This window comes from Cololabis saira, chromosome 18 (genome assembly GCF_033807715.1).
Source record: "Cololabis saira isolate AMF1-May2022 chromosome 18, fColSai1.1, whole genome shotgun sequence".
NCBI classification, from domain to species: Eukaryota; Metazoa; Chordata; class Actinopteri; order Beloniformes; family Belonidae; genus Cololabis; species Cololabis saira.
The window spans coordinates 41,479,246-41,726,745 of NC_084604.1; the positions used below are offsets into that span (position 1 = coordinate 41,479,246).

A 247,500-nucleotide genomic window follows, 5' to 3' on the forward strand; every position below is an offset into this window, starting at 1 on the left:
GCCACGGTGACGTAAAACTTTAGGGTGGCTTAAGTCGAAGGCCTGAAATCGGACCTGGTAGCCTGGTCAAAGCCTGACTGCCATGAGTCCATAATCACACATGACTTCATAATCCCATAGGCGGTAGCCCAACAACAATAAAGTAGAAAGATGGATTTTCTGACCCATTGTTCAGGTCAGTCATCGTGGATATTATATGTGAGATGTTTATGAGAGAAGGATGGAACAAAAAATTAAATTGTGATTACTTGACCAATCAGAAGAAAATGTGTCTATTTCAGGCTGTTTTTGGTGTGATGTGTCTCTTATGGGGTTACTGGTTAAGTTCCCGGTTCCTGGTTCCTGCCTTGTTCCTACAATGTGTTTTGTACAGAAGGAGTCAGTTGTTGATCATTGACTGATGAGATGTGAAGATCAGGATGCTTGTGTTTTTCAGAAGAGGAGTGAATTCTGCAGCTTCCAGGTGTCAGTCTGCGAAGAGTGACGTCTCCAAAGATCTACCTGAAAACTTCAACAATGAACCTGCTCCGATGAAGTAAGAAAAGCATTTCCTCTGGAAGAAAAAAAAAACAAAACAAATACCATGAGAACTTGTTTGTGTTTGATTTTGCTCGTAAACCTGGAAACATCCAATAAACCCTGTGTGGACGCTTGTTCTGCAGACGGAGCTCAGACCAGTCGACTTCACCGGAATATCTGGGATCCAAAGCAAGCTCTCCACAAGGTGAGACCGTCCATCCGTCTGAAGAGTCGGCGTGTCGATGCATCAGAGGTTTTTAAAACCTCTTATACATCGATGTACCCCCGTTTTTTTGTGTCTAGTTGTTCAAACATGGACGGTTGTGGTAGCCTATATGTTTTTATGTAAGGGTCTTGCTGTGGGGTTTCTATAGGTTGCTATATATGCATCATGTCAGGAGATGGAGCTGTTGGCAGGTGCCTATGGTCTTTTATGGCCAGGTTGAAAAGGCTCACTTCCTCTTCCTGCCAGCAGTGTTAGAGTATTGCGGCCATCTTGAATGTCCACATGTTTTCTGTACTGTTTGTTACTGCAAGTTTTTTTAGATAAAGCATCAAAATATGACGACTGAGTTTTGGTCCTTTTTCATGTGAAGTTACCACAACCGTCATCATCCTTTGTGGTTCCGGACGTACGCCGGTTTATGGCGTCCTCAGCTCTGAGGCTGGGCAGCTTGTGGACGTCTGCGTCTCTCCAGTTACTCATCTTTCAAATATAAATCCTACATGTGACGTCCTGCTGCTGCTGTTAAGCTCATCAGCTGTTTCCTTGTTTTATGGAATAATAATGGAACTGCAGGTCTGGATCTGGACCCTAGTGGTCTGTAGAGGACCTGCAGGTCTGGATCTGGACCCTAGTGGTCTGTAGAGGACCTGCAGGTCTGGATCTGGACCCTAGTGGTCTGTAGAGGACCTGCAGGTCTGGATCTGGACCCTAGTGGTCTGTAGAGGACCTGCAGGTCTGGATCTGGACCCTAGTGGTCTGTAGAGGACCTGCAGGTCTGGATCTGGACCTCCCTCTCAACTCTTCATTGTGTTTTTCAGCAGATGCTGGTCTGCAGCAGGTCCTAGATGAACATAAGACCAGTCTGAGGAGCAGATGTGAACATGTGACTGAAGGAACTGATGAACCAGGAAGTAGAACCCTCCTCAACAGGATCTACACGGAGCTCTTCATCACAGAGGGACTGAGTGAAGAGGTTGATACCCAACATGAGGTGAGGCAGCTGGAGACAGCTTCCAGGAGGAAGAGCCTCCATGACGATCCAATCAGGTGCCAGGACATCTTTAAAGCCTTACCTGGCCAATGTGGAGCCATCAGAGTGGTTCTGACCAACGGCGTCGCTGGCGCTGGGAAAACCTTCTCGGTTCAGAAGTTCTCTCTGGACTGGGCCGAGGGCTCGGAGAACCAAGACGTCACCGTGGTGATTCTGCTCTCGTTCAGGGAGCTGCACCTGATCGGAGATGAGCAGCTCAGTCTTCTCAGGCTGATCCGGGTTTTCCATCCATCGTTCCAGAAGCTCACAGCAGAGCAGCTGGCTGCCGGGAAACCGTTGTTCATCTTTGACGGCCTGGATGAAAGCAGACGTTCCCTGGACTTCTACAACGGTCCGGTGGTGTCTGACGTCACACAGAGCTCATCGGTCAACGTGCTGCTGACCAACCTCATCCAGGGGAACCTGCTTCCCTCAGCTCTCATCTGGATCACTTCCAGACCTGCAGCAGCCAATCAGATCCCTCACAAACACGTGGACAGGCTGACAGAAGTACGAGGCTTCACCGACGGCCAGAAGGAGGAATACTTCAGGAGGAGGTTCAGGGATGAAGAGCGGTCCAGCAGCATCGTCTCCCACATGAAGACATCCAGAACCCTCCACATCATGTGTCAACTCCCGGTCTTCTGCTGGATCACTGCTACAGTTCTGGACCACATGTTGACCACAGAGCAGAGAGGAGAGCTGCCCAAGACCCTGACTGACATGTTCTCCCACTTCCTGCTGGTCCAGACCAAGAGGAAGAGGAGCAAGTACCAGGAGGGACATGAGACGAGTCCACAGGAGCTGACGGAGGCTGACAGGGACCTTCTCCTGAAGCTGGGGAGGCTGGCGTTTGAACATCTGGAGAAAGGAAACATCATGTTCTACCAAGAAGACCTGGAGCAGTGTGGTCTTGATGTCCCAGAGGCCTCGGTGTACTCAGGAGTTTGTACCCAGATCTTCAGGAGAGAGTGTGAGGTCTTCCAGAAACCCGTCTACTGCTTTGTTCATCTGAGCATCCAGGAGTTCCTGGCTGCAGTCTACGTGCTCCACTGTTACTCCACCTGGAACACAGATGTGCTGGAGAACTTCCTGGGAGGAAACTACAAATACTATTCTCTGGTTGACTTCCTGGGGAGAGTCATGGAGATATCCCTGGAGAGTGAAAATGGCCACCTGGACCTGTTTGTCCGTTTCCTTCATGGTCTTTGTGTGGAGTCCAACCAGAGACTGTTAGGAGTTCTGCTGAATCAGACGGAGAACCGTCCAGAAACCATCCAGAGAGTCATCAACAACCTGAAGAAGATGAACACTGACAGAATCTCTCCTGACAGAAGCATCAACATGTTCCAGTGTCTGGTGGAGATGAACGACCTCTCAGTTCATCAGCAGATCCAAGAGTTCCTGAAGTCAGAGAACAGATCAGAGCAGGAACTCTCTGAGATCCAGTGTTCAGCTCTGGCCTACATGCTGCTGATGTCGGAGGAGGTTCTGGATGAGTTGGACCTGGACAAGTACAAGACAACACCACCATGGGGGGGTGGACAGAGACTGATTCCAGCTGTGAGGAACTGCAGAAAGGCTCGGTGAGTCCAGATGGATCAATAACAACATCAGTTAGTGTAAATTAGCAGTTTAGTTCTTTAAATTTTGTTTTGATCTTCAAATGAAATCTTTTGAAATCCGATGATTTTGTTTTATTCATGGCATTTTTGAGCAGAAATGGCCAAGAACAAAAAAAATGTCAAGGTGTATCAGTGTCGAAGGGGTGAAACTATGAAACTATGGAACCGCCTGGATGAGGAACTAAAAAAAAGTAGCTCAATTTACAAATTAAAAAAAAATTATAAATCTAAAATAATAGATAAATATAGAACACTAATATAAATGATCTTCGTATTAAACTGTCTAAATTATGCAACTTTCCTCCTGCAGCTGTCCTCAATCGTGAGTGACCATGTGGAGTGTGACCAGAGTAGATGGATGGAAGACTCAGAAGTAATGCTAAAATGTTCAAGAGTGATTTTATTTTTTCCCAAAAAACACTTAAAGTAAAGCAACATGTGCCCACGGCTGCACACTGGTCTCTCTCCTTTCCCGGCAGCAGACAGCAGCCGGTTAAGTAGGCCCTTCCATCAGGCTGTACCACTCCAAGGTGACTCCACTCGCTTCCTTGGAATCAACTGAGCAATCAATAGTTCGCCTTCAACTACAGTCACTATCAAACACACAATAGCTCTGGCTATGGTAACCGATACCTTTTCAACCATGCCAAAAATAATCAAAATCAATAAGAAAACAAATCCCAAAATGTACCTCCCCCCGTACATGGTTCCACCCAGTATAAATACAGGAAGTGTTTGCACGTTTCCCTCCTTTTGACACTGGAACCTGGTGGGTATGGTAAGTAACATAATCAACCTCATGATAAATGACAAAACTGAACAAATAAACTACTTTAAACTTAACAATACTTGTCTATTATTTTAAGTGCAATAATTGAGAACACAAACAAACCCATGGTACTATGTGCCTGCATGGCATGAAAGAATGATAAACCTATAACCAAAACAAACAAGCATGGTTGAATTTGGATGGACTAAGATAGTAGACTGAAATGGTGACACATGGTGTGCTCTCACCCACTTTGTCACAGACCACATTTATTTTCTTCTCTTCTTTGTCCATTTTCTTTGTTTTGTTCGTTCGTTTCGTTTTCTTCTTAGTATCTTTTTTTTCTGTAGTTCTGCCTTTTGTTGAAAAGGAGAGGCAAAATAAGCCATGAGGCTTCAGCCTATACCTTTTTTGGTAAAAAAAAAAAAATAAGGAAATGTGCGTGTGCGTGTGCGTGCGTGTGTGTGCAAACGTCTTAAATTGTAAATGACCAAAACAAACTAAACTTTTTTTTTCTGGGTCACCTCAAATCACGTCAACCAGAGGTTCATGTTTCAAACACTTGATCTAGTTGATGTTTCTGCTGCTCAGAGATGAATCTATGTAACGGAGAAAGATGAAACATCAGAACCACTGGGGGGTTTTGTGGACATGTGTACTTGGTAAGTGTTAGGGTTAGGGTTAGTGATCTCCTGCACCGTCCTGTAACTCCGGTGGGGGGTTACTTTCCTCACACTTTAAGAGGAGAGCAGTTGGACTTGTTATTGGTTCCTGAAGACTTTTCTCCCTCATCCAAGAGGCGTCGACACGGATATGAAGTCTTGAAATCCCATGATCCTCCATAAACTGCTGGTCGTACCAGACCCAGACTCTAGATGGAAAAGCTCTGAATGTGACGAGTGCAGCTTCATTGATTATGAATGAAAGTTTGTCTGAGACAGAAGGGGACAGGTGTTTGTGTTGTTGCTGTAGAGGAGAGCAGCATGAAGACGTTTACAGCTTCATACGAGAACTGACGTCTGGATATCAGAGCAGAACAGCACAATTCAGTCTCCTTAATCAATCTCTGATCAATGCTGAAGTCTCTGTGAGAGCAAAGTCTACTTTAACAGACCTGAACACAAAATAGAAAAAAAACTCATCCAGGAGTCAGAAAAACACTAAATACAGCTTAAAAGCTTGAATATCTTTTATCTGGATACTTGATAAAAGTTCAGCTCCACACTGGTTCACTTTCACTCAAGATGTTCAGAGTGAAAAATATCCAAGAATAAATGGGTTTATGTCCTAAATCCGATGTTTTCAGATGACTCTGACAGACGTAGACGTGAACGAAGCCGGTTCCCTCCTTCATCTGCAGATCCAGACAAAGTCTGCAGATGTTAACAGATGTTCAGTCTGGCTTTAACTCAGACTTTATTACAACTGACATCATGTTTTCTCTCATCACAGATTTGTTGATTGTGGACTCTCAGAGACTCACTATGAAGTTGTCGCGTCCGCTCTGAAGTCCAACCCCTCCCATCTGACACAACTGGACCTGAGTGGGAACTACCTGCAGGATTCAGGAGTGAAGGTTCTGTCTGGTGGACTGGAGAGTCCAAACTGTAGACTGGAGACTCTGAGGTCAGTCCACTGGAGATGTTTCCACATTTATACACTTATCATCCTCCAAACGTGACAAAACTACTTTAATTCAAAACATATTCATGAAATATTTAATATCTGATATGAAGAAATGTTTTTTTTTAGGAAGGTTCTGTGTCTATAAAAGTCTGAAGATTGTTATATAATAATATTTTAGATTTAAACAGGATAAAAACGAGTTTAGATGTAAACAGGAGAGAAATCAGTTTAGTAGAAAAGAAAGAAAAACCTTGAAAAAGTTTAAGGACACTACGACAGGAACTGGGACAGAGCGGGATTCAAACCGCCAACCTTCCGATCATTGGACGACCCGCTCTACCACCTGAGCTACTGCCGCCCTGAATACTAGAGGACGGTGGTGCTCGGGTTGGGTCTGGTTACAGGTGGAAACCACGCAGGTGCAAGTTTCATCAACCAGTACTAACAATAATATCCTAATTAAAATAAATGAGACCCATAGACAATTTAACATTTTGCCAAAATGTAAGTAAACGCCTTATTTATTAACTTACATAATCATTTGTTAAATGAAATCAATGCAGCCTATTTGTTTTTTTAAATGAACCCTCAGATTTAACAGCAATTATTCCCTTTTTTGTTTAATTTAATTCCTTTTCATCTTTTACGGAAACGACTAAATATTTTTTTTTTACTCTATTCACAACGAATCCCTTTCAGATAAAATCAAGACATTCCCTCCCATGTAGCTCTTACTCAAACACTGCACTGGCGACGTACGCGACTCAGTACGCTGAAATGTTCCGTCCCGATCCTGGTTAGGATGTGGTGGTCGGGACGGCAGCTCCGCCGCTCTCAGGCCCCTCCTGTCTCGCTCTGGTCGGGTTACAAAAATGACGGCGACGCCGTTGCAAGGCAACCCTTTGTCTTGGTTGGAGATAAAGTTGATGTAAAATTGCAGACCTCCGAGCACTCCTTCTCCTCTGCTCCTCCACATAACACAGCAGTTGTGAATGCAAATGCAAACAGATGAAAAGTGTTTGCACAAACGTAAAACCAGCACTACTTTAACAGCATCCATCATGATCACAGCGGCCAAACAAACCGTAAACACATGACGCTGGTGACGTTTCTGTCTCATAATGTGACGTTCTGAAGCCTAAATGTCCGTTTCTCTCCGTTTACAAGCAAATCTCCACTTTGGCCGGAGTTTTCAGGAATTATGGTTTTTGGAGACTTTGAACTTCGTTTTGGTGTAAACGAACGGCTAAAACTCATGAAAACAGCAGCGTTGTTGCTGCGTGTAAACGAGGCCTCAGACCTGGGCAGGTTGGACTGACGGCTACAGGTGGAGCGTCAAAGTGATCGTCCTGACAGGAAGTGTCTTAGATCCTCCCGTGGGGGTTTAATTCAGAAATGTCCTTTAATCAAGCAGATCATTAGTTGTTCAAGCAAAGACTTTTCAAGTGCAATCGATACAGAACCTGATGTTTAGTTTCACACACACTTCAGAATCTGGTGAATTAGTCTGATAAATATACAGAATTCAATCATTCTTATCTTTAACTAAAAGTAAGATATTAACTGATAAACTCAGTTTTAACAGAATTATTAGGCGTTTGCAATTAATTCAAATTATAAATGACACATTACTAAAAGTAAAGTATTTTAATATCTTCTGCTCTCAGAAAACATCATTTTAACTCTTTATAACATACAAGGATCATTATGATAAAAAGCTCAGGAATCCTGCATAAATGATATAAAACTGGACACATGATATAAAGTCCAGCAGTTCTCAACAGATCCATTCTGGTGTTAATAATTGTTGCTAGATCAGCTTCTGATCTCTAAACTGCTGCTTTGAACAATATTTGAACATCAACACTAATCAAAAGGATTGGTGTGTATGTTGGTGTTTTCATCTTAATCTAGTGTCAGACTTGGACCAGAAAAGCTCAGGATGTTCAGTAAAGGTGAACATGTCAGAGGAACAACCAGGAAGCGACATCATGGATGTAACAAAACTGTAAAACCTGTTTTATAAAGTCCAGATACGGTGGTGACCCACATGGACCTGATGACAAAGTTGATATTTGAAGAAACTCTTCTCTGATGAGACTGGAACATGTTTTATTTTTTGTTCAGGATGGTGGACTGCATTTTGTCAGAGATCAGCTGTTCTTCTCTGGTCTCAGCTCTGAAGTCCAACCCCTCCCATCTGAAACATCTGGACCTGAGTGAGAACAACCTGCAGGATTCAGGAGTGAAACATCTGAGTGGATTTCTGGAGAGTCCAGACTGCAGACTGGAGACTCTGGGGTCAGACATGTTTTAGTTGTGTGTTCAGATGAATCTGATGTGAAAGTTGTGTTGACACTAACCTGCAGACATCAGGCTGATCTTCTACTGATCCACACTGACCATCTGACTGCTCTCAGTTCTTCTTCTCTGATTAAGTTTCATCTTAAACTTCCTCTTCTGATTCATTACATAAAACTAAACATGTGAATGTGTCAGACAGGAACAAATGAAGAACCAGAGATGTGTCTGAACCTGGAATAAAACATCTGAACAAACATGAATTAAGTGGCAAATTAGAAAAATGCACTTGATCCAACATTTAAATATTGTAGGAAATACCAGAAATGTGATATTTATCATTTGTATTCTATTCAGAAAAATGTCAATTATATCTTGATCTTAAGTTCTTTTAATAAACCAACTGAATATAAAGTTCCCAGATTGATCCAGGATTAAATATTGTATTCCAGATTTCATCTCCAGCTGCTTTTCTCTGCTGCTTTTTCAAATGTTTTCCAGGGTTGGATTAGTTTCATGGTTGATCATCTTGATGTAGTTTTTCTGGGACAGTTGGGAGGTTTGTTGCATGAAAGTAGAAAGATGAAGTCCAGGATGTGTGAGAAAGGCTTGACATCTCCTCCTGAGTTCATCCTGGATGATTCCGCTGCAGGAAGACGATCCAGGATGAGGAGGTGCAGCTATGTGAAGCCAGGTTGAACTAATCCTGGTACGTGCACGTTGACGTCTGTCTTAAGCCGACCGTGAGGTCGGTCCCAGATGTCCTGGTTCACAAATGGAGGACAAGTGTTGCTGATGTTTCACCGAGTGAACAACAACTTCTAATGGAAACGTACGAGGAGCTTAAACAGCTGATACGTTCAGAAATGTCCTCCAGACGCTGTTAATAAACTCAGAGAGTCTGACAGACAACAGTGGACAGACTGAATGTGTAGTCGTCCAACATATGAGCTGTAGAGCTCATTTACTGAATAACTTCTTACTGTGGCTGAAACCAGTCAAACCAACGTTGGCCTCCTTTGACTAATGTTGAATTTCATTTGACAAATACAAGTTTACCAGATATAAAACTCTGAACATGGAAAACATCTCTTTCTAGGTTTTTAATATAATGTCTTAATAAGTCTGTTAAGATCATTTCATCCAGGTGACAGCAAGACATAAGGTGCAACAAATAATGTCTTTTTATGGTTTTCAGAGCGTAAAAATAAATATAAATACATGTGTGTTGAAGTTAGAAAAAGTGAAATAGAAATAAAGCTGCCATCAACTTTCTAATTCACTTCTATGTAGAGCCTGTAAGATGATGAAGATGATGCTGAATTGTAATTAATCTGTAATTGATGATGAAGAAAATGAGGAGACAAACACACAGAAATTATGGATTATGGAAGTGTTGATTAAATGAATGATTGATCAGAGTGACAGCTGACTGATCAGACGGAGCAGCAGGATGAAGAAGTCCTGCTTGTTATTCTGGTCCAGACCAGGTTAGCTGCAGACCAGAAATCTTCATGGTAACGAGTCCAGCCCTGCTTCTGTGCAAACACTAAGGCTACGTTCACACTGCAGTTCCCAAGTGACCCAAATCCGATTTTTTGCTCATATGTGACTCAGATCTGATTTGTTTATGACAGTGTGAACAGCACAAGTCACATGGAATCTGATCTTTTCAAATCAGATTCAGGTCGCTTCCATATGTGGTTCTAAATCGGATACAGGTCTGATGTTTTGCAATGCGACCTCAGTGTGAACAGCCAGGTCGGAATTAATGCGACTTTGACGTCACACGCAGCACCCCGAGCCACGGGGGAGAGACACGGGAGACGGCGGGGGAGAGACACGGGAGACGGCGGGGGTCCCTCCGGGCCGCCTCCTCCTCCCCCCCCACCGCTCACCTCTTTTTCGCCTACGACCTCAGATCAGATGAGACAACCTGCTGAATTTAAGCATTACTAGATAAAGAAGCTAAGGATTCAAATCAGCGAAGCGGTCGTGGTCGCATAACCTGCCCGTTTTACAGCGAGCTGGACCGTGTAGGTGATAAACCCAGCTGAACGCCGGAGCAGAGCTGACACTCCGGGGAGCGGAGCTAGAGCCCTGCTATAGCGGGACTGTTTTCTTCATCCCGCTCCCGCTGCATTTCTGACCATTACCGCCCGCACCTGCAACGTGTGTGTTCCACTCCCGCCCGCGCCCGCAGTGTTTACATCCACTCCCGCAAAACTCTGAGAATTCATGCCCGCATAATGATAGAGATGCAAGAGAAACGTCCTTGACAAATCTATCTGATTTAATGTTAACATGATAATTGTGGAGCTTGATGGATAATTGGCAGTTCATGCACCTGTTGGATGCAAATCCATCATTGTCATCATCACACGCCTCTGCGCATGCGGGTCAGTTCAGGGCCGCGATGCGTTCACACTCGAGTCGGATATAGGACACATTTTAAAAGATAATGTGAACAGCCACACAAAAAAATCGGAATTGGGAAAAAATCGGAATTGAGCATTAAGGCCTGCAGTGTGAACGTAGCCTTAGATTCTAACGTTGGGACTGACTGAGATATTCAAACACAACATGTTACAAAAACAAGTTGTCATCTTGTTGAACACTTGAAACTAGTATTACTATATGAAATATTATACATCAGTTCTTCATGTTTTTGTGTCTCTGACATTCAAACAAATGCTTAATTTTCTCTTCATTCAAATTAATGAGGTGACATTTGTCCCAGAATTCCTCCTGACATGTTTGTTTGTGTGGAAACTTGAATCATTTGGCTGCACAACATGCGTTTGTATGGATGGATCCACTGGTGGAGCTGCAGAGTTGAAGAGCTGAAGTCACTACGTCTTTATTGGAGCAGCAGCATGATGTCATGAATATTGAGGATTTTTTCACTGGTTCTGTTGGACTGTTGGAACCTGCACCCTGGTGGTTCAGCTCAAATCTTTCATTCTTTATTCAGGTTGGAGAAATGCAGTCTGTCAGGAATCAGCTGTTCTTCTCTGGTCTCAGCTCTGAAGTCCAACCCCTCCCATCTGAAACTTCTGGACCTGAGCTGGAACGGCCTGCAGGCTGCAGATATGAAGCAGCTTTCTGATCTGGTGGACAGTCCAGACTACAAGCTGCAGACTCTCAGGTCAGTGGAGGTTGGACTCGGTTCTGCTGCTTCCAGCAGTTTTCTACTAAAACCAGTTGGTATCAAAGATCAGTGTTTCCAGTAAAGCTGCAGCTTCTCAGCAGCTGCTTTCCTCATGAAGCTGTGAGAGGAGGATGAAGACAGGCTGCAGGATTGGACAGAAACACAGAGACAACAGTCGGCCAATCAGATGGTCCAGATGTTTGTTGTAGACCAGTGTTGTGCTGGTGTTCACGTGTCCAGAAATAAAGGTGTATTCCAGCTGACGGCCTTCCAGGATGTTCAGACACACAGCTGCTCCACTGCAGCTCTGAACTCTGAAGTCCTGGATGTGCTGATGGAGGGATCTCTGCAAACACTCCTTTATCTGCTCTCTTCTTTCTTCTTCCTCTACAGCTGATGGAGGGATCTCTGCAAACATTCATTTATCTGCTCTCTTCCTTCTTCTTCCCTCTACAGCTGATGGAGGGATCTCTGCAAACACTCCTTTATCTGCTCTCTTCTTTCTTCTTCCCTCTACAGCTGATGGAGGGATCTCTGCAAACACTCCTTTATCTGCTCTCTTCTTTCTTCTTCCTCTACAGCTGATGGAGGGATCTCTGCAAACACTCCTTTATCTGCTATATTATTTCTTCTTCCTCTACAGCTGATGGAGGGATCTCTGCAAAAACTCCTTTATTTGATCTCTTCTTTCTTTTTCCCTCTACAGCTGATGGAGGGATCTCTGCAAACACTCCTTTATCTGCTCTCTTCTTTCTTCTTCCCTCTGATGGAGGGATCTCTGCAAACACTCCTTTATCTGCTCTCTTCTTTCTTCTTCCCTCTATAGCGGATGGAGGGATCTCTGCAAACACTCCTTTATCTGCTCTCTTCTTTCTTCTTCCCTCTACAGCTGATGGAGGGATCTCTGCAAACACTCCTTTATCTGCTCCCTTCTTTCTTCCCTCTACAGCAGATGGAGGGATCTCTGCAAACACTCCTTTATCTGCTCTCTTCTTTCTTCTTGATCTACAGCTGATGGAGGGATCTCTGCAAACACTCCTTTATCTGCTCTCTTCTTTCTTCTTCCCTCTGATGGAGGGATTTCTGCAAACACTCCTTTATCTCCTCTCTTCTTTCTTCTTCCCTTTACAGCTGAAGGAGGGATCTCTGCAAACACTCCTTTATCTGCTCTCTTCTTTCTTCTTCCCTCTGATGAAGGGATCTCTGCAAACACTCCTTTATCTGATCTCTTCTTTCTTTTTCCCTCTACAGCTGATGGAGGGATCTCTGCAAACACTCCTTTATCTGCTCTCTTCTTTCTTCGTCCCTCTGATGGAGGGATCTCTGCTAACACTCCTTTATCTGCTCTCTTCTTTCTTCTTCCCTTTACAGCTGAATGAGGGATCTCTGCAAACACTCCTTTATCTGCTCTCTTCTTTCTTTTTCCCTCTACAGCTGATGGAGGGATCTCTGCAAACACTCCTTTATCTGCTCTCTTCTTTCTTCTTCCCTCTGATGGAGGGATCTCTGCAAACACTCCTTTATCTGCTTTCTTCTTTCTTCTTCCCTCTACAGCTGATGAAGGGATCTCTGCTAACACTCCTTTATCTGCTCTCTTCTTTCTTCTTCCTCTTCAGCTGATGGAGGGATCTCTGCAAACATTCCTTTATCTGCTTTCTTCGTTCTTCTTCCCTCTACAGCTGATGGAGGGATCTCTGCAAACACTCCTTTATCTGCTCTCTTCTTTCTTCTTCCTCTACAGCTGATGGAGGGATCTCTGCAAACACTCCTTTATCTGCTCTCTTCTTTCTTCTTCCTCTACAGCTGATGGATGGAACTCTGCAAACACTCTCTTATCTGATCTCTTCTTTCTTCGTCCCTCTGATGGAGGGATCTCTGCTAACACTCCCTTATCTGCTCTCTTCTTTCTTCTTCCTCTACAGCTGATGGAGGGATCTCTGCAAACACTCCTTTATCTGCTCTCTTCTTTCTTCTTCCCTCTGATGGAGGGATCTCTGCAAACACTCCTTTATCTGCTCTCTTCTTTCTTCTTCCCTCTATAGCAGATGGAGGGATCTCTGCAAACACTCCTTTATCTCATTTATTCTTTCTTCTTCCCTCTACAGCTGATGGAGGGATCTCTGCAAACACTCCTTTATCTGCTCTCTTCTTTCTTCTTCCTCTACAGCTGATGGAGGGATCTCTGCAAACATTCCTTTATCTGCTCTCTTCTTTCTTCTTCCCTCTACAGCTGATGGAGGGATCTCTGCTAACACTCCCTTATCTTCTCTCTTCTTTCTTCTTCCTCTACAGCTGATGGAGGGATCTCTGCAAACACTCCTTTATCTGCTCTCTTCTTTCTTCTTCCTCTACAGCTGATGGAGGGATCTCTGCAAACACTCCTTTATCTGCTATATTCTTTCTTCTTCCTCTACAGCTGATGGAGGGATCTCTGCAAAAACTCCTTTATCTGATCTCTTCTTTCTTTTTCCCTCTACAGCTGATGGAGGGATCTCTGCAAACACTCCTTTATCTGCTCTCTTCTTTCTTCTTCCCTCTGATGGAGGGATCTCTGCAAACACTCCTTTATCTGCTCTCTTCTTTCTTCTTCCCTCTATAGCGGATGGAGGGATCTCTGCAAACACTCCTTTATCTGCTCTCTTCTTTCTTCTTCCCTCTACAGCTGATGGAGGGATCTCTGCAAACACTCCTTTATCTGCTCCCTTCTTTCTTCCCTCTACAGCAGATGGAGGGATCTCTGCAAACACTCCTTTATCTGCTCTCTTCTTTCTTCTTGATCTACAGCTGATGGAGGGATCTCTGCAAACACTCCTTTATCTCCTCTCTTCTTTCTTCTTCCCTTTACAGCTGAAGGAGGGATCTCTGCAAACACTCCTTTATCTGCTCTCTTCTTTCTTCTTCCCTCTGATGAAGGGATCTCTGCAAACACTCCTTTATCTGATCTCTTCTTTCTTTTTCCCTCTACAGCTGATGGAGGGATCTCTGCAAACACTCCTTTATCTGCTCTCTTCTTTCTTCTTCCTCTACAGCTGATGGAGGGATCTCTGCAAACACTCCTTTATCTGCTCTCTTCTTTCTTCTTCCTCTACAGATGATGGATGGAACTCTGCAAACACTCCCTTATCTGCTCTCTTCTTTCTTCTTCCTCTACAGCTGATGGAGGGATCTCTGCAAACACTCCTTTATCTGATCTCTTCTTTCTTCGTCCCTCTGATGGAGGGATCTCTGCTAACACTCCCTTATCTGCTCTCTTCTTTCTTCTTCCTCTACAGCTGATGGAGGGATCTCTGCAAACACTCCTTTATCTGCTCTCTTCTTTCTTCTTCCCTCTGATGGAGGGATCTCTGCAAACACTCCTTTATCTGCTCTCTTCTTTCTTCTTCCCTCTATAGCAGATGGAGGGATCTCTGCAAACACTCCTTTATCTCATTTATTCTTTCTTCTTCCCTCTACAGCTGATGGAGGGATCTCTGCAAACACTCCTTTATCTGCTCTCTTCTTTCTTCTTCCTCTACAGCTGATGGAGGGATCTCTGCAAACATTCCTTTATCTGCTCTCTTCTTTCTTCTTCCCTCTACAGCTGATGGAGGGATCTCTGCTAACACTCCCTTATCTTCTCTCTTCTTTCTTCTTCCTCTACAGCTGATGGAGGGATCTCTGCAAACACTCCTTTATCTGCTCTCTTCTTTCTTCTTCCCTCTGATGGAGGGATCTCTGCAAACACTCCTTTATCTGCTCTCTTCTTTCTTCTTCCCTCTACAGCTGATGGAGGGAACTCTGCAAACACTCCTCTATTTGCTCTCTTCTTTCTTCTTCCCTCTACATCTGAAGGAGGGATCTCTGCAAACACTCCTTTATCTGCTCTCTTCTTTCTTCTTCCTCTACAGCTGATGGAGGGATCTCTGCAAACATTCCTTTATCTGCTCTCTTCTTTCTTCTTCCCTCTACAGCTGATGGAGGGAACTCTGCAAACACTCCTTTATCTCCTCTCTCCTTTCGTCTTCCCTCTACAGCTGATGGAGGGATCTCTGCAAACACTCCTTTATCTGCTCTCTTCTTTCTTCTTCCCTCTACAGCTGATGGAGGGATCTCTGCAAACACTCCTTTATCTGCTCTCTTCTTTCTTCTTCCCTCTACAGCTGATGGAGTGATCTCTGCAAACACTCCTTTATCTGCTTTCTTCTTCCTCTACAGCTGATGAAGGGATCTCTGCTAACACTCCTTTATCTGCTCTCTTCTTTCTTCTTCCTCTTCAGCTGATGGAGGGATCTCTGCAAACATTCCTTTATCTGCTTTCTTCGTTCTTCTTCCCTCTACAGCTGATGGAGGGATCTCTGCAAACACTCCTTAATCTGCTCTCTTCTTTCTTCTTCCTCTACAGCTAATGGAGGGATATCTGCAAACACTCCTCTATCTGCTCTCTTCTTTCTTCTTCCTCTACAGCTGATGGAGGGATCTCTGCAAACACTCCTTTATCTGCTCTCTTCTTTCTTCTTCCTCTACAGCTGATGGAGGGATCTCTGCAAACACTCATTTATCTGCTCTCTTCTTTCTTCTTCCTCAACAGCTGATGGAGGGATCTCCGCAAACACTCCTTTATCTGCTCTCTTCTTTCTTCTCCCCTCTACAGCTGATGGAGGGATCTCTGCAAACACTCCTTTATCTGCTCTCTTCTTTCTTCTCCCCTCTACAGCTGATGGAGGGATCACTGCAAACACTCATTCATCTGCTCTCTTCTTTCTTCTCCCCTCTACAGCTGATGGAGGGATCTCTGCAAACACTCCTTTATCTGCTCTCTTCTTTCTTCTCCCCTCTACAGCTGATGGAGGGATCACTGCAAACACTCATTTATCTGCTCTCTTCTTTCTTCTTCCTCTACAGCTGATGGAGGGATCTCTGCAAACACTCCTTTATCTGCTCTCTTCTTTCTTCTTCCCTCTGATGGAGGGATCACTGCAAACACTCATTTATCTGCTCTCTTCTTTCTTCTTCCTCTACAGCTGATGGAGGGATCTCTGCAAACATTCCTTTATCTGCTTTCTTCGTTCTTCTTCCCTCTACAGCTGATGGAGGGATCTCTGCAAACACTCCTTAATCTGCTCTCTTCTTTCTTCTTCCTCTACAGCTAATGGAGGGATATCTGCAAACACTCCTCTATCTGCTCTCTTCTTTCTTCTTCCTCTACAGCTGATGGAGGGATCTCTGCAAACACTCCTTTATCTGCTCTCTTCTTTCTTCTTCCTCTACAGCTGATGGATGGATCTCTGCAAACACTCCTTCATCTTCACTCTTCTTTCTTCTTCCCTCTAGAGCGGATGGAGGGATCTCTGCAAACACTCCTTTATCTGCTCTTTTCTTTCTTCTTCCCTCTGATGGAGGGATCTCTGCAAACACTCCTTTATCTGCTCTCTTCTTTCTTCTTCCTCAACAGCTGATGGAGGGATCTCCGCAAACACTCCTTTATCTGCTCTCTTCTTTCTTCTCCCCTCTACAGCTGATGGAGGGATCTCTGCAAACACTCCTTTATCTGCTCTCTTCTTTCTTCTTCCCTCTACAGCTGATGGAGGGATCACTGCAAACACTCCTTTATCTGCTCTCTTCTTTCTTCTTCCTCTACAGCTGATGGAGGGATCTCTGCAAACACTCCTTTATCTGATCTCTTCTTTCTTCTTCCCTCTACAGCTGATGGAGGGATCTCTGCAAACACTCCTTTATCTGCTCTCTTCTTTCTTCTTCCCTCTGATGGAGGGATCTCTTCTAACACTCCTTTATCTGCTCTCTTCTTTCCTCTTCCCTCTACAGCTGATGGAGGGATCTCTGCAAACACTCCTTTATCTGCTCTCTTCTTTCTTCTTCCTCTACAGCTGATGGATGGATCTCTGCAAACACTCCTTCATCTTCACTCTTCTTTCTTCTTCCCTCTAGAGCTGATGGAGGGATCTCTGCAAACACTCCTTTATCTGCTCTTTTCTTTCTTCTTCCCTCTGATGGAGGGATCTCTGCAAACACTCCTTTATCTGCTCTCTTCTTTCTTCTTCCTCAACAGCTGATGGAGGGATCTCCGCAAACACTCCTTTATCTGCTCTCTTCTTTCTTCTCCCCTCTACAGCTGATGGAGGGATCTCTGCAAACACTCCTTTATCTGCTCTCTTCTTTCTTCTTCCCTCTACAGCTGATGGAGGGATCACTGCAAACACTACTTTATCTGCTCTCTTCTTTCTTCTTCCTCTACAGCTGATGGAGGGATCTCTGCAAACACTCCTTTATCTGATCTCTTCTTTCTTCTTCCCTCTACAGCTGATGGAGGGATCTCTGCAAACACTCCTTTATCTGCTCTCTTCTTTCTTCTTCCCTCTGATGGAGGGATCTCTTCTAACACTCCTTTATCTGCTCTCTTCTTTCCTCTTCCCTCTACAGCTGATGGAGGGATCTCTGCAAACACTCCTTTATCTGCTCTCTTCTTTCTTCTTCCCTCTACAGCTGATGGAGGGATATCTGCAAACACTTATTTATCTGCTCTCTTCTTTCTTCTTCCTCTACAGCTAATGGAGGGATCTGTGTAAACACTCCTTTATCTGCTCTCTTCTTTCTTCTTCCTCTACAGCTGATGGAGGGATCTCTGTAAACACTCCTTTATCTGCTCTCTTCTTTCTTATTCCTCTACAGCTGATGGGGGGGATCTCTGCTAACACTCCTTTATCTGCTCTCTTCTTTCTTCTTCCCTCTACAGCTGATGGAGGGATCTCTGCTAACACTCCTTTATCTGCTCTCTTCTTTCTTCTTCCCTCTACAGCTGAGGGATGGATCTCTGCAAACACTCCTTTATCTGCTCTCTCCTTTCTTCTTCCCTCTACAGGTGGAGAGATGATGAGAGTGTCCAGGACGGATGAGTCGTGTCCTGATCGTCCTCAGAGTTGAAGCAGAACCAGTTTGTGTGGACAGACTCTGACTGGACCGTGATGATAAAGATGTACATAGTTTCTGAATTCCATAGTTTTACGAACTTCTCATATGTTCATTTATTTCATGTTAAGTCAAAAAGTCTTGTTATTATATTATTGTTTTAAAAAACAGTATATCAAATTGTAGCCTTTAATTTGAGCTTAAGTTTTGTTCGACATTGTTCTTCAAGCACTTTGTCTAAAGTCTGGATGAGTTCTAGTTTTGAGGTTTCTACTACCAATGTACTGATGGATAAATGTCTGCACTGCCGCAGCGGAGCTGCTCAGCACAGCAGCCGTCTCCCCCACTGAGTCACTTGACTCCCCCGGTGTTTTCTTTTTAATTAAATGTTTCCGTTTCATTCCAAGTTTTCCTTTTGTTTTTGTTGTTGTCGTGTTTTCAGCTTCATCAGGTTTTTAAAGTTCCTCTCCACGTCACTGATGAAGAGAGAAAGTGAAGAGATCCATGGAAATAGCAGCGTTTGTTCATGAAACATGAAACACAAATGAACTGGACTTCAATGAATGGCAGGAGGGTCCCCCCTTATGAGCCTGGTCCTGGTCCAGGTTTCTTCCCTTCTAAAGGGGAGTTTTTCTTGCCACTGTTTGGTTTAAGGTTTTTCTCCCACTATGGGAGTTTTTACCTGCCATTGTTTTTTTTTTGTTTTTTTTTTTGTGGGGGGGGTTGGGGGTGGGTGGTGGTTAGTGGGGGGTGGGGGGGTGACATCCACTGCCAATCCAGGAAGCAGGAACACACGGAGGCACATGTCAAGCACTGGAAATCTGCAACAAAAACCACAAACAAAACACAAAACCGACAAAACCAATATGGAGCCAACCGAAACACAAGCAGCAATCAACCCACATCACAGTCTGAGCTAAGCTACTGCTAACTAACTCCAAAAACTACAGAGCGAGCATGCAGTGGAACAAGCCAGTATGTGTGTCTGTGTGTGTGTGTGTGTGTGTGTGTGTGTGTGTGTGTGTGTGTGTGTGTGTGTGTGTGTGTGTGTGTGTGTGTGTGTGTGTGTGTGCGTGTGTGTATATGATCATGCGTGTGTGTGTGTGTGTGTGTGTGTGTACATGTTTTTGTGGCTATGGGGGGGGGCAACCCGCGAGACCAGGGGCCGACCAGGAAGAACCCGGAACACAGGCCACCAGCAACCCCACAGAGGGGAGAAGTAGGAGGGAGGCAACCCACCGCCAGCGAGGAGGAGGCAGGACCAGCAGAAAAGACGCCTACGCTCCCCCACCGGCCATCCGGTTGACGGGGGCCGACCCTCCGAGCCGGGCCAGGGCCCCACCGTACCTCCACGGGCGCCCCCGGCGTTTATTGGCTATGAAGTAATACTGGAAATTAGGTAACTCTAAACCTCCACATTCTTTGGATTTTTGCAATGTCTTTAAACTAATACGTGGTGTTTTATTTTTCCACAGAAATTTTGATACATATGAGTCCAATGATTTAAACCAGGAAAGAGGGAGTTTGGATGGTATCATTGAGAAAAAATTATTTACTTTTGGTAAAACCATCATTTTAATGGTGGCAATTCTTCCCATGAGTGAAATGACGGCTCCCTGTTACCGTTTCCTCACCTGGATCCTCTGTGCCTAGCCATGTCTGCACCGTGTGTGTCTGTGTGTATAACCTAGGTCAATTGTAGTGTGCTTGTGTCTGCGGGGAGGGGGGAGGGGGGCAGGGCATTAATAAGTTTTATGTTTATTTGTTTTATGTTAAGCACTTTGTGTTGCATTATTTGTATGAGAAGTGCTATATAAATACATTTTGATTTGATTTGAAATGGGGAGAGAGCTCCATCTGGAAAGATCATCCTCTATTTTCTTTAAAAGCTGAACATAATTTAATTTTATTAACTCTGATAGCCTAGGGGAGATGTTTATACCTAAATATCTAATGTTCCCTGATTGTAATTGGTTATATTCCTAAAATTGCAGTTAACACACAAAACAGTGGATACAATAACCAATGAGACGGCTGGAAAGTTGACGCACGTTGTACCCCCGAAATAAACCCAGAGAGCGTGTTAAATTCTTTGGAAAAATTACATTATCTCATGCTGTGCAACTTCTGAAATATTAAAAAACCTTCTACAAATGGGCTTGTTGGTCTTTGCTTATGTGCAAATGTAACACCTGTAATGATCAGTGTTGTGCATGAACGAGTTCATGAAAAAACTGCTTTACTGAATGAACCTCAGCAGCTGAAATACTTTACTTACTATGCCTGTTGTTTCTATTGGCAAACGAATTTGAAACCTTGGGCCTTTTATATCTTTAATTTATTTGATGAATGGTCTCTATCTAGGTCATGGTCTCTGCAGGGTCTCATACGTAGAGTTCTTTATGATTGTTCAGATGTCACTGAGGTAAGTTTGCAAAGTCTCCCAAACCAAGTAGAGACCTCTTTTTGTCACTGACTGTCAGACACACCACGTAAAGAAATACACATTTGGTCAAGAAGAAGGGGAGGATCTGGCCAGAATAACGTGATCCTTCCACGCGCTACGTCCGGCCGGAGAAACCCCACCCTGCCTGGTGAAACGAAGCTGCTCACTCCTCAGGTTAAGGAGGAGACCTGAGCTCAGTGCAGGAACTCCCGGGGTTGGTAGAGGGAGCAATGCCCAGGGGCCTGGGAGTGCGTAGCATTCATACTAAAAGTGCACGTACACCCAAAAGCCGAAAATGGCGGGCGCAAAAAAAAATCCGGATCTATAAAACCGCGTGCACGCACACTTGCACGTAATGTTCTCTTTATAAATCCCAGTCCAGCTGGAAGGTTGCGCAGGTGAATCCACCTCATATCCCTCCCTCTACACGCCCACTTCATACCATAAATGGTATTTTTTTGCATATGAATGAGCTGCTGAGCATGTGCAGCGGCTTCCTGCAGCCTGTTTGGCGTCAGGATGAATGAACGTGTCGAGCCACCGTGACACTGACTTTCACTGAGATCTGAGATCTAGATGTTGTGGATGAGCTGGACAAAGCTGATTTATGGTCCCGCGTCACATCAACGCAGAGCCTACGGCGTAGGGTACGCGGCGACGCGGCAATTGTTATATAGTCCAACTTTCCTTATTTTAATCAGAACACTTTCTTTTTTCTTCTTCGGCGTGGAGTAGTGGGCTCGGGGCGGCAGCCACACGGCCTCCCCACGTAAAAGGGGGATAAGGCAAACTGGACTTGAGTGATGAGGTGTAAAGGAGAACACGCAGAGTGTGGAATGCCACAAAAAAAGGGCTTTTTATTTTATGCAAAAAAGCACAAAGACATACAAAGGGAGGGCAAAAAGCAGAATTCAAAAATGGCACAGTGAGCAAAGCCTCAGAGCAAGCTACCTCCACTCAGCACCGAAAAGGGCTGAATGCGGCTTCTTTAAGTACTGTACAGCCTGCCAAAATTAATTGGAGCAAACCATTACTTGAGGGGAACACCAACAACATAACATTCCCCAATTGCTGTACAACCTCACCCAAAATATGATATAATCATCAATAATAATTATACTTTAAACACTTATTTATATAATGCCCTCACATCAAATACAATTTAATATAATTATGAGTACAAACAAACATACAAAAATAACCAACCACCCCTGGGCAACCATGGGGTATGCCCACCCAGGCCCTGGCTCGATAAAGCCCGGCCCTGCAGCGGCGCACGCTTCCACTGCAGAGCAGGGGGAGACTGTGGTGTAGGTGAATGTGTGTATGAGAGTGAATGTTTGAGAGTCCGTGTGCTATACTAGCGTTGTCAACTGTGGATGGATGAAAATGAGACGGGCAGTGGGCACCTCACTACCCGCCAGGATGAATGTGTGGAGAGAACTGCTTCAGGTGAGTTGTAGGTGTGGTGAAAGTGAAGCCTGACGGCGTCAGCGACGGCATCATGGCGTCAGCGACGGCGTCAGCGACGGCGTCAGCGACGGCGTCAGCAACGGCGTCGGCGTCAGTGACGGCGTCAGCGACGGCGTCAGCGACGGCGTCAGCGACGGCGTCAGCGACGGCATCAGCGTCAGTGACGGCGTCAGTGACGGCGACTTATTTCTAGTTAAAATGTCTCATTTTTTGTCAAAAAACAGGACTCATCACAAGAAAAATCTGCCAGTGGAACAAGATTTATCTTCTTATTACAAGCAAAAAAGTCTTGTTCTACTGTCAGATTTTCTACTTATTTTAAGTTAAAATCTACTTGAAACAGGTGAAAATTTTTGTTTTTCCAGTGCTGAGTCTTGTTTTAAGTCGAATGAGATTTTTTTTTTTTTACTAAAAATGAGACATTTTAACTAGAAATGAGACAAATATTCTTGTTAATATTTTGAGGTTTTGCAGTGCTGAGTTAGGAGTAATTGCTGGTTCTAATTAGTTCACACACACACACACACACACACACACACACACACACACACACACACACACACACACACACACACACACACACACACACACACACCTCTCTGGGGATTCTGGGTAATCAGGGATCTGGAGTCACGTGGTTCCAGTCCAGAGGTCGGTGTGGGATGAGTCTCTCTACTGAGCATGCTCAGTTCCTCCAGAGGTTGTGTGGGAGGAGTCTGTCTACTGAGCATGCTCAGTTCCGCCCCGCTGATGGGAGTGAAGTCCAATCCTTCAGGAGCTGCTGGTTCTGCAGAATGGTGAGTTCCCAGAACTTTAGCTCCAGAACTTTAGCTCCAGAACTTTAGCTCCAGAACTTTAGCTCCAGAACTTTAGCTCCAGAACTTTAGCTCCAGAACTTTAGCTCCAGAACTTTAGCTCCAGAACTTTCCCCCCACTTCCTCACCTGCGTTGAATGTTTCAGATCTTTCTAACTGCTGAACTTTGAACTCTTTATAAATGATTTATAACCAGCAGCAGCAGCTCTGTCTCTAAGACCCGTTTCCACGGAGCAAAAACGCTGGTGTTTTCATGCGTTTTGTTCGTTCGTTTACACGAAAACGAAGCTCAAAGTCTCCAAAAACCATCATTTCTGAAAACTCCGGAACTCCAAAGTGTAGATTTTCAAAACCTCCGTCTTCTCGTTTGCTTGTAAACGGAGAGAAACGGACATTTAGGCTTCAGAACGTCACATTATACGACAGAAACGTCACCAGCGTCATGAGTGACACCTGTGGTTACAATTAGTTTGTAATCGTCAATATTTTCTTGTATTTTACCTGTTTTATATTCTAAAGTCACACTTAAAAGTAACTCCACTTCTCTGTCACTCCAAACCAAAGACTCTGGTTCATCTTGGAAGTAACTGGAAGTTACTCGTGTTATTTGTTGATGTTTTTTTCCAGGATTCTGATTGGCTAGCATGACTTTATCTTCTCGTTACACTGCCCCCTGTAGGTTTGGCTGCTCATAGCACCTTAACAGATATTTATGCAGGTTCCTGGAAATGATGGGATTTTTATAAACGTAGAGGGGAAATATCCGTTTTTGTAAATACCAGCTCTGTGGAAACGTGGCCTAAGTCGGCTGCTGATGTCTTGTCCTCTCCTGCAGGACTCGTCCCCCCTGCAGGACCCGTCCCCCCAGAGTTCTGGAGGACCGTCCCCCCTGCAGGTCCACGTGGTCCGGCTCGGTCCGGGTCAGGAGCTGCTCGGGTCCCTGCAGGCCTTCGTGGAGGAGAGACGTCTGAGGGCCCCGTTCATCCTCACCTGCGTGGGCAGTGTTACCGCGGCAACGCTGAGGCTGGCCAACGCCACGGCGACCAACACCAACGAGGTAGGAGGGGGGGGGTCTTGAGATGTCTTCAGGGCTCCCTGTCCACAGACAGGTCTATAGGGGGACAGAGAGGCCTAGTCCAGGGCCCTCAGAGGGGCCAGGTCAACAATCTAGTCCAATATCATAAACAACACCCCTGGAAACTCAAAGCTACTCTGCCAGGAACATAAGGCACTATCAGGTCTTGTAAATAATGCGGAGCTAAGCCGTTTTGGGCTTTATATGCAAGTAATAAAATTTTAAATTGGATTCTGAATTTTACGGGTAACCAATGGAGCGACGCTAACACTGGAGAGACGTGGTCTCTCCTGCTAATTCCTGTCAGTACTCGTGCTGCTGCATTCTGGATCAGCTGGAGCCTATTCAGCAAATTACTTGGACATCCTGCTAACAACACATTACAGTAATCCAGTCTAGAAGATACAAACGCATGAACTAGTTTTTCTGCATCACTCTGTGAGAGGATCTTTGTGATGTTACGGAGATGGAGAAAGGCTATTTTACGAACCTGATTAACATATGGTTACGACAAATCCTGATCGAAAACAACACCAAGGTTTCTCACAGTTGCACTGGAAGTCATCGCAACACCATCTAATCCCTTCCTAAGATACTCTGGACCAAGAATGATAACCTCTGTTTTATCTGAATTTAGAAGCAAGAAATTTCTGGACATCCAGTCCTTGATGTCCCTAAGACATGCCTGAAGTTTTACTAACGATTCTGTTTCATCCGGCTTCATAGACAAATAGAGCTGCGTATCATCAGCATAACAATGAAAGTGTATGCCGTGATTCTGGATTATAGATCAGGTCTCCCCAGGTCTGCCCAGGTCTGCCCTATCCCCCTCCTCAGATTTTTCTACTTATTTTAAGTGAAAATCTACTTGAAACAGGTGAAAATTGTGATGAGTCTTGTTTTAAGTACAATGAGATTTTTTTTTGACTAAAAATTAGACATTTTAACTAGAAATAAGACAAATATTCTTGTTAGGATTTTGAGTTTTTGCAGTGTAGAGAGTTGTGGGTGGTGTCATCGGAATCGGTTTTGAGTGCTTGACCATAATTGGTGCAAATTAGCCCCGCCCCTTCTTCTGATTGGTTGTCCCTATTTTCTGCCATAACTTTTGAATGGTTTGACATAAAGAGTCATGTTGGTGTCATCGGACCCTGTCTTGAGTCCTTCACCTTTATTGGTGTAAATTGCACCGCGATGGCCGGTTCGTGGCTGCTGCTTCCACCTGCCCGTTCATCGCTGCTGCTTCCACCTGCCCGTTCATCGCTGCTGCTTCCACCTGCTCATTCATCGCTGCTGCTTCCAGCTGCCCGTTCATCGCTGCTGCTTCCACCTGCCCATTCATGGCTGCTGCTTCCACCTGCCCGTTCATCGCTGCTGCTTCCACCTGCCCGTTCATGGCTGCTGCTTCCACCTGCCCGTTCATCGCTGCTGCAGCTTTAATTGTAACTGTTTTTTCTTGGTTTTCCAGGTCCTGCACCTCAGCGGCCGGTTCGAGATCGTGTCCCTGGTGGGGACCCTCAACGCCCCCGCCCACCTGCACATCAGCCTGGCGGACGGCCTGGGCCGGACCGTGGGGGGCCACGTCCTGGGGGGGCTGCAGGTCTTCACCACGGCCGAGGTGGTGCTGGGGGAGGCGGGGGGGCTGGTGCTGGACCGGGACCTGGACCCACGGACCGGGTTCCCCGAGCTGGTGGTCCGGCCGAGGTAGACCCGGGTCCAGGGGGGGCCCTGGAACCTGGACCCGGGTCCTGGAACCGGGACCTGGACCCCCGGACCGGGTTCCCCGAGCTGCTGGTCCGGCCACGCTAGAACCGGGTTCTTCATATTATTAAAATACTGAGTTTTACACAATCTGCTTCTGCTTCTCTATCATGTAGTCGTGTTTGTACATGTATGTATGTGTATATGTCTGTGTGTATATGATATGATATGATAGACTTTATTAATAGACTCAGGGTCCATTTAAAAAAGACAGTCATGCCAGTGTTTCCACATTGCTGGTTGATTCTCACAGCACTCAGTCCAGGATTGGTCAACAGCATTAAAACAGAGTTTTGTGTGTCATTCAGTCGACAAATGAATCTATACGTCAATTTTCTCAACAGAGCATGAAAAGTGTTTATACGCATTTGACAGAATAACTCACTCGCATTATAATACGTAGGCAATCATTATAATAAAGGAATAATAAAGGAATATCTTATCTTATCTTATAGACGAATCCGGCGACCGGTTTGTGTGCGCCGCCATCTTGCGGCGGCGCCATCGCTGCGGTGGCAGGTGTCAATCTGCCACCGCAGCGCTGTTATTGTAACCTGACGCTCTACAGCATCATTATAGCTGGATTGATGATGTTAGACAGTGGCCTTCCATAAATAATGAAGGTATCTTAAATTAATGCTGATGTTAATTTATAAATAATGATTTGTTTGAGCGATAAGCAGGAAAGAATAGAGGAATAGGGAGATAAGGGAGTGTATGATTAAACACTGTAATATAGCTCTCTCCACCTCCTCTCCTTACGAGGCATGTCTGCACAATTAAATATTACCTGTGTATGTTTTGTTTAATTTTAGGTATCCAATAATATTTTATTGATCGCCTGGCGTCCGATGACGAAAAAAAACGCAATTACAGGTCTCTAATTGAAGGGCAGAACTATCTCAGCTCCGGATGATACAGAATACATACATACATAACCCCAATCTGCAGATAAAACTAGTTTGTTGAGGAAAAAATATTAACTCTATTTGTAGCTGCAGAAGAAAAAAATAATCTCACGAGGAAAACAAAAATATTGCTCATGTCTCGGAGCCTCTTCAGCATAAAAAAAAAGAAAAGAGAAGTAAGAGTAATAAAAAAGATGTACTGTATGTTGTACTATTATACTAATTTATTGAAACACATGGCGAGTCAAACATCTACCAAAGCAGCTGCCAAACACTAAACAAGGTAGTAAGACGTGGGTTGTGCAGAACTGCGGCAGTAAATCCTCATCGGAGCTCCACTAGCAGTGATTTCATATGGATCAAACCGTTAATAATCATTATTTTCTCCATATACCGCTCCCTGGCTTCCTTGTTTAAGGTATCCAGGTAAATTCCAGTTCCTTTCCAGCAGTTTAACATCTTTTTTTTGCGTTCCGTCTGTTCACTTGGTGAAACAGAAAAGTGGTTTTGACAGTCCGTCCCGTCTTCATTCACTATCAAAAAAACAAATGCACGTGACGGGACAGGAGTTTTCCGATGATACAAATACATTAAGAGAGCCTGGCAGGGAGCGGAGTAATAGATCCATACGTATATATGTCTATGGGCTGGAGCGGAGGAGCGGAGCCGCCACCGCAGTAATGGCGGCCGCTCGACTTCCGGGTTTCGCCGGATTCGTCTATAGGCAACCTGCAGTTTGCGGATGCTTGCCTTTTTGAACTTCACCCACAAGGGGGCAGTGTAGAGTGGGGTACAGTTTGCTCTGAAGAGATTCATTTTAACTTCATCAGAACACCAGGAAAATTCACGCTTCAGCACATTTGCTTGTGTATATAAAACACGCCGTTGCCTATACATATCCTCATCATCAGAAAACTCATCAGTGATGATGTGGCTCAAATACTTAGCAGTGTGACAAAAAGGTAACACATTCCTTGACAAATAAAATGATGGGAACACCAGTTCCTTATCACCATTAGTTCTACAAATCATAACAGAGCTCTTTTTAGCATTATAGCTAACATTGAATTCCACCCCATATTCAGAACATGTTGATCAGCTCCTGAAACCCTCACTAGAGATTCAGAACATGTTGATCAGCTCCTGAAACCCTCACTAGAGATTCAGAACATGTTGATCAGCTCCTGAAACCCAGCACTAGAGATTCAGAACATGTTGATCAGCTCCTGAAACCCTCACTAGAGATTCAGAACATGTTGATCAGCTCCTGAAACCCTCACTAGAGATTCAGAACATGTTGATCAGCTCCTGAAACCCTCACTAGAGATTCAGAACATGTTGATCAGCTCCTGAAACCCTCACTAGAGATTCAGATCATGTTGATCAGCTCCTGAAACCCTCACTAGAGATTCAGAACATGTTGATCAGCTCCTGAAACCCTCACTAGAGACTCAGAACATGTTGATCAGCTCCTGAAACCCAGCACTAGAGATTGATCAGCTCCTGAAACCCTCACTAGAGATTCAGAACATGTTGATCAGCTCCTGAAACCCAGCACTAGAGATTCAGAACATGTTGATCAGCTCCTGAAACCCTCACTAGAGATTCAGAACATGTTGATCAGCTCCTGAAACCCTCACTAGAGATTCAGAACATGTTGATCAGCTCCTGAAACCCTCACTAGAGATTCAGAACATGTTGATCAGCTCCTGAAACCCAGCACTAGAGGGAGAAATGATTGCCAGATCATCCGCATACATAAGATGATTAACAATAGTATTTCCTATCACACAACCTGTTTTACAGCTTCTCAACCGGTCTGATAGAGCATCCATATACACATTAAATAGGCCGCCCTGACGGACTCCATTACTCACCCCAAATGGAGCAGAGACTACATTCCCCCATTTTATTTGCATTTACTGATTGGCATACCAAAAAACCTGAATCCTTAAGATACTGTCAGGCACGCCACCGGCCCGGTACAGAACCACCGACCCGGCCCCTCTGACTCAATTTTAAAAACAGTTTATGATGGTTTATGCGATCAAATGCTTTGGATGCGTCTATAAACCCAATTAAAACAAAAGAATTATGTCTTTTATATCTATCAGCAATCTCTTTTAAAGCATAAATACAAAGATCAGTACCATGTTTAGCCTTAAATCCAAACTGGTTATCAGAAGTGTGTACATAAGCAGACACTCTGTTTAATAAGATACTCTCTAAAACTTTGGACAGCACACTGGCTAAAGCAATTGGTCGGTAGTTGTCCATGCTGCCCACTTGGCCAGCTTTATTCTTTATGACAGAGACCAAAGTTACAGATAACATAGAGTCTGGTAGCAATGGTCATGAAACTAGTAAAACAGATTGCTGCTCTTGGGCTCGCATATTTAAGATGTTCTGCTGAAATTTTATCTGAGCCACATGGCTTGTTGTCAGTTAACTGTGCAATAGCTAGTAGCACTTCTTTGGCTGTGATTTGCACATTATCACCACTGGGAATCTTACCTAAGATGTAGGGGTCACTTTTAACACAATTAAACAGCTCAGAATAGTGCTGCCTCCACAGTTCAGCTATATTGTCACAACCGGAAACCCCCTCTATGGTACAAGGTAGTGATGTATTGTCCCTGTTAATAGCTTTCACCCCTTTCCAGAACCCAGTGACATCGTTACCAAGGAGCTTTTCGGCCATGGAATCTGCTCTCATCAATTGCTCATTTCTATTAACATAACGAACTGCATATTTATATCTAGCAGTAGTGGCTTTTTTGTAATCAAGAACAGATCCTTCTCTTGGTCTGCCTGCCTGGACCCGAGCCCTACATGCCCGCTTGGCTTCTGCATGATGGTGAGACACATGTTTGTTCCACCCTGGCTTAATAGTGTGTCTTCTCTCAGAGTTGGTACAGTACGTTTTACTGGCCTCATATACAGACCCCACAATACCATCATATAAGGCACAGAGATCCTCACAATGACATTTCAGGTTACAATTTACATCAGTGCACAGGACAGCATCTTTGGGCAGACAGAGACTACTCAAGAGGTCATCAGTGTTTCCATTGTATACAAGCTTATCCTCATATGTGAGTTTAGACCAGTCAATTTTATATGCTAAGTGCTGTCCCATTCTTATTTCTACCATTTGGAGCCCTCACTAGGGTTTCCACCTTTCAGAAATAGAAATAAGGAACGCCCTGATTTCAGCAGCGCAGGAGCCAAAAAAAAAGCCCAAAAACTTCTAAACTGAATAAAAATGTGTTTATTTTATATGAAAAAACAAAATGCTTTGATTTAAAGTTTAAAGTGCTTTAATAGCATTGAACTTGCATGACTGTACAGACAGACAACCATACTAGCAGCTGAAATATCCTCCTATGCTACGTATGTAACATCAGCCCAGATGTAGAATATAGCCTACAGGTGAAGAATATGGTGTAAAAGTTAATTTATTTCAATAATTCAACTAGAATATGGTGTAAAAGTTAATTTATTTCAATAATTCAACTAGAATATGGTGTAAAAGTTAATTTATTTCAATAATTCAACTAGAATATGGTGTAAAAGTTAACTTATTTCAATAATTCAACTAGAATATGGTGTAAAAGTTAATTTATTTCAATAATTCAACTAGAATATGGTGTAAAAGTTAACTTATTTCAATAATTCAACTAGAATATGGTGTAAAAGTTAATTTATTTCAATAATTCAACTAGAACATGGTGTAAAGGTTAATTTATTTCAATAATTCAACTAGAATATGGTGTAAAAGTTAACTTATTTCAATAATTCAACTAGAATATGGTGTAAAAGTTAACTTATTTCAATAATTCAACTAGAATATGGTGTAAAAGTTAATTTATTTCAATAATTCAACTAGAATATGGTGTAAAAGTTAATTTATTTCAATAATTCAACTAGAATATGGTGTAAAAGTTAATTTATTTCAATAATTCAACTAGAATATGGTGTAAAAGTTAATTTATTTCAATAATTCAACTAGAATATGGTGTAAAAGTTAACTTATTTCAATAATTCAACTAGAATATGGTGTAAAAGTTAATTTATTTCAATAATTCAACTAGAATATGGTGTAAGAGTTAATTTATTTCAATAATTCAACTAGAATATGGTGTAAAAGTTAATTTATTTCAATAATTCAACTAGAATATGGTGTAAAAGTTAATGAAAATACGGTACAAATCGTGTCCCGTATTAGTTCAATACGGGACGCAACATTTTTTTCTCAAATAAAGGACAATTCCGTATTTTAGGGGACGGGTGGCGACCCTAACCTTCACACCCTCGCACACTTGATCACGTGACGCTGATGTCACTGAAAGTCTGTGAGGGCTCAGGGCTTGAGGGTTTAGGGCGGAGTTTGGGATTGGGGGTGGGATTCAGCTGTAGACGCCGCATCGAGTGGTTTTCCCACTGCTGCGATACGTCAACGTCGCCGCCATATTGGATGTTCAAGACTGTAAACTAATACAAGTAAATGGACTTATTTTCATAAAGCGCCTTTCTACAAAGAAATGTACGTTTTACGTCTCATTTATTCATTCACACACGCACTAATAAGTTTACACTTCTTCCTACTCCTTTTTTGGCACATGTAAATTAAGATAGCAAGTGTTAAAGGAAGAAATTCTTTGTTTTGTTGTTTTGTTTTTCTTAAACTTCTCATGAAGTGTTTTTTTTACATGTACAAAAATAAAATAAATCAAATCAAATATGTTTCTCTATTTTTCTTATTTTTGTGAGGGGTATATATATTGTTTTGTTCTCTATAGCTGATATAACATGAATTACTCCTATGTGGGATCAATAAAGTTCTTATTTTTGCCATCTGAGAAAATTCAATATATTATATTTGGTCCCTAACTGTTTCCAAGTATATTAGTGCGTGTGTGAATGAATAAATGAGACGTAAAACGTACATTTCTTTGTAGAAAGACGCTTTATGAAAATAATTCCATTTACTTGTATTAGTTTACAGTCTTGAACATCCAATATGGCGGCGACGTTGACGTATCAGCAGCAGCTCGGTGGGAGGAGGAGGAGGATGGATATGGAGAGAGAGCCAAGATGGCTGCCGAGTGAGCTCCTGCACAAAAAAGTTTTAACCGGTAAAAAACGAAGATTTTCTTATATGAACAACATTCACAACAATTGGACTAACTTCTTTGACAACTGAAGACAACCTAATGTCGAGTCGAGACAGGAAAAGGATGCAAAAAAGTAAAACCCTCACACCTGAAGCCAACGCAGGTAATGCGCTGATATCCTCGTGTCATGACTATGTCAACCCTGCACCTCCGGTGCCTGTGTCGGTCACAATGACGGAAGATTTCCCCTCGCTACCCGTGACTCCATGTGAATCTCCAATAGCAAAAAAGGGTCTTTTTGAAACAGAACGTGGGCACAAGTCACAAGACAATGCCGTCATATCCACTCTCTCCAAACTCATTAACGAGCGGTCCGACGCCATTGAAAGGCTGGTGAGTGAAAACTCCAAGAAAATTGACCAAAACACTTTGAAGATAGAGGGGATGAAAAAATCATTGGACTTTGCGTGCAGTGAAATAAAAGACACACAGAAAATTGAAGAAAGAAAATTGCGAATGTGGATACTCGTCTCAAGGAAGAAGAGCGTAAAGCTGCCACCCTCCAGACTAGTGTTGCAAAATTCCGGGAATTTTCAAAGTTGGAAACTTTCCATGGGAATTAACGGGAATATATGGGAATTAACGGGAATATATGGGAATTAACGGGAATATATGGGAATTAACGGGAATTAACGGGAATAAATAAGAAATTTACAGAATTGAAGGTTGGCCCTTAACAGGGAACTTAAACATAGTTGGGGGAAATATATTGTAGCATAGTCTTGGCTAAAACAACCAGATTTAATGCAAGTACACTCCTCAATCACATGCACACAGCACATTGCTTACTGCAGGGCTATTGAGGCCACGCCCCCTACATGCACTGTGCATTCCTCCATCACATGCACAGGTGAATTTCTTGAAGCCTGGAGGCCACACATTTGAGCTCAAAGCACAAGACTATTGGGGTGAGTTAGTATTTACTCAACATTCATGTTTTTGTTGTTCATTAAAATAATTGTTCATACGAGAATAAAAACTAAAGTTCTACTCAAATAAATCTGTTGAAATGTCATGTTTTTGTATTATCTTGCATGGATATCTGCTTATGACAAAATAAATATTTACATTTATGTTTGGATATGATACAGTTTGTTTAAATTACCCCCAATTTCAAGTTAATTCCCATAAATTCCCATAAATTCCCAATAATTCCCATAAATCCCCATAATTCCCATGGAAAGTTTCCAATTTGGAATATTTCCAAAATTCCCCAGCTTAACTTCCCATGGAAAGTTTCCGGAAAGTTTCCGGAAATTTACCGGAAATTTACCGGAAATTTTCCACCCCTTTGCAACCCTACTCCAGACACATATGTGCGAGCTGGAGTCCTACTCGAGAAGGTGGAACCTAAAGCTTTATGGCATCGCCGAAAGCTCATCCGAAAATGTGAAGGAAAAAGCCATCGAGGTTTGCCAGAACATCCTGCCCGGAGGGAAGGATAAGCTAGCAGATGCTATCGACGTTGCACATCAGCTCGGGAAACCAGCACATAACAGCCCCAATCCAAGAGCCATCATCATCCGATTCGCTCTGAGGTCCTACAGAGATGCTGTATGGAAGTCTGCCAAAAATCATCCCTACATGCATGATATAGGGTTTCCACCTTTCAGAAATAGAAATAAGGGACGCCCCGATTTCAGCAGCGCAGGAGCCAAAAAAAAAGCCCCAAAACTTCTAAACTGAATAAAAATGTGTTTATTTTATATGAAAAAACAAAATGCTTTGATTTCAAGTTTAAAGTGCTTTAATAGCATTGAATTGCATAACTGTACAGACAGACAACCATACTAGCAGCTGAAATATCCTCCTATGCTACGTATGTAACATCAGCCCAGATGTAATATAGCCTACAGGTGAAGAATATGGTGTAAAAGTTAATTTATTTCAATAATTCAACTAGAATATGGTGTAAAAGTTAATTTATTTCAATAATTCAACTAGAATATGGTGTAAAAGTTAATTTATTTCAATAATTCAACTAGAATATGGTGTAAAAGTTAATTTATTTCAATAATTCAACTAGAATATGGTGTAAAAGTTAACTTATTTCAATAATTCAACTAGAATATGGTGTAAAAGTTAATTTATTTCAATAATTCAACTAGAATATGGTGTAAAAGTTAACTTATTTCAATAATTCAACTAGAATATGGTGTAAAAGTTAATTTATTTCAATAATTCAACTAGAATATGGTGTAAAAGTTAACTTATTTCAATAATTCAACTAGAATATGGTGTAAAAGTTAATTTATTTCAATAATTCAACTAGAATATGGTGTAAAAGTTAATGAAAATACGGTACAAATCGTGTCCCGTATTAGTTCAATACGGGACGCAACATTTTTTTCTCAAATAAAGGACAATTCCGTATTTTAGGGGACGGGTGGCGACCCTAACCTTCACACCCTCGCACACTTGATCACGTGACGCTGATGTCACTGAAAGTCTGTGAGGGCTCAGGGCTTGAGGGTTTAGGGTGGAGTTTGGGATTGGGGGTGGGATTCAGCTGTAGACGCCGCATCGAGTGGTTTTCCCGCTGCTGCGATACGTCAACGTCGCCGCCATATTGGATGTTCAAGACTGTAAACTAATACAAGTGAATGGACTTATTTTCATAAAGCGCCTTTCTACAAAGAAATGTACGTTTTACGTCTCATTTATTCATTCACACACGCACTAATAAGTTTACACTTCTTCCTACTCCTTTTTTGGCACATGTAAATTAAGATAGCAAGTGTTAAAGGAAGAAATTCTTTGTTTTGTTGTTTTGTTTTTCTTAAACTTCTCATGAAGTGTTTTTTTTACATGAACAAAAATAAAATAAATCAAATCAAATATGTTTCTCTATTTTTCTTATTTTTGTGAGGGGGATATATATAGTTTTGTTCTCTATAGCTGATATAACATGAATTACTCCTATGTGGGATCAATAAAGTTCTTATTTTTGCCATCTGAGAAAATTAAATATATTATATTTGGTGCCTAACTGTTTCCCAAGTATATTAGTGCGTGTGTGAATGAATAAATGAGACGTAAAACGTACATTTCTTTGTAGAAAGACGCTTTATGAAAATAATTCCATTTACTTGTATTAGTTTACAGTCTTGAACATCCAATATGGCGGCGACGTTGACGTATCAGCAGCAGCTCGGTGGGAGGAGGAGGAGGATGGATATGGAGAGAGAGCCAAGATGGCTGCCGAGTGAGCTCCTGCACAAAAAAGTTTTAACCGGTAAAAAACGAAGATTTTCTTATATGAACAACATTCACAACAATTGGACTAACTTCTTTGACAACTGAAGACAACCTAATGTCGAGTCGAGACAGGAAAAGGATGCAAAAAAGTAAAACCCTCACACCTGAAGCCAACGCAGGTAATGCGCTGATATCCTCGTGTCATGACTATGTCAACCCTGCACCTCCGGTGCCTGTGTCGGTCACAATGACGGAAGATTTCCCCTCGCTACCCGTGACTCCATGTGAATCTCCAATAGCAAAAAAGGGTCTTTTTGAAACAGAACGTGGGCACAAGTCACAAGACAATGCCGTCATATCCACTCTCTCCAAACTCATTAACGAGCGGTCCGACGCCATTGAAAGGCTGGTGAGTGAAAACTCCAAGAAAATTGACCAAAACACTTTGAAGATAGAGGGGATGAAAAAATCATTGGACTTTGCGTGCAGTGAAATAAAAGACACACAGAAAATTGAAGAAAGAAAATTGCGAATGTGGATACTCGTCTCAAGGAAGAAGAGCGTAAAGCTGCCACCCTCCAGACTAGTGTTGCAAAATTCCGGGAATTTTCAAAGTTGGAAACTTTCCATGGGAATTAACGGGAATATATGGGAATTAACGGGAATATATGGGAATTAACGGGAATATATGGGAATTAACGGGAATTAACGGGAATAAATAAGAAATTTACAGAATTGAAGGTTGGCCCTTAACAGGGAACTTAAACATAGTTGGGGGAAATATATTGTAGCATAGTCTTGGCTAAAACAACCAGATTTAATGCAAGTACACTCCTCAATCACATGCACACAGCACATTGCTTACTGCAGGGCTATTGAGGCCACGCCCCCTACATGCACTGTGCATTCCTCCATCACATGCACAGGTGAATTTCTTGAAGCCTGGAGGCCACACATTTGAGCTCAAAGCACAAGACTATTGGGGTGAGTTAGTATTTACTCAACATTCATGTTTTTGTTGTTCATTAAAATAATTGTTCATACGAGAATAAAAACTAAAGTTCTACTCAAATAAATCTGTTGAAATGTCATGTTTTTGTATTATCTTGCATGGATATCTGCTTATGACAAAATAAATATTTACATTTATGTTTGGATATGATACAGTTTGTTTAAATTACCCCCAATTTCAAGTTAATTCCCATAAATTCCCATAAATTCCCAATAATTCCCATAAATCCCCATAATTCCCATGGAAAGTTTCCAATTTGGAATATTTCCAAAATTCCCCAGCTTAACTTCCCATGGAAAGTTTCCGGAAAGTTTCCGGAAATTTACCGGAAATTTACCGGAAATTTTCCACCCCTTTGCAACCCTACTCCAGACACATATGTGCGAGCTGGAGTCCTACTCGAGAAGGTGGAACCTAAAGCTTTATGGCGTCGCCGAAAGCTCATCCGAAAATGTGAAGGAAAAAGCCATCGAGGTTTGCCAGCAGATAAGCTAGCAGATGCTATCGACGTTGCACATCAGCTCGGGAAACCAGCACATAACAGCCCCAATCCAAGAGCCATCATCATCCGATTCGCTCTGAGGTCCTACAGAGATGCTGTATGGAAGTCTGCCAAAAATCATCCCTACATGCATGATAACAAGCTCCGCTTTGCTGAGGATCTCTCTCCACTCGCCAGGGAGGCCAGGTTGAAAACGTGGCCCATGGTTAGGGTCGCCACCCGTCCCGTAAAATACGGAATTGTCCTTTATTTGAGAAAAAAATGTTGCGTCCCGTATTGAACTAATACGGGACGCGATTTTTACCGTATTTTCATTAACTTTTACACCATATTCTAGTTGAATTATTGAAATAAATTAACTTTTACACCATATTCTAGTTGAATTATTGAAATAAATTAACCTTTACACCATATTCTAGTTGAATTATTGAAATAAATTAACTTTTACACCATATTCTAGTTGAATTATTGAAATAAATGAACTTTTACACCATATTCTAGTTGAATTATTGAAATAAATTAACTTTTACACCATATTCTAGTTGAATTATTGAAATAAATTAACTTTTACACCATATTCTAGTTGAATTATTGAAATAAATTAACTTTTACACCATATTCTAGTTGAATTATTGAAATAAATTAACTTTTACACCATATTCTAGTTGAATTATTGAAATAGATTAACTTTTACACCATATTCTAGTTGAATTATTGAAATAAATGAACTTTTACATCATATTCTAGTTGAATTATTGAAATAAGTTAACTTTTACACCATATTCTTCACCTGTAGGCTATATTATACACCTTGGCTGATGTGGACATACATATAGGAGGATATTTCAGCTGCTATATGGTTGTCTGTCTGTACAGTCATGCAAGTTCAATGCTATTAAAGCTCCTGCGCTGCTGAAATCAGGGCGTCCCTTATTTCTATTTCTGAAAGGTGGAAACCCTACCCATGGTGAAGAAGGCGCGCGGTGAAGGTAAACCTGCAGACTACATTGGTGCACGGGCCTTCATCCACGGACAAGAAACTACCTGAGGTAAATGTGATTTAGAAACTTTACTGATCCTCTTTAAGTCCTGGATCATTATCCATACTCAGTCCCCTGGCCTACTTGAACTGGTTTATAAATAAAGACTACATCGCAAGGAGACTTGAGTTCACTCCAACTTGTGGGAGTATTTTTTCTTTTCTTCTTATTGGGCCATTTCATTTCACAAGAAGACATTTCGTTAGGAAAATAATTGATCTTAAAGGGAACCCTGGCCATTAAGACATGTAGGTCTTAAAAGGTAAATGTTGGTATCAATTATAACAATGTGATATAAAAAACCTTTTTGATGTCTTCGTTTTTATAAAATTTGAAAATATAATTTAACTCGTAGGTCGCCATTGTTGTTTACACCGCAATGCATTCTGGGTAGTGACGTCACACGGTTGCACCTGCTGGCCCCTGTACACTGTTGTGACTGTTCAACCAGATAATCCAGAGGATAAACATGTCATCTGTTCAGCCATTTCAATTTGAACCCGAGCACAAGGTCAAGGAGGAAGACAACACTGAAAACATATCTCAAAACGAGCCAAATGAAGACCAAGAAAGACGGGATGAGGCGAGAGTGGGACAAAATCCCAGCAACTGCGTCTCGATGCAAACAGAGGAGGAGAGCGTTTGCTGTCAAGAGCTCGTGTTTTTGTCAGCAGCTGTTCACTTTAAGCTATTGTGTGTAGTGCGCCGTGCGCACTTTATCCAATTTGTCACTGCAAAGTTTTGTTTGAGGAAAAAAGATCTTTGAAATACTTATTGAACTCTGAATAGCCAACCAACCTATCCTCTCCCTAATGGATAGTGTAATATTCAGGCCGAGTGAGACTCTGAAATAGAGCAGTGGACGGACTGTTTCTGTGTCTATTAGGAAATTGAATCCTGGCGGCGGTGGATGCTAATAATCCCCAAAATTATTGATATTGGAATACGTTTTATCACATAATAGCTTAAAGTGAACAGCTGCTGACAAAAACACGAGCTCTTGACAGCAAACGCTCTCCTCCTCTGTTTGCATTGAGACGCAGTTGCTGGGATTTTGTCCCACTCTCGCCTCATCCCGTCTTTCTTGGTCTTCATTTGGCTCGTTTTGAGATATGTTTTCAGTGTTGTCTTCCTCATTGACCTTGTGCTCGGGTTCAAATTGAAACGGCTGAACAGATGACATGTTTATCCTCTGGATTATCTCGTTGAACAGTCAAAACAGTGTACAGGGGCCAGCAGGTGCAACCGTGTGACGTCACTACCCAGAATGCATTGCGGTGTAAACAACAATGGCGACCTACGAGTTAAATTATATTTTCAAATTTTATAAAAACGAAGACATCAAAAAGGTTTTTTATATCACATTGTTATAATTGATACCAACATTTACCTTTTAAGACCTACATGTCTTAATACGCAGGGTTCCCTTTAAGAACTATATTTCCAAGTTCAGGCACATATTGGAACTTTATTTTGCTACATTCTATTTTTTACATGACTCTTCATTAACGTTTAAAATTTGTCAGCGACTATGTTGACTGTTTAAGGTGCAGATAATGCTCAGCATGATAGTAGTGTGTAACTACTTGTTCGTTATATTTCATAAGTCCTTCTTGTATTCTAAAAGATTTCATTGTCTATAGTTTCCCTAAACGCCAGGAGGTTAAGAAACATTACAAAACGTAAAGCTTTATTTTTGTTTACTAAACAGCTTAATACAGACTTTTGTTTTTGTCAAGAATCTCATTCAGTTTCAAGTGATGTGAGTTTTTGGAGAACCCAATGGGGTAACGATTTATGGTTTTCTCATGGTACAGAAAGATCAGCTGGTGTGATAACCATGAAAAATAGATACAATGGTGACATTTTGAACACAGACACAGACCCAAAAGGACACTTCATCTGTCATATTGTCAGCTATAATAAGATTATTCTGATTATTTTTAATGTGTACGGATACAACTCTAACCTAGAAAACATTCAATTATTTGCAGACATAGAGAGTAGACTTAAACATTGGTTAACCCAATTTCCAAGTTCACTAATTATAATTGGAGGAGATATTAATGTAACCTTGAATCCACTGATTGACAGATGGCCACCTGCACAAGATAATAACAGAATTACTTTCATTAAACTCTTTATCTCTATATAGTACACATATGGAGAATCAAGTTTCCAGATGTAGCAACGTTCACTTGGAGTAACAAAGATAACACGAGGCTTTCCCGCATAGACTTCTGGTTGATTTCCAAACAATTTAATGAACAAGATGTTACAGTTAACATTACTCCTTGCCCTTTAAGTGATCACAAAGCTATCTTCATCTCAATTAAACTGCTTCCCTCTGATTCCCTCCCTCTAGCGCCACCCTTCACCACGACGGCCGTTGGGGGTACTGCAGCCAACAGTGAAGCCGGCACGGGAGAACGGGGAGAACATGCATGCAGAGGGGGAAAGGAAAAAAGAGGAAAAAAAGGAAAAAATAGGAAAAAATAGGAAAAAACGAGGAAAAAAATAGAAAAAAAGAGGAAAAAATAGGAAAAAATAGGAAAAAGAGAAAAAAAGAGGAAAAAATAGGAAAAAAGATAAAAGAAGAGGAAAAAAGGAAAAAAAGTGGGGAAAAGAGAAAAAAAGAGGAAAAAAAATAAGGGAAAAAAAGGAAGAAAGAGGAAAAAGAGGAAAAAGAGGAAAAAAGGAAAAAAAGAGAAAAAAAGAGGAAAAAAAGGAAAAAAGAGGAAAAAAGAGGAGAAAAAGGAAAAAAATAGGAAAAAAGAGGAAAAAAGAGGAAGAAAAGGAAAAAATAGGAAAAAAAGCAAAAAAAGGCGAGAAAAAAATTGAAAAAGTAGGAAAAAAAGGAAAAAAGAGGAAAAAGAAGAGAAAAAAGAGGAAAAAGGAGGAAAATAAGAGAGAAAAAGAGGAAAAAATAGGAAAAAAACAGAAAAAATGAAAAAAGAGGAAAAAAGAGAAAAAAAGAGGAAAAAATAGGAAAAAATAGGAAAAAAAGAGAAAAAAAGAGGAAAAAATAGGAAAAAAGATAAAAGAAGAGGAAAAAAATAAGGGAAAAAAAGGAAAAAAGAGGAAAAAGAGGAAAAAAGGAAAAAAAGAGAAAAAAAGAGGAAAAAAATAAGGGAAAAAAAGGAAAAAAGAGGAAAAAGAGGAAAAAAGGAAAAAAAGAGAAAAAAAGAGGAAAAAAAGGAAAAAAGAGGAAAAAAGGAAAAAATAGGAAAAAAAGCGAAAAAAGGCGAAAAAATTTTGAAAAAGTAGGAAAAAAAGGAAAAAAGAGGAAAAAGAAGAGAAAAAAGAGGAAAAAAGAGGAAAATAAGAGAGAAAACGAGGAAAAAATAGGAAAAAAACAGAAAAAATGAAAAAAGAGGAAAAAAGAGAAAAAAAGAGGAAAAAATAGGAAAAAAGAGACATGACACTGCAGCCAACAGTGAAGCCGGCACGGGAGAACGGGGAGAACGTGCATGCAGCGTCATGTGACGTCACATCCACAGGACAGCGCGGGAAATTCTGGACCGAATTGCAGCACATTTTGCAGAACACAGCCTGTTCAAGGCAAAGGAGAGATACACTAGAGGATCATTCTTTTGGGTTTGGAACGCTTCATCTGACATTATTACTAGAGACTTAAAATGTATATGGAGTTTTTTCATAAATCCTGCCACAATCCTGCCTCAAGCTCCTTTAAATATGAGGACGTTAAAACAAAAATTTCACAACTGATATCTTTCTATTTTAATAAGGCGAAAATAGATAATTCATTTTGTTCAAATTGGGAGCTATTTAAATACGAGTCAGCGAAATACCTGAGAACATATGGAAGTGATCTTGCTAAAATTAAAAAATTGGAGGAACAAGACATTATCGAAGGCATATCTTTTTTTTCTCAAACTTCGCCAGACTCATTAACAGAAGAAGACAAAATTAAAATGTATGATTTACAAGAGAAACTTGATGCAATCTATAAAAGAAGGGCCGAAGGAGCATTTATCAGATCCCGGAAACAATGGTTGGAAAAGGGAGAACAGAACTCTGTAAAAATATCATGCAAAAATCAATACCATTGATGAACTAACAATTAATAACAATACAACTGACGACCCAAAACTTATATCTAATTTCTGTTCTGCTTTTTACAAAAACGTATACACATCAGAGTACTCTGAAAAAGACACTCTATCATTCTTAAATTCACTACAGAACACCCCTCGACTCGCTGACTCAGACAAAGATCTTTGTGATCATCCCTTATCCCAAACACAAGTCGGTAATTGCATTGACCTTTTAAAAGATAACAAATCCCCTGGAACAGACGGTTTATTATCTGAATTTCATTAGCTCTTTTCCCAGCAGATGGCGCCATTTCTCTTAGATGTATATAATCTTCTTCTTCTTTCGTGTGAGGCAGCTAGGCAATGTCGCTCAGCCGCTGCAGCCAGCTCACTGTGTCGGGACTAGGGTCATTCAGGTCAAGGTCATTGGGTGGGGGGAAGGTGGGGCACTCGTGGATGATGTGGTGGGCGGTAGGGCTGTTCGATTTTGCCCAAAAATAAAATCTCGATTTTTTTCTCTCAAAATCCGATTTTCGATTACGATTATTTTGTGAATTGACAAAAGGCAAAGAAATGATTTCAAATATGCTGTTTTTTTATTGAACATTTGCCCCATTGGGCTTTAAGTGCAAACTTTGCTCTTCTTAAACCAAAAATGAATGAATAAAGTGCAAAACTCTGTAAAATAAGTTGAAAAAAAGTTTTAAAAAATATAATAAAATATAAAGTTTTATCTCTGAAAAAAAAATCTGCAAATCAGCACTTGCAAACATACAGTAAGTTATATTTCCAATTAAATAAAACAAGACATTTTCTAATTAAACTAAACTGGGTCTTTGCATGCTAAATAATAATCAACCCATGAAGGAGGTAGAGGTGTGGAATGTCAGTCATTACATTTGCTGTTCACATTTAAAAGTTTTTTGCAAGGAACACGAGCCGGTCTAGCGGTGGCATGTTAGTTTATCACCATGGTTACAACACCCCCTCCTACACTAAAGAGCCGCTCCGATGGGGCACTTGTCACAGGTATTGAGAGGTATTTCCATCAATCATTAATATGGTATCAATCATTAATATATGTGCAGACAAGGTTTAAAAAAAAAAAAAAAAAAAAAAAAAATCTTTTTTTTTAAAAAAAAATCGATTTTACGATTTTCACATTTTAACATCGTTCTAATTACATAATCGCGATTACGATTTAAAATCGATTAATCGAACAGCCCTAGAGGGCGGTCTGCTCCTCGGCTCCGCATGGGCAGGCTGCTGATGGGCGCAGGCCCCAGCCGTGCATGGTGGCGTTGAAACGGCCCACACCCGTCCGTAGCCGGTCTAGTGTTGACCAGTCCTTGCGAGGAAGGTCAGCGCCCGGTGGTAAACTCGTGTCTGGGTTGACTGAGAGTTGAGGGGCTCGGGGGGTCTCCTGCCAGCTGGTTCTCCATACTTCGAGTGTGTTGAAGGGGGGTCCACCAGAAATTGCTGGGTGGCGAGAGAACGGGCGCCGGGAAGGTAGACGCTGGCGACCAGGGTCTTGGGAGTCTGCCACGACTTTGTGCAGGAGATGTGTTGGATCCTGCGAGGCCTTGCTCACAAGTCTGTGTGTGTTGTTTTCCCTGCGTGGAGCGGCTGGTGCGATGCCAGATAGTACCGGGAGGAACTCCGTTGGGGTGGGTTTCAAGCAGCCGGTGACAATCCTCATGGTCTCGTTGAGGGTGGTGTCCAGTTTCTTGGCATGCGCACTACAAACTTTAATTCTTTAATGGTTTAAAATTAACAAGTTATCTCTGAATATAAAAAAATCTAATTTTATTATCTTTAGTGGCAAAAAATCATACAACAAGGATTTATCTAAAATTACAATTGAGTCTACAGAGATGCCCCAAGTATCATCTACAAGATTTCTAGGAATAATTACTGATGAGCGTTTGTGTTAGAGAGAACAGGTTTTTTGTGTGAGTAAGAAAATAAACAAATCTATTGGCATAATAAGGAAAGTTAGACACTTTGTCTCTAAGCAGTGTCTACTTACTCTTTATTACAGTTTAATCTATCCTCACCTTTCATATTGCAATATTGTTTGGGGGAGAACATTTACAACTACTCTCCATAAAATCTTAATTCTCCAGAACCGTTTTGTAAAACTTGCATCTGGATCTGTCTGGGATGCTGCTCCCTTATTTAAAAATCTACAGATCCTTACTATTTATGACATCAACAGTTACCAAATATGCATTTTTATTTACAAAATATTTTCCTCAGAAGGAAATGTTCCTGAGCACTTTAGTTCATACTTTGCCACTAACTCTCAAATCCATTCCTACTCAACTCTGCAGGCCCTCGCCCTGATTCTACATCCGCCTAAATGTCTGGAATCAAGAACCATTTCTGTTTAGGTTTAGAGGAGTCAAAGTCTGGAATAGTTGGTACCAGATTGCAAAACATTGTAGGTCCCTATCCACTTTCAAAAGTCACTCAAGAGAGAATTTAATTCAAAAATGTAGTAAAGAAAGCTCTTAATGTTCTTTTGCACTTCATATTCTGTGTTGCCATTTGTTCAGCTTAATACTTGTATTTTCATGATCATGTGTACAGTAATTTTTTTTATCTTTTTTTATTATTATTTTTTTTTTTAATTATTTTATTTTCATTGATGTTCTACATGCAATTTTTATGATTTATTTTTATTTTTATGATTTTATATCCTCATAAGGATTTTGTTAAATGTTATTAGGTGGGGTCAACTGGCTCGCTCCTCCCTGCACAGTTTCTTTTAACTGAACTTACTTGTGTAATGTTTTTTTTTTGTTATGTGCTAAATAAACTAAACTAAACTAAACTAAAGCACTGCGACTCCATGCAGGGGAGGCGTATTCTGCCGCGCTGTATACCAGGGCAAGGGCGCCGGTTCTTAAGGTAGAGGCACTTGCTCCCCAAGACGACCCTGCTAGTCGGCGTAGGAGGTTGTTCCTGGAGGAGACTTTGGCACGCAACGATTCAAGATGTTGTTTGTACGTTAGCTGCCTGTCCAGTTTCACTCCAAGGTTTAGTTTAGTTTAGTTTATTGTTTTGCACAGTTTTTAAAAAAAAATATACAGGAAATATCAATGATAAACACTATAGGTGCAGGAAGAGGAAAAAAACCCAATGGGCTTATTTGAAGCCTCCACTGAAGTTATTAAAATTTCATGTCAAGATTAACATACAAAAAACAGAAAGTATAACTACACAAAAGTGATGGAAAACTAATAATGCAATATATAAATAATAAAGAATAAAGACAAAAAATAAGTGTGTGTGAGTGTGCATGGGATATTGTTTTTACAACTTATATTATATATATGTCACTATGAGTGAAACACAAAAAAAACAAAAAGACAAAAAGAACATGGATACATAAACAACATTACATTGGGAAAACAGTTACAAAACAGCAGTCAGGTGGTCCTTTAAACGTCTTTTGTAACATTTCAAAGAGGAAGAGTCTTTGCCAGGTGGGAAAAATCATTCCACAATTTAGTCCCTAAATCTCATGGAACATTGACGTCTGCAAGTGAAAAATTTAGGAGGATGAAGATCTGAGGATCGTCCAGGTGAATAAGAATGAATCTCTGAATTTAATTTAAAGTAAATCTTGAACTGTCCAGGAATATTACCTTCACTTGAATTTAGCTTATAAATAAAAACGCATATCTGAAAAATATTGATGTCATAAATAGTAAGAATCTGGAGTTTTTGAAATAAAGGAGTAGATGAAGCGAGTGACTCTGATCCAGTTGCAATCCCAACAAAACGTTTCTGTAGGACCAGAATTTTGTGAAGATTTGTAGGAAAAGTATTTGCCCAAACTATATTACAATATGAGAGATATGAGAAGGTATGTGGGGGTTGGGTTGTGCGGCAGGGGTGACCCATTGACGTTAACTGTGAGTTGGCGGAGAGCCTCCTTGGTGTTGAGATGGAAGGCTGTGGAGGATGTTTTTGCGACACTCAGCTTCAGTCTCCACGTTTTCAGGTGTTATTTGTGACATGTCTGAGGTTAGGGTCTCCTCTACTGTTGTCCAGTTACTGTCGGAGTGTAGGAGGGCCAGGTCGTCCGCGTATCCGTACTGCCTTGATGTTGTGTATGTATATAATGAAAGTCTATCATACAGTGCTTTACCTACAAGTATGACTCAAGGACCGATCACACTAATCCCCAAACCTCGGAAAGATCCTCTCTATATTGACAATTGGCGGCCAATCTGTCTCTTGAATAACGACTATAAAATTCTAATCCTTGCTAGAAGAATAAAAAAAGTGCTAGATTCAATAATTGATGAAGCACAATCAGGATTTATGCCCAATAGACATATTACCAACAATATCAGACTAGTTTTAGATTTACTTGACTACTCACACTTGATTTCTGACGATAGCTTTCTACTTTTTTTAAACTTCTTTAAAGCTTTCAATACTGTTGAACACGACTTCCTTTTTCATTCCCTAAAAAAGTTTGGTTTTGGAGACTTCTTTTGCAATGCAATTAAGACTCTTTACAACAATGCCAACTGTTCAGTTAAAGTGGAAATGAAGCAGTCAGTCAAGTATACATTATTTGCTAAATGGATATCCACTCTATTCACCAATTATGTAATAAACATGAAAAACGTAATACAATAAAAAATAAAAAGAACTCCCGTTATAGCTTTCATAGCACGGACGCCGCCATCTTGGCCGTGACGTCACAGGGTTGGTTAGCTTCACGGGAGTCCACAGGCAGAGGTAGAGGTAGAGGTAGTGAGAGACAGAGACAGAGACAGAGGAAGATAGAGACAGAAAAAGATCCAGATAGAGAAAGATAGACATTTATAGATAGAGATAGTGACATATAAAGACGGTTATATATAAAGACAGTGATCTATATTAGTGATCAATAGAGTAAAAGAGGTAGCCTAGATAATTTGACAGACAGTCAAAGACGGAGACAGTTTTCACAGACAGACAAGATGGAGACTGAGGAAGAGCCACGACAGGACAGAAGAAGACAAGTCGGAGGTCATTATTGCATTGCTCCTGGGTGTAATAATGAATTTTACCGGGTTAAGGGAAGGGACAAAGCAGTCCATTTCCATAAACTGCCACTACCAATAAGTATTTCAAAAATCTTTTTTCCTCAAACAAAACTTTGCAGTGACAAATTGGATAACGTGCGCACGGCGCACTCCAGATATGGTGACATTATTATGCGCACCTCCACACAGATGCAAACATAAACATTAAGGTGTCAACGCATCAGAAACAGATGAAAACACAACTAAATATTAAAGCTGACGGCGCACCCAGAAACAGATGAAAACACAGCTAAACAGGTGGCAGCGCAACAGAAACCCAGATGAAAATGCAGCTAAAAACATTAAGGTGACGGCGCACCTACAAAAAAGTTAAAAAAAAAAAAAAAAAAAAGATCAAAGTCGTGCGCATATTACCAGTGCATTAAACTGTATATAATGCAGCGGCGCAGCAGCCGGAATCCCGTACGCACTGTGCATTCCCTTTTTTTGAAGGATTTATTTTTACGTGCTGGGTTTGATGACAGACCAGAGGCTGAGGGGACTGAACCGGGACTTTGACGAAACGGGAAGCGCAGACTCAAATAGGCAAGAACATCTTTATTTAATTTAATGACGCCAGATCTTGCTGGGGTTTATATTGTAGCATCGGCTATATCTGCTAGTTGAAACGTGTGGTCTGTTAGTCTATCTGAGTTTTATGGTGTTTTTATAGTTCATGCTTTATGGTTCTGTACTTTTTTTTGTTTTTTTTTACTTTTTTGTAAAGTTTCATCTGGGTTTCTGTTGCGCCGCCACCTGTTTAGCTGTGTTTTCATCTGTTTCTGGGTGCGCCGTGAGCTTTAATATTTAGTTGTGTTTTCATCTGTTTCTGATGCGTTGACATCATTGACAGCAGATACACTCCGGCACGGTGGGCATCAGCGTGCATAAACCACACCTACACCAGGTAGTGTTGCCGACCCGCTCCTCACCCAAAACACCCGGCTCCTCCACGACTTCTTCCTCCCTAACCATCACCACCGCTCGGTTCCCTCGTCTCATAGGCTCAAAAGCATAAGCCATAGGGTTGCTGACCTCCACAGTCCTCTCAATCTCGTCCTCATCCATGATCTTTCGCAAAAACCACTTGCTGTCCTGTCTTGCCAATAGAGCGTTCAAAGCACCAACCAACCCCGTGACGTAAGCACCGACGTCACTTCAAGATGGCGGCTCGCTAGCCAGAGAACTAGATAGAAACTACGAAAATAAATGTGTTATTTCTATGGGTTTCACAATTTAAAAAAATCTGATTTTAGACAAAGTCGTTTTTTAAATATATTTGACCACTACCAGTGCCAAAACATGCACGTTTCATTTCCACTTTAAACTGAAATATGGATCATCATCAGGATTTGAAGTGAAGCGCGGTGTTCGGCAAGGATGCCCAATATCTCCCTATCTGTTTTTACTCGCTGCCCAACTTTTATGTGAACGCATTAGCAATCTACAAGGTATCTCTATTGCTGATAGAACCATTATAATCAGTCAGCTGGCTGATGACACCACCTTGTTTCTTAAAGACAGCTCTCAAGTGCCTATAGCCATTAATATCATAGAACACTTTACTAAAGCCTCTGGTCTTCGCCTAAACCTTAAAAAATGTGAATTACTAGCTATAAAAGATTGTTGTCTTGACTCAATTTCCAATATTCAAATTAAAAAATCGGTCACCTACTTGGGTATCAGCATAGAAAAAAATGAGTCCCAGAGATGTTCTAATAACTTCAATCCAATAATAGAAAAAACAAAAAAGAAGTTTAATCTATGGCTTTTACGTGACTTATCTTTAAAAGGCAGGATCCTTCTCTCAAAGGCTGAAGGAATATCTAGATTAACTTATGCTGCACTGTCTTTAGGTGTAGATAATCCTGTGTGTAAAACGATAGACTAAATATTATTGGATTTTGTTTGGAAAAACCGTACGCATTATTTGAAAAAATCTGTTTTAATGAATGAGTACAGTAAAGGTGGTCTTCATTTTTTAGATTTCACCACACTAAACCACACCTTTAAAATGAATTGGATTAGACGCTACCTCAAATGTCCAACCTCCCTGTGGAATTTCATTCCTCATTATATCTTCTCTGCAATCGGTGGTCTTAACTTTCTATTGCTCTGCTCTTACAATGTGGACAAAATTCCTCTCAAACTCTCTTCATTTCATAAGCAAATGTTACTGGCTTGGTGTCTAATCTACAAGCATCATTTCTCGCCTCACACATTTTTTATCTGGAACAATAGATATATAGTGCTGGGCGGTATGACCAAAAATTTATATCACGGTATTTTTCAAAATTATATCGGTTTCACGGTATATCACGGTATTTTTTTTTTCATGCACAACTGGGTGTTAACCACATTTTCTAATGATTTGGAAAGGAATTGCTGCAGTAAATTGTCTTAGAATGGCCTATTTTACTGTCATGAGGAGGATGCATGAATCAAATAAATGTGATTTAGGCTTTTCAAAGAAAAAAATCTTTTACAAAATTACAAGGTAGAAAATATTTATTGAACATAAAAAACTGAACATGTTTTAATTTCCAGCATTATGTTGTTTTGGTTCCACCTCCTGGTGAATGTTGGTAAAATTCTTATGTGGTTCCTTTTGGTTGGCCAACGATTTATGTTTGTGGTGCAACAGTTACGGAGCGGCCAGTCTATTTCCTTATTTTACAACGCCGTTATTAATTGTTCGGTTTTTTCCCACTTATTCCACCGTTTTTTGCCATTTTCGGCCGAACAGTTTCTGTTACTGAACAATCGGTGCATCACTGCTGCTAAACAGTCCCCTCACAAACAGTGTCCAGCGGCGCTAGCGTAGCGGCGCTAGCGTAGCGGCGCTAGCGTAGCGCTACGTTCCCAACGTTGTGTAGCTACTGTACAAACTTACCGGTATTACGGTATATGAAACATTCATATCATAAGAAAAATAAACACCAGTATTCGGTATTGACCGGTATACCGCCCACCACTAATATATTCTATATAAAAACAAGTCTATTTTTCCTCAAACAGTGGTTAGATAATAATATTTTGCTTTTGAGTCAATTGTTTAATCAACATGTGCATCTCTATAATTCTGTTGAATTCATTCAACATTATGGAATCCCTGTTCCACCCAAGGACTTCTCTGTTGTTTTTGATGCCGTCCCCTCAGGGGTTATTTCACTTTTTAAAGATCTCAAACTAAATAACAACTGCCCTGTATTACGATATGATGATATGAATGAAGTTTATTCAGTCATTGCAACACAAAAACAACACAAAAAAAAACATTGTACACAGCATTAACTATTAAACCAAAAAAAAATGTGTTGAACAATAACTGAAAAGGCATAGGTAGAAGCAAAATGCTTATAAAAGCCTATCCTATAGTAACAACTTTCTATTTTTGGCTACCGACCTCCAGAAAACCAAAAAGAGAATAGAAAAGCAAAGAAACAACAAAAGGCAAAGAAACAATAGAAAAGCAAAGAAACATTTACAGATGGTCAATTGCACTTATAAGCTTCAAAAATAGCTTTACAAACCATTTTCTTAAATACAACAAAAGAATGACATGTTTTTAAATGTATGTTTGTATCATTCCAGAATTTAACTCCAACGATGGAGACTCGTCTCCTTTTCATACCTTTTTTAGCCATTTGTACTGTGAAATTACAGACACCTCTAAGATAATAACGAGTCTCCTGAATTGAAAAGAACCTCTGTATTGGGTCAGGGAGCATTTTTGATTTTGCTTTAAACATAATTTGCATGATTTTAGAATAAAACAAATCATAAAATGTAATAACATGAGAATTTAGAAAAAGTGTCTCTGTGTGAGCGAATAGTAATCAGCCTTATTGATGATACGTATGACTCGTTTTTGAAGTTTTATTATTGAATTTAAGGTGGTTTTAAAGGTGGATCCCCACAATTCCACACAGTAAGATAAATAGGGAACAATCAATGAGTAAATCAAATGCAAGGCCTTGGAATTCAGTATATTTCTAGATTTATACAGGATTGCGAGTGATTTTGAAATTTTCCCTTTAATTTATTCAATGTGTTGTTTCCATGTTAGCTTTTGGTCGATGACAACCCCAAGGAATTTAGTCTCAAAAACCCTTTCAATATCAACATTACAGATTTTTAATTTAATATTACCATCACTTTCATTTTGATTCCCAAAAACCATGAATTTTGTTTTCTTAATATTTAGAGATAATTTATTGACATCAAACCAAGTCTTGAGATTTTGCAGCTCCCTTTCTACACAACACAAAAGTTCCCTTAAATTCGTACCAGAGCAAAACAAATTGGTATCATCGGCAAATAAAACATATCTAAAAAAATCAGTTACATTGCAGATGTCATTAATATAAAGAATAAACAGTATTGGACCAATCACTGATCCTTGAGGTAAAACCACAAGTAATCTTTCTAAAGGCGGACATAGTATCATTAATTTGTACACACTGTTGTCTATTATCTAAATAACTTATTTAGATAAAAAAAAGATACAATTACTGAATGTAATTGAAACTACTGTTGGAAAAATGTGTTTTTCTTGGAACACTAAGAACAAAAACAATATTATTCGTAAGCATTTTCAACAAGACATCATCAGCACCTTCTTCACTATCTTACTGCTCTTCTTTGGTTGGAAACATTCATTGGGAGAAAGTCTGGCTATTACCACAGAAGTTTTTCCTAACTAATAAAGTCAGAGAGATTTCCTTTAAAATGCTACACAGATTCTCTCCTACCAATCATTATTTACAGAGACTTAAGAAAGACATTGATGTGAGTTGTACTTTTTGTGGTTTTTCCGATGAAACACTGATTCATTTATTTTGGTCTTGCCTGTACACAAAAAAACTGTGGAGTAAATTGTCCCGCTTTATTGCAGATCACATCTACCCCCAATTTAATTTGTGCTGGAAAAATGTATTGTTTGGATATATTGAATTTGACAGGAATCTCAACTGTAAATTTTATTTGATCAATTTGCTCGTTATTTTAACTAAATTCTATATCCACAGATCCAAATTTTTAAATAAAAAGCAGAATTTTCCGGAGCTGTCTGCATATATCAAACAATACATATTCTCCATATCTGATTCTGTAAATAAAAAAGCTGTTAAAACGTATGACCTTTGTAAGCTATATAAGATATTTGTTTAATTTTTTTTTCTTTGTCAATGACTAATTCCCTTGGCGTATTTGTGACTGTATAATTGTGTAGTTTATGTTGTATACACATATGTCTGATGTTGCTCTCAATTCTGTGTATACTTATGTCTTTTGCTTCAATAAAGTTGAAAAAAAAAAGGATGGATATGACCTGCAGTTCCACCTGTAGCCGGCGGCGGCGCTGTGTTCCCTCTGCGGCGCCTCCACCGTCCCGGAAGTGACGTCCCCATGACCCGGTAAAAGTCCCGACCGTCGCGGATAAACAGCATGTAACAAACATCCATGCTGTAACCGCGTCTGTTTCTGTTACCTGCGTGTTTTTATCCCGGTCTTTTTACCCGTCCAGCCCCGGCTACAGCCCCGGAACCAGCCCCGGAACCAGCCCCGGTTCCAGCCCCGGTTCCAGCCCCGGAACCAGCCCCGGAACCAGCCCCGGAACCAGCCCCGGTTCCAGTCCCGGAACCAGCCCCAGCTCCAGGCCCAGCTCCAGCCCCGGCCTCACCTACACCACCGCCCGCACCAGGAGATGGGAGTCCCGGCGTTTTTCCGCTGGCTGAGCCGGAAGTACGCTTCTATCATCGTGCACTGCGTGGAGGAGAAGGTTAGCAGCTAACGGCTAACGGCTGGAATAACAACATTACTATAATAACTGTAATAATAACAAATATAATAACAAAAACTACAATAATAACTATAATAATAATAACTGTAATGTGGAGGAGAAGGTTAGCGGCTAACGGCTGGAATAACAACAACACAATACTATAAGAACTATAATTTTCTGTACAACAATAATAATGATCTGCTGTTGATTTGATTAGATTTTCTTTTATTTGATTGATTACATGTAAAAAAAAAACAACAATTCACGAGAAAATAAGAAAACAAAACAAAGAATTTCATACTTTAACCGTTGATATCTTAATTTACACATGCAAAAAGGAGCAGGAAGACGTGTAAACTTATTTAATCCTACCGCCATTCACTCATAATAACTCATAATAATAATACAAATAATAATGCTTTTGATTTGATTTGATCTTTATTCATCTTGAACAAAACGATAAAAAAAAACACACCATAAATCAACAACAATAATAAAGCACAACCAGTTTTGTTCAAGAAGGGACAGGAATAAGCAAATGCTTATCTAGTCCGGCCCCTTCTTGCAATATAAGAGTATCCGATATATAAAAGAATAATAGTAGCAATAATAATAATAATAATAATAATAATAATAATAACAACAATAATAATACATATATACAGTATATACCCTTCTTCTTGACATATAAAAGTATGTCAATATAAAAGTAATTAAAAGACAAGTGAGTCAAAAAGTAGCTAAAACGAAAGGCATCAAGCACAGTAGAGAAAAACAAAAACAATCACCATAATAAAAGTAGCTAAAAAAGAGAGAAAAGCATCATGCACAGAAGAAAAAAAAGACAATGAAAAAATAATAAAATAAAAAATCCTGGTCATTATAACATCAAATGTTGGTAGTTCAGTATGAGAATCTGCTTCTAGCAGCGTTTGAATAGCCTGATGTTCTTGCAGACCTTCACACTTTCATCAAGGTTGTTCCAGAGTGTTATTATTATTAGTATTATTAGTATTATTAGTATTATTATTATTAGTATTATTATTATTATTATTATTATACCATACACTGAAATGCACATCTTTTTCAATGTAGTATGAGCCATTGTCTGTTTAAAAGTGTGTTTATTCCGTAAATCATGAATACCATCTGTTTTCCTAAATAACGTTTGGATGTTTCCAGGTAAACTATTATTCCAGGCTTTAAACATGGTCTGTGTCGTTTAAATAAGAATTTAAAAACAAATTATTCGTATGATCTAGGTATCCCGCTCCGTTTATTAACCTCACTGCTCGTTTTTGTAATGCTCATAATAACAACAACACAATACAATAACAGTAATCTGCTTTTGATTGGATTTGATTTTGTACGTGTAAAAAAACAACAATTCAAGAGAAGATAAGACGACAAAACAAATAATTTCTTACTTTAACCGTTGATATCTTAATTTACATGTGCAAAAAGGAGTAGGAAAAAGTGTAAACTTATTTAATTCTACAGAGTTCCTACAGCGCTAGAAATCCTTGAAAGTGCTTGAATTTCAATAATGTATTTTCAAGACCTGAAAAGTGCTTGAAATTATAATTGTGTCTTTCACCAAATGGGGATCAGACTGTATAATTTAGTTATTACAAGGAGAAATAAAACCAGTAAGCTGAAACAAAGTTCCTCCTGGGGGGGTTGTATTTATTTTTATTTTTTTATTTCATTCATTGATAAAATAAAACCACAACAAACAATTGAATATAAACACAAACGTTCCTAAATTGTGAATGAAAGGGGGCAGAAAGAAGAAGAATCTTATTTAATCTGCCCCTTTTTCCCAAGAAATCAATTTACAAAGAACGTAAATTAAAAAACAACAATTTCCTTAACATTCTGGCTCTAATTGTTCTTTTGAATGTAATGTTTGATTTGGATTCTTTAGTTTCTTTATTCAGATTGTTCCATAAACTGATTCCTTTCACAGAAACACAACGTTCCATCAATTTAGTCCTGAATCTTTGGATGTTTTTTAAACATATCTGTTCCTTTTAACTTATACTTGCTTTCTCTTTTTTCAAATCTTTTCTGAATGTTGATTGGTAAAGTTTTCTTATGAGCTTTAAACATAATTTGCAGAATACTATAGTCTACTAATTCATGAAATTTTAACAATTTAAACTATTCTAGATAAGAAAAAACAACCAAACAAAGAATTTCATACTTTAACACTTGATATCTTAATGTGATATCTTATGTGCAAAGAGGAGTAGGAAGAAGTGTAAACGTATTTAATCCTACCATCATTCACTCATAATAACTCATAATTATAATGCTCATAATAATAACAACAATACAATAACAATAATCTGCTTTTGATTGGATTTGATTTTGTACGTGTAAAAAAAAAAAAAAAAAACACAACAATTAAAGAGAAGATAAGAAAACAAAACCAAGAATTTCATACTTTAAAACTTGATATCTTAATTTACATGTGCAAAAAGGAGCAGGAAAAAGTGTAAACTTATTTAATCCTACCATCATTCACTCATAATAACTCATAATAATAATAATAATAATAATAATAATAATAATGCTCATAATAACAACAAGAAACTACCGTTTGTTTTTGTGTAAAACCAATAACTGACCCAGAACCAGCAGAACTGAGCTGGTGGGGCAGAATTCCCAAACACAGAGACGGCGTTTCCAGCATCAATAACCTGAAGTTTGACTGCATGTAAACGTAGTCGGAGACGGAGGAAATCGCTTTCCGTTTGAATTTTTTCCATTTTCGGTCTATTTTGGTTTTTAATTTTGGAGAATTTGGTTTTTAGCATTTTATGCAAATGTAACTCCAAGAAAGTATATGAATAAAGTCTCTGTTTCAGGGGAAGGAATGTAACGGCGTCTGTGTTTCTGTTGTTTCCAGGGGAAGGAATGTAACGGCGTCCGTATTCCCGTGGACACCACCAAGCCCAACCCCAACGAGGTGGAGTTTGACAACCTTTACCTGGACATGAACGGCATCATCCACCCCTGCACTCACCCGGAGGACAAGTAAGAACCGGTTCCTGCTCTGGTTCGGGTTCCACGGGTCCTTAAAAAGTTTTAAATCCCATTTCTGCTAAAATAAGGCCTTTAAATGTGTTAATTTGTTTTAAATCTCCATCCAAGGGTCTTCATTTTTGAAGGAATTTTATCCAGTCATCATTAAAAAGTTTCATCGTTTTGAAGAGAAAATCTAAATCTGTGTTGCCAGGTTGGGCTGCTTTTCCTGGTTTTTACTAAATATTTAGGAGACATTATCAACAAAAAAGTTTCCATTACGACAGAGAAAAGTAGAATCCTATACAATAAACTCAACGATATTATATTTGATTTAAAGCAGCACAACGTAACTTTCAGCTTTTGTTGAGTTTGGCGGCTCCTTTGGACAAAAGCGGTAGTGTTTTACCAGAAAGAACACTACGTTTCCCATGAGCACCAGCGCGTACTGCCGGAAAACTCCTGTCCCGTCGCGTGCATTTGTTTTGATGAGAGAAGACCGTTTTATAATAGATCCATGGAGGAGACGGGACACTTTTCTGTTTCACCAAGTGAACAGACAGAACGCAAACAAAAAAGATGTTAAACTGCTGGAAAGGAACTGGAATTTACCAGATACCTTAAACAAGGAAGCCAGGGAGCGGAATATGGAGAAAATAATGATTATTAACGGTTTGGATCCATATGAAATCCCTACTAAAGAGTGGAACTCTGACGAGGACTTACTGCCGCAGTTCTGCACAACCACCGTCTTACTACCTTGTTTAGGAGTGTTTGGCAGCTGCTTTGGTAAATGTTTGACTCGCCATGTGTTTCAATAAATTAGTATAATATAACAACATACAGTACATGTTTTGTATTACTCTTACTTTTTTCATTTCTTTTTTGACCGCTATATTATGTGGAAGAGGCTCCGAGGCGTGAGCAATATTTTTGTTTTGCTCGTGGGATTATTTTTTACTCTGCAGCTACAAATAGAGTTAATATTTTTTCCTCAACAAACTAGTTTTATCAGCAGATTGGGGTTAATTGCACCGCAGAGAGCTGGCCAGCAACTGCGTTTAGCTGGAGAAGTGGGAATAAAACCCGTGTTTTGATCCGACCCCGGTCTGTGTTAGTGTTTGTTTGTGGTTTACTGTGGAAGGTTATGTTTGCTCATCTTACAGCCGCGATCCAAGCGAACCGTTGACTCTTTTACTCCGTTATCTCAGATACTTCGTTATCTCAGATACTCGGCCTCTGTGGTTCTGCCTCCGAGCAGGAAACCGTTGAAAAGTTAAACCATTAGGATCTTTTCCCCACGTCTGTTATGTGGAGCTGCTGCAGCCACAACGCAGTAACGGGTTACCAGCTTCTGCTGAGCTCTCGCTCCAAGCCCCGCCCAGCTTTGGTCTGGACTACGAATCGGGAAGGAGGGGGAAGTGACGTATGCCGTAAAGCAGTCAAAGTCGTAACGATTTGTAGTTTTTTAGTGTTTAGGGTTCCTACCATGCTCCTCAAAGTTACATAGTGCCAGTGAAGGAGATACAGACCCCTCAGACCATGACAGAGGTTCATTAAACCTGTTGGAAGTTGATGTTCCATCACAATGATGATGATGATGAAATATTAGATTAAGGTGAAAAAGTTACATAATGCTGCTTTAATCTACTCAATTTAATTGTAGTCTTTGTTTGGAGCCTGAACCTTTTGGGGCTGTTTAGTGGTGATGTGAAGCTTGAAATGTATTATGCATTTAATAATGTATGTGTAGCAAGGCTAGTGCTACGGGGGTCACCACAGGACAGAGGACACAGGGTTAAGTGCAGGAAACGTTTATTTACGTGCAGCTTCCTCCCAGCAGAGCCCTCTTGCTGGTGTGCAGCTGTTCTTTATGTAGCCAGGCAGGTGGAGAGGCTGATTGGGCACAGGTGTGCCCAATCAGCCTCTCCACCTGCCACAGTATGGTTTTAACGTAGAGAAAGTGTATAATTTGGGTTGGTTTTTCATTATTTCGGCGGGTTTTACGTCACGTTTGGGCTGGAACTTCTGGTAGATCTGGCAACCTGGACCTCAGCGCTGGATTATGTCTTTTTGGTCTTAAATTTAGTTTGAAAATGGTGTTAAAAAGTCTTAAATGTACCTCTCCCCCCTCTCTTCTTCTTCTTCCTCCTCTTCCTCCTCCTCCTCCTCAGACCGGCCCCCAAGAACGAGGATGAGATGATGGTGGCCATCTTTGAATACATCGACCGTCTCTTCAACATCGTTCGTCCCAGGAGAGTTCTGTACATGGCCATTGACGGGGTGGTGAGTAACAAACATGTCGGAGCAGCCGCCTCAGAAACCAGCAGGAAATACGGAACGACCAGTTCCCTCCGTACAGAGCAGCTTCTCCAGGACTGTTGTGGTGACACCTGAAAAACCCCTGATGCTTCATGGCAGCTGTGTCTGGTGACAGAACAAATCAGACAAGATAAAATGATTTGTTTACTGCATGAGCTGTTAAAATGTCTTTCTTTTTTGCACTTTAAATGGATATTGAAAGGCCTATTTGAGTTATTGTTTTCTTAGTTATTTCAGAATAACTATTGTGAAATTATTATTATTTCACTAGTTATTTTACAGTTGTATAATTCATGCAACAGCTCAAAAAACGGTTTTAATAACACACCCGTCCCCAGGCTCCGCGGGCCAAGATGAACCAGCAGCGTTCCAGAAGGTTCCGAGCCTCCAAGGAGGGAGTGGAGCTGGTGGAGGAGAAGACCCGGATACGGGAGGAGATCCTGCAGAAAGGTGGGATTAGATTATTAACTCTAATCAGGAGGAGATCCTGCAGAAAGGTGGGATTAGATTATTAACCTTTAATCAGGAGGAGATCCTGCAGAAAGGTGGGATTAGATTAGATAATTAACTCTAATCAGGAGGAGATCCTGCAGAAAGGTGGGATTAGATTAGATTATTAACCTTTTAATCAGGAGGAGATCCTGCAGAAAGGTGGGATTAGATTAGATTATTAACCTTTTAATCAGGGAGGAGATCCTGCAGAAAGGTGGGATTAGATTAGATTATTAACCTTTTAATCAGGGAGGAGATCCTGCAGAAAGGTGGGATTAGATTAGATTATTAACCTTTTAATCAGGGAGGAGATCCTGCAGAAAGGTGGGATTAGATTAGATTATTAACCTTTTAATCAGGGAGGAGATCCTGCAGAAAGGTGGGATTAGATTAGATTATTAACCTTTAATCAGGGAGGAGATCCTGCAGAAAGGTGGGATTAGATTAGATTATTACCCTTTAATCAGGGAGGAGATCCTGCAGAAAGGTGGGATTAGATTAGATTATTACCCTTTAATCAGGAGGAGATCCTGCAGAAAGGTGGGATTAGATTAGATTATTAACTCTAATCAGGAGGAGATCCTGCAGAAAGGTGGGATTAGATTAGATTATTAACCTTTAATCAGGGAGGAGATCCTGCAGAAAGGTGGGATTAGATTAGATTATTAACTCTAATCAGGAGGAGATCCTGCAGAAAGGTGGGATTAGATTAGATTATTAACCTTTAATCAGGGAGGAGATCCTGCAGAAAGGTGGGATTAGATTATTAACCTTTAATCAGGGAGGAGATCCTGCAGAAAGGTGGGATTAGATTAGATTATTAACCTTTAATCAGGAGGAGATCCTGCAGAAAGGTGGGATTAGATTAGATTATTAACCTTTTAATCAGGAGGAGATCCTGCAGAAAGGTGGGATTAGATTAGATTATTAACCTTTTAATCAGGGAGGAGATCCTGCAGAAAGGTGGGATTAGATTAGATTATTAACCTTTTAATCAGGGAGGAGATCCTGCAGAAAGGTGGGATTAGATTAGATTATTAACCTTTTAATCAGGGAGGAGATCCTGCAGAAAGGTGGGATTAGATTAGATTATTAACCTTTAATCAGGGAGGAGATCCTGCAGAAAGGTGGGATTAGATTAGATTATTACCCTTTAATCAGGGAGGAGATCCTGCAGAAAGGTGGGATTAGATTAGATTATTACCCTTTAATCAGGAGGAGATCCTGCAGAAAGGTGGGATTAGATTAGATTATTAACCTTTAATCAGGAGAATATCCTGCAGAAAGGTGGGATTAGATTAGATTATTAACCTTTAATCAGGAGGAGATCCTGCAGAAAGGTGGGATTAGATTATATTATTAACCTTTTAATCAGGAGGAGATCCTGCAGAAAGGTGGGATTAGATTAGATTATTAACTCTAATCAGGGAGGAGATCCTGCAGAAAGGTGGGATTAGATTAGATTATTAACTCTAATCAGGGAGGAGATCCTGCAGAAAGGTGGGATTAGATTAGATTATTAACCTTTTAATCAGGGAGGAGATCCTGCAGAAAGGTGGGATTAGATTAGATTATTACCCTTTAATCAGGAGGAGATCCTGCAGAAAGGTGGGATTAGATTAGATTATTACCCTTTAATCAGGAGGAGATCCTGCAGAAAGGTGGGATTATTAACTCTAATCCAGATTATTAACCTCTAATAATCCAGATTATTAACCTCTAATAATCCAGATTATTATTTAACCTCTAATAATCCAGATTATTATTTAACCTCTAATAATCCAGATTATTACCCTCTAATAATCCAGATTATTACCCTCTAATAATCCAGATTATTAACTCTAATAATCCAGATTATTATTAACTCTAATAATCCAGATTATTATTTAACCTCTAATAATCCAGATTATTATTTAACCTCTAATAATCCAGATTATTATTTAACCTCTAATAATCCAGATTATTATTTAACCTCTAATAATCCAGATTATTATTTAACCTCTAATAATCCAGATTATTATTTAACCTCTAATAATCCAGATTATTAACTCTAATAATCCAGATTATTAACTCTAATAATCCAGATTATTATTAACCTCTAATAATCCAGATTATTATTAACCTCTAATAATCCAGATTATTATTATCCTCTAATAATCCACATTATTATTATTATCCTCTAATAATCCACATTATTATTATTATCCTCTAATAATCCACATTATTATTATTAACCTCTAATAATCCACATTATTATTATTAACCTCTAATAATCCACATTATTATTATTAACCTCTAATAATCCACATTATTATTATTAACCTCTAATAATCCACATTATGATTTAACTCTAATCATGATAAAGAGTCTGTAGAGACGAGTCTGGACTGTAAATGTAATTATAATAACGTTTAGAGACGAGTCTGGACTGTAAATGTAATTATAATAACGTTTAAAGACGAGTCTGGACTGTAAATGTAATTATAATAACGTAGAGATGAGTCTGGACTGTAAATGTAATTATAATAACGTCTGGACTGTAAATGTAATTATAATAACGTAGAGACGAGTCTGGACTGTAATCGTCCCTCCGTTTGTCTCCAGGAGGATATCTGCCCCCCGAGGAGATCAAGGAGAGGTTTGACAGCAACTGTATCACCCCGGTAAGTTCTGAGTCCAGGATAGTAGAAGTTCTGAGTCCAGGATAGTAGAAGTTCTGAGTCCAGGATAGAAGTTCTGAGTCCAGGATAGAAGTTCTGAGTCCAGGATAGAAGTTCTGAGTCCAGGATAGAAGTTCTGAGTCCAGGATAGAAGTTCAGAGTCCAGGATAGAAGTTCAGAGTCCAGGATAGAAGTTCAGAGTCCAGGATAGAAGTTCTGAGTCCAGGATAGTAGAAGTTCTGAGTCCAGGATAGAAGTTCTGAGTCCAGGATAGAAGTTCTGAGTCCAGGATAGAAGTTCTGAGTCCAGGATAGAAGTTCTGAGTCCAGGATAGAAGTTCTGAGTCCAGGATAGAAGTTCTGAGTCCAGGATAGAAGTTCTGAGTCCAGGATAGAAGTTCTGAGTCCAGGATAGTAGAAGTTCTGAGTCCAGGATAGTAGAAGTTCTGAGTCCAGGATAGAAGTTCTGAGTCCAGGATAGAAGAAGTTCTGAGTCCAGGATAGAAGAAGTTCTGAGTCCAGGATAGAAGAAGTTCTGAGTCCAGGATAGAAGAAGTTCTGAGTCCAGGATAGAAGAAGTTCTGAGTCCAGGATAGTAGAAGTTCTGAGTCCAGGATAGTAGAAGTTCTGAGTCCAGGATAGAAGAAGAAGAAGAGAGGTGGAGGTCTCTGGTCTCTGATGGTCCAGAGGTCTCTGGTCTCTGATGGTCCAGAGGTCTCTGGTCTCTGATGGACCAGAGGTCTCTGGTCTCTAACGGTCCAGAGGTCTCTGGTCTCTAACGGTCCAGAGGTCTCTGGTCTCTGATGGTCCAGAGGTCTCTGGTCTCTAACGGTCCAGAGGTCTCTGGTCTCTGATGGTCCAGAGGTCTCTGGTCTCTAACGGTCCAGAGGTCTCTGGTCTCTGACGGTCCAGAGGTCTCTGGTCTCTAACGGTCCAGAGGTCTCTGGTCTCTGATGGTCCAGAGGTCTCTGGTCTCTGATGGTCCAGAGGTCTCTGGTCTCTGATGGTCCAGAGGTCTCTGACGGTCCAGAGGTCTCTGGTCTCTGATGGTCCAGAGGTCTCTGGTCTCTGATGGTCCAGAGGTCTCTGATGGTCCAGAGGTCTCTGGTCTCTGACGGTCCAGAGGTCTCTGACGGTCCAGAGGTCTCTGATGGTCCAGAGGTCTCTGGTCTCTGATGGACCAGAGGTCTCTGGTCTCTAACGGTCCAGAGGTCTCTGGTCTCTGATGGTCCAGAGGTCTCTGGTCTCTGATGGTCCAGAGGTCTCTGATGGTCCAGAGGTCTCTGGTCTCTGATGGTCCAGAGGTCTCTGGTCTCTGATGGTCCAGAGGTCTCTGGTCTCTAACGGTCCAGAGGTCTCTGGTCTCTGATGGTCCAGAGGTCTCTGGTCTCTGATGGTCCAGAGGTCTCTGGTCTCTGACGGTCCAGAGGTCTCTGGTCTCTAACGGTCCAGAGGTCTCTGGTCTCTAACGGTCCGTGTCTCTTTAGGGGACGGAGTTCATGGACAACCTGGCCCAGTGTCTCCGTTACTACGTAGCAGAGAGGCTGAGCAACGACCCGGGCTGGAGGAACGTGGTGGTGAGTCTGATGTAGAACTAGAAACCTCTGGAGGAACGTGGTGGTGAGTCTGATGTAGAACTAGAAACCTCTGGAGGAACGTGGTGGTGAGTCTGGTGTAGAACTAGAAACCTCTGGAGGAACGTGGTGGTGAGTCTGGAGAACCGGGTTAATGAGTCTGGAGAACCGTTAACGGCAGGAACCAGGAGTCCTGGAGGAACCAGAACCAGAACTCCTGGTCCTGGTCCTGACCGAGTCTCACCTGTTCCAGGTTTACCTGTCTGACGCCAGCGTCCCCGGAGAAGGAGAACACAAGATCATGGACTTCATCAGGAGACAGAGAGGTACGGCCCCGCGGTAACGTGGCGGCCCCGCGGTCACGTAACGGCCCCGCGGTCACGTAACGGCCCCGCGGTCGCGTGGCGGCCCCGCGGTCACGTAACGGCCCCGCGGTCACGTAACGGCCCCGCGGTCACGTAACGGCCCCGCGGTCACGTAACGGCCCCGTGTTAACGGCCCCGCGGTCACGTAACGGCCCCGCGGTCGCGTGACGGCCCCGCGGTCACGTAACGGCCCCGCGGTCACGTAACGGCCCCGCGGTCACGTAACGGCCCCGTGTTAACGGCCCCGCGGTCACGTAACGGCCCCGCGGTCACGTAACGGCCCCGCGGTCACGGCCCCGCGGTCACGTAACGGCCCCGCGGTCACGTAACGGCCCCGCGGTCACGGCCCCGCGGTCACGGCCCCGCGGTCACGTAACGGCCCCGCGGTCGCGTGACGGCCCCGCGGTGACGGCCCTGCGGTCGCGTAACGGCCCCGCCGGTACATTCTGAAGTAACAGTACTTTTACTTGAGTACAATTTTTGGCTCCTCTACCAGCTCTGGAAACAACATAAACAATGAAATAGAATTTAAAAAACAGGCTAAATGAAATGATGTTACACACTTTGTACAGTAGGTGGCGGTAGCTCCTTAAAGTTGGTTACGATCCGCCAATAAAACAGAGGAAAAGAAGAAGAACATAAACAATCCCATTCTTACAGTCTGGTTATATAGAGCGCCGTTTCAGACAAGATAGTGACATTAATGCAGCAGGACGTCAGCAGGGTGGACATGTTTCAGAATAAGAGACGACGACAGAAGCAAGACAGACTGAGGGCTGTCGGCGCGGCTAACGGCTAACGGCTAACCGGAATGTAACAATGGGATTGTTTATGTCGTACTGTGAGTTACGTGGAGTGTTTAATAAAGTTCCCTGTGTGTAAGGGTAATACTCCGAGGTTAATAACCGTCCAGTTTGTATAATTAAGGGAGATAGAATTTACTGAATTTACCGGGCTGCCAGGCCCGGTGAGCCGCTCGGCGGCTCACCGTCTCCCCCTAGCGGCGCTAACCCGTAACTACAAGTATCGGTGCGTGGTATCGGAGGATTTTTGCGAGTACGAGTATACGAGGGCAGTATCAGCCCCGATACCAGTATCGGTATCAGGGCATCCCTACTTGGAGTAACTTCACATTTACATAATAAAGAATATTTAAAACAGTTTGAAAAAATGTAAGATAGGAGCACTTCACTGGGACAAATATTACCGTATAATCCCGGATATAAGACGGTGTTTCTGCAGGTAAATCAGACTGAAAAAGTGTTGGTCGTCTTCCATTCAGGTCTAGACGTTACACCTTCTCACCACTAGAGGGAGCCAGAGATCTGTAAATGCTGAACTGAATCCCCAAGACAAAATAACCCCCGTCACCAAGAACAACAATAAAAATAGTTGTAAGAAAATAAGAGAAAATGTAGAAATGTAGTTTCTCCAATCTGGAGAAAAGTGGGTGGAAGATCAGCAGGTTAACGGCAGCTGAGGAGAAGTTTTTCTTTCCAATATATTCTTATAATCGTTTGTTTCAGATGTACTGTCATTATTTTCTGTGTAAAAATTTAATTTGGTGTTCAAAAAGTCTTTTTTCAAACTTGAATCTTGAAAAGGAGAGTCGTCTTATATTCGGGACAATACGGTACAAATATTTTAAAACCATGATTTTTGTGTAACCGTGGTTGTTCTGTCATTTAAAGTTGTTGTTTGTTTGGGTCTAAGAGCTGAACATGTTGGTATAATCTGTGGTTATTAGTTGGTCTCTGAGGTTGCAGGTTCAGTTCTGCTCAGCTTCTCCCCACTGACCTTGCTGCAGCGGTCAAGGTCACTGGGGAGAACCACAACTGTTCTGATTCTGGTTCTGGTTCTCCCCTCAGCCCAGCCGCACCACGACCCCAACACCCACCACTGCCTGTGTGGAGCCGACGGTAAGACCTCTGACCCCTGACCCCTGACCCCCCCAGGTCCCTCGACCCCCGACCTCTGACCCCTCACCCCCCCAGGTCCACAGACCTCTGACCCCCGACCTCTGACCCGTGACCCCCCCAGGTCCACAGACCTGCCCCCCGTCAGCCAGGCCTGTTGAAAAGAATCCATCTATATGTCTAAAGATCCATTTATTTTATCATAATTTTTTTTTAATTATTATTCAAAATGTACCCCCCCCCCCAGCATTTCAGTAACTGGAATATTAACAATAACCCCAATTTTCACTGAAATAAATAAAAGCTGAAATGTCGAGAAAAAAGTGGAATTGTATTTCAACTTTATTCTTGAAATTTCAACTTTATTCACGAAATTTCAACTTTATTCACGAAATTTAGATTTTATTTCGACTTCATTCTCGAAATTTCGACTTTATTCTCGAAATTTCAACTTTATTCACGAAATTTAGATTTTATTTCGACTTCATTCTCGAAATTTCGACTTTATTCACGAAATTTCAACTTTATTCACGAAATTTAGATTTTATTTCGACTTCATTCTCGAAATTTCGACTTTATTCTCGAAATTTCGACTTTATTCACGAAATTTCGACTTTATTCACGAAATTTCGACTTTATTTCGACTTCATTCTCGAAATTTCGACTTTATTTCGACTTTATTCTCGAAATTTCGACTTTATTCACGAAATTTCGACTTTATTTCGACTTTATTCTTGAAATTTCGACTTTATTTCGACTTTATTCACGAAATTTCGACTTTATTTCGACTTTATTCTCGAAATTTCGACTTTATTCTCGAAATTTCGACTTTATTCACGAAATTTCGACTTTATTCACGAAATTTCGACTTTATTTCGACTTCATTCTCGAAATTTCGACTTTATTTCGACTTTATTCTCGAAATTTCGACTTTATTCTCGAAATTTCGACTTTATTCACGAAATTTCGACTTTATTCTCGAAATTTCGACTTCATTCTCGAAATTTCGACTTTATTTCGACTTTATTCTCGAAATTTCGACTTTATTTCGACTTTATTCTCGAAATTTCGACTTTATTCTCGAAATTTCGACTTTATTTCGACTTTATTCTTGAAATTTCGACTTTATTTCGACTTTATTCACGAAATTTCGACTTTATTCTTGAAATTTCGACTTTATTTCGACTTCATTCACGAAATTTAGACTTTATTCTTGAAATTTCGACTTTATTTCGACTTTATTCTTGAAATTTCGACTTTATTTCGACTTTATTCACGAAATTTCGACTTTATTTCGACTTTATTCTCGAAATTTCGACTTTATTCTCGAAATTTCGACTTTATTCACGAAATTTCGACTTTATTCTTGAAATTTCGACTTTATTTCGACTTCATTCTCGAAATTTCGACTTTATTCTCGAAATTTCGACTTTATTCTCGAAATTTCGACTTTATTCTCGAAATTTCGACTTTATTCTCGAAATTTCGACTTTATTCACGAAATTTCGACTTTATTCACGAAATTTCGACTTTATTCACGAAATTTCGACTTTATTCACGAAATTTCGACTTTATTTCGACTTTATTCACGAACTTTCGACTTTATTTCGACTTTATTCACGAAATTTCGACTTTATTTCGACTTTATTCTTGAAATTTCGACTTTATTTCGACTTTATTCACGAAATTTCGACTTTATTCTTGAAATTTCGACTTTATTTCGACTTCATTCACGAAATTTAGACTTTATTCTTGAAATTTCGACTTTATTTCGACTTTATTCTTGAAATTTCGACTTTATTTCGACTTTATTCACGAAATTTCGACTTTATTTCGACTTTATTCTCGAAATTTCGACTTTATTCTCGAAATTTCGACTTTATTCACGAAATTTCGACTTTATTCTTGAAATTTCGACTTTATTTCGACTTCATTCTCGAAATTTCGACTTTATTCTCGAAATTTCGACTTTATTCTCGAAATTTCGACTTTATTCACGAAATTTCGACTTTATTCACGAAATTTCGACTTTATTTCGACTTTATTCTCGAAATTTCGACTTTATTTCGACTTTATTCACGAAATTTCGACTTTATTTCGACTTTATTCACGAACTTTCGACTTTATTTCGACTTTATTCACGAAATTTCGACTTTATTTCTACTTTATTCTCGAAATTTCGACTTTATTCTCGAAATTTCGACTTTATTCACGAAATTTCGACTTTATTTCGACTTTATTCTTGAAATTTCGACTTTATTTCGACTTTATTCACGAAATTTCGACTTTATTTCGACTTTATTCTCGAAATTTCGACTTTATTCTCGAAATTTCGACTTTATTCACGAAATTTCGACTTTATTCACGAAATTTCGACTTTATTTCGACTTCATTCTCGAAATTTCGACTTTATTTCGACTTTATTCTCGAAATTTCGACTTTATTCTCGAAATTTCGACTTTATTCACGAAATTTCGACTTTATTCTCGAAATTTCGACTTCATTCTCGAAATTTCGACTTTATTTCGACTTTATTCTCGAAATTTCGACTTTATTTCGACTTTATTCTCGAAATTTCGACTTTATTCTCGAAATTTCGACTTTATTTCGACTTTATTCACGAAATTTCAACTTTATTTCGACTTTATTCTTGAAATTTCGACTTTATTTCGACTTTATTCACGAAATTTCGACTTTATTCTTGAAATTTCGACTTTATTTCGACTTCATTCACGAAATTTAGACTTTATTCTTGAAATTTCGACTTTATTTCGACTTTATTCTTGAAATTTCGACTTTATTTCGACTTTATTCACGAAATTTCGACTTTATTTCGACTTTATTCTCGAAATTTCGACTTTATTCTCGAAATTTCGACTTTATTCACGAAATTTCGACTTTATTCTTGAAATTTCGACTTTATTTCGACTTCATTCTCGAAATTTCGACTTTATTCTCGAAATTTCGACTTTATTCACGAAATTTCGACTTTATTCACGAAATTTCGACTTTATTTCGACTTTATTCTCGAAATTTCGACTTTATTTCGACTTTATTCACGAAATTTCGACTTTATTTCGACTTTATTCACGAACTTTCGACTTTATTTCGACTTTATTCACGAACTTTCGACTTTATTTCGACTTTATTCTCGAAATTTCGACTTTATTCTCGAAATTTCGACTTTATTCTCGAAATTTCGACTTTATTCTCGAAATTTCGACTATTTCGACTTTATTCTCAAAATTTCAACTTTATTCACGAAATTTCAACTTTATTCACGAAATTTAGATTTTATTTCGACTTTATTCACGAAATTTCGACTTTATTTCGACTTTATTCTCGAAATTTCGACTTTATTCTCGAAATTTCGACTTTATTCTCGAAATTTCGACTATTTCGACTTTATTTCGACTTTCTCGATATTTTGACTTTTTTCTTGATATCTGACTTTTGTCTTATTCCCCCCCAGCCGACCTGATCATGCTGGTTCTAACCCCCCACCCCCCTCTAACTCTGTTTTTATTCCCCCCCCCTCTAACTCTGTTTTTTATCCCCCCCAGCCGACCTGATCATGCTGGGTCTGCCCCCCCCCCCCCCCCCCCCCCAACTCTGTTTTTTATTTCCCCCCCCCTCTAACTCTGTTTTTATTTCCCCCCCCCTCTAACTCTGTTTTTCTGCCCCCCCCCCTCTAACTCTGGTTTTATTGTTTTTCTGCCCCCCCCCCAGCTGATCTGATCATGCTGGGTCTGCCCCCCCCCTCTAACTCTGTTTTTATTCCCCCCCAGCTGATCTGATCATGCTGGGACTCGCCACCCATGAGCCGAACTTCACCATCATCAGGGAGGAGTTCAAGCCCAACAAGCCCCGGCCCTGCGCGCTCTGTAGCCAGATGGGCCACGACATCAAGGAGTGCCAGGGCGTGGCCCGGGAGAAGCAGGGACAGGTAAAAATAAAAACCCTACCTGGGTTTCTAACACCGTGTCAGTATTGCACGGGATGCATGATCGAAATTTTGAGAAAAAGTCGAAATTTTGAGAAAAAAGTCAAGAAAAAAGTTGAAATTTTTGAGAAAAAAGTTGAAATTTTTGAGAAAAAAGTTGAAATTTTTGAGAAAAAAGTTGAAATTTTTGAGAAAAAAGTCGAAATGTCGAGAAAAAAGTCAAACTGTCGAGAAAAAAGTCAAGAAAAAAGTCGACATTTGAGAAAAAGTCAAAATCTTTGAGAAAAAAGTCGAAATTTTTGAGAAAAAAGTCGAAATGTCGAGAAAAAAGACAAAATGTCGAGAAAAAAGTCGACATTTGAGAAAAAGTCGAAATTTTTGAGAAAAAGTCGAAATTTTGAGAAAAAAGTCGAAATTTCAAGAAAAATGACAATGTCGAGAAAAAAGACATAATGTTGAGAAAAAAGTCAATTTTTTTTGAAAAAAGTCAAGAAAAAAGTCTAAATTTTTTAGGAAAAAGTCTAAATTTTTGAGAAAAAAGTCTAAATTTTTGAGAAAAAAGTCTAAATTTTTGAGAAAAAAGACGAAATTTTTGAGAAAAAAGTCGAAATGTCGAGAAAAAAGACAAAATGTCGAGAAAAAAGTCATTTTTTTTGAAAAAAGTCAAGAAAAAAGTCGACATTTGAGAAAAAGTCAAAATCTTTGAGAAAAAAGTGGAAATGTCGAGAAAAAAGACAAAATGTCGAGAAAAAAGACAAAATGTCGAGAAAAGTCAAATTCTTTGAAAAAAGTCAAATTTTTTGAAAAAAGTCAAGAAAAAAGTCGAAATTTTTGAGAAAAAGTCAAAAATTTTGAGGAAAAAGTCGAAATTTCAAGAAAAAAGACAATGTCGAGAAAAAAGACAAAATGTTGAGAAAAATTTTTTTTTTTTGAAAAAAGTCAAGAAAAAAGTCCAATTTTTGAGGAAAGAGTCAAATTTTTTAGAAAAAAGTCAAATATTTATAGAAAAAAGTAAAAGATTTTATGAAAAGAGTCGACATTTGAGAAAAAGTCAAAATCTTTGAGAAAAAAGTCGAAATTTTTGAGAAAAAAGTCGAAATGTCGAGAAAAAAGACAAAATGTCGAGAAAAAAGTCGACATTTGAGAAAAAGTCGAAATTTTTGAGAAAAAGTCGAAATTTTGAGAAAAAAGTCGAAATTTCAAGAAAAATGACAATGTCGAGAAAAAAGACAAAATGTTGAGAAAAAAGTCAATTTTTTTTGAAAAAAGTCAAGAAAAAAGTCTAAATTTTTTAGGAAAAAGTCTAAATTTTTGAGAAAAAAGTCTAAATTTTTGAGAAAAAAGACGAAATTTTTGAGAAAAAAGTCGAAATGTCGAGAAAAAAGACAAAATGTCGAGAAAAAAGTCAATTTTTTTGAAAAAAGTCAAGAAAAAAGTCGACATTTGAGAAAAAGTCAAAATCTTTGAGAAAAAAGTGGAAATGTCGAGAAAAAAGACAAAATGTCGAGAAAAAAGACAAAATGTCGAGAAAAGTCAAATTCTTTGAAAAAAGTCAAATTTTTTGAAAAAAGTCAAGAAAAAAGTCGAAATTTTTGAGAAAAAGTCAAAAATTTTGAGAAAAAGTCGAAATTTCAAGAAAAAAGACAATGTCGAGAAAAAAGACAAAATGTTGAGAAAAAATTTTTTTTTTTGAAAAAAGTCAAGAAAAAAGTCCAATTTTTGAGGAAAGAGTCAAATTTTTTAGAAAAAAGTCAAATATTTATAGAAAAAAGTAAAAGATTTTATGAAAAGAGTCGAAATTTTGAGAAAAATTCAAAATGTTGAAGTAACTCCACTTCTGTGACTCCAAACCAAAGACTCTCGTTCATCTTGGAAGTAACTGGCGACAGCGACAAATTCACTTCAATGTCTTTATCAGGCCCAAGCTCTGACGGTGCTAGGGCCCGAGCTCTGACGGCGCTAGGGCCCTAATGTATCTGTAGGAATTATCCTCGTTTTTATTTTTACGACTAAATGAGGGTCTTTTTCCCCCTAAACTTTCCCCAAAAGCCACCAAATTTTGACGCAAGTCAGGCCTGGTGATAAATGTGATATTTAATGGTTTACATTAATGGGCGTGGCCTAACGGCTCAACAGCGCCCCCTAGAAAACTTTGTGCCTCAAGCCCATGGATGTATTATAAAACTGGATGGGACGTCAAAAATGGCCGCCCATTCATTTCAATGCATTCTGCTCACTCAGCGCATACGCTGAAAAAATCTCTACTTCCGCATACACGGGCCCATAGAGCATGCTCAGTTGAGTCTCCTCCCATGATGCTCTGGGGCCTCCCATCATGCCCCGGGGCAATGACGCGAGTATTAATATAATATGTATTAATATAATATCTTAATTAATGTATATTATTACATGTATAGTATTACATATATGATTAATGTATTAATATAATAGAATTACATAATATATATTAATATAAAACATCCGTGGAATGCACGGACACGGCTGTGACGTCATCCGTGACGTCACGCCCAGAAAGAGACTTTTCTTTGACTTTTCTGGCCGTTATAAAACATTTTTGACAGATATAAAGTCCATGACTTAAAAATATAGAATACAAAGATTAGTAATTGCCGGTGATTACAGCTGGAGGTGTCCTGTGAACACTTTTAGAGGCTTCTCTTTTACTATGGGTCTATGGGAAAAAAGCTTTCAGGGCCCCATGGGATTTTCTGTTGCAGTACCGCGGCTGGACACTAGGGGAAATCGGCGTGCCTTCTGAGTGCCAGACCCGGGGGCTGCTCAAGCCCCACAATACGGTTTGACGTACATGCAGGTAAATCGCTACACACCTGTATCATGGCCCAACTTAAAGAAAAGTCTCTTGGAGCCATGGCCCAAACAGAACAGGATGTCGGCCATTTTGAATTGTGTAATTTTGGCGAAATTTATGCCATTCCTTCAGCAGTTAATTCAGCCCGAATCGTAACGTGCACCCAGGTGTGTTATACATCAAAATGTGCGTCTCCATTCTGCGAAGACACGCATTACTTTTCTCTTTCAAAAGTGTTAACGTGGCGACGCTAGACGCCAAAAAGCGCGCCCACCCTTCATCTGGTTGGTCCATGTTTGATAGTTCCTACTTTCTGCTATAACTTTATAATGGCTTGACATAAAGAGTCATGGTGGAGTCATCGGATTCAGTTTTGAGTCCTTGACCTTTATTGGAGAAATTGCACGCGCGAGGGCCCGTTCATCCGTTCATCCGTTCATCCGTTCATCCGTTCATCGCTGCTGCAGCTTTAATTATTGTTGTTTTTATCGACATTCTTTTGTCTGTTTCTGTTGTAATGCTGTAATTTAGTTTGTTTTATGTATTTGAGAACATTGAGTCCATGCTCGTCGTGTGAAATGTACTTTATAAATAAATGTGCCTTGTCTCTGACCCCTGACCTTTAACCTCTGACCTCTGCTCTTCTTGCAGCACGATGAGTTTGCAGACTCCATGCCGGCGTCTGAGCAGGAGTTCATCTTCATCAGGCTGTGTGTGCTGAGAGAGGTGGGTGTTGCTCCTGTTCACATGTTTACTGCATTTTAGGGACTATTTTATAATAATAATAATAATACATTTTAATTTTAAAGGCCCCCTTCTTCTAGAATATCTCCTTAAGTTAATCTCTAGAATATCTCCTTAAGTTATGTTGATTTTTTTTTTAGAAAAAAGTCAAATCTTTGAGAAAAAAGTCAAAAATTCGAGAAAAAAGTCGAGAAAAAGTCGAAATTTTGAGAAAAAAGTCGAAATTTCAAGAAAAAAGACGAAATGTATGCATTTCAGGGACTATTTTATAATAATAATAATACATTTTAATTTTAAAGGCCCCTTCTAGAATATCTCCCGTTACCAAGGAAACTGAGTTATTATGGCTTGTTAAAAAACGTAACTTAGCAGGTTCCAACGGCTGCAGACGAGAGGTTAAATAGCCGCTCAGCTGTGGCTTGTTGTAAAACTAATGATTTACACTGAAAACACATTAAAGCAGGAATAACTGATTTAATATTTATGTTTTTGGTAAGTGACTGCGGTATAAGTGGATAATGCTCTTCCAGGTGACGTTAACATGAATATATGGACGACGCGGAGGTGTGAACGGTTCACACCCCCGACATCTTTATGATAAAGGACACCTTTACATATATATATGTGTGTATATATTCATGTTTATGTGTGTGTGTAGTACCTGTCCCAGGAACTCACCATGGCCAGTGTGTATTTATATATATATTTTATATACTTGTGTGTAGTACCTGTCCCAGGAACTCACCATGGCCAGTGTGTGTATTTATATATATATTTTATATACTTGTGTGTAGTACTTGGCCCAGGAACTCACCATGGCCAGTGTGTATTTTTATATATATATATATATATATATATATATATATATATATATATTTTATATACTTGTGTGTAGTACTTGTCCCAGGAACTCACCATGGCCAGTGTGTATTTATATATATATTTTATATACTTGTGTGTAGTACTTGGCCCAGGAACTCACCATGGCCAGTGTGTGTATTTATATATATATATATATATATATATATTTTATATACTTGTGTGTAGTACTTGGCCCAGGAACTCACCATGGCCAGTGTGTATTTATATATATATTTTATATACTTGTGTGTAGTACCTGTCCCAGGAACTCACCATGGCCAGTGTGTATTTATATATATATTTTATATACTTGTGTGTAGTACCTGTCCCAGGAACTCACCATGGCCAGTGTGTATTTATATATATATTTTATATACTTGTGTGTAGTACTTGGCCCAGGAACTCACCATGGCCAGTGTGTATTTATATATATATATTTTATATACTTGTGTGTAGTACTTGGCCCAGGAACTCACCATGGCCAGTCTTCCCTTCACCTTTGACTTTGAGCGAAGCATCGACGACTGGGTCTTCATGTGCTTCTTCGTGGGAAACGACTTCCTGCCTCACCTGCCGTCCCTGGAGATCAGGTGAGTCCTGGGGGGGTCAGGGGTCACCCTGAACCTGGGGGGGGGGTTAGGGGTCAGAGGTCAAAGAGAGGTCAGAGTTCACCTGCCGTCCCTGGAGATCAGGTGAGTCCTGGGGGGGTCAGAGGTCAGAGGTCAAAGAGAGGTCAGAGTTCACCTGCCGTCCCTGGAGATCAGGTGAGGGATCGGGAACCATGGGGGGGTCAGAGGTCACCCTGAACCTGCTGGGGGGGTTAGCGTAGATATGGCCTTTTATTAATATCTCTATTTTTAGGCCATGTCACGATACACGATATATATCCATATTTTTAGGGCATGTCACGATACACGATATATATCGATATTTTTAGGGCATGTCACGATACGCGATATGTATCGATATTTTTAGGGCATGTCACGATACGCGATATGTATCGATATTTTTAGGGCATGTCACGATATATATATATATATATATATATATATATATATATATATATATCGATATTTTTAGGTCATGTCACGATACACGATATATATCGATATTTTTAGGCCATGTCACGATACGCGATATATATCGATATTTTTAGGCCATGTCACGATACGCGATATATATCGATATTTTTAGGCCATGTCACGCTACGCGATATATATCGATATTTTTAGGCCACTTCACGATACACGATATCACACGATGTGTGACAATGTTACTCAAATATTCCCGATAGTCATTTTGTACATCGCACGAGTAGAAGCCGAAATACATCGAGTATACTTGATATATCGCCCAGGTCAGAGGTCAGAGTTCACCCTCATCTCTGTGTTCCAGGGAGGAGGGGTTAGCATAGCGTAGCGTAGCGGTGAGAGGTCAGAGTTCACCCTCATCTCTGTGTTCCAGGGAGGGGGTGGTTAGGGTTAGCGTAGCGTAGCGGTGAGAGGTCAGAGTTCACCCTCGTCTGTGTTCCAGGGAGGGGGGTTAGCATAGCGTAGCGTAGCGGTGAGAGGTCAGAGTTCACCCTCGTCTGTGTTCCAGGGAGGGGGGTTAGCATAGCGTAGCGTAGCGGTGACAGGTCAGAGTTCACCCTCATCTCTGTGTTCCAGGGAGGGGGTGGTTAGGGTTAGCGTAGCGTAGCGGTGAGAGGTCAGATTTCACCCTCGTCTCTGTGTTCCAGGGAGGGGGGGTTAGGGTTAGCGTAGCGTAGCGGTGAGAGGTCAGATTTCACCCTCGTCTCTGTGTTCCAGGGAGGGGGGGTTAGGGTTAGCGTAGCGTAGCGGTGAGAGGTCAGAGTTCACCCTCATCTCTGTGTTCCAGGGAGGGGGGGTTAGCATAGCGTAGCGTAGCGGTGAGAGGTCAGAGTTCACCCTCGTCTGTGTTCCAGGGAGGGGGGGTTAGGGTTAGCGTAGCGTAGCGGTGAGAGGTCAGATTTCACCCTCGTCTCTGTGTTCCAGGGAGGGGGGGTTAGGGTTAGCGTAGCGTAGCGGTGAGAGGTCAGAGTTCACCCTCGTCTCTGTGTTCCAGGGAGGGGGGGTTAGGGTTAGCGTAGCGTAGCGGTGAGAGGTCAGAGTTCACCCTCATCTCTGTGTTCCAGGGAGGGGGGGTTAGGGTTAGCGTAGCGTAGCGGTGAGAGGTCAGAGTTCACCCTCATCTCTGTGTTCCAGGGAGGGAGCCATCGACCGGCTGGTCGGCATCTACAAGGACGTGGTTCACAAGACGGGGGTGAGTATCATCATGGTCCTGGTGCTGGTCCTGGTTCAGGTCCTGGTTCAGGTCCCGGTCCAGGTCCCCCCCCCTGGTTCTCCTGGTTCTGGTTCTAAGGGGTCCCCTCTCCCCCCCAGGGCTACGTGACGGAGCACGGCTACGTGAACCTGGAGAGGGTGGAGATGATCATGCAGGCCGTCGGCGTAGCGGAGGATAATATCTTCAAGAAGCGCAAGGAGGACGACGTACGACTCTTCTCTTTTCCTCTCTTTCCTCTTCCTCTCTTTCCTCTCCTCTCTTAATTCCTCTCCTCCTCCTCCTCCTCCTCACACGTCTGTTGTTCTTCCATCAGGAGGGCTTCCGGAGGAGGAACAAGGAGAAACGGAAGAGGATGAAGGTGAGAACCGGTGATGCTGATGTGGTTACCGTGGTAACCGTGGTAACCTGATCCCTGATGTATCTGGTAACCGTGGTAACCTGGTCCCTGATGTATCTGGTAACCGTGGTAACCTGGTCCCTGATGTATCTGGTTACCGTGGTAACCTGGTCCCTGATGTATCTGGTTACCGTGGTAACCTGGTCCCTGATGTATCTGGTAACCGTGGTAACCTGGTCCCTGATGTATCTGGTTACCGTGGTAACCTGGTCCCTGATGTATCTGTATCCCTCCTTCCCTCATGTATTACTGTGGTAACCATGGTAACCTGTTCTCCCCCCAGACGGAGCACCAGAGACCCTCCTTCCCTCATGTATTACTGTGGTAACCATGGTAACCTGTTCTCCCCCCAGACGGAGCACCAGAGACCCTCCTTCCCTCATGTATTACTGTGGTAACCATGGTAACCTGTTCTCCCCCCAGACGGAGCACCAGAGACCCTCCTTCCCTCATGTATTACTGTGGTAACCGTGGTAACCATATCTCCCCCCAGACGGAGCACCAGAGACCCTCCTTCTTGCCCTCGGGCCAGTTCGCCCCCCAGGCCCTGGGGAGGAGAGACGGACCAGAACCGGTCCAGAACCCCCGGAACCAGGCCTTCAGCATGAGGATGCAGGCGGAGCAGACCAACAAGGTACTGGAGACCAGAACCCCCCAGAACCCCCCAGAACCCCCCAGAACCCCCCACACACACACACACACCCCTACACACAGCTAGACCCCCCCAGAGAACCTGGACCAGAACCAGGTCTACAAGGTACCGGACCCCCCAGGACCCCCCAGACCCCCCCCTAGCAGACCAACAAGGTACCGGACCCCCCAGAACCCCCCAGACCCCCCCCCCACACACACACCCCTACACACACCTAGACCCCCCCCAGAGAACCAGGTCCAGAACCGGTCCAGAACCCCCGGAATCCGGCCTTCAGCATTTTTTATTTGTAACTCGAACTCACGGCCAAACCGTAAAAGCTAGAAAGATAATTTTTGGTCAGAATATAGACATAGGTGTTGTGATTCATAAAATGTGACTTTGACAGGCGTGGTGTGCACAAAATTAGAACGGGGGGGCCAACAGACACGCCAATTCCTGCCTCGCTCTCCATTGACTCTAATGTTAAAAAAAGTTTTCTTCAAAAAAATCTCATTTTTTTTTTAAAAATCTGGGGTTTTCTCACAGTCAGTCCGGAACTTTCCGGAACCTTCCTCATTTCGAGGTTGTTGTTGCCCGGCAACCAGAGCTCAGCTGTTGACTGATTAGGCTGACCCAGAACTGGTCACATGACCCAGTCAGTACAGACTTCATATAGTATAACCTGGAAAATGGAGAAATCTGAACCCAAGGTACTGGACCCCCCAGGACCCCCCAGAACCCCCCAGAACCCACAAGACCAACAGGGTACCAGACCCCCCCCAGAGACCCTGGGTCCCCCTGCCCCCCCAGAGACCCTGGGCCCCCCTGGCCCCCCAGGACTGGGACCAGCAACCGTCCTCACCACCTCTTCTCTGTTTCCATCCAGGATGCTGCTCAGTCCCTGAAGGCCACGCTGAGGAACGGAGGCAACGTAAGTCCACCTTAAATATTACCTTAAACCACCTTAAATATCACCTTAAAGTCCACATTAAATCACCTTAAAGTCCACCTTAAATCACCTTAAATATCACCTTAAAGGCCACATTAAATCACCTTAAATATCACCTTAAAGTCCACATTAAACCACCTTAAAGTCCACCTTAAATATCACCTTAAAGTCCACCTTAAATCACCTTAAATATCACCTTACATTTCACCTTAAACTCATGCAATCTCAATTCATAAAGTACATTTAAAAAAATTATATTACAAGTTCTGTCATCTGCATAGTCAGACAAAAAGCATTGGTCCCAGTAGAGAGCCCTGTGGAACACCACAAAGCATTGGTCCCAGTAGAGAGCCCTGTGGAACACCACAAAGCATTGTTCCCAGTAGAGAGCCCTGTGGAACACCACAAAGCATTGGTCCCAGTACAGAGCCCTGTGGAACACCACAAAGCATTGGTCCCAGTAGAGAGCCCTGTGGAACACCACAAAGCATTGGTCCCAGTAGAGAGCCCTGTGGAACACCACAAAGCATTGGTCCCAGTACAGAGCCCTGTGGAACACCACAAAGCATTGGTCCCAGTAATGAGCCCTGTGGAACACCACAAAGCATTGGTCCCAGTAGAGAGCCCTGTGGAACACCACAAAGCATTGGTCCCAGTAGAGAGCCCTGTGGAACACCACAAAGCATTGGTCCCAGTAGAGCCCTGTGGAACACCACAAAGCATTGGTCCCAGTAATGAGCCCTGTGGAACACCACAAAGCATTGGTCCCAGTAGAGAGCCCTGTGGAACACCACAAAGCATTGGTCCCAGTAGAGAGCCCTGTGGAACACCACAAAGCATTGGTCCCAGTAGAGCCCTGTGGAACACCACAAAGCATTGGTCCCAGTACAGAGCCCTGTGGAACACCACAAAGCATTGGTCCCAGTAATGAGCCCTGTGGAACACCACAAAGCATTGGTCCCAGTAGAGAGCCCTGTGGAACACCACAAAGCATTGGTCCCAGTAGAGCCCTGTGGAACACCACAAAGCATTGGTCCCAGTAATGAGCCCTGTGGAACACCACAAAGCCTTGGTCCTAGTAGAGAGCCCTGTGGAACACCACAAAGCATTGGTCCCAGTAGAGAGCCCTGTGGAACACCACAAAGCATTGGTCCCAGTACAGAGCCCTGTGGAACACCACTAAGCATTGGTCCCAGTAGAGAGCCCTGTGGAACACCACAAAGCATTGGTCCCAGTACAGAGCCCTGTGGAACACCACAAAGCATTGGTCCAGGTAGAGAGCCCTGTGGAACACCACAAAGCATTGGTCCCAGTACAGAGCCCTGTGGAACACCACAAAACATTGGTCCCAGTAGAGAGCCCTGTGGAACACCACAAAGCATTGGTCCAGGTAGAGAGCCCTGTGGAACACCACAAAGCATTGGTCCCAGTAGAGCCCTGTGGAACACCACAAAGCATTGGTCCCAGTAATGAGCCCTGTGGAACACCACAAAGCATTGGTCCCAGTAATGAGCCCTGTGGAACACCACAAAGCATTGGTCCCAGTAGAGAGCCCTGTGGAACACCACAAAACATTGGTCCCAGTAGAGGGCCCTGTGGAACACCACAAAGCATTGGTCCCAGTACAGAGCCCTGTGGAACACCACAAAGCATTGGTCCAGGTAGAGAGCCCTGTGGAACACCACAAAACATTGGTCCCAGTAGAGGGCCCTGTGGAACACCACAAAGCATTGGTCCCAGTAGAGAGCCCTGTGGAACACCACAAAGCATTGGTCCCAGTACAGAGCCCTGTGGAACACCACAAAGCATTGGTCCCAGTAGAGAGCCCTGTGGAACACCACAAAGCATTGGTCCCAGTAGAGAGCCCTGTGGAACACCACAAAGCATTGGTCCCAGTAGAGAGCCCTGTGGAACACCACAAAGCATTGGTCCCAGTAGAGAGCCCTGTGGAACACCACAAAGCATTGGTCCAGGTAGAGAGCCCTGTGGAACACCACAAAGCATTGGTCCCAGTAGAGCCCTGTGGAACACCACAAAGCATTGGTCCCAGTAGAGCCCTGTGGAACACCACAAAGCATTGGTCCCAGTAATGAGCCCTGTGGAACACCACAAAGCATTGGTCCCAGTAGAGAGCCCTGTGGAACACCACAAAACATTGGTCCCAGTAGAGGGCCCTGTGGAACACCACAAAGCATTGGTCCCAGTAGAGAGCCCTGTGGAACACCACAAAGCATTGGTCCCAGTAGAGCCCTGTGGAACACCACAAAGCATTGGTCCCAGTAGAGAGCCCTGTGGAACACCACAAAGCATTGGTCCCAGTAATGAGCCCTGTGGAACACCACAAAGCATTGGTCCCAGTACAGAGCCCTGTGGAACACCACAAAGCATTGGTCCCAGTAGAGAGCCCTGTGGAACACCACAAAGCATTGGTCCCAATAGAGAGCCCTGTGGAACACCACAAAGCATTTGTTTATTTAAAAGGATCCCCATTAGCGGACGCCAAAACCAAAGCTAGTCTTCCTGGGGTCTAAACAATGAAATACAAAATCAAACATACAATCTCAGTTCATAAAGTACATTTAAAAAATAAAAATAAGATTACAAATAAGAAATAAAGAAAGACATCATACACATCATATATAATTTAAACGTAGTCTAGAAGTGGGTATTAATAGTTTTACCGTATTGTCCCGAATATAAGACGACCCCGATTATAAGACGACCCTCTTTTTCAAGACTCAAGTTTGAAGAAAGACTTTTTGAACACCAAATTAAATTTTTATACAGAAAATAATGACAGTACATCTGAAACAAATGATTTTAACAATATATTCAAGAGAAAAAGCATGTTTTTTTGCCTCATTCGAGTCATTATCTTGAAGTTTGCATCATAACTTCTCCTCAGCCGCCGGTTCACCTGCCGATCTTCCACCCTCTTTTCTCCAGATTGTCGCTACGTTTCTCCACTTTCTGTTATCTCTTCTCTTATTTTCTTCTCTTTTCTTTCTTATACTATTTTTTATTTTTCTTCTTCGTGACAGGGGTTGGCTTTGACCTGGGGAGTTAAATTCAGCAATCGTTTTAAAGATATCTGGCGCCATCTAGTGGTGTAAATGGGTATAACATCTAGACCTGAATGTAAGACGACGCCCACTTTTTCAGTCTTATTTGCAAAAAACACTAGGAAATGATGGAAGAAAGAGCTGGTTTAGTCTTTTGATCTGGATATTAACGGGTGTTTTTTGTCGTTCCTGACGGGTGTTTTTGTCGTTCCTGACGGGTGTTTTTTGTCGTTCCTGACGGGTGTTTTTGTCGTTCCTGACGGGTGTTTTTGTCGTTCCTGACGGGTGTTTTTGTCGTTCCTGACGGGTGTTTTTGTCGTTCCTGACGGGTGTTTTTGTCGTTCCTGACGGGTGTTTTTGTCGTTCCCGACGGGTGTTTTTGTTGTTCCTGACGGGTGTTTTTGTTGTTCCTGACGGGTGTTTTTGTTGTTCCTGACGGGTGTTTTTGTTGTTCCAGTCGTCTTGACGGGTGTTTTTGTCGTTCAGTCGTCTGCAGGAAACAGCTCGGAGAACAGAGGAGTCCGGAGGAAAGCTGAGGACAGCGACAGCGATCCAGAACCAGAGGACAACGTCAGGTACTGGGGAGACCCGGTCTGGGGGGGAACTAGGGGTAACCATGGAGTACCCACCGCGGAGTACCCCGCCGCGGAGTACCCACCGCGGTGGGTACTCCATGGTGGTTACTTGGGTCTGGCGTCCAGGTCTGGTACCCAGGTCCAGGTCTGGGGGGTACCTGGGTCTGGTACCCGGGTCCAGGTCCAGGTCTAGGGGGTACCCAGGTCCAGGTCTAACCAGGTCTCTCCCTGCAGGTTGTGGGAGGAGGGCTGGAAACAGAGATACTACAAGAACAAGTTTGATGTTCACGTGACTGACGAGGATTTCAGGAGGAAGGTGGTCCGGTCCTACGTGGAGGGGCTGTGCTGGGTGCTGAGATACTACTACCAGGTTAGTACTAGTACTATAGTACTACTACTACTACTACTACTACCAGGTAAATACTAGTCCTACGTGGAGGGGCTGTGCTGGGTGCTGAGATACTACTACCAGGTTAGTACTAGTACTATAGTACTACTACAACTACTACTACCAGGTAAATATACTACTATAGTACTACTACCAGGTAAAATACTACTATAGTACTACTACCAGGTAAAATACTACTATAGTACTACTACTACCAGGTATTACTACTATACTACTATCAGGTACATACTAGTACTACTAGATGTTTTTCTATTTAATATCTCGTTGACGGACAGAACCATTCATTTATTTCATCCACTAAAATTCAGCACAAAGGGACAAACCTGGTGTTTTGTTCCAGAATCAGGTCCAGAATCGTGTATTTTGTTCTAGAATCAGGCCCAGAATCCTGTGTTTTGGTCCAGAATCAGGTCCAGAATCAGGTCCAGAATCGTGTGTTTTGGTCCAGAATCAGGTCCAGAATCCTGTGTTTTGGTCCAGAATCAGGTCCAGAATCAGGTCCAGAATCGTGTGTTTTGGTCCAGAATCAGGTCCAGAATCGTGTATTTTGGTCCAGAACCGAGTCAGAACCGTATGTTTGTGTTTCAGGGCTGTGCGTCCTGGAAGTGGTACTTCCCGTTCCACTACGCTCCGTTCGCCTCCGACTTCAAGGACATCAAGGGAATGTTCTCCGACTTCGAGAAGGACACCAAGCCGGTAAGAGACGCTAATGCAACTAGCTGGTTCTGAAACCGGTAAGAGACGCTAACGCTAGTAGCTGGTTCTGAAACCGGTGAGAGATGCCGCTAAAGTCTAGGAACTACGAGTAAACCTGCACTCCGAGAACAGAGAGCTCTGCCAGGAACATAAGGCTCTATCAGGTCTTGCAAATAATGCGGAGCTAAGCCGTTTTGGGCTTTATATGCAAGTAATACAATTTTAAATTGGATTCTGAATTTTCTGAATTATGGCCACGCCGTGCCTGACGCTCCTCCCACAAATTGTAGCTACGCGTCGTGAGGTCGCAGACCGAGAGGGCTGTGATTGGTTCGCTTGGTACAAACATATTTCCAGTTCCGGTTCGTGAAGCAGTCGTGAACTTTCAGCCTCTTTTCTTCGTGTGTGTCATTTATTATTTATTTTTTTGGCACAATAGTTGTCCTTATCTCTCTGATTCACTGTGACCGGAAAAGTTGGATAAACCATTCAGGAAAAGATTGCCACCTAGCGGTCGCGCTGGGTTTTGCACCAACGTCAAATGGAGTGTTGGAGAAGTCCGACGGCGTTGCGGTGACGGCGTAGGCACGGCGTTGGTTTAACGCAGAGCCATAATTCAGGCTTAACCTGGACCACAAACTAAAGCCACCTAGCTAGTTTCCAGGTAGTAGCTAGTTTCCTGCTAGTTAGCTCGTTGCTAACCTCTTTTCCCTACAGTTTAAACCCCTGGAGCAGCTCATGGGAGTGTTTCCTGCTAGTTAGCTCGTTGCTAACCTCTCTTCTGTTTCAGTTCAAGCCTCTGGAGCAGCTCATGGGAGTGTTTCATGCTAGTTAGCTCGTGGCTAACCTCTCTTCTGTTTCAGTTTAAACCTCTGGAGCAGCTCATGGGAGTGTTTCCTGCCGCCAGCGGGAACTTCCTTCCTGTTTCCTGGAGGCAGCTGATGATGAGCGCGGTAAGTCTAAGGCAGCCCCCGGGGCTGGCACTCAGCAGGCACGCCGATTTTTTCCAGTGGCCAGCCGCGGTACTGCAACAGAAAATCCCATGGGGCCCAGAAAGCTTTTTTCCCATAGACCGCAATAGTAAAAGAGAAGCCTCTAAAACTGTTCACAGGAACCTCCAGCTGTAATCACCGGCAATTATTAATCTCTGTATTCTATATTTTTAAGTCATGGACGTTATATCCGTCAAAAATGTTTTATAACGGCCAGAAAAGTCAAAGAAAAGTCTCTTTCTGGGCGTGACGTCACGGCTGACGTCACAGCCGTGTCCGTGCATTCCACGGATGTTTATATTAATATATATTATGTAATTATATTATATTAATACATTAATAATATATGTAATACTATACATGTAATAATATACATTAATTAATATATTATATTAATATATATTATGTAATTATATTAACACATTAATAATATATGTAATAATATACATTAATGAATATATTATATTAATACATATTATATAATTATATTATATTAATACATTAATAATATATGTAATAATATACATTAATTAATATATTATATTAATATATATTATACAATTATATTAATACCTACATTAATAATATATGTAATACTATACATGTAATAATATACATGAATTAATATATTATATTAATATATGTTATATAATTATATTAATACATTAATAATATATGTAATACTACACATGTAATAATATACATTAATTAATATATTATATTAATATATATATTATGTAATTATATTATATTAATACATTAATAATATATGTAATACTATACATGTAATAATATACATTAATTAATATATTATATTAATACATATTATATTAATACTCGCGTCATTGCCCCGGGGCATGATGGGAGGAGACTCAACTGCGCATGCTCTATGGGCCGCATAACGCGGAAGTCAGAGATTTTTTCGGCGTATGCGCTGGCTGAGCAGAATGCATTGAAATGAATGGGCGGCCATTTTCAATTTCCCATCCAGTTCTATAATACATCTATGGTCTAAGGCCCCGCCCCCTTCGCTGTCTCTGAACGATTCGTTGCTACGGCGACGCTCTGTGTTCTAATATTATGGGATGTTTCCCTCCAGGACTCCTCCATCATCGACTTCTACCCCGACGACTTCGCCATCGACCTGAACGGGAAGAAATACGCCTGGCAGGGTGAGTCGGTCCGGCGGTGGAGGTGTCTCGGCCTCACGGCGGCGTTGCCATGGAAACGGTGGTAGAATATTATGGGATGTACTAAACAAATCTCTGCTCGTCTTTAGGCGTGGCCTTGCTGCCCTTCGTGGACGAGCGGCGGCTCCGGACGGCGCTGGCCGAGGTTTACCCCGACCTCAGCTCCGAGGAAGGTGAGTCGCCCCAAACCGACCAAAGTGCTGGACAAGTGAAAGAAAGAATTAAAAACAAAACAGGACGACGTAAAAAACACATACTCCAGGCAGACAGGAAAACTTCTGTTAGGGTGGATTTAAACCATTCCAGATCCTCTGATGCAGCACAGCGTTCCAGACGGGAGCTGTGGACACACCTGTGTCTCCAGTAACTGTCTCTTGTCTCACCTGTCTCACCTGTCTCTTGTCTCACCTGTCTCTTGTCTCACCTGTCTCTTGTCTCACCTGTCTCTTGTCTCCAGCCCGCAGGAACAGTCTGGGAAGTGACGTCTTGTTCGTTGGGAGGAATCACCAGCTGTTCTCCTTCATCCAGGAGCTTTACAGAGACGAGAGCAGTGAGGTAATTAATGTCTGTCTGTCCATCCCTGATCCCTCTATCTCCATCTCCTCCTCCATCTCTTTCTAGTTAAACCTAGTTTTCTCTTCCGGCTCTCGACGAAGGCGGACGCTTTTCTGCTCCTCTCCCTTATCTATCTGCCCTGCTGCTGCTTTTGTCCTGTCTCTTCTTTTCACTCCTCCCAAACTCTACAATCATGGAATTGATTAACTGGTCTCTCAGCACAATCAGAAGTCAGGGGGTAAGGGAGCCCTCCTGCCCCGATGGGATGTTTTTTACTGGATACTCAATGGATTCCTACAAATACTGGAAGCCTTTGTGCCTCAAGATTCTGTCTGTCGAGGACGTTGAAGATGCTTCATAATTGGATTTATGATAGCAGGATTTCTCCTGATCGGAAGAGGGGGATTCCTGGTCTACCGACAAACGCGTAAGTGGTCGACAGCTGTTCTGGCTCTTTCAGAGCTGCCGGACGTGGCTGAAGGATCAAGCAAGGTGACCAACACTCAGACTTTAACGTTGGGGGAGCAAAGCCGTAAGCTGGATGTGATTCTTGAACAGAATCTCAGGCTGGCGGCGTCTTTGAGCTCATTGGCAAGATGGATAAGACCTTGGAGAAGTTGGAAGCTCGGCTTGGCGGGAATTGATCACAAATTCATCTGATTGGAGTCGCCTTGATGAACCAGAGACTGAAGGCAGACGGAACATTACTGAGTCTGTTTTCAATATAATTGTTGATTCTATAATCTGACCTTGACAGGGCGGTTTGGCCGATCGCTGTAGTCACAATCTCCCTGGTGGAATGTAAACAAGGGACTCTGCCCCCACTAGCCCTCCCCTCTCAGGAACATCTGTGGACCTGTTTCATCTTCTCACTGTGTATTTAAACACAGGGTGAAGATGCCTTTCCCCTCCTCCATCTCTAATCCCTCCATCTTTCCTCCTCCATCTCTGATCTCTCCATCTTTCCTCCATCTCTGATCTCTCCATCTTTCCTCCATCTCTGATCTCTCCATCTTTCCTCCTCCATCTCTGATCTCTCCATCTTTCCTCCATCTCTCATCTCTCCATCTTTCCTCCTCCATCTCTGATCTCTCCATCTTTCCTCCATCTCTAATCCCTCCATCTTTCCTCCTCCATCTCTAATCTCTCCATCTTTCCTCCATCTCTGATCTCTCCATCTTTCCTCCTCCATCTCTGATCTCTCCATCTTTCCTCCATCTCTGATCTCTCCATCTTTCCTCCTCCATCTCTGATCTCTCCATCTTTCCTCCAGGCCACCCAGATGCCAGCAGAACTTTGCCACGGGATCCAGGGGATGTTGACTCTGGACCAGGACCCGGTTCTGCCAGACCAGTAGGTCCAGTTCTCTCTCTCTCTCTGTCCCCCGTCCCCCCGTCATCTCTCCATCATCTCTCCATCATCTCTCCATCTCTCTCTCCTCAGACCCGTGACGTCCCCCATCCCCACGCTGAGAGACATCTCCCACAACAGCGCCATCTGGTGAGTCTGACTCCGTCTCCAGAGCGTCCAGAGCGTCAATTTGAAGTTTAGAGAATATCAATTTTATGCAAAAGAGGGGCGGCGACACCAAGGCAGCGTCCAATCACAGTCCGGGATTCCCGAAGCGAGAAGCCTTAATGCAGATTGTACTTTTGTGTAGAAACGTACACTCATTCACATGCACACATGAGCAGAGCTGTGCACATACACACTAACTTTATCAGGAATTATTTCATCCAGCAAACTGATATTTTTGATTATTTGACCGATTTTCCGCTATCGTTCCACCCCTCCTTCATCCGGGGGGTGCAGAACTCCGTCAGAGTTGAAATTACTTTTCTTTCTCCAACTTTCTCCTGAGGTCCTGACGTACACGGTTTCGTACAGGGTTTCCTACAGGGTTTCCTACAGGGTTTCCTACAGGGTTTCCTACAGGGTTTCGTACAGGGTTTCGTACAGGGTTTCGTACAGGGTTTCGTACAGGGTTTCCTAGACTAGAGAGTCCCCTAGACTAGAGAGTTCCCTAGACTAGAGAGTTCCCTAGACTAGAGAGTTCCCTAGACTAGAGAGTTCCCTAGACTAGAGAGTTCCCTAGACTAGAGAGTTCCCTAGACTAGAGAGTTCCCTAGACTAGAGAGTTCCCTAGACTAGAGAGTTCCCTAGACTAGAGAGTTCCCTAGACTAGAGAGTTCCCTAGACTAGAGAGTCCCCTACAGAGTTCCCTAGACTAGAGAGTCCCCTACAGAGTTCCCTAGACTAGAGAGTCCCCTACAGAGTTCCCTAGACTAGAGAGTTCCCTAGAGAGTCCCCTAGACTAGAGAGTCCCCTACAGAGTTCCCTAGACTAGAGAGTTCCCTAGCTTAGAGTCTTTCTCTCTCCAAAAATAGTTTTTCCCTCCCAAAGAGTCTTTCTGTCTCCAAAAGAGTTTTTCTCCAGACTCTAAACCGTTTCCTCTGGTCCTCAGCGTGAACTTCAAGGACCCCCAGTTCGCCGACGGCTTCGTGTTCAAGGCCGTGCTGCTTCCCGGAGCCAAGTAGGACCGGATTCTTCTACAGATTTATCCCTCAAAGGGGGTGTGGGGGTCTACGTGGTCCTGACTCTCTTCTGTCCTGTTCCAGGATCCCCACCAAGGTCCTGAAGCCTGGGGACTGGGAGAGGGGTAACCGGGGCGGCCGGGGGGGCCGCGGGTCCTGGAGACCCCAGCTGGGCTTCAACCCCAACAGACAGCAGGTCCACCTGGACCAGTCCGCCTTCAGGGCCCTCAGGTAGGTCTAAGGGAACCATGGAGGGTCTAACGGGACCGGGGGGAGGTTTAACAGGTCCTGGTCTAGTCCAGGTCTAACAGAGTCTCTCTCCTGCAGCCACAGCGTGAGGGGATCCCAGCAGGGCCAGTACAGCAGCGCCCCCCCACCCAGCAGCTACAACCAGGGGGGGTACCGGGCCCACGGCAGCAGCCAGAACTTCCAGCGTAAGTCCCGATAATCCAGAACCAGCATCAACGTTCATTTGCTGATGATACGCTGTTGTATCTGTGTATGAAGATGAACCAGAACCGTTAGCTAAACTTCAGTCTGAGGGACATCAAGGACCGGCTGTCTGGAAATGTTATTGTTAAGGTCCTCAAATCAACATTCATAACCAGGAAAACACAAGAGACTGTTGGAATGATTTTTCAGGCCTTCTGCGCAGAAGGGAAGCAAAGTCGGAGCCTTGCAGAGCAACATGGCCCTCTATGGCTCTCGACGAAATGCTTGCTGGCTCCTTCTTTGCATCAGCTTTTATTGAGAAAACTGTGACAGGAATATGACCATATTTGGTAGACAATGAACAGACTTTGGGCTTACAAAGACACACATGTGACTTTTCAGTTAAAGGAGACCTATTATGGCATTTAATGTATATTTTAAACAGGCCTTGAATGTCTTAAAAACAATCTAAAGCTTGTTTTTTCTACATAAATCATAAATCCAGCCTGTGGGCCCTGTCACTAGTTTTACCGCTTCTAAAGCCTTTTTCTGCGCCTCATTTTTAGGGAAGGGGGGGGTATGATAATGAGGCTCTGTGCTGATTGGCTCCCTGAATGACGTGTAGCAGGGGAGGAGAATAAACCTCGCTCCGCCAGAGCAGCCCGAGCCTGTAAATTATCACAACACTGAATTTTCACAAATGGAAACTTTATTGTTAAAAAAATAAAATATGAGTTCTATATAAATGACATTTATGCACTATTTAAGCCGGATCTACCCGGCGGATGCTGAACGCTGGCCCCGGAGCCACGCCGGGCGCCCGGCGTGGCTCCGGGGCGCATCGACCGTTACCGGGGATCAAACCGACAGATTTCGCTGAAAATGTCGGAGGGTGAAGCTGGTCCAGCCTGGGACGTACCCCAGAAATCCCTGCTCCCAAAGCGGCTGGGAACCTGGACAATTTAGTCGGAAACCCCGCTTTGGAAACCAGGAAGTAAGCTGGAGCAGCGCGCATCACCGCGGCTTTAACCAGGGAATCTGACCGGTTCCGACCGGCCGGGACCGCAGGAACCGGCCTGGACTGGTGGCAGGGACTCCCGGGGACCGACCAGCGGAATTTCAGCCGGATCTACCTGGCGGATGCTGCGCGACGGGCGCCGCAACCCCACGGCCGGCGCACAGATCCGCTCCGGGGCGCATCCGCGGCGCATCGCCCGTTACCGGGGATCAAACCGACAGATTTGGCTGGAAATCGGTGAGGGTGAAGCTGGTCCAGCCTGGGACAGACCCCCGAGGACCCAGCTCCCAAACCACCCGGGAACCTGGATGATTTAACCCGGATCCGCTCCGCCGCGGCGCCGCGTCCGACTGGCTGAAGGAAGCTCCGCTCCAGCAGCGGAGAGAGCTGGTTGTGGGCGTGGTTTCAGCAGCGGAGGATGAACCTATGGAAATGAGCGCCTATGGTGACGTCACCCTAGGCGCAGATTCAGAATGGCTCAAAAAAAGGTCACGTGACACTGGGGGACTCTGTACGGCGGGGGTCAGAGACCCTGCAGAATTCCATGGTATTTTGTCTCCCCTGTGCTGGCAGGGTGAGGGGAGACCACTTTATATATGTTAAAACAAGAAAAAACTGTTTTTCATAATAGGTCCCCTTTAAAGAGGAACTTAATCTTGGATGTCAGGGCAACAGACATCCTTAAAGGAGCTTGAGGCAGGATTTATGAAAATAATTCGTATACGTTTGAAGTTTTCTAGTAATAATGTCAGATGAAGCGTTCCAAACCCAAAAGAATGATCCTCTAGTGTATCTCTCCTTTACCTTGAACAGGCTGTTGCTGCAAAATGTGCTGCAGTGCTGGGGCCGAATTTCCCGCGCTGTCCTGCGGATGTGACGTCACATGACGCTGCATGTGCGTTCTCCCCGTTCTCCCGTGCCGGCTTCTCTGTTGGCTGCAGTACCCCCAACGGCCGTCGTGGTGAAGGGTGGCGCTAGAGAGTCTCATTTCTTAAAAGGAGCCTCATGCTCCTTTAACAAACAAAGGTCAAGGGGTGAAATGGCTTCCTGACTAAAAACAGGAACTCTGAGGAACAACCTTCATTTTAACCCCCTGAGTATATCAAAAATATGTGATGGTTCATAAGGACAGAAACTAGTTCAGAAGTTTGATTAATCTCACAGTTCTGCTTCTAAATTCAGATAAAACAGATTATCTTTGATCCAAAGCATCTTGTGAAACATCTCATGAACATCTCTGTCGTCCTCAGATTCCAGACAGACCTCCCTGATGGGGGCGCCCCCGTCCTTCCACCAGCCGCAGTTCCAACGGTGAGTGTTCCAGCCGCCGGTACCGCGGCCCGGCGGCACCGCAGCGGTTTCAGTCTTTTATATACGTCAAACTGACATTTTTCTAACCAACGTCAAACGGGGATCTTTGTAAACGTCAAACGGAGATCTTTCTCGACATAAAACAGAGATCTTTCTAAAGGTAAATTGTGTCCCCAGGCCCCAGCAGCAGCAGCAGCAGCAGCAGCAGCAGCAGCAGTTCCAGTCCGGGGGCCACGGCTGGGACCGGGCCCTGCAGCAGCAGAGAGGTTCCTACCAGCAGAACCGGGACCGCGGGGGGGCCGACGCCAGTTCTTACCAGCAGCACTACGAGCAGCGCCGAGACGACTGGGCCCCCCGCCGGGACGAGCGCCGGGACGACCGCGGGTCACGGCATCAGGTTAGTTTGATCCAAATGATCCAGAATCTCTGAAACCATAGACCCGGTCCTGGTCCCCCCGTCCCAGGACCGGGTCTCTAACCTGAGACTTGGTTTCTAGTGGTTCCAGGAACTCATCCATCTGGGGGTTTTCAGTCAAAACCTGCAGACTTTTATTTACACATGAAATCGCTCGATCTCGCTGCTCAACACTGATGCTAAGATTCTGGCGACGGTCCTAGCCCTCAGACTGGACGAAGCCCTTCCTCACATAATATCCACTGATCAAACAGGTTTTATCAAAAACCACCAATCGTTCTTCAATGTCCGACACCTACTCGATGTGCTGTATCCGCCTTCTCCCGACCGAACTCCAGAGTGTAGTGTTTTCTATTGAAGCTGAGAAGGCGTTCGATCGTGTTGAATGTAGATATTTGGGCCCAGTCCCCCCTAGTCCTACTTCACATCACTACCCCTAAATGTTACCGTTCCCGTGAGGGTAGTGGTTCCCAATTCCTCTTTCCACCTAGTGGCTGAATCTGGCCCTACGGATCGAGGGATTTCCGACGCTGATTAGCTGATCTAGGGACAGAAACATTTCCCAGAATGCTTTTCGTCTGCGGACTGAATAAAAAAAAAAACATGGTGGACATTTCTTATTTTTTAGTGAATAAAATCAATATTTTGAGTTAGTTTCTGCATAAAAATGCGTTTTGATTACACTTCCAGCGAGAAATTTATATTTTACTTTCATAATATTCACTCAGTGAATGTACATAATCACTCGCTCGCTCGTTGTTGTGAAGTCTTTTTCAAACCTCGCCAGAATAAAGGCTGATTTATGGTTCCGCGTTACACCAACGCAGAGCCTACGGCGTAGGTTACGCGGCGACGCGCGCCGTGCCGTACCGTATGCCGTACCCTACGCCGTATGCCGACCTGTACGCCGTGCCGTACGCCGCACCCTACGCCGTAGGCTCTGCATCGATTTAACGCAGAACCATAAATCCGCTCCCGAGCCGGCAGGCTTTCTCATCCCCCGAAAATATCGGATCAAATTTCTTACCAGGCGTTATTTGGATAAACTGAGCCCAGGTTGGGGATCTTAACGGTTACTTTTACACCTGGAAAAAATATTAAAACTTAATAAAGTGGCATATTAACAGCGCTTTTTAGGGGTAATGGTAGAAAGTAAGGGGTGTATTGGGATTGGCCCTTGTTTTTAGTTCTGGATAAGTTTGACTTTGGCCCTTTGTTTATAGGCTGGATCAAGCTGCTCTCTGCTGCCCCCACTGCATCGGTTCAGACTAATGGCATCACTCCCCAACCGTTTATGCTAGGCCGGGAACACGTCAAGTTCCCACTGAGCCAGACTCTTTTAGTTTTGGCTCTAGAGCCGCCTGCAGTCGCGCTCAGAGAAAATCCTGGCGTCGCAGGGGCGAGTAGAACGTAAAGTCTCTCCATATGCTGACGACCTCTTGCTCTACGTCTCGAGCCAACACGTTCCTTATCTGCGGCGCCGTCTCTGTTTGGCAAATTTACGCCCCTGTCGGGCTAAAAAATTTACAAAAAATTAACAAATGTTTTACTGGGATTTCCTTCTGGTCTCGGTCTCAACTCTTCAGTTACCAGAAGTTCAAATGTTTATTTTAACTTTCATCATTTTAAATGTTCTAACGCTCGTCTCTTTGGTTCCCAGGGCTTCACGTCGGGCCGCGGCTACCCGGCGCCCCCGCCCTCCCGGAGGTACAACTGGCAGTGAGGCCCGCGGCTAGGCTAACCCTCCCCTTCCCCGCCGGGCCGGCTAGCCTAGCCACGGCTAGCCCCTCCCCCCCTCCCCCTCCAGGAGGTACAACTAGCAATGAGCCCACGGCTAGCGCCCCCTCCTCCAGGCCACGGCTAGCTGGGCCGCGGCTAGGCTAACCCCCCCTCCTCGCCAGACCGCGGCTAGGCTAACCCCCCTCCCTAACTGAGGCCCGCCGGACAACGGCTAGCCGGGCCGCGGCTAGGCTAACCCCCCCTCCCTAACTGAGGCCCGCCGGACCGCGGCTAGCCCCGCGGCTAGGCTAACCCCTCCAGCCGCCGGGTTTTCTGGGACTGGAACCTGTTTTTAGTGAAACTGTCATTTTTCTTATCTCACCGTCTTTGTTCCTGTTTTTCATCTTTGTTTCTGAACCTGGCATGTATTTGTGGTTTTTACGAGACGCCTGAAGGCGTCGCGCGGCGCTAGTAGTGCTACTAGCCGCTACTAGCGGCTACTAGCGCCACTAGCGCTGCTAGCGGTGCAGGACGGAAGTCCGAGCTTCTTTTTGAGAGAATTTTCTCCAGCTGGTCCAGTTTAGAGAAACAGAACTAATGGAATAAAAGACTGTTGCTACAAGTTCGTCTGAGAGTCTTCCTGACGCCGGGGGGTCGGACCGCTGGGGGGTTAGTAGTAATATTATTATTATTATTTATTATTCATTATTATTATTATTGTTATTATTATCATTATTATTCATTATTATCATTATTATTATTATTCATCATTATTATTATTCATTATTATTATTATTCATTATTATTATTCATTATTATCATTATTATTATCATTATTATCATTATTATTCATTATTATTATTCATTATTATTCATTATTATTATTATCATTATTATCATTATTATCCTTATTATTATTATCATTATTATCATTATTATTATTATTATCATCATTATCATTATTATTATTATCATTATTATCATTATTATTATTAATATTATTAGGTTCCCAGCAGCAGCAGCTTGTGTGAAGCCGTATTGAAATTGCAACTATTATTTTATCCGAAAACAATAGCGTTTTTGAGCCGCATAACTTACTCAGAAACTTGTCACGCACGTCCCATGTAGCGAAAAATGACGTATTTTAATAGTGTCAAAAAGGGGCGTGGCCTAACGGCTCAACAGCGCCCCCACCCCACGAACATCGGTACACACCTGTATCATGTCGCAACTTAAAGAAAAGTCTCTTGGCGCCCAAACCTAACGGGAAGTCGGCCATTTTGAATTAATCGTGTCATTTTGGCGCAATTTATGCCATTTTCACGTGTCGTACTTTAACGAACTCCTAGCAGGATCGTCGCTCAGCGGACACAAAAGACGTTAACGATGAAAAGTTATCCGTTTTCCTGAAATGCTTGCAGCTTTAATTATTATTGCTTTAGTTTCCATTTAATTGAAACTTTTGATTAAAAAAAATGCAGAAAATGTAATTTTTCCAGCAGTTTGGATGAATTTGAACTTTTCCCTCCAGCTGGTTAAACATTCACGTCGATTCTTAACTCCAGCACCAACAGACCAGAATAAAACTGAATAAAACATTGTGTCTGAATAAAAACTTTAAATTCAAATATTACTCTGCAGCCTCGGTGCTTTATTTTAGATTACTGGATTATCTTAGTTTTTCACAATTTATTTAAATTTCTTTTTTTGTTTAATGAATTTTTGGCACGAAAACCATTAACAGTATAAATGCACTTATGAATTATAATGCATACAATTATTTAAATTTTAATGGATGCTCATCCTGCAGACGCATCTTTGATGATTTGATTCTTTCTTGTGGATTTAATCACCCGTCAATCATCACCTGTCAATCATCCGTTGCGTCCAAACTCCAGAACAAAGATCTTTTATTGAGCGAGTTCTTCTGATCGATCAGATTTCTGAGTTTAAAATCTGCAACAATCATTAACAGAATCACCACCAACAAAGATTGTTTATTTACAGATGCAGCACTTTGATTCTGTCCAATAATAATATTAAACTGTTGAGTCTTCTAATATGTTTAATAGAGTCCTCTATTAAACATCCAGAGTCTTCAGCTCCGGTTCCAGGTTCTGGTTCCGACCTGTATAATATATATTAAATATAAAACTATTTTCTCCTAATACTGTTTTTAAATGTTCCAAATAAAAATAAATAAAATTCATGTTTTTAATTCTTTCTCGATATCAGTCTAACAGAAAACATGGAACTCTCCTCAGCCGGGGAGATGCTGCTGTCCACCGTCCCATCAGCAATGTCACATCTGGTTTCTTCTTCTGTTGCATTTTTTCTCTGGATTTTTGGTTGTGATCCTGTAAAATATGAGGATTTGCTGCTCTGGATTCTTTTCATTTTTTCATTCATTTGACTGACTGTATCTTTTATTTTGGCGGGCCGGAAGTCAGACTTTTGGAATGCAAGAAAATCCGGTTGGTTTTCAAAATAAAACTTTTCTGTGGGCGCGACTCGCTCCCGGTATCAAAACCACACACAAGCAGAACACGGAATCTGTGTATTTTGGTTGTTATTACTTTCTAATAATTACGATGTAATGGTGAAAATACTTTGGGTGGGGGGTAAATATCGTCCCCACCGAGGATAAAAATAATTCACAGGGTACGACGTGTAAACCAGAGGGGAAAATCCCCACCATCCCCACCCTCAGTATAAGTATTAGTACTAATATTAGTACAAGTATTCTTTATTCAGATCCCCATTAGCTTCCGCTGCAGCGGTTGCTAATCTTCCTGAGGTCCACATAAAATCATACAGCACTAAGAAAATACAAGCGTACGTAAAACACAAACATCAACGACAGCTTGTCATCAAACAAATTAACAAATAATTGTGATCATTGTTTCAAATCTAAACGATGTACAGACTCAGGAGTTTAGTCCTAAATAAACACGCGTTAGTCGTGGTTTCTCTCATCAGTTTCTGTTTGAGTGGTTTTTAAATAGGTCTTTGATTCTGATTTATTTAATACGTAGATAATAAATTACACGTGTGGATTAGATAAGATATTCCTAGATGACTGAGTTGTTGAGCTGATTTGATTTAGGGAAGACAAGAAGTACAAGTATTAGTACTAATATTAGTACAAGTACAAGTATTAGTACTAATATTAGTACAAGTACAGGTATTAGTACTAATATTAGTACAAGTATTAGTACAAGTATTAGTACTAATATTAGTAAAAGTACAAGTACAGGTACAAGTATTAGTACTAATATTAGTACAAGTACAAGAACATGTACAAGTATTAGTACTTAAATTAGTATAAGTACTAATATTAGTACAAGTACAAGTATTAGTACTAATATTAGTAAAAGTACAAGAACATGTACAAGTATTAGTACTTAAATTAGTATAAGTACTAATATAAGTACAAGTATTAGTACTAATATTAGTATAAGTACAAGTATTAGTACTAATATTAGTACAAGTATTAGTACTAATATTAGTACACGTATTAGTACTAATATTAGTACAAGTATTAGTACTAATATTAGTACAAGTATTAGTACTAATATTAGTACAAGTATTAGTACTAATATTAGTAAAAGTACAAGTACATGTACAAGTATTAGTACTAATATTAGTACAAGTATTAGTACTAATATTAGTACAAGTATTAGTACTAATATTAGTACAAGTACAAGTATTAGTACTAATATTAGTAAAAGTTCAGGTACAAGTATTAGTACTAATATTAGTACAAGTACAAGTATTAGTACTAATATTAGTAAAAGTTCAGGTACAAGTATTAGTACTAATATTAGTACAAGTATTAGTACTAATATTAGTACAAGTATTAGTACTAATATTAGTACACGTATTAGTACTAATATTAATACAAGTACAAGTATTAGTACTAATATTAGTACAAGTATTAGTACTAATATTAGTACAAGTATTAGTACTTAAATTAGTACAAGTACAAGTATTAGTACTAATATTAGTACACGTATTAGTACTAATATTAGTACAAGTATTAGTACTAATATTAGTACACGTATTAGTACTAATATTAATACAAGTACAAGTATTAGTACTAATATTAGTACAAGTATTAGTACTAATACTAGTACAAGTATTAGTACTAATATTAGTACAAGTATTAGTACTAATATTAGTACAAGTATTAGTACTAATATAAGTACAAGAACATGTACAAGTATTAGTACTTAAATTAGTACAAGTACAAGTATTAGTACTAATATTAGTACACGTATTAGTACTAATATTAGTACAAGTATTAGTACTAATATTAGTACAAGTATTAGTACTAATATTAGTACAAGTATTAGTACTAATATTAGTACTAATACGTGTACTAATATTAGTACACGTATTAGTACTAATATTAGTACACGTATTAGTACTAATATTAGTACACGTATTAGTACTAATATTAGTACAAGTATTAGTACTAATATTAGTACACGTATTAGTACTAATATTAGTACACGTATTAGTACTAATATTAGTACACGTATTAGTACTAATATTAGTACTAATACGTGTACTAATATTAGTACACGTATTAGTACTAATATTAGTACACGTATTAGTACTAATATTAGTACACGTATTAGTACTAATATTAGTACAAGTATTAGTACTAATATTAGTACACGTATTAGTACTAATATTAGTACACGTATTAGTACTAATATTAATACAAGTACAAGTATCGATTACTGTAATGCTCTCCTCACTGGCCTCCCAACCAAACTCACCAACAAACTACAACTCATTCAGAACTCGGCCGCCCGGATCATCACCCGCATCAAGTCATCTGACCACATCACCCCCGTTCTTATCCAACTCCACTGGCTCCCAGTCCAATACCGTATCATTTATAAAAACCTCCTCCTCACCCACAAAGCCCTTCACAACCTAGCCCCCACCTACCTCTGTGACCTACTGAAAGAATACACCCCCTCCCGTACCCTCCGCTCAACCTCTGCTGGACTTCTTTCCACTCCCACCTCACACCTTAGCAGCATGGGTGCCCGAGCTTTCAGTTGTACGGCACCCAGACTCTGGAACTCCCTCCCCCCACACATAAGACAAATAGACTCCATCACCACATTCAAAACACAACTCAAGACTCACCTGTTCAAACTTGCCCATTCACTTTGACCGGTCACCACACACTACCTCCCACCATACTGTTCTGTTATCTGTACTGTTGCTCCTTGATTGTATGTATTGTGTATGTGTGTATGTATTATAATTTCTACTGTATTACTATTATATTTCCTGTATTGTATTGTTTGTTTTTATTCTGTAAGGTGACCTTGGGTGACATGAAAGGCGCCGTTAAATAAAATGAATTATTATTATTATTATTATTAGTACTAATATTAATACAAGTACAAGTATTAGTACTAATATTAGTACAAGTATTAGTACTAATATTAGTACAAGTATTAGTACTAATATTAGTACAAGTATTAGTACTAATATTAGTACAAGTATTAGTACTAATATTAGTACAAGTACAGGTACAAGTATTAGTACTAATATTAGTAAAAGTTCAGGTACAAGTATTAGTACTAATATTAGTACAAATACAAGTATTAGTACTAATATTAGTACAATTATTAGTACTAATATAAGTACAAGTACAATTATTAGTACTAATATAAGTACAAGTACAAGTATTAGTACTAATATTAGTACAAGTATTAGTACAAGTACAGGTACAAGTATTAGTACTAATATTAGTAAAAGTTCAGGTATTAGTACTAATATTAGTACAAGTACAAGTATTAGTACTTATATTAGTACAAGTACAAGTACTAGTACTAATATTAGTACAAGTATTAGTACTAATATTAGTACAAGTACAAGAACATGTACAAGTATTAGTACTTAAATTAGTATAAGTACAATAATTAGTACTAATATTAGTACAAGTACAAGTATTAGTACTAATATTAGTACACGTATTAGTACTTATATTAGTACAAGTATTAGTACTAATGTACATTCCTTTTTCTTGGACAGCTGTCATGGCACCTGTGACTGGCAGTGCCACGGCTCGTCTCCTGCTGTATAGCGTTCTAATGGTCATTTTCTCCACATATGTGATCATATCAGCCCGTATTTCATATGGATGTGTCTCAGCTTTACGGATCTATGATCGGGACGCTCTGTTTCGCATCAAGGAGTCTATGGAGGGCATGTTTGATACACGGGGCAGGTACAAACAAGCGTTTCCTCCTCCCTTTTTCATCAACCCCGACTCACCTGAGTTCTGGCTGCTTTGTCGGGCTCCGGGCCCAGTCCGCAAGAAATCAAGGAGAAGAGGCTCGCGCTCTGGTGTCCAGGTGAAGCGACGACGCGCTGCAGCACGCCTGGGTTCTGCCATCGTCGGCCATGGACAACGTGCAAGGTGTCTGCGCCGGGTCCCTCTCCTCAATGTGTGCGACAGCACATTCATGCTTTCGTCTGCTTGGACCACAAGGACAGTCTTGGAGCCTACACAGCGCTGGAGTAGTGGTCAATGGTCCTCATCGCCTCCACGCTCTTCCGTGTTTACACCGGCTCCCGCACGGCCCAGCTGGAGGCCACGTGACCGCTGGACGTGCCTTCGACCAATCCCGATGCGCTCCACGAACACTACCTCCCTGACGTCATCGACCCTGCATATCGGCCTGCTGAATGCCCGGTCTATTGCAAATAAATCCTTCTCTCTGAACGATCTTTTCACAAGAGAAAAGCTGGATTTAATGTGTCTTTCGGAGACATGGCAGAGAGAGGAAGAGTTTATTCATCTAAATGAACTCTGTCCAGTTGGCTGCTCTGTTGTCGGGAAACCTGCCGTCGTGGGGGGGGTCTGGCCGTTATATATAAGGACAGTTGCACATGCAAAATGACCCAGACCCAGGATTTGACTTCATTTGAGTCCCAAATGGTCATGGTGGGATCTTCAAATCCATTCTGCTGTGTGTCAATCTACCGTCCCCCTGGACCTGCTGCTGTGTTTTTGAAGGATTTTAGTGACTTTTTATCCTCCATAATAAAGTTGGAATCTGTTCTTATCCTTGGAGATTTTAACCTTCATGTTGATGACAGCTCATCTTGCTCCGCAAAGGAACTTTTATCATTGACTGAAGCTTTTAACTTTGAGCAACATGTTTCTGAGCCCACACACCAGAAATGCCACATTTTAGACTTAGTTTTTACCCTTGGACTAGACATTTTCTAATGTATCTGTGCAGGACGTCCAGCTCAGTGATCATTGTCTTGTTCAGTTTGATCTCCACTTCAGCCCTGAGCCTAAGCCCATAGAAGCTAGGTCTCAGAGGCGTGTTATTTCTGCTAATACTGCAGACAGTTTCTCTGCCATGTTTGACCCTCTTTTGTTTATGGACTGCCTTGATGTGGACAATTTTACTCAGTGTTTTACCAACCATTGTGTCAAAATTCTGGATCAGGTGGCACCTTTTAAATCAAGCTGGTCAGTTCGGAAAAAAGTGTGCCCTTGGACAAATGAAGACACCATGAGTCTAAGGAGACTTTGTCGTAAGACTGAACGTCTGTGGAAATCCACTAAACTTGAGGTGCACAGACTCCATCTCAGGGATCTTGTGGCCTCATATAATGAGATGGTGGAAAATGCCAGATCAGACTTTATTCGTCAACTGGTAACGGCTAACAAGAAAAATCCCAAAGTGCTGTTTAACACAATCAATTCTCTTGTGTGTCCTGCTGCGCCAGTTACTCCTGTTTTTTGTGAAGCGGACAGCAATGCATTATTGAGATTTTTCACTGACAAAATTAAGTTGATCAAGGAGAAAATCCCTCCCCTTTTGTCGCTGAGCCTGTCTCCAGCTTGTGGTCCTCATTTAGGTCTGTGACTCTTGCTGATATCTCAGCACTGGTGACCAAGATGAAACTCTCCTCTTGCTCATCGGATGTCCTTCCGTGTAGGCTTTTTGTGAAAGTGTTTGATGTAATTGGCCCCTGGGTTACCAAAATGGGTAACCTCTCTCTGTCCTCCGGAGTGTTTCCCATTGCTTTTAAGCATGCTATAGTGGAGCCTTTACTCAAAAAGACAGGCTTAGACCTGACTGTCCTCAGTAATTTTAGGCCGATCTCTAAGCTACCAATCTTGTCCAAGATCCTAGAGAAGGTGGTCTCTGAGCAGCTGTCATTATTCCTGGATCAAAACAACATCCATGAGACTTTTCAGTCTGGTTTCCGCAAACATCACTCTACGGAGACAGCCTTGCTGAAAGTGTCCAGTGACATTATGATGTCTGCTGATTCAGGAAAATGCACTGTTCTAGTTCTCTTAGATCTGTCCTCAGTCTGTTCTAGTTCTCTTAGATCTGTCCTCAGTCTGTTCTAGTTCTCTTAGATCTGTCCTCAGCCTGTTCTAGTTCTCTTAGATCTGTCCTCAGTCTGTTCTAGTTCTCCTAGATCTGTCCTCAGTCTGTTCTAGTTCTCCTAGATCTGTCCTCAGTCTGTTCTAGTTCTCTTAGATCTGTCCTCAGCCTGTTCTAGTTCTCTTAGATCTGTCCTCAGCCTGTTCTAGTTCTCTTAGATCTATCCTCAGTCTGTTCTAGTTCTCCTAGATCTATCCTCAGTCTGTTCTAGTTCTCCTAGATCTATCCTCAGTCTGTTCTAGTTCTCTTAGACCTGTCCTCAGCCTTTGACACCGTCGACCACCAAATCCTGTTGAGAAGGCTGAGGGATGAAGTAGGACTCTCAGGTTCAGTTCTTCATTGGTTCTCGTCATACCTTTCCTGGCGTAGCTTTAGTGTTACAGCTAACCAAATAAGGTCTGGGTCAGCAGATCTTTTGTGTGGAGTCCCCCAAGGTTCTGTTTTGGGTCCTTTATTATTTTTGTTGTATTTGATCCCCTTGGGAAAAAACATCCAGAGATTTCCTGATGTCTCTTACCACATGTTTGCTGATGATATTCAGCTTTACTGCTCTTTTAAGCCTACTGAGCTCCACAGGCTAAATTCCTTAGTTCATTGCTTGGTGGAGATAAAACAATGGCTAAGTGTGAACACCTTGCAGCTAAACGTAGACAAAACAGAAACCCTGGTTTTTGCCCCTGATGCCTCCATTCCTGGGATTAACCAGTATTTGGGTGACTTGGGCCAGTCTGTTAAACCGAGCCTAAGAAACCTGGGTGTTGTGTTTGACGAAGACATGTCATTAGTGCAACACTGCAAACAGCTGACAAGGAACTGCTTCTTTCATCTGAGGAATATTTCTAAACTCAGGAAAATGTTGTCGCAAAAGGATTTGGAGCTGGTCATTCACGCATTTGTGTCCTCGCGTTTGGACTATTGTAACAGTTTGTTCTCTTGTCTAAACAAGAAGGAGCTGTCTCGCCTGCAGCTAGTGGAGAATTCCGCAGCAAGAATTCTGGCCCGCGCTAATAGGAGGTCACACATAACCCCTATTCTCAAAGATCTTCATTGGCTGCCAGTTTCCTCTAGGGTAAATTTTTAAATTCTGGTTTTAACTTTCAGAGCTTTGCATGGTCAGGCTCCACCTTACATCAGCGATCTGATCCAGCCCTACACCCCAGCTCGGGCTCTGAGGTCTGTGGATCAGAATCTGCTGATGGTTCCTCGTACTCGCTTCCGGACCAGAGGAGACCGATCCTTCCAGGCCGTTGCTCCCAGGCTTTGGAACGATCTTCCAGTCTCTCTGCGTTCCATGGAGTCTGTTGATCCTTCAAAAGGCAACTAAAGACCTTTTTATTTGTGCAGGCTTTTGCCTAATTGTCTTGGGGCTGCTATGATTGTATATGTGTTGTCTTGGCCTTTTAATCTTAAATTTGTATGTATCCCTTAACTGTGTTTTTATTTTAACTGTGAAGCGCTCTGTGACCATGGTCTGTGAAGAGCGCTCTACAAATAAAGTTTACTTACTTACTTACTTACTTACTAATATTAGTACAAGTACAAGTATTAGTACAAGTATTAGTACAAGTATTAGTACTAATATTAGTACAAGTATTAGTACAAGTATTAGTACTAATATTGGTACAAGTATTAGTACTAATATTAGTACAAGTATTAGTACTAATATTAGTACAAGTATTAGTACTAATATTAGTACAAGTATTAGTACAAGTATTAGTACTAATATTAGTACAAGTATTAGTACAAGTACAAGTATTAGTACTAATATTAGTAAAAGTTCAGGTACAAGTATTAGTACTAATATTAGTACAAGTATTAGTACTAATATTAGTACAAGTATTAGTACTAATATTAGTACAAGTATTAGTACTAATATTAGTACAAGTATTAGTACAAGTATTAGTACTAATATTAGTACAAGTACAAGTACTAGTACTAATATAAGTACATGTACAGGTATTAGTACTAGCATTAGTACTAATAGTACAAGTACAAATAGAAGTACTGAGATCATCAAAGTATTTTCAAACTTTAATCTTAAATAAAAACCAGGACAGAAAAGTTTTTACAGATTTACAGACAGAACCAGAACCAGGACCAGAACCAGACCCGGGTCACTGGTTCTGCTGGACCCGGATCTGCCGGGTCACTCTGGTCACTCCAGGACCGGCTGCTCCGACCCGTCTGGACCTCCAACACCACAGAAGAAGAACCGGTCCTCCACCGACCCGGGTCACTGGGCCTGGTTCTGGTGGTACCGGTCCAGGCCTGGTGACCCCGGGTCACCGGGCCCGGTTCTGGTGGTACCGGTCCAGGCCTGGTGACCCCTGATCCGGGTCGACCCGGCCCGGTCAGCAGGAGTCCAGTTCTCCAGGTTCTCCAGGACCCAGAGCTCAGGCCCGGTTCCTGCCGGGACCAGAACCGACCCGGTTCACTTGGACCCGAACACAGAGTCCCAGTCCGGTTCCGGTCCAGTTGGCTCCGGGTTCTTGGGGATCGGAGGGAACAAGGTCTGCATCTTCTGACGGAACTCCGGCAGCTGGAACAGAACCAGAACCAGAACCAGAACTGAAGTTAGAACCAGAACCAGAACCAACCAGTTACCTACTTTAAAACTCTGCAGCTTCTACAAATACTGTATTTTCACAACCATAAGAATAGAAATGAATAGAATAGAATAGAATAGAAAAGAATAGAATAGAAATGAATAAGCAACAATATCGATTATTTCAAAACCAGGAAAGGATAAATCAGAATGCACCAATTACAGGCCAATTAGTGTACTAATCTTAGACTATAAGTTATTCACTTCTATCTTTGCTAAAAGATTTGACAAGAGTCTGCCACAGATTATACATTTGGATCAAACAGGGTTTATTCAAAGTCGACAAACCCAAGATAATATAAGATGTACACTACAAATTATTAGACATACTACCAAAAACGATCTTCAGGCAATGATAGTAAGCTTGGACGCAGAAAAAGCCTTCGATTCTGTAAGATGGACCTTCCTATTTAAAGTAATGGAAATATTTGGCTTAAATGAGACAATAATACAAACAATAGAAACAAAAACCCATCAGCTCGGCTGAAGATTAATGGAGAACTCTCAAAATCTTTTATACTTGAGCGATCAAGGAGACAAGGATGCCCATTGAGCAAAAGTGGATTACGTATGTCTCTACCACAAGACCGGACTTCAGGTCATTTCAGACTGGATTATCAGAATATTTTTTTTACGTACGTACTTTTTTCCTTTTTCTAGAGGTGTTTACCAGTCCCCTTATGTACGCTTTTGCTTGCCCCTTGATATTTGTTCGGATTTATAGGTCTTCATGTTGATTGTTTGACTTTTTGTTTGTTTACATGTAAAATCAAAACCAATAAAAAGTACATGACAAAAAAAAGAATAGAAATGAATAGAATAGAAATTAATAGAATACAATAGAAATGAATAGAATAGAACAGGATAGAATAGAACAGAATAGAATAGAAATGAATAGAACAGGATAGAACAGAAATGAATAGAACAGGATAGAATAGAAATGAATAGACTAGAAAGCCTTTGTCATCATTCTACTGCTATAATGACATCAGCAGCTCCATAAAGTGCACACATGCAAAGACTGTGTAAACAAAAAAATAAGAAACAGGAAAGATAAATATATATACACTATAAAAATGAAACAGATATTAGCAAATTTATTATTGACTCTTTTGCTATAGATTTTAATTTACATTGGGAAAATGTTGTTTTTGGTTTCCATTGTTTCCCTAAGAAAGAAGGAAAATGTTACTTTTTGATAAATCTGTTTTTATTTCTTGCCAAATTTCATATTCATAAGAGTACATTTTCAAAGAAAACCCCTTGCTTTTTTGTTTTCCAGAAAGAAATGGAGCTTTACTTGAAATTAATCCTAAAATCTACGAATGAAAAGGCTATTAAAACCGTAGACTTGTGTTATATGTTTAATCTTCTTAAATAACAAACATCACCCCTGGCACATGTTCTGTTTTTTGTTTGTATACTGTTCTTGTATACTGTTTTGTGATAATTCTTTTAAATAAAATAAAAAAAAAATTAAAAAAAAAAAACTATAAAAATGAGAGAATAATAATGCACATAAATGAGTAAAGAATATTGCACAGTATGAGGAGCTTATTGGTTCAGAAAGTTCACAGCTTTGGGAAAGAAGGCGCAGTGTTCCCTATAGTGTAGTGTTCCCTATAGTGTTCCCTATAGCGCAGTGTTCCCTATAGCGCAGTGTTCCCTATAGCACAGTGTTCCCTATAGCGCAGTGTTCCCTATAGTGTTCCCTATAGCGTTCCCTATAGCGCAGTGTTCCCTATAGCGCAGTGTTCCCTATAGCACAGTGTTCCCTATAGCACAGTGTTCCCTATAGCGCACTGGGAACCTTATTGTTTTTTTTTTTTTTTTTAAATATTTTTATCCCAGTTTTTTCCCCATTATATCACCCAGTGCTCCTACCTAACAGTCCTGGGCATTTCCATCCTCTACCAACCCCGGGAGTTCCTGCACTGAGCTCAGGTCTCCTCCTTAACCTGAGGAGTGAGCAGGCCGCATCTTTTCACCAGACAGGGTGGGGTTTCTCCGGCCGGACGTAGCGCGTGGAAGGATCACGTTATTCCGGCCGGATCCCCCCACCCCATCTGTTCCCCGGTTGGCCAGAGGGGGCAGTATAGCCCAGGACTGTTGCATGTTTTTGTGAGGGTAGCTCACACTAGCTACCCAAGGGAACACGGGGAGAACATGCAAACTCCACACAGAAAGATCCTTTCACCAACCCCACCCAGGGTGTGGGCACTGAAGTCATGGGGGAACTAACACGCACTTCAGCGCCCACAGCGTCCCCGGCGGGAATCGAACCCAGGACCTTCTTGCTGTGAGACGGCCGCACTACCTGCTGCTCCACCGTGCCCCCTGGGAACCTTATTGTAGTGTTTCTAAATATGTTATGTGCAATGAAGAATATGGTGCTACCTAATTTGTTTTGGTGCTACTAAATGAAAAGCTAGGTGGCACCAGTGCTACCTGTGAAAACGTTAGTCTGGAGCCCTGCCTATAGCGCAGTGTTCCCTATCTTCCAGGAAGATTCCAGGATTGTTCCAGGAGTTTTCCAGGATTGTTCCAGGAGTTTTCCAGGAAGATTCCAGGAGTTTTCCAGGAAGATTCCAGGAGTTTTCCAGGATTGTTGCAGGACCTGCCGGGGTTCAAACTCACGCTGTGAACGTCCAGGATCCTCCAGGCCGCCAGGCTGAGCAGCCCCACCCCGGTCCAGGCCCACAGGGAGCCCCAGCCCAGGGCCCTGAGGGCCAGGGAGGCCCCGCCCTCGGGGGCCGCCGCCTTCACCGCCACGCCCTGGGGGGGGGGAGACACGGTTACCACGGTTACCACAGGGAGGCCCCGCCCTCGGGGGCCGCCGCCTTCACCGCCACGCCCTAAAGGGGGGGGGATTAAAAATTTAAATTAATTCTATTTGACTGTTTAATTAATTAAATTAATTAAAATTAATTAATCTAATAAATTAATTTAATACAATTTATTAATTAAAGTAAATTAATTAAATTGATTAAATTAATGAATCTAATACAATTAATTTAATTAATTTGATAAAATGTATTAATTAAAGTAAATTAATTAAATTAATTAAAATTAATTAAATTAATGAATCTAATAAAATGTATTTAATTAATTTAATACAATTTATTAATTAAAGTAAATTAATTAAATTAATTAATATAATAAAATGTATTTAATTAATTTAATGCAATTTATTAATTAAAGTAAATTAATTAAATTACTTAAAATTAATTAAATGAATCTAATAGAATTCATTTAATTAATTTAATACCATTTATAAATTAAATTAATTAAACGGTAAAATCATACAAATCATGTCAAATCAAGTTCGGTGTCCTCATCACTTTAATTTCTCCAACAAATCCTGGCTTGAAGTCGGACCAAGCGTCAAGACTTTTGTACCTTCAAGCTTTGCTTCCTGTATTTCCCCTGCGTAGAAATTAAGTACAAATAAATATCAGGAAACTGGATTCATGGCCAAATATTAATGTCCATGGACCACTGGTTCTTGGTAACTGTACCAAATATTAATGTCCATGGACCACTGGTTCTTGGTAACTGTACCAAATATTAATGTCCATGGACCACTGGTTCTTGGTAACTGTACCAAATATTAATGTCCATGGACCACTGGTTCTTGGGGTAACTGTACCAAATATTAATGTCCATGGACCACTGGTTCTTGGGGTAACTGTACCAAATATTAATGTACATGGACCACTGGTTCTTGGTAACTGTACCAAATATTAATGTCCATGGACCACTGGTTATTGGGGTAACTGTACCAAATATTAATGTCCATGGACCACTGGTTCTTGGTAACTGTACCAAATATTAATGTCCATGGACCACTGGTTCTTGGTAACTGTACCAAATATTAATGTCCATGGACCACTGGTTCTTGGTAACTGTACCAAATATTAATGTCCATGGACCACTGGTTCTTGGGGTAACTGTACCAAATATTAATGTCCATGGACCACTGGTTCTTGGTAACTGTACCAAATATTAATGTCCATGGACCACTGGTTCTTGGTAACTGTACCAAATATTAATGTCCATGGACCACTGGTTCTTGGTAACTGTACCAAATATTAATGTCCATGGACCACTGGTTCCACCTCCATCCATACCTTACTGAACCAGTCCGGACTTTTCTTCCTCGCCATCGCCAGCGCCGACCCGAACCCGAACATCATCCCGGCCGACGCCACCGCCGTCAGGAACGCTGCTCCTGGAGGAGGAACGGTTTATGACATCACTTCCTCCTGCAGGAGGAGAGAATAGTGACATCACTTCCTCCTGCAGGAGGAGAGATTAGTGACGTCACTTCCTCCTGCAGGAGGAGAGATTAGTGACATCACTTCCTGCAGGAGGAGAGAATAGTGACATCACTTCCTCCTGCAGGAGGAGAGAATAGTGACATCACTTCCTCCTGCAGGAGGAGAGAATAGTGACATCACTTCCTCCTGCAGGAGGAGAGAATAGTGACATCACTTCCTCCTGCAGGAGGAGAGAATAGTGACATCACTTCCTCCTGCAGGAGGAGAGAATAGTGACATCACTTCCTCCCGGAGTCAGTGAACACTAGCGTCGCCACCCGTCCCTTAAAATACAGAATCTTTACATAATTGGGAATTAAAAGTTCCGTATTGAACCAATAAACATATTTATGCTCTTAATTATTGATGGCTTAATCGACAGGTCAGAAAATGTGAATATATTGCTAAACTTCATTCGTAGTAAATTCCACTAAAGGTGAAACAAATAGATTATTTCCCACTACATTCAAAGTAGGGGTGCAACTATCGAATATTTTAGTAATCGAGTATTCTACTGAAAATTACATCCATTAATCCAGTAATCGGATAAAACATATATTTGTTTAGTTAAAGAGCAATTATAAATATACATAAGATGTTAGATGTTAATTGACATCAAGACTAAATGATATAATACAGTAGGTTCATGGCTGTGCATTTAAAAACCCTGAATTTACACCAGTCGACCAAATTCACTGATTCACTCAAAAAACTAAGGATCTTACCAAGAAATGTTCTTATTTCTAACCTAAAAATGCCATTACACCTGATAACACACATCACTTAAAAGGTTAGGTGTTTTTCCCACGTGTTTCAATTGAACTTTCATTTGTGTCAAGCACATTTTAAGTTGTAGTTAAGTTTTAAGTTAAAGTATAAGAATTTGAGTTTTGGCAGTGTTTAAAATAAAATGATGAGCCCTGCTGTATTGGAGCACATTAGACACCAGCGCTGCTTGTTTTATCCATGAATGACTACAGAGATAAAATGAAATGAAAACTACCCAGTTAGCTTTATTACGTTTTTATTTTTCCGACATTTTCTGCCTTTTCTTTTAGTTAAAACTGTAGTGGGAACAGAGGTTTATATACCGGGTAAAGGCTGATTTATGGTTCCGTGTTACAACAACGCAGAGCGGTGCGCGTCGCTGCGTAGCCTACGCCGTAGGCTACGGCGTAGCCGTGGCAACAGAGCCTGCACGGCAGCGCAGCACCGCCAGCCGGACCGGCGCTCTCTGCCCTCGCCGGAGAGCACCGTAGACTCTGCGTCGATTTAACGCGGAACAATAATTTTGGCTTTAGAGGGGGAACATATAGGAGAACGGACCAGAAGAATATAGCGTGGATTAAAAATAAAAGTTAAGCACTGAACTACATGTGTCTCCGTCTGGGCCATTGCAGACTGCCTGAGCACACATATATATATATATATATATATATATATATATATATATATATATATATATATATATATATATATATATATTATATATATATTATATATATATATATATACATATATATATATGCCTGAGCATGGCATGTTACAAAACAAACATATCCGCCGCCTCTTTCTTCCCCCTTTAACGTGCGCAGCGCATGGATGTACGGCGCAGCGTCAGCGAGTTTTGTCGCATTAAATGTGGTCCGGGCGTAATACGAGGATTTGAGCTGGTGAAATTAAACGAAAAAAAAAAAAAGAAATTAAACGATTCCTCGAGGCAGAGAAAATTCCTTCATTTTTTGTAATCGAATTACTCGAATTATTCGATCGTTTCAGCCCTAATTCAAAGTGAAATATTTCAAGCCTTTATTTGTTATAATTTTGGTTATTATGGCTCACAGTTTTAAGTTTTAAAACCCAAATAAAAATTCTCAAAAAATTTGAATATTTAATGAAATCAGTAAAAATACAATTCAATCAACAAAATTATAACAAATAAAAAGGTTTAACATATGTTGCTTTGCATATAATGAGACTATGTAATGTAATAGTTTCACCTTTTAAGTTGAATTATTGAAATAAATTAACTTTTACACCATATTCTAATGTTCCGACCTTCACCTGTAGCTTATTCTACATCTTGGCTGATGTGGACGTACATACATAGCATAATCATAATATAATAGCATAGGAGGATATTTCAGTTGCTAGCATGGTTGTCTGTCTGTACAGTCAAGTTCAATGCTATTAAAGCACTTTAAACTTTAAATCAAAGCCTGAACTCTTTATACTCAAAAAAAAGAACTTGAACAATATACGAGGACGATTTACTCATCGAAAAACACAAAAACACAAAAACGTCAGCTTCTGGAAATAAATCACTGAATCTGTTAAATAAAACTTACTCTCGCACATTATGCTGTTTTATTTTTATTAATTTATCTTTTTAATTTACATTCAACTGTCTTGTCTTTTATATATATTTTTGTGTTTATTTCTTTTCCAATATTTACTCCGAATTTTCATTGATGACGATATTTAGTCCGAATTTTCGTTGATGACGATATTTATATATATTTTTGTGTTTATTTCTTTTCAATTTGGTGTTGGAGTCTATCTGTATTTGTATTTTCCCTTTGATCTTTCATTGTATTTAAAGATTTAAATAAATAAAAAAAAAAAAAAAACTTTAAATCAAAGCATTTAGTTTTTTTAATATAAATAATAATAATAATAATAATAATAACTTGCATTTATATAGCGCCTTTCAAGGAACCCAGGGTCGCTTTACAGATCATAGACCTTTTTCAAGGTATATGATTTTTTCAATATATTTTTTCCTTTTTATTTTTATATATATTTTATATTTATATTTTTATATTTTTTCCTTTTTCAATATAAAATAAATTCAATTCAATTCACACTTTATTAGAGACACATCTGGAGAAAAGCTCCATAGTTCCAATAAATACATTTCTATGCAGTTTAGAAGTTTTGGGGAAGTCTCTTTTTTTGACGCATGCGCGGCTGAAATCGTCCCTTATTTCTGTTTCTGTTATTTGTGTTTGTGAAAGATGGCGGCCCCACCGACCCCCCGGGTCCAGGACCGGGACCGGGTCCAGGACCGGGACCGGGTCCAGCCCTGCCCCGGCCAGACTCACCTGTGAGCGGGTGCAGTCCCCCCTCACCCCCCGGGGACACAGAAACATCCTTCTCCTTCCCCGCAGCCTCCCGCACCGCCGCCATGTTCCTGGTCCGTCCGCGAGAGCAGTCCGCCGGAAACAAACACCAGAGAGACAGAGCGGTGTTTGGTTCCGGGCGGGAGAAAGGTAGCGGACTGTTTTATTATTATTCTGATTTTATTCTTCTCGATATATTTTCCTTTAAAAGGAAATGTATACATATACACAGTACTGGGGTTGAGGGGGGATGGCATCCCCCCCTGAAATAAAAACGGTCCAAATCATCCCCCCCTGAAATAAAAACGGTCCAAATCATCCCCCCCCTGAAATAAAAACGGTCCAAATCACCCCCCTGAAATAAAAACGGTCCAAATCATCCCCCCTGAAATAAAAACAGTTCAAATCATCCCCCCTGAAATAAAAACGGTCCAAATCATCCCCCCCTGAAATAAAAACGGTCCAAATCATCCCCCCTGAAATAAAAACAGTTCAAATCATCCCCCCTGAAATAAAAACGGTCCAAATCATCCCCCCTGAAATAAAAACAGTTCAAATCATCCCCCCTGAAATAAAAACGGTCCAAATCATCCCCCCTGTAAAACTGCCATCCCTCCTTTCCATCCCTTATGTCATTTCATCAATGAATGTGGTTTTACTGCTATTTCAACATTTAGAGTCATCACCAGAAAAATAACACCAGAAAAATAACTTATTTGACAATTTCCACCTGATTCAAGTAAATTTTCACTTGAAATAAGTAGAAAAATCTGCCAGTGGGACAAGATTTATCTTCTCATTACAAGCAAAACAATCTTGTTCCACTGGCAAATTTTTCTACTTATTTTAATTGAAAATCTACTGTAAACAGGTGAAAATTGTTGTTTTTTCCAGTGATGAGTCTTGTTTTAAGTGGAATGAGATTTTTTTTTACTAAAATGAGACATTTTAACTAGAAATAAGACGAATATTCTTGTTAAGATTGTGAGTTTTTGCAGTGATCCATGTTACTTATCCTGTGAAGGACAGAGTCATATTGATAAGTTCAGAAAAGTGTTTTTTATTGTTGTGTTTTGATGTATTTGATGTAAGCCCAGTGGATATTTAAAGCTTACAGAAGGCTGCATTTAACTGCTGCTATGTCATTCCTGCAGTATTTCTGCAGCTGTTTTGGTCACTGCTATTATTTGTAATATATTATATTATTTGTAATCAGCACAATTATCTGTCCCCATATGATCAAATCCACCATCCCCCCTGATTGTTTTTACAACTCTAGTACTGTATATATATATATATATATATATATATATATATATATATATATATATATATATATATATATATATACACACACACACATACACAGGACCGTCTCAGAAAATTAAAATATTGTGATAAAGTTCTTTATTTTCTGTAATGCAATTAAAAAAAAAAAAAAAATGTCATCCATTCTGGATTCATTACAAATCAACTGAAATATTACAAGCCTTTTATTATTTTAATATTGCTGATCACGGCTTTACAGAAAATAAAGGACTTTATCACAACATTCTAATTTTCTGAAACAGTGCTGTATATATATATGTATATGTATGTATATATATATATATATATATATATATATATATATATATATATATACACATATACACACACACACACACACGTATATATATATATATATATATATATATATATATATATATATATATATATATATATATATATATATATATATATACACACACACGTAAGTTTAGATCAGAAAGGATTTACTAAGTTTCAGATCAGGAAGGGTTTACTTAGTTCAGGTTGGAAACAGAAATTTCAACATTTGGGCACTTTGGTAAAAACCTGAGTACGTGTTTCTGTAACTCCGCCACACAGGCAAAGCAGGAACTTTACAAAGCTTTTACCAATGTAAAGCAGTTTTATCTGAATGTTTTGAGGAATAACTGAGAGAAATTGAGAATTGTTTAATAAGAAGCTCATGAATGTGACTTGAGTTATTGAGTTCAGTGTTTCTGACGAAGACTTTATTAATGTTCAAACTGACAAACAAGGAGTGTGATGTTCATGTTTAAGACAGTCCCTCTCTCAACTTCAGAAACTGTAGATTTTAGATGTTTCAGTAAAGTTAAATGTTATTTGTTGTGTAAAAATAAAGTATCTGTTCAAAGGCAGATTTGACCTCCTGGCTGGCTCGCCAATTTATGGCAGGAGAATAAAACCTCAGATGAACTTTATTTAACCGTCCCATTACCGGGCTCGATAAATAGCTAACATCGTTGCTGCTAACGTTAGCTGCGGCTGCGTTTAGGAGGCTAAACCGCACAAACACAGATTTCAAAATAAAGGCAACTTGCAAACTGAAAATAAGTAAAGTTAGAGAATAAAAAACTCTGACAAGCTGAAATCTGACATGTTTTATTTATTTAGTAAAGATCATGTTGAGGAAAAACTTTGCCGAAGCTTCGAGAATATTTAGTCCGAATTTTCATTGACGATATTTAGTCCGAATTTTCGTTGACGACAATATTTAATCCGAATTTTCGACGACAATATTTAGTCCGAATTTTCATTGACGATATTTAGTCCGAATTTTCGTTGACGACAATATTTAATCCGAATTTTCGACGACAATATTTAGTCCGAATTTTCGACGACAATATTTAGTCCGAATTTTCATTGACGATATTTAGTCCGAATTTTCGTTGACAACAATATTTAGTCCGAATTTTCGTTGACAACGATATTTAGTCCAAATTTTCATTGACGATATTTAGTCCAAATTTTCGTTGACGACAATATTTAGTCCGAATTTTCGTTGACGACAATATTTAGTCCGAATTTTCATTGACGATATTTAGTCCAAATTTTCGTTGACAACAATATTTAGTCCGAATTTTCGTTGACAACAATATTTAGTCCGAATTTTCATTGACGATATTTAGTCCAAATTTTCGTTGACGACAATATTTAGTCCGAATTTTCGTTGACGACAATATTTAGTCCGAATTTTCGACGACAATATTTAGTCCGAATTTTCGTTGACGACAATATTTAGTCCGAATTTTCGACGACAATATTTAGTCCGAATTTTCGACGACAATATTTAGTCCGAATTTTCGTTGAGGACAATATTTAGTCCGAATTTTCGTTAACAATATTTAGTCCAAATTTTCGTTGACGACAATATTTATTCCGAATTTTCATTGACGACAATATTTAGTCCGAATTTTCGACGACAATATTTAGTCAGAATTTTCGTTGACGACGATATTTAGTCCGAATTTTCGTTGACGATATTTAGTCCGAATTTTCATTGACGATATTTAGTCCAAATTTTCGTTGACGACGATATTTAGTCCGAATTTTCGTTAACGATATTTAGTCAGAATTTTTGTTGACGACAATATTTAGTCAGAATTTTCGTTGACGATGATATTTAGTCAGAATTTTCGTTGACGACGATATTTAGTCCGAATTTTTGTTGACGACAATATTTAGTCAGAATTTTTGTTGACAATATTTACTCCAAATTTTCGTTGACCACGATATTTAATCAGAATTTTCATTGACGACGATATTTAGTCCGAATTTTCGTTGACAACATTTAGTGTGAATTTTCAACAGAAACAAGTAAAGTTAGAGAATAAAAAACTCTGACAAGCTGAAATCTGACATGTTTTATTTATTTAGTAAAGATCATGTTGAGGAAAAACTTTGCCGAAGCTTCGTCGGGTGACGACTAGAAATAAATCCACAACCTTCAGGATGACATGTTGCATAATTAATCTGAATTAATTCACATTTCTGCTGATAACAGCCGACAAAATCATCAAAAAATAGGAGCGAAAACAAGAAAAAACTAGTGTTTAGATTTGGTCTCGGAACTCCAGGAACGTTCTCATTGAAACCACAGAAGAAGAAGAATCAGCGGGTTCACATCCAGGTGATTAGCAGGTGGAACCAGAACCAGGATCAGAACCAGGACCAGAACCAGAACCAGAACCAGGATCAGGTCTGGCAGGAATGCATCATTAAAGGATTAACGGTGGGGGGGGAATTAGTGTTAAGGCCTCAGAGCAGCGATGGGTCAGGTGGTCTGGACCGGGACCAGGACCTGGTGCAGGACCGGGACCAGGAACCAGACCAGGACCTGGACCAGGAACCAGGACCTGGACCTGGACCAGGAACCAGGAACCTGAACCAGGTCCAGGACCAGGACCTGGTGCAGGACCAGGCCCAGGACCGGGACCAGGACCCAGGACCCCCCCCACAAACACAAACGTAGAAAAACAGAAGGAGAGCGAGGAACGGCCGGTCCGGTTGGAGCTTGTTCCCGTTGGCCCGGTCCGGCCCTGTGGGGCCCCCCCGGCCCCGGGGCCCCCTCACTTGAACAGGCTCTGCAGCACGGCCGTGGCGTAGGTGGGTCTGGCCTGCCGGCTCTCGATGACGGCCCTCAGGTACTGTAAACCACCGCAGCGCTCCCAGATCTCCTCGAACTGCCGCGGCAGGATCTCGGCCCCGCGTTTCCGGGACAGACCCGTCTCCTCCAGGCTCAGCTCGCACATCTCCATGTCGTCCTTCCCTGGAGACCAAGACACGGAGATGGAGACACATTTCAGCTGAGTTTTTACTTTGTATGTTTCGAGTCCCATGGGTTATACAGTTTGTATGTAATATTACAAGACCTGATAGTGCCTTATGTTCCTGGCAGAGCTCTCCGTTCTCAGAGTGCAGGTTTACTCGTAGTTCCTAGAGTATCTAAATGTAGATTTGGAGGGTGGGCGTTCTGCTATCAGGCACCATTACTATGGAACCAACTTCCAATCTGGGTTAAGGAGGCTGACACCACCTCCACCTTTAAAACTAAACTTAAAACCTTTCTGTTTAGTAAAGCTTATAGTTAGTGTTTAGTAAACCTCTAGCTGGTGTTGGTAAATCTCTAGGTAGTGTAAACTCTAGTGTGTTACAATATATTGTTGGAAAAAAATGTTATTTGTTGAGTACAAACAAAAATAAATGATCTGTTCAAAGGCAGATTTGACCTCCTAGCTGGCTCGCCAAGTTATCACAGGAGAATAAAACCTCAGATGAACTTTATTTAACCATCCCATTACTTACAAAAAAAGAAAAATTAAATCAAAAAAGAAAATTAAGCACGTGGGCAAAGTTAATTACCCCCCGACTGCTTTCACCTGATCTGATTCAGGTGTTAACGTAGTGCAAAGGGAGAAAGAAAGCCACCGTGGTTCAAAACTCTCATCTCAGACCACATCACCATTAAAGTTAGCATCAAAGAACCGTTTTACAGCTACAAGACTAAATTAGAATTTTCGTTGACGATATTTGGTCCGGTTTTTCGTTGACAACAATATTTAGTCCGAATTTTTGTTGACGACGATATTTAGTCCGAATTTTCGTTGACGACAATATTTAGTCCGAATTTTCGTTGACGATATTTAGTTTGAATTTTCGTTGACGATGATATTTAGTCCGAATTTTCGTTGACGACGATATTTAGCCAGAATTTTCATTGACGACAATATTTAGTCCGAATTTTCGACGACAATATTTAGTCCGAATTTTCATTGACGATATTTAGTCCGAATTTTCGTTGACAACAATATTTAGTCCGAATTTTCGTTGACAACGATATTTAGTCCGAATTTTCATTGACGATATTTAGTCCAAATTTTCGTTGACGACAATATTTAGTCCGAATTTTCGTTGACGACAATATTTAGTCCGAATTTTCATTGACGATATTTAGTCCAAATTTTCGTTGACAACAATATTTAGTCCGAATTTTCGTTGACAACAATATTTAGTCCGAATTTTCATTGACGATATTTAGTCCAAATTTTCGTTGACGACAATATTTAGTCCGAATTTTCGTTGACGACAATATTTAGTCCGAATTTTCGACGACAATATTTAGTCCGAATTTTCGTTGACGACAATATTTAGTCCGAATTTTCGACGACAATATTTAGTCCGAATTTTCGACGACAATATTTAGTCCGAATTTTCGTTGAGGACAATATTTAGTCCGAATTTTCGTTAACAATATTTAGTCCAAATTTTCGTTGACGACAATATTTATTCCGAATTTTCATTGACGACAATATTTAGTCCGAATTTTCGACGACAATATTTAGTCAGAATTTTCGTTGACGACGATATTTAGTCCGAATTTTCGTTGACGATATTTAGTCCGAATTTTCATTGACGATATTTAGTCCAAATTTTCGTTGACGACGATATTTAGTCCGAATTTTCGTTAACGATATTTTGTCAGAATTTTTGTTGACGACAATATTTAGTCAGAATTTTCGTTGACGATGATATTTAGTCAGAATTTTCGTTGACGACGATATTTAGTCCGAATTTTTGTTGACGACAATATTTAGTCAGAATTTTTGTTGACAATATTTACTCCAAATTTTCGTTGACCACGATATTTAATCAGAATTTTCATTGACGACGATATTTAGTCCGAATTTTCGTTGACAACATTTAGTGTGAATTTTCAACAGAAACAAGTAAAGTTAGAGAATAAAAAACTCTGACAAGCTGAAATCTGACATGTTTTATTTATTTAGTAAAGATCATGTTGAGGAAAAACTTTGCCGAAGCTTCGTCGGGTGACGACTAGAAATAAATCCACAACCTTCAGGATGACATGTTGCATAATTAATCAGAATTAATTCACATTTCTGCTGAAAACAGCCGACAAAATCATCAAAAAATAGGAGCGAAAACAACAAAAAACTAGTGTTTAGATTTGGTCTCGGAACTCCAGGAACGTTCTCATTGAAACCACAGAAGAAGAAGAATCAGCGGGTTCACATCCAGGTGATTAGCAGGTGGAACCAGAACCAGGATCAGAACCAGGACCAGAACCAGAACCAGAACCAGGATCAGGTCTGGCAGGAATGCATCATTAAAGGATTAACGGTGGGGGGGGAATTAGTGTTAAGGCCTCAGAGCAGCGATGGGTCAGGTGGTCTGGACCGGGACCAGGACCTGGTGCAGGACCGGGACCGGGAACCAGACCAGGACCTGGACCAGGAACCAGGACCTGGACCTGGACCAGGAACCAGGACCTGGAATCAGGACCCCCCACAAACACAAACGTAGAAAAACAGAAGGAGAGCGAGGAACGGCCGGTCCGGTTGGAGCTTGTTCCCGTTGGCCCGGTCCGGCCCTGTGGGGCCCCCCCGGCCCCGGGGCCCCCTCACTTGAACAGGCTCTGCAGCACGGCCGTGGCGTAGGTGGGTCTGGCCTGCCGGCTCTCGATGGCGGCCCTCAGGTACTGTAAACCGCCGCAGCGCTCCCAGATCTCCTCGAACTGCCGCGGCAGGATCTCGGCCCCGCGTTTCCGGGACAAACCCGTCTCCTCCAGGCTCAGCTCGCACATCTCCATGTCGTCCTTCCCTGGAGACCAAGACACGGAGATGGAGACACATTTCAGCTGAGTTTTTACTTTGTATGTTTCGAGTCCCATGGGTTATACAGTATGTATGTACTATTACAAGACCTGATAGTGCCTTATGTTCCTGGCAGAGCTCTCCGCTCTCAGAGTGCAGGTTTACTCATAGTTCCTAGAGTATCTAAATGTAGATTTGGAGGGCGGGCGTTCTGCTATCAGGCACCATTACTATGGAACCAACTTCCAATCTGGGTTAAGGAGGCTGACACCACCTCCACCTTTAAAACTAAACTTAAAACCTTTCTGTTTAGTAAAGCCTATAGTTAGTGTTTAGTAAACCTCTAGCTGGTGTTGGTAAATCTCTAGGTAGTGTAAACTTTAGTGTGTTAGAGTCGCTCCTGTAGTTTCTTGTGCTGGGCCCCCTTCTCTTCTCTTTTTTCTCTTTTGTACATGGTGCAGCATCTCTGAATGCAAAACACCGGATCCTGCAGTGTGGGAGTGAGAGGGGCAGGGTAACGGCCCCTTTTGGGCGGGGGAGAAGGTTCGTCCCTCAAGACTCCTCTCCCTGGCCCTGCCCCTTTTCAACCTTTCCCCGACCCTGCACCCCAACCTGGGACTTGCTGATTGGGCCGGAGCTTCGGGAGCTGCGTGCTGGCCTGCGGTCCCCACCCCTGGACATCCAGCTGCTGCTTCCACCTGCCTGCTGTGCTGTTGCCGTCCCTGACCCACCAGTCTGGCCCTCGGCAGGAGGGCCCCCCCTTATGATCCAGGTCCTGGTCCAGGTTTCTTCCTCCTAAAGGGGAGTTTTTCTTGCCACTGTTTGTCTTACGGTTTTTCTCCCACTAGGGGAGTTTTTACCTGCCATTGTTTATGTAATAACTGCTCTGGAGTTTATGTTCATGTTCTGGATCTCTGGAAAGCGTCTAGAGACAACTTTTGTTGTATTAGACGCTATATAAATAAAATTGAATTGAATTATTACGTTTTTAAATAAATAAATAAATATATTGTTGGAAAAAATTTTTATTTGTTGTGTACAAACAAAAATAAATGATCTGTTCAAAGGCAGATTTGACCTCCTAGCTGGCTCGCCAAGTTATCACAGGAGAATAAAACCTCAGATTAACTTTATTTAACCATCCCATTACTTACAAAAAAAGAAAAATTAAATCAAAAAAGAAAATTAAGCACGTGGGCAAAGTTAATTACCCCCCCAACTGCTTTCATCTGATCTGATTCAGGTGTTAACGTAGTGCAAAGGGAGAAAGAAAGCCACCGTGGTTCAAAACTCTCATCTCAGACCACATCACCATTAAAGTTAGCGTCAAAGAACCGTTGTACAGCTACAAGACTAAATTAGAATTTTCGTTGACGATATTTAGTCCGAATATTCGTTGACGACAATATTTAGTTAGAATTTTCGTTGATGACGATATTTAGTCAGAATTTTCATTGACGATATTTATTCCGAATTTTCGTTGACGACAATATTTAGTCCGAATTTTCGTTGACGATATTTAGTCCGAATTTTCGTTAACAATATTTAGTCCGAATTTTCATTGACAACGATATTTATTCCGAATTTTCGTTGACGACAATATTTAGTCCGAATTTTCGTTGACGACGATATTTACTCCGAATTTTCGTTGACGACAATATTTACTCCGAATTTTCATTGATGACGATATTTAGTCCGAATTTTCGTTGACGACAATATTTAGTCCGAATTTTCATTGACGACAATATTTACTCCGAATTTTCATTGATGACGATATTTAGTCAGAATTTTCGTTGACGAGAATATTTAGTCCGAATTTTCATTGACGACAATATTTACTTCGAATTTTCGTTGACAATATTTAGTCAGAATTTTCATTGACGAGAATATTTACTCCGAATTTTCGTTGACAATATTTAGTCAGAATTTTCATTGACGACGATATTTAGTCCGAATTTTCGACGACGACGATATTTTTTTTTTTTTTTTTTTAAAGATTTTTTTGGGCTCTAGTGGCCCTTTATTGAGATGCAGACTGGAAAGGGGTAGAGAGAGAGAACGGGGAAGACACGCAGCAAAGGTGCGCGGGCTGGATTCGAACCAACGACCGCTGCAGGAGGACTGTAGCCTCAGTATATGAGCCGCCGCTTAACCCACTGCGCCACCGAGCGGCCCGTCGACGACGATATTTACTCAAAATTTTCATTGACGACGATATTTAGTCCGAATTTTCATTGACGACAATATTTAGTCTGAATTTTCGTTGACGACGATATTTAGTCCGAATTTTCGTTGACGACGATATTAAGTCTGAATTTTCGTTGACGACGATATTAAGTCCGAATTTTCGTTGACGATATTTAGTCTGAATTTTCGTTGACGACAATATTTAGTCTGAATTTTCGTTGACGATATTTAGTCCGAATTTTCGTTGACGACAATATTTAGTCAGAATTTTCGTTGACGACAATATTTAGTCCGAATTTTCATTGACGACGATATTTAGTCAGAATTTTCGTTGATGACGATATTTAGTCTGAATTTTCGTTAACAATATTTAGTCCGAATTTTCATTGACGACGATATTTAGTCCGAATTTTCGTTGACAATATTTACTCCGAATTTTCGTTGACGAAGATATTTAGTCCGAATTTTTGTTGACGACAATATTTAGTCCGAATTTTCGTTGACGACAATATTTACTCCGAATTTTCGTTGACGACAATATTTACTCCGAATTTTCATTGATGACGATATTTAGTCAGAATTTTCGTTGACGACAATATTTAGTCCGAATTTTCATTGACGACAATATTTACTCCGAATTTTCGTTGACAATATTTAGTCAGAATTTTCATTGACGACGATATTTAGTCCGAATTTTCGACGACGACGATATTTTATTTTTTTTTTTTTTTAAAGATTTTTTTGGGCTCTAGTGGCCCTTTATTGAGATGCAGACTGGAAAGGGGTAGAGAGAGAGAACGGGGAAGACATGCAGCAAAGGTGCGCGGGCTGGATTCGAACCAACGACCGCTGCAGGAGGACTGTAGCCTTAGTATATGAGCCGCCGCTTAACCCACTGCGCCACCGAGCGGCCCGTCGACGACGATATTTACTCAAAATTTTCATTGACGACGATATTTAGTCTGAATTTTCGTTGACGACGATATTTAGTCCGAATTTTCGTTGACGACGATATTAAGTCCGAATTTTCGTTGACGATATTTAGTCTGAATTTTCGTTGACGATATTTAGTCCGAATTTTCGTTGACGACAATATTTAGTCCGAATTTTCATTGACGACAATATTTAGTCTGAATTTTCGTTGACGACGATATTTAGTCCGAATTTTCGTTGACGACGATATTAAGTCCGAATTTTCGTTGACGATATTTAGTCCGAATTTTCGTTGACGATATTTAGTCCGAATTTTCGTTGACGACAATATTTAGTCAGAATTTTCGTTGACAATATTTAGTCAGAATTTTCATTGACGACGATATTTAGTCTGAATTTTCGTTGATGACGATATTTAGTCTGAATTTTCGTTGACGACGATATTTACTCCGAATTTTCGTTGACGACGATATTTAGTCCGAATTTTCGTTGACGACAATATTTAGTCCGAATTTTCGTTGACGACAATATTTAGTCCGAATTTTCGTTGACGACAATATTTACTCCGAATTTTCGTTGACGACAATATTTACTCCGAATTTTCGTTGACGACAATATTTAGTCAGAATTTTCATTGACAACATTTAGTGTGAATTTTCGTTGACAATTTTTAGCCGAATTTTCATTAACGATATTTAGTCCGAATTTTCAATGACGACGATATTTAGTCCGAATTTTTGCTGATGACAATATTTAGACCGAATTTTTGTTGGCGACAATATTTAGTGTGAATTTTCGTTAACAATATTTAGTCCAAATTTTCATTGACAATATTTAGTCAGAATTTTCGTTAACGACAATATTTAGTCCGAATTTTGGTTGACGACAATATTTAGTAATATTTTCCATTGACGACAGCAACTGTAGATCCTGGTTGTGGATCAGGTTTGTGCAGACCTGTACAGGAAGTGGACCACCGGGCCGGTACCGACCTGCCACCAGCACGATGGGCTGCTTGTCCGGGTGCAGCTCCATCTGCCGGGCGATCCAGGGCCCGTCGAAGTGGGCGTACCACCAGCCCTTCTTCTTGTTCTGCGGGTCCTTGTACTGGTCGCCCGGACGCACGAACGGGATCCGGAAGTATCGCTGCTGCCGGTTCAGGGCCACCTCGTGGTGCCGGGGCGGGCCCGGGGGGGCCGGGTTCTGCAGGGCTGTGGGGGGAAAAGTCCAGATTAATGTTGCAATACAATTTCAAGAAACAGGAACGGGACTCGGGGCAGGAGCTAGCTAAGCTGCAAGCTAACATGTGCCGTCAGAACATGTGATAAAGTGTTTTTACGACAGGATCAAACACTTTATTCATGTTCGGAAACGATCGGCTCATGAACTTCTTTATTTCCTAATTGCTAAATAAAAATGTGAATAAAAAAGCCGACTATGAGGACTGAAGGAGCTGGATGTGATTATTGGATCAGGTTTCAGTTTAAAAATCAGTCAAAAGGGGTCAAAAGGGGTTCAGACACAAATCAGAACGGGTTTACTAAGTTTAGATCAGGAAGGGTTCACTTAGTTGGGGTTGGAAGCAGAAATGTGAGAGGTATGTTTCTCTTCAGACATGTTTGAAAATAGGAGAAACTGGAGAAAAAGCAGGAACTTCACACAGCCTTTACAAATCTGAAGCAGTTTTATCTGAATGATAATATTTGTAGCTTAATAAAACGGTTTAGGAAACTATCTGTGGACTTTGATTCTTTGAAACAAATCTATTTCCTGTTTGTTACTGTAGCATAGCCGAGTCTATTATGTTTATATTCTGTTTTATATTCTAACGTCACACTTAAAAGTAACTCCACTTCTCTGTCACTCCAAACCAAAGACTCTGGTTCATCTTGGAAGTAACTGGAAGTTACTCGTGTCATTTGTTGATGTTTTTTTCCAGGATTCTGATTGGCTAGCATGACTTTATCTTCTCGTTACACTGCCCCCTGTAGGTTTGGCTGCTCATAGCACCTTAACAGATATTTATGCAGGTTCCTGGAAATGGTGTTTTTATAAACGGAGAGGGGGAAATATCAGTTTTTGAGAAATTTTGAGAAAAAAGTCGAAATTTTGAGAAAAAAGTCGAAATTTTGAGAAAAAAGTCGAGAAAAGTCGAAATTTTGAGAAAAAGGTCGAAATTTTGAGAAAAAAAGTCAATAAAAGTCGAAAATTTGAGAAAAAAGGCGAAATTTTGAGAAAAAAGTTGAGAAAAGTCGAAATTTCGAAAAATACTTTTTCTCAAAATTTCGACCTTTTTCTCAAAATTTCGACTTTGTTCTCAACAAATCTGAAGCAGTTTTATCTGAATGTTTTGAGGAATAACAGAAATTGAGAAATGTTTAATAAGAAGCTCATGAATGTGACTTGAATTAGAGCTCAGTGTTTCTGACGATTCAAAGACTTCATTAATGTTCAAACTGACAAACAAGGAGTTGTTCATGTTCGAAGAAGTGACTCCTTCAACTTCAGAAACTGTAGATTTTAGATGTTTCAGTCAAGTTAAATCCTGTTATTTCTTGTGTACAAACACAAATAAAGTATCTGTTCAAAGGCAGATTTGACCTCCTAGCTGGCTCGCCAATTTATGGCAGGAGAATAAAAGCTCAGATGAACAAACTTTTTTAACCATCCCTATACTTTAACAAAAAATTAAATCAAAAAAGAAAATTAAGCATGTGGGCAAAGCTAATTACCGCCCAAATGCTTTCACACTGATCTGATTCAGGTTTTAACGTAGTGCAAACGGGGAGAGAAACTCTCAGCACCATTAAGGTTAGCATCAAAGAGTCATTGTACAGCTACAAGACTACGTAAAATATAAATAAATAAGTAAATACTATTTTTTCCTTCTAATATGTTTCATAATTCCCTCTGCCTTTAATTATAAGTAAGAAATATAAAAAAAATGGTGTCAAAACAAAGACGTAAATATACCAGCTACCATGGGAGCCTACCAGTGTATGGACACGCCTAGGGCTGGGCGATTAATCGATTTTAAATCTAAATCGGATTTATTAATCACAATCGATGTTAAAAAAGGAAAATCGGAAAATCGATTTTCCTTTTTTGCAGCTGCATTACAGACATAGCCCGTCTAGTCATCTTTGTTTGGTCCAGACAATTGTAAATGTTGTCACTTTATTAAACTCAAGGATTTACAGGATCTTTCAATTGCACTTTATTCCCAATAGGGAAATTTGTTTGCTATTTTCTTTAAAAAATAAAGATAAAATATTTGAAACAATTCCATTGTCTTTTGTAGTTTTACCAAAAAAATCGAAATTGAAAATCTGGTTTTCAGAGAAAAAAAAAAAAATCGGGATTTTATTTTTGTCCAAAATCGCCCAGCCCTAGACACGCCCACACACAGGGACGGCCAATCAGTGTCCACTACCAGCGTATGGACACGCCCACACACAGGGACAGCCAATCAGAGTGGGACTGACCGTTGTTTTCCACCCACAACTCAAGCACAGGAAGCCCACCGCACATTTCAAAATAAAGGCAACTCGCAAACAGAAACAGTAAAGTAAGATATTAAAAAATAGTTTTCTGGTGGTCAGATAGAGAGGTGCCGGATCTGAACTAGGACTGGACTGGAGTCTGACACGTTTGGTGAAAAATACAAGAATCCTCCCACTTTTTCAGTCTAATTTCAATGCAACAAACACCGTCTCATATTCGGGCCAATACAGTAAGCCATGTGAGGCCGTGGTTACCATGGAAACCCTCATCACAGCCTTGCGAGGCCGTGGTTACCATGGAAACCCTCATCAGGGCCTCGCGAGGCCGTGGTTACCATGGAAACCCTCATCAGGGCCTCGCAAGGCCGTGGTTACCATGGAAACCCTCATCACAGCCTCGCGAGGCCGTGGTTACCATGGAAACCCTCATCCCAGCCCTGCGAGGACGTGGTTACCATGGAAACCCTCATCCCAACCTCGCGAGGCCGTGGTTACCATGGAAACCCTCATCCCAACCTCGCGAGGCCGTGGTTACCATGGAAACCCTCATCACAGCCTCGTGAGGCCGTGGTTACCATGGAAACCCTCATCACAGCCTCGTGAGGCCGTGGTTACCATGGAAACCCTCATCACAGCCTCGTGAGGCCGTGGTTACCATGGAAACCCTCATCACAGCCTCGCGAGGCCGTGGTTACCATGGGAACCCTCATCCCAAGCCACGCAAGGCCGTGGTTACCATGGAAACCCTCATCCCAACCTCGCGAGGCCGTGGTTACCATGGAAACCCTCATCAGGGCCTCGTGAGGCCGTGGTTACCATAGAAACCCTCATCCCAGCCTCGCGAGGCCATGGTTACCATAGAAACCCTCATCCCAGCCCTGCGAGGACGTGGTTACCATGGAAACCCTCATCCCAGCCCTGCGAGGCCATGGTTACCATGGAAACCCTCATCCCAGCCCTGCGAGGCCGTGGTTACCATAGAAACCCTCATCCCAGCCTCGGGAGGCCGTGGTTACCATGGAAACCCTCATCCCAGCCTCGTCACCCGGAGCAGCAGCTGCAAGCAGACGCCAGCGACACCAGCAGATGGGTGGGCGGGGTTTAAGGGGGCGGGGTTAAAGGGGGCGGGGCAGCTATGCTGTTAGTGTCACACCGGGGGGGCGGGGCTTTGAGGGGCGGGGCTTTGGGGGGGCGGGGCTTGGAGGGGGCGGGGCTTCGAGGGAGGGGCACTTACATGATGCTTTCACAGGCGCTGGGAGACCTGGAAGTGAATATTTAATGAGATGATTCCCTTCTCAGGACATGAAAACAGATGAAGACACTTAAACATCTACAGCAGGGGTGGCCGACCAATCAGAGGCTAAGATCAACTACCCATGATCCCTCACTCCATCAACTACCCATGATCCTTCACTCCATCAACTACCCATGATCCCTCACGAAGTTTTGAGAAAAAGTCGAAATTTTGAGAATAAAGTCGAGAAAAGTTGAAATTTTGAGAAAAAAGTTGAAATTTTGAGAAAAAAGTTGAGAAAAGTCGAAATTTTGAGAAAAAGTCGAAATTTTTAGAAAAAGGTCGAAATTTTGAGAAAAGTCGAGAAAAGTCGAAATTTTGAGAAAAAAGTCGAAATTGAGAACAAAGTCGAGAAAAGTCGAAATTTTGAGAAAAAAGCAGAGAAAAAAGTCGAAATTTTGAGAAAAAAGTCGAGAAAAGTCGAAATTTTGAGAAAAAAGCAGAGAAAAAAGTCAAAATTTTGAGAAAAAGTCGAAATTTTGAGAAAAAAGCTAAGAAAAAAGTCAAATTTTTGAGAAAAAGTCGAAATTTTGAGAAAAAGGTCGAGAAAAAGTCGAAATTTTGAGAAAAAGTCGAAATTTTGAGAAAAAGGTCGACATTTTGAGAAGTAACTCCACTTCTCTGTCACTCCAAACCAAAGACTCTGGTTCATCTTGGAAGTAACTGGAAGTTACTCGTGTCATTTGTTGATGTTTTTTTCCAGGATTCTGATTGGCTAGCATGACTTTATCTTCTCGTTACACTGCCCCCTGTAGGTTTGGCTGCTCATAGCACCTTAACAGATATTTATGCAGGTTCCTGGAAATGATGGGACTTTTATAAACGTAGAGGGGGAAATATCCGTTTCTGTAAATACGAGCTCTGTGGAAACGTGGCCTCACTGCACTACAAAGTCGTTGGCCACCCCTGTTCTACACGGACCTAGACCCCCACGAGGGGGGGTCTAAACGGACGTAGGTCCCCCCCTCGGACGGGGGGGTCCGGGCTGATCTGTACCGTAGTCGGTGATGGATCTGGGCGCCCGCTGCTCCGTCTCCGTGTTCCTCTTCTTGTTCTTGGACTTCCAGGCGTGGTAGACCTTCAGCCGGCGGTGGAACTCCTCCCTGCAGGCGGCCAGCAGCTCGATGTCTGGGGGGACAAGGACCGTTAGGGAACCAGGACCGTTAGGGAACCAGGACCACCGTCAGGGAACAAGGACCGCCGTCAGGGAACCAGGACTCACCTTGGGACCAGGACTCGCCTGGGAACCAGGACTCACCTGCCCCACATGTTATTAGTCCCAGATGATTTTGAGGATTAACAAAATAATAAATGTTTAATAATTAGCTCATGAATGTGACTTGAATTAGAGCTCAGTGTTTCTGACCAAGACTATATTCATGTTCAAACTGACAAACAAGGAGTGTGATGTTCATGTTCAAGACAGTCACTCTCTCAACTTCGGAAACTGTAGATTTTAGATGTTTCAGTAAAGTTAAATGTTATTTGTTGTGTACAAATAAAAATAAAGTATCTGTTCAAAGGCAGATTTGACCTCCTGGCTGGCTCGCCAAGTTTAGCAGGAGAACAATCTCAGATGAACTTTATTAAACTGTCCCATTACCGGGCTCGATAAATAGCTAACATCGATGCTGCTAACGTTAGCTGCGGCTGCGTTTAGGAGGCTAAACCGCACAAACATAGATTTCAAAATAAAGGCAACTTGCAATCTGTTCAAAGGCAGATTTGGGCTCCTAGCTGGCTCGCCAATTATTGCAGGAGTTATTGCATTTATTATCGTCGTCGTCCCTTTGCAGCCTCAGCTGCTCAAGTTGCAGCTACTAGTCCCAGAAGTTACTAGTCCAGAAGTTACTAGTCCCAGATGTTACTAGTCCCAGATGTTCCAGATGTCCCCAGATGTTACTAGTCCCAGATGTCCCCCCCCCCCCCCCCCGTGACGGCGTCCCCTCTACTCACCGCAGGACGTGTTGATGGCGTCCCGCAGCTCGGCGTACTTCCACTTGCTCAGCTCAAACTTCTTGGCTCCGGCGGCCGCCTTGGAGGCCTGGACCTGTGGACCTCTGGAGACACAAGGAGGACAGGGGGGACAAGGGGGGCGGTGAAGAACCGGAGACACCAGGGAGACCAGGGGGCCGTGAGGGACTGGTGGACACCAGCAGGGGACGGGGGGGTTTACTGAGGACGCTGAGGCTCATGTTCTAGTAGAATGAAGAGTTCTGACTCCAGAACCTCCCAGACGGAGCAGAAACCTCCTGGATGTTTGAGGTCCTGGTCCTGGACCAGGTCCTGGACCAGGTCCTGGTCCAGGACCCGGTCCTGCTCCAGTACAACCATCAGCACGTGCTCAGTAAACCCCAGAGAAAACCAGAGGTAAAAAGGAAGAGGCGGAGCTACAGGTGTCAGGGAGGCGGAGCCAGAGAGCTGCATCACTGAGGAGGAAGAGGAGGGAGAGGAGGAGGAGGAGGAGGAGGAGGAGGAAGACCTGCGAGGTCCAGGACGGAGCCCATGCTGCTGCTGCTGCTGCTGCTGCTGCTGCAGTCGCCACGACGTTAGTTGGTTTATTCTCCTCTAAATATGTAAAAGTTCATATGGAGTTATTCTAACCTAGGACCTCGACCAGACTGGGAATCTGTTGGGTCTAGTGATGCACCGATTGTTCAGTAACTGAAATTGTTCGGCCGAAAATGGCAAAGAAAACACTTTCGGTGTTCGGTGGAATAAGTGGGAAAAAAACCGAACAATTAATAACGGCGTTGTAAAATAAGGAAATAGACTGGCCGCTCCGTAACTGTTGCACCACAAACATAAATCGTTGGCCAACCAAAAAGTAACCACATAAGAATTTGACCTAACATTCACCAGGAGGTGGAACCAAAACAACATAATGCTGGAAATTAAGAAATTTTCATGAAAAAGTCAAAACTTTGTGAAAAAAGTCGAAATTTGGTGAAAAAAGTCGAAATGTCGAGAAAAAAGCCGAAATGTCGGGAAAAAGCCAAAATTTTGTGAAAAAAGTCAAAATGTTAAAAAAGTCAAAATTTTGTGAAAAAAGTCAAAATGTCGAGAAAAAAGTCAAAATTTTGTGAAAAATGTCAACATTTTTTGAAAAAAGTCAAAATGTCGAGAAAAAAGTCGAAATGTCGAGAAAAAAGTCAAAATGTTGTGAAAAATGTCAAAATTTTGTGAAAAAATGTGAAAATGTCGAAAAAAGTTGAAATGTCGAGAAAAATCGAAATGTCGAGAAAAATCGAAATGTCGAGAAAAAGTCAAAATTTTGTGAAAAAAGTTGAAATTTTGTGAAAAAAGTTGAAATTTTGTGAAAATATGTCAAAATGTCGAAAAAAGTTGAAATGTCGAGAAAAAAGTCAAAATTTTGTGAAAAAAGTCAAAAAATAACCACATAAGAATTTTACCAACATTCACCAGGAGGTGGAACCAAAACAACAGAATGCTGGAAATTAAAAAAATTTCATTTTTTTATGTTCAATAAATATTTTCTACCTTGTAATTTTGTAAAATATTTTTTTCTTTTAAAAGCATGCCTAAATCAAATGTATTTGATTTATGCAATGGTGAAAAAATTGGCAAAATAAATGAAAAACTGCTGAAGAACCATGTTCGGTGTTCGGCCAAGTGTTTTTTTATTATTTTCGGTTTCGGCCACAAATTTTAATTTCGGTGCATCACTAGTTGGGTCGGTTACCACAGGTTAGCCATTAGCTTAGCCATTAGCTTATGCTAACGTGTGAGGCTAGTTAAGACTGAGAGATGGAGCTCCGACTGTTTAAACTAAAGAGCAGATCAGCCCGACTAACAGCCCTAACTTTTGACGACTGGAACAAGAACAAAGATCCCAAAGAATCACCAGGAAACGTCACCGAGTGAAAAAATCACCTCTGGAACCGTCGACCTCCGATTCTCCAACGAGGTCGACGGAGAATCAACCCGATTGATTTTCATCGACTGATTGATTTGATTAGTTTTGAACGTTTCCACCCACCTAGCCAGAAGTTCGGTCATTTCCTTCGCCATTTCCTCCCTGGAAAGCAGTAAGTTAGCCGTTAGCCGTTAGCAGAGTTCACCTGAGACCAGCTACGGCTCAGTAGGACTAACTCTGACCCGGTTCTAACCCTGACCCGGATCAGCAGGTCTAACCCGACCCGGGTCTAGACCCCGACCCGGGTCTAGACCCCGACCCGGGTCTAGGGGGTTCTGGTTCTGGTACCTACATGGTCAGGCTCTTCATCTTTGTGGAGGCAGGAATTCTGGAAAGAGTTACAAAACGTTAGAGCCGATCGATACGATCCATACGATCATTGAGACGATTGATTGGTTCCCCGACCGATCAGGACCCGAGACGATCAGACGTTTATTGATTATCGGCGGCTGAGAATCACGCTGGGAACTCGAGGGGGAACCTTTAGAAGTGATTGGTTCCTGGTCAGAGGTGGGCGGGGCAATCGGCTTTACCCACAATGCATTTCTGCAGAGAAACAGCCGTTCACAGCAGCTTCAACGCCACTTCCTGCCCTGACTGGTTCCTAAGTAGTTCCCTGTTGTTGAGAGACATTGTCACGCAAGTTCCAGCTTCCCGAGGACCCCTGCAGGGACGAGGACCCCTGCAGGGACGAGGACCCCTGCAGGGACGAGGACTTGCAGGGACGAGGACTTGCAGGGACGAGGACCCCTGCAGGGACGAGGACCCCTGCAGGGACGAGGACCCCTGCAGGGACGAGGACCCCTGCAGGGACGAGGACCCCTGCAGGGACGAGGACTTGCAGGGACGAGGACCCCTGCAGGGACGAGGACCCCTGCAGGGACGAGGACTTGCAGGGACGAGGACTTGCAGGGACGAGGACCCCTGCAGGGACGAGGACTTGCAGGGACGAGCACCCCTGCAGGGACGAGCACCCCTGCAGGGACGAGGACTTGCAGGGACGAGGACCCCTGCAGGGACGAGCACCCCTGCAGGGACGAGCACCCCTGCAGGGACGAGCACCCCTGCAGGGACGAGGACTTGCAGGGACGAGGAACCCTGCAGGGACGAGGACTTGCAGGGACGAGGAACCCTGCAGGGACGAGGACTTGCAGGGACGAGGACCCCTGCAGGGACGAGGAACCCTGCAGGGACGAGGAACCCTGCAGGGACGAGGACCCCTGCAGGGACGAGGACTTGCAGGCGGCTCCAGTCTCATACAGTGCTCGAGACACATTGTCACGTTGTCAAGTTCCAGCGTCCTGAATCCCTGCTGAGACGGCACCGTGGAAGTGTCTTTGACTTCCAGCTCCTGCAGAGACGAGGACTTGATCCAGGGAGGATCCATATATGGACTTCCTGACTCCTCAGGGGGTCGTCCCAAACTGAAACATCACACCTGATTAGGTATGGGAATTGATACGATTTTTTCGATTCCGATTCCATTTTCGATTCTGCTTAACCATTCGATTCTTTATCGATTCTCTTATCGATTCTCATTTGGAAAAAAGGAGAAGAAACAATTTTAGTATCAACTTTGTTTTAATAAAACAAAGTTGATACTAAAATTGTTTCTTTGTTTCAATTTCTTTGTTTCTCTGATCTTTTTTGTTCAAAGATATAAAACTTTTATATCTTTGAACAAAAAAATATAAGTGAGGTCTTAAGACGCCCCCAGCCTTGGGCTCCTCCATGGTACCAGGGGGTCCCCACAAAATTATTTGTAATATAAAATATGTATTTAATATAAAATAATAATAAAATAAATATTCTTCTGTAGAAATTAACTAAAAACAACAAATTATTTTGTAGCAATTGCACAAGAATGTCCAGTAACATGTTCAACACCACAAACTTAGTAACTGCTGGTGACATTCATCTATTCTGGCCTGATACTCTTCCCTGCCTTGATGAAAGGAGAAGCTAGCGGTAGAAGCTAGCAGTAGAAGCTAGCAGTAGAAGCTAGCGGTAGCTGCTCTTTAACTTCTCCATAGATGAGCTGACGAGCTGCAGCTGTCAGGAGCGCCGGCACGTCCGCGTGTCCGGGCGTGCAGCTCTTCTAAAGCATGATTTATGGTTCCGCGTTAAATCGACGCAGAGCCTACGGCGTAGGGTACGCGGCGACACGCGCCGTACAGTGCGTGTAGCCGCGTACCCTACGCCGTAGGCTCTGCGTTGGTGTACCGCGGAACCATAAATCAGCCTTACCACATGCCGGCTGACTCCGCGCTCCCAGCGCATCAGCCGGCCGAGTCCTGACAGTTTCCCCCCTTTGTTGAAATGTCCACATTGCAAGAATTGTCGCCCTGTTGTCGTCCTTTTTGGTAAAATGTAACCAAACTTTCGAGCGTTTATGCCGCTTTGTCGCCATGTTTTCGCAACGTGCTTGGTGACGTCATTCACGCCCACTGGAATCGATAAGGGAATCGTTTGTGAAAAATGCAAACGGTTCCAAGGAATTGAAAGACTGGGAACCGGTTCTGGATTCCCATCCCTACACCCGACTGTAAATTACTTTTTGTCTCTCACTTGGCTTGTTTATTCCTGTCTTTTGTTGATTGAACTTCTCGTATAAAAACCGTGTTGTAAAATCTCTCTGGGTCGGCACACCAACTCAGACCTGGTCCGTGCTGGTCCTGCTCACCGCCGGGTACGGAATAACACTCACAACTCACAAGCCGACTTCTCCACTGGTTTGGATAAATTCCTCAACACTGTCCAGTTCCTGACTGGTTCCTCACCAGTTCCTGACTGGTTCTAACTGGTTCTAACTGGTTCCTGGTCTGCAGGACAGGGTTATTGAGGTTATTGATTGTGGATCATTAGTTTTGATCAGAATCAGGAGTTAGTTTAAGGCAGATTGTTGCAGCATGCAGGTTTTTAAGAGGACTGGGGGGTTTTAGTGGACTAGGGGGTTTAGGGATCAGGGGGTTCTGGTTCTGGTTAGATCAGCGGGTTAAACGGCCGGGCCGGTTCTGGACCGGGTCTTACGCTGCTCGTTCTGGGGAGGATGGAAGTGACGAGCCGTTACTGGGAGGAGGAGAAGAAGAAGAGAACAGGATTAACGACCGGACGGATCCAGACGAGCTGCAGAAACTGGTTCTGATGTGGAGGTTCTGGATCCAGAGTCCTGGACCACCGGACCGGGACCAGGGGGGTCCACCAGACCCCGGACCAGTCATATTAATATTAATTCCTAAAAATGGATTCAAATGTCAAGGATCATCTACATCAACGATGGAGCCAAATCTGCCGGTGATTCCAGATCCACCTCTACGCTGATGACACCGTCTTATGTGCAGAGGCCAATATAATGTTATAATCATTTGTTTCAGATTTACTGTCATTATTTTCTGTATAGAAATTGAATTTGGTGTTCAAAAAGCCTTTTTTCAAACTGGAGTCTTGAAAAAAAGGGTCTAATAATCAGGGTCGTCGTATATATGGTATAATGTTATTCTGGTGTCCAACAAAACATTCCGTTTTTGGGCATAAACAAAAAAATACCAAAAGATGTAATGATGAGAAGAAAAAAAAAATAAAAATAAAAAAAAAATTGATCTTTAGACATACAAGTCTATTTTTAGGAGTTAATATGAGAATCGATTTAGAATCGGAAAATTGATTTTTTCAACACAGGCCTATCAGAAATACTTAACTCAGGATCCAGAACCCTGACCCGGTTCTGACCAGCCGGTGGTCTACGGGGGTCCAGGATGGTTCTGTACCTGCGTAGAACCGGGTTGCCCCCCTGGTTCTGGTTCTGTACCTGCGTAGGCCCGCATCGCTCTCCTCCGGTATCAGCTCCGCTTCACTCTGGGCGATCCTCAGCGCCAGCTCGCGGTCCCGCCGCTCCTGCTCCAGAACCGCCTGCCGGGCCGACTCCTCCTGCCGCTCGGACTCCAGCTGCGTCTCCATCTCCGCCTGGAACAGAACCAGAACCAGAACCAGAATCAGAACCATAAACACTCAGCTGCGTCTCCATCTCCGCCTGGAACCAGAACCAGAGTCAGGACTAGCCCAAAACGGCTCAGATCTGCAGTATTTACAAGACCTGATAGTGCCTTATGTTCCTGGCAGAGCTCTCCGCTCTCAGAGTGCAGGTTTACTCGTAGTTCCTAGAGCAGGGGTGTCAAATGTGCGGCCCGAGAGAGGTTTTCAACGCAAAAAAACAAAATGTTAATTTACTAAAAAGGAAGGCATAAATAATTGCCATGAATAGCAGCATATCCCATAATATATTTCTTCTACAAATCCATTGTTATTCCACAAATAACAGTTTGACATTTTTTTAGTTTTCTAGAATTAATTTGCTGATTTTATTTCTTTGTAGACGGTGGTTTATTTTTATTAACTGACTACTATTATATATTTTATCAGGAAAAATATCACTGTTAAAAAAGATGATAGAAGATATTTATTGGGAGAATTTCAGTTTTGAATACGAGGATAGTGACAAAGTAAAACAGTTAAAAAAGAAGTGCTGACTTTTTCGGCAAACTAAATATCTGCACCAATTTTTAAAAATAAATACACTTAATTGTACTGGAAAAATCTCTAAATCACAAAGAAACACTCAGATGTAATAAGAAAGATTTAGCTTTTAATTACATTTCCTATAAAAAAGCGAAATATAAAAAAAACAACTTGTTTCTGTTTATCTTTGTAAAATCATATTAAAAGTATCTTATACATAATTTGAAAAAAAACGAGAAATTTCAAGAAAAGATCCTGAAGAAATATATCTTACATAATTACAGTGTAAACAAAGTGCATATTTCCTTTAAAATTAACTAAACTGATATTGGATTAGATAACAATAGTAAAAAGAAAAGAATTATAGAAAAAATTTTCCGCACCGTTTTTGTTATTTTGAGCGTGCGGCCGCGAGAAAAAAATTGGTCAAATCCGGCCGGCCAAGTGAAATGAGTTTGACACCCCTGGTGTAGAGTATCTAAATGTAGATTTGGAGGGCGGGCGTTCTGCTATCAGACACCATTACTATGGAACCAACTTCAGATCTGCTAGGAAGCTAGGAGACCAGGACCTGTTGCTAGGAGACCAGGACCTGTTGCTAGGAGACCAGGACCTGTTGCTAGGAGACCAGGACCAGCCTGTTGCTAGGAGACCAGGACCAGCCTGTTGATAGGAGACCAGGACCTGTTGCTAGGAGACCAGGACTAGCCTGTTGCTAGGAGACCAGGACTAGCCTGTTGCTAGGAGACCAGGACTAGCCTGTTGCTAGGAGACCAGGACCTGTTGCTAGGAGACCAGGACCTGTTGCTAGGAGACCAGGACCTGTTGCTAGGAGACCAGGACTAGCCTGTTGCTAGGAGACCAGGACCTGTTGCTAGGAGACCAGGACCTGTTGCTAGGAGACCAGGACCTGTTGCTAGGACACCAGGACCTGTTGCTAGGAGACCAGGACCTGTTGCTAGGAGACCAGGACCAGCCTGTTGCTAGGAGACCAGGACCTGTTGCTAGGACACCAGGACCTGTTGCTAGGAGACCAGGACCTGTTGCTAGGAGACCAGGACCTGTTGCTAGGAGACCAGGACCAGCCTGTTGCTAGGAGACCAGGACTAGCCTGTTGCTAGGAGACCAGGACCTGTTGCTAGGAGACCAGGACCAGCCTGTTGCTAGGAGACCAGGACCTGTTGCTAGGAGACCAGGACCAGCCTGTTGCTAGGAGACCAAGACCTGTTGCTAGGAGACCAGGACCTGTTGCTAGGAGACCAGGACCTCTGGACGTCTCACCTGCAGCCGCCGCTCTTCCTCCTCCCTCTTCTTCCTCTCTCCCTCCTCCTGCTTCCTCTTCACCTCCATCTCTGCTTTCCTGAGGAGAGAAATGATGGAGAGATGAAAGGATGAGGAAACAAGGATCCAGACTCACACCTTAAACATTTACAAGCATCACTTGAAGCAGCGCTAGGGGTTCCACAAGGCTCTATCCTGGGCCCAACGCTGTTCTCCATCTACATCAACCATGGAGCCAAATCTGTGGGTAATTAGATCCACCTGTACGCTGATGAAACCGTCTTATATGTCATGAAGTTTTAAACTCATGGATATCAGGGTTTTAGTACCGTATTGGCCTGAATATAAGACGTTTTTTTTTGCAGGTAAATCAGACTGAAAAAGTGTTGGTCGTCTTCCATTCAGGTCTAGACGTTACACCATCTCACCACTAGAGGGAGCCAGAGATCTGTAAATGCTGAACTGAACTCCCCAGGACAAAGAAGAACAATAAAAATAGTGGAAGAAAGTAAAAAGGAGAAAATAAGAGAAGAGATAACAGAAAATGTAGAAACGTAGTTTCTCCAATCTGGAGAAAAGTGTGTGGAAGATCTGCAGGTGAACCGGCAGCTGAGGAGAAGTTATGATGCAAACTTCAACATGATGGTTTAATGAGGCAAAATAAGAGGCTTTTTCTGTCCAATATGTTGTTAGAATCATTTGTTTCAGATGTACTGTCATTATTTTCTGTATAAAAATTGAATTTGGTGTTAAAAAAGTCTTTCTTCAAACTTGAGTCTTGAAAAAGGGTCTTGTAATCGGTCGTCTTGGAATCGGGGTCCTACAGAACCAGTCCAGAACCAGAACTTACGTCCTGCGGTCCTGGACCGGTCCAGAACCAGAACTTACATCCTGCGGTCCTGGACCGGTCCAGAACCAGAACTTACATCCTGCGGTCCTGGACCGGTCCAGAACCAGAACTTACGTCCTGCGGTCCTGCTCGTCCTGCTGTCTCTGCGTCTCCTCTTCCTCCCTCCTCTTCTTCTCCTTGTCCATCTCCTCTTGGATCCGCCGTAGACGTTCTCTCTCCTCCTCCTCCTTCTTCTTGGTCTGCAGGGCCGTCAGCAGCTGCTCCGACCGGGTCACCAGAACCTGGTACTGGTGGTCGATGTCCAGCCGGGTCATGATGGTGGTCTGGAGAGAGAGAGAGGTTAGAGACCAGAACCAGAACCAGAACCTGGTACTGGTGGTCGATATCCAGCCGGGTCATGATGGTGGTCTGGAGAGAGAGGAGGAAGTTAGAGAACCAGAACCACCTGTAAAATTCAGAATCCAATTTAAAATTTTATTACTTGCATATAAAGCCCAAAACGGCTTAGCTCCGCAGTATTTACAAGACCTGATAGAGCCTTATGTTCCTGGCAGAGCTCTCCGTTCTCAGAGTGCAGGTTTACTCGTAGTTCCTAGAGTATCTAAATGTAGATTTGGAGGGCAGGCGTTCTGCTATCAGGCACCATTACTATGGAACCAACTTCCAATCTGGGTTAAGGAGGCTGACACCACCTCCACCTTTAAAACTAAACTTAAAACCTTTCTGTTTAGTAAAGCCTATAGTTAGTGTTTAGTAAACCTCTAGCTGGTGTTGGTAAATCTCTAGGTAGTGTAAACTCTAGTGTGTTAGAGTCAGTAGTCATAGTTGCAGCTATAGAACAAGACTATAATAGTTAGTCTCAAATATAGCTTGGTGGTAGATATGCTGCTATAGGCCTATGCTGCAGGGGGGACCGACATGATCCGCTGGGCGGTGCCTGTCACCCTTCTTCTCCTCTCCTCTTCCCTTCCTCTCTTCTCCATTTCCAGTTTTATTTATCATAAATATCTCATAGCTATCGTTTTTGTCCATCGTTCCTGTAGTTTCTTGTGCCGGCCCCCCTTTTTTCTCTTTTGTGCATGTTTGCAGGCCGGAGCCTCGGGAGCTGCGTTCTGGCCTGCGGCCCCCCCCCCCCATCCCCGGTCATCCCGTTGCTGCTTCCACCTGCCTGCGCCCCCCCCCCTCTTTTTTCGTGCGTTCGTTCGCGCGTTTTCGACATTTTGACTTTTTTCTCAAAATTTCAACTTTTTCATCAAAATTTTAATTTTTTTTCCTCAACATTTTTTCAAACATTTTGACTTTTTTATTCGACATTTTGACTTTTTTTCCTCTTTTTCGTGCGTGAGTTTTTGCGTGCGAGCGTGCGTTTTTCCGTGCCTTCGTTCTTTCGTGCGTTTTCGACATTTCGACTTTTTTCTCAAAATTTCACCTTTTTCATCAAAATTTCTACTTTTTCATCAAAATTTCAACTTTTTTCTCAAAATTTCAACTTTTTCATCAAAATTTCAACTTTTTTCTCAAAATGTCAACTTTTTTCTCGACTGTTTTCTCAAAATTTCAACTTTTTCATCAAAATTTCAACTTTTTTCTTGACTCTTCTCAAAATTTCAACTTTTTCATCAAAATTTCAACTTTTTATCGACATTTTGACTTTTTTCTCGACATTTCGACTTTTTTCACAAAATCTTTTGCCTGCGCCCCCCCCTCTGGTCATCCCGTTGCTGCTTCCACCTGCCTGCGGTGGAACTGGACGACCAACGGGGGCTTGAGGAAGGGTCAGTTCCTCCAACATGAGCCCGGGTTCTCCGGCCCGTTCACATCCAACCCTCCACATCAGTCTGAGCAGAACCAGAACCAGCACCAGAACCAGAACCGGGCTCACCTTGATCTGGACCATCAGAGCATCGATAGCCGTCTCCAGGTCCAGAACTTGCCGGCTCATCTCCGTCTTCTGCTCCTTGAGTCCAGAAACCACCTCGGTGAACCGGCCCATCCGGGTCTTCAGGTTCCGGACCTTCACCAGCCCGTCGATGCTGGAACACAGAACCGGGTCAGAACTTCAGAACCTCTGGGTCAAAACACAGAACCGGGTCAGAACCTCTAACCTGAACAGAACCTCCTTAACCTGAACAGAACCTCCTTAACCTGAACAGAACCTCCTTAACCTGAACAGAACCTCCGGGTCAGATTTTCAAAGATCCATATTGGACCAAAAACACAACAAAGTAATATTTCTGGAGCCGCAAAAAATCTTGTATCAGAATTAGAATGAAGAAACACATGCTGCATGTTTCTATATTAGTTACAACTGGGTCCTCGGCTGCTAATGTAGCTGCTAATGTAGCTGCTAATGTAGATGCTAATGTGGCTGCTAATGTAGCTGCTAATGTAGCTGCTAATGTAGCTGCTAATGTGGCTGCTAATGTGGCTGCTAATGTGGCTGCTAATGTAGCTGCTAATGTAGCTGCTAATGTGGCTGCTAATGTAGCTGCTAATGTAGCTGCTAATGTAGCTGCTAATGTGGCTGCTAATGTAGCTGCTAATGTAGCTGCTAATGTAGCTGCTAATATAGCTGCTAATGTAGCTGCTAATGTAGATGCTAATGTGGCTGCTAATGTAGCTGCTAATGTAGCTGCTAATGTAGATGCTAATGTAGCTGCTAATGTAGCTGCTAATGTAGCTGCTAATGTAGATGCTAATGTAGCTGCTAATGTAGCTGCTAATGTAGCTGCTAATGTAGCTGCTAATGTAGCTGCTAATGTAGCTGCTAATGTAGCTGCTACTGTAGCTGCTAATGTAGCTGCTAATGTAGCTGCTAATGTAGATGCTAATGTAGCTGCTAATGTAGCATGTCGGTTCTGATGCAAATGATTCAGTCCCAGAAACGTTGAATCCTACAACGGAGTATTAGCTAAACTAAGACCAAAAAAAAAAAGGAAATTACGACAATAAAGTCATAATGTTGCGAGAATAAAGTCGTTATAGAATAAAGTCGTAACATTACGAGAATAAAGTCGTAATTTATGAGAATAAAGTCGTAATATTACGAGAATAAAGTCGTAATATTACGAGAATAAAGTGTTAATTTATGAGAAGAGTGTGTTAAAATGTTGAATATTGAGCATCTCGTGAAGTTATATTATTTATAATATATTTAATATTACGACTTTATTCTCATATTATTATGACTTTATTTTCGTAATTTCCTTCTTTTTTTTCTTAGTTTGGCCCTAATACTCCGTCGTAGAATCCTCTTTTCTCCTCAGGTATTTTTCTCTTTTTCCCGTTGGAAACAATCCCCCATAATATTTTAGAGGAAGATTTTTTTTCATTATGCACTTCGAGACAAAAGTCAACATTTCGTGAATAAAGTCAAAATGTTGAGAAAAAAGGCGAAGTTTCGACTTTATTCTTGAAATTTTATTTCATTAATCTTGACATTTTAACTTTTTACTCGAAGTGCACAATAAAAAAAAACCTCTCCAATATTTTTTCTCCTGCACGGCCCTGATTCTCTTCCGTACAAATCTTCGTTAACAGAAATGTTGAAATGTAATATTTATTCTACACATTTTTACAGCATTAGAAAACGTTCAGAATGTTTGTGTCATGTATTTCCTCCTAAAGAAACCACATTAAAACTAAAAATATATTTCCCTCCCCATCCATTTCCTTTTTCAAATATTTAGAAAAAAATGAATAAAAAGAAAAAAAGGAAAAAAGAAGAAAAAATATAAAGAGGAAAAAAGAGAACAAAAGAAAAAAAAGAAAAAAAAGAAAGAGGGGAAAAAAAAGGGAAAAAAAAGAATTAAAAGAAAAAAAAGGGGGAAAAAAGAAAAAAAACTGAAAAAAAGAGGGGAAAAAAGGAAAAAAGAGAGAAAAAAAAGATGTCCCCGAGGACGGGTGTGGAAACCCACCGGGGTTTGTGCTTCTTCCTGCAGAGCCACATCCGGACCGTCTTCTGCATCTGGATGCAGGCGGAGGCCCGGTACTGGATCTTGTTCTTCACTGGAACCAGAACCAGAAACACAGAGTTAGAACTGGTCCTGGTACCGGCCTGAACCAGGCGGAGGCCCGGTACTGGATCTTGTTCTTCACTGGAACCAGAACCACAGAATACAGTCAGAACCGGTCCTGGTACTGCTCTGGACCGGTCTGAACCGGTCTGATTCTGACATGTCTGACAGCTACAAGAAACACCTGAATCCAGCAGACCTGGACTGGGTCTGTGGACCTGGTCTAGACCTGGACCGGGTCGTGGACCTGGTCTAGACCTGGACCGGGTCTGGGGAGGAGATTCAGGTACAGGTCTAGACCAGGACCAGGTCCAGGACTTACGTTTGATGACGGACAGGCCGCACCACTGGACCTTCTTCCAGCGACTGTGGATCAGCCAACGGTTGACTTTCTTCACCAGCTCAGCCAGGTGATCCGGGTCGGACTTCATGATCTGGTCAAACTCTGCAAACTGGAAACAGGTTTACCATTAATCCTGATTAATCAGATTAATCAGATTAATCTGATTAATCAGATTAATCAGATTAATCTGATTAATCAGATTAATCTGATTAATCAGATTAACTGGATCAGATTAACTGGATTTGATCGGTTTTGGCCGATCGCTCTGGTCACAATCTCCCTGGTGGAATGTAAACAAGGTGACTCTGCCCCCACTAACCCTCCCCTCTCAGGAACATCTGTGGACCTGTTTCAGAACTGACCGAGCCGTCTGATAACATCAAGGACATTGGCTGAGAGCAGCTCTGGGGCAGAGTTCACGACTTACCGCTACACACACACTTACTGATAACCACCTCCTTCAACTCAACGCCTTCCTCGGCCCCCCCTCTTATCAGCCCCCCCAACAGTCTCCGGGTTTAGAGCGCCACGAAGTCGCGGCGATCACTTGGATGTGCCGGGACCCCCCCTAATCAGATTAACTGGATCCAGTGGTCGTCTTTAACCCCTGAATCCCTCCTGGAGTTAAAATGATAAAAACTCACCTAAAAAAAAAAATAAAAAAAAAAATAAATAAATAAATAAAAAAGAATAAAAAAATAAGAAAAATAAAATAAATAAATAAATAAGTAAATAAATAAATAAACACTCACCTTCCCGGGACGGAAGAACACTCTGGTTAAACCGAACTTGTAGTCGTTCTCGTTCAGACCCAGAGCTTTGAAGAGAGCCTGAAACAAAACCAGGAGACCAGGGTGAACTGGGAGGACTGAAATAAAACTGGAAGGTCCTGTCTAGTCCGGTCCAGGACGACCCACCTTGCAGAAGAGTCTGGGGTCCAGGCGGGTCAGCTTGGGCGGCAGGAACTTCTGGTACATGTTGTAGAGCTCGTGGAACGGAGCTCTGGAGGGAAACCCGCCCTGCATCAGGTCCAGGACCGAGACCATGCCTGCAGGACCAGAACCAGAACCAGGTCAGGACCAGAACCAGAACCAGGATCAGGTCTGAGGTAAAACCAGGTCTGGACCAGAACCCACCAGAACACTGAAGCTGGGACAGAATCTGAGCTCCTTCAAACTTGTGGCTCACCATCTTCAGGTTGGGCTTGATGCAGCGGATGAAGCTGGAACCCTGAGGAGAACCACAACCAGAACCAGGTCAGGACCAGAACCAGGACCATCAGAACCATCAGAACCATCAGAACCAGAGGAACCAGTTAGAACACTAGAACTGAGGTCTAAAACCATCAGAACCAACGGTTCTGCAAAACCATCTCGGTGGAGGAAACTCACCGTACTGCGGAGTTTCTCCAGGAGAACGTTGAGCTGCGTCTGCAGGAGGAAAACACAAAACCTGGAGATCAATCAGTTCTGGATCAATAGAACATTAGGCATAAGGCTTATGGCATGAAGGGAGAAAAAATAAATGTTGTGTCCTGAAAATGCCCTGGGTTCCCAAAACACAGCTTTAGTTTTTAGTCAGCCACGCACCTGCTGTTTATCATAGCAAATGCCTGTTTTTCTGTGAGAAAGAGTCTGGTTCGCACGGGATTTTGGTCCCGTGTGAGCCGAGACTTATTTTGAGAGCTTGCGGACGGGGGGGCGAATAGCCCCCCCCCCCCCCCCCCCCTCTCCGCAAGGTGCTGAGGGAAAGGTGTAAAGACGCGAGAGCCGGAAGTTCGGATTCAGAGTCTGCTGTGGGTCTAGTGCAGGACGCCCAGCGCGGTTTTCTTTGGCCTACTCTGTATCAGGACTGTTCGGCTCTCCAGTCCTGTGTCGAGGTAAGATAGGCCTTAAAACCTTTGTAGTTGTGTGTGAGGAATATTGCTCTGCCATTTGCGGGGGATAACTTGGCACCTTGTCCTAGCAAAAGAGTAGTTTTGTGGATGTCTTCTATGCAAATGCTTGCTTTTCTTGCTGGTAATAAAGATCCATATGTCATTATAGCAAAAGCGAGTTGTGTGTGTGATTCATTTTGGGTCCACAGGGATCTATCCTGGTAACCTGGGGTTCCACATGGATCTATCCTGGGGTTCCACATGGATCTATCCTGGGGTTCCACATGGATCTATCCTGGGGTTCCACAGGGATCTATCCTGGTAACCTGGGGTTCCACAGGGATCTACCCTGGGGTTCCACAGGGATCTATCCTGGGGTTCCACAGGGATCTACCCTGGGGTTCCACAGGGATCTACCCTGGGGTTCCACAGGGATCTATCCTGGGGTTCCACAGGGATCTATCCTGGGGTTCCACAGGGATCTATCCTGGGGTTCCACAGGGATCTATCCTGGGGTTCCACAGGGATCTATCCTGGTAACCTGGGGTTCCACAGGGATCTATCCTGGGGTTCCACATGGATCTATCCTGGGGTTCCACAGGGATCTATCCTGGGGTTCCACAGGGATCTATCCTGGGGTTCCACAGGGATCTATCCTGGGGTTCCACAGGGATCTATCCTGGGGTTCCACAGGGATCTATCCTGGGGTTCCACAGGGATCTATCCTGGGGTTCCACAGGGATCTATCCTGGGGTTCCACAGGGATCTATCCTGGTAACCTGGGGTTCCACAGGGATCTGTCCTGGACCCCAAACTCTTCATACTGGATATAAATGATATCTGTAAAGTTTCAAAGCTGATAAATATTATATAAATTGTGTTACTGTTTGAAGACGATACCACATTATTCTGGAAATGATTTTCTGAATCCCGTTCAACAGGAACTGAATGGTTTGATACCAATAAATTATCATTACATTTAAATAAAAATATAAATAATCGGAAAACTAATAATCGCATAAAAATGATGATAAATGATTTTGAAATAGAAAGTTTATGATCATAAAGGTTTGGGTGTTATTGACCATAAATTGTGCTGGAAGACTCATGTTGATCATTTAACCTCCTGAGAGCCTGCGTTCTCATATGAGGACATTACATTTCTGCTGTTCTGCACCATGATACTTCATTTGTACCAACATTGACCCATTGTCCTCATCCGGGACGCCCGCCTGCACCATCTAGTGGTCTCATCATGAAATTACACTCATTTGGGAAAAAACAAGATGGCTGGATCTCAATGAAAGTCTTCTATGCAGCTCCCGACAGAAATATGGACACGGTAAAAATCCTAACCTAATTTTATGATTGAAACTAGTATATTTATGCACAATAACGTCTGCAGCTTCACATGCTTTTTTGATATATTTGAGTAATATTAGCAAGCTACAACGTCTGTAAACATGAAATACTCGTTTGAGGACATCAGGTCTATCTTCACTGCAAACACGTACATTCTTTCCAAGAACATTTGTCTTTATTTCTTGCCCAAATGTCCAATTTCTAGTCAAAATAAGTCTCATTACACTTAAAATACTTGTTTGTAGATTTCCATTTGTTTAAAGCACATTTTCTCTAGAAATAAGTAGAATAATCTGCCAGTGGAGCAAGTTTTTATTTCCTTGTAATAGGAAATAAACAATTGAAAATGATATATAAATATAAATGATATAGAAATATAACCTAATACCATGTTTTTACTCTGTAGCACTTTATTTCATTCAAAATGCTGAGTATATTGCAAATAAAATGTATCATATTGTTATTATTAGAACCTGACCAGGATGTGCACGGATGCAGGGCAGGACCAAGAAAGGGAAATAGAGAAAATAAACCCGTTGTCCTCATGTGAGGATTTGGATTTGACAAAGTTCAACAGCACATAGAAAGAAATAATTTAATTTCAACAAAAATTAGGTCCTACTGATCCCAAATAGTAAGGAGACGTAAGGTCCAGAACTCCCCGGTCCTGGACCGGTCCAGAACTCCCCGGTCCTGGACCGGTCCAGAACTCTCCGGTCCTGGACCGGTCCAGAACTCTCCAGAACTCTCCGGTCCTGGACCGGTCCAGAACTCCCCGGTCCTGGACCGGTCCAGAACTCTCCGGTCCTGGACCGGTCCAGGTCCAGGACCGGTTCTTACCTTGAACTTGTTCCCCACGCTGATGAAGCTCAGCTTTCTCTCCGGTTCTGGACCGGTCCAGGACCGGTTCTCACCTTGAACTTGTTCCCCACGCTGATGAAGCTCAGCTTCCCTGGACCGGTTCTGGACCGGTTCTGGACCGGTTCTGGACCGGTTCTGGACCGGTTCTCACCTTGAACTTGTTCCCCACGCTGATGAAGCTCAGCTTCCCCTCCCTGGTTCTGGACCGGTTCTGGTCCGGTTCTGCTCACCTTGAACTTGTTCCCCACGCTGATGAAGCTCAGCTTTCTCTCCGGTTCTGGACCGGTTCTGGACCGGTTCTTACCTTGAACTTGTTCCCCACGCTGATGAAGCTCAGCTTCCCTGGTTCTGGTTCTGGACCGGTCCAGGACCGGTTCTCACCTTGAACTTGTTCCCCACGCTGATGAAGCTCAGCTTCCCCTCCCTGGTTCTGGACCGGTTCTGGACCGGTTCTTACCTTGAACTTGTTCCCCACGCTGATGAAGCTCAGCTTCCCCGTCTTCTGCTTCAGGTCTTTGTTGTTGGACTCAAACAGTTCCCGGACGAACCGGTCCTTGGACTCGCTGACCAGCGTCTCCAGAGACGAGTGCAGGGCGTCGTTGTTCTTCTCCACAAACTTGCTCTGGGGAGACAGAGGTTTTAATAACGTTTCCTCAGAACCAGACCAGGTTCTGGTGAGGCCCGGTTCAGTCCAGAACCACACCAGGGTTCTAGTGAGGCCCGGTTCACCCAGAACCCCCCGGTCCCTCGTCTCAGACTCACCGTCTCGTAACAAACGGCTCCAGCGAAGTGTCTGACGATGAATCCCTCGTCGTCTCTCACGTTCCGGTGGACGGCCAGTTTGGACTTCCTGGGAACCTGCAGAACCAGAACCAGAACCAGATCTATCATCACTTTTGTATTTATGACTGTCTGGTTCCTCCTCCACTGCTTATCAATTAATTATCTCACAATATAACTGACAACCACAACTAGTCACAATTATAACAATAACTAAGTACCGGACTCTGCATTGCTGCAATCTCAAACTTCATCTACACACCCCCCCTTTTTTTTTATTATTTTTTTTTTATTTCACTTATTTTATTTTGGATGTACCATAAATCATGTACTGGCAGCAATTTAATATTTAACTATTTATGAGTATTTATCATGTACCACAGCAGGTACAACATAGCACTACAGCACTTTAGTTCTCAAATCATCCATTTCCCCAGCACAGTTTTTATCCTCATTAACTTTTATTGTGAATGCATATGCCATGTTATGTTATATATATACACCGGTATATATATATATATATATATATATATATATATATATATATATATATATATATATATATATATATATATATATATATATAATTATTATTATTATTATTATTATTATTATTATTATGTTCTTTTTTTTGTGATTGTTCTTATTGTTGTTTGTATGATTTTTGCTGATTACATCTGGCAGGGGGACTACCGGTGTAAACCAGCCTATGGCTGCAATCTGGGGGCATCTACATTAAAAAAAAAAAAAAAAAAATGCTGATTGATGTACATTGTCCCTTACCAAATAAAATAAATTGAAAAATTGAAACAGAGACGTGAACCGGTGCTGGACCAGAACTAGGGCTGGGCGATATATCGAGATTTTAATATATATCGATATATTTTCAAACGGGATATGGTACGAGACAATATCCCCGATTATTTAAAAAAAAATAAAAATTATGATTTTGATGTAGCTTATTTTGTGACAAATTGACTTGAATGTTTTATTTGAGATTTGCACAAATGTTTTGTTATTTGCACAACTGTCAACCTCAGTGGAAAAGTCTGCCTGTTACTGTCTACATTGTATTAATTACAGTGTATTTTAATTTAATTGTTATGCAGGAAAGAGATATTTGTTTTATTTCATTCAAGAAGCATTTTTATTCTATATATGCAGCAGTTTATTTTTATTTCATTTGTTTTATACATGTTGATATTGTGCAGACCTCTGTTAATAAAGGAACCTGTGTGACATTTGGCACGAGGCTTTGGATTAAAACTGACTGTTTTTTTAAGAAATGAAGCTAACAGAGATGCTAACAGAGATGCTAACAGAGATGCTAACGGAGATGCTAACAGAGATGCTAACGGAGATGCTAACAGAGATGCTAACAGAGATGCTAACAGAGATGCTAACAGAGATGCTAACAGAGATGCTAACAGAGATGCTAACGGAGATGCTAACAGAGATGCTAACAGAGATGCTAACAGAGATGCTAACAGAGATGCTAACAGAGATGCTATGCTATAATGCTTTGGGGGAAACTCCAATTATGTCACAGAAAAAATATGGATATATATCGAGTATCAACATTCAGCTAGAAAATATGGAGATATGACTTTTGGTCCATACAGTGGTGTAAAGTAACGAAGTACAAGTACTTCGTTATTGTACTTATGTAAGATTTTTGAGAATTTGTACTTTTATTGATACTTTAATCTTTCTGTACTTTTACTTTTACTTCGTTACATTTTCAAGGAAAAAAATCATACTTTTAATCCGCTATATTTAAAATTGGACACGTCGTTACTCGCTACAAATTAAAGCCATGAGAACAGCACAGCGGGGACTGATTTATGGTTCCGCGTTACACCGGCGCAGAGCACAGGCGTAGGGTACGCGGCGACGCACACCCTACGCCGTAGCCTACGGCGTAGGTGTGCGTCGATTTAAGGCGGACGGGAAGGAAGGGGGGCGAGTAAATTGCCCGTGATTGCCCGGTGGGGGGTCCGTGACGAGACACCTGGGGCAGACGGGGAGACTCGGCCTCCCCGAGAAGGAGCCGCAGCCACCGGGAGAGTTGCGACGCAGAGAAAGGCCGGAGGAACCGCCGTCGCGTCGAGTACCGATGAGGACTGAAGCCTGAATTATGGTTCCGCGTTAAATCGACGCAGAGCTACGCCGTAAGGTACGGCGTAGGGTACGCGGCGAAGCGCACCGTACGGTGCGCTTCGCCGCGTACCCTACGCCGTAGGCTCTGCGTTGTTGTAACGCGGAACCATAAATCAGCCTTGAGCGGCAGCCGACGAAATTAAAATGGGTTAATGGAAACAAACACTAAAGGGGTCAGAATAATATCACCATTATTTAGAGTTGTCAGCAAATTCTTGGATTCTTTATTTCTTTGCAATCCTTTTGAAAATAATTTTGTACTTTTTACTTTTGTACTTAAGTACATTTTACACCATGTACTTTTGGTACTTTATTATATTTAATTTGAGGTACTTTTGTACTTTTACTTAAGTAATTTTCTTAATGGGTACTTTTTACTTTTACTTAAGTAATTTTCAAGAAGAAAATTTGTACTTTTACTTAAGTACAATATTTTTGTACTTTTTCCACCTCTGGGTCCATATTACCCAGTCCTAGAATGAGTGATAATATATATATATTATAAACAGATGAGATTATATGATCTACAACAGATTTGAGTTACGTTCAGATGAAAGCCGCTCTAACGGGCCCGGTTCTGACCCGGTTCTGACCCGGTTCTGACCCGGTTCTGACCCGGTTCTGACCCGGTTCTGGTGGTTCTACTCACGCTGAGTCTGAAGTGGTTCTTGTGTTTTCCGTGAACCGTGTCGGTGAAGTGTTGGTCGCTGGGCTGAGGGAGACGGTTCTCCTCGTCCAGGATGTCCAGGATCCCCAACAACCGGGCCTCCACCAGGTCTGGGGAAAAAACAGGATCAGAATCAGGACCAGGATCAGGACCAGAACCTCCACCAGGTCTGTAGGGAGATCAGAACCAGAATCAAAACCTGGACCAGGACCAGAACCTCCACCAGGTCTGGGGAGAGACGGGACCAGAATCAAGACCAGATCAAGGGGAGGTGCGCTTTTTGGCGTCTAGCGTCGCCACGGTAACGCTTTTGAAAGAGAAAAGTAATGCGTGGTGTCGGAGGACGGAGACGCATATTTTGATGTATAACACACCTGGGTGCACGTTACGGTTCGGGCTGAATTAACTGTCGAAGGAATGGCATAAATTTCACCAAAATTACACGATTAATTCAAAATGGCCGACTTCCTGTTCGGTTTCGGGCATGACGCCAAGAGACTTTTCTTTAAGTTGCGACATGATACAGGTGTGTAGTGATTTTCGTGCATGTACGTCAAACCGTATTGTGGGGCTTGAGGCACAAAGTTTTCTAGGGGGCGCTGTTGAGCCGTTAGGCCACGCCCATTAATGTAAACCATTAAATATCACATTTTTCACCAGGACTGGCTTGGTGCAAAATTTGGTGACTTTTGGGGCACGTTTAGGGGAAAAAAAGCCTTCATTTTGTCTGAAAAATAAAAATAATTCCTACAGATACAATAGGGCCTTCGCACTGTAAGTGCTTGGGCCCTAATAATGATGAATAAAAGAATAGATGCTCTGATATTTTTATGAATAAATCATTAATATATATCTTTACGATCATCCACCATCTGTTGAATGTTTATAAAGTTCTGTTCAGATGTTAGTTTTATTCCCGAGATTCATCTGATCATAGATATGATCTCCTGGCTGGCTCGCCAATAAATCCTCTGAGGATGAATTTAAGCAACGTCTGGAGGGATTTTGGCTTCATTTTTGCTTAATAAATTAGCAAAATTGGTGCAAATTTGGTGCAAATTTGGAGCAAAATTTGGTGACTTTTGGGGCACGTTTAGGGGGAAAAAAGGCCCTCATTTTGTCGGAAAAAAAAATAGAAACGAGAAAAATTCCGACAGATACATTAGGGCCCTAGCACTGACAGTGTGTTCACGGTTGTAGCCAGTCATTTCCACCATTCGTCCCCGTGGCAAATCAATGCCAGACACAGAATCAGAACCAGCACACAAAATTGTGCACTTGGTGACAAGTTGTTGATATTTGGCATGTTAGTTATGGACATAAGGTTTTCAAAAACCACCGCAAACAAATGGTGACGCCCCCTAGTGGCCGGTTTGTGGAAAATTCAAAATGAATCAATGAGCGAGGCGATAACAACAGCATTGTAGGTGTTAGTGAGTTTAAATATGCACAGCTGACGGGCTCTGAGGGATCTAGACCCCGATCTTCACCCAAGAGGGATGCAGTTTTCTGTTTATTGGACAGGAATTGGACAGAGAAAGTGATAATCTACAACAATCTAGGACTAAGAAGCTGAGAAATTACCTTTGGTTTTTTCTGCGGGAGCCATTTTGAATTTTCTGCAAACCGGCCACTAGGGGGCGTCCCAGTTTGTTTGAAAACCTTATGTCCATAACTAAAATGCCAAAAGAAAAAATAAATGTTGTGTCCTGAAAATGCCCTAGATTCCCAAAACACAGCTTTAGTCTTTAGTCAGCCACGCACCTGCTGTTTATCATAACAAATGCCTGTTTTTCTGTGAGAAAGAGCCTGGTTCGCACGGGATTTTGGTCCCGTGTGAGCCGAGACTTATTTTGAGAGCTTGCGGACGGGGGGGGGGCGAATAGGCCTTCCCCCCTTCCGCAAGGTGCTGAGGGAAAGGTATAAAGACGTGATAGCCAGAAGTTCCGGTGAGAGTCTGCTGTGGGTCTAGTGCACGGACGCCCAGCGCGGTTTCTTTGGCTTACTCTGTATCAGGACTGTCCCCGGCTCTCCAGTCCTGTGTCGAGGTAAGATAGGCCTTAAAACCTTTGTAGTTGTGTGTGAGGAATATTGCTCTGCCATTTGTGGGGGATAACTCGACCCGTTATCCTAGCAAACTGGTAGTTTTGTGGATGTCTTCTATGTAAATGCTTGCTTTTTGCTAATAAATGTATTCATATCTTATAGCAAAGGCGAGGTGTGTGTGTGATTCATTTTGGTACAGCCGACCACTCCTAGAACCTAATTGAGATTTCTCCCAAAACAACTGGTCACCGAGTGCAGGATTTCCATGAATTCCAGCTAGAGTTTTATAGGATACAGGAGACATGAAGGAACCAGAACCACCGCGTTACTGATGTTTTAACACTTAAAAGACTGGGTTCCTGGTCCAGGACCAGGAACCCAGTCTCTGGTCCAGGACCAGGACCGGGTTCCTGGTTCTGGACCAGGAACCGGTCTCAGGACCAGGACTGGGTCTCTGGTCCAGGACCAGGAACCGGTCTCTGGTCCAGGACCAGGACCGGGTTCCAGGAACCGGTCTCTGGTCCTGATCCGGGTCTCGTACCGATGCAGTCCTGGTTGTCGACGTAATGGACCTCGTTGACCCCAAGTCCTTCCTTCTGGTACAGTTCTTGTTCCTGCAGGAGAAAACCACAACATTCAATCAGGGGGGGGGGGTTAGGGACCAGGACCTGGACCAGGACTGGAACCAGGACCAGGACCAGGACCAGAACCAGAACCAGGACTCACCTCCTTGAGGATCCGCTCGTTGAAAAACTGCTGCAGCTTCTCGTTGCAGTAGTTGATGCAGAACTGCTCGAAGCTGTTGTGTTCAAAGTACTCTGGAAGAGAAGAGAGCAGCGTCAGGGACCAGTAGAGACCCCCAGAGACCACTACAGACCTCCGGACCCCCCTACAGACCCCAACAGACCACTAGAGACCACTAGAGACCCCTGGTACCCCTGGTGTGTTCAAAGTACTTTGGAAGAGAGAAGAGCAGCGTCAGGGCAACAAAACTGGACCCCCGGACCCCCTAGAGACCACTACAGTCCACTAGAGTCCACTACAGACCCCCAGATCCCCCTACAGACCCCCAGAGACCCCTGGTACCACTGTTGTGTTCAAAGTACTCTGGAGACCAAAGAGCAGCGTCAGGGCTAGGCCTGTGTTGAAAAAATCGATTTCCCAATTCTAAATCGATTCTCATATTAATTCCTAAAAAATCGATTCATGTGTCTAAAAGATCGATTTTTTTTTTTTTATTTAATTTTTTTTATTTATTTATGTATTTGTTTTTTTCCATCATTACATTACAACTTTTGGTTATTTTTTTGTTTATCCCCAAAAAAAGGAATATTTTGTTGGACACGAGAATAACTGGTTCCATGTTTTTGCCTTTAAATCTGTTTAAAGGTATGAAAACATTCAAGTGTTAGGTTATAATTGCACAAATTGTCTATATTTCATTACTTTATATACTGTCTTGGGGTTACATTTGCAAAAAATGCTAAAAACCAAATTCTCAAAAATTAAAAACCAAAATAGACCGAAAATGGAACAAATAAAAACGGAATGTGGGAAAAAATAAAACTGATTTCCTCCGTCTCTGTTTCCGCCTGGATCTGTTTGGTAATTCTGACCCACGATGTTTCTGAAAGCAGTTATAGTTATGTATATATATATATATATATATATATATATATATATATATATATATATATATATATATATATATATATTATATTTATACAGTTCTATCAGCATTCTGGGAGCTGATTGGTCCTTACAGCATCATTAGCTGCAATACTTGCTGTTGAATCTCAATATAATACTAGTATTAATATGTTGCAGAACTACAGTCATATCATTCATGCAACAGCTGAAAAACTGTTTTATTAACACTAACCCAAATCAATATCAGATCGAATCAAATCTTGATAATCGATTCTGAATCTTAAGAATCGGAATTGAATCGATTCTTTTTTTTTTTTTTACTTTATTTTTCTATGTGCCACACCATAGTGACGCTCAGTATAACAAAAAAAACAAAACAACAACTAATATACATATATAGACATAAGGCAGACACCAACCTCAACATATACACAAAGAGAAAAAATAAATAAATAAAAAAATTAAAAGGACATATCTAAACAACAAACACAAACAAAGCAAAGAGAGGCCTAACATGCATTTAAATACCGTCTAACCCCCTGTTACCTCCCTCCCCTAAACATCCCTTACCCTTCACTATCTTTTATGTATTAGCCAAAATTCATATTTTCACAAATCCTTATTTCCATTCTTATTTCATAAACACAACTAGAGGGAGAGAGACGCACCATGAGAGCACGTAAACAAACAAGTACATGACAATACCTCCAAAGATAAAAAGATAATAATAAAAATAAATAAAATAAATTAGTGCTGGCCAACGATTAAAATTTTTAATCTTAATTAATCCATGATTTCTGTAATTAACTGCGATTAATCGCATATTAATTGCAAATTTATTCACACATTTTGTGCTGTTCTAAATTACCTCAAGGTATTTTTTTTAATGTTTTTAATACTGTTAACAACGTGAGAAAGGGCAAATATGCTGCTTTATGCCAATGTTTATTCAACTTTCCACAAATAAAGCTTTTGACCTGAATGTAACATTCCTTCATAAATACAAACACAATGTAGTCCCAACTTTACACTTGGAAAGACTAACTTAAGATTCCTGTTTTAAGCAGCTCAGTGTAAAACAATGAACCATATGCATCACAAACATTGTACAAGAAGTGCATTGGTCAGTTACATTTTCCCTGTAATTATGTCTCTCATATGGAGGAAAATAAAAGGCTCAAAAAATATCCCCTTCTCCTAAGTGGGTTAAAAACAGGGGGATACAAAAAATAAATCACAAACGAATAAAGTGCACATGTAACGGAACGGGAGTAACTCAGCCGTTTCCTCACCTGAATCCTCAGTGAGAATCGCAGTGTGCGCCCGTCCGTCTGTGTGCGCGTGTGCGTGTGTGTGTGTGTCTGTGTGTGTGTCTGTGTGTGTGTCTGTGTGTGCGCGTGTGTGTGTGCGCGCGTGCGTGTGTGTGTGCGTCCGCCCGTCTGTGTGCGCGTGTGTGTGTGTGTGCGGGGGGTTTGAGTTATATGTTTTATGTAAAGCGCTTTGCGTTGCATTTCTTATTTTGTAAGAAAAGCGCTTAACAAATGCAGTTTGATTTGATTTGACTCGTCCCTTTTTGCAAGCTGCTATCCAGCGTTGTCTGATTTTGACGAGGGGGGGCGGAGCAGCGCTGCGCTCTCTGGTAATTAATTTCAAATCGATGGTACATGTAAATAACTCCAGTCTTGTCGCTTTTCATTCTCCATCTTTCAGTTCACCAGACTTTTCCTCGAACTACGGGTGCCTGAAATGATATGCGCCTTTTTTTTCTTTTTTTTTTTTTTAAATGTGCGTTGAAAAAATTGTCGGCGTTAAGAGAACGTTAAGTTAACGCGTCGTTAACGCTTTAAGTTGGACAGCCCTAAAATAAAATTAAAGTAAAAAAAAAAAACATTAAGTGCTCCCCGTTCAGTTGTTGACTCCTCCATATTATTATTATTATTATTATTATGATTATTATTATTATACTCCTCCATATCCGTCAAATAATGCATTGACCGCCTCAGTATTGAGAGTACTAAGCTTTTAGGTGCATTTAGATCTCTTCATGTCTTAAGCTATCTTAGCATTTCACCCCCATTTTTTATATAGCTCTCCCACTTAGCCACAGCATGTGTCTCATCCCAAGATTTCCTCTGATTTTATACGTTAACTGCTCCATTTCTTTTACTTGTTCCATTAAGTCTCGCCATTTCTCTAAAACTGGACTTGATTTCTGAAGCCAGTTTTTTTTTACGAGTTTAAGAGCTGTTATTCTTAAAATTATTATAAGGTACTTATCATCAGTTTTAACTATCTCTTTTGTCATTTTTCCTAACAAAGCAAACTCATGATCGATATTTAAGTCCAACTTCAAAATACAACAGATTTCTTTACAAATACTTGACCAATACGTTTTCAGAATAGGACAGGACCAGAAGATGTGACTGTAATCAGCATGGTTTTTACCACAATCCCGCCAACATTTTGATGTTGCTGATTGCTGGAATTTAGCTTGTTGGACAGGTGTTAGAAAATATCTCATCTGAATCTTCCATGCATATTCTCGCCAGAACAGAGATGCAGTTGTTTTATGTGAGGATAAACGTATATCTTCCTAATCGGGTTCAGATATAATAAGATAATAAGATCGTCATCACTTTCTAAGATATTATATAATACCGATATATGATGTTTAACATTCACACATTTATAGTTCTTAACTAAAAATTGAATTCTCTAATTGTTTTCTTCTGTATATCACTGTTTTCCAGATAACTTCTAACTTGTAAATAACCAAAGAAATGATTGGATGGCAGACCATGTTCTTGTTGTAATAATGTAAATTCCACAATACCTTTTTTATCTATTAACTGTCCGAATATACTCAATCCTTTTTTGCTCCAGATTTTAAATATACCCACTTCCTTGTTCGGTCTAAAGTCCGGATCTTTACTTATTTCTCTCAATAGTAACAGTTCATTTTGGATCTTTAGATCTCTCCTTACTTTATTCCCAGCAGTAAGTGTATTTTGAAACCATTTATTATCTATTTTTTGTTTGTTTGTTTGTTTTTGCTAAGAATGGAAGAAGTTTAATCTCTCTGCTTTGAAACAGTTCTATAGACCTCCATTTTGCTTTTATATCATCATTTAGTTATATTTGTAATACCTGTATTTGGGCTGCATAAAAATAGTTCTGCAAATTTGGGAGAGCAGTCCGCCAAATCTTTTGGCCAATTTAAGTGTTTTCATTTTAACCCTCGGCTTTTTACTGTTCCATATAAATTTAATTAACATTCGATCCCAACATCTAAACATAACTGGACTAACAAATAAGGGTAATGACTTAAATAGGAATAAAAGTCTAGGAAGTATATTCATCCTGATAGTATCAATCTTTCCAAATAACGACAAAGGGACTAAACTCCATCTATTTAGATCCTGTTTGATTCTTATTTCAAGTTTATCATAGTTACACTTATATAATTGTTCTATATTCTTAGGTATTTCTATTCCTAAATATTTAATTTTCTCTCTATCCCATTTCCATGGGAATCCATTTTTTAACTCTATAGGAATGGGTTCTCCTAAGCTAATCGATTCACATTTTTGCATATTCAATTTATACCCAGATACTGTACTATAATCCTTAATATTAGTCATTAGAGCCGGAAGAGTTCTTTCTAGTTTAGTTAAGTATAAAATAATGTCGTCTGCATACAATGCTAATTTATGGTGTGTACCTGCAATTTCTACCCCTTGTATTTCCTCATTCCTCCTGATACTAGCAGCTAGTGGTTCAATACATAAGGCAAAAATGAGTGGTGAGAGAGGGTCTCCCTGTCTCGTACCTCTTCTAAGTTCGAAGGAGCTTGTTAGTGTTCCATTAGCTCTGACTTGTGCTTTTGAGATTCCATACATAGTCTGTAACCAAAAAATAAAAGTATCACTAAAACCAAAGCTTTGACAGGTCTCAAAAATAAAAGGCCAGCCCACTCTATCAAATGCCTTTTCTGCATCTAAGGTGAGTATGAGTGCCTGCCTTTCATTTTTATGTACTTGTTCTATTATATTCAATGTACGTCTAACATTATCTGATAATTGTCTATTTATGACCCTGTCTGGTCTAAATTTATAATATCAGGAACAATTTTAGCTAATCTGTCGGCTTTGAATCGATTCTTGACATTTGAATCGATCCTCAGCCCTAGTCAGGGCAACACAACCCCTACAGACCCCTAAAGACCCCCCAGAGACCACTAGAGGGTTCCAGCTCTACTAGTCCTGGTTCCAGGTCTAGTCCTGGTTCCAGGAGTACTAGGAACTGGTTCCAGGAGTACTAGGAACTGGTTCCTGGTTCCAGGTCTACCTACCGAACCCGGCGATGTCCAGAACTCCGATGAAGTTTGCCGAGGACTCGAAGGGGAAGCACTGGTTGACCCGGGTCACCACGTGGTCGAACAGTCGGCTGTAGACGGCCTTGGCTAGCGCGTCCCGGGCGCTGTTAGCCTGCTCCACCTTCAGGGGGACCCTAGACCAGAACCAGAACCAGGGTTAGAACCAGGACCAGGGTTTAGAACCAGGACCAGAACCAGGGTTAGAACCAGGACCAGAAGCAGAACCAGAAACCCTGAACCAGGAGGTGGGGGGGCGGCTCTTACTTGATGACGGTTCCCTTCACGCCCCCCGCCGACGTCAGCATGACCCTGGAGGTCAGGCTGACCTTCAGGTCCTGAACCTGGACCAGGACCAGGTGCAGGGTTCCTGGTTCTGGTCCAGGTTCAGGTTAGGGCTGGGCGATATATCGAGATTTTAATATATATCGATATATTTTCAAACGCGATATGGTACGAGACAATATCGTTTGTATCGATTTACAAAAAAAAATAAAAAATAATAATTTTGTTTTACATTTTTTTTTTTATGATTTTGATATAGCTTATTTTGTGACAATATGACTTGAATGTTTTATTTGAGATTTGCACAAATGTTTTGTTATTTGCACAACTGTCAACCTCAGTGGAAAAGTCTGCCTGTTACTGTCTACATTGTATTAATTACAGTGTATTTTAATTTAATTGTTATGCAGGAAAGGGATATTTGTTTTATTTTATTCAAGAAGCATTTTTATTCTATATATGCAGGCAGTTTATTTTTATTTTATTTGTTTTATACATGTTGATATTGTGCAGACCTCTGTTAATAAAGGAACCTGTGTGACATTTGGCACGAGGCTTTGTATTAAAACTGACTGTTTTTTTAAGAAATGAAGCTAACAGAGATGCTAACAGAGATGCTAACAGAGATGCTAACAGAGAAGCTAACAGAGATGATAACAGAGATGCTAACAGTGATGCTATGCTATAATGCTTTGGGAGAAACCCCAATTATGGCACAGAAAAATATTGATATATATCGAGTATCAACATTCAGCTAGAAAATATCCAGATATGACTTTTGGTCCATATCACCCAGCCCTAGTCCTGGTCCAGGTTCATGAGGGGTGGGGGGGTTTCTTACTTGATGACGGTTCCCTTCACGCCCCCCGCTGACGTCAGCATGACCCTGGAGGTCAGGCTGACCCGCAGATCTTCCTCTTCCAGGCCCAGCAGCTCCGCACAGACCTGCAGGGTCTGGGAGGACTGGTTCCTGATGGTGCAGCCGCCTGCAAGACAAGGGGAAGGGCAGAGAGGGGAAAGGGTTAGACCTGCAGGAGGGTCCGGGTCCCAGGGACCCACCAGGGACCCACCAGGGGCCCATCAGGGACCCAACGAGGACCCACTAAGTCTCTCAAAGAACTTCACCACCAAATGGCAGGGAAAAATGCAAGTCATCCCGCCAGGCCCTGGTATACGCTCGTTATACCACAGGCAGCCACGCAGCAGCTGTGGCTACAAACGTAGCAGCCGTGGCTACAAACGTAGCAGCCGTGGCTACAAACGTAGCAGCCGTGGCTACAAACGTAGCAGCCGTGGCTACAAACGTAGCAGCTGTGGCTACAAACGTAGCAGCTGTGGCTACAAACGTAGCAGCTGTGGCTGCGACGCGGAGTGATATAATGAGCGTATATCACGGCCCCCCCCAGGGCCCCCCCTCACCTGAAGTGCTCCCGGCCTCCTCAAAGTCCACGTTCCCCAGGTGCAGGACTCCTGCCACCACCCTGAACAGGTCCAGCTTCTCCGAGTCGTCCAGGCCGATCTTCTTCATGGCCACGCTCATCCTGCTGAAGTCGCCCAGGTCGTCCAGCAGGGGGTCCTGCAGGGGCCCGGCCTTGGAGTGCTGGAGAACCGGGAGAACCGGGAGAACCGTTAGCAGAACCAGAGACACGTCAGCAGAACCAGAGACACGTCAGAAACTGGTCTCTTGGGAACTAAAACCACCAGAAAGGGACTAGAACCAGCAGGAACTAGAACCAGCAGAAGAACCAGAACCAGCAGAAGCAGGAAACACCGACAGGAGCAGATCAGAACCAGCAGCTTCAGCCCAGAAGAAGAAGATCAGAGATCAGAACCAGAACCAAACACACACACAACCAGAACTTCACCTCCACATCCTGACGGTTGAAGCAGTGAGGAGAAATAACAGCTTTTAGGAGAAAATCAGCAGCAAAATAAACTCTTCTTTTCCAGTTAGCAGAAATTAGAAACTGATCTCCGACTGATCCCTGAATAACAGTAACAGCCAGTATCGGCCAGTAAAAGCAAGTAACGGCCAGTATCGGCCAGTAAAAGCAAGTAACGGCTAGTAACAGCCAGTAACAGCTAGTAAGGGCCAGTAACAGCTAGTATCGGCCAGTAACAGCTAGTAATGGCCAGTAACAGCTAGTAACGGCCAGTAACGGCCAGTAACGGCCAGTAACGGCCAGTAACGGCTAGTAACGGCCAGTAACGGCTAGTAACGGCCAGTAACGGCCAGTAACGGCTAGTAACGGTTAGTAACAGCTAGTAACGGCCAGTAACAGCTAGTAACGGCGGGTAACAGCTAGTAACGGCCAGTAACAGCTAGTAACGGCCAGTAACAGCCAGTAACAGCTAGTAACGGCCGGTAACAGCTAGTAACGGCCAGTAACAGCTAGTAACAGCCAGTAACAGCTAGTAAGGGCCAGTAACAGCTAGTAACGGCCATTAACAGCTAGTAACGGCTAGTAACGGCTAGTAACAGCCAGTAACAGCTAGTAATGGCCAGTAACAGCTAGTAACAGCTAGTAACGGCCAGTAACGGCCAGTAACGGCCAGTAACGGCCAGTAACGGCTAGTAAGCTTGAGAAGTTCAAGGTGTTCCAGGACGATCCCTGGATCAGAGATCTGGACCCGGTTCTCCCGGTTCTCCAGGTCTGGACCCGGTTCTCCAGGTCTGCACCCGGTTCTCCAGGTCTGGACCCGGTTCTCCAGGTCTGGACCCGGTTCTCCAGGTCTGGACCCGGTTCTACCCGGTCACCAACTCACCTCTGGACTCTTGCGGTTCTGCAGGATCTGCTTGTTCGTGTCTTTGGTGGCGAAGAAGCGAGTGCAGCCTCGGTTCAGGTACTAGAGGAGAAGACAACGTCAACAATCACAATAATAACAACAATAATAACAATTCATCCTCTGTTCAGGTACTAAAGGACCAGACGAGAGCCGTCAACAATCACAGTAACGGTTGGTTAGTAAACTAAGAACTCGTACCCTGAACGTGTCCGGCGAGCCGAGGTCAATAGTAATAACAGTATTAAAGGAGCTTGAGGCTCCTTTTAAGAAATGAGACTCTCTAGCGTCACCCTTCACCACGACGGCCGTTGGGGGTACTGCAGCCAACAGTGAAGCCGGCACGGGAGAACGGGGAGAACGTGCATGCAGCGTCATGTGACGTCACATCTGCAGGACAGCGCGGGAAATTCGGGACCGAATTGCAGCACATTTTGCAGCAACAGCCTGTTCAAGGCAACGGAGAGATACACTAGAGGAAACATTCTTTTGGGTTTGGAACGCTTCATCTGACATTATTACTAGAAAACCTAAAATGTATACGCATTTTTTTCATAAATCCTGCCTCAATCCTGCCTCAAGCTCCTTTAACAGTAACAACAGTAACTAGACACAAAATTCCCTGGAAATTTTGAAGTGCCACGGGACTACTGCCGGATGATTTTGATGACATTTCCTATATCAAACCATTCAAGTTATTGCAGAAAATAGGTAATAGGCTAACAGAACAGCTAACAAAACCGCTAACAGGACCGCTAACAGAACCGCTAACGGGACCGCTAACAGGACCGCTAACGGGACCGCTAACGGGACCGCTAACGGGACCGCTAACGGGGGTATTTACTGTGTATTTACTGTGTATTTACTATGTATTTCCTGTGGTGGGTATTTACTGTGTATTTACTATGTATTTACTGTGGTGTGTATTTACTGTGTATTTACTGTGTATTTACTATGTATTTACTGTGGTGGGTATTTACTGTGTATTTACTGTGTATTTACTATGTATTTCCTGTGGTGGGTATTTACTGTGTATTTACTATGTATTTCCTGTGGTGTGTATTTACTGTGTATTTACTGTGTATTTACTGTGTATTTACTATGTATTTCCTGTGGTGGGTATTTACTGTGTATTTACTGTGTATTTACTATGTATTTACTGTGGTGTGTATTTACTGTGTATTTACTGTGTATTTACTATGTATTTCCTGTGGTGGGTATTTACTGTGTATTTACTATGTATTTCCTGTGGTGTGTATTTACTGTGTATTTACTGTGTATTTACTGTGTATTTACTATGTATTTACTGTGGTGTGTATTTACTGTGTATTTACTGTGTATTTACTGTGTATTTACTATGTATTTCCTGTGGTGGGTATTTACTGTGTATTTACTGTGTATTTACTATGTATTTACTGTGGTGTGTATTTACTGTGTATTTACTGTGTATTTACTATGTATTTACTGTGGTGGGTATTTACTGTGTATTTACTGGGGGGTTCCCCCGGAACCATCAGATTGCAGGACTGGGGGTCGGCTAAGGTCGAAGCTCAGGGATCATATTTCAGTCATGTGACCAGTTCTGGCTGAATGAGTCAGCAGCTGAACTCTGGTTGCCCCGGCAACAAGAACCTCTGTTTACAACCTTTCAGTTTGGCTGTGAGAAAAACCCAGATTTTGTGACAATTTCTCAATTAACCCCGATTTGTGAGAAAACCGTAGCTCCTAGCAGAAAAATTAAAACATCGTGAGAGACACAGAACCCGGCAGATTCTGACAATCTTAATTTTATTAAGATATTCCTTAAAATGTGTTAGTAACCGCAGTGCGAAAAGAAAAATGTGAGATTTTTTTGAAGAAAACTTTTGATTACATTAAAGTCAATGACCGAGGCAGGACTTCGCGCCGCTTTAGCCCTCCCCGTTTAAATTTTGTGCATACCCCGCCTGTCAAAGTCACATTTTATGAATCCCAACACCTATGTCTACATTCTGACCAAAAATTATTTGTCTCCTTTTTACGGTTTGGCCGTGAGCTCGAGTTACAAATAAAAATTAAGGCTATTTTTTTACTCTTTCCCGCTCTCTAGCAATTCGCAGCCTCACTCTAGATTTGACAAAAAAGTGATTTCCAGTCCTCGCTTGAGTGCTCATATATTGAAAACTGTACATTTTAGATAAAAACTGTTTCAGGTTTGGAGAGAGAAGAGAAGTTTCCCTCCGTTTTGAAGTTTGAATGACATTTCTACGTGCAAGTATGAGAAAGTTAGGTGACTCCGAAAAAAGGTGAATTTTGTGTTTTTTTCTCGACATTTTCCCATCCACTTTGAATGGCGCCATACAAATACATGGGAAAATGAGTTCCCCATTAGTTTGGAAATTTTGAAATGTATTTGCATTTCGTGCAAAAACTATTTGTGCAATCGCTCTGAAAATCCACAGGACTGTAGTTAAATTCAGGCCCTACAACTTTCTAAATCGGTTCAGAATTTTTCGAGCAACAGTGTGCGAGTGGTGAGGCCCCAAAGTTTTCCGGATGGCGCCAAAAGCGCACGTTTTTGCACGTTGCGCAAAAACTTGCACGCCAATCCCTAATAAAAGTCATACCACTCGATTCCCGCTTAAGGCGCACGTTTCTACGTTTTTGCGTTTTCTCAAAGTTGCGGGACTAGTTACGCGCCGAAGTTTGTACGGAAGAATAAATAAATAAAGAAGCCTGAGCAATAATAACTCCTCCTCCATTGCGAAGCTTAATGGAGGAGGGGTCCCACGTGGCGCAGCCGTGCCACTAATAACAGTAATAACAGTTAGGGTCAGAACTTCTCGTACCCTGAAAGTGTCCGGCGAGCCGAGGTGCAGCTTCTGCCGGATGTCCTCGCTGGCTCCGGCACAGAGCCGGTAGAAGATGTGGTAGTTTCTCTCCTCGGAGCTCTGGGTGCAGATCCTGGACTTCTCCAGCAGGTAGTGGGACACAAAGCCTCCTACGACCGTGTTCTGACCCGGAAACATGAGACAGGAGGTTAGTAGAGACCCTAACCCCAACCCTAACCCTAACCAGCAGATCCTGGACTTCTCCAGCAGGTAGTGGGACACGAACCCGCCCACCACCGTGTTCTGACCCGGAGAAAAGAGACCAGAGGTTAGAACCCTAACCCCAACACTAACCCTCTCACCCTAACCCACCTCCCCACCCGCGCTTTCTCAAAGCGCTCCCGCCAGAAACCCCCCAACAACACACATTCGCATAAATGGTCGCGAAAATACGGTAATTAAGTATTTAGTTAATTAATTAAATGTTTATGTGTACGGATGCTTTTTGTTGATTACAGTTCCGCCTTCAACACCATCATACCAACCAGACTGGACACAAAGCTGAGGGACCTCGGCCTGCACCCGACCATGTGCAGTTGGACACTCAACTTCCTGTCTGACCGCCGTCAGCTGGTGAGGAGGCAACATAACATCTGACCCCCTGACCCTCAACACAGGAGCCCCCCAGGGCTGATCCTGAGCCCTCTCCTCTACTCACTGTACACACATGATTGTACAGCCACACACAGCTCCAACGTCATAATTAAATATGCGGATGAAACGGTGCGTGATTGTATGTCTGTGTCGGTGAGAATGCGGTATGGAAGGGTCCTGCCATGGAGGATTTGAGCCTCCATTGGCAGGACATCAAAAACTTAATAATTTATCAATATTATATTATACAAAGATGGTTATTATTATTAGTATTATTATTAGTATTATTATTATTATTATGTATAGTATATTATATTATTATTAGTATAGGTATCGGATAGGTGAATGGATGAATGAATGGGATGCCTGGGTCTGGGGCCCTCCGTTGTCGGGCCTGCGCGGGTGTCGCCTTGTTGGGGGGTTCCCTCTCTCCGGGCCCGTCTCCGGTCCCCCCCGCTGCCTCTGCGGCGGGGCGCCCCTCTGGTCTTGGAGGGCCACTTTCGTGGGGGACGGGTGCGCCTGCCCGCGTCGGCGGCCGGGGCGGCTCTGTCTCTCCGGGCAGGCTGGCCCCCTGCCGGGTGGGGGTCGTTGGCCTGAAGGGTGGGGGCCTCCTGGCCGCGTGTCCGGCCCGGACCGGGTGGCCGGGGATTGCCTGGGTCGCGGTCCGCCGCCGCGGGATCCCTGGCTGCTTCTTTCCGCGCCGTGGGGGCCCCGCCCGCGGGCTCCCTCGGCCGCCGCCGGGGGGGGGGGGGGGCCTCGCAGTCGGTGGGTTGCCTCCCTCCTACTTCTCCCCTCTGTGGGGTTGCCGGTGGCCTGGGTTCCGGGCTCTTCCTTGTCGGCCTCTGGTCTCGCGGGTGGCGGGGTTGCTCCCCCCCCTCCCCCACTATAGATACACTTCAGGTGGAGCTTTGCTTGGTTTATTACACACACACACACACACACACACACACACACACACACACACACACACACACACACACACACACACACACACACACACACACACACACACACACACACACACACACACACACACACACACACACACACACATATAGTCACTTAGTCACATGCATTTACACACACACACACACACACACACACACACACACACACACACACACACACACACACACACACACACACACACGATCATATACATACACACACACACACATAGACATACACACTGGCTTGTTCACCTGCATGCTGGTTCTCTAGTTTTTGGGTTTAGGTAGCGGTAGCGATAGCTTAGCTCAGACTGCGATCAGATATCAAGATTTAGGTTGATTGCTGTTCGTGTTTTGGTTGGCTCCGTGCCGGTTTCGTGCTTTGTTTGTGGTTTTTTGTTGCAGATTTCCAGTGCTTGACGTGTGTCTCCGTGTGTTCCTGCTTCCTGGATTGGCAGTGGATGTCGTCACCCCCCCCCCCACCCCCTCCCCCTCCCCCCCCCCCAAAAAAAAAACAAAAAACACTGGGTTTGTATGTGTATATTTATGTATGTGTACGCATATGTGTGCGTATATATATGTATATATTACATATAGTAATAATGCACATATATACACTTTTGGTTTCTACCGTCATGGTATCAATCAATAATATGTGTGCAGACAAGGTAAAAAAAAAAAAAAAAAATGCGGATGACACGACAGTCATAGGCTTGATTGATGACGATGACGAGTCGGCCTACAGAGCAGAGGTCGGGTCACTGACACAGTGGTGTCGAGAAAACAGCCTGGCTTTAAACGTCAGCAAGACCAAGGAGCTGATGGTGGACTTCAGGAGATCAGAGAGAGAGTACGCACCTGTCATCATCAATGGTGCTGCTGTGGAGCAGGTCAAAGACTTCAAGTTCCTCGGAATCTACATATGGAGGGACCTGAAGTGGCTACACACACCACAAAAGTGGTGAAAAAGGCCCAACAACGGCTCTACTGCCTGAGGCGTCTGAGGAATTTCAAAGTGAGCCCCCGCATCCTCAGGGCTTTCTATACGAGCACCATCAAGAGCATCCTGATGAGCGGCACCACGGCCTGGTTTGGAAACTGCACCGCCGCAGAAAAGAAAGCACTGCAGAGGGTGGTGCGAACAGCACAGCATCGTGGGAGGGGAGCTTCCACCTCTCCAAGAACTTTACGTGAGACGTTGTGTGGCTAAGGCCCACAACATTATCCGGGACATCCATCACCCCAGCCATAGCCTGTTCCAGCCAGAGCCTGTTCCAGCCATAGCCTGTTCCAGCCATAGCCTGTTCCAGCCATAGCCTGTTCCAGCCATAGCCTGTTCCAGCCATAGCCTGTTCCAGCCACTGCCGCAACCACGGCCGGGCAAACGGTACCGGTGCATAAAGAGCAGCACCACCAGATTTCTGAACAGTTTTTATCTGTCAGCAAACAGATTACTGAACAAGACTTAGTTCTTGTGAAAGACTGAACTGAAGATTTTTTTATATCACATTTATCTGTTCTTCTATTCTCTTATTCCACATACTGTTTTTATGCTTTTATTCATGCACTATGCACTTTGTTTGCATGTCTATCTTTTAACTGCAAATGATGATGAGCCTGCACAAACAAGTTTTTTACCCATGTTACTACCAGTAATATGATGTAACAATAAAGTTGATTGATTGATTGATTGATTTAGTTAATTAATTAAGTGTTTAGTTAATTAATTATGTGTTTAGTTAATTAAGTGTTTAGTTAATCAATTAAGTGTTTAGTTAATTAATTACCTTCTCGTTGAAGTGAATCTCCACAAACTTCCCGAAGCGGCTGCTGTTGTTGTTCCGGACCGTCTTGGCGTTTCCAAAAGCCTCCAGTAGGGGGTTGGCTGGGGGACGGAGGGGGAGACGTTAGAGGACACTAGAGGACACTGGGGGACACGTTACCATGACGACGGCGTCTTACCCTCCACGATCCTCTCGTCGATGTCCTGCCCCGTCCCGTAGGACGTGGTCAGATACCTGCAGGGACAGAGACACAATGTTGAGAAAAAAGTCAAAATGTGAATAAAGTTGAAAATAAAGTTGAAATGTTGAGAAAAAGGGGAAATTTCGTGAATAAAATCGAAATTTCGCCTTATTTCTCAACATTTCAACTTTATTCACAAAACTTTGACTTTATTCTTGAAATTGTATTTCAATAATCATTAATCTTGACATTTTGACTTTTTTCTCAAAGTGCACAATAAAAAAAAAAATCTTCCTCTCAAATATTGTTTCTCCTCATGAACCTGATTCTCCTCCGTAAACCTGAGAGTCAAAGCTCTGATTAAAAACACACACACACACGCACACACGCACGCACACACGCACGCACACACGCACGCACACACGCACGCACACGCGCACGCACACTAATGCACGCACGCTGGTTAAATAAAGGTAAATAATAAATAAATGTTTCCTCACCGCAGAACGAACTTGGTGTTCTCCGTTTTTCCAGCCCCGGATTCTCCAGAGACGATGATGGACTGACTCATCTTCAGAACCCTCATGTCCCGGTACGCCTTGTCCGCTGGAGGAGAGACCAGGGTTAGACCAGAACCCCAGGGGTACCAGAACCAGCAGGACCCAGTGGGGGTTAACCAGAACCAGAACCAGAACCAGGACCAGAACCCTCCCCGTCCCCCTCACCGATGGCGTAGACGTGCGGCGGCAGCGTCCCCAGGGACCGGCCCCGGTACTTCTGGATCGTCTCCGGGGAGTAGAGTTTGGGAATGTCGTAGTACGGATTCACCGCAATCAGGATGTTGGCGACAAATGTCTGCAACAGAACCAGAACCTTCACAACCAGAACCTTCACAACCTTCAGAACCAGAACCTTCAGAACCAGAACCTTCAGAACCAGAACCAGAATGTCGAGAAAAAAAGTCAAAATGTCAAGAAAAAAAGTTGAAATGTTGAGAAAAAAGTCAAAATTTTCGTGAATAAAGTTGAAATGTTGAGAAAAAAGTCGAAATGTTGAAGGTTCTGCACGCAAAACGCACGCCCGCACGAAAGAACGAACGCACGAAAAAACGCACGCAAAAACGCACGCAAAAATGCACAAAAAAACGCACGAAAAACGCACGCAAAAACGCACGAACGCACGCAAAAACGCACGCTTGCACGAAAAAACGCACAAACGCACGCAAAAACGCACGCTTGCACGAAAAAACGCACGCTTGCACTCAATACGCACGCAAAACGCACGCTCGCACGAAAAAACGCACGCTCGCACGGAAGAACGAATGCACGAAAAAATGCACAAAAAAACGCACAAAAAAACGCACAAAAAAACGCTCGCAAAAACGCACGCAAAAATGCACAAAAAAACGCACGAAAAACACACGCAAAAACGCACGAACGCACGCAAAAACGCACGCTTGTACGAAAAAACGCACAAACGCACGCAAAAACGCACGCTTGCACGAAAAAACGCACGCTTGCACTCAATACGCACGCAAAACGCACGCTCGCACGGAAGAACGAATGCACGCAAAAACGCACGAAAAAACGCACGAAAAAACGCACAAAAAAACGCACAAAAAAACGCACAAAAAAACGCACGAAAAAACGCACGAAAAAACGCACGCAAAACGCACGAAAAAACGCACGCTTGCACGCAATACGCACGCTCGCACGAAAAAACGCACGCTTGCACGCAATACGCACGCAAAACGCACGCTCGCACAAAAAAAAACACACGCTCACACGCAAAACGCACGCCCGCACGAAAGAACGAACGCACGAAAAAACGCATGCAAAAACGCACGAACGCACGCAAAAACGCACAAAAAAACGCACGCAAAAACGCACGAACGCACGCAAAAACGCACGAAAAAACGCACAAACGCACGCTTGCACGAAAAAACGCACGCAATACGCACGCAAAACGCACGCTAGCACAAAAAAACGCACGCTCGCACGAAAGAACGAATGCACGCAAAAACGCACAAACGCACAAAAAAAAACGCACGAAAAAAATGCACAAAAAAACGCACAAAAAAACGCACAAAAAAACGCACAAAAAAACGCACGCAAAAACGCACGCAAAAATGCACAAAAAAACGCACGAAAAACACACGCAAAAACGCACGAACGCACGCAAAAACGCACGCTTGCACGAAAAAACGCACGCTTGCACTCAATACGCACGCAAAACGCACGCTCGCACGGAAGAACGAATGCACGCAAAAACGCACGAAAAAACGCACAAAAAAAACGCACAAAAAAACGCACGAAAAAACGCACGAAAAAACGCACGCAAAACGCACGAAAAAACGCACGCTTGCACGCAATACGCACGCTCGCACGAAAAAACGCACGCTTGCACGCAATACGCACGCAAAACGCACGCTCGCACAAAAAAAAACACACGCTCACACGCAAAACGCACGCCCGCACGAAAGAACGAACGCACGAAAAAACGCATGCAAAAACGCACGAACGCACGCAAAAACGCACAAAAAAACGCACGCAAAAACGCACGAACGCACGCAAAAACGCACGAAAAAACGCACAAACGCACGCTTGCACGAAAAAACGCACGCAATACGCACGCAAAACGCACGCTAGCACGAAAAAACGCACGCTCGCACGGAAAACGCACGCCCGCACGAAAGAACGAATGCACGCAAAAACGCACAAACGCACAAAAAAAAACGCACGAAAAAAATGCACAAAAAAACGCACAAAAAAAACGCACGCTCGCACGCAAAACGCACGCCCGCACGAAAGGAGAAACGCACGAAAAAACGCACAAAAAAACGCACGAAAAACGCACGCAAAAACGCACGAACGCACGCAAAAACGCACGCTTGCACGAAAAAACGCACAAACGCACGCAAAAACGCACGCTTGCACGAAAAACGCACGCCCGCACGAAAGGAGAAACGCACGAAAAAACGCACGAAAAAACGCACGAAAAAAACGCACAAAAAACGCACGAAAAACGCACGAAAAAACGCACGCTTGCACGCAATACGCACGCTCGCACGAAAAAACGCACGCTCGCACGCAAAACGCACGCCCGCACGAAAGAACGAACGCACGAAAAAACGCATGCAAAAACGCACGAACGCACGCAAAAACGCACAAAAAAACGCACGCAAAAACGCACGAACGCACGCAAAAACGCACGAAAAAACGCACAAACGCACGCTTGCACGAAAAAACGCACGCAATACGCACGCAAAACGCACGCTAGCACGAAAAAACGCACGCTCGCACGGAAAACGCACGCCCGCACGAAAGAACGAATGCACGCAAAAACGCACAAACGCACAAAAAAAAACGCACGAAAAAAATGCACAAAAAAACGCACAAAAAAAACGCACGCTCGCACGCAAAACGCACGCCCGCACGAAAGGAGAAACGCACGAAAAAACGCACAAAAAAACGCACGAAAAACGCACGCAAAAACGCACGAACGCACGCAAAAACGCACGCTTGCACGAAAAAATGCACAAACGCACGCAAAAACGCACGCTTGCACGAAAAACGCACGCCCGCACGAAAGGAGAAACGCACGAAAAAACGCACGAAAAAACGCACGAAAAAAACGCACAAAAAACGCACGAAAAACGCACGAAAAAACGCACGCTTGCACGCAATACGCACGCTCGCACGAAAAAACGCACGCTCGCACGCAAAACGCACGCCCGCACGAAAGAACGAACGCACGAAAAAACGCACAAAAAAAACGCACGAACGCACGCAAAAACGCACAAACGCACAAAAAAACGCACGCAAAACGCACGCTCGCACGAAAAAACGCACACGGTTCCAGCAGGATCCGGTTCCAGCAGGATCCGGTTCCAGCAGGATCCGGTTCCACCAGGATCCGGTTCCAGCAGGATCCGGTTCCTGCAGGATCCGGTTCCTGCAGGATCCGGTTCCACCAGGATCCGGTTCCACCAGGATCCGGTTCCAGCAGGATCCGGTTCCACCAGGATCCGGTTCCACCAGGATCCGGTTCCAGCAGGATCCGGTTCCACCAGGACCCGGTTCCGTGTGAGGATCCAGTTACTCACGTAGATCCGGTCTTTGCTGTATCGGACCCGGACGTTGTTGAGCAGCGTCGCCTCGTTCAGGTACATGAGGGAACCTGGAGAGAGAACCCATCAGAACCGGTACCAGAACCAGGACCAGGACCGGTACCTCTGGTACCAGAACCACCAGAACCAGCAGAACTCACAGTTGTCCTCCACATGTTTGTTGACGTCGTCCTCAGCAGGAAACACCTGGTTGACGGGAGCCAGGAACGTCTGGGGGGAGAGAGAACCGGGTCAGAACCAGAACCAGAACCGGGCCAGAACCAGAACCAGAACCGGGTCAGAACCAGAACCGGGTCAGAACCAGAACCACCACACACATATTTGTATTTTTTTTGTAAATATTATCCATTTTTTGGTGTTTACTATTTTTTTTTTCCCCTCTTGTACATAGTCTTTTTCTACTTTTTAAATTGCTCTTTTATTATTTAACTATTTATTGGTTATTTCTATTTTAAATGTTTGTGTGTTTTTTTGCTGCTGCACGACTGAATTTCTCCTCTGGGAGATCAATAAAGTCTTCTATTCTATTCTATGAGGAGGTGAAGGAAGTGACATCATCCCTCCATGGTGGTCAGAGAGGAAGTGGCTGCCCCGCCACAATAAGAGCTCAGTGAGAAACATTTCTGTCTCCTGCTAAATGTTCCTTTAATGTGACGTAGCTGTGGGAACCTCCGTGACGTCATCACTGAGAACAAACACTTCTGTCAGGATCAGCTGCACCGACCGCTGCAGCAGGACAGAGAGGCTTTGTTCTGCCGGGTCACCGTCACAGAACCGGGCCGCCGTCCAGAACCCAGAACCCCCACCCCCCCCCGACAACAGATCTGACAACAGATCTGCAGGACTGCAGAGTCCAGGACCAGTGGGAGGTTCTGGAACTTCTCTCTCTGGCCTTCAGCCATGTGGACACTTCCAAACGGTGCAGGACACGGTTCTGCTGCTGCTGCTCGTACTGGTACTGGTTCTGCTGCTGCAGCCGCGGTGCCGGACACGCCGGGCCGGTGTCGTTGCCAAAAAAAGATTTCCTGCCAGAATCTGATTTCTCCCTTGAAGGGAGAAAAAATAAATTTGTGTCCTGAAATTGCCCTGGATTCCCAAAACAGCTTTAGTCTTTATTCAGCCACGCACCTGCTGTTTATCATAGCAAATGCTTGTTTTTCTTTTAGAAAGAGCCTGGTTCGCACGGGATTTTGGTCCCGTGTGAGCCGAGACTTATTTTGAGAGCTTGCGGACGGGGGGGGCGAATAGGCCCCCCGTCCGCAAGGTGCTGAGGTAAAGGTATAAAGACGCGGTAGCCGGAAGTTCAGATTCAGAGTCTGCTGTGGGTCTAGTGCACGGACGCCCAGCCGGGGTTTTTCCTTGGCTTACTCTGTATCAGGACTGTCCCCGGCTCTCCAGTCCTGTGTCGAGGTAAGATAGGCCTTAAAACCTTTGTAGTTGTGTGTGAGGAATATTGCTCTGCCATTTGTGGGGGGTAACTTGACACTTTATCCTAGCAAACGAGTAATTGTGTGTGTGTCTTCTATGCAAATGCTTGCTTTTCTTGCTGGTAATAAAGATCCATATGTCATTATAGCAAAGGCGAGGTGTGTGTGTGTGATTCATTTTGGTACAGACAACCACTCCTAGAACCTAATTGAGATTTCTCCCAAAACATCCCTGAAAATGGGTCTTTTCACCTGCTAAAAGTTGATTTAAGGCCAAATACAGTTAATGAAAAGTTATTTCTACCTAAATATGACTTGATCTCATTCTTGAGCTTCATAATCTGAAAATCTGACGTTTTAGCGCTATCACTTAACGGGCTGCTGTGCTGCTCCCGCGGCCACAAATCACATTCTGGCAGGAAATCACTCGCTTTCTTTTTGTTAGTGATGCCACTACTGTGACCGCCAAATAATGTGGTTTTCCTGGTGGTTTTCCGGTGGTTTTCCTGGTGGTTTTTCCTGTGGTTTTCCCGGTGGTTTTCCCGGTGGTTTTCCTGCCTCCACCTCATCCTCAACATCTCCATCTCCGTGAAATTTAGTGGCACGGTGGCTCGACACGTCTCATTCATTCTGACGCCCAAACAGGCTGCAGGAGCCGCTGCACATGCTCAGCAGCTCATTCATATGCAAATACAGTCATGAACTACTTTGCATTGTCCATTTATGGTAGAAAGTTGGCGTGTAGAGGGCGGGATATGAGGAGAATTCACCTTCAACCTTCCAGCTGGACTGGGATTTATAAAGAGAACATTGCGTGCACACGGTTTTATAAATCCAGGTTTTTTTTTGCGCACGCCATTTTCAGCTTTTGGGTTTACGTGCACTTTTAGTTTGAATCCTACACACTCTTTTATAAATGAGACCTCAGGTCCTGGAAACATCCTGGAGACACTTCTGTTGGAATAGACGCTTTATAAATAACATTGAATTGGACAGGAACTCTCAGTAGATGGTTCCTGGTCCCCCCCCCCCCCGAGCTGGCCCGGGGTCCCGGGTCAGCTGAGAGACCTGGTCCCGGGTCAGCTGAGAGACCTGGTCCCGGGTCAGCTGAGAGACCTGGTCCCGGGTCTCCCAAGACCGGGAACCCAAGGCAGCCTGGACCTTTCAAGGACCTTCAAGGTCGGGATATTGAGACTCGTGTCTCCAGGTCTGGAGGAAAGGGAGAGCTGTGTGTCGTCAGCGTTAGGGCTGGGCAAAAATATTGATACGGCAATATATCGCGATACATAGTCTCCCGATACGATATCGATATTCAACGTATGTATCGCGATATATTGCCGTATCAATATTTTTGCCCACCCCTAGCTGCACTTTATTTTGTGATTTCAGTGTGGGGGAGACACTGCATTTTATTTTGAGTATTTTGTATCTAAGAATAATGCACACTGCACTTTTTATTGTGTGTGTTTTCATGCAAATATGTTGCATAATTAAAATGGAAAGTTTGAATTACATTGTTTTGACTCAGTCTGTCCAACGAATTATCACTATCATCTGATTATATATACACATATATATATATATATATATATATATATATATATATATATATATATATATATATATATATATATATATGTACAACTGGGATTTTAAGATGTGTGATGCATTTTTACATTTTTCGGTGAACTATGTAGAATATCGCGATATATCGGGATATGCCGCATAATCGGGATATCGCAATGTGTATGGTATCGTGGCTCAAGTATCGTGAGGTCTTTCCCAATACCCACCCCTAGTCAGTGTAGCGTTTGATCCGCATTCATCTGGACCAGTGGGTGGACCCTGGTCCAGGTCCAGACCGGGTCCAGGTCCAGACCAGGACCAGGACCAGGTCCAGGTCTTACCTTCCCCTTGTCCTTCAGGGGTTCTATGGTGAGACTGTCTGCTCCGATGTCCACGATGGTTCCCAGCTGGAATCCGTCTGCAGGATGTGGAGCCCAGACCGGCTTCCCGTCCTCCATGATGGATCCGGGGGTTCTGGGACCAGAAGCAGGTCAGAGGTCACATAGAGGTCACGTAGAGGTCAGATAGAGGTCAGAGGTCACATCAGGACACAGACTAACCTTCCTGAAACTCAGAGCTACTTCAACTACTGAGTAAAGCAAAGAGCTACCACTTTGATAAAACACTGAAATAACAAAGTTACACAGTTTACCTTTAATTTAACAGTATTATTATTAATGAAGACGCTAATAGTTAATCAGTACGTTCACATGCAGATCTGATCAGATAATGACATCACTTGTCTGATCACACATGCTGTTCTGAGATCAGACTGAATCAGATTGAATAATCCACTGTAACCAGAGCATGGCTGACTCTGTGACGCTAGGTGGCGCTGTACCCGAGGTAACCATGGTAACCATTTCAATAAAGAGCCACTTCCGGTTGACCTCCGCTTAACAACAACAAGAAAGAAAGAACTAGGGCTGGGCGATATATCGAGATTTTAATGTATATCGATATATTTTCAAACACGATATGGTACGAGACAATATCGTTTATATCGATTTTGGAAAAAAAAAAAAAAAAAAAAAAAAAAAAAAATTTACATTTTTTTTTTTAATGATTTTGATATAGCTTATTTTGTGACAAATTGACTTGAATGTTTTATTTGAGATTTGCACAAATGTTTTGTTATTTGCACAACTGTCAACCTCAGTGGAAAAGTCTGCCTGTTACTGTCTACATTGTATTAATTACAGTGTATTTTAATTTAATTGTTATGCAGGAAAGGGATATTTGTTTTATTTTATTCAAGAAGCATTTTTATTCTATATATGCAGGCAGTTTATCTTTATTTCATTAGTTTTATACATGTTGATATTGTGCAGACCTCTGTTAATAAAGGAACCTGTGTGACATTTGGCACGAGGTTTGTATTAAAACTGACTGTTTTTTTAAGAAATGAAGCTAACAGAGATGCTAACAGAGATGCTAACAGAGATGCTAACAGAGATGCTGACAGAGATGCTGACAGAGATGCTAACAGAGATGCTGACAGAGATGCTAACAGAGATGCTAACAGAGATGCTATGCTATAATGCTTTGGGGGAAACCCCAATTATGGCACAGAAAAATATGGATATATATCGAGTATCAACATTCAGCTAGAAAATATGGAGATATGACTTTTGGTCCATATCACCCAGCCCTAGAAAGAACTCTTGCATCTGCCGTAGCAGAAAACGCGTCTCCTCGTCGGACCAAAAATGAGTTCTTCCTGTAGACATGTTTTGAAGAATGAAAGAATGGGTAAACACGTGCCGCCTCCTTTTCAACTACTGAGCAGCGTCGTCTCCTTTCACTTCCGGGTGAATCCCCTCCCCCGGGGGAAAACCCCACCCGGGGGAAATTCTCCAGCATGCGCAGACTGTAATATCCATGTCCCCGTACACATGGCGTTAACAACCTGGTTGCGACTGGCTTATCTAGGTGCTGCAAGCGGGTTGATGAATCCGGCTTGACCAGGTTGAGGTGTTTACATGCAGTTTAAAAGTCGGAACGATGTCTAATCCGATCTGCAACCAGGTTGAATCGCTGCATGTGAACGTACTGACTGATTCATCAAAAATAATTACTCAGAATGATTAAACAAGGTAGGAAACGGATACATTTCAACATGCAATATTTAGAGTTTCATTTTCAAATCATCACTTCCACAACATTTTGCAGGAAATCTTTTTAAATTTTCACAAGCCAGTTTTTATCAACTCATGAACTCTGAACCATGTTTGTTCAAATGATCAATCATGTAAGATTTAGATTTAGAAAAAAGTTGAAATTTTGATGAAAAAGGTGAAATTTTGAGAAAAAAGTCGAAATGTCGAAAACGCATGAAAGAACGAAGGCACGGAAAAACGCACGCACGAATGTTGATACTCGATATATATCCATATTTTTTCTGTGCCATAATTGGGGTTAGCATCTCTGTTAGCATATCTGTTAGCATCTCTGTTAGCTTCTCTGTTAGCTTCTATGTTAGGCGAGGCTTAGTCAGTTAGAGGTGCCTAGCAAAATAGAAGTGGTTGCAGTTCCCCGCCCTCCAAAAGTTCACCAGGTGCAGCGTTATAGAGGCGTTAACCAAGATAACCTTGTAAAAATTAAAACCAATGTACATTTGGTACCAATTACAGACCTAAAAATTAGATGCGGACTACTAAATATACGATCATTAAGCTCTAAGTCTCTGTTAGTAAATGATATAATTACAGAGAGCAGGAGTGATATTTTCTGCTTAACAGAAACATGGTTACAGGAGGAAGAGTATGTTAGTTTGAATGAATCAACTCCGCCCGGCTACTTTAATCATCACATTCCTAGAAGCACGGGCCGAGGCGGAGGAGTCGCAGCAATTTATAACTCCGGTCTCGAAACAAAAATTGAACCCAAGTGCAACTATAATACATTTGAAAGCCTCATGCTTGGTCTGAAATTTCCGAGCCGGAAATCAGAGAAGCCAGTTGTGTTAGTGGTAGTGTACCGGCCCCCTGCTGGTGCGTATCTAGAGTTTTTGTCTGAATTTTCAGATTTCCTTTCTGGATTATTGATCAGCACAGATAAATTCATCATAGTGGGTGATTTTAACATTCATATGGATGTTGAAAGCGATAATCTTAAATTAGCCTTCGATTCTCTTCTAGAATCAATGGGTATCTCACAAAAAGTGGATAAACCGACGCACTGTTTTAATCATACTCTCGATCTCGTTCTCACCTACGGTGTTGAAACTGATGGTCTGTTGGTGTCACCTGTAAACTCCCTTTTATCCGACCATTACTTAATAACGTTTGAATTTAATTTTGTTGATGTTGAAGTGCAAAATAGGAGGTATTATTTTAGCAGATGTTTGTCTGATGAAGTTATTGTTAAATTTAGGGAGGCCATTGCTTATCTTACGACAGTGCGAAATAGTGATGTAGTCGAGGCCAGTGACCTGGGTTCTACCTCTGCAGATGTTGATTTCCTTGCTAGTAACACTGCTGATTTGTTGCATTCAGCTTTAGATGAAGTTGCTCCTTTGAAAAGGAGGGTTTCTAGCCACAGGAGCTTAACTCCCTGGTATAATTCAGATATCCGCATGTTGAAACAAAACGTGCGTAAAATGGAAAGGAAGTGGTACTCTTGTAGGTCTGTAGACTCTCATCGTGAATGGAAAGATATTCTAATAGTATATAAAAAAGCCATTCGCAAAGCCAGAACAGCTTATTATTCAACGTTGATAGAGGATAACAAAAGTAACCCACGTTTTCTGTTCAGCACTGTAGCCAGGCTGACAAAGAGTCACAACTCTGTTGAGCCGTGCATTCCTGCAGCTCTCAGTAGTGAGGACTTTATGGGCTTCTTCAACAGTAAAATCACGAGAATTAGAGAAGAAATCAACCAGCCGGTTGTGGGCGTTTCTTCAGCTTTAGCGACTTCCCTAGGCTCTGACTTGTCTCTAGACTGTTTTGATCCTATAGACCTCCCTGAGCTGACTTCACTCGTTAATAGAGCTAAGTCAACCACATGTATGTTAGACCCCATCCCGACTCGTCTATTCAAACATATTTTTTCTCTTATTGGTACGACAATACTGGACCAAATTAACTTATCCCTAAGTTTAGGATATGTACCACAGGTTTTCAAAGTGGCAGTAATTAAACCTTTACTTAAAAAACCTTCTCTTGACCCAGACACCTTAGCTAATTATAGACCAATTTCCAACCTTCCATTTGTGTCTAAAATTCTGGAAAAGGCTGTTTCAAGCCAGTTATGTGACTATTTGTATAGAAATGATCTGTTTGAAGTCTTTCAGTCAGGGTTCAGAATGCATCATAGCACAGAGACAGCACTTGTTCGAGTCACGAATGACCTTCTTATGGCCTCAGATAAGGGACTAGTGTCCATACTGGTTCTACTGGACCTCAGATAAGGGATTAGTGTCCATACTGGTTCTACTGGACCTCAGATAAGGGATTAGTGTCCATACTGGTTCTACTGGACCTCAGATAAGGGATTAGTGTCCATACTGGTTCTACTGGACCTCAGATAAGGGATTAGTGTCCATACTGGTTCTACTGGACCTCAGGTAAGGGATTAGTGTCCATACTGGTTCTACTGGACCTCAGATAAGGGATTAGTATCCATATTGGTTCTACTGGACCTCAGTGCTGCTTTTGACACTATAGATCATGGCATTTTACTGCACAGGTTAGAGCATGTCGTTGGGATTAAAGGGACAGCTCTACGTTGGTTTAAATCATACCTATCTGACAGGTTCCAGTTTGTTCATGTACATGAGGTTTCTTCAGAACAGTCAAGGGTCTGTTATGGTGTTCCGCAGGGTTCAGTGCTAGGGCCAATCTTGTTCAGTTTATACATGCAGCCGTTGGGAAGTATAATCCAGAATCACGGCATACACTTTCATTGCTATGCTGATGATACGCAGCTCTACTTGTCTATGAAGCCGGATGAAACAGAACCGTTAGTTAAACTTCAGGCATGTCTTAGGGACATCAAGGACTGGATGTCCAGAAATTTCCTGCTTCTAAATTCAGATAAAACAGAGGTTATCATTCTTGGTCCAGAGCATCTTAGGAAGGGATTAGATGGTGTTGCGATGGCTTCCAGTGCAACTGTGAGAAATCTTGGTGTTATTTTCGATCAGGATTTGTCGTTTAAACCATATGTCAATCAGGTTTGTAAAATAGCCTTTTTCCATCTCCGTAATATTGCAAAGATTAGGAAAATCCTCTCGCAGAGTGATGCAGAAAAACTAGTTCATGCGTTTGTATCTTCTAGACTAGATTACTGTAATGTGTTGTTAGCAGGATGTCCAAGTAATTTGCTGAATAGGCTCCAGCTGATCCAGAATGCAGCAGCACGAGTACTGACAGGAATTAGCAGGAGAGACCACGTCTCTCCAGTGTTAGCGTCGCTCCATTGGTTACCCGTAAAATTCAGAATCCAATTTAAAATTTTATTACTTGCGTATAAAGCCCAAAACGGCTTAGCTCCGCATTATTTGCAAGACCTGATAGTGCCTTATGTTCCTGGCAGAGCTCTCCGCTCTCAGATTGCAGGTTTACTCGTAGTTCCTAGAGTATCTAAATGTAGATTTGGAGGGCGGGCGTTCTGCTATCAGGCACCATTACTATGGAACCAACTTCCAATCTGGGTTAAGGGGGCTGACACCACCTCCACCTTTAAAACTAAACTTAAAACATTTCTGTTTAGTAAAGCCTATAGTTAGTGTTTAGTAAACCTCTAGCTGGTGTTGGTAAATCTCTAGGTAGTGTAAACTTTAGTGTGTCAGAGTCGCTCCTGTGGTTTCTTGTGCTGGCCCCCCCTTCTCCTCCCTTTTCTCTCTTTTGTCCATGTTGCAGCATCCTTTGCCGGACACCGGAACCTGCAGTGTGGGAGTGAGGGGGGCAGGGTAACGGCCCCTTTTGGGCGGGGGAGAATGTTCGTCCCTCAAGACTCCTCTCCCTGGCCCTGCCCCTTCTCAACCTTTCCCCGACCCTGCACCCCAACCTGGGACTTGCTGATTGGGCCGGAGCTTCGGGAGCTGCGTGCTGGCCTGCGGTCCCCACCCCTGGTCATCCCGTTGCTGGCCCCCCCTTCTCCTCCCTTTTCTCTCTTTTGTCCTGCAGGCGGCCGTGGGTGGCTTGTAGCTTGCATTACGGAGCACAAGTCTTTTCCTGACCCTGCACCCCAACCTGGGACTTGCTGATTGGGCCGGAGCTTCGGGAGCTGTGTGCTGGCCTGCGGTCCCCACCCCCGGTCATCCCGTTGCTGCTTCCACCTGCCTGCTGTGCTGTTGCCGTCCCTGACCCACCAGTCTGGCCCTCGGCAGGAGGGTCCCCCCTGATGAGCCTGGTCCTGCTCAAGGTTTCTTCCCTCCTAAAGGGGAGTTTTTCCTTGCCACTGTTTGGCTTAAGGTTTTTCTCCCACTAGGGGAGTTTTTACCTGCCATTGTTTATGTAATAACTGCTCGGGGGTCATGTTCTGGGTATGGGTCTCTGTAAAGCGTCTAGAGACAACTCTGTTGTATTAGACGCTATATAAATAAAATTGAATTGAATTGAATATGTTAGCATCTCTGTTAGCATCTCTGTTAGCTTCTCTGTTAGCATATCTGTTAGCATATCTGTTAGCATCTCTGTTAGCTTCTCTGTTAGCATCTCTGTTAGCTTCTCTGTTAGCATCTCTGTTAGCATATCTGTTAGCATCTCTGTTAGCTTCTCTGTTAGCATCTCTGTTAGCATCTCCGTTAGCATCTCTGTTAGCATCTCTGTTAGCTTCATTTCTTAAAAAAACAGTCAGTTTTAATACAAAGCCTCGTGCCAAATGTCACACAGGTTCCTTTATTAACAGAGGTCTGCACAATATCAACATGTATAAAACTAATGAAATAAAAATAAACTGCCTGCATATATAGAATAAAAATGCTTCTTGAATAAAATAAAACAAATATCCCTTTCCTGCAGAACAATTAAATTAAAATACACTGTAATTAATACAATGTAGACAGTAACGGGCAGACTTCTCCACTGAGGTTGACAGTTGTGCAAATAACAAAACATTTGTGCAAATCTCAAATAAAACATTCAAGTCAATTTGTCACAAAATAAGCTATATCAAAATCATACAAAAAAAATGTATTTTTTTTTTTTTTTAATCGATATAAATGATATTGTCTCGTACCATATCGCATATTTTCCCATATCTTCCCATGAAAATATATCGATATATATTCAAATCTCAATATATCGCCCAGCCCTAATATATATATAATATATATATATATATATATATATATATATATATATATATATATATATATATATATATATACACAGTATATATATGTACATATCCTGAAAAAAGTTGAATCTATGAACGCTGACGTGGTCGGGGTCAGAGATCGGTCTAGTTTCACAACCATTTTCATTTTTTTTAAAAAATGTTTTGATGTATTCGTTTTTGAATTCACATCACTGTGTGTAATTTAAAAAGAATAGCAACACAGTTAAATACAGTTTTAGACCGAGTTAGTTGGTGATTAGTGCTATTTTAGAACTGGCCCGCGGGCACCGGGTTGGACTAAAGCATCGTTACAGCGCCGTTACAGCATCGATACAGCACCGTTACAGCGTCGTTACAGCGTCGTTACAGCGCCGTTACAGCATCGATACAGCACCGTTACAGCGTCGTTACAGCGTCGTTACAGCGCCGTTACAGCATCGATACAGCACCGTTACAGCGTCGTCACAGCGCCGTCACAGCGCCGATACAGCGTCGATACAGCATCGTTACAGCGCCGTTACAGCATCGATACAGCACCGTTACAGCGTCGTTACAGCGTCGTTACAGCGCCGTTACAGCGCCGATACAGCGCCGATACAGCGCCGTTACAGCATCGATACAGCACCGTTACAGCGCCGTTACAGCGCCGTTACAGCGCCGATACAGCGCCGCTACAGCGCCGATACAGCGCCGATACAGCATCGTTACAGCGCCGTTACAGCATCGATACAGCACCGTTACAGCGTCGTTACAGCGCCGTTACAGCGCCGATACAGTGCCGTTACAGCGCCGTTGCAGCGCCGTTACAGCGTCGTTGCAGCGCCGTTACAGCGTCGTTGCAGCGCCGTTGCAGCGCCGTTACAGCGTCGTTACAGCGCCGTTACAGCGTCGTTACAGCGCCGTTACAGCGTCGTTACAGCGTCATTACAGCGCCGTTGCAGCGCCGTTACAGCGTCGTTGCAGCGCCGTTACAGCGTCGTTACAGCGCCGTTGCAGCGCCGTTACAGCGTCATTACAGCGCCGTTGCAGCGCCGTTACAGCGTCATTACAGCGCCGTTACAGCGTCATTACAGCGTCGTTACAGCGCCGTTGCAGCGCCGTTGCAGCGCCGTTACAGCGCCGTTACAGCGTCATTACAGCGCCGTTGCAGCGCCGTTACAGCGTCATTACAGCGCCGTTGCAGCGCCGTTACAGCGTCATTACAGCGCCGTTGCAGCGCCGTTACAGCGCCGTTACAGCGTCATTACAGCGCCGTTGCAGCGCCGTTACAGCGTCATTACAGCGCCGTTACAGCGTCATTACAGCGCCGTTGCAGCGTCGTTGCAGCGCCGTCACAGTCTGAGATGAACCTCTCACCTCCACCGTCAGACTTGGCTGAAAACCTCCTGCAAACCCCAGATATTACCCAGCATTCCTTGCAGCAGCAGCAACAGGGTGTGTTCATGAGCAGGTGATTCCTTTCTCTGATTCCTTTCTCTGAGGAACAAAGTACCGGCTGCACCTGAACGCCACACCCTGGTACCTGAAGGCACCACGCACCTGAACGCCTCCCTGACTCATCACATTCCTGACTCCTCCCTGCACCACAGCAGAACCAGCAGAACCACAGACCCGGGGGAATTCTGATTGTTTCCCTTTTCTCCCTTTAATGTGTCTGGCTTAGAATAACTTGCAAAAATGCAAAATGCTGTAACGGCAAAAATGTCATCCATTCTGGATTCATTACAAATCAACTGAAATATTACAAGCCTTTTATTATTTTAATATTTCTGATCATGGCTTACAGCTTAAGAAAACTCAAATATCCTATCTCAAAACATTAGAATATTCTGGGAATCTTAATCTTAAACTTTAAGCCATAATCAGCAATATTAAAATAATAAAAGGCTTGTTTTGTAATGAATCCAGAATGGATGACATTTTAGTTTTTTTAATTGCATTACAGAAAATAAAGAATATATAGATGTATACATATATACATATATATATATATCTATATAAAACCAGACCTCCTGACCCGGATCAGCTCCGACTCGTCACTTCCACCGACGTTTGGACTCTAAAAACGCTGACGCTTCACAAACTCTTAAAGATTAAAGATTGACGAGACGATCCTCCGAGTCAAAGTTCAGCAGCAATAAAACCAGAGAAGAAGAACCAATAAAACCTGCAGGTTCAGATCCTGGAGCAGGTCTGAGGGGGCTACTAAATATTTAATCACTTTTCCAACTGTTGCTCTGCTTACTGCCCCCTACCGGTCACCGCCGGTACGACACGCTCTCCGCGTACAACGCCAGCGACGTTGTGGTTGGTGGTGCAGGAGAACGGACGAGAACGGACGAGAAACGGACGAGGACGGACGAGAACGCAAGCACCAACAGCAAGTATATCTGGGGCTTTAGTCTCTCCAGCATGTCCTGGGTCTTCCCCTTGAACACCTCCCTAGGGAGGATCCATCCATCCATCCATCCATCCGTCGTCGCCACGCCGTCGACGGCGCCACGCCGCCGTCGCCACGCCATTGTCGCCACGCCGCCGTCGCCACGCCGTCGTCGCCACGCCGTCGTCGCCACGCCGTCGTCGCCACGCCGTTGTCACACAGTCGTCGTCACGCCGCCGTCGCCACGCCGTTGTCACACAGTCGTCGCCACGCCGTTGTCACACAGTCGTCGTCACGCCGCCGTCGCCACGCCGCCGACGCCACGCCGCCGACGCCACACATACACGTAGAAAAGAGGCTGAAAGTTCACGACTGCTTCAAACCGGAAACTGGAAATGCGTTGCTACCAAGAGAACCAATGACAGCCCTCCCGTCTGCGTTGGTCTGAGACCTCTTGATGCGTAGCTACAATTTTTAGGAGGTGCGCGGCGTGGCGTGGCGTGCGCCGTGGGGAGCTCATTGCAGCGCAACCTGCTGCGCACGCTCGGCATCGATGTAGCGCAGAACCAGAATCCAGCCTTTACCCTAACCCTCCTTTCGGTCACTACCCAGAGTTCATAGGTGAGGGACGGTGGACCATCCTCCCAGACCACCCGAATTCCCGAAAGGAATTGGGACTGGCACAGCTGATTTAGCAGCTCTTTAATGCAGAAACAGAGGATGAGACTTCGATGGGGTTGATTAATGTAAAAACTGAAATAAAGTACAATCAAACAAAGTTTTGCCCCCGCTCTATTTTTAAATACGCACACTTGCGTGCTTGTGTGTGTTCTGCGGCGCGTGTGTGTGTGTGTGAGTAAGGTGGCGCTCCGTGTGTGTAGACGGCGCCTTGTCGGTCGGTGTGCCATGTGTGTTTTAAATACAGAAATGACACAAAACTGAGGGTGCACCTTTCCACACGGCACGCCGAATGGTTGCGAAAATACGGTATTTATATATGAAATGTCAGAATAGGTAATTTTTTGACGACACCCCTGAAGCAGTCAGACGACACCCCAGGGTGCCGCGACACCCCGGTTGAGAAAGGCTGTCATACAGCTTGAGACACATGGTCTCAAGCTGAGACGGCACCGTGGAAGTGTCTTTGACTTCCAGCTCCTGCAGAGACAGGACTTGATCCACGGAGGATCCATATATGGACTTCCTGACTCCTCAGGGGGTCGTCCCAAACTGGAAGGTCACACCTGACTGTAAATTACTTTACTTTGTAAATTACTTTTCGTCTCTAACTTGGCTTGTTTATTCCTGTCTTTTGTTGATTTAACTTTTGTATAAAAACCCTGTGGCCAAATCAATCTGGGTCAGCATTTCAACCAGACTCTGGTCTGTGTAGATGTGCTTGATAAATACACCTGTCCCGGTCCTCCACCTGTCCTCCCCCCCCTCCTCCTGCAGGAAGTGGATCATTTCCAGCTCAGGCATCACATGATTGTGATGATGATTCAGCCATAAAACTTACAGGCAGGTTCAAAGGTCGAGGGTCACCCTAGGGTGGGGGGGGTTATGGAGCTAAGTAGGTCTGGAATTGAACCTGCAACCCTTCTGTACCACAGTTAGACCTGAATGAGACCAGAACCAGGACCAGAACCAGAACCAGACTGTTACATAACAACCTGCAGCTGAAACGGCTGATGACGCAGATCAACTGTTTTATTGAGAGCAGATTATGGAAACTCTGCAAGAATCTGCACCAGAGACGGGAAAACTGCTCAGAAAAAAGTTCCTTTGGGCAAGGCAGCCTTTTCCTGTTTCAGCTCGTACCTGCAGCACTAAACCACTGAAACATCTTTATTCTGCTCTAAAAACACTGAAACATCTTTATTCTGCTTTAAAAACACTAAACCAGAACTAAGAAACATCTTTATTCTGCTCTAAAAACACTAAACCATAGAAACTTCTTTATTCTGCTCTAAAAACACTAAACTATAGAAACATCTTTATTCTGCTCTAAAAACACTAAACTATAGAAACATCTTTATTCTGCTCTAAAAACACTAAACTAGAACTAAGAAACATCTTTATTCTGCTCTAAAAAACATAGAAACATCTTTATTCTGCTCTAAAACACTAAACAGGTTACTGGATAATCAAACATGCCGTTATAATATATATAGTTATTGTTTTTATACCTGCTTGTGCTTTAGTGTGAGCTAATGTGTTTGTGTCTCTTATTCTTTTATGTTGTTTGTCATTATTCTGAGTTATTATGTCATGCTTTTACTAATAGTTTGTATTCTGTTCTCCAGTGTTTTAGTGTGTTAGTGTTTTAGTGTGTTCTCCTTTAATGTTTTTATATATTTATACTCAACCTGCAGATGTAAATGAGTCTGTTCGGCTAAATCTGACACATTTACGTGACGGACTCAAGTGCTCGTGTTCATTCATGTGCATTGGTTTTTTTTATTATTTTATTTTTTATTATTATTATTATTTTATTTCTTTATTTATTTTTGTTTGTTTTTGTTTTTTTTTATTTATTTATTTTTATTATTATTATTATTTTATTTATTTTATTTCTTTATTTGTTTGTTTTTTTTATTTATTTATTTTTATTATTATTTTATTTCTTTATTTTTATTTATTTTTGTTTATCTTTTTTTTTCTTTCTTAAGTCCATAACCCCATGCACCACGTACTTTCTACCTCTACTCTGAACTTTACAGCTGTGACTCTTTACACAGACACGTGCACTTTGCTTTAGCTGCTATAACTTATAACAGTAACTTATAAACTATAAATGTAAAAATACTCTGAAATGTGTTATGTCGTTGGTTATATTATTGTACTATTGTATTTTTTTGCTCTTAAACTAGCTTGTTTTTATATCCTAGCCGGGGAACGGCCAATGGGAATTAGCCAACAGGCTACAGTTGGTGCATCTGCTTTTATTTTGTAAAATGCATAATGATGTGCACTGTCCCTCCTTACCAAAGAAAATAAATTGAAATTGTCCCTTTTAAATAAATAAATGAAATTAAACCTCATAGAGGGAATCTAACCTTTAACAGGACAACCTTAATACAGAAAATAGATGCAAACTACAAAGAATAGTGAATCTAGTCTCAAAAACAATATGGAAGACACAGAGAAACTTAATTATAAGGAAGTGATTGTGAAAAAGCTGCCAGGACAGTTAATGATCGTAAACTCAGCCTCTGCAGAGTTTAAATGAGTTTAAATGTTTAAATACTTCCCTCAGGTAGACGGTACCGTAGACCAAACATAACCGTAATATATTTAAAAACTCATTCATTCCCAGTAACGACATTAATGAGGCTCGTCTTGTAGATAAACCTCTTTATTTAGATAAACCTGTCTTTTATGTGTTTTAAAGTGTTTTATTTAACGTCCTTGTTGCTCCTTTCCTGCACTAACATGTTTTGCATGTAAATGTTAATGTAAATGTAAATGTTAATGTTTGTTCAGGTTCATGTTACTGGATCTACTGACCTTACTTTAACAACTGCTGCTTTTTATTATTTTAACTTCTTTTCTCATCTCATTTTTGTGATTTGCTTTTTTAATTTTATTTTAATTGTATTTTATCTGTTGGTGTTTTCCATCATTTATAACTATACGTTATTGTAATTGCTGCTGCCGATCTGGGCCAGGTCTCCTTTGGAAAAGAGGTTTTTAATCTCAATGGGATTTTCCTGGTTAAATAAAAATAAAAATAAAAAATCTCATCATTTTATTTCATCTTATTTGTTATTTACTGTATAATTATGTCTTGCTGCTTTTAACGTTGATGTAAAACACTTTGAATGACCTGGTGTTGAATTGTTCTACAGATAAACCTTGTTGTTTTGGATTATGAGACAAAAGACAAATCTGCACTTGTGGACAAATAAACAGACTAACTAATAAACTAACTAACCAAATAAACAGACTAACTAATAAACAGACTAACTAACCAAATAAACTAACTAACCAAATGTAAATTGTATATGTAAATTGTAAATTGTGTAAATTGTAAATATCTTGTTAATATTATCCGTTTATTTTGTGTTTACTACTTTTTTTCTCTCTTGTACATAGTCTTTTTCTACTTTTTATATTGCTCTTTGTAATTTCTATTTTACATTTACATTTTTTGTTTAAAGTGTGTGTGTGTTTTGGCTGCACGACTGAATTTTTCCTCCGGTAGATTAATAAAGTCTTCTATTCTATTCTATTCTATATAAACTAACAAACTAACTAACATGACATCACAGTTCTCCAGGACCAGGAGACCTAGTCCTGGTCCTGTTTCCTCCATCAGCTGCAGGACCAGGACCTCCTGGTCCAGGAAACAGGTCCAGGTTCCTCCATCAGCTGCAGGACTAGGTCTCAGGACCAGGTCCAGGTCCAGTTTCCTCCATCATCATCCTCAGGCTGCAGAAACCCCCACATCCCCCCTCGCGCATGCGCAGACCCCCTCTTTCCCTCTTCCATCCGTCGTCAACTCCCGTTTAAACACAGTATTTCCTCCACTAGCAGCTGGTATCAAACGTGTTTTTTTCTTCTTTATAAACTGTGTTCAATAAATAAAGAAAATAAAAGTAAACTCCGGTTTAAACGGCCTGTTTTGGTGGTGTTGTCCCCCCGCGCATGCGCAGAGCCGGCCCTGCTCCATCGGCAGCTCCGGTTTAAATGGCCGGTTTTCCTGGTTCTCTCCCCGGAAGGAGCGGCTCTTACCTGGGCTAGAGGCGGCGGGGGTCCGCGGCGGCTCCGCGGGGCTCCGGGGCGGGCAGAGGAGGGTCTAGTCCCGGGGCTGGTCCCGGGTCCGGGTCCGGGGCGGGTGCAGAAGGGCTGTGGTTCCTGCTGGAGAGGAGAGATCCCAGTCTGATCCCACTCCCTCCCAGTCCGAGCTCAGGCTGGGGAGGCGGGCCGTGACGTCACGGATATACGGGGCTCCCGGGCAGCAGGGGGCGCTGTGGTTCCGAGAGGGGGCGCTGTGGTTCCGAGAGGGGGCGCTGTGGGTCTGATGTGGTTCTGATGGGACCTGGATACAGAGAGGAGGAACCAGAGACGGAGTTAATACACATAGGCATATATATATATAATCTGATAATATCTGATAATATAATATATATATATAAATCATATTATGATATATATATATATATATATATATATAAAAATCATATTATGATATATATATATATATATATATATATATATATATATATATATATATATATATATATATATATATATATATATATATATAAAATCTGATAATATAATATAATTTATTATATTCAATATTAAATAGTAATCTAATTATTTAATTATTATTATTATTTATTATTAATAGAATATTAACATAATATATGTATATATACACATATATGTATATATACATATATGTGTATAGATATATATATTATATTTATATTCTATTATAATAAATAAGAATAAGAATTAAATAAGAATTAAAATAATTATAATTTATGATTAAATAATAATAATAATTAAATAATAATATAATACATGATATTATATTATCATATTATATCATATATATATATATATATATATATATATATATATATATATATATATATATATGTATGTATGTACACATATACATATACATAGATATTTACAAATGTAGACATATATATTATTTATGTAATAATTGCTCAGGATCATGTATCATCTGGAAACATCATAGAAACAACTTTTGTTTTAGACGTTATATAAATAAAATTGAATTGAATTCAATACACACTTATACGTACATATGTAGAGATATTTATACATGTATATGTACATATATAGACATATATACATACATATGTAGAGATATTTATACATGTATATGTACATATATAGACACAATTATGTACATATGTAGACATATTTATACATGTTTATGTACATATATAGACACATATTGTACATACATATGTAGAGATATATATATATATATATATATATATTTACATTTTGTACATATAAAGACATATATTTGTAGGTATGTTCACATATATACACACATGTGTACATATGTAGACGTACTGTATATAGACATATATGTATGTATATGTACATATATGTACATATACATACATATATTTACTGTATGTACATATGTACACATACTGTATATAGACATATATGTATGTAGACAAATATAGACACTTATACGTACATATATAGACATATATATGGAGGACCAGAAACTGACAGAAATGTATTTATTGTTTTTCTTTTCCTTCCCTGCGTTCCTGGTTCTTTATTCTCTTGTTTCCTCTTTTTACTTTACCTGATGAATTTCTGCCTCGTTATGCAAATGAAGGTCCAGCTGCTCTGCTATTGGTCCATAACCAGGAAGTAGCAGATTCTCCTGAAATAGGAGCTGGAATCCATATATATATATATATATATATATATATATATATATATATATATATATATATATATATATATATATATATATATATATATATATATATATATATATATATATATATATATATACTGTATATATGTATATATATATATATATATATATATATATATATATATATATATATATATATATATATATATATATATCACTGTTTCTTCAGAGTCGGGACAAAATGCATTCTGAAATAGTTTTTTTGAAAATTGTCCTTATGTTCATATGAGTTGTATATTCAGGAAGATCAAGATGTGAGCTATTTAACCAAATAAAGGTGCAGGCTGTAGGTATTTATGTATTTTTGACAAATTCACATATATACCACAATGCCTTGATTTTTATCAACTCCGTCACTGACACTAAAAAGTGTTTAATTACTATTATTCCATCCCAACAAGAATCTAACATTCTGATTTGTGTTCTTATAGTGTTAAGTCACTGAAATAGGCAGGAAAATACAATATAAATACTTCTGGCTTAATTACACAGGGTTCTTCGTACAGGAATTCCCAAATATTTGCATTTTCATACTTCATATTTGATTTTAATAGTATTTGAAAACATTCTAAAAGTAAATAAGACAAAACAACATGTTTATCTGATGATACTTTATTACTGTACCAACAAAAATCTGAAAAGCGAATTTGATTCCCGCCAAAAAATAACAAAAATATACATTTCATTGTGCTGATTTCGTGATGACGGAGTTGACAAAAAATGACGGAGTTGACAAAGGAGAACAATTTATCTTTTAAAATTTATTGAGGATATGCTACCTACTTTACTGAACAGAGTATTACTCCTCCTGCTTGAACATACATCTTGAGTCATAACAACTGTCATTAACGTTACAATAAAATGATATGTCAACTCCGTCATCGATAAAAAGTGACGGAGTTGACGATGACGGAGTTGACGAAATGGCATGTTTTTTTCCTCTGCGCAAAAATACACTGCAGCTAGCTAGCTACTTTTTTGTCAGTTGCTAGCTGTCAACATGTCTTCACTAAAATACTTAAATTTAATCCACTAATGTTTTTTAAAACTTTCACAATGGATACACGGAGTTGATATTTTCTGGCTGTGACCATAGAAAAATTAACATTGTTTGTTTAAAATATCAAAAAATGTAAAACTTACCAGAGCATGTGTGCTACTGCTGCATTCACCACAGCCAGGAGAATGAAAAGGGGTCCTCAGGGAAATAGCTGACCATGCTATTATCTGATTTAAATGAGGTTAATGAAAACGATGATGGAGTTGACAAAAAGTGTGACACAACTTCGATGGCCATATTTTTATGGAAAATCTTTTTTTATGTTAAAACTCTATGTTGTCTTAAATACTTTTAACCCTTATCTTTAACTTAATATGAATTTTCTCACAATTTAAGAGGTTTTTGAAGTTTTTTTTAATAATTGAATACTGAGACCCCTTGACTGTGACAAAATAATTAACATGGGTGAGCTTACTACTAGTCATACATTTGAACAAATACCCTCAAAAAAAATTTTTTTTAAGGCTTAAACTTATCATCAGCATTCAGAATTCCTCTTGATCTAACTTTGTAAGCATGCCAATTGTTACACATTTCTTTACTTTTTATTTGAATTAGACTTTTCTACAGTGCACATGTTTTGTCCCGACTCTGAAGAAACAGTGATATATATATATAAATACATGAAGGCCTTTATATATATATATATATATTTATATACACATTTATGGTGGACGATGGAGTATTAGGGCCAAACTAAGAAAAAAAAAAATTTTAAAATTAAAATTAAATTAAATTAAATTAATAAAATTAAAAAATTATGAAATAAAGTCATAATAATATGAGAATAAAGTTGTAATATTAAATATATTATAAATATATAAATATAACTTCACAAGATGCTCAATATTCCTCATTTTAACACACTCTTCCTGTTAGAGTTCTCATAAATTAACACTTTATTCTCAAAATATTACGACTTTATTCTCGTAATATTACGACTTTATTCTCATAATATTACGACTTTATTCTCGTAATATTACGACTTTATTCTCATAATATTACGACTTTATTCTAATTAATATGACGACTTTATTCTCATATTACTTTATTCTCGTAATGTTACGAGTTTATTCTATTACGACTTTATTCTCGTAATTTCCTATTATTATTTTTTCTCTTAGTTTGGCCCTAACACCCGTCGTAGATTCCACATGTATCCGGTATAAAACCGGACGGAGACGCTGGTTCCAAATCAGAACTAAGTCTAAAACTCCTGCAGTCCGACTGGTTAATACGTTCTTATACGACTCCAGTTAAACTTTACTAATTAAATCATGCTATTCCGGATGTTTGTGTAAGATAAGACAGAGAAAAGGGCAGATCTTTATTGTTTATGGCAGTTTGTTCTCAAGTAGAGAAACTCTGGGAGGAAGTGAAACTTTAGATACATGATCATTCTGCTACAACAGGTTTGGGAAGGAATAAAATCTAATTGGAGTTTTAACTAAACGGAGCTTTGAGTTGAAAGTAAATATGTGATAAAGATGTTTGTGATGCAGAAGGAATTTAGAAACCTGAACTTTTGGTTTCTAAATTCCCCCACGACTTCCACCGAGTCACGACGGGAACGCTGGTTCATCTCACTGCAGATCAGTGGAATCTGAGATTAAAAACGTCAACTATGGGCAGAAATATGTGCCACTAGAAACTGAATTTGAATACCGTATTTTCTGGACTATAAGCCGCTACTTTTTCCATAGATTTTCAACCAGCAGCTTATAAAAAGGTGCAGCTATTCTGTGGATTTTTCTTCCACCGCTAGGGGAGTGCTAACCGGAATTAGAATAAAAACTAAGACAAAATAAATGCAAAGAAGAATCTGCTACTTCTTCTTTAGCAGATAGAAGTAGAAGCAGATTTCAAACAGATAAATAAATACCGGTTATTTTCTCTTTGTTCTGTCCCGTTTTAATCAGAAAAGTATAATAAAAGACTTAAAAGACACTGTTAGGAAAGATCTATTTAGGTACAAACACGTACATCATTTACAGTTCAAAATCGTTCTGTACATGTAGTAAATATCTAATCTAACAACATAAATATCTAATCTAACAACAGAAATATCTGCCGCTTGCATATCTTTTTTTTTTTTTTAAATAGAGCGGATGCAGCTTATATACAGGTGCGGCTTATAGTCCAGAAAATACGGTAATTTATATTTGAATTTGGAGTGTTAGGGCCAAACTAAGAAAAAAAAAGAAGGAAATTACGAAATAAAGTCATAATAATATGAGAATAAAGTCATAATTTTAAATATATTATAAATATATAAATATAACTTCACAAGATGCTCAATATTCCTCATTTTAACACACTCTTCCTGTTAGAGTTCTCATAAATTAACACTTTATTCTCAAAATATTACGACTTTATTCTCATAAATTGTGACTTTATTCTCGTAATATTACGACTTTATTCTAATTAATATAACGACATTATTCTCATAAATTACGACTTTATCCTCGTAATATTACGACTTTATTCTCATAAATAAAAGACTTAAAAGACACTGTTAGGAAAAGGATCTATTTAGGTACAAACATGTACATCATTTACAGTTCAGAATCCTTCTGTACATGTAGTAAATATCTAATCTAACAACACAAATATCTGCAGCTAAATATCTTTTTTTTTTTAAATAGAGCGGATGCGGCTTATATACAGGTGCGGCTTATAGTCCAGAAAATACGGTAATTTATATTTGAATTTGAATTGCTCAACTTGAATCATTGCATTAAAAAACTGAATCTACATTCAGTTCTCACAATTCAAATTCAGTTTTTGCAATTCAATTTCAGTTTTACTGTGTCAGACATCCGGGTCTCCCGCAGGAAGAGCAATCGAGTGCAGATACAAAGAACTCCTTTTCACGTAGCTACTATAACCTCTATTTTCTTTAACGTAGCTACTATAACCTCTATTGTCTTTCAACGATATAAACGACCAATGGGAGCTGGATATTTCCAAACCTATTGTGTTTTCTCCATTCTGTGTAAAAAGTGTAGATTTATATCTTGCCGTTTTGTAGAAAAATGTCTTTTTATTTAAATTTTGTCATTGTAATGTTTTTCTTTTTGTTGTGTGAAATGTGGTGTTAACTTATTTTTTAAAATTTTTTTTTTGAAAAATAAAAATGATAAATAATTAAGAAAAACCTGAACTTAAAAACCACTTCCAGCGGCTGCAGACGCTCCTAAACAACCAACCACCTCCCACTAGTGTCGGTGTTTTCATGAGCAGCAAACGGCTGGAAACCTCGTTAGTTTTTTACAATAACACAAAAACACATTTTTTAGATGGGGATGGGCAAGGACTGCTGTGTGTATATGTCTGTGTGGCTATGTGTGTGTGTGTATATGTCTGTGTGGCTATGTGTGTGTGTATATGTCTGTGTGGCTATGTGTGTATATATGTCTGTGACTATGTCTGTGTGGCTATGTGTGTGTGTGTGTGTGTGTGTGTGTGTGTGTGTGTGTGTGTGTGTGTGACTATGTGTGTGTGTGACTGTGTGTGCGTGTGTGTGTGTATGTCTGTGTGGCTATGTGTGTGTGTATGTCTGTGTGGCTATGTGTGTGTGTGTGTGTGTGTGTGTGTATATGTCTGTGACTATGTGTGTGTGTGTGTGTGTGTGTGTGTGTGTGTGTGTGTGTGTGTGTGTGTGTGTGTGAGTGTATAAGTGTGTGTGTGTGTGTGTGTGTGTGTTTGTCTGTGTGACTATGTGTGTGTGTGTGTGTGTGTGTGTGTTTGTCTGTGTATGTCTGTGTGACTATGTGTGTGTGTGTGTGTGTGTGTGTATATGTCTGTGTGACTATGTGTGTGTGTGTGTGTATATGTCTGTGTGACTATGTGTGTGTGTGTGTGTATGTCTGTGTGACTATGTGTTTGTGTGTGTGTGTGTGTGTGTGTGTGACTATGTGTGTGTTTGTCTGTGTATGTCTGTGTGACTATGTGTGTGTGTGTATGTGTGTGTGACTATGTGTTTGTGTGTGTGTGTGTGTATGTCTGTGTGACTATGTGTGTGTGTGTGTGTATGTCTGTGTGACTATGTGTGTGTTTGTGTGTGTGTGTATGTCTGTGTGACTATGTGTGTGTTTGTGTGTGTTTGTCTGTGTATGTCTGTGTGACTATGTGTGTGTGTGTGTGTGTATGTCTGTGTGACTATGTGTGTGTGTGTGTGTGTATATGTCTGTGTGACTATGTGTGTGTGTGTGTCTGTGTGACTATGTGTGTGTATGTGTGTGTGTATATGTCTGTGTGACTATGTGTGTGTGTGTATGTCTGTGTGACTATGTGTGTGTGTGTGTGTATGTGTGTGTGACTATGTGTTTGTGTGTGTGTGTATATGTCTGTGTGACTATGTGTTTGTGTGTGTGTATATGTCTGTGTGACTATGTGTGTGTGTGTGTGTATATGTCTGTGTGACTATGTGTGTGTATGTCTGTGTGACTATGTGTGTGTGTGTGTATGTCTGTGTGACTATGTGTGTGTGTGTGTGTATGTGTGTGTGACTATGTGTTTGTGTGTGTGTGTGTGTTTGTCTGTGTGACTATGTGTGTGTGTGTGTGTGTGTGTTTGTCTGTGTATGTCTGTGTGACTATGTGTGTGTGTGTGTGTGTGTGTGTATATGTCTGTGTGACTATGTGTGTGTGTGTATGTCTGTGACTATGTGTTTGTGTGTGACTATGTGTGTGTTTGTCTGTGTGACTATGTGTGTGTGTGTGTGTATGTGTGTGTGACTATGTGTTTGTGTGTGTGTTTGTGTGTGTGTGTTTGTCTGTGTTACTATGTGTGTGTTTGTGTGTGTGTGTTTGTCTGTGTTACTATGTGTGTGTGTGTGTGTGTGTGTGTGTGTGTGTGACTATGTGTTTGTGTGTGTGTTTGTGTGTGTGTGTTTGTCTGTGTGACTATGTGTGTGTGTGTGTGTGTGTGACTATGTGTTTGTGTGTGTGTGTGTGTGTGTGTGTGTTTGTCTGTGTATGTCTGTGTGACTATGTGTGTGTGTGTGTGTGTGTATATGTCTGTGTGACTATGTGTGTGTGTGTCTGTGTGACTATGTGTGTGTGTGTGTGTGTGTGTGTATGTGTGTGTGACTATGTGTTTGTGTGTGTGTTTGTGTGTGTGTGTTTGTCTGTGTTACTATGTGTGTGTTTGTGTGTGTGTGTTTGTCTGTGTGACTATGTGTGTGTGTGTGTGTGTGTGACTGTGTGTGTGTGTGTGTGTGTGTGTGTGTGTGTGTGTGACTATGTGTTTGTGTGTTTGTCTGTGTATGTCTGTGTGACTATGTGTGTGTGTGTGTGTGTATATGTCTGTGTGACTATGTGTGTGTGTGTCTGTGTGACTATGTGTGTGTGTGTGTGTGTGTGTATGTGTGTGTGACTATGTGTTTGTGTGTGTGTTTGTGTGTGTGTGTTTGTCTGTGTTACTATGTGTGTGTTTGTGTGTGTGTGTTTGTCTGTGTGACTATGTGTGTGTGTGTGTGTGTGTGACTGTGTGTGTGTGTGTGTGTGTGTGTGTGTGTGTGTGTGTGTGTGTGTGTGTGTGTGTGTGTGTGTGTGTGTATAAATGAGGCCCCAGAACCAGAACCTCTCTTCTCGGTTCTCCCTCAAGTGAAAAGACGATAAAAACTCCAGATTTTCCTCAAACCTTTAATACATTTAACGATTTAACCAATTAATTAATTAATTAATTAACTCGTGTTGAACTGGTGAGTTTATAAAGTCCTGTTCGGTTCTGGTTCTGACCCGGAACCTGAACCGGTCCTGTAGACGTTGGTTCTGGTTCAGGCTCCTCCTCCAGAACCGATGCTCCGCAGCCATTGGCCGGTCCGGGCCGGAGGGGGCGGAGCCAGAGCTGGACCGGGCCGGAGGTTCTGGTGGTGACCCGACCCGGTTCTGACCCGGTTCTGGCCTCAGAAACACAAACTGCAGCAGCGTCGGAACATGAAAGTTTTAATGATGAAACGGTTCTGACCCAAATGACCCACAAGAAACAACAAGAACTACCAGTCCAGAACCGGGCCCAACAGAACCGGGCCGGACTCTCCAACAGTTCTGTCCCGGTTTCACATCGTCCTTTTGAACAAATGAAGCGTAAAAATAACGGAACTGGAACTGGGTCGGTTCTGGTTCTGGTTCTGGCCGGAACCTGGTATCTGAACCAGAACCAGAACCGGGTCGCAGGGCCTCCGACGGCAGTAGAATCGTCCAGAATCGGAGTGAATCGTCCCAATGACCCGGCGGAACCAGCAGGTCCGGTTTGACCCGGTTTAGTCCGGGTCCGGTCCAGTCCGACCCGGTGGAACCAGCAGGTCCTGGTACCGGTCCGACCCGGTCCGGTTCACGTCTCCTCGACCTCCGGTTCCTCCGGAGACCCGGGCCTGGTCCGGCCCGGTTCCAGGTCTAGGTCTGGGTCCGGTCCGACCCGGTCCAGGTTCTGGTTCTGGTTCTGCTGGATCTGCAGGATCAGGTTCCGGATCTCGTCCCGTTTGGTCTTCATCCGGGTCGGGGGGAACCAGTCCTGCAGACTGAGGGGCAGCTGGAAGGACCGGACCGGGTTCTGGTGGAGAGAGAGAGAGAGAGAGGAGGAGGGTTAGAACCGGGGTTCAGGTCTGGAACCAGAACCAGGTCTGGGACCAGAACCAGAACCGGGTCTGGAACCGGGTCTGGAATAACTCCGATTTGTGATCAAACCGTAACTCGTAGCCAAAAAACCCAAAACATGGTGAGAGACACAGAACCCGGCAGATTCTGACAATCTTGATTTTATTCAGATATTCCTTAAAATGAGTGAGTAAGGTCAGTGCGAAGACAGAGTGAGATTCTTTTGAAGAAAACGTTTGATTACATTACAGTCAATGGGGACTGAGACAGGTATTGGCGCCGCTCTAGACCCCCCCCGTTTAAATTTTGTGCATACCCCGCCTGTCAAAGTCACATTTTATGAATCCCAACACCTATGTCTACATTCTGACCAAAAATTATGTGTCTCCTTTTTACGGTTTGGCCGTGAGCTCGAGTTACAAATAAAAATGTGGGTTATTTTTTTACTGTTTCTCCCACTCTAGCAACTGACAGCCCCACTCTAGATTTGACGAAAAAGTGATTTCCAGTCCTCGCTTGAGTGCTCATATCTTGAAAAGTTTACATCTTAGGAAAAAACTGTTTGGTGTTTTGGAGAGAAGAGAAGTTTCCCTCCGTTTTGAAGTTTGAGTCACATTTCTACTTGCAGGTATGAGAAAGCTAGGTGACTCAGAAAAAAGGTAAAGTTTTGTGTGTTTTTTTTACCTCCTCCCATCCGCTTGAATGGGGTTTTTGGCCGTTTTTTTGGAAATAACTTTGGGAAAAATGCCTCGTGGCGCAGCCCCGAGAAAAGTCGAAATGTTGAGAAAAAAGGCAAAGTTCCAACTTTACTCTTGAAATTGTATTTCAACTTTTTTCTCGACATTTTGACTTTTTTTCTCAAAGTGCATAATAAAAAATACATCTTCCCAAGTTCTAACTAATATAGAGTGAGTAAGTAAATAAGTAAGTGTATATAGATTCATGCAGAATGTGTCGTCTTCATTCTAAAGCTCTTTCAACATGTTGGGTTACCGACCGCAGATCGGGTCCAGGTCCAGACCCGGGAAGACGTTCTAGTCCGTGGACGAGAACGAACAATAAAAAACAACAATCAGTTGGACTGAAACTATATCTGCGTTGCCAGGTTGGGCAACTTTCAATCTGTGTTGCCAGGTTGGCCAACTTTCAGCCCAATTGTACCGAAACTTAGGGAGTATTTGGGCCAAACTAAGACAAAAAATTAAATTACGTGGAAATTACGTGAATAAAGTCATAAAATTACGAGAATAAAGTGGTAATTTACGAGAATAAAATGGTAATTTTCTGTAATTTATTCCTCACCGCGAAGAAGCTCTCCACGTACTGCAGGACATAAACTCCAAACTCTCTTAAACCCCCTACTACGGAGGTCTGGGTCTGGACCAGACCTGGACCAGATGGGGTCCAGGTCTGGTCCAGGTCCAGAACCAGAACCAGGACCAGTTCTCACCTCGAAGAAGCTCTCCACGTACTGCAGGACATAAACTCCACAGTCGCTGAAATTGTCCTGCTGGGGAACTCGGGGACTGGAACCTTTGACCACGTCCTTCCTGAAGCTTCTCTGGCTGCCCTTCCGGACCTGCCACTCCACCTCCAGGTACCTGCACACAACCAGAACCAGAACCTTCAGAACCAGGACCAGGACCTGCCACTCCACCTCCAGGTACCTGGAAAAGAACAGAACCAGAACCTTCAGAACCAGGACCTGGTTGGTTTAACGCAGAACCTTAATCCAGCCTTTAGTAACAGCCAGATCCAAGGTGTGGCCTCTGGTGTGGGTGGGAACCTTGACATGCTGCTGTAAACCAACATTCTAGTAACCCATGACTTCTATAAACCAACATTCTAGTAACCCATGACTTCTATAAACCAACATTGTAGTAACCATGACTTCTGTAAACCAACACATTCTAGTAACCCTGGAAACCGTTGTGTTTGGTGATTCTGTCTGTGGAGGACGTTGAAGATGCTTCATAATTGGATTTATGATAGCAGGATTTCTCCTGATCGGAGGAGGGGGATTCCTGGTCTACCGACAAACGCGTAAGTCGTCGACAGCTGTTCTGGCTCTTTCAGAGCTGCCGGACGTGGCTGAAGGATCAAGCAAGGTGATCAACACTCAGACTTTAACGCTGGGGGAGCAAAGCCGTAAACTGGATGTGATTCTTGAACAGAGTCGCAGGCTGGCGGCGTCTTTGAGCTCATTGGTAAGATGGATAAGACCCTGGAGAAGTTGGAAGCTCGGCTTGGCAGGAATTGATCACAAATTCGTCTGATTGGAGTCGCCATTGATCAACCAGAGACTGAAGGCAGACGGAAAATTACTGGGTCTGTTTTCAATATAATTGTTGATTCTATAATCTGGCCGTGACAGAGCGGTTTGGCCGATCGCTCTGGTCACAATCTCCCTGGTGGAATGTAAACAAGGTGACTCTGCCCCCACTAGCCCTCCCCTCTCAGGAACATCTGTGGACCTGTTTCAGAACTGACCGAGCCGTCTGATAACATCAAGGACATTTGGCTGAGAGCAGCTCTGAGAGAAGTTCACGGACTCATCGCTACACACACTTACTGATAAACACACACACCTCCCTCAACTTCAACTCCTTCCTCGGCTCCTCCCTCTTATCACCCCCCAAACAGTCTCCGGGTTTCGAGCGCCAGACGGCGATCACTTGGATGTGCTGTGCGGGGGTATCGGCCCCCCACACCAGATCAAGTCATCCCCATCACCTGCATCAGCTTCTCTGGCCAGGATATCCCTGGTCATCCGTCATCACCAACCTGGGCGTCAGAATGGACCCCCACCTCAACTATGAGGCCAAACATCAATCACCTCCGTCAAACATCCTTCTTCCACCTCAAAAACATACCCAAAGCCCCGCCCCCACTCACTCTCTGAGCGTCTTCACCACCCCCGACCGGGTCGGGCCCCTCAGTGAGTCCATGATGAGGATGCAGGGCCTGAAACACAAGAACAGTGTTGTCATGGAGACGCTGGGGGGGCCCCGGTGGCCCCAGTAGGGCCCCCTGGTGGCCCCTGCAGGGCCCCCGGTGCCCCCCGGTGGCCGAACTACAGAACTCTGATCTGGTCTCACTGTCTGCAGACGGTCGTCTTCAGGGGGGACGAGCTGGAACTGGGGGGGTCGTCGGGGAGGGGGGGGGACCCGTCCTCACTGCACTCATCCTGGGGGGAGAGAGGGGGGGTCAGAGGTCAGGGCAGGTTAGAGGAGGAACAGTAAACATGAGGTCAAAGGTCAGGGGGGGTAAACATGAGGTCAAAGGTCAGCGATCGATACCTGGCAGGAACTCTGGTCGTCAGAGAAGTTGAACGTGTCGTCGTCGTCCTTCACTGAACCGTAGCAGACGCTGATCCGGTGGAGCTCACCTGAAACACAACCACAACCACAACCACAACCAGTTAGAACCCGTTAGACCTGAACCAGAACCAGTTACACCAGAACCAGAACCCGGGTCCTGAAACAGAACCAGAACCAGTTAGACCAGACCAGTGTTTCTCAACCCTGGTCCTCGTGTCCTGCAGGTTTTAGGTGTTTCCTGCAGGTTTTAGATGTTTTCCTGCAGGTTTTAGATGTTTTCCTGCAGGTTTTAGGTGTTTCCTGCAGGTTTTAGGGGTGTCCTGCAGGTTTTAGGTGTTTCCTGCAGGTTTTAGGTGTTTCCTGCTCCAGCACCGTGGTACCAGGACCTCTGTCCTCAACAGAACTGTGCAGATGTTGGTGACTATTGAGGCTAATGAGGACCTTTAATTAGAACCAGGTGTTGGAGCAGGAAACATCTAAAACCTGCAGGACAGGACACAAGGACCAGGATGAGAAACACTGGACCACACTGCAAAAACTCTAAATCTTAACAGGAATATTTGTCTTATTTCTAGTTAAAATGTCTCATTTTTTATCACAAAATCTCATTCCACTTAAAACAAGACTCATCACTGGAAAAAAACTACAATTTTCACCTGTTTCAAGTAGATTTTCACTTAAAATAAGTAGAAAAATCTGCCAGTGGAACAAGATTTTTTACTTGTAATAAGAAGATCTTGTCCCACTGGCAGATTTTTCTCAGGTTCTCAGGTGAAAATTGTCAATAATATTTTTCTGGTAATGACTCTTGTTTTAAGTGTAATGAGAGTTTTTGCAGTGCATGTATAAATAAATAAATAAATAAATAAATAAATAAATTTTGCAAATACAGTCAACTTAATTGTGTTAAGTACTTTATCAAAATTAATTTAACTTTAAAAAAAATAAAAAATAAAAAAGGGGAAAAAAATGGTCAAATAAGTTATTTTTCTGGTAATGACTCTTGTTTTAAGTGTAATGAGATTTTTTGACTAAAATGAGACATTTTAACTAGAAATAAGACAAATATTCCTGGTAAGATTTGGAGTTTTTGCAGTGCACGTATGTAAATACATTTTGCAAGTACAGTCAACTTAATTGTGTTAAGTACTTTATTTATCAAAATTACGTTAACTTTAAAAAGAAAAAAGGGAGAAAAGAGAAAAAAAAGGAAATCAAAGGAAAACAAAAAAATTAAGTTGACTTTACTTGCAAATTAATTTTTTCTACTTATTTCAAGTGAAAATTGTCAAGTAATAAGTTATTTTTCTGGTAATGACTCTTGTTTTAAGTGTAATGAGATTTTTTGACTATGTCAATGTCAATGTCAATTTTATTTATAAAGCACATTTAAAAACGACCGAGGTCGACCAAAGTGCTGTACAGCATACAAGAGAATAAAACAATACCAAAAGAAAAACACAGTACCCAGAAACAATAAAATCACTAACATACTAAAATGATCAATAAAATAGTAATAAAATACAATAAAAAACAATCACTTCTCACAGATGTGGGGAACTAAGTTGTCACACACTAAAAGCCAAAGAAAATAAATAAGTTTTCAAAGAAGACTTAAAAACCACTAGGGTCTGGGCAGATCTAACAGTTAGTGGCAAACTATTCCACAGCTTAGGGCCGGCCACCGCAAAAGCTCGGTCACCTCTAGTTTTGAGCCTAGATTTCGGGACGTCTAAAAGCAACTGACTTGACGACCTCAGAGCTCTGGCTGGTGTGGACTAAAATGAGACACTTTAACTAGAAATAAGACAAATATTCCTGGTAAGATTTGGAGTTTTTGCAGTGCACGTATGTAAATACATTTTGCAAGTACAGTCAACTTAATTGTGTTAAGTACTTTATTTATCAAAATTACGTTAACTTTAAAAAAAAAAAAAAAAAGGAGAAAAGAGAAAAAAAAGGAAATCAAAGGAAAAAAAATAAAAAATTAAGTTGACTTTACTTGCAAATTAATTTTTTCTACTTATTTCTAGTGAAAATTTACTTGAATCAGGTGAAAATTGTCAAATAACAAGTTATTTTTCTGGTAATGAGTTTTGTTTTAAGTGTAATGAGATTTTTTGACTAAAAATGAGACATTTTAGGGCCAAACTAAGACAAAAAAAAAGGAAATCACGTGAATAAAGTCGTAAAATTACGAGAATAAAGTCGTAATATTACGAGAATAAAGTCATAATATTACGAGAATAAAGTCGTAAAATTACGAGAATAAAGTCGTAATATTACGAGAATAAAGTCGTAATATTACGAGAATAAAGTCGTAATATTACGAGAATAAAGTCGTAATATTACGAGAATAAAGTCGTAAAATTACGAGAATAAAGTCGTAATATTACGAGAATAAAGTCGTAATATTACGAGAATAAAGTCATAATATTACGAGAATAAAGTCGTAAAATTACGAGAATAAAGTCGTAATATTACGAGAATAAAGTCGTAATATTACGAGAATAAAGTCGTAATATTACGACTTTATTCTCGTAATTTTACGACTTTATTCTCGTAATTTCCAATTTTTTTTGTCTTAGTTTGGCCCTAATACTCCGTCGTACATTTGACCTAGAAACACAACAAATATTCCTGGTTAGATTTGGAGTTTTAACACTTACTGGAGTACTGCTGCTGCTCCGGGTCGGCTGGCCCCGCCCCCAGCGGGTCTGGCCCCGCCCCCAGCGGCTCTGGCCCCGCCCCCGTGTGGGCGGAGCTCCCCCGGTCCGGGTCCTGGTCCCTCAGACCCCCCAGAACCGGGTGGTGGTCCCCCGGGCCCCCCACGGGCCCCTCCGGTACCGGGGGGGAGGACCGGTCCGAGCAGCTGTCGTCTCCGTCGGGGGACAGAGGCCGGCAGTGGTCCGGGAAGTTCTCCTCTGGACCCAGACCCGGGTCCTGGCCCGGCTCTGGTCCTGGTCCTGGTCCTGGGACCAGGTCTAGACCCCGGACCAGCGGGCTGGGCTCCAGAACCGGGGCCTCCAGGCCCGGGAAGCAGATCACGGCCAGGTACCAGTGAGCCCTGAAACAGAGGACAGTCAGAACCGTCAGAACTAGAACTGCTGGTTCAGTTTATTTTATCATCTTTTTTTGTATACATGTCTTTATTGAGGGCATTAAAAAAAAGAAATAAGATTTACAATAACAATATAATTATCAATATTTTCCCCCCTTTTTTTATTACTTTTCATAACATTAATTAAACCAAAATAAATAATAATAATAATAATAATAATAATCCCCTTCCCTCCCTTATATGGTCAATAATACATCATTCAAAATCATTTAACATATGTTTATCAATACTAGAACAAAAATTAATAATAAATTAAATAATCAAGTCCTGTGTAAACACATTCATTAATATGATTGATGGAATGATCGGCCGGTCGGACTCACGACTCGTTGATGGGGACGAAGATGAAATCCTTCTGGAACAGATCCACGTGTCGGGTCCAGGTCTTCACCCGGTTGTGTTTCCTCTTCTGGATCCTGGAGGAAGAGAAAGGTGAGAGCTAGCCATGCTAACGTTAGCGGCTAGCTGCTAACGCATGTGAGAGAACAGGTGGGAGCTAGCCATGCTAACGTTAGCGGCTAGCTGCTAACGCAGGTGAGAGAACAGGTGAGAGCTAGCCATGCTAACGTTAGCGGCTAGCTGCTAACGCAGGTGAGAGAACAGGTGAGAGCTAGCCACGCTAACGTTAGTGGCTAGCTGCTAACGCAGGTGAGAGAACAGGTGAGAGCTAGCCACGCTAACGTTAGCGGCTAGCTGCTAACGCAGGTGAGAGAACAGGTGAGAGCTAGCCACGCTAACGTTAGCGGCTAGCTGCTAACGCAGGTGAGAGAACAGGTGAGAGCTAGCCACGCTAATGTTAGAGGCTAGCTGCTAACGCAGGTGAGAGAACAGGTGGGAGCTAGCCACGCTAACGTTAGCGGCTAGCTGCTAACGCAGGTGAGAGAACAGGTGGGAGCTAGCCATGCTAACGTTAGCGGCTAGCTGCTAACGCAGGTGAGAGAACAGGTGGGAGCTAGCCATGCTAACGTTAGCGGCTAGCTGCTAACGCAGGTGAGAGAACAGGTGAGAGCTAGCCATGCTAATGTTAGCGGCTAGCTGCTAACGCAGGTGAGAGAACAGGTGGGAGCTAGCCATGCTAACGTTAGTGGCTAGCTGCTAACGCAGGTGAGAGAACAGGTGAGAGCTAGCCATGCTAACGTTAGCGGCTGGCTGTTAATGCAGGTGAGAGAACAGGTGGGAGCTAGCCATGCTAACGTTAGCGGCTGGCTAGCTGCTAAGTGAGAGCTGGCTAGGTGAGAGAACAGGTGAGAGCTAGCCACGGTAACGTTAGCTTTAGCGGCTAGCTGCTAACACTAATGCAGGTGAGAGCGGCACACCTGTGTTAGCGGCTAGCTGCTAACGCTGAGAAATAAACTTGTCTAGATTTAAATAAAATCATCTGGCGTGGGGGCGGGGCTTACGGCAGGTTAGCGTTAGCGGGGCTAGTGGAAGGTTAGCATTGGTGGCTGGGGGCGGGGCTTACAGCAGGTTAGCGGTAGCAGCTAGGCCTACAGCAGATTAGCGGCTAGCGGCGGCGGGGCTTACGGCAGATTAGCGGCTAGCGGCGGCGGGGCTTACGGCAGGTTAGCGGTGTCGGGTCCGTTGCGTCGCTCCCGCAGGTTCAGCCTCTTGTAGAAGAAGGAGCTGAAGACGTGGATCCTCTGGGAATCCTCTTTCCTGAGCTTCTCCAGGACCAGGTACCTGTGGGGGAAACACCTGTTAGCACACCTGGATACACCTGGTATCACACCTTCTCCCCCCGCCCCCCCACTCACCTGCCCCCGTACTGCTGGGCGGTATGACCAAATATTTATATCACGGTATTTTTTTTTCATGCACAACTGGGTGTTAACCACATTTTCTAATGATTTAGAAAGGAATTGCTGCAGTAAATTGGCTTAGAACGGCCTATTTTACTGTCATGAGGAGGATGCATAAATCAAATAAATTTGATTTAGGCTTTTCAAAGAATTTTTTTTTTTACAAAATTACAAGGTAGAAAATATTTATTGAACATAAAAAACTGAACACGTTTTAATTTCCAGCATTATGTTGTTTTGGTTCCACCTCCTGGTGAATGTTGGTAAAATTCTTATGTGGTTACTTTTTGACTTTTTTCACAAAATTTTGACTTTTTTCTCGACATTTCAACTTTTTTCTCGACATTTTGCCTTTTTTCACAAAATTTAGACTTTTTTTCCCGACATTTCAACTTTTTTCACAAAATTTTGACATTTTTCTTAACATTTTGACTTTTTTCACCATTGCATAAATCAAATAAATTAGATTTAGGCTTTTCAAAGAAAAAAATCTCTTACAAAATTACAAGGTAGAAAATATTTATTGAACATAAAAAACTGAACATTTTTTAATTTCCAGCATGATGTAGTTTTGGTTCCACCTCCTGGTGAATGTTGGTAAAATTCTTATGTGGTTAGTTTTTGGTTGGCCAACGATTTATGTTTGTGGTGCAACCGTTACGGAGCGGCCAGTCTATTTCCTTATTTTACAACGCCGTTATCAATTGTTCGGTTTTTTTCCCACTTATTCCACCGAACACCCAAAGTGTTTTTTTGCCATTTTCGGCCGAACAATTTCAGTTACCGAACAATCTTAGCATCACTGCTGCTAAACAGTCCCCTCACAAACAGTGTCCAGCGGCGCTAGCGTAGCGGCGCTAGCGTAGCGCTACGTTCCCAACGTTGTGTAGCTACTGTACAAACTCACCGGTATTACGGTGTATGAAACATTCATATCATGAGAAAAATAAACACCCGTATTCAGTATGAACCGGTATGAACCGGTATGAACCGGTATGAACCGGTATGGACCGGTATGGACCGGTATGAACCGGTATGAACCGGTATGAACCGGTATGAACCGGTATGAACCGGTATGGACCGGTATGGACCGGTATGAACCGGTGTACCGCCCAGCACTAGTCCCCCCCACTCACTTCAGGTAGAAGTCGATGATGACGTCGTTGAGGAACTCCCCGTCGTTGAGACAGTGCAGGTCTTCGTTGGTGACGGACATCCCTCCTTTGGCCGGAGGGGGGGGGTACACCATCAACCTGGGGGGACAGGGGGGAGTGAGGCATGCTGGGATACCGCCTCACCTGCTCACACCTGTTCTCACCTGTGGAACTCTGGGTAAGAATGGCAGCACTTTCTGTTCAGCTCCAGAACAAAATCAACAGCTTAATCAAAGTGGCCATGAAGATAATCTCCTCCCTTCCAGGAAACAGAGCCAGTAAATGTAAGAGTAATCGTTACAAGCTCTCTGTTCTCCCCACCTCCCTGTCCTTATTAAATAAACTACCTGTCCTCCTTTAGAGGGCAGAGTCCCCACCAGGACAGGTGGAGGACAGGTAGTTTATTTAATAAACTACCTGTCCTCCTTTAGAGGGCAGAGTCTCCACCGGGACAGGTGGAGGACAGGTAGTTTATTTAATAAACTACCTGTCCTCCTTTAGAGGACAGGTAGTTTATTTAATAAACTACCTGTCCTCCTTTAGAGGGCAGAGTCTCCACCGGGACAGGTGGAGGACAGGTAGTTTATTTAATAAACTACCTGTCCTCCTTTAGAGGACAGGTAGTTTATTTAATAAACTACCTGTCCTCCTTTAGAGGACAGGTAGTTTATTTAATAAACTACCTGTCCTCCTTTAGAGGGCAGAGTCTCCACCGGGACAGGTGGAGGACAGGTAGTTTATTTAATAAACTACCTGTCCTCCTTTAGAGGACAGGTAGTTTATTTAATAAACTACCTGTCCTCCTTTAGAGGGCAGAGTCCCCACCGGGACAGGTATCTGATCTGCTGTAACTAAGCTGCTGATTGATCCAGTAGTAGTCAGTCCTTGTTTTTATATCTTTACTACCGTATTGTCCCGAATATTAGACGACCCTCTTTTTCAAGACTCAAGTTGGAAGAAAGACTTTTTGAACACCAAATTAAATTTTTATACAGAAAATAATTTCAGTACATCTGAAACAAATGATTATAACAATATATTCAAGAGAAAAAGCCTGTTATTTTGCCTCATTAAATCATCATGTTGAAGTTTGCATCATAACTTCTCCTCAGCTGCCGGTTCACCTGCCGAACTTCACCCTCTTTTCTCCAGATTGTCGCTACGTTTCTCCACTTTCTGTTATCTCTTCTCTTATTTTCTTTCTTATACTATTTTTTATTTTTATTCTTCGTGACAGGGGTTCACTTTGGCCTGGGGAGTTTAGTTCAGCATTTGCTTTAAAGATATCTGGCGCCATCTAGCGTTGTGAATGGGTATAACGTCTAGACCTGAATGTAAGACTTATTTCAATGCAAAAAACACCGTCTTATATTCAGGCCAATACGGTACTATGCTGCTAATGAGGAAATAGCTTCTTTTATTCTTTGTTCTTGCTCTTTTCATTCTGTACCAAATAATGAAATGAGTCTCCGGGATAGATGCAGTTTTTGCCTATAGGGGTGTGTGTAATGTGGTTCATGCTGCTGGTTTCTCACTAATCTTACTGTGGTATTGAGTCTGATATCTGTTTCTGTCTGTATGTGTTGATTGTATGAGTTTTTATACGCTACGCCTGTATTTGATGCCTAAAACTAACTTCCCTAGTGCAGTGTCTCCCAACCTGGGGTCCTCCCCCCCCTGGGGGGGCGCCAGAGATCTCTGGGGGAGCAAAACTTTGTCTGATTTGAAATTATGCAGTTGTAAAAATTATATTTGCGAATGAGTCATTCATAAAACATTGTTAGGAATAATTTATGAATGTCTTGTGTTTTTTGTGTTTTTTATACACTGGTGACAAACACAGGAAATGATTTCATTCCTTATTATTATATCATTACATTTCATTTACTCCGACAGGTTGTTAAAGGAAAATGTTAAAAAAAATTTGGTCTCAGAGACATTTTTCAGAAATATGTTTATGTCCTTTTATGTCCTTTTGTGCGTATTTTATACATTGGTGACATTGGAGCAAAACAAAGTCATATTTATACAGAGTAAACCAAAGAGAAATGTATCAAAAAAACATAATTAATGTTCATTTTTTCAATGGATTTCAATCAAGACTTTTTGCTCCTAGTACGTACGGGTCAGGGGCCCGGCTGGTCTTAGACACAAGTAGGAACAAGGAAAAAAGGTTGGGAACCGCTGATGTAGGGTGTGTGCAATGTGGTTCACTGCTGCTTGGTTCCTATAATCTTACTGTGGTATTGATTCTGATATCTGTTGTGTCTGTATGTGTTGATTGTATGAGTTTTTATACGCTACGCATGTATTTGATGCCTAAAACAAACGTCCCTAGTGGACATTAAAGTGTAACTCACTTGACGATGGGTCCGGAGAAGGTGGGCTGCAGGTCCGTCATGTCCTCGTCCTCCTGGAAGAAGGTGCGGGTCTGCTGGCGGGTGCAGGTCCGGGTGGGGGTCCGGCTGGGGAGGGGGGGCCCGGCAGGTGTGCTGGGGGGGGTTACCTGGGGGCCCTGGGGGCCCTTGGGAGGGCTGGGGGACGGGTTCACCTGCAGGGGAACAGAAGGACCGTTAAACACTCATTACTGAGACTACAGTCCTGCAGCGGCTGCAGGTTTGAATCCCGGCCTGCACCTTTGCTGATGTCATCCCCTCTCTCTCTCTACCCGTTTCATGGAATCATGGAATTGATTAACTGGTCTCTCAGCACAATTGACCAAATGTTTGCAACCAGAAGTCAGGGGGTAAGGGAGCCCTCCTGCCCCCATGGGACATTTTTTGCTGGATACACAATGGATTCCTACAAATACTGGAAACCGTTGTGTTTGGTGATTCTGTCTGTCGAGGACGTTGAAGATGCTTCATAATTGGATTTATGATAGCAGGATTTCTCCTAATCGGAGGAGGGGGATTCCTGGTCTACCGACAAACGCGTAAGTCGTCGACAGCTGTTCTGGCTCTTTCCGAGCTGCCGGACGTGGCTGAAGGATCAAGCAAGGTGATCAACACTCAGACTTTAACGCTGGGGGAGCAAAGCCGTAAGCTGGATGTGATTCTTGAACAGAATCTCAGGCTGGTGGCGTCTTTGAGCTCATTGGTAAGATGGAGAAGACCTGGGAGAAGTTGGAAGCTCGGCTTGGAGGGAATTGATCACAAATTCGTCTGATTGGAGTCGCCATTGATCAACCAGAGACTGAAGGCAGACGGAAAATTACTGAGTCTGTCTGTTTTTGCAATATAATTGTTGATTCTATAATCTGGCCTTGACAGGGCGGTTTTGGCCGATCGCTCTGGTCACAATCTCCCTGGTGGAATGTAAACAAGGTGACTCTGCCCCCACTAACCCTCCCCTCTCAGGAACATCTGTGGACCTGTTTCAGAACTGACCGAGCCGTCTGATAACATCAAGGACATTGGCTGAGAGCAGCTCTGAGCGAAGTTCAAGGACTTACCGCTACACACACTTACTGATAACCACCTCCCTCAACTCAACGCCTCCTCCCTCATATCAGCCCCCCCAACAGTCTCCGGGTTTCGAGCGCCACGAAGTCGCGGCGATCACTTGGATGTACCGGGACCCCCCTGAGCGAGTTTTATGTCGAACGGACAATCCTGCTAGGAAGAGTTTGTTAAAGTACGACACGTGGAAATGGCATAAATTGCACCAAAATTACACGATTAATTGAAAATGGCCGACTTCCTGTTTGGTTTGGGCCATGGATCCAAGAGACTTTTCTTTAAGTTGTGACATGATACAGGTGTGTAGCAATTTTCGTGCATGTACGTCAAACCGTATTGTGGGGCTTGAGGCACGAAGTTTTCCGGGGGGCGCTGTTGAGCCGTTAGGCCACGCCCATTAATGCAAACCATGAAATATCACATTTATCACCAGGACTGACTTGGTGCAAAATTTGGTGACTTTTGGAGCACGTTTAGGGGGAAAAAAGGAACTCATTTTGTAGGAAAAATAAAAACGAGGAAAAGAACGAGGGAAACAATTCATACAGACACAATAGGGCCCTAGCACTGTCAGTGCTCGGGCCCTAATAAAACAGGAGGAGCTTTAGAAGATCCCCTTTAGCTAGCACAGCTACTTTCTGTTAGCTAGCTACCTTCTCCCACTTTAGGCTAGCCGCCCTGCTGTAGCTGCTAGCCGCCCGGTTGTAGTTGACCAGCCGGATGTTAGCCTGTTAGCCCCACCTTGCTGCTAGCCGCCCTGCTGTAGCTGTTAGCCGCCCGGTTGTAGTTGACTAGCCGGATGTTAGCCTGTTAGCCCCACCTTGCTGCTAGCCGCCCTGCTGTAGCTGCTAGCCGCCCGGTTGTAGTTGACTAGCCGGATGTTAGCCTGTTAGCCCCCACCTTGCTGCTAGCCGCCCTGCTGTAGCTGTTAGCCGCCCTGTTGTAGCTGCTAGCCGCCCTGCTGTAGCTGCTAGCCGCCCGGTTGTAGTTGACTAGCCGGATGTTAGCCTGTTAGCCCCCACCTTGCTGCTAGCCGCCCTGCTGTAGCTGCTAGCCGCCCTGCTGTAGCTGCTAGCCGCCCGGTTGTAGTTGACTAGCCGGATGTTAGCCTGTTAGCCCCCACCTTGCTGCTAGCCGCCCTGCTGTAGCTGCTAGCCGCCCGGTTGTAGTTGACTAGCCGGATATTAGCCTGTTAGCCCCCACCTTGCTGCTAGCCGCCCTGCTGTAGCTGGTAGCCGCCCGGTTGTAGTTGACCAGCCGGATGTTAGCCTGTTAGCCCCCACCTTGCTGCTAGCCGCCCTGCTGTAGCTGCTAGCCGCCCGGTTGTAGTTGACCAGACGGATGTTAGCCTGTTAGCCCCCACCTTGCTGCTAGCCGCCCTGCTGTAGCTGCTAGCCGCCCGGTTGTAGTTGACCAGACGGATGTTAGCCTGTTAGCCCCCACCTTGCTGCTAGCCGCCCTGCTGTAGCTGCTAGCCGCCCGGTTGTAGTTGACCAGACGGATGTTAGCCTGTTAGCCCCACCTTGCTGCTAGCCGCCCTGCTGTAGCTGCTAGCCGCCCGGTTGTAGTTGACTAGCCGGATGTTAGCCTGTTAGCCCCACCTTGCTGCTAGCCGCCCTGCTGTAGCTGCTAGCCGCCCGGTTGTAGTTGACCAGACGGATGTTAGCCTCCTCGAAGCTCAGCTTGGCCGGGAAGTCGCTGAGGTTGTTGGTTCTGCCGACGGCGGCCAGAATGTCCTCCAGGATCATCTGCTCCTTCATGGCCAGGCCGTTCTCGAAGATCAGCACGATGAACTTCTCGTCCATCTCTGGAAGTTGGAGACGGTCGTTAATAAAGATAAACCTGGACAACTGGTTTTAACCAGACTAACGGTCAGAAATCATCATTTACTCAACATTGGCCAATGACAATCAGACTTGAAAAAAAATGGAATCCCCAAAATGAAATTAACTGTTGCAGACGTCTCTTCATGCTTTTTCTCTCCAATATATTGTTATAATCATTTGTTTCAGATGTACTGTAATTATTTTCTGTATAATAATTGAATTTGGTGTTCAAAAAGTCTTTTTTTCAAACTTGAGTCTGGAATAAGAGGGTCGTCTTATAAACAGTTTCGGCGGTTCTCCCGCCTTCCTCAGATTGTCACGTGATAGGAAGGCGGGAGAACCGCCGAAACTGTTACAATTAGACCCTCCAGGAATCCGCGATTCCGTGATCGCGGAATTTTTCGCGGATTTCACGGCTGTCCGTGGATTTACAGACCTTCCGTGGATTTCTATGTCTGGTGCAGAAAAATCACTTGGTCAATGACCAATGACAATCAGACTTGATCTAAACTGCGGTTGAAAAAAATCCTTTAAATCCAAAAAAAATGTAATCCCCAAAATGAAATTAACTTTTGCAGACGTCTCTTCATGCTTTTTCTCTCCAATAGATTGTTATAATGTACTGTCATTATTTTCTGTATAAAAATTGAATTTGGTGTTCAAAAAGTCTTTTTTTCAAACTGGAGTCTTGAATAAGAGGGTCGTCTTATAATCAGGTCGTCTTATAATCAGGGTTCTTGTTCAGAACCGGTTCCCAGTGTTTCAATTCCTTGGAACAGTTTGCAAATTCAGTGGGCATGAATGACGTCATCAGGCACGTTGTGTAGCTTACGCCCGTTGCGTAAACTATGCACGTTGCCTAGCAACCAGCAGTCAATAGCAAACATGGAGCCCAAGCGATACAAACGCTCAAAAGTCTGGTTACATCTCCGTAAAAAAAACACAACAGGGTAACCAGCAATACTTTTCAAGTGCATGTTTCGTCAAAGGGTTAGGTTTGCAGATTTGCAAATTGCACAGTTAGATTTGACTTGACTGTATTTGTCACTGACTGACAGTTTTGTTTTTGACCGCTCAGTTCTTTTATCCTTTCTGTTAGAAACATTTTGGACATTCTGAACTGCCACAGCATCATTAATGTTTGATTTTGTTTATTTCTAAAGAGGAATATTTAATTTATTATTATTAAAATGTTATATTGGTGATGCTAATCAACCTTATATTATCTTTTTTTCCAAATGAGAATCGATAAGGGAATCGATTAAGAACTGAATGGAAAATGGGATTGGAATCTTAAAAATCTTATCATTTCCCATCGATGGTCATGAGTCACGGTAGGGCTGGGCGATATATATTGAGATTTTAATATATATCGATATATTTTCAAACACGATATGGTACAAGACAATATCGTATATATCGATTTAAAAAAAAAAAAAAAAATATATATATATTTTTTTTTTTTACATTTTTTTTTTAATGATTTTGATATAGCTTATTTTGTGACAAATTGACTTGAATGTTTTATTTGAGATTGTCACAAATGTTTTGTTATTTGCACAACTGTCAACCTCTGGAAAAGTCTGCCTGTTACTGTCTACATTGTATTAATTACAGTGTATTTTAATTTAATTGTTATGCAGGAAAGGGATATTTGTTTTATTTTATTCAAGAAGCATTTTTATTCTATATATGCATCAGTTTATTTTTATTTCATTAGTTTTATACATGTTGATATTGTGCAGACCTCTGTTAATAAAGGAACCTGTGTGACATTTGGCACGAGGCTTTGGATTAAAACTGACTGTTTTTTTAAGAAATTAAGCTAACAGAGATGCTAACAGAGATGCTAACAGAGATGCTAACGGAGATGCTAACAGAGATGCTAACAGAGATGCTAACAGAGATGCTAACAGAGATGCTAACAGAGATGCTAACGGAGATGCTAACGGAGATGCTAACAGAGATGCTAACAGAGATGCTAACAGAGATGCTAACAGAGATGCTAACAGAGATGCTAACAGAGATGCTAACAGAGGTGCTAACAGAGGTGCTAACAGAGATGCCAACAGAGATGCTAACAGAGATGCTAACAGAGATGCTAACGGAGATGCTAACAGAGATGCTAACAGAGATGCTAACAGAGATGCTAACAGAGATGCTAACAGAGATGCTAACAGAGATGCTAACAGAGATGCTAACAGAGATGCTAACAGAGATGCTAACAGAGGTGCTAACAGAGATGCTAACATAGATGCTAACAGAGATGCTATGCTATAATGCTTTGGGGGAAACCCCAATTAAGGCACAGAAAAAATATGGAGATATATCGAGTATCAACATTTAGCTAGAAAATATGGAGATATGACTTTTGGTCCATATCGCCCAGTCCTAAGTCACGGCTCAGTAAATGATTATTGATCCCGTTGGTTCCTGTTTCCCTGATGACGTCATGGTGACGTCACGATGACGCCATTATGACGTCATGATGATGTCATAATGGCGTCATGACTTGATGATTAATGATAAAATTAAGATGGTCAGAATCTGCCGGGTTCTGTGTCTCTCACGATGTTGTTGGTTTTTGGCTACGAGCTACGGTTTGATCACAAATGGGAGTGATTTGAGACCTTGTCACCACCAGCAGGCGTGTTTACTCACCGTCCCCGCTGCAGTCGTACCAGAGCTCGTCCTCCCGGCTCATGTTCAGCTCCGTCCGTAGACGGAGACACTCGGCCGGCGTCGTCTGGAAGAAGAGGACGGGCAGTTTCCTGACGTTGCACCACTCGCAGCTGACGAGCTCCGAGGCCCGGAGACACACCGTCTCCACGCCGCCGCCGCTAGGGCCTGCAGAAAAACACACCCGGGTTAGCCAATCACAGAGCAGGAGGAGACACACCGTCTCCACGCCGCCGCCGCTAGGACCTGCAGAAAAACACCCGGGTTAGCCAATCACAGAGCAGGAGGAGACACACCGTCTCCACGCCGCCGCCGCTAGGACCTGAGGACAGAAACACGCCCGCTCAAAACGTGTGTCTCGATCGGGAATAGTGTGCTATGACTTTTGGTGTTAAAATTCCCATTTTTCAAAAGTTTGGATTGGTATCAGGTTATAAACTGAATTTGTCAAAGAGCATATTGTTTCCCATTAATTCAGAAGCAAAACAAAATGTACACAATTTCAGTTCTTACCCATTTGCAACTTCTAATCATTTTAAATATCTTGGGATCAATATTAGTCAGGAATTCTCACATCTTTTTAAGCATAATATTTTGAAACTCTACGAAGAAACAGAAAATAATCTCAAAAGGTGGGCTAAGAACACAGTCTCATTAGCAGGACGCATAAATGTTATTAGAATGAATATTTTACCTAAATTTTTATTTTTATTTCAGTGTATCCCTATCCTAATAAACAAATATTTTTTTAAGAAACTAGAATCTTTAATGTCCAATTAAATTTGGAATGGAAAAACTCCCAGAATTAGAAAAGTGTTTTTACAAAGATCAAAAAGGCTAGGAGGGATGGGAATGCCATGCTTTCGGTTGTACTACTGGTCATGCAATTTAAGATCTATGTCTTTTTGGTGCCAACCACAGGGGGCTGATTGGTCAAGGATGGAAAATCATAGCTGTCATCCCTCTTCATTACAGGCAATGGTTTACTCACCTCTACCCATCTCTAACTTAAAAGTCAGAAATGTAGTAGTTTCACATTCATTAAAAATTTGGTCTCAGATTAGAAGACATTTTGGATTAAAGGAAGGCTCCGCTCTGACTCCGCTGATCAATAATCATACACTCAGACCACTTCTCATTGATTCAACATTTATTCAATGGTACCACAGCGGGATACACACCTTAAAAGATTTATATATTAAAAAAATGTTTCCTTCATTTCAACAGCTGCAGGAGAAATTTAATTTACATAAGAGAGACTTTTTCAAATATTTGCAAATCCGTAGCTTTGTTAAAAAAACATTTCCATCCTTCCCCCATGAGCCCCCTGAATCCATCATGGAAACACTGCTCCAATCTGATCCCTTGAAAAAGGGATCAATATCCAAAATACACGACACTCTGTTTCAAATAGACTGTACAGCTACACTGGATCATCTAAAGGAAGCCTGGCAGGAGGATCTAGGTGTGGAAATCTCAGACAACCAATGGACAAAAGCCCAAGACAATGTGCACTCCTCATCTGTATGCATAAGACATGGACTTATACAATTTAAAATACTACACAGACTGCATCTGTCCAAACTGAAGCTTTCTAAGATGTTTTCTTCAGTGAGTCCATCCTGCGACAGGTGTGGACAGGGTCCAGCTTCTCTAGCACATATGTTCTGGAAATGCCCACAAATTGTTGATTATTGGAATAGGATATTCCAAACTCTATCTGAGGTCTTACAAAAACCGATTCTACCGGATCCATTGTTAGCATTGTTTGGAGTGAAAGCTATCACTGTACAACTCTCATCTAACCAAAACAACATTACTCGGTTTGTAACATTATTAGCAAGACGATTGATACTGCTTAATTGGAAGCAGAAAAAACCCCCAACTCATGCAGCCTTGTTGAACAATGTAATGCAATACTTGGAGCTAGAAAAAATAAAATACTCATTAAGAGAGAAGGAACACATGTTTTACTCCATATGGCAGCCTTTTATGGATTATTTTAACAAGAAAGACCCATGTAGGAGAAAATTAATGTAAAAACGGATGTAACATGACACCCCCTTTTTTTTTTTTTTTTTTCTTTTTTTCTTTTGTTTGAATGCCTTTGTTTCTATTGTATCAAAATATTTATGTATGAAACCATGCAGTTTTAATTTTCTATTTTCTGTATGTTTTGAAAAATGCAAAACCCCAATAAAAAGAAGTTTAAAAAAAAAAAAAAAAAATTCCCATTTTTCCCAAAGTTATTCTCAAAAAAACGGCCAAAAAAACCTGTTCAAAGTGGATGGGAGGAGGTAAAAAAAAGCCAAAAATTCACCTTTTTTCTGAGTCACCTAACTTTCTCATACTTGCACGTAGAAATGTCATTCAAACTTCAAAACGGAGGAAAACTTCTCTTCTCTCCAAAACTCCAACTGTTTTTTCCTAAGATGTAAACTTTTCAAAATATGAGCACTCAAGCGAGGACTGGAAATCACTTTTTCGTCAAATCTAGAGTGCGGGTGTTGGTTGGTAGAGTGGCAGAAACTAAAAAAATAACCTGAATTTTTATTTGTAACTCGAGCTCACGGCCAAACCGTAAAAAGGAGACAAATAATTTTTGGTCAGAATGTAGACATAGGTGTTGGGATTAATAAATTGTGACTTTGACAGGCGGGGTATGCACAAAATTTAAACGGGGGGTATAAAGCGGCGCCAATACCTGTCTCAGTCCCCATTCACTGTAATGTAATCAAGTTTTCTTCAAAAGAATCTCACTCTGTCTTCGCACTGAGCTTACGCACTCATTTTAAGGAATATCTGAATAAAATTTAGATTGTCAGAATCTGCCAGGTTCTGTGTCTCTCACCATGTTTTTGTTTTTTGGCTACGAGTTACAGTTTTATCACAAATCAGAGTTATTTGAAACCTTGTCAGAAGCCAAAATCTGGGTTTTTCTCACAGCCAAACCGGAAGGTTCTTAAGTGGGGGTTCTTGTTTCCGTGGCAACCAGAATACCAGAATAAAGGAAACGGTAGCTATTCCTCTACGGTATTGCATCATATTTAACTTTAGATTTAATTATCGTTATCATCACATGACCAGCATTTTCGTTGCGTCTCGTTTTCAGGTGATAAAGGTTCGTTGACGACGATATTTAGTCATAATTTTCATTGACCAAAGCAACTTTACTCCTACGTGCTGATGTCACAGCTGCACCGTTACCGTCGTCATGACGACCACCAACCCCCCGGTAACCAGAACCCTGGACTCTGCTTACCTTCAGTCTCCAGCTCGATGTGGTCGATGGAAAACTGAAAAGAGAGAAAGGAACAAGTATTTAGGTTATGCAACACTGCAACTTCCTGTTTAGAGTCGGCGGGTGAATGAAAAGCATTTAATGAGCCGCTGAAGTGAAAAAAGTTTCTTTTGATTGAATCATTTTGACACAAACATCGCGCAGTGGGCGGAGCTTCCCCATTGGTCAGACCAGAGTCAGACATGTTTGAGTGACAAGTGTCTCCACCAGGGGGCGTTAACCATAAATGTTTTAGATCCATATTGGACCAAAAACACAATAAACAAATATGTCTGGAGCCGCAAAAAATGAAAAGTCAGAATTAGAATGAAGGAACACATGCTGCATGTTTCTATATTAGTTAGAACTGGGGGGAGATTTTTCTTTTCATTATGCACTTCGAGAAAAAAGTCAAAATGTCGAGATTAATGTTGAAGTATAATCTTGAGAAAAAAGTCGAAATGTCGAGAGAAAAGTCGGAATGTCAAGATTAAAAAAGGAAAAAGGAAAAAAAAGAGAACAAAAGGAAAAAAAGAAGAAAAAAAGGAAAAAAGAGAAAAAAAGGAAAAAAGGAGAAAAAAAGGGAAAAAGAGAAGAAAAAAAGAAGAAAAAAAAGAAAAAAAAGGAAAAAAAAAGGTCAAACATATTTGAAAAAGCTCCATAAAAAAAAAAAAAAAAAAAAAAAGCTCCAGGAGCCACTAGGGCGGCACGAAAGAGCCGCGGGTTGCTGATCCCTGGTCTACACCAACATCTACAGCCCCCTGATTTTGTCCAAAATGGTTTCCAATGGTCTCCCCCCGGTGGAGACGCCCCCCACCCACCGGGACACCCCCGTGGTGTGGTCCCCCCCCCCCGGGGGGACACCCCCCTGGTGTGGTCCCCCCCCCGAACACTCACCACCACCGGTTTCTTCACCATCCTCCGCAGCGTCCCGATCCGGATGCTGCGACACTCCAGGATGATGCTTTCGCACTTGCTGGCCGCGAGTTTGGGCTTCTTGGTCCTGGGGACGGACTCGGGCGGCTGGTTCCCGAACTGGGGGGAGAACAGGAGGTCAGGGTTAGGTGGAGCTGGGAGTCCTGGTCCTGGACCTGGACCTGATCCGATTACCTGGTCCTTCATCCGGGCCCTGCGCGGGATGGTGATCCTCATGTTGACGTCGTGGAAGAACTCTCCGCCGGGCTCGTCCGTCTCCTCGCTCCCCTCCAGCCGGCTGCTCTTCACCGCCGCCTCCACCCGGCCACCGGAGGGCGCCGGCGACGAGTGGGCGGAGTCTGCGGGGCGCGGCGACACGCTGTCCATCCTGTTGATGCTGCCCGTGCTGGCCGTGTCGTCGGCATCCTCGTCGTCGCTGGAGAGGACGACTGAAACACCAGAACGACGACATCAACCAACTCAACATACTACTGTCAACATCTGTACTAGCTAACGCTAGCTACTAGCTGAAGGGAGAAAAAATATGTTTTGTGTCCTGAAGATGTCCTGAATTCCCAAAACACAGTCTGCACCTGCTGTTTAGTATTATTGTAACTGCTTGTTCACACGGGAAGCTCAGTCCCGTGTGAACCAAGCCTTAGCGTTCGAACCGAGGGCTTATTGTGAGAGCTTGCGGGCGGGCTTGAGTGAAGGGTATAAAAGACAGAGAGCCGGAAGTTCCGGTGAGAGTCTGCTGTGGGTCTAGTGCACGGACGCCCAGCGGGTTGATGGCTGCTCTTTGCTTGGACTGTCCGGCTATCCCAGTCCTCTGTGTTAAGGAGAGAGTTTTAGGCCAGGCCCCTTGTGATTGTATGTTGCTCTGCCATTTGCGGGGGATAACTTGACCCGTTATCCTAGCAAACTTGTAATTTTGTGTGCTCTGCCATTTGCGGGGGATAACTTGGCAACCTATCCTGGTTTTGTGGATGTCTTCTATGTAAATGCTTGCTTTTTTGCTAATAAATGTGCTCATATCTTATAGCAAAAACGAGTGTGTAACTGATTCATTTTTGCACAGCCGACCCCTCTAAAACCTAAGTGAGATTTCTCCCAAAACACTAGCTAATACTAGATTAGGTAGACTATATACTAGCTAATACTACCGCATTTTTGCGACCATTAGGTGCATATAAACGTCTTTTTTTTTTTTATATGTGCCGCGCGCCAAATGATGCAATGCGCCCATCGTATTATTGTAAGGCGGACGTAGCTGAGACCACCATGAGAAGTTAAAGAAGTCTTCTTCCGGCTCTCGACGAAGGCGGACGCTTTTCTGCTCCTCTCCCTCATCTATCTGCCCTGCTGCTGCTTTTGTCCTGTCTCGTCTTCAGAGTCTCTTCTTTTCACTCCTCCTAAACTCTACAATCATGGAATTGATTAACTGGTCTCTCAGACCAACAAGAAGTCAGGGGGTAAGGGAGCCCTCCCGCCCCGATGGGACATTTTTATCTGGATATACAATGGATTCCTACAAATACTGGAAGCCTTTGTGTCTCAAGATTCTGTCTGTCGAGGACGTTGAAGATGCTTCATAATTGGATTTATGATAGCAGGATTTCTCCTGATCGGAGGAGGGGGATTCCTGGTGTACCGACAAACGCGTAAGTGGTCGACAGCTGTTCTGGCTCTTTCAGAGCTGCCGGACGTGGCTGAAGGATCAAGCAAGGACCAACACTCAGACTTTAACGCTGGGGGAGCAAAGCCGTAAGCTGGATGTGATTCTTGAACAGAATCTCAGGCTGGCGGCGTCTTTGAGCTCATTAGCAAGATGGAGAATACCTTGGAGAAGTTGGAAGCTCAGCTTGGCGGGAATTGATCACAAATTCGTCTGATTGGAGTCGCCATTGATGAACCAGAGACTGAAGACAGACGGAAAATTACTGAGTCTGTTTTTCAATTGTTGATTCTATAATCTGGCCTTGACAGGGCGGTTTGATCGATCGCTCTGGTCACAATCTCCCTGGTGGAATGTAAACAAGGTGGCTCTGCCCCCACTAGCCCTCCCCTCTCAGGAACATCTGTGGATCTGTTTCAGAACTGACCGAGCCGTCTGATAACATCAAGGACGTTGGCTGAGGAGCAGCTCTGGGAGAAGTTCATGGACTTACCGCTACACACACTTACTGATAACCACACCTCCCTCAAATCAACGCCTTCCTCAGCCCCCCCTCTTATCAGCCCCCCCAACAGTCTCCGGGTTTCGAGCGCCAGACGGCGATCACTTGGATGTGCTGTGTAGGTAGCCTAGTTACTAGCTAACACTAGATTAGGTAGCCTAGCTAACACTAGATTAGGTAGTTACTAGCTAACACTAGATTAGGTAGCCTAGCTAACACTAGATTAGGTAGTTACTAGCTAACACTAGATTAGGTAGCCTAGCTAACACTAGATTAGGTAGCCTAGTTACTAGCTAACACTAGATTAGGTAGCTCATGCTAACACTAGATTAGGTAGTTACTAGCTACACTAGATTAGGTAGCCTAGTTACTAGCTAACACTAGATTAGGTAGCCTAGCTAACACTAGATTAGGTAGCCTAGTTACTAGCTAACACTAGATTAGGTAGCCTAGCTAACACTAGATTAGGTAGCCTAGTTACTAGCTAACACTAGATTAGGTAGCCTAGCTAACACTAGATTAGGTAGCCTAGTTACTAGCTAACACTAGATTAGGTAGACTAGTTACTAGCTAACACTAGATTAGGTAGCCTAGCTACTAGCTAACACTAGATTAGCCTAGTTACTAGCTAACACTAGATTAGGTAGCCTAGCTAACCCTAGATTAGGTAGCTTAGTTACTAGATTAGGTAGCCTAGTGACTAGTTAACACTAGATTAGGTAGCCTAGTTACTAGATTTAGTAGCCTAGTGACTAGTTAACACTAGATTAGGTAGCCTAGTGACTAGTTAACACTAGATTAGGTAGCCTAGTTACTAGATTTATGTAGCCTAGTGACTAGCTAACACTAGATTAGGTAGCCTAGTTACTAGCTAACACTAGATTAGGTAGTCTAGTTACTAGATTAGGTAGCCTAGTGACTAGCTAACACTAGCTAACACTAGATTAGGTAGCCTAGTGACTAGCTAACACTAGATTAGGTAGCCTAGTGACTAGCTAACACTAGATTAGGTAGCCTAGTTACTAGCTAACACTAGATTAGGTAGCCTAGCTACCAGCTAACCCTCTCTTCCACTCACTGGGGTCGTTGAGGGCGTGCTTCGCCCCCGCCGGGGCCCTCCTCCCTCTAGGGGGCGGGGCCTGGGTCTTGCCGTTGGTTAGCGGTAGCAGCCCGGCGTCGGACAGCCTCATGGAGGCCCCCGGCCGGTAGAAGGCTGGTCCCGGGGGGGTCTGGGTCCCGGTCCCGGGCTGGGTCCTGGTCCCGGGCCTGATGGGGGGCCGGGGGGTCGGGGGGGACGAGGCTCCGGTCCCGCAGGTTTGACACCAGCCGCCGTCCTTGCTGCACCTCGGGCAGGCGGGGGGGCTGCAGGCGGGCCGGGGGGGCTGCAACACACCAACACACAGGTCACTAACACCCACACAGGGGATTCTGGGCAGGGCTGCACTAGGGCTGTTCGATTAATCGATTTTAAATCCTAATCGCGATTATGTAATTAGAACGATGTTAAAACGTGAAACTCGTAAAATCGATTTTTCACTTTTTTTTTTTTTTTTTTTTTTTTTTTTAAATTGGAAATATAACTTACTGTATGTTTGCAAGTGCTGATTTGCTGATTTTCAGAGATAAAACTTTATATTTTGTTATATTTTTTAAAACTTTTTTTCAACTTATTTTACAGAGTTTTGCACTTTATTCATTCATTTTTGGTTTAATAAGAGCAAAGTTTGCACTTAAAGCCCAATGGGGCAAATGTTCAATAAAAAAAACTGCGTATTTGAAATCATTTCTTTGCCTTTTGTCAATTCACAAAATAATCGTAATCGAAAATCGGATTTTGAGAGAAAAAAAATCGAGATTTTATTTTTGGGCAAAATGGAACAGCCCTAGGCTGCACATAATTATTTTGGTCTGGTCTCAGAGGAGCGCCTGGATATGTGACTTGGGCCTCCAAAAACGCGGTGACCCGTCTCGCCGGATCGATAAAAGAGGGATGCAGGAATAAGTTATAGGCAAAACGATATTTATTCACTTATAAAGATGAATTAACAAATTATGGTGCGTGTTAGTCTGTAGTCAGTATAAGTAAGTTACAGTTTTTATCGGCCCCGATTTCAGCAGCGCAGGAGCCAAAAAAAAGCCCCAAAACTTCTAAACTGCATAAAAATGTGTTTATTTTATATGAAAAAACGTGTTCTTTAATAGCATTGAACTTGCATGACTGTACAGACAGACAACCATATAGCAGCTGAAATATCCTCCTATGCTACATATGTCAATATCAGCCCAGATGTAGAATATAGCCTACAGGTGAAGAATATGGTGTAAAAGTTAATTTATTTCAATAATTCAACTAGAATATGGTGTAAAAGTTAATTTATTTCTATAATTCAACTAGAATATGGTGTAAAAGTTAATTTATTTCAATAATTCAACTAGAATATGGTGTAAAAGTTAATTTATTTCAATAATTCAACTAGAATATGGTGTAAAAGTTAATTTATTTCTATAATTCAACTAGAATATGGTGTAAAAGTTAATTTATTTCAATAATTCAACTAGAATATGGTGTAAAAGTTAATTTATTTCAATAATTCAACTAGAATATGGTGTAAAAGTTAATTTATTTCAATAATTCAACTAGAATATGGTGTAAAAGTTAACTTATTTCAATAATTCAACTAGAATATGGTGTAAAAGTTAATTTATTTCAATAATTCAACTAGAATATGGTGTAAAAGTTAATTTATTTCAATAATTCAACTAGAATATGGTGTAAAAGTTAACTTATTTCAATAATTCAACTAGAATATGGTGTAAAAGTTCATTTATTTCAATAATTCAACTAGAATATGGTGTAAAAGTTAATTTATTTCTATAATTCAACTAGAATATGGTGTAAAAGTTAATTTATTTCAATAATTCAACTAGAATATGGTGTAAAAGTTAATTTATTTCAATAATTCAACTAGAATATGGTGTAAAAGTTAATTTATTTCAATAATTCAACTAGAATATGGTGTAAAAGTTAATTTATTTCAATAATTCAACTAGAATATGGTGTAAAAGTTAATTTATTTCAATAATTCAACTAGAATATGGTGTAAAAGTTAATTTATTTCAATAATTCAACTAGAATATGGTGTAAAAGTTAATTTATTTCAATAATTCAACTAGAATATGGTGTAAAAGTTAACTTATTTCAATAATTCAACTAGAATATGGTGTAAAAGTTAACTTATTTCAATAATTCAACTAGAATATGGTGTAAAAGTTAATTTATTTCAATAATTCAACTAGAATATGGTGTAAAAGTTAATTTATTTCAATAATTCAACTAGAATATGGTGTAAAAGTTAATTTATTTCAATAATTCAACTAGAATATGGTGTAAAAGTTAATTTATGTCAATAATTCAACTAGAATATGGTGTAAAAGTTAATTTATTTCAATAATTCAACTAGAATATGGTGTAAAAGTTAATTTATTTCAATGATTCAACTAGAATATGGTGTAAAAGTGAATTTATTTCAATAATTCAACTAGAATATGGTGTAAAAGTTAATTTATTTCAATAATTCAACTAGAATATGGTGTAAAAGTTAATTTATTTCAATAATTCAACTAGAATATGGTGTAAAAGTTAATTTATTTCAATAATTCAACTAGAATATGGTGTAAAAGTTAAATTTATTTCAATAATTCAACTAGAATATGGTGTAAAAGTTAATTTAATTCAATAATTCAACTAGAATTTGGTGTAAAAGTTAATTTAATTCAATAATTCAACTAGAATATGGTTCCGCGTTGCACCAACGCAGAGCTTACGGAGTAGGATACGCGGGAACGCGAACGTACGGACGCGTCGCCGCGTAACATCATGCAGCCACTTCTCGGCGAACACACGTTTTCTGTTTCTATCCACGGGTAGTGGTTCAGTTTGGCGTCTCTTTGTAGTTGGTGGTGGTGGAACGCCAAAATAATTACTTAATGGCGCTTGCTTCTTGGACATTTTGACGAGACGTGTCGGGGTTTGTTCAGTAAAGCTGATCCTTACCTCTCTTCCTTCCCAACGAGCATGGAGGGGGAGTAAGGATGCGCTGTGATTGGCCAGTACCAACTTTGAGTGGCAGTTCTGGGGAAAAGCTCTCGCAATAGATGTTTTAATATTAGTATTCTGGTCTGGCCACAACCAATAATACGAGCCCTAGCTGTTGGTACGCTAAAGCGCTTCGCAGCACAAGATTGACCGCGCACTGAGGATTTTGACGGCGCATGCGCTCTGGCGGCCCATTTATGTGCAGCCCTGAACATATACACACATATACGCCCACTTATGTGCAGCCCTGGAGGCCCACTTATGTGCAGCCCTGAACATATACACACATATACGCCCACTTATGTGCAGCCCTGGTTCTGGGTAATGTAGTCCAAACAGCGGTTACCTCTGAGGATTTGATCTGCGGGGAGAAAGTGCAGATCTCCAGCGGCTTCCTCTTCTGCTGAACCCGCCGTTTGATGTTCAGAGTCTCCTCCTCTGGAAATGCAGCCGAGAAAAACAATCACAACCAGACACCAGATTCAACATTCACCATAAACATATAAAGCAGGGGTGTCAAACTCATTTTGCTTGGCGGCCGGATTTGACCAATTTTTTTCTCGCGGCCGCACGCTCAAAATAACAAAAACGCTCCGAAAATATTTTTTTCTAATTCTTTTCTTTTTACTATTGTTATCTAATCCAATATCAGTTTAGTTAATTTTAAAGGAAATATGCACTTTGTTTACACTCTAATTATGTAAAATATATTTCTTCAGGATCTTTTCTTGAAATTTCTCGTTTTTTTTCAAATTATGTATAAGATACTTTTAATATCATTTTACAAAGATTAACAGAAACAAGTTTGTTTTTTTTATATTTCGCTTTTTTATAGGAAATTTAATTAAAAGCTAAATCTTTCTTATTACATCCAAGAGTGTTTCTTTGTGATTTAGAGATTTTTCCAGTACAATTAAATGTATTTATTTTTAAAAATTGTCGGATATTTACGCCAGTGTGGAGAAAAAGTCAGCACTTCTTTTAACTGTTTTACTTTGTCACTATCCTCATATTCAAAACTGAAATTCTCCCAATAAATATCTTCTATCATCTTTTTTAGCAGTGATATTTTTCCTATAAATATATAATAGTAGTCAGTTAATAAAAATAAACGACCGTCTACAAAGAAATAAAATCAGCAAATGCATTCTAGAAAACTACAAAAAATGTGAAACTGTTCTATTTATGGAATAACGATGGATTTGTAGAAGAAATATATTATGGGATATGCTGCGATTTATGGCAATTATTTATGCCTTCCTTTTTAGTAAATTAACATTTCAGTTTCTTGCGTTGGAAACTTCTCGCGGGCCGCATGAAAACCTCTCTCGGGCCGCACATTTGACACCCCTGATATAGAGAATATATTTAGTGTAAATATTCCCTTCAAATATGAAGCGATGTATCTGGGTGATATAAAGTTTGATAAGTGGAATACAGATGATAAAACATTGCTCTGTATTCTGTTGGTAGTGAGTAAGAAATCTTTACAAATCACTGCGTTCTTGTTGATCGTCCCGTCTTCTTTCTTTAATACATAAACTGCCGTTCAAAGGCCCAGCAAAGGTTTGCTGAGTCGCTCCCCTAAATATCTCATAGCTATCGTTTTTGTCCATCGTTCCTGTAGTTTCTTGTGCCGGCCCCTTTTTTCTCTTTTGTGCATGTTTGCAGGCCGGAGCCTCAGGAGCTGCCTGCCCCCCCTGGTCATCCCGCTGCTGCTTCCACCTGCCTGCCCTGCCCCCCCTGGTCATCCCGCTGCTGCTGCTTCCACCTGCCAACTTTGTTGTATTACTCCAGGGGTCGGCAGCCCAAAATGTTTTAGATCCATATTGGACCAAAAACACAAAAAACTAATATGTCTGGAGCCGCAAAAAATGAGAAGTCTTGTATCAGAATTAGAATGAAGGCAAATGGTGAAAGGAGAAATGTCGAGAAAAAAGTCAAAATGTCGAGAAAAAGGTCAAAATTTTGAGAAAAAAGTTGAAATGTTGAGAAAAAAATCAAAATGTCGAGAAAAAAGTCGAAATGTTGAGAAAAAAATCTAAATTTCGAGAAAAAAGTTGAAATGTCGAGAAAAAAGTTGAAATGTCGAGAAAAAAGTCGAAATGTCGACATTAAAAAGGAAAGGAAAAAGGAAGAAAAAAAGAAAAAAGAAAAAAAAGAAGAAAAAAATTTAAAAAGAAAAAAAGAAGAAAAAAAAGGTCAAATATTTTCTAAAAAGCTCCAGGAGCCACTAGGGCGGCGCTAAAGAGCCACATGCGGCTCTAGAGCCGCGGGTTGCCGATCCCTGTATTAGACGCTATACAAATAAAATTTAATTGAATTGAGTCGTCCAGGTCTGTTATGACTAGCATGACTAGCATGACTAGCATGACTAGCATGACTAGCATGACTAGCAGCAGGTGGGAAGTCGTGGCCTACGGGTCCCTCAATGGGACAAATTTAAAATGCTTGCGCATTTGCCACTCATAATTAATTGCATTAATTTTCATAACGCAGTGTAATTAATTAATTAATCTAATTAACGCGCTAAACTGACAGCCCTAGTATACACACCAGAGTTATTATAGTTCATGAAAACGAACGAAATAACGAAAACTAAAATTGAAAAAACTATTTCCTTAACTGAACTAAATAAAAACGAGAATTAAAAGACAAAAACGATAACTAACTGAAACTATATTGTGTGTTTAGAAAACTAACTAAAACTAACTGAAATTATAGATATAATTTCCTCCGTTTTCGTCCCTGTCAATATAATATTATAATAATATAATAATATAATAATATAATAATATAATAATATAATAATATAATAATATAATAATATAATATAAGCCTCTTGGTTTGATTAATTTATTCTGATCTGGCCGTTTATCTCCCACTGGCAGCTCCGGCACCTGAACGCCTCACGGCCCGGGACGTCAAAACTAAAACTAAAACTAAAACTAATAAAAACTAAAACTAAGCATTTTTGAAAATATAAAAACTAATAAAAACTAGCAAACCCACACTAAAAACTAATTAAAACTAACTGAATTGAAGGAGAAAAAGTCAAAACGAAATAAAACTAAACTTAAATGAAAAATTCTAAACTATTATAACCCTGATACACACTAGTTTGGACAGTAGCCAGCGCTCGGCAGGATGTGAGAAGGTGCTGGGACGTCTACAGGAAGTAATGTCCCCTGGAGTGGTACCTGGGACCTCTGGACAGGTGAGGACGATGCTGTCCACCTCCAGCGGCTGCTGCGTGGAGCTCAGCTCGTCCCTGCAGGAGGAAGGACAGACAAACCAGAGGGTCACGGCTCCATTCACATGAAGATGGGATGGAATCGGAGGGTTCCTGAAGATCTGGTCCCCCCCGGACCCGGGTCTCACCTCTGCACCGGTTTCCGGGCCGTGGAGGGCAGCTGAGCGTGCTGGAAGTGCCGGCCCTGCAGCACGATTCCCTGGGGCGACGCAGGGCCGATGATGAAGACGTTGGTTCTGTTGGGGGCCGGGGGGGCCGTCGGCACCGCCAGGGGGGCGTCGCTGCAGGAGGAAAAACTGAATATTAACCCCCTTTCAAACACTCAGTAAAAGTCTAACAGTTCTGTACTCACTGTTTAAGGAGTTATTCATTTAATAAAGTTCATTTTGTCCACGGCTTTAACATCTAACTTGCTGATTCTTTTTGTCGGACAAGAATATAGGCCTGTGTTGAAAAAATCGATTTCCCAATTCTAAATCGATTCTCATATTAATTCCTAAAAATCAATTCATATGTCTAAAGATCAATTTATTTATTTTTTTGGGTTTTTTTTTTTTTTTTTTTTAATTTATTTATGTATTTTTTTTTCATCAATACATTACAACTTTTGGTTATTTTTTTGTTTATCCCCAAAAAAGGAATATTTTGTTGGACACGAGAATAACTGTTGCCATGTGTTTACCTTTAAATCTGTTTAAAGGTATGAAAACATTAAAGTGTTAGGTTATAATTGCATAAATTGTCTATATTTCATTACTTTATTTACTGTCTTGGGGTTACATTTGCAAAAAATGCTAAAATACCAAATGCTCAAAAATTAAAAACCAAAATAGACCAAAAATGGAACAAATAAAAACGGAATGTGGGAAAAACTAAAACTGATTTCCTGCGTTTCTGTTTCCTCCTGGATCTGTTTGGTAATTCTGACCCATGATGTTTCTGAAAGCAGTTATATATATATATATATATATATATATATATTATATCAATATATTCAGTTCTATCAGCATTCTGGGAGCTGATTGGTCCTTACAGCATCATTAGCTGCAATACTTGCTGTTGAATCTCAATATAATACTAGTATTAATATGTTGCAGAACTACAGTCATATCATTCATGCAACAGCTCAAAAAACAGTTTTATTAACACTAACCCAAATCAATATCGGATCGAATCAAATCAAATCTTGATAATCGATTCTGAATCTTAAGAATCGGAATCGAATCGATTCTTGACATTTGAATCGAAAAACCTAAGTATTCTTGTAAGGTTGGGGACCTTACAAGAATACTTAGGTTTTTAAATACCTGACATGTTTTGGCGGAAGTCTCGCCAAAACACTTCAGGTATTTAAAAACCTAAGTATTCTTGTCCAACAAAAAGAATCAGCAAGTTAAATTGTTGAAGTCTTTATTTCCAGTCTCAGAAGTTAACCCTACATCTCATTTTCCAGGCTTTAGTTCCTGGTAGTGATGCACCGAAATGAAACTTTGTGGCCGAAACCGAAACCGAAAATAATAATAAACACTTGGCCGAATACCGAACATGGTTCTTCACAGTTTCTCATTTATTTTGCCAATTTTTTCACCATTGCATAAATCAAATAAATTTGATTTATGCTTTTCAAAGAAAAAAATATTTTACAGAATTACAAGGTAGAAAACATTTGTTGAACATAAAAAACTGAACATTTTTTAATTTCCCAGCATTTCTTAAATATTCCAGCAGACATTATACCAGCAAAGAACAATCACTTAAAATAAATAAATTAGTAAAATATATTTTTTGTCCATCTTTGAGCTTACGTTAGGCTTAACTGACTGAACATTGTAACATAGGCCTTAAAACAATAAAAATGCATTAAAGCGCTCAGGGTTTTTTATCATTTCAAATGAACAATCGGTGCATCACTAGTTAGCAGGCGTTAGCAGGCGCGGCGGCGGCGGCGTACCTGAGCCTGTGGGGGGGCGGCTGGTTCAGAGGCCTCATGTGGTTGTTGGTTCGGTTCTCGTAGGTTCTCAGGGAACTAGACTGGCTGAAGTTCCTGAAGGACGAAGACTGGAGGAGAAGAAGGTGAGGGGAATCGGTTCAGTTTATCTATTCAGTCTACTACAACACAAGTGTCCTGGACCAACCGGGTCCTGGATCAACCGGGTCCTGGACCAGCAGAACTATGGCTGGGTGATATGGACCAAAAGTCATATCTTTCTAGCTGAATGTTGATGCTCGATATATATTTATATTTTTTCTGTTCCATAATTGGGGTTTCCCCCAAAGCATTATAGCTTAGCATCTCTGTTAGCATCCCTGTTAGCATCTCTGTTAGCATCTCTGTTAGCATCCCTGTTAGCATCTCTGTTAGCATCTCTGTTGGCATCTCTGTTAGCATCTCTGTTAGCATCTCCGTTAGCATCTCTGTTAGCATCTCTGTTAGCATCTCTGTTAGCATCTCTGTTAGCATCTCCGTTAGCATCTCTGTTAGCATCTCTGTTAGCATCTCTGTTAGCATCTCCGTTAGCATCTCTGTTAGCATATCTGTTAGCATCTCTGTTAGCATCTCTGTTAGCTTAATTTCTTAAAAAAACAGTCAGTTTTAATACAAAGCCTCGTGCCAAATGTCACACAGGTTCCTTTATTAACAGAGGTCTGCACAATATCAACATGTATAAAACAAATGAAATAAAAATAAACTGATGCATATATAGAATAAAAATGCTTCTTTAATAAAATAAAACAAATATCCCTTTCCTGCATAACAATTAAATTAAAATACACTGTAATTAATACAATGTAGACAGTAACAGGCAGACTTTTCCACTGAGGTTGACAGTTGTGCAAATAACAAAACATTTGTGACAATCTCAAATAAAACATTCAAGTCAATTTGTCACAAAATAAGCTATATCAAAATCATCAAAAAAAAAATTAAAAAAAATAATAATTTAAATCGATATAAACGATATTGTCTTGTACCATATCGCGTTTGAAAATATATCGATATACAGGTAAAAGCCAGTAAATTAGAATATTTTGAAAAACTTGATTTATTTCAGTAATTGCAGTCAAAAGGTGTAACCTGTACATTATATGTATTCATTGCACACAGACTGATGCATTCAAATGTTTATTTCATTTAATTGTGATGATTTGAAGTGGCAACAAATGAAAATCCAAAATTCCGTGTGTCACAAAATTAGAATATTACTTAAGGCAAATACAAAAAAGGGATTTTTAGAAATGTTGGCCAACTGAAAAGTATGAAAATGAAAAATATGAGCATGTACGATACTCAATACTTGGTTGGAGCTCCTTTTGCCTCAATTACTGCATTAATGCAGCGTGGCATGGAGTCGATGAGTTTCTGGCACTGCTCATGTGTTATGAGAGCCCAGGTTGCTCTGATAGCGGCCTTCAACTCTTCTGCGTTTTTGGGTCTGGCATTCTGCATCTTCCTTTTCACAATACCCCACAGATTCTCTATGGGTCAGGGGAGTTGGCTGGCCAATTTAGAACAGAAATACCGTGGTCCGTAAACCAGGCACGGTAGATTTTGCGCTGTGTGCAGGCGCCAAGTCCTGTTGGAACTTGAAATCTCCATCTCCATAGAGCAGGTCAGCAGCAGGAAGCATGAAGTGCTCTAAACTTGCTGGTAGATGCTGCGTTGACCCTGGATCTCAGGAAACAGAGTGGACCGACACCAGCAGATGACATGGTACCCCAAACCATCACTGATGGTGGAAACTTTACACTAGACTTCAGGCAACATGGATCCTGTGCCTCTCCTGTCCTCCTCCAGACTCTGGGACCTCCATTTCCAAAGGAAATGCAAAATTTGCTTTCGTCAGAAAACATGACTTTGGACCACTCAGCAGCAGTCCAGCTCTTTTTTTCTTTAGCCCAGGTGACGCTTTTCGCGCTGTTTCCTGGTCAACAGTGGCTTGACACGAGGTATGCAGCAGTTGAAACCCATGTCTTTCAAGCGTCTCTTGGTGGTGGATCTTGCAGCACTGACTCCAGCAGCTTCCACTCCTTGTGAATCTCCCCCACATTTTTGAATGGGGTTTTTTTCACAATCTTGACCAGGGCGCGGTGATCCCTATCGCTTGTACACTTTTTCTTACCACAGTTTTTCCTTCCCTTTGCCTCTCCATTAATGTGTTTGGACACAGGGCTCTGAGAACAGCCAGCCTCTTCAGCAATAACCTTTTGTGTCTTGCCCTCCTTGTGCAATGTGTCGATGGTCGCCTTTTGGACAGCTGTCAAATCTGAAGTCTTCCCCATGTTTGTGTAGGCTTCAGAACTGGACTGAGAGACCATTTAAAGCCCTTTGCAGGTGTTTTGAGTTAATCAGCTGATTAGTTTGTGGCACAGGTGTCTTCAAAATGTAACCCTTACACAATATTCTAATTTTGTGACACACGGAATTTTGAATTTTCATTTATTGCCACTTCTAATCATCAAAATTAAATGAAATAAACATTTGAATGCATCAGTCTGTGTGCAATGAATACATATAATGTACAGGTTACACCTTTTGACTGCAATTACTGAAATAAATCAAGTTTTTCAAAATATTCTAATTTACTGGCTTTTACCTGTATATTAAAATGTTGATATATGGCCCAGCCCTAAGCAGAACCACCCGGGTCTTACCGTTTGTCCCTCCGGGGGCGCCGTCTGCTGCAGGTCCATGTCGTCCACGCTCACCGACCTGCAACAGTTCAGGGTCATGATTACAGGTGAATCATCTGAGGATCAGAACTAATCCGTTAAAACAATCATCCTAGTGGGGTTAGTGTTGTTAGGTATTAGTTCTGTCAGGAAGTAAAAGAACTAAACATGATAAACATAATGGTGTCAGAGGCAGATTTGACCTCCTGGCTGGCTCGCCAATTAACCGCAAACAGCAACCCGCACACCCACATAGGTGTCCCAGGACTGTCCCAGGACCGTCCTAACCTGCACACCCACATGGGTGTCCCAGGACCGTCCTAACCTGCACACCCACATAGGTGTCCCAGGACTGTCCCAGGACCACCCTAACCCGCACACCCACATGGTGACAGAGGGAGGAAGCTGATGGAGGTGATGGAGGTGAGGGAGGGAGGGAGAAGCTGCTTACTGGTGTCCGGGCTCGTCCCCTCCATCTCCAGGGAGGGAGAAGCTCCAGTTGTGCTTGTATCCTCCATCGGATCGTCTCTCCGTTCTGTCCAGGGCTGAACCAGAACAGACCAGTGTCAGCAACAGAACCATTCTCAGGGAACCGGTTCAGATTCACCCACAAATCACTCCGTCTGACAAATACGATCCATGAAATCTGATCCCTGAAATCTGATCCATGAAATCTGATCCATGAAATCTGTCAAAGCTCTGCTCGTCTCCAACAGACATTAAAGAGCAGGTTGCAGGTTGGAGACGCCTGTGAATCAATGTGTAGGAAAATAATGTAGGAACTGAATTTTCATTGAAATACGCATAAATATATACTACAGTGACCTCCGGAGTTGTTTTTGTGAGAGTATTTTACTTCCGCATCTGAAAAAGTTGAACCGGGAGTGACGTGGCATAGAGGAGCGCGGTTAGGGTTGCAAAATTCCGGGAATTTTCAAAGTTGGAAACTTTCCATGGGAATTAACGGGAATATATGGGAATTAACGGGAATAAATAAGAAATGTACAGAATTGAAGGTTGGCCCTTAACAGGGAACTTAAATATAGTTGGGGGAAATATATTGTAGCATAGTCTTGGCTAAAACAACCAGATTTAATGCAAGTACACTCCTCAATCACATGCACACAGCACATTGCTTACTTGAGGCCACGCCCCCTACAGGCACTGTGCATTCCTCCATCACATGCACAGGTGATTTCTTGAAGCCTGGAGGCCACACATTTGAGCTCAAAGCACAAGACTATTGAAGCCACACATTTGAGCCCACGGACTATATAAAGTCAAGTAAGTTTTGATAATATTATGGGGTAAATATATTTGATCTATAATGGTATTAATGTTTAACTTGCAAATATTAAATAAAAATGTATTAACACAGTAGCTAGCTAGCTGGTAAGTTAGGTTCTAATGTTTGGATATGATACAGTTTGTTTAAATTACCCCCAATTTCCAGTTAATTCCCATAAATTCCCAATAATTCCCATAAATTCCCATAATTCCCATAATTCTCATGGAAAGTTTCCAATTTGGAATATTTCCAAAATTCCCCAGCTTAACTTCCCATGGAAAGTTTCCGGAAAGTTTCCGGAAATTTACCGGAAATTTTCCACCCCTTCGCAACCCTAAGCGCGGTGCATTCAACAATAGGAAAAATAATGGATCTTAATGTTAGTCGTGACACTGAAGAGGTTGTGAATGTGTATTCACACCAATATGACGGGCCACAGCCTTATAATTACGAAACCGTTAGGCCCCCCACGTTCTTTTGATTGACAGCTTTCTGGACACCAGGCCGGAGGAGCCAGGAACCTTTCTGGTTTCCAAAAACCTCCCTCAGGGCTCGGTGATCCTGGGATCCTCCAATCCTGGATCACTCCTGGATTTATGTTTATGTTTAAGTTTATGTTTATGTTCATGTTCTGGATCTCTGGAAAGCGTCTAGAGACAACACCTGTTGTATTAGACGCTATTAGGGCTGTTCGATTTTGCCCAAAAATAAAATCTCGATTTTTTTCTCTCAAAATCCGATTTTTGATTACGATTATTTTGTTAATTGACAAAAGGCAAACATTTTTTTTCAAATATGCTGTTTTTTTATTGAACATTTGCCCCATTGGGCTTTAAGTGCAAACTTTGCTCTTATTAAACCAAAAATGAATGAATAAAGTGCAAAAATCTGTAAAATAAGTTGAAAAAAAGTTTTATAATAAAATATGAAGTTTTATCTCTGAAAAAAAAAAAAATCAGCCAATCAGCACTTGCAAACATACAGTAAGTTATATTTCCAATTAAATAAAACAAGACATTTTCTAATTAAACTAAACTGGGTCTTTGCATGCTAAATAATAATCAACCCATGAAGGAGGTAGAGGTGTGGAATGTCACTCATTACATTTGCAAGTTTTTTGCAAGGAACACGAGTGAAGTGAAAAATCAATTTTACGATTTTCACGTTTTAACATCGTTACGGAGCGCCGTTATTAATTGTTCGGTTTTTTTCCCACTTATTCCACCGAACACCGAAAGTGTTTTTTTGCCATTTTCGGCCAAACAATTTCGGTTACCGAACAATCGGTGCATCACTAGAATCAAAGCATCTCTATTATTGTGCGCCGGGCGGGCATGAATTCATGAGTTTTGCGGGAGGGGCGGGAGTGGAACACACGTTGCAGGTAATGGTCAGAAATGCAGCGGGAGCAGGATGAAGAAAACAGTCCCGCTATAGCAGGATGAAGAAAACAGTCCCGCTACAGCAGGATGAAGAAAACAGTCCCGCTATAGCAGGATGTAGAAAACAGTCCCGCTATAGCAGGATGAAGAAAACAGTCCCGCTATAGCAGGATGAAGAAAACAGTCCCTATAGCAGGATGTAGAAAACAGTCCCGCTATAGCAGGATGAAGAAAACAGTCCCGCTATAGCAGGATGAAGAAAACAGTCCCGCTATAGCAGGATGAAGAAAACAGTCCCGCTATAGCAGGATGAAGAAAACAGTCCCGCTATAGCAGGATGAAGAAAACAGTCCCGCTATAGCAGGAGGAAGAAAACAGTCCCGCTATAGCAGGATGAAGAAAACAGTCCCGCTATAGCAGGATGAAGAAAACAGTCCCGCTATAGCAGGATGAAGAAAACAGTCCCGCTATAGCAGGATGAAGAAAACCGTCCCGCTATAGCAGGAGGAAGAAAACCGTCCCGCTATAGCAGGATGTAGAAAACAGTCCCGCTATAGCAGGATGTAGAAAACAGTCCCGCTACAGCAGGATGAAGAAAACAGTCCTGCTACAGCAGGATGTAGAAAACAGTCCCGCTATAGCAGGATGAAGAAAACAGTCCCGCTACAGCAGGATGTAGAAAACAGTCCCGCTATCGCAGGATGAAGACAACAGTCCCGCTACAGCAGGATGAAGAAAACAGTCCCGCTATAGCAGGATGAAGAAAACAGTCCTGCTATAGCAGGATGAAGAAAACAGTCCCGCTATCGCAGGATGAAGAAAACAGTCCCGCTACAGCAGGATGTAGAAAACAGTCCCGCTATCGCAGGATGAAGACAACAGTCCCGCTATAGCAGGATGTAGAAAACAGTCCCGCTACAGCAGGATGAAGAAAACAGTCCCGCTATAGCAGGATGAAGAAAACAGTCCCGCTATAGCAGGATGTAGAAAACAGTCCCGCTATAGCAGGATGTAGAAAACAGTCCTGCTATAGCAGGATGAAGAAAACAGTCCCGCTATAGCAGGATGTAGAAAACAGTCCCGCTATAGCAGGATGTAGAAAACAGTCCCGCTATAGCAGGATGTAGAAAACAGTCCCGCTATAGCAGGATGAAGAAAACAGTCCCGTTATAGCAGGATGAAGAAAACAGTCCCGTTATAGCAGGATGAAGAAAACAGTCCCGCTATAGCAGGATGAAGAAAACAGTCCCGCTATAGCAGGATGAAGAAAACAGTCCCGCTATAGCAGGATGAAGAAAACAGTCCCTATAGCAGGATGTAGAAAACAGTCCTGCTATAGCAGGATGAAGAAAACAGTCCCGCTACAGCAGGATGAAGAAAACAGTCCCGCTATAGCAGGATGAAGAAAACAGTCCCGCTATAGCAGGATGAAGAAAACAGTCCCGCTATAGCAGGATGAAGAAAACCGTCCCGCTATAGCAGGAGGAAGAAAACCGTCCCGCTATAGCAGGATGTAGAAAACAGTCCCGCTATAGCAGGATGTAGAAAACAGTCCCGCTATAGCAGGATGTAGAAAACAGTCCCGCTATAGCAGGATGAAGAAAACAGTCCTGCTATAGCAGGATGAAGAAAACAGTCCCGCTATAGCAGGATGAAGCAAACAGTCCTGCTATAGCAGGATGAAGAAAACAGTCCCGCTACAGCAGGATGAAGAAAACAGTCCCGCTACAGCAGGATGAAGAAAACAGTCCCGCTATAGCAGGATGAAGAACACAGTCCCGCTATAGCAGGATGTAGAAAACAGTCCCGCTATAGCAGGATGAAGAAAACAGTCCCGCTACAGCAGGATGAAGAAAACAGTCCCGCTACAGCAGGATGAAGAACACAGTCCCGCTATAGCAGGATGTAGAAAACAGTCCCGCTATAGCAGGATGAAGAAAACAGTCCTGCTATAGCAGGATGTAGAAAACAGTCCCGCTACAGCAGGATGAAGAAAACAGTCCCGCTATAGCAGGATGAAGAAAACAGTCCTGCTATATCAGGATGAAGAAAACAGTCCCGCTATAGCAGGATGAAGAAAACAGTCCCGCTACAGCAGGATGAAGAAAACAGTCCCGCTATAGCAGGATGAGGCTCTAGTTCTTTCTAGTGTTTATTATCATTTGCCACATAATTAAAGCAACCTCATACTAAACCTTTTTTAAATGACTTATTATCCGATAAGTCGACTAATGGTTTCAATAGTCGGTGACTAGTCGACTATTAAAATAGTCGTTAGTTGCAGCCCTATATTCCACATATTTGTTTCACCCGCCCCTCCCCCTTTAAAAAAATGCTTCCAGGGACAGAAAATAGGGTGGGACCTAGGGCTGTTCGATTTTGCCCAAAAATAAAATCTCGATTTTTTTCTCTCAAAATCCAATTTTCGATTACGATTACGATTATTTTGTGAATTGACAAAAGGCAAAGAAATGATTTCAAATATGCTGTTTTTTTATTGAACATTTGCCCCATTGGGCTTTAAGTGCAAACTTTGCTCTTATTAAACCAAAAATGAATGAATAAAGTGCAAAACTCTGTAAAATAAGTTGAAAAAAAGTTTTAAAAAATATAATAAAATATAAAGTTTTATCTCTGAAAAAAAAAATCAGCAAATCAGCACTTGCAAACTTACAGTAAGTTAGTTAGTAGTTAGTAACTAAACTAACTAACTAACTAAAGTAAGTTATATTTCCAATTAAATAAAACAAGACATTTTCTAATTAAACTAAACTGGGTCTTTGCATGCTAAATAATAATAACCCATGAAGGAGGTAGAGGTGTGTAATGTCACTCATTACATTTGCTATTCACATTTGCACGTTTTTTGCAAGGAACACGAGCCGGTCTAGCGGTGGCATGTTAGTATATCACCATGGTTACACTAAAGAGCCTCTCCCATGGGGCACTTGTCGCAGGTATTGAGAGGTATTTCCATCAATCATTAATATGGTATCAATCATTAATATGTGTGCAGACAAGGTAAAAAAAAAAAAAAATTTTTTTTTTGAAAAATCGATTTTACGATTTTCACGTTTTGACATCGTTCTAATTACATAATCGCGATTACGATTTAAAATCGATTAATCGAACAGCCCTAGTGGGACCTGAGTTTAGTTCAGTGATCGTAGGTTTGAAAACACGTCATCAGTCACTGAAGACTTTTATCTCCAGTCAGGAAACCAGAAACTATCCAGAGTTCATATTTATGTTCATGAGACGGTCAGAGCCTGGAGATCCATCAGTGACGGCTTTGTTACCCACAATGCACCACTGAGAGGCATCACAGGTCCTTCCTCCCCGCTGCATCAGACTCTATAACCAGGACTGCTCTCAGTAGCCAGTGGACTAGAAGATGACAATAATATCACATGTGCAATAATATAAGATGTGCAATAATATAAGATGTGCAATAATATAAGATGTGCAATAATATAAGATGTGCAATAATATAAGATGTGCAATAATATAAGATGTGCAATAATATAAGATGTGCAATAATATAAGATGTGCAATAATATAAGATGTGCAATAATATAAGATGTGCAATAATATAAGATGTGCAATAATATAAGATGTGCAATAATATAAGATGTGCAATAATATAAGATGACAATAATATAAGATGTGCAATAATATAAGATGTGCAATAATATAAGATGTGCAATAATATAAGATGTGCAATAATATAAGATGTGCAATAATATAAGATGACAATAATATAAGATGTGCAATAATATAAGATGTGCAATAATATAAGATGACAATAATATAAGATGTGCAATAATATAAGATGTGCAATAATATAAGATGTGCAATAATATAAGATGACAATAATATAAGATGACAATAATATAAGATGTGCAATAATATAAGATGTGCAATAATATAAGATGTGCAATAATATAAGATGTGCAATAATATAAGATGTGCAATAATATAAGATGTGCAATAATATAAGATGTGCAATAATATAAGATGTGCAATAATATAAGATGTGCAATAATATAAGATGACAATAATATAAGATGTGCAATAATATAAGATGACAATAATATAAGATGTGCAATAATATAAGATGACAATAATATAAGATGACAATAATATAAGATGTGCAATAATATAAGATGACAATAATATAACATGTGCAATAATATAAGATTACAATAATATAAGATGACAATAATATAAGATGTGCAATAATATAAGATGACAATAATATAAGATGTGCAATAATATAAGATTACAATAATATAAGATGACAATAATATAAGATGTGCAATAATATAAGATGACAACAATATAAGATGTGCAATAATATAAGATGACAATAATATAACATGTGCAACAATATAAGATGTGCAATAATATAAGATGACAATAATATAAGATGTGCAATAATATAACATGTGCAATAATATAAGATGACAATAATATAACATGTGCAACAATATAAGATGTGCAATAATATAAGATGACAATAATATAAGATGACAATAATATAAGATGTGCAATAATATAAGATTACAATAATATAAGATGACAATAATATAAGATGTGCAATAATATAAGATGACAACAATATAAGATGTGCAATAATATAAGATGACAATAATATAACATGTGCAACAATATAAGATGTGCAATAATATAAGATGACAATAATATAAGATGTGCAATAATATAAGATGTGCAATAATATAAGATGTGCAATAATATAAGATGTGCAATAATATAAGATGTGCAATAATATAAGATGTGCAATAATATAAGATGACAATAATATAAGATGTGCAATAATATAAGATGTGCAATAATATAAGATGACAATAATATAAGATGTGCAATAATATAAGATTACAATAATATAAGATGTGCAATAATATAAGATGTGCAATAATATAAGATGTGCAATAATATAAGATGACAATAATATAAGATGACAATAATATAAGATGACAATAATATAAGATGTGCAATAATATAAGATGTGCAATAATATAAGATGACAATAATATAAGATGTGCAATAATATAAGATGTGCAATAATATAAGATGTGCAATAATATAAGATGTGCAATAATATAAGATGTGCAATAATATAAGATGACAATAATATAAGATGTGCAATAATATAAGATGTGCAATAATATAAGATGTGCAATAATATAAGATGACAATAATATAAGATGTGCAATAATATAAGATGACAATAATATAACATGTGCAATAATATAAGATGACAATAATATAAGATGTGCAATAATATAAGATGACAATAATATAAGATGACAATAATATAAGATGTGCAATAATATAAGATGACAATAATATAAGATGACAATAATATAAGATGACAACAATATAAGATGACAATAATATAAGATGTGCAATAATATAAGATGTGCAATAATATAAGATGACAATAATATAAGATGACAATAATATAAGATGTGCAATAATATAAGATGTGCAATAATATAAGATGTGCAATAATATAAGATGACAATAATATAACATGTGCAATAATATAAGATGACAATAATATAACATGTGCAATAATATAAGATGACAATAATATAAGATGACAATAATATAAGATGACAATAATATAAGATGACAACAATATAAGATGACAATAATATAAGATGTGCAATAATATAAGATGTGCAATAATATAAGATGACAATAATATAAGATGACAATAATATAAGATGTGCAATAATATAAGATGACAATAATATAAGATGACAATAATATAAGATGACAATAATATAAGATGTGCAATAATATAAGATGTGCAATAATATAAGATGTGCAATAATATAAGATGACAATAATATAAGATGACAATAATATAAGATGACAATAATATAAGATGTGCAATAATATAAGATGACAATAATATAAGATGACAATAATATAAGATGACAATAATATAAGATGTGCAATAATATAAGATGACAATAATATAAGATGACAATAATATAAGATGACAATAATATAAGATGTGCAATAATATAAGATGACAATAATATAAGATGTGCAATAATATAAGATGTGCAATAATATAAGATGACAATAATATAAGATGTGCAATAATATAAGATGACAATAATATAAGATGTGCAATAATATAAGATGACAATAATATAAGATGTGCAATAATATAAGATGACAATAATATAAGATTACAATAATATAAGATGTGCAATAATATAAGATGACAATAATATAAGATGACAATAATATAAGACGTGCAATAATATAAGATGTGCAATAATATAAGATGACAATAATATAAGATGTGCAATAATATAAGATGACAATAATATAAGATGACAATAATATAAGATGTGCAATAATATAAGATGTGCAACAATATAAGATGACAATAATATAAGATGACAATAATATAAGATTACAATAATATAAGATGTGCAATAATATAAGATGACAATAATATAAGATGACAATAATATAAGACGTGCAATAATATAAGATGACAATAATATAAGATGTGCAATAATATAAGATGACAATAATATAAGATGTGCAATAATATAAGATGACAATAATATAAGATGTGCAATAATATAAGATTACAATAATATAAGATGTGCAATAATATAAGATGTGCAATAATATAAGATGACAATAATATAAGATGTGCAATAATATAAGATTACAATAATATAAGATGTGCAATAATATAAGATGTGCAATAATATAAGATGACAATAATATAAGATGACAATAATATAAGATGACAATAATATAAGATGTGCAATAATATAAGATGACAATAATATAAGATGTGCAATAATATAAGATTACAATAATATAAGATGTGCAATAATATAAGATGACAATAATATAACATGTGCAATAATATAAGATGACAATAATATAAGATGACAATAATATAAGATGTGCAATAATATAAGATGACAATAATATAAGATGTGCAATAATATAAGATGACAATAATATAAGATGACAATAATATAAGATGACAATAATATAAGATGACAATAATATAAGATGACAATAATATAAGATGACAATAATATAAGATGTGCAATAATATAAGATGTGCAATAATATAAGATGACAATAATATAAGATGTGCAATAATATAAGATGACAATAATATAAGATGTGCAATAATATAAGATGTGCAATAATATAAGATGTGCAATAATATAAGATGACAATAATATAAGATGTGCAATAATATAAGATGACAATAATATAAGATGACAATAATATAAGATGACAATAATATAAGATGTGCAATAATATAAGATGACAATAATATAAGATGACAATAATATAAGATGTGCAATAATATAAGATGACAATAATATAAGATGTGCAATAATATAAGATGACAATAATATAAGATGTGCAATAATATAAGATGTGCAATAATATAAGATGTGCAATAATATAAGATGACAATAATATAAGATGACAATAATATAAGATGACAATAATATAAGATGTGCAATAATATAAGATGACAATAATATAAGATGTGCAATAATATAAGATGACAATAATATAAGATGTGCAATAATATAAGATGTGCAATAATATAAGATGACAATAATATAAGATGTGCAATAATATAAGATGACAATAATATAAGATGACAATAATATAAGACGTGCAATAATATAAGATGTGCAATAATATAAGATGACAATAATATAAGATGTGCAATAATATAAGATGACAATAATATAAGATGTGCAATAATATAAGATGACAATAATATAAGATGACAATAATATAAGACGTGCAATAATATAAGATGTGCAATAATATAAGATGACAATAATATAAGATGACAATAATATAAGATGTGCAATAATATAAGATGACAATAATATAAGATGTGCAATAATATAAGATGACAATAATATAAGATGTGCAATAATATAAGATGACAATAATATAAGATGACAATAATATAAGATTACAATAATATAAGATGTGCAATAATATAAGATGTGCAATAATATAAGATGACAATAATATAAGATTACAATAATATAAGATGACAATAATATAAGATGACAATAATATAAGATGTGCAATAATATAAGATGACAATAATATAAGATGACAATAATATAAGATTACAATAATATAAGATGTGCAATAATATAAGATGTGCAATAATATAAGATGACAATAATATAAGATGTGCAATAATATAAGATGACAATAATATAAGATGTGCAATAATATAAGATGACAATAATATAAGATGACAATAATATAAGACGTGCAATAATATAAGATGTGCAATAATATAAGATGACAATAATATAAGATGACAATAATATAAGATGTGCAATAATATAAGATTACAATAATATAAGATGACAACAATATAAGATGTGCAATAATATAAGATGACAATAATATAAGATGTGCAATAATATAAGATGACAATAATATAAGATGACAATAATATCACATGTGCAATAATATAACATGTGCAATAATATAAGATGACAATAATATAAGATGACAATAATATAAGATGTGCAATAATATATAGTGATGCACCGATTGTTCCGTAACCGAAATTGTTCGGCCGAAAATGGCAAAAAAACACTTTCGGTGTTCGGTGGAATAAGTGGGAAAAAAACCGAACAATTAATAACGGCGTTGTAAAATAAGGAAATAGACTGGCCGCTCCGTAACTGTTGTAGCACAAACATAAATCGTTGGCCAACCAAAAACTAACCACATAAGAATTTTACCAACATTCACCAGGAGGTGGAACCAAAACAACATAATGCTGGAAATTAAAACATGTTCAGTTTTTTATGTTCAATAAATATTTTCTACCTTGTAATTTTGTAAAAGATTTTTTTCTTTGAAAAGCCTAAATCACATGTATTTGATTTAGGCAATGGTGAAAAAATTGGCAAAATAAATGAAAAACTGCTGAAGAACCATGTTCGGTATTCGGTGTTATCTATTATTATTATTATTATTATTATTATTTTCGGTTTCGGCCACAAATTTTCATTTCGGTGCATCACTAATAATATAAGATGTGCAATAATATAAGATCATATTCTGTGATTACACATATTTTATATGTATTTTTTATATATTTTTTATTTTTTAGTCTCTTTTTACCCCTCCCCTGCATGTGTGTGCTAAGTTACTGCTGACAACAAAATAAGTTTCCCCACTGAGGGAGAAAATAAAGGATATCTTATCTTATCTTATCCAGGAACCTCTTAGCTTCTGTCCCAGGTATCTCTGGGAACCCCTCTCTTTTTCTCCAGGAGTCTCCCGTGTATTCTAACCAGGAACCCCCCTGGTCTCCCCTGGTCTCCCCTGGTCTCCCCTGGTCCCCCAGAACCTGCAGCCGCTGAGCAAGGCACTAGTGAGGTAACTGATGTTTACACTAAACATGAACTGAACCTGCTGTTTTAGTAGGAGAGTTAGTTGGTTAGTAAGGTGAGAATAAACGAGAATAAACGGGAGAAAACGAGAGTAACCACACGGGCCTGCACCAACGGTGAGTGTCGTATCCCAAAGTAGAATACTCTTTTCTGTGAAGGTGCAAAACTCTGGAATTCTTTACCCACTAATACTGAACTGATATTTTCAACAGAGGACTGAACTGTGGCTCAAATCTAAACAACAGGTCAGGTCTGGTTCATGTCGTCTTTGCTTTATATCTTATGTCATCCTCTAATTTTATTGTATATCTTATTGTATTGTAAATGTTGCAAATTAGCATGTATGCTAAAACACTCAAACAGTGCATTTGGTTTGTCCTATGTAATTGTGATGTCCATACCAAATAAAGAAATATAATAATAATAATAATAATAATCATCTGTGTGTTTCCAGCTGGATGTATGATGGTTATTATTATTATTATCAATATTATCATTATTATTATTATTATTATTATTATTATTATTATTGTTGTTTCCAGCAGCAGCAGCTTCTTTTTCTGCGGGTTTTATTCTCTATTTCTGACTTTTATCAACGTTTAATAAAATAATTAATAATAAAGAAATATAATAATAATAATAATAATAATAATCTGTGTGTTTCCAGCTGGATGTATTATTATTATCCTTCTTATTACTATTATTATTATTATTATTGTTTCCAGCAGCAGCAGCTTCTTTTTCTGCAGGTTTTATTCTCTATTTTCTGACTTTTATCAATGTTTAATAAAATAATTAATAATAAAGAAATATAATAATAATACATCCAGCTGGATGTATTATTATTATCCTTATTATTATTATTATTATCCTTATTATTATTATTATTATTATTATTATTATTATTACTATTATTATTATTATTGTTTCCAGCAGCAGCAGCTTCTTTTTCTGCAGGTTTTATTCTCTATTTTCTGACTTTTATCAACATTTAATAAAATAATTAATAATAAAGAAATATAATAATAATAATAATAATAATAATAATAATAATAATAATAATCTGTGTGTTTCCAGCTGGATGTATTATTATTACTGTTATTATTATTATTATTATTATTATTGTTGTTTCCAGCAGCAGCAGCTTCTTTTTCTGCAGGTTTTATTCTCTATTTTCTGACTTTTATCAACGTTTAATAAAATAATTAATAACAAAGAAATATAATAATAATAATAATAATCTGTGTTTCCAGCTGGATGTATTATTATTATCCTTATTATTATTATTATTATTATTATTGTTTCCAGCAGCAGCAGCTTCTTTTTCTGCAGGTTTTATTCTCTATTTTCTGACTTTTATCAACGTTTTCCTGCTTTCTCCCCCGCGGGTTCTGCGCATGCGCAGCCGGCCCGGTCCAGCCGTTTCTGCAGCTAACGGAGTTAGCAGCGGTACCGGCGGTACCGGCCCGGTTCTGGTCCAGACCGGCCGGGCCAGGACCAGAACCTGAACCTGCGGAACCAGCAGCAGGACCGGGGCTCGAACCCGCGACCACCAGAACCCGGACCGGGACCAGGACCTGGTCCAGACCCGGGACCCGGTCCAGAACCAGAACCAGAACCAGGACCAGAACTCACCTCGCAGGAACAGGCTTCGGTCCCGGTCCATTTCTACTCCATCCTCGGAACCAGAACCGCAGCAGAACCAGCGGATCCGACCGGAAGTTCAGACGGAGTTCCGGCGGAAGTTCTGCTGCTGCCTTCAGAATAAGAGTCCTGATGATAGAATCACCTTCAGAATAAGAGTCCGTTCAGCTGATAAAACCTTCAGAATAAGAGTCCTGATGATAGAATCACCTTCAGAATAAGAGTCCTGATAGTAGAATCACCTTCAGAATAAGAGTCCTGATGATGGAACCTTCAGAATAAGAGTCCTGATGATAGAACCTTCAGAATAAGAGTCCTGATAATGGAATCACCTTCAGAATAAGAGTCCTGATAATGGAATCACCTTCAGAATAAGAGTCCTGATGATGGAACCTTCAGAATAAGAGTCCTGATGATGGAACCTTCAGAATAAGAGTCCTGATGATGGAACCTTCAGAATAAGAGTCCTGATGATGGAACCTTCAGAATAAGAGTCCTGATGATGGAACCTTCAGAATAAGAGTCCTGATAATGGAATCACCTTCAGAATAAGAGTCCTGATGATGGAACCTTCAGAATAAGAGTCCTGATGATGGAACCTTCAGAATAAGAGTCCTGA

The 247,500-nt window shown here is 41.5% G+C and overlaps 6 protein-coding genes across 15 annotated transcripts in view; 3 read left to right on the forward strand and 3 right to left on the reverse strand.

Moving 5' to 3' along the window:
* The window catches only part of LOC133418489 (NACHT, LRR and PYD domains-containing protein 1-like), a 34,942-nt gene extending 16,296 nt beyond the window's left edge, over positions 1–18,646 (forward strand). The window contains exons 5-11 of one of the 2 annotated variants that reach the window (XM_061707203.1): positions 437–535; positions 663–724; positions 1,564–3,361; positions 5,622–5,795; positions 7,923–8,096; positions 11,071–11,244; positions 18,104–18,646. In XM_061707203.1, coding sequence (XP_061563187.1) covers positions 437–535; positions 663–724; positions 1,564–3,361; positions 5,622–5,795; positions 7,923–8,096; positions 11,071–11,244; positions 18,104–18,137 — 2,515 coding nt within the window. In that variant the 3' untranslated portion in view covers positions 18,138–18,646. The remainder of the gene's footprint in view (positions 1–436; positions 536–662; positions 725–1,563; positions 3,362–5,621; positions 5,796–7,922; positions 8,097–11,070; positions 11,245–18,103) is intronic. The other variant, XM_061707204.1, reaches the window with a different exon arrangement.
* A 3,375-nt stretch (positions 18,647–22,021) lies between these two features.
* Positions 22,022–25,810, forward strand: LOC133464846 (bifunctional protein GlmU-like). Its single transcript, XM_061747033.1, has 5 exons — positions 22,022–22,048; positions 22,091–22,171; positions 22,714–22,866; positions 23,720–23,941; positions 25,428–25,810. Exons 1-5 carry the CDS (start codon positions 22,022–22,024, stop codon positions 25,665–25,667), a joined length of 723 nt encoding a protein of 240 aa, XP_061603017.1. The 3' UTR covers positions 25,668–25,810.
* A 26,318-nt stretch (positions 25,811–52,128) lies between these two features.
* On the forward strand, positions 52,129–93,040 carry xrn2 (5'-3' exoribonuclease 2). Its single transcript, XM_061746642.1, has 31 exons — positions 52,129–52,487; positions 55,405–55,532; positions 57,695–57,806; positions 58,181–58,292; positions 60,939–60,997; positions 62,481–62,570; positions 62,821–62,893; positions 64,801–64,851; positions 68,637–68,794; positions 72,273–72,347; positions 73,683–73,816; positions 75,452–75,509; positions 75,629–75,736; positions 75,844–75,888; positions 76,421–76,561; positions 77,448–77,492; positions 81,059–81,147; positions 81,382–81,517; positions 82,145–82,252; positions 83,116–83,205; positions 84,344–84,416; positions 84,524–84,607; positions 84,892–84,989; positions 86,263–86,342; positions 86,433–86,489; positions 87,454–87,522; positions 87,608–87,754; positions 87,851–87,957; positions 90,224–90,284; positions 90,462–90,681; positions 92,360–93,040. The coding sequence occupies exons 1-31, from the start codon at positions 52,413–52,415 to the stop codon at positions 92,420–92,422; spliced, it is 2,946 nt and encodes a 981-aa protein (XP_061602626.1). The 5' UTR covers positions 52,129–52,412; the 3' UTR covers positions 92,423–93,040.
* Positions 93,041–102,880: 9,840 nt separating this feature from the next.
* Positions 102,881–111,002, reverse strand: tmem242 (transmembrane protein 242). Of its 2 annotated transcripts, XM_061746630.1 has the most exons (5): positions 110,897–111,002; positions 107,604–107,704; positions 106,873–106,899; positions 106,111–106,248; positions 102,881–103,407 (listed from the first exon to the last, which is right to left on the reverse strand). In XM_061746630.1, exons 1-5 carry the CDS (start codon positions 110,979–110,981, stop codon positions 103,300–103,302), a joined length of 459 nt encoding a protein of 152 aa, XP_061602614.1. In that variant the 5' UTR covers positions 110,982–111,002; the 3' UTR covers positions 102,881–103,299. The 2 variants fall into 2 exon arrangements, with proteins under 2 accessions (XP_061602614.1, XP_061602615.1); XM_061746631.1 differs by lacking the exon at positions 106,873–106,899.
* A 3,589-nt stretch (positions 111,003–114,591) lies between these two features.
* Positions 114,592–188,152, reverse strand: LOC133464461 (unconventional myosin-VI-like). Of its 7 annotated transcripts, none has more exons than XM_061746460.1 (36): positions 187,964–188,152; positions 173,901–174,033; positions 170,707–170,776; positions 170,543–170,616; positions 167,163–167,292; positions 166,938–167,043; positions 166,435–166,490; positions 166,260–166,357; positions 162,887–163,051; positions 160,041–160,121; positions 158,694–158,874; positions 158,116–158,260; positions 156,969–157,126; positions 151,694–151,785; positions 151,509–151,581; positions 148,904–149,031; positions 146,077–146,172; positions 145,772–145,936; positions 142,607–142,645; positions 142,352–142,445; positions 142,133–142,263; positions 141,968–142,045; positions 141,195–141,324; positions 140,774–140,864; positions 138,739–138,889; positions 136,971–137,179; positions 136,007–136,085; positions 134,019–134,173; positions 133,241–133,279; positions 130,503–130,538; positions 130,274–130,312; positions 128,230–128,333; positions 127,270–127,401; positions 126,214–126,240; positions 122,469–122,687; positions 114,592–115,511 (listed from the first exon to the last, which is right to left on the reverse strand). In XM_061746460.1, the coding sequence occupies exons 2-36, from the start codon at positions 174,015–174,017 to the stop codon at positions 115,312–115,314; spliced, it is 3,888 nt and encodes a 1,295-aa protein (XP_061602444.1). In that variant the 5' UTR covers positions 174,018–174,033; positions 187,964–188,152; the 3' UTR covers positions 114,592–115,311. The 7 variants fall into 7 exon arrangements, with proteins under 7 accessions (XP_061602444.1, XP_061602443.1, XP_061602446.1 ...); XM_061746459.1 differs by lacking the exon at positions 114,592–115,511 and adding an exon at positions 117,501–118,363; XM_061746462.1 differs by lacking the exons at positions 114,592–115,511; positions 133,241–133,279 and adding an exon at positions 117,501–118,363.
* Positions 188,153–196,377: 8,225 nt separating this feature from the next.
* Positions 196,378–246,970, reverse strand: senp6a (SUMO specific peptidase 6a). 2 transcript variants are annotated; one of them, XM_061746467.1, is made up of 23 exons: positions 246,873–246,970; positions 233,543–233,636; positions 233,074–233,131; positions 230,372–230,478; positions 228,549–228,701; positions 228,368–228,438; positions 225,514–225,605; positions 222,150–222,453; positions 219,090–219,343; positions 218,877–219,014; positions 217,962–217,995; positions 214,682–214,867; positions 211,796–212,001; positions 209,094–209,284; positions 206,716–206,832; positions 205,338–205,460; positions 204,104–204,196; positions 203,329–203,726; positions 200,639–200,727; positions 200,438–200,526; positions 200,235–200,303; positions 198,790–198,940; positions 196,378–197,295 (listed from the first exon to the last, which is right to left on the reverse strand). In XM_061746467.1, the coding sequence occupies exons 1-23, from the start codon at positions 246,901–246,903 to the stop codon at positions 197,077–197,079; spliced, it is 3,267 nt and encodes a 1,088-aa protein (XP_061602451.1). In that variant the 5' UTR covers positions 246,904–246,970; the 3' UTR covers positions 196,378–197,076. The 2 variants fall into 2 exon arrangements, with proteins under 2 accessions (XP_061602451.1, XP_061602452.1); XM_061746468.1 differs by lacking the exon at positions 233,543–233,636 and having other exon boundaries at positions 246,873–246,961.
* Positions 246,971–247,500: the final 530 nt, after the last annotated feature.

Bases quoted from the DNA above. Each gene is read 5' to 3' on its own strand.
- tmem242 (XM_061746630.1), bottom strand. From the start codon at position 110,981: ATGGCGGCGGTGCGGGAGGCTGCGGGGAAGGAGAAGGATGTTTCTGTG. The intron at 106,900-107,603 runs GTATGGATGGAG...ATTTCTACGCAG, and splicing joins GTCCGGACTGGTTCAGTAAG to GGGAAATACAGGAAGCAAAG. The intron at 106,249-106,872 runs GTACAAAAGTCT...CCCCCCCCCCAG, and splicing joins ACAGGAAGCAAAGCTTGAAG to GGCGTGGCGGTGAAGGCGGC.
- senp6a (XM_061746467.1), bottom strand. From the start codon at position 246,903: ATGGACCGGGACCGAAGCCTGTTCCTGCGAG. The intron at 205,461-206,715 runs GTGAGTGGGGGG...TTTCCCCCACAG, and splicing joins ATCATCGACTTCTACCTGAA to GTACCTGGTCCTGGAGAAGC. The intron at 198,941-200,234 runs GTGAGTGGGGGC...GGTTGTGTGCAG, and splicing joins GTGGTGAAGACGCTCAGAGA to GTACCTGGAGGTGGAGTGGC.
- xrn2 (XM_061746642.1), top strand. From the start codon at position 52,413: ATGGGAGTCCCGGCGTTTTTCCGCTGGCTGAGCCGGAAGTACGCTTCT. The intron at 77,493-81,058 runs GTAAGTCCACCT...TTTGTCGTTCAG, and splicing joins CGCTGAGGAACGGAGGCAAC to TCGTCTGCAGGAAACAGCTC. The intron at 87,755-87,850 runs GTAGGTCTAAGG...TCTCTCCTGCAG, and splicing joins TCCGCCTTCAGGGCCCTCAG to CCACAGCGTGAGGGGATCCC.
- LOC133464461 (XM_061746460.1), bottom strand. From the start codon at position 174,017: ATGGAGGACGGGAAGCCGGTCTGGGCTCCACATCCTGCAGACGGATTC. The intron at 158,875-160,040 runs GTGAGTTGGTGA...CCGGTTCTCCAG, and splicing joins AGAACCGCAAGAGTCCAGAG to CACTCCAAGGCCGGGCCCCT. The intron at 138,890-140,773 runs GTGGGTTTCCAC...TCTGTGTTCCAG, and splicing joins AGGAAGAAGCACAAACCCCG to CATCGACGGGCTGGTGAAGG.
- LOC133464846 (XM_061747033.1), top strand. From the start codon at position 22,022: ATGAATGTGTGGAGAGAACTGCTTCAG. The intron at 22,049-22,090 runs GTGAGTTGTAGG...TGACGGCGTCAG, and splicing joins TGTGGAGAGAACTGCTTCAG to CGACGGCATCATGGCGTCAG. The intron at 22,172-22,713 runs GTCAGCGACGGC...ACGTGGTTCCAG, and splicing joins GCGTCGGCGTCAGTGACGGC to TCCAGAGGTCGGTGTGGGAT.